At 41.8% G+C, this 288358-nt stretch overlaps 8 protein-coding genes across 13 annotated transcripts; 4 read left to right on the top strand and 4 right to left on the bottom strand.

Annotated features, from left to right (window-relative positions):
- Window positions 1-112694: 112694 nt before the first annotated feature.
- Window positions 112695-117098, bottom strand: paqr7b (progestin and adipoQ receptor family member VII, b; the record flags this gene model as incomplete). The annotated part of the gene is made up of 2 exons (XM_083989266.1): window positions 116974-117098; window positions 112695-113759 (listed from the first exon to the last, which is right to left on the bottom strand). Exon 2 carries the CDS (start codon window positions 113751-113753, stop codon window positions 112695-112697), a length of 1059 nt encoding a protein of 352 aa, XP_083845392.1. The 5' UTR covers window positions 113754-113759; window positions 116974-117098.
- A 3436-nt stretch (window positions 117099-120534) lies between these two features.
- Window positions 120535-123210, bottom strand: stmn1b (stathmin 1b). The gene is made up of 5 exons (XM_083989193.1): window positions 123141-123210; window positions 122033-122065; window positions 121229-121401; window positions 120929-121120; window positions 120535-120835 (listed from the first exon to the last, which is right to left on the bottom strand). Exons 2-5 carry the CDS (start codon window positions 122046-122048, stop codon window positions 120776-120778), a joined length of 441 nt encoding a protein of 146 aa, XP_083845319.1. The 5' UTR covers window positions 122049-122065; window positions 123141-123210; the 3' UTR covers window positions 120535-120775.
- Window positions 123211-127106: 3896 nt separating this feature from the next.
- serinc2l (serine incorporator 2, like) lies at window positions 127107-135624 on the top strand. Its single transcript, XM_083989895.1, has 10 exons — window positions 127107-127222; window positions 128068-128229; window positions 128506-128693; window positions 128803-128882; window positions 129020-129157; window positions 129538-129707; window positions 130150-130240; window positions 132243-132393; window positions 132490-132702; window positions 133842-135624. Exons 1-10 carry the CDS (start codon window positions 127184-127186, stop codon window positions 133978-133980), a joined length of 1371 nt encoding a protein of 456 aa, XP_083846021.1. The 5' UTR covers window positions 127107-127183; the 3' UTR covers window positions 133981-135624.
- Window positions 135625-139208: 3584 nt separating this feature from the next.
- On the top strand, window positions 139209-183826 carry hivep3b (HIVEP zinc finger 3b). Of its 2 annotated transcripts, XM_083989741.1 has the most exons (10): window positions 139209-139450; window positions 158759-158804; window positions 170782-173134; window positions 173240-173532; window positions 173700-175745; window positions 176301-176446; window positions 179977-180152; window positions 180403-180504; window positions 181232-181896; window positions 182050-183826. In XM_083989741.1, the coding sequence occupies exons 3-10, from the start codon at window positions 171127-171129 to the stop codon at window positions 182707-182709; spliced, it is 6096 nt and encodes a 2031-aa protein (XP_083845867.1). In that variant the 5' UTR covers window positions 139209-139450; window positions 158759-158804; window positions 170782-171126; the 3' UTR covers window positions 182710-183826. The 2 variants fall into 2 exon arrangements, with proteins under 2 accessions (XP_083845867.1, XP_083845866.1); XM_083989740.1 differs by lacking the exon at window positions 158759-158804.
- A 15643-nt stretch (window positions 183827-199469) lies between these two features.
- phactr4b (phosphatase and actin regulator 4b) lies at window positions 199470-224220 on the top strand. 3 transcript variants are annotated; one of them, XM_083990108.1, is made up of 15 exons: window positions 199470-199646; window positions 205432-205532; window positions 206171-206215; window positions 212274-212444; window positions 213167-213247; window positions 214285-214809; window positions 216224-216568; window positions 217758-217889; window positions 218977-219508; window positions 219844-220145; window positions 220791-220989; window positions 221177-221232; window positions 221664-221725; window positions 221817-221954; window positions 222744-224220. In XM_083990108.1, the coding sequence occupies exons 3-15, from the start codon at window positions 206203-206205 to the stop codon at window positions 222948-222950; spliced, it is 2763 nt and encodes a 920-aa protein (XP_083846234.1). In that variant the 5' UTR covers window positions 199470-199646; window positions 205432-205532; window positions 206171-206202; the 3' UTR covers window positions 222951-224220. The 3 variants fall into 3 exon arrangements, with proteins under 3 accessions (XP_083846234.1, XP_083846235.1, XP_083846233.1); XM_083990109.1 differs by lacking the exons at window positions 199470-199646; window positions 205432-205532; window positions 206171-206215 and adding exons at window positions 208715-208879; window positions 222102-222178; XM_083990107.1 differs by lacking the exons at window positions 199470-199646; window positions 205432-205532; window positions 206171-206215 and adding an exon at window positions 208715-208879.
- A 1647-nt stretch (window positions 224221-225867) lies between these two features.
- rcc1 (regulator of chromosome condensation 1) lies at window positions 225868-234936 on the top strand. Of its 2 annotated transcripts, none has more exons than XM_083989009.1 (10): window positions 225868-225945; window positions 227305-227408; window positions 227663-227850; window positions 227967-228146; window positions 232310-232406; window positions 232484-232606; window positions 232733-232873; window positions 233012-233131; window positions 233478-233630; window positions 234171-234936. In XM_083989009.1, the coding sequence occupies exons 2-10, from the start codon at window positions 227330-227332 to the stop codon at window positions 234344-234346; spliced, it is 1257 nt and encodes a 418-aa protein (XP_083845135.1). In that variant the 5' UTR covers window positions 225868-225945; window positions 227305-227329; the 3' UTR covers window positions 234347-234936. The 2 variants fall into 2 exon arrangements, with proteins under 2 accessions (XP_083845135.1, XP_083845134.1); XM_083989008.1 differs by having other exon boundaries at window positions 225876-225949; window positions 227307-227408.
- Window positions 234937-243835: 8899 nt separating this feature from the next.
- Window positions 243836-246666, bottom strand: oprd1b (opioid receptor, delta 1b; the record flags this gene model as incomplete). The annotated part of the gene is made up of 3 exons (XM_083988997.1): window positions 246445-246666; window positions 244545-244900; window positions 243836-244365 (listed from the first exon to the last, which is right to left on the bottom strand). The coding sequence occupies exons 1-3, from the start codon at window positions 246459-246461 to the stop codon at window positions 243836-243838; spliced, it is 903 nt and encodes a 300-aa protein (XP_083845123.1). The 5' UTR covers window positions 246462-246666.
- Window positions 246667-267681: 21015 nt separating this feature from the next.
- tcea3 (transcription elongation factor A (SII), 3) lies at window positions 267682-276246 on the bottom strand. Of its 2 annotated transcripts, none has more exons than XM_083990437.1 (21): window positions 275831-276246; window positions 275064-275126; window positions 274816-274921; window positions 274623-274728; window positions 272670-273203; window positions 272469-272588; window positions 272109-272210; window positions 271954-272022; window positions 271732-271842; window positions 271551-271619; window positions 271161-271220; window positions 270980-271051; window positions 270802-270870; window positions 270645-270707; window positions 270479-270553; window positions 269674-269834; window positions 269447-269502; window positions 269160-269315; window positions 268930-269076; window positions 268203-268274; window positions 267682-268093 (listed from the first exon to the last, which is right to left on the bottom strand). In XM_083990437.1, the coding sequence occupies exons 1-21, from the start codon at window positions 275897-275899 to the stop codon at window positions 268085-268087; spliced, it is 2289 nt and encodes a 762-aa protein (XP_083846563.1). In that variant the 5' UTR covers window positions 275900-276246; the 3' UTR covers window positions 267682-268084. The 2 variants fall into 2 exon arrangements, with proteins under 2 accessions (XP_083846563.1, XP_083846564.1); XM_083990438.1 differs by having other exon boundaries at window positions 271551-271616.
- Window positions 276247-288358: the final 12112 nt, after the last annotated feature.

The following is a 288358-nucleotide window of genomic DNA, read 5'->3' as shown; positions in this document are numbered from 1 at the left end:
ATTCACTTAAGATAAAACTAAAAACAGGAAAATTCTCTTCAAAAGACCATTTATTTTTGATTACTCTCAAATAGGCATGTATTAACACTTGAGAAAAACAAACAAACAAAGTTGCATGTAAAACAAAATACACTGTGGTCTTTTCATTGTGTTTTTCTTTAAACCTTATGGAACTGTAAACGCATCAATTGAGAGATTCAAGGTAACAGCATAAAGTATAAAAATAGAGCATCTAACAGTGTCTTTGCTATCCTTTGACAAAATTATCAGAATGTATGAATATCATTATTTTTGATCCATTAGAAAAGCAAGGGACCACCCAAAAAAACAATGATGAACACAGTTGCTATGGAGTCAATGATGAACAAGGGCAGTTCAAGAAAAAAAAGGAACTATTCGTGCTCTCACTGATCATTCAGAATTTTAGCATTGTTCACATTTCGTTAATAGAGGGTATGCACATGACGTCACGGTACTCGGAAGTCGCTGTGGAACGTCCACTGAGTGGCAAAAAGACGAGTGGCAGAGCCGCCAAAGTTTAAAAACGAGCAAGTAACGAAGCGATTTTCTCCGAGCCCATACAAGTCTGACATGTCTAGCTTTGCCAGCATGTAAAGCATGCAGGACCTAACAGAGCTGCTAAAAATATTGAGGATACGTCTCACTTTGACCGAGTTACATTCAAGAACCTGTTCTCAATGACGGAAAGTAAATTCACTGGAGCGGTCATTTTTTTTCGATCGATCAGCTGTGTTTACAGTTTCAGGTGTCATAGTTCTGATGTTTAGACAGATAAATTAGTCCTCTAACACATCCTACCGTTTGACTGGTCAGAGTTTTTCAGAATAAAAGCAGCTTGTGTTTTAGTGTCGGGAGTCACTGTCAGGACGACAGTAACAGCTGTAATCTCGTCCCTCTGCACAGTAACAGCAGCCTGTCAGTCACTCTGCAGGTACCGCGGTCACACTGTGTTACAGGAAGTGTCCGTGCAGCAGACGGTTTTGTGGAGCTGGTTGTCGATTCCTTTTGACATCAATTTGTTTTGATAAGACATTTTATCCAGTTTATGAGTCCACCGCTATCCGCCAGCACGTTGAGGGACGCTCGTTTTGCCACTCAGTCCGATCGAACGGGGCGTTGCCGAGGGCAACGTGACGTAAACGCATACCCTCTATATCAGCGCTACTGAAAGAATTCTGTTAACAGAGAATATCAGAAATGAAAGCCTGTTTTGAATCAAAGCTGTTTTTTTTATCTTATTTACAATGACCCTTAACATTATCCTGGAATGTATTTGAACACAAGCAATTAAAACAGATCAACATGCTGTATCCAAATGTCTTTCTTTGGGCAACCACATATGTAGAGCTTGACAGTCAGAGCCAAAGAAAATGACACTCAGAGTGTGCAGTCCATCTCCATGAATATTCCTGCAGTTCATCAAAAGTGTGTTTGAGCTCACCTGGACAGCTCAGGTTTAGAGCATAGATGAGGCCAAATAAGAGGGTACATCCATGTGCAATTGATGACAGTTCATTTTTGAAGGTGTGGAGGTGCTCATGCCATATGGTGGCTTTAATGGATCCTCCTTCTGATGACAAACACTGCCATTGTCCACTGCTGAAGCTCTCTTTCGGCGCCATCCTTCTCACCAACCTGACAAAAGACAAGACATTTATTGTTTAGATGGCTGTTACTCTGTAAAAGCACATAAGTCCCTCTCTACTTTGTGTAGCAGGAAGTGACGTAATCATACAGCAGAAGACTAGAAGACTACCCTCTCAGCTGTAGTAAACTTGTAGCAGACAGTTAATCAGTTTCTACCTGTGATTTTAGTTATTTTCCTTTGGAAGGGTGCTCTTGTGATACTCCGAGTGTCAAGAGAAGAAAAGTAAGTGTCATTTCTGTTGTATTGTACTTATATTACTTGTATTTCTTCACTGATTGATAAAAGATATTAGTTATCATTCCATAGTCTTATGAGATTATGATGAGTGGCTTGTGTGTTTGGTAGGATGAAAATGTTACTGTTTGTGATGTCGGTGAGTTTTGCAGTATTGAGCAAGTACAAACCTGACCAAGAACTTTTCAGCACCTAACCGGTCTTCTCTCTGACAGCTCCTCCCTTGTTCCTGATGATCTCTGATCAGCTTGCTGTGGTGCTTGTCCAAGGAAGCCAGGAATCGTGGTTGAAGTGGAACAGTAGTCATTCTCATCAACTCAGCACTGATCTTTATGAAACAAAATATCACAATCAAATGTTATTACATTACATATCGCATTAAAACTCTGTGGTGTAAAAGATCTGTTTCATGAGATTTTTGTGACCTGAAATTACTTACTTTATCCACTGTGAACAATGCAGGCCATCACTCTTTCACCTCTTCCACTCCTGGTGACCGTAGAAGATCCTACTACTGCCAAACTCAGCTGAAGGGCATCAGACATGCTGAACTCTTGGAATGCTTTGGCTATCATCACTTAGTGAGATCATCTTGATTGTTGCCAAATCTTCAAGTTCAGCAGTAGATGTCAAGTTCACTAGTGCCTCTCCAAGTCTCTGTCTCTGTACTGCCATTTAACACACACTGTCTCTGGAATTCCACCAGGCAGAATTAGCTTCCTGGTGTCATCGGGACACAGGATAACCCTCAGCTCAGCTGGTCTTCTCTCCGCCATGTCAGTCCATCAAAAAGTATCTACGGTAGTAAAAACATGAATACAATAGTGTTAGTTGTAGTACATAATTGGCCATAGCATAGATTCACTCATATTCACATTTCTGGTGAAAATAACAGGACATTCTTGGCAAACTGTGTGTTGTTTTTTTCTTCTCACAATTAAATAGCGTGATAAAACAAAAGCTACTTTTGAAAAAGTTTTCAATTTCCTAGAGTACACACATTAATATACAATCTTACCTTATGCATCTCTTCAGAGAGATGATGTGGCAGCACCCAACGATGTAGTAAGCCAGAGGGTAGGGATCGGTCAGTTCTTGCACCCCAACAAATCTACAGACACTGCAATAATTCAAAAGCTGGAGTAAGTGTAGTGTATGAGATACAAAAAAACCTATGATTATTTCTTCTTTAATATTTGGCTACTTTTAACATTATTTAAAACTGCATGAAATTATTTGAATGAATCATGAATCTTATTGTTATTGTCTGATAAATTTTAGATTATATCTGGTTGCAATTAATGAAATATAACAAATGTCAATGACACTAATGTCACTTAAAACGAACATGTAGATAACTTCCACAGTTGTTCATTTAGGGACTTACCAACTGTGACCTTTTCAGGAGCAAACCTGTAAACAGAATTTAAAGATTTCACATTTATTTTTTGTTGGGACAAATAGCATTATCCATGATTGTCACTGCAGACTTCAATTTATTAGACCAATCATCTAACAGCTGTGAAATTCGGTTGTAGCACCAAGCCATGTGAGTTTGTTTACAACAGAAAAGTGCATAGTGAGAACATGATAGCTGACGGAGTGTAAACAAAAACGACATGTGGTATTAAGGGATAGAGTAACTATTAGTCTCCCCCAGGACTGCAATAATTAATAAGTGCCAAACACTGCGTCCTGCAACTACCTGCCTTCACACACCTCCACAGTAACTCAACATCCCCCTAACCCACCGCGTAGTTTCACCGTCTTCCCCTCACTCTGCTGCAGAGACAGCTGTGTGTGTGTGCGTGTGTGTGTGTGTCCGTGCGTGTATCTGTGACGGGGACCTGCCTGCAGCCCATCTGGAGGGAAAAAAAAAACAAAAAAAAACGGTGGCCAGGCAGACCTGTTTCCCGTTTCTACTTTACTGTATTCAAGCCTTATCACAATAACTTACGCACATTGTTTCATAATGCCACTGTACAGCAACATTAACGTTGCACAATAAACAGAGGCAACGGACACGTTGTTGTTAAGGAACGGTTTAGCTAGCGCTAGCGTTAGCACACAGAATACCAAGCCGGCCGTGCCGATAATGTCAGTTGTCCATTCTGCCACTAGCATTAATGTGCACGGAAAGCCCATGTTGCATTAAAACGGTACAATTTTGAATTCTTACCTTGTTTAAAAGAGTTTCCAGACAGGACAGACGGTCCACACCCGAGGTCGGCACTTGATGCGAGGAAACAAGATGGCGGATTTCAATTTTGGAAACGAGCGCTCTGAGGTGACGTCACGTGGTCACGTGACAGGAAAATCTCTGGTTTAAAGTGAAAATACCATTTAAGTTGAAGCGTTTCTTTTAATTTAGTTCACAGGGAGTGACATTTGCTTTGAAGCAAACTGAAAAAATCAGGTTTAAAGAGGAAACCATCATTTTTCATTAGACCAATTTAAAAATACACTTTAAAGGAATGACACACTAGTTTCACTTTTTTCAGTGTGGCCTGCTGTGGCTAACTCTTTTAGCAGCTCCTGCTTTCGCTCCTCATATTGAGTTTCTATGAGCCTGGTGATATGCCGTGACGGAATATAATAGTCTGGCTCGAGTAAATTAATCACACCTTGAAAACCTTTCCCATTGACGACACTTATGGGCAGCATATCCGTTTGAATCATTCTGCAGATGCCTTCTGTGATTTTCTCTGCCTGGTGTGCGTCGCAGCTCCTCCGGGCTAATGCTGAGGTGATGGTGGGTTGAGAGCAGAATTCATTACCTTTAAGCATGGTCGGATGAACGTTGTTCAAGTGGTACATCATTGGAGTTGATGTTGTGTTGTACTTTACAGTGTCATTACCAGAGGTGGGAGAAAGTCCCTATGTTGCAAGTCCAAGTAGAGTCTCAAGTCTTTGCTCTCAAGTCTCGAGTAGAGTCTCAAGTCTTTTCTCTCAAGTCCCAAGTCAAGTCCTAAGATTTTTGTTTCGAGTCCCAACCAAGTCCTAAGATTTTTTTTCGAGTCCCAACCAAGTCCTAAGATTTTTGTTTCGAGTCCCAAACAAATCGATTATAATTAATGACACGTAAAGATCATGACCACGCCTCAATTGTTAAGTTGTTTATATTTTATTTTTAATGTTCTGTCACTTATTCATCTGTTTATTTTTTATTAATATTCTATTGTGATATGCTTTGTCAATATAAGCACTGCCTTCTCATGCCAATAAAGCTATTTAAAATTGACGTACAGTACAACACGCCAGAAATCTTGTATGATCAAAGTGATCTGACGTACTCTGTTGATGCTAGCCATCAAAGATACTCTATTAAACTGTCTTTGGTAGCCATGGAGCCGTTAGCCACACTGGTTTGTTATGCTACGTGTGCTGCAGTCAGCTCGCTTCTTTATTGGTTACATTCAATTTCACGTCACATCCTGCGGAGACTTTGACTCAGGATTGTCGGCTTCCCCCCCCACACAAGCCGACTTTTGATCCAAACGGTTACGATTGTTGGGGCCAACAATCGTAAATACTGAACATGTTTAATATTTACCATTTTACAAGCCGATCATTGGGAGAATTTAAATCTTAAAACACCACACACCACAGGAGCATCTCATAAGATAATCTTAAAATAATTGGGCGATTTTTGTCTTTGGTCAAAAGGGGGAAAATCGAGGCAAAATCAGCCAGATTATCTTTATGTGTCGTAGGCATTAGTGACTGGTAACAGGAGTGGGTTCCATATAGAACGTCTCTGGCTGGCTGCTACAGTATAACATTGATGTGACACTTTTTAAAATATTTTAATATTTGTGCTTGCTGCATGTGACTTGACTTGAATTCAAGTCTTTGCTCTCAAGTCCAAGTAGAGTCTCGAGTCTTTACTCTCAAGTCTAAGTAGAGTCTCAAGTCTTTGGCATCAAGTCCCAAGCGAGTCCAAGTCTTTTTTTGATTTGATCAAGCAAGTCTTAAGTCATCAAAATCGGGACTCGAGTCCAAGTCAAGTCTCAAGTCCCGAGTCCAAGTCCCCACCTCTGGTTAAATGTTCAATGTTTACTCTCGTTGTCTTCTTCTTTGAATGGTATGACCAAAAATTTATATCACGGTATTTTTCAAAATTATATCGGTTTCACGGTATGTGACTGTTTTTTTTTTTTTTTCAAGCACTGGGTGTTAACCTCATTTTCTAATAATTTAGAGAATAATTACTGCAGTAAATTGGCTTGGAATGACATATTTTACTGTCATGAGGAGTGTATATTGTAGAAAAACATTATGTCCACACTAGTATTAATGATGTGAAGGAATCAGAATGCATGACTGTTGCCGTCAAAATACAGAACCCTTTATTGTGCAAGTTTTGCAACTTGAAAAAACATCTTTTGTAAACCATCCGGCTACACAATGTAAACAATATGTCTCCTGTAACTGCAAAATGAAGACTTCTTTATCCACTGAACATTAATTAAGGCAACATCCATAAATAATATTGAAACAAATAAATAGTAAAGGTGTGCAACTTGCATTAATATATTGCTTCAAGTCCAACCAGGTAGTATTCAAGTATTAAAAATATAAATGTTTAACCTTAAGACTTCTTAAACAACTAAACTTCCACTAAGGCAACTTGCATCCAAATGGACTTTGCTTCAAGATGAGGTATACTGGTACACACATTTAAACAAATAAATAGTAAACTAAAACTTTTAAAGTATGCAACTTGCATTAGTAATACTATTGCTCAAGCCCAGGCACAGTACACAGTAAGTATCAAAAAAAGTGCAACTTGGCTTGCAGGATTATCCTGTAGCATAGAAACAATATTCACACATTTCAACTTTATGGACAAGCTCCATAAATTTGGCATCTCAGCTACAAATTTTGAGCAAGGAACACCAGACAGTCCACAGCATCTGGTTTGAGTGCAGCTCTGTGGCACGTGACAATATTGCCCCCGGTGCTGAACACTCTTTCAGATGTCTAAACCGGAAGTGACCAGATTTTAACTGCCAGTGGGCCGATTTTGATGGATTTTAAGCCAAATCTTAAGTTTCAGAGGACGCTGGTTGGACATATAACTCATGTATTTGAAGTAATATATAGTATGGGGTCCCCAGCATTCAGAAACTGCCGGATGCTAACTTGTATAGTGAACAATTAGCATAATTGACATAATTAGCAAACATTAGCATAATTGGTATGGGCAATATTTCAACAACTGCTTGGCTGATCTGGGCAATATTAGTGTGGTTTTAGGGGTTATTGATGATGCTGAATCCATTTCTGACATTTTCAAAATTCAAAATGGCTGTCTAAACCGGAAGTGACCAGATTTTGAAATCCATCAAAATCGGCCCACTGGCGGTTAAAATCTGGTCACTTCCGGTTTAGACAGCCATTTTGAATTTTGAAAATGTCAGAAATGGATTCAGCATCATCAATAACCCCTAAAACCACTCCAATATTGCCCAGATCAGCCAAGTCAATTTTGTTGAAATATTGCCCATATAGGCAATTATGCTAACTTATGCTAATTATGTCTGTTATGCTAATTGCCCAATATATATAAGTTAGCATCCGGCAATTTCTGAATACTGGGGACCCATACTATAGGCTATATTTCTAACATAAAACTTTGGGGTACTCAACATTTCCGGGTTCACAATGGGGCCCTATGGGCTGGCAAGTAGACTAATAATATAATAACTAGTGCTTACCAATGGCCAGGTGAGGCCTGTGACCGAAGCATTGGAGTCTTGTCCAGTTATTCAGCTCGACAGCCTTAATGATGTTGGCTCCACTGTCTGTTGTTATGGCCACAAGTCTCTGCTCAGAAAGCCCCCAGGAATCAAGTGCCTCTTGCAAGCCTGCTGCGAGTAACTCGCCGGTGTGGTCATCGGGGAAATAGCTTGTTTGCAGACAATGGCCGCGTTTCCCAGATTTGTTAAGAAGCTCTTAGCGCTAAGATCTTCTTAGGAGCGCTCTTAAGAACGCTGTGAAAGAAGAACGTGTTTCCCAGAGTCGTTCTTAGCTTAAGAAGATCTTTCACTAAGAAGGAAATGTAAGATCGAGCTGACCCACTCTTACGAGTCTTCTTAGCGACCAACGCTCACTTTTTCAAGGCAAATCAATATCACACTAAGCAAGATTTAAACAGTGCGCATCGTATGTTTAAAACATATTAAATTATGTTCCGAAATAAAAAATAAAGAGATAAAAAATAAAATAAGAACAATAATAAACTAAATATGAGGAATAACATGTGCTCTGCACATCAGGCACACAAATAAAATTAATCATCATGACTATCATTTATCATAACTTTTTACGCACACATCCACGTCCCATATCTGCATGAACATCAAAAACAACTGTTCTTAAATCAACCCCTAGTGTCGCTGTTGCGTCGTGTTTTTACGCAGTGGGGAGCTTCTTGGTGTGGTGGGGGCATCGCAAGCAAGGGTCAGTGTCACGGAGTGTGGCAGCCGTGACACCGATCCTCCCGTGCCATGTTATGCTGGCACCAAAAAGACTGTCACGCATTAACACTCCACTGCCTAAATATATATGTAGCCTATATACATATGTATAGCATTGATCATTCAATGATGATGAGAAAAGAAAAACGTGTTGACCACCAAAATAATTTTTTTAGTGGGTGGATTCAAACCCAGACCACAGCAATGCTTCAACTTGCAGTGGGGATACTCTATCAAGTGAGCTATTTACTACCTTGTGTTATCATCATTCCCAGAGTTATCTGGCTGTAAACCAGCCAGCCCCTGCGCACTTTGTTATTTTTTATTTTCACACACATCAATCACATGGTCACACAGCCGTCTCGGCCGCATCATTACGCGGCTGTGCAGTGTCATCTACGGCCAGTCCGTCACTGCCCGTGACCAACGCGGCAACAACAGCGGAGAAGTTTCTAATCAGGCCCGCGGACACCGGGACCTGTGTTAACCCCATGTTTTGACAAGTGGAAATCCCATTTTCGGTTTATTCATCGCCCGTCGGTGCAGCTGCGCTTGTCACTGTGTGTGATTTATGCGTGTATTAGGTGGCGTGTGATATAATAATCGATTTGCCTGGCATCGATTGATTCAGTTTCAGTACTGTGGTGGTGGACAGCTCCAGTTAAGAGCTTCTTAAGAAGCTTCTTTGGCGAGATCTTAAGGTTCTCCTAAGAAGGCAGTTAAGAAGGCATCTGGGAAACACCCCTATCTTAGCGCTCTTTCTTAGCCGAACCCTTCTTAAGAGCCTTCTTAAGTCCTTAAGAAAGATCGAATCTGGGAAACGCGGCCAATGACTACGCAACACCCAGTCCTCACTTATAAAATGAACAGTCAGGCTTAGGTATGGTTCCATGCTGCGACTAGACCACAAATCAGTCGTTGCTGAGAAGTGGGGAACTGTAGCCATGTCTGCTTCTAGCTTGGCTCTGTGCTTTTGGTACAAGTTGGGGATTGCTGTTTGGCTGAAGTATTTTCGACTTGGTAAAACATATCTGGGATCCAGTATTTTAATCATGTCCCTGAAGCCTTCTTTCTCAACAGTACTAAGTGGTACCATGTCTTTGGCTATGTGGATGGTGATGGCGTTTGTAATGTCGTTCCACCGTTTGCTTTTCTTGTCGTAGGCAGTCCCCCTAGCAAATGCGTCTTTGAGTGACATTTGACTCGTCTTTTCTCCCGCAGTGCCAACTTTACCTGCAGACGTGGAGGACGCAGATCAATAATAATAATAATAATAAATTTTATTTGTAATGCACTTTATATTTAAGCAATCTCAAAGTGCTACAGTACAAGCTTAATTTAAAAAGGGACACAAGTTAAGAAAAGTTAAGAGAAGACAAAGTGTACTAAAATTTAGCAAAAAGCTTTCCTGAATAAATAGGTCTTCAGGTTTCGTTTAAAAGCATCAGTAGTCTGTGGGGCCCTCAGGTGGTCTGGGAGGGCGTTCCACAGCCTTGGAGCTGCAGAGCAGAAGGCCCGGTCACCCATAGTGCGGAGCTTGGTTCTCGGGGTTTTGAGGGTGTTTGAATTAGCGGATCGGAGGGTGCGTGTGGTGGGGTGGGGGGTGAGGAGTTCTTTGAGGTATTGGGGGGCATGTCCGTGAATGCACTGGTGGGTGAGGAGAGAAACCTTGTACTCAATTCTGAGTGGGACAGGGAGCCAGTGGAGGGTTTTGAGGATGGGGGTGATGTGATCGTATTTGCGCACCCTCATCAGGATCCTGGCAGCGCTGTTCTGGATGTATTGTAGTCTCTGTAAGCTCCTGCCAGAGATCCCGATGAGGAGTGCGTTACAATAGTCCAGCCTGGAGGAGACAAAGGCGTGGACGAGCTTCTCTGCATCAGCCAGGGTCATAGATCATAGTTTCATGCATTCTTGATATTCCAGGACATGCTTGTGGCTGAGGTGATGAAGCAAATTGCTTGTGTCGCCTCCTGCGGCTACAACTTTAGCCCGACAGCATTTGCAGAATATTGTTGTCTGTTCGACGTCGGATTTTTTAAAGCCTAAGAATTTCCAAACAACAGACACGGCTCCTCTTTTCGGCACAAGTTTTTCTGTTTCATTGCTTGCTTGTTGTAGTGACTTCTTTTCCTCTTGCCATAAAAGAGAGTCACTCACTGTTGCTGATGTAGTAGCTTATAGTTGACGCGTGCATGGTGCCAGTAAACCAATTGCCACAACGAAGTTTACCATAAAAAATGGATTTATTCGTACAAACCAGTGGAACAGGTCTTCATGTCACAGCACAGCATGTCACGGTCAAAGAATTGTTTGCTTCCCAAACAGCAACACCTGCCGATAGTTCAGCTCAGTTTAAATAAGCCCCTTGACCTTATGCCCCACCTCACTTCCTGTGTGAGCGGAAGTTACAAAAATAAAACACAAATACATACCAAAATAAAAGCCCAGAATGGCTCTTACACCGGCCCCTAAATTGCTTTCTGGCCGTAGACAAAACAATTTACAAAATATACATATGAGGAGCCATCATTTACACAAATCAAAACAGTCAAGTTCATGTTTCATATAGCTGTAGTGGCAGTCGGCCTTCCGCAGCCCCAATGGCTACGGTGACGGCTGGCAGGTAACTTAGCTCCCACAGCTCCGACGACAACCCATGGCCCCAATGGCCACGGCGACGGCGGGCAGCTCCGCTGACGACCCATGGCCCCAATAGCCACGACCCGTGGCCCCAATGGTCACGGTGACAGCCGGCAGCTCTGCTGACCGCAGCCCAAATAGCCACGGTAACAGCTGGCAGCTCCAATGACGACCCGCGGCCCCAATGGTCACGGTGCCCGCAGCTCCAGCCGCTCCGCCACCGCTGCTCCGTTGTCGACCCACAGCGGCAATCGCTCCGTGCCGCAGCCGCTGTTTCCGCCGCGTAGCTCCAGCCGCTCCACCCCGATGACGACCCGCAGCCCCTATGGCTCTGATCCACACCGGTGATGACCTGCAGCAGCTCTGCTCCGCAGCTCCTCCACACCAAGCGCTCCGCACCGTCGGCGACCCACAGCTCGGCAGCCGCTCCCCTCGCCCCACCGCAGCCCCTATGGCTTTGGTGAAGGCCAGCAGTTAGGACTCCGTTGTGGCCCCGGGGACGGCAGCGAACTGGCGTGGTGTGGCGTGGCGTGGCTCAAACCCACTCCACTCGGCATGAACGGCCACTCGCTCCCACCATGCTTTTCTCAGTCCACAAATGAAGCAATTCTTTGACTTATGTATGTGCTGTGACATGAAGACCTGTTCCACTGGTTTGTACGAATGTGACGTACAAACCAGTGTGAGTAGCCCCGCTGAAACAAACTACCATCCCACGCATGGAGCTTACTGCAGCAGCGATGGCTGTAAACATAGATAAGGTGATGAAAAGGGAGCTCCAGTGGGACCTCCAAGCCTCAGCTTTTTGGACGGATAGCACAGCTGTGCTAAGATACATCACAAATGAAGCATTGAGGCTGAAAACCTTTGTGGCTAATAGAATTACCATCATTAAGGAGGCCACAAATGTGAAGCAGTGGAACTTTGTAAACACCTCTAAAAATCCAGCTGATTGTGCCTCACGGGGACTCACAGTGGAGCGGTTCTTGGCCAACCAAACGTGGCTGCAAGGGCCTGCCTTCTTACATAGTGCAAATGTGGGAGCGGTGGACAAGCTTCAATGCTTACATCTTGGTGAGGATGATCCAGAGGTGAGAAAAACCATTTTGGCGTTCTCAACAGCCGCTGTAAGCTTGTGTGCAGTGAAAGAATTGATAGACTACTACTCCAGCTGGTGGCGCTTAAAACGGGCCATAGCCTGGATCCTGAGAATAAAAGACCATCTGATTTCAAAGGCACAAAAAGGAAGAAAAACAGTAAATTCTGCTTCCCCCCTTCAAGGGCCGCTGACTGTGGAAGAATTAAACAGAGCAGAGATGGCGGTTGTGCGATACTGTCAGCGTTGCAGCTTCCAGACAGGAATCTCAGCTCTGGAAAGCAAGCACCAAAAAGAAACAGCCCCATCTATAGATTGGATCCTTGTCTTCAGGATGGCCTACTCAGAGTTGGGGGACGATTGCATAAATCCGCCCTGCCTGAAAGCTCAAAACATCCCATAATAATGCCAAAAGGTCTCCATGCTACAAACCTGTTATTGCAAGACATTCATGGAAAAACCGGACACTCCGGCAGGAACTTCATGCTTTCTCGCCTGCGACAGCATTACTGGATACCTGCAGCAAACGCAGCAGTAAGAAAAATTATATTTCGTTGTGTCGTTTGCAGAAAATGTCATGCAAGAGGTCAGGAGCAAAAAATGGCAGACCTGCCCGTAGATCGGCTGATTCCTGACAAACCCCCCTTCACTCACGTAGGGATGGACTACTTTGGGCCCATAGAGGTCAAAAGAGGTCGCACCATCATTAAAAGGTACGGTGTATTGTTTACCTGCTTAACAACACGCGCTCTGCACATAGAAGTCGCTCACAGCCTGGACACAAGCTCGTGCATACATGCCATCCGACGCTTCATGTGTAGGAGAGGACAGGTGGACCTCATCCGGTCTGATAATGGGACGAACCTAGTTGGAGCCGAGAAAGAGCTCAGAGCTGCTATAAGAGAAATGGATCAAGCCAAGATCGAAAACACTCTGGCAGAAAAAGGAATACAGTGGCTCTTCAACCCACCGGCTGGACCACACTTTGGTGGAATATGGGAGAGGCAAGTAAGGCTGGTGAAGACAATACTAAAATCAGTGTTGAGTGAACAAACTATGGACGACGAGTGCCTGCAAACACTGCTTTGTGAAGTGGAAGCAATTGTTAATGATAGGCCCATAACCACCACGTCTGATGATCCAGGTGATGTAGAGGCATTAACTCCAAATCATTTGTTGCTACTTAAGAAAAAGCCACTGCTTCACTGCTTCCCCCTTCAGTTTCAGAACTTTCGCTGTGTTTATCCATTTTTTCACCGCTCAATGACGTCCGTACGCTCAACACAGGCTGTGCTCTCTCACATGCTGCTTGTTTGGTGCAGCTGCTAAACAGCCCCCTCTCAAACAATGTCTGGCGGCGCGACGTTCCGCTATCTGTGTTCCCAAACGTTCCTACGCTACACGCTCACCGGTATTGGGGTATATGAAAAATTAATATCATAAAAAAAAAAAACACCGGTATTCGGTATGAACCGGTATACCGCCCAGCACTACCAGCAACTACTCTCTTCTTCGCTGATTTTCGTAATGGAGTGACTTTTCTCTGCTTCTGACTCAATACCGCCACCCCGGTTACCGGTGGTATTGCTCCGTTTCATCCGGATCACTCCGGATTCGTAAGCTCCGAGGCAACGGATCCACTGACGGATGAAACGACCTCCGGATACGGACGAAAGTGTCCGTATCCGTTTTTACCGTAGGGTATAATGGGCCTTATATCGCCCCTGGCTGGTAGGATATTTTATTACCGCCACATAGTGAAATTCATTACATTGCTTAAAAACACACACACAACATGAATTCTGTTTTATAACACCGTTGAATTGATAAAACAATTACATGATCGTCCAGTGGTAAGGTGACTGCTTGCCAACCCCAAGGTCGCTGGTTCAAAGGATGTTGATAGGACATCTTTCCTACAATCTCCCGCTTTCTCGGTTTAGCACCACACTTGATTCAACTGGTAAAATTTTCATAACACTTTCAACTATTCAGCTATCATCGGACAGTCTTTGGTCATGATATAAAACTAAGTGTGTGTTTCAAGTTCTCTGTGGTTGAGAGCTTAGCTTGCTGGGTTGCCAATCATAAGGGTCCAGGGTTCGATACCTGCCTCATGTGTTTGTTGCATGTCATTCCTGTACTTCCTCTCTTTGTCAATGTCCTAATTTAGCATGACTTCAGCAATGGCTTTTTAGCATTCACATACATTTTCCTGATGGAAATGCTTTTTCTAGTACAATTATCTTTTGTATGAGTAACTATGGCTCACATCATTCAGCTGAAAACCACCATCACCTGCAATTTACTTGGGTCTGAATGCCAGTGTGAAATAAGCAAAGCTTTGATTTGCTGCAGAGTAAATGGCAGGGAGGGGAGAAAATACCAAATGCTAGGTTGATGATTGCTATAGCTGAATAGATTTTGAGTAATTTAAATCCCCTATTACTTTCTATTACAAAGATGTCAGTGAAGCAGGCGGTCTCTATCACTGTCGTACTTCCACCCAACAAGTTCAGGCCCACTCCCACTGAGTTCCAGGAAGAACATCTGAGCTCTATTAAAAAGAACAACCAGCAGCTGGGAAGTGATTACTAAAAGACAGCGTGACTTTACACCAAGAATATCAGTGGAGGCCGGTGTAGGAAATGGACTGAATTCATGCTCAGGTCTCTATGACTAACTACACAATATCTATGTAACACACATTGGCCCTTTACTTCATGATCATGAATGCCAACCCATTGTAAATTAACAGCACACCCCCGGTGATCAGCAATTAGCATAGAGCATAGATAAATTATGTGTTTCAAAGGCATCAGCGTATTGTCCTACATAACAGAGAGCAATACAAATAAAAATTGTAATATTAATGTGTATTCCTACATTTACACAAGCGCTACACAGTCAGGGGCAGGTGTAGATTTTGTGAGTAGCTACGAAAAGATTCTCACAACTAAAAGATTGATGAATGCGGGAATCCACGTAAATTTCCCGCTGCATGCTGTTTACACACAAATTCATGCTGCTCACGTTTCATGAATGAGACCCATTGGCTTTAAAGGAACATCTCCCAGCTACTTAAACGAGCATCCAGAACAAGCAGGGGGTCTGTGTGTATTAGAATCACAAGCCCTTTGGGTATAATTCATACTGACAGAAAATTCAGTGCTCTCCTGCTCGAAGAGCCTCTCCCACAGTGCCTGTCTTTTCCAATGCTGACCTGGCTTACCTTTGCATAGTGTGTCTCTGTCTGCTGGATAAAAGCTGATAACAGTGCAAACACAGTAAGAGGATAGGATTACAGCTAACACAGTTTCATTGAAATTGTGTTCAGATATTTGAGCAATTACCATTATTTATCAGATCAAAATATAATTAATACTGTTGCACCAGAATTGTTAAAGGACAATTCCAGGCAAATTCAACTTGGGGCTGTAGTTTCCTGATATTTTAGGTCTAAAAGAAGGATTCTGAAGATTTTCTTTTTAATTGCTCCTGTTTTGCAGCATCGCCACGGCAGCGATGAATGGGAATGTATCAATCTTCCCTGTTTAGGCTGTTTACATCCCTCAAAACCACAGTTTTTTCCCACAGACATCGCAGATGGCTATGCAAACATACACCAAGGGGTTTGTTTACTTCAAGGAAGCCGACAAGGAAAACTCAATGAGAGAAAGGTAGACAGAAGGTTTTTATCAAATAGAATCCGTCAACACCAACCAGTAGTTTAGCACGGGAAAAATGACTGTTGCGTGCAGATGTTGTTACCACTTATAAAGTGTTTATTAGACAACACGTTAGTGTGTCCTGGAGATTTGACAGCTGTTGTTAGTGTAGTATGGCCCAGGCAAATTCGTTTTATTTATAACTACTCTTATTGTAATTGAAAAATAAACCTACTTTGAACAGTACTGGAAGCATGTTTTTTTTTTTTTTCAGATTTACTGTCTGTCCCACTATGAATCTGACAGGAAACTTTGAACCAGTATTTTCAGTGTCATTATGACTTATTTTGGTTTAATATGTTGTTTGTCCTTTATTGTCAGTATTCAAGGACGGCAACATATAATGAACATTTCCATTATTTCTGTGTCTGTTTCTGTTGTTGATTAAAGCGGACATATAAATAGCCCTGTAACTCATTACAAAGTCAGCAAAAGCATCCATTAAAATATGTTTGTATAATTACAATACTGTGCATGTTGCTATTGTTTAAATGAATACCAGACATGCTTCATAAAACCATCAGCGAACCTAAAAACAAGACCCTCATAAATATTATTATTAAGCATAAATACAACACTAAATCAACATTTTACAACACTGCACAGATAGAGAAGAGAATGTAATGAATGGATGAAATTAAACATTGTAATTTACAAAGCAACTATTTACAAAATGAATAGAAGAATGCAAGTTAAAAGTGAACTGAACTCTTGATATATATTTTATACAAAAAAGTGGTAGCTGAATCTCCAGTGCAACATAATTTGTAGAACATTCTTCATTCCTCCATTATTCATCATGAATACTTGTGTGTGTGAGACACTTCATATTTATTTTTCCCAGTGAGAACTATGAACTATGAACTTTAACGTTTTAAACGATTAACAAATTGTGTGTCCGAAAGGTCGTCAGACAGAACGTCCAAAACAGAGGCAGTGGCAATAGGCGAGGTTGTGTGCAAAGCAAAGGAAGAGCATAGCTGATGAAACTGAACAATATCATGTCCAGGTACTATATTATCAATCATAACAGCCATCATATGAGGCACTGTTTGTGGCAAAAAATGAATTTAAAATATAATTTCTCCTTGACGTGAAATTAACTCTATGCAAAAAGAGACCAGGAGTGTCAAACCTTGTGTGAGAGTGACATACAATGCAGCCCTTTAAACGAACAAGGCCATTAACACTGATTATGATCCTGCGGGCCTCGTCAATCATCCTTGGATTGGCACCAGCCTTTTACCTGCATCTGATGAGAAGATGAAGTAATTGGATCAATTGGATCTCCACACTCATTTCATTTCATTTCATTTATTAAGGACTGCACCACAAGTTGGCAGAATTTGCTTTCACTTATCTGTAAATACATTATTCCCCCAGTTTATATGTCAAAGACAATCTGCTGTACCATTTAACATCAAGCAGCAATAGAAAACTTAACTTGTACTCAGCTGGGTGGTATTCTGTGGGTCTGCATACCATGGTGGTTACCAGCCCTCAATAGATTTACTTATTCTGAGAGAGAAGAGTCCAAACTTAATATTACCACTGAGCTTAAACATAATGTTTAGTCCTGCCTCAGTTGCTATGTGTAAATCGCATTTGATGAGTGGATGTTAGAGAGAAAAAAAACATTTGCTATCACTATATTCATTCAGGATGTTTATTATAATGACTGTAATGATTAAGTTAGGGCTGGGCGATATGGACCAAAAGTCATATCCCGATATATTTTGTCTGAATATCGATATACGATATATATCCCGATATTTTTCCGCAAAGTGAGAGCAAATGTTCAGTCAAAGTTAAAGCCAAATGACAAGTCACAGGTAGTTTTATTGAAACCGGCTATTTCACTGAACAGTTGCAAAATCAAATGAATAAATAATAAACAGGTTTCTTCATCTGGTTCATGAATAAATGTTCAGTTGCTCAAATAACAAAATATAAACATAAATACTGCCTGACAAGAGTACCTTTTTTGAAATCAAAGTAATGGAGTAATGGATTTTAGAAGGCGTGATTCCATAAGGCCTCTTCTAAGATCAATGTTAAAAGTTGGCTGGAAATGTGAAAATATTGTCATTATCATGTATAATTTATAATAAGACATTTCTGTAACATAAACACCAGCTATAGCAGAGTCTTATAGAAAGGCACTCTTGAAATAAAAAAAAACTATCAATTGTCTGCACTAAAAACTAAAAAACAACAACTATGTGTCTCTGTTATTTCTCAGAGATTTTTTTTTTTTTAACCTGGAGTCACGTGACGTGCCCCACGTCTTTTCCGGTCAGTCGTCATGGAAACGTCACGTGACACTCACGGACCCACGGTTTGGACCAGAGTGAAAACAAACGTGTGTAAACCATGCATGTATTATATTATCATAGATCCATGGGGTAAACGCGAACCTTACGGGCTGAATCTGGTGAAAGCACCGCGGCTCACAGAGGTCTGGAGCTCTGACGCTGCTGCAGGGGACGACGTGCTAATGGCTAACGGCTAATAACAGCTAACGGCTAACAGCCGTGCTACAGCAGCTGGCTGAGCCTCTAGAGCCGTGGCTCGGCTCGTTAACGGCAACGAGGTCGACGTGGACTCGGTCCGTTCCTCTCGGTCAGCTGGTGAAGCAGCGGTCTGAAGCATGAAAAAATAGGAAGAGGAGGGGCGGCGGCGCGGAGCGCGGCGAGCAGTGCAGAGAGCTCCAGATCAGCAGCCTGAATGGAGCAAGGATCACAGCGCAAATTTGAACTATATCGATATATGCGATATGGTCAAATTCCATATCCCATTAAAAAATATATCGATATATTTTTTATATCGATATATCGCCCAGCCCTAGATTAAGTACACAGAGACAAGTTTGAAATTTGACAGTGCAGTAATAGTCGAGCATTGTAATTCAGTGTTTCCAATTTACACTTAGTTTGGGATGTTTTTAAGTGAACCACATCAACTTGCTCATGCATCCATCTGTGTTGGAACATGACAGCGGTGGGCGTAACGAGTCACAGACAGGAAATTGTAGCTGTCCATGTTGTTTACCCCAGTGAACGCAGGATTGAGGCACTAAATTGAAAAACAGGATTATAGAGAAAATCTGGACAGAGATCACAGGATGTCTACTCTGGAGAGAGCTTGGTCAACAAACCCAACCCCTTTTTCATCATCTGTAAAATTACTCCCCTTTTCTCACCCTCTATCTTTCTCCTGTCTCTCATTACCTCCTATTAGCAGCAATTCAAATTGCACCTAGAGTATTCAAAGATCTCCTCTGTAGTTACTCTGCTGAATCAAATGTAACATTTCCTTCCCAAGAGCTGGATTTCCACCTGTTGAATCTCCTTCAGGGGCTCTTTAAAATGTTTCCTCGACTGTGCGCAGAGAATGACTCTGAGATCACGAGGCTGTCCTGATTCTGCCTGTAGATTAAGGCCAGAAAATTCTCAGGTTCAGCAGAGATAAATCGAGACTAGGTGACTTAAGCAAAAAAATCTGTCTCTGCTGTGAGTTAAATCAGCCTGGCTATCTGACACTGGAAGCTATGACTAGGAGATAGAACCATGGACGTTGTGAAGTGTAGTCCCCTCTTGTGGAAGGTTATCTTTCAACATCATGAAGAGCAACTGTTCTGCTGTCCAGGAAGGGTGTGGGTACAGGCTTTGTGGAAAAAGCCCACTGTTCCCCAAGGAAGATTGTTTCAAACTCAGCCAGGGCTGGAAATGAAACCTGTGGGCGTCAGCTATAGATACGGATCGCGGCCACAGCAGCACCATGAGAGGTTTGATGGACCTCTGACAAACAGTATTTTGATGTTCAGCGTCGGCAGCAGCAGATTTATGATGTATTGGGATCGCGGGTTGGTTGCAAGATTGTTTCTCAGCACTGAAAAAGATTATTAGTGTGAATGCCATTTTCTTCCGCCTTTTTACGGTCTTCTTCTAGTCCTTCATACTTTGTGCTATTTCAACAATTCATATATCAAAACGTGCAGCTTTTTCTGGACTTTATCGGATGTATTCAAATTTTTCATACTTTTTATATTTTTTCAAATATTTAACTTTTTCTGATTTTTTTCAGCTTTATAATGGGTGTGTGTTGCGTCTGTTGCGTCGAGCAGCGCTAGAGTGGTGCCAGAGTGGAGAGAGGCAAAAAAACATTCTAGAGTTTTTCTGGCTGAACTGTCAGCACGGCCACAAATTAACTAGACAAATTATTTTCTCCAGTTTTGTAGCCACACTTGTCTTCTGGCTAAAATTCTGGTCAAAAATGCAAAGAGACTTAGATAATAATTTAAAATATTTTTTAAATGCAGCCAGGGAGCTCTCTGCTCTCATTCAGCCCAATGCATTTTTTTCACAGCAGCAGGAGAAGGAGCTCAACTTTGTAACTTGCTGTTAAGTGCTTTTTAATTCATTTTAATTCACCAAAAAATAGTCACAGCTCACAAAAAAGTCCTCTTCTTACTTGGTGTGGCTAATTTCTGCACTTTCCTTACTTTTTTTTTTAAAGCAGAAGCCAGTGATCCTCTTATTAAAGGTTTTCTTTGCCCCTCACATACAGTACTGTCTCTGTCTGTAGCCTAGTGGTTCGCTTGCTGGGCTGGAGACCTGAAGGTTACTGGTTCAAATCTTGCCTCAACAACAATTATAGTGAATTATTTTCCCAGTCGTCCTCTGTTGACTTCTGATAACTTGCTTCATGTTGAAACTGCTGCTCTCAGCCTGAAATTCACAGAAATTTTCATTGTTAGTCATTCAAGCTTGACTCTCAAGCTTTCTTGGTGTTGACAGTGTTTCCAACAGGTGCAGCTTTGGGCTCGTTAACTTCAGAGTGAGACAGAGTGCAGCTCATCCACAGACAACAGTCTTTGCAACTGTGTGTTCCGCTAGAGGCAGAGTGAAAGTCTACTGACCATGAGGTTGTGGGTTCGATTCCTACCTCGGTCAAACATTTGTATGGTGATCAGTCACTGCTTGCACTATTTGCTAATTCTGCAACAGCGTTCAGCTGCTTTCAGCATTCACACCATTTCCATTCTTGGAAATGTTTTTTCTAGTTATTATTATTTTTTATATTACCTTTATTTAACCAGGTAAAAAGACCCGTTGAGATCGAGATCTCATTTTCAAGGGCGACCTGGCCAAGAAGGCAGCAGCACATGTCATCAACATATGAGCACAGTGTTAAGAATAATAAAGAACGACATTGATTTTGACCCCTAGCATGTGGTCTGATGATGCATGAAGCCATCAGTCAATCAACTAATAATTTTGATTAAAAAACTCATGTTTTCAGTTCTACGGTAAGGCAAAGCTATGCGATGGCTAAGATGAAATTCTGTTGTTTGGCTGAGAGGCTTAAAAACAGATCAGTCACCCTGTGGAACATTTTCGTATTCTGCTATAGGAAAGCTTTCGCTTTATTTTACTGCCTCTAAAGTATTTAACAACATTACACATTCAAATAATGGACACATCATTTCATTCCCAGTAAAAATCATCACAAGTTCTGTTAATAGTTGTTAAAGGTAGAATCAGTAGGTTTGTTTGTTGCAGTTTGCAAACACAATGTTCAAATTGGGCCCCTCCTCTCCTCTCAGGATTTCTTTTGTATTCTTTTGTAAGTCTATATTTTGTTTTTTAGGAAAATCCTACAAACTCTACCTTTAAGCATCACATTGGAGTCTGTGTTATGAAACTGTTCATTAAATACAGAGAATAGCTTAAAGCCTGACCACATAATAAACCAAATGAATGTTTGTGCGTAGCTTTCATAGAAATAGTTTCATCTTCACTTTGACTGATTAAGCCGAGCAGACAGTTGATAAAAAGCAACAGAGCAGGAAATAATCACAGTAATAATACAAACAGAGAATGGGAAGTGAAGCCTCTGTGCGGATTTCCGCTGTGTTTCAAAGGGATGTTGAAGATCTACATTCATACCTGTCTCATCCGGAGGTGGCAAAATCCTTCCCCACATCATTTTATATTGATGAACTAAGGAAGGAAAATAATTTATTTCGCCATGAAAATCCCTGTTAAGATTAAACTTCATAATCCCCTTTCACTGAATAACTTCACCACCACAGATAAGAGATTAAATTCAGTGAAACAGGTTACCTAAAATATCGTAGAGCATGGTTTCTCCAAAGTTGGAATAATCCTTTCTGCCCCATTCAATTTCAATACTGCAATATTTGAATAATTTTGAGGGAGAAAACATTCTGAGAGTCTGTTCGGCATACAGTTTAAATATTGAACTGAAGGAGGCAAGGAACTGTATCAGAGCCATATGAAACCTCTCCCCTCTTTGAGTATGTAAAATATTACTGTATGCATTTTTGTTACAAATACGGAAATAACAGGCTGAATGTGTCTGAGCCTTTCACCATTCTATATGTATACTGTAAAGTGTTACAAACAAACAAACAAACAAACAAACAATACTTTTAATGTCAGTGTGTTGACCATTGGTGTTTTGCTATAGTCTAATAATCCTGTTATGATGTAGTAAGTTACTACATCATAACAGGATTATTAGAGTAGTAACATGATATTTCAGTCAACTTATAAGAAACCACAGTATTATAAACATTTTTATGGTTATGCTTAATTGCTCACAACACTTGGTTGAAGTTAGAGAAATAAATTTTTACTGTGGTTTGAATGGAACATTTTGTCTCAAGTTAGAGTGAACTTTTTTTTTTTTTTTTTTATCTGCCAAAGCCGAACCACAGACAGGACTTTGGATGGAAATGCGCTATGACAGCTATGTGCTTTGTATGCCATTCATTCATTCCAACCACCTTGCATCAAATCAACCTTGCTGTTAATAAATGTTTCACATTATTCATTAAAGAAATATATTACCTCTTAACATAATTCAGTCAGTGATTATACTTCCCACAAAACATACTGTTGCTGTTTTGTTATATAAATAAAAGTTTTAGGAGGCAAGGCAATTTTATATGTATAGTCCGTTTTTACAAACAGTTTGTCTCAAAGGGCTTTACATACATGGCATCTTAAAGCAGATATCAGCTTCACGGCCATTTCGGCTAATGCTGCGTTCAAGGCAGGCTTTTGAAACCGTAAGTTACAGCTTCAAGTCACAACTACGACTTGGTAGCGTTCCAGGTAACCCGTAGCTCGTGTTTTTACCATCCTGTTGTCTGTGAAAGTTCCCTATAACGGCCACTCGTAACTTCCGACCCGTGAACTCGTACCAGATCGAACTGGTATGACTTCACAGGAAGGAAAAACACAAAGTACGAGTTTCTTTGAACGCACCATGAGTTAGCAGCCCCCGCCCTTGTCAGGCATCAATTGGTCCTCGTGCTACGTCACCACATTCACGCGCATCCCTTGGCTGCACACACAGCCCTTCATGCCGTTCTCTCTCCTCATTGGATAACACTTGTATCCCACAAGGAAAATTTTCTCCTCGGGTTACAGCAGAGCAGAGTGACGGAGAGACTCGTGTTTAGGCTGAAATACTTCATGTAAGTGATTGCTGACGGAAAATAGGACTATTTAGGACTTATATTAACAAAAACATTCCACTGATATCTGCTTTAACAGCATCCTCTGCCCTTAGACCCTCACATCAACTGAGAAAAAACTCCATAGAAAACCATTTTGCAGTGGGTTCCTTAGTAATCTCATTACTGTGACATACCTATATATGTTAAGTCTTGTCACCTTCATGGGGACAAATTACGCAAATTATCCATCCATCATTTGGAGAATGGAGCATATACCGCTAGTATTGCAGGGTACACCCTTACCACCTTTTGCACAGCTGAAACATAAACAGAGGAAGCTAAACCTAACTTTTATGCTTTTTGATTGCCTGGGAGAAACACATACAAACATGACAAACACTTGCTATGCATGTGGTGCGTGCGCAGAAAATTGCAACCTCAATCAGTTTCCTAATTAAGCAGTGATTTTTGAGAAAGCCATTTAATGTTATCACAGTAATGAGGCTATTAAACCATGATCATGAGCAAAAATGTTTGACATGGAGATAATGAGATACTTCAATCATGATCTCAAGATAACGGGTAAAATATAAATTTGCAACAACAGCTGCCCTCGGCTTCAGCACAGTGCAGAGGAACTCCTGATTCAGCGATCACGCCAAGGCCCTGCGGACTATTTCTGTTTTGACATAATGATTGATGTGAATTGTACTTCAACAGCTTATTAAATAAGAAGAATGTTGTTACAATTTCAATAAATGCAATATTAATGATCAGCATGCCTCGTATTTCTGTAAATATTCATGCCCTGTCGTGTGGTTGCATCTCTGTCAGAAAACCTTGATGTGAGCTGAAATCATAAGAATTAAGTATTTTTGGCCTCTAAAATAATACTCTCTAAAAATAAATACTAGTAAGTGAGATCATATTCTACTTTCCATAATGTGTAGCAGACTTCCTCTACATAAATTCACTAAAGCTGAACAGATGATTTAACGTGGCAGGAAACACTCTTTTAGCTTTAATTGAAAAAAAAGAAAACATGCTAATAGTACTGTCAAATCAGTGCAATTCAGAATTTAATTGCCTGTAAAGCACAGTTGTATGCTTAATTTGTAGTCATTTTGGTAATTGGTTAATACTACATGCTAAAGCTGATTCTGAAGATGATCGTGCATGTTACTGCCCCAAGTCATTTACCTCAGAAAAGAGAAGATCATTACCAACAAATCAATAAGTATTATCTTCATTTAATAGAGATCATGTTCCCAGCTCTAATTTGATCTCTAATCTGTCACTTGAGATGCTTGTTCTCAAAAACATTATAGCTTTGCATAGAATTTTACTTCACTTTACCTCCTTACCTTTTATTCATCACGAGAAGATTAAGCCATTGCTTTTTTTCAAACGGTGGGAAAATGACTTGAATGGATTATCCAAAGCTGACATACTTTACCAAGGAGGAGGCTGCTGCCTAATGTCAAGGCACCAGGAGGTAGATAAAGTTGGATGAAAGGACCTTTGATTGTATCTTTTATTTGTTTGAAGTGGTGATATTTAAGCAGGATGTGTTCATTAAAATATTCACATGGCCAGGGGGCATTTCATGCATTATTTTTTGGGGTTGCAGATTTTATTTTAAAAAGCCCTGTTCCTGACTATCACATACTCTCCATAGTAGTTCCATAATATGTAGGAGTTGATCCTGGCCCTGAAAGCTTAACTGCACGTTTATTAATGTAACCATTATAAGAAAGTTTTGGTACAACTGCTGCCTCGGGGGAGCTATTTCAGGAGACGCTTCTATGTGTTGTGTCGGAGGGAAGGGACAAGCAGCTTATATGGTCATTAAGGCTATGCCAGACGCTTAAAACAAAGAACAACAGTTTCGCACAACTCCGGTCTGTGAGAAACAACGTGCATATAAACAATTTCTGAACTCTGTGTTGCTGCACTTCTAATGTAAAGAAACAGATTAATTATTAACGTTCCCCAAAAGCTTGTTAGTGTGAACGCCTCCCATAATGACATCCCCATCGGACTGTACACAGCACAAACGTACCAAAATAGAAGTGCTGGCATACAAGGCGATAGGAGGGGCAGAGGCGCTGCATGAGTATGTGTGTGATGTTGAGAGGCAGCAGGCGGAGGAGCCGTTCTGAGCGCTCCCTACGATCCCACAGCCCTATTCCCTTGACGTTATATTCCCAAGATCCGTCTGCGCTTTATGTGAGAGATGTTACCTCTTTGAAAGATCAACAGAATAGACCCTTGATGACATTAATAAGGACTCTGCAGCTGCAGAACAGATGCAACAGCAGGAGGAAGAGAGGAAACCAATTTCTCTCCTGATGTTTGTTGCTCCCACAGTGCCCCAGGTGGTCAATCTGTGAGCACGCCGTTACTACGTGACATGTAGGTGTTGCAGGGGAACAATTGGTAAACAGCCAATCATAGATGAGTCGACAACCTACTTGAACACACTCAAAAGAGAAAAAGACAAGAATAGCGAGGAGCAAGTCACTTTTCCATTAAGTCCAATGCAATAAAAAAGACAAATCTGTTGTTTTCTTTCTCAGGGTTTAGTTGTTGGGAGATTGTATTAACAAAATATCATCTAATGGCATCACACATGCTCTATTGCCGACCATAATACTGAAATGGCTGATGTATGTCGTTAAAACACACTACGAAGAATACCAATGATTGTGGGCTTCAATATATGAGCCATTTCTAAGTTAAATTTCCATCCCCTCAGGCTCTGAACGTCCAGGCCCGGCTCCTCATTTTCGCAGCGAGAAAAATAACAATGCCTCTATGCTCTCGCGCAAATAAAGTGCATCTGTTTTGGCTCCTCATTTCCATGCAGCTGTCTAGGTCTGGGAGAGCCGATGATAGATCTGCTGACTTCCAAATGAGTTTCATGAGAGCGGACGTCATTTTTTGCAATAAAATCATATGCACAGGTGGAGAATAGTATAGTGATTCGTGCGCTCTCAGTTGAGCCTAACATGGGTGATAACATGCATCTCCTTCATACTGCTGATCCATTATGAAATGAAATGAAATAACAAAGAGTGACTGTATCTGATTCTACCTTTCATATTGTTGTAGACAGGTGTGGAGCAGCAGCAGCAGCTACTTCAAACCTACACTTTCTGTTCTGCTACCGAGTCTCCTTAATGAATCCGTCCTACTTTCAATATTGAGAATGAGGAACGACCCGCTGTGCTGAGAGAGCAACACAGAGAGTTATTATAAACGCACAAACATGGCAGCCCCATTGAACTGCCATCTCCTGCAGGACTGTGCTGTCTGCTACAGATGGGTTCAATGTCTGTTCAAACCGAAGCGGGCCGGCTACACCCCTGCTATAATGGGCCTTATCTGACAGAAGGATTAGTGTTCAGCAGAGCAAAAACACCATTTAGCCATGGTCAGCTGGGAGGGCGCTAGAAACCCCTGTGTGATGCATTGGCTTTGTGATCTCTCAGCAAATGAAAGGAAACAGGGGAGCTCTGACTTTGCCTCATTACTGCAGCATGCATTTATTGGAATTAGGGAAGGACAGTGCGAGCACAAATAACCAGCAAGGCTGAGGAAATGTGAAAGGACGGGAACAGTGGAGGTCACTGGGTGAGGTTAAATAGTCTTACTTGAACTTAGATTAGAATTGGGAGCCCACAAAAATCACATATCTAGTTCTTCCTCTGTCATTTCTACTGACAACAAATAAAATATTATAGAGAGGTATCCTTTAAAGCACGGCAGTAACAATATCTTAAGAAAACAGAACATGCATTTCGGCTATGCTCTTTTTATGGATGGAGCTTTGACATGGATCAGCGGCTTATCTTTTGTTCCACTTCAAAGGATCGTCTGCCATTAACCATCATCTTGGGGTAATTTGGTGGAATATTTGAAAATGCCACAGTATGACTTTAAGTGTTAAAATGTCTTTTCTTGTTTGATCAGGCTCTTCCACCTGCTGTGTGGAGAGAAAAATAAAAGCCTGGAATTTACCTCGTCCTGCTGAGTGGTGGGAACAAGTGCTCCCCAAACATTAACTCTTGTGCTAATTAGAAACTAAAAGCATTTAAAGGAACAAAACATTGCTCCCGCAGGAATCGTAGGCAGGCACACACACACAAGCACATTTTTTTCATTTTACAGACGTAGAGATGGAGCATGTGAACTGATATCAGAAATTATTATGAGCGCTTTCAAAGAGTATCCCTTTCATCGCGTCACTGTTGCTATGGTGGCAGTTAACGTCAGGCATCTGAAGTGAACATAAAGCCAAAGCAGGATCTCCGTCATTCAAAAGAGTATCTGTCTCAGACGCTGTGTTGTACCCCACAGCTCTACTGGTTTGGAACTGACAACTTAGTGTTGCAGCTGCAGTTTTGTTTGACCTCAGCGCTGGCCTAGTCTGTCTTCAGACTGAGCAACAGCGATTCATCTTCACATGTTGCCCTTTGTCTCTTCTCCAGGAGAGGATCCGCACAGTCTACCAAGCTGTGAAGATAAAAAGCACTTTGTTTTTCAAAAGGGAAACAATTTGCAGCCCAGTAATAACAGGCAAATGCTGTGTGGTTTTGCTTTGAGGCTCCCTCTATACTACAGGGGAAAACATAATTCGTCCATTCATGCAGTTATTGTTAAGTAATATAATATATGCATTATGCACATTTAAATTCAGTTTAAAGTTTATGTTTCTCTTTATCGCAAACTACAAAACCTCACATGTATGACAGTGTTTCTATCGATCTGAATGGAAAGCCAGCTGAGTAGCACTGGATCGTGTCCAGTACAATCAATTCATGGTGATTAAAATCGCCTTATCACTCCCCTATAGCAAGGATTACTGTTTTCTTTCGTAAAAGGCCTGTTTGTTTTTTAGCCAGAAACAATAAGAATACCCAGAATGGCGAGTTTTAAAAAGACATGATCAGATTTTATCTTGATTTTAAGCATTCTTCTGTTCTCAATGAATCAAAACAATATCACAAATCTCCTCATTTGGAGTCTTTTATCTTGTCTTTTGGTGCTCTTGAAATGGTCTGAATACATTCCTTCAGCTCGGATAAAATGCGCTACACAGCTTCTACATATCATGATTCCTGTGGAGAATGTTACTCAAAGGAGCGAAGTTAATCCGTTTGTGCAGCGTGATGTATTGCACAGGGGTTTTCTCCTAGCACCTGCAATTGATCAGCCCAGCCTATGCAAATGCAATGTGGTTAAGATCTGTCAAATCATCAGCAAATGTGCTGTTCTGTCAGTTTTAACATCGACTGTGTGCTGCAACACTCGCCAGAACATCGTTTGACTTTTATTTTATAATTTTTTCATTCAGTTTTCCCACATATACCCCATCTCTACCATTCTATCTTCCTCACATTTACCCGACTCAAATGAGGTTTGCAGCTTTTTAATTTCTTTGATACGATGAGTGGCAACTCCAGCAGGTTGTTTTGCAGGGTCGCTGAATCTATCATCTGCTTCCTGTACTGCAGTGAGTAAGTGAAAAAAGTATTTTTTTCTTCACTTCCTATCCTGCAGAGTTTTACTGAGCACACCTTTGCTTTTACAGAGGTGTCCATTATCTCCTACTACACACAATCCATGTTGTGCTCCTAATGCAGCTGCTGCCAGCAAAGACCAATCAAAAGAATCAGTCGCATTACCAGAAAGATAGAGAGAGTGTATGTGTGTACTCACACGTTTGTAACACATGGACCAGTTCTGGCCACGTGAGGCTCGCCCCAAAAGCAGGTCAATCCCCAAAGAATTTCACCTTAAATTGTCTAACTTTATACCAGAAATAAACATGTTTACAGCCTGGTACAAAAATTGTTTCCATATGCTAATTTCCACTTTCATGACAACTGTATAGGTGTGCCACTCCGCTTGCCACAAACTCACCACATGGTGACATCACAGAGGCCATGTCTGCACAGATCTCGCAGGCACCAGTAGTCGTCAAAAAACACTCTTAAGTCCTGGTTAAGGCTAGAGTCAGGGCTGGCATTAGGTGTTTATTTTTTATGGTAAGGTTGAGAAAAAAGGCTTGTATACATTATGTAAACATTTGGCCCCTATGAATACAGTGAAATATGGCTGTGTGTGTTTTATTTGGCTAGTACAATGTCTTGTCACTTTGAACTTGTATCTTATCACTCAGCTTTCTGTCCGCGATGTGTTTATTGTGCATGTTGATATGATGACAAAGACAATAAGATTAATCAGTCAGCCCTACTACTATACTTAGTGCAGTGAAAACTATCAAGCAAAATACTGACATTCATGAAATTACAAAGAAAGAAGGCAGAAACAAGTCTAAAAGTCGTTTTTCCAGCAGCAGGTAATATGTAAATGCTCACCACAGAGGTTGAACCGTAACCACTGTCATGAATCATTTTTCGTCCCCTTGTCTTTTTGTTTTCCCCTTATCAAGACAAAATTTGACAACGGTATTTTACCATTGCAGTATCAACTCCTTCACTCTCCTGCTCCTGTCTGTCCCCACGCGGCTCAAATGTCCTCGTTGCTCAAACAGTGGAATCCGTAGTGGGAGCGGGGAGAGGGGATCTTATCTGAATTAATTACGCCAGAACACATTTCACTGGCACTCCAGAGGGAAACACGAGTATAAAGAAATGTGAAATCTCAACAGTAAGAAAATATTATAATTTCGTTGGTAATTCACATGCAGCACAGAACAGATATACTTCAGCCTTGATTTTCTATTATCCCTTCAAAATAAAGCCTATCTTACAAAGTTCTGTAAAGCTGCTAAAAAACAGAGTCACTTCAGTCTATTTGTGTCTCTCCTTGCACCTTGTTGAGTTTGGGTTGTAAACAATCCTTGGATTGGTTGTAAACAATCCAAGCTCACATCTCACAGTATCGTCAGGTACCAGAATCTAGAGAACAACACGTCCCTATCTCAATAATTCAACTCTTACACTTGTGCAGAGGGCCTGGCACGGCACAGCAGATGGTGCAGGTGCAGCACTTTACCTCTCAGACAAAGAGGAGGAAGAATCTGCACCCACTCTGTTGCACATATGGGCGAGGAACACTGTTCAATGAGAGCTCGTCACTTTAATCAATCACATCAACCAATGACAAATGTGGCCTCCATTAAAAGGAGACCCCCTTCCCTGGTGCTGGCAAGACAGGAAATCAGGCTTTACTCCGACTTAGACGGATGAATTGCAGCAGAATAATGAATTGCAGAAACACAGGAGCATACGTTGGAGTTTCCTGCCATTATTTGCAATGTTCTGTGTAGGACCACAAATCCCTCTGTGAAAATAAGGAACAAGGAGGACTCATGTAAAACCTGAGAGAGCCCTGCAGCTGTTTTTTTTTCTCAGGTTTGCTAATACAAATGGATTTCAAAGCCTCTCTGGATATGTTTTAGGGCGCTTGCCTTCTATATTCATATTGTTTATTTTGTGTGGGTGGTGTTGAAATGCTGTAAACTGTCACATGGATTTGGAACTGCCACGAATCTGGGAGGCGGCAGCACCGCCTTCATAGCTTTTTGGATGAAAGCATGAATCTGCCTCCGCTGTTCATGCAGGGCTTTTCCAAGACGAGAGACAGAGGAGATTGTTGTCCGGGTCTCATTTTGACTCATTAATTGCTGTAGTCGAATACAATGGTCAATGGTTTCATGCCTCATTGATGAATAATAATGTCAGGTGTTCCATATCCAGTTAAAGGCATAAAGACAGATTACTCTTCATTATGATAGCTCAAAATTAAAGGTGTTTTGTTATATCGTAAACAAAACAAAGGATCTATTTTTTATTATTATTTACATCACTGTTTATTTGGTTGCAGTCGTGGACAGAACTGTCTTTGCTGGCTGACTGTTTCGACTCTTGGGATGTTAATATCATTCCGTCAGTCAGTAGAATAGTGTGGCAGTCATGGCAAGATCTCAATCGCACATATGGGCACAGTTTATCCAATAGTTTAAATGTCTTTATGTTTCAAGATGAAGAAATGAAATGAAAAAGTACCATAATACACCACATGCAAAAAATGAAAATGTGAATAATGTCACCACGAGAAAAGTAAAAACATACTAACATAATAAAAAGAAAGGTGATAATTTCAGACAATCAGCTTTCTGTTTTAACCAGTTCATTGCTAAGACATGTACAGTATGTGTTTTCAGGTGTGATAGTATGAATGCAGATAGTTTCTGACACAGAGCTAAAATGCATGTCTGGATGCAGACTGTTCTTGTTTTAAACATTGTTTTAAAATGAAAAGATAGTGGTTGTAGCCCAGTGCTGGAAGAGATCCCATTGTCTTATTACTTATACACTCCATTGGTTGTGTTTAAGAACTGATTATAATGTCTTCCTCTGTCTTTATATGACTTTATACATAAAGCCTTGCACTGTACTATATCTCTGATTACTTTTCAATTTATGTTCCAGCTAGAACGCTCAGGTCTTTCAGTAACTTTTTTTCTCGTATACCCACAGTCTGGTGAAGGTGCTTCCTGTTTTCATGCTCCTGAAGTGGAAAAAATGTCTGTCTGATAACAACAGGAATAGGGAGAGACGGGAAGATGAAAATAACAAAAATACCCTACATGGCAACAGATGCTAATATGTCAAGCTATATGAACAGGCACAAGCTGTGAAAAGGGTCTCGCACCTTGTCAGGGTGCTATTCACACTCGCAGACAAACAATATGTTCAAAATGATGTTACTGGCTTCATGTGTTTTGAGCCACCAACTAAATATGTTGGGCTGATATTGATCTTTTCCCATCAAAAGGAATTTTTACTGACAAGAAAAGACAATAGTGATATTGAACTGTTATGATCCAATTACTGTCTCTGTCAAATATGATTTCTTTTACATAATTTTTGCAGTTGAGCCTTTTGGAAAAGTTCTTCACTTTCTTTCGTCTAGACTCAGTGATTTGAACAAACAAACAGTTCATCGAATCCAAGTTGAGGTATTGGTAATTCTGCTCTCATTTACAAGGCAATTAGAAGTCTGCACAAGTAATCATCACTCCATTTGCAGAGCAGGGCATGCTTGAACAAATTATTGATAAACCTTATTGCAGGAAAATGAAATTCGAGTCAGGCAAGACTTTTAAGGGGGAGTTTTCCCTAGAGGATGGTCTGCTGGTAATGTCCTTGGCAGTCAAATGTGTATTAGTGATTCACAAAGAAACTGTGAAGTGTACTGTATGTGCTGTAGTCCCAGGCTAATCTGTTGGCTCTGATTGTTAGTCTTCCTTGTTGGGTATTATTTAAATTCCATCAAAAAGCATATTGCTTAATACAGAAATATTTGTCCTCTAGTTGGGAGAATGTACCCTCAAAGGGGAAAGAGAGAACCATAAATCACTTAATCCCTGAGCACAACTTTGTACTGTACTAAAAACAAAACAAAACAAAACTCTTTAAGCGGATGTTGTACAGCACAAGGAGTCTCAAACATTGCACTTTATTTATTTCATTAATTTGATCCACTCCTCCGTGACTGAAAAAAGATTGCAAAGCATTGATTAGCACTAATTAATATTGATTAGAAGTAATCTAACTAACAGAACAAGGCTAACGTGTGGGAGCTTAGGTGATGTCCTGTGAGGAAATTTCTGAAATACCCACAGTGACTCATTTATGTAATGGTCACCATCCTAGTTCTCAACGGGCCCAAAAATTCAACCTGAAACCGGAATGACTCGAGGGACTTGAAGCCTGAAACTGACTCGCCCGACATACAACACTCGGTCCGAGCCCGACTGGACCCGAGTTTTTTATTTTTTTTTAAGTAAATGGAGGGTGGAAAAAAATGATGATCCCCCTGTGTGCCTCAGCAGTCTGGCTTAAAATACAGCTCTAATACAGTATCTTTAATCACTTAGTCAATCAATCAACCATCATGTACAGTAACATTTTTTCTGCACCTGATCGCTGACTGAACTTCGCTCACACGTCAGAACGGAATTCAGCATTCTGATTCTTTATAATTTGTATATTCTTCTTGCTTAATTATTATAGCCCTACTGCCATCCCCCTTACACACATAGCAGACAATACTTCAACTTCAACTCAAATAAGCCTGTCACACCCTCACACAATGCACTTCTCTGATATACAGAAACACTTTTTCTCTTTCTCTCTCTCTCTCTCTCTCTCTGCCGTCCGAGCCTGACTCAGCCCGCCGTATTAACTTAATTAGTCAGCCCAAACCGACCCGTCCCGTCGGGTTTACTCGGGTCGGACTCGGGCTCGGGTTGAAATTGAGAACTCTAGAGTAAATACAATGAGCACCTGTTAGAAGAATACTAATCAAATACTCAAGTAATTACAGAATTATACAGTAATGATCTTGCCTTTTCTGGACACAGCCATTGTTATATTTATTTGCTTCTCATGTCGTAATGAAAAACCAAAACAAGACAGAAATCTAAAAGATGTTTTTCATTTGATTATGACACAATAAATGCATACAAGAGAAATGCATACAATAATGCAATTGTATTCCAATACTATTTCTTTATTTGATTTTCTATTTATTGAGGCATTTTAATCTTACTGAGAAAGGTACTGTGTGTGGAGGTTAAGCTGCTAGAATCAACATTTATATTATTTCCCAGAACAAATTATACATGCAAAGAGAATTCGGTTTAATTTCTTTTTATTATGTTTTTTTTTTTACATGTGCTTTCAATGCCCCATCCAACCCACTTTTACAATTGCTTGATTAAGCCAGTTGTGTTTTATTACTGTCTTATTTCTTCTTTTGTCTTTTTTATCTTAGGTTTTGATTCAAGAGTTTTTTATTTTATTTTAAAAACACATAACTAATTCAGATGGTGCAGATGTGTAATATTTCCTGGATATCAAAAGGCCAGAGAATAAAGTGGACCCATTATTACCCCAAATTTAATTGAACTGCAAAATCCATCCCTTAAGCAATGATTACTGCACCCAAAACAATGTGTGTATCTATGTCACTGAGCAAGCAATAAATACAGACTTCCTTCTGGAGGACTGTCTATAGTTATCAGTTCAAACATATCCCATTTTTTTCTCCACAGACACAGCATGGTAGAATTAAAAGTTGAGTCAGGGGAAGCAGTGGTGTATGGCCAGCCATTACTTATGCTCCGGTAATTTGATTATACTGACTCTGGGCAGCATGTTGTGCCACGCTCCTGGGGCTGGGAAATATCAAATTAATAATTGCAATTGACAGGCGGTCCATATGTCAGTGTGTTGAGTTAGGTGGTTGGGCCTCTCTCCTGCTCCCCTCACTCTTGAAAACAGCTGTGCAGCCAACATTAGCAGGCCTGGCACCAGAAAACCGCTGGGAACCATGTGTTTATTCCTCTTCTTATATCCATAGGGCATGCAGTAGAGGCCTATACAGTGGACATATAGGTTTTCTTGAGAGACATCCTCCTTAAAATACTAGGGATGCACCGAATAAAAAAATCTGACCAAGAAAGGTTAGGAACCACTGTTTTAAAAGACGCTTGGGTTTTTTTGGAATGTACTTGCATAGATCTTTCAGCACTCGCAATGGGCCGATATAGGCCTAAATGAAAAACTTAATATAACTTGTTGTGCTTTTTTGATGAGCAACGGCAACTGAAATATTCAAAAACTGTCAGAATAGTCAATAAACATTTACTTTCTTTGAAAATTAAGTTTAAAAAAATATTTTATTTAAAAACTTTATAACCACTTTCGGTATTCGGTGTTATTCGGCCAAGCGTTTTGATTTTATTCGGTATTCGGCTTCGGCCAAAAAATGCCATTCGGTGCACCCCTATAAAATACTAAAAACCAAAAGTGTAGAAATGAATTAACATTTAACAAAATGTCACAAATATGAGTATGTGTAGCTGACTGACTACCCATGCTTTGCTAACTAACTACCTGCAGAGTTCACAGAAAAACTTACAAGCAATTAAGGGATAGTTAATAAATCATGAATGGTGTCCTTCTGACCAATTAACATACGGATAAAATGTCAAATATAATTGCACAGCTGTCAATATACTTGTGTGGCACGCACTGTGCATGTTAGCTAGCACTCATTTTAAAGCCTTTTCCAAGTCTCTGCTCTGCACTGCTAATATCGTGAGTTTACAGATGTGACATCATCCGACAAAATACACAAAATTTGAAGTTACTGACTTTACTGTGATTTTGGCTACATATAGAACACTGTATTTCTGAATAGTCGCTAAATTATTTTTATTTTTTTATTTTTTTATTTAATGTTTATTTAGCAGGGACGATACATACAACATTGCCACAAAGAATGAAAAATGTGATGCATACAAGACGTCTAGCTTCAGCAGTTATGCAACAAATTTGGTAAATCCGGGGGCGTAGTTTAGCTCAGTGGGTGGAGCAGGCGCTCCATATGCAGACTCGGCTAGAGTCCTTGTCACAGCGACCCCGGTTTCCACCGGTAGCCCTTTGCTGCATTAAAAAGTTCTCTAATCAATTAAAGGGCATAAAAGCCAGGGAAAAAAAAAATGGAAACGCCACAGTGACAAGGGACTCTAAGAGAGAGAGAAAGCATTTCTGTTTGCTGTTTTTACAAATGCAGATGCATGTGCCACCTGTACAGATGTGTCGATGTCTGTGAAGCATTTGGAGATGGAAAGAACTTGTTCTTCTCCTGGCAGGTAACAGAGAGATTTTTCATGAAAGCAGGCAATGAGTGACTGCTGATGTTGCTAAGAGTTTAGTTCCCTGTTGTTGTGAGAGGAAAGCTTTTCTTTTCCACATTTCAGCCTACACCAGCTTCAACCCATTTACAGTAGGCCAGTTAAGAATGAGGGACTTTTATTTGCATGAGTGTAAGGGGAGAACTAGTGATTAACACAACATGAGGTCAAAGATAAACTATCCTTGTCTCCTAAAGGAAACACAGTCCACATTGCTACCATCATAGCCTGAAAAGACAATGTTGAACTGCAGGGAATTGACGGGCTGCTAATAGAATCCCTCTAAAAAAGAAATTTGATCTGACATTGCCACTTCTGTGTACTGCACAACCTACTCAGAGAAGACAAGTGTACTCACCACAGGGGAAGGAAGTAGTGGGAGAAAGTAAATGCCAAGTAGTGCCCTCTGATACACCATTTATTAAACTGACATGCACAGTGTAGGTCTGTTTACTGGATTCGGTGTAGGCAACATTGATTACTCATGATGCATCAACCAGTCCTGGAATAGTTGGTTTAGATAAGACTCCTCTATTTTTACTCCCTAACTCAAAAAAAAAAATATTTATTTCAATATAACAGATGTTGTGGCAATTGTGTTGTGTAATATTAGCATCTTATTTACAGTAATTACAATGGAAGTGTAAAATGGCAGAAGAGAAAAGTTTTGTAACCGCCTTTATTCTAAAACATATTTAAAGTTGAAACAGTGAGAACAATCTACTATGTTATTAAATCTTGTCTGGAGCGGGAGTGGAGCAAACAGGAGGATGATGGCTCTCAGAGCTGTGTGATTTCCATTTCAGGATAAAGCTTCCTCACTCCCAGTCTTGTCAATGCTGATAACTGCTGAGTGTCGGCTCACACAGAGCCACTGATGTTCATATAAATGATCAGTGTCAGCGTCTCTTCAGTGTGCTGGTTGTACATGAAATGAGAGCTATCACTGTGACACCATAAATTATGCTCTCCTGACAGAAAAAGAATAGAAGAACACCATTCAACAGTATAGGTATATAATAGCCGTGTGTGCATATTACTTTAAAGTAATGTTTTTCAAATGGAATATGAGGAATTCTGAGTGTTGGTCTGTTGTTTTGTTGTAGTGCAGAACTACATGTCTTGTGATGTCTATTTGCCTGTAGCTCTTTACTGATGCAGCAGAAACCGGTCAGAGGATACCTAAATGAGCAAACACTGCATAATTTATGACTTATGTCAATATTGTTTTGACATATTGCTGTGATTGCTACTGTTCTGAGAGGCCAACACCGACATGTTAATTATTCACGCCTCTAAACGCCGCTGAGATCAATTATTAACTACAGAAACTGAGAATAATCCCTAAAAGCACCACGAGTTGAGCTGTTATGTGATGCTTTAATCAGTGTTTCAGCTAGGATTTTTTTTAAGGAGTGGCAGCGGTGACCCCCCCCCCCCGGGCGTGATTGCTACATTATCGTGTATCGTGTCCAGATTTAGGTTTGATCTTTGATTTGATACACATGATGTATCACTTGGTTGAGTCAAAGGAAAATGGATTTCAGCCATGCGAGTTTGATGCGTCTGAACTTGCACGTGTGAAGACTGAGAGCTACGTCAGCTTTGCTGTACTGGCCAAGCGTAATTAGTGAGTATTGCTACTGAAAGTGAATGTGCCTGCCAACTGCTAACTCTTTTGTGTCTGGTAAATGCACATAATGCCTGGAAAAAAATCCACATGATTGATATTTAATATAGATAAAGCAATTGAAACAGCTGAACATTTCATTCATTCATCATGGCTACGAACCAACAGCATCGTTTTGTAGAAGCACCTGTGCATACCAAAATGAATCCGCCACTAGAAACAATACAACTAATATCCTAATACAGTATTCAACTTGTTGATTTACAAAGGCTCTGCAGCTGTGCAGCTGCGTGAGTCTGACTTGTTTGTGTAAATAAGAGGTTGATCAGTGTAGAAATTATTCACACACACACCACATTGCATAAACAGAATCTCGACATCAAGGTTTGCTTTCATGGTGTTTGTTTGCTCACTGGGAAGAGATAAAGATAGGTAACTGCTTTTCTGACATGGTGCACCCACTACACGAAATCCACTAGTAAGTCAACAGGCTTGTCATTATCACTCTTTCAAGTATTTTCCTGAAGCACAAGCTATGTAATCTTTCATTATGTGGTGTGAATGTTTGAGAGTGTACCGACTTCTTGATTTATATAATCTAAACCACTCAACTACCATTGTTGGATGTTGGATGTTATTACTGCATTGTGTGTGTATCTTGTGTATCTGACATGCATGTACATAATTTTTTTAGTCTTAACAAAAAAGACACCACAAATTGGGAACACAGTAATTTGTGCCAGTGCCGCCCACTCAGACCTGCACGATGAATGATGAAGGACAAGATCAGAATTCTCTTTTAAATAAGACTGCAGATTGCCTTCAAACTGAATGCTGAAGTCTGAACCGGTGGAAACAGTGCAGGGTTGACAAGAAAAAGATGTCGCACTGTAAGTTCACCTAAGATTTTTGCCTAAAGCTTGTCAGCACAGTTCCCCTCCCCGCTCCCTTTGCTCTCACAACGTTGTTCTGCCAACATGACGAAGGGAAAGGTAAACATGTCATCCCTCATGACTGATGCACAATCCTCCTGGAACCATCACTACCAAATATGTCACCTTGCATAATACCGGTAAAAAACAGCTTTCTTGGCCTCACCATTGTGATGTAGAAAATGCCGGCGTGCACTGAGGAGATGCATCATATTCTCAAGGTCCAATCTTAAATATATCTGAGATGTAACACCTCCGTCAGACAGACAAGGAACAAACCGCTGCAAGCCGAGACAGTCATTACTTCAGAGTAACATTAAGAAGTTTAAGAAGTGTAGACAGCACTGTCTACACTGTCTACAGGCAATTTCAGTCACAGTACTCATTACAGCAACAAAAAGGGCACTTTTTTTCCCCTCCTTCATGAAGCGTCTTGATGGGAGCATCACATTATGTTATTTTTTCTTTAAGCATGACACATAACCTTGACTGAAAATTACAGATATTTGTATTCCTTTATCTTTCTGCTTTAACCATTTTATTTCTTGTGGAAGTGCTTAACTCATTTAGGTTATACAGACCACAAGATCCTCAGGGTCATGTGTTTAGTGAAATTTCAACAATCCCTTCAAACATGATCGAATTAGATTAATGCACCCGGGTGCCTTGTTTTTCATGTGATTAATTTAATTAATAGCAGGCTGTCAGTGCAGTCTTCTGCCTCGATACGAATCCACACTTACATAGACCAAAGCAGCACTCATCTCCAAGTACAAACTGATTTTTTTCTCCTCCATCCCAAACACAGTGTTCACAACAAGAACAAAATGTTCCATCATAAAAGGGTGTTCTGGGTTGGTCCGATAGACAGATGGCTTATTGACTGCAGCTGCACTGCTCTGTACCCTCTGACACAGTTGTGCTATACCAGAGAAGGACTTTGGCTATACTGCTGGCAATTTTCAGCAATATTCTTGCTGTCTGGCAGAGGCTAACATGTCCCGTCCGACAGCAGCCACTGTACCAGTCGCTCCCTGCTGTGTGGCTGAAAATTACGAGCTGAGTGCTCCTTCAGCTTTGATTTCAGGAGCATCCAGTGGGTCTATAGATGAAACGCCCTTTAGTCCTGTCAGAATTCGAATTCTGCTTTTTGAGCATTGTTTTACTGTAAAGGCATGGCAACAACATTGTTACTCTTGCTTTTGGCATTTCCAGGTCTTGTTGTAAATTCAGAATAAGAAAGTGGAAACTGGGGGAGGAGAGACGAGAGACGATGAGACATCAGACCTCCCGGTTTATTGTTCTTGGATTAGACTGGATTCTTGCTGTCTCACTAGCTTGTGGTTGGAAGCAGTGATTCCTGTTACATAGCAAATTGGTGAGCAACAAACCGTCCTCAGTAGAAAACATCCCCTCAGTCCACATGTGTTACATCATCAGTATCACATCAAGCCCCAGTAAACCACTGTCTCAGTCCCACATACAAAGTGGGGAAGTTGTTGCTGAATAAGTGAGTGGTACTTTACAAAACACATCAAGTATCTGATGTACTTGAACACAAATATAGTGGATTACACAACAAAGCTGCCGTCTGCACTCTGTATTATTCCATTAAGATGCTGATGTTTAAAGTGGAGTGCAAAATCTGAAAAAGCTTTAAATTAATACAGTTATATAATTTTGAGATATTTTGAAGTAGAGTGTTTCAGGGTTTGTTTTTATTCCCAATTCAAGGAGAGGTGCCAAAAATTACGAAACATGAAAAAAGGTTTATTCAACTGTCGCCACTCTAATCATTTCACAAAATACTGTACCTCACTTACCTCAAATTTGAGTGTCATAAAAGAGGTTTGTGTTGCTCTCCCTCTTTGTTGTCTAGCCCACAGTGTCACATCTTAAACACATATTTTTGTTTCTGAATTACTGGGTAAAGTTTTAGCTAAAAATTCCAACCAAAACTACACTTTTGATTGACATTGCATCATCCTGTTTTTCAGTTCAGTTCAGTGCAATTCCCAGATAGATCTGGTGAAACTGTCTCAAACCTGCAAATAGACCGACACCACCGAAAATTCTCACACAGGCATTAGATAGGACCTAAGTGCTGTGCTTACTAAGCTTGTTCCTTTTTAGCTTGTATCTCTGAGGCAGTAACTCTATGCCCTTCTCTTATCTTATCACAGGGTTGCATTTAGCATAGCAGCACACAGCAGAAGTCACCTTGGTGCTATAAGAGATGCAAACACTGCTCCACAGAGGCCTGTCATGATGTAGAGATGTGTGCCACTGCAGTCAGACTGATCCAAACAAGCCTGGGCTACTGGCTGTGAAACTCCTATTTACCAAGCGACTATCCAAACACCAGTTAATCCGACTGCCATATTTAAGTTTAAGATAAAATGCGAGTGTAACTAGCTCAAACTGAATGAGCTTTAGTTATAGCTTATACTGTATGCAGAATGCATCAATCCTCCACACTAAATTGTCGTTGAGCAGTATAAGGTCTTTTACTAGTTTGGTTTGGCCAATTAAAATATCTTTATTAACTTTGTATGATCAGATCAGATTACTTTATTTGTACCTGCAGGTAAATTTGACTTGACAGTGAGTCATTCATACAAAGAGACAATACAAAAACAGATAGAAAACAATAAAATACAAAAGTACAAAAAGTTCATCATCAGTATATCATCACCATTCTATATGATGATTGAGGTCATTGTGAAAAGAAGCCAATGAAATCCTTTTTTGCCCAGTAAATCCACCCTGACCCCGTCCCCATGAGGTTATATATATGATTTAAAAAAAATAATATTTCATTTTATGCTGCTCAGAGACAAAATTGGACAGTCAACGTTGCTTGCTAGGAAAATATTAATGTGTTTGACCAGGTGTTTGACCAATGAAGTTTTCAGGCTCATTGCTCAATGTACTCAACGTCCTTATTATAGCAGAGGGATTTTTCAGCAGAAAAGTCATTTACAACACATACTCAGCACCAAGAAGCGTAAATCAAAATGAACTCCTATAGTTAATATTATCAGTGAGTACCTACGGTAGTCAGATATTTCCTTAAGAAGTTGATGGAGACCAAACAAAGAACCATAATCAGGGTTCCCAGTCTTTTCTTGAAATCATCTTCCAGGACTTTTCCAGGACATTTTCACCTGCTAGAGTATGACAGATATGTTATAATTCCATACACTACATCCCCCGTCCCACTCATGCTTTGGAGAAGTGTTCTTTTTCGACAGTTCAACATCTATTTTGTATGTTTACCATGATTGTTTCCATGTTTATTGCTCTCTCACTCCCAGTCTTATTAAAGATGCGCAGTCTATGGCTCTAACTTATCTATGAAATAATCTCTTACATGCTTAGCAATTATGACAAATGTGTCATAGAACAACGCAAACATGTTGTCTTTGTTTTTAAACCACGTCCACTACAGCTCTCTGCTGCTCCTCTATCTGTCACTCAGCAGAGGAGACGGGGAGAGGAGCCTGTGGTCGCAGGAGAGAAAACCCTCATGCTCGCGGTCCAATACTGGAAACACTTGTCGCTAGTTTTCTTGCTAGGCACAAATCTTTAGTGGGGTCTGAAAAAAAGTCAAATAGAGCTCTGGTAGCTGATGTCATGATGTGATAAATAATTTATCAAGTTTACCATGACTGGAAAATTAGCCAACCATTTTCCAGGTTTTCCAGGATGTGTGGGAACTCTAATTAAAGCAGAAGTGAGTGATATATTTGTGTTAATATAAGTCTTAAATAGTTATATCTTCCGACAGCAATCACTTACATAGAGTGTTTGGACTGAAACACGGGTCTCTCAGTCCCTCTGCTCTGCTCTGAGCCGAAGAGAAAACATTTATCGTATCCTACAGTTTTTATCCAATGAGGAGAGAGAACGGCATGCAGGGCTGTGTGTGCAGCCAAGGAACGCCGTGAATGTGGTGACGTAGCAACGAGGACTGTTATGGTGCATTCAAGGAAACTCGTATTTTTCCGACCGTGAAGTGGTACCAGTTCGATCTGGTACGAGTTCACCGGTCGGAAGTTACGAGTGGCCGTTATAGTGACTTTCACCGGTAAAACAGGTCGGAAAAACACGAGTGGGTTGCCTGAAACGCTACAAAGTCGTAAGTTGTGACTTGAAGCTGTAATTTACGATTTCAAAAGCCTGCCTGGAACGCAGCATTAGCGAAAACGACCGGATCACTCACTTCTGCTTTAACTAATTATCAACTACAAATAAATGTTCAGCTGTTATGTCTCCTGTGGGTGCAGGCAATTTCCTAAGGTGATAATGTGTCATAGTTGTGTTGATGGATGGTTGCTGTTGATAAAACTGTTAATGTGGAACTACACAGAACATCAATTTTCCAAATGACAACAAAGATACAGGTCAGATAAAAATGAAATGTGCACTAATAATCATTATTATCACAGTGGATTCAATTTGTTTGCAGACTCACTTGTTTATTATGCCAAAGATATAATTTTATGTTAATCACGTTAGTCCTTATATTTTCTATTCACTTCCTTTTTTTCCTTTTTTTTGGACAAATCAGCTACTTCTAATAAGTGTAGGCTTCTTTTTTTATATTTGGAATAAGATTTGACAGCTGAGAGGGATTAACGGGCATCCGAAGTAACACAGGATCCTGAAACATTCAGTGTCAGCTCTGGTGACCATGTGCGTATCTTAAAATGAAATTATACATTAATCCTCTCCACAAAAATGAAATACTTCCTGACAATTATAAGATTCCCAAAGCCCAAAATTCAGAGTTTAAAATGACTCACAAAAAATGTTCCAGTTCCAGTGTCTTTTCACAGGCAAAGGCATTTACAGCACAGTCACGTTACTCAAGCCATTACCAATACAGCTTTACGTCATCATTTAATAGGATGATGTTGATCATAATCATCCCATTGAATAAACAACCAAAATTACATCTTTTGTCTGTTATTTAGGAGATAGATACCGGCCAGCTTTTCCTATCTTATATCGTCGTTATCAGTGTTTCCTTGTACTCCCACAGAAAGGGTCAGGCAATTATTAAGCCTCCGATGTAATGGAGAGACAACGTGAGAATAAGGAGAAGGAGAACAAGGACGGCGTGATTGCATCTTTTATTGTTTTGTTTCTTCCAGCTAATTAACCAAATAAATCTTGCAGTCAGTTCTACGCTACTGGAAATTGAAGCTTCTGTGTTACTATTGATTGCCATGCTCCACGAGAAGGGATCATTGACCAGCGAAGGGAGAAAAAGATGTCATGCACTTTTACTCTTCAGACATAAAAGACAAGACTGTATCTGGTGCATCTGTTTGTTTGTAAAATACTAGTTATTATTGACAACTAGCAAAGGGATCTTGAACGTGTCAGCATGCTTCTGATCCCCCTTTCATGCATTATTCGTAGCAAACTGCTCTTCTTCATTCTCTCACTGCTCAGGTTCTTGTAACCCATTTATTTCCCCTCTCTTGCATGAACCTGATAACACTCTCCATGCACAATTAGAAGTCACTCCTCACATCCTGGTCAATCTGCTGAGTCGATTGGAAAGACAGTGATACATGCTTCAGATGCTGCGGCCGCTAATGGGAATAATTAAGAAAAAGTAAGGTGTCTTGCACCAGTGTTGCAGGGTTGATTTATGTGTTACGGACAGATTTTTTTGTGCACACATAACTCGCCCATTCCTCTGCAGCCGAGGGGTCTGAAATAAACGCTCCTGACTGACTTCCACTTAGTTGAATGAAATGATACAATCTATAGTGACCAATAACCACAGAGGGCAGTGTAAAATGATCCCCAAGGTCCAGCCACAAGGTGAAAGTGATAATCCACACTTTAATAATGTCTGCTCCCTGTGAACATCCTTCTGTGCCTCTGCAGAGTAGGTTTCACAAGAGTCTCGCTAAGTGACCTTGTCTAGAATGGCATAAAAAGTATGTGGAAAAATTGAGATAAAAATGATATTATCTTCACAGAAGTAATCAGGCCTTCGTTGAATGTTTATAGAGAAAATATCACCAGACAGTTTAAGAGCCCTTTGAAAATGCAGCAGAAAGAAAATGCAAGTTGCATATCAATGGAGGACACATTTAATATTAACTGTCAAAATGTGAGTGGGATGCGTAAATTTGAATATATCTCTCTTTATGCTTAATCTGACTATTTAGAGTATAGAGGGATCTCAGATTTTATGCCAACCCCCCACTTGGGAGAAGATAACAAATACGCCATATTGCTCAGTGGAAAACATATACATATCCAGGATTGCATCACTCTCAAGGACAAAAGTAACCTCTTAATACACTTCAGTTTTTATTAAATGATCCCCATGTGATGTATAATAAACACTTCATCAAAATGCTTTAGTACATTTTACTGTGTAAGAAAACTCTCTGAAGAAAAGTTAAATTTCCACAGGATACTCTCATTCAAAGTTTTGTATACATTATATTGATTAAGCAAAAATAAAGAACACACATAAAGACTTAACTCTAGAGTTGACTTATTGAACTAAAAGACATCAAATGTAAAGTTGTGTTTTTCTTTAATCTTTTTTTAAAAATTAAAAAAAAATCTATTTCAAGAAAATCTGCAAAAGGAACTGCAAAATTAATCAATTTTCCATCCACTGCCTTTGTTCAGATAATGAGATAAACAGCAGGTGGTGGAAGTTTTACAATTGGCTGCCATTATAACTTTACAGAGGACGCCACAAGAAGATAACGTAATTTAAAAAAAAAACACTTGTCAAACCTAGGGTGGGGGGAACAGTGTAGCAAGCAAAATGAAAATATGGCACCAAAGTTTGTTTCTTGTTTGAATTTGAGGAATTCGAAAAAATCCTTTCACTGTCTTGAGTAAAGCAACAGATGTCTTAGTTATATTCACTTGCACACTCTTATTTTTCCACGCACCCACTTCTCCACCTTAGCCAACTGTGATTTTTCAAGGTCTGATTTTTGGAGTCTGAGACACACCTGCCGAGAGTAAAACAGTCCGAACAATGTCAGTCATCATTACCCATTAAAACTTTGCATGTTAAAATATCTTCAGTGAAAAGGGTCATGATGTGGTGATACCACTATTTTTTTCTGGGGTTATTTTGGAGAAAAAGTCATATTTAGAGATCTTTGATTTAAATGCAGCTTATTGTTAGTTGTGAGTGGTTTTGTGATGAAATGTACTGTGCGGTTTGAAGCAGGCGTGTTGGATCAAATGCAAAATTAGAACTGTTAAAGCCAAAATATAGTTATAGTAATGACAGATCTTGGCAACCATCACGGAGGCTTGTTACAAAGATACAGAAACTGGAAAACATGCAGGTTTTGAAAGAAATGTTAAGTTAGATAGAGTAAATAACATCATGGAACATCTCTGCAATTATTGTGCTCAAGTGATTTTGCAATGAAAATATTATGGTAATTAAAGCAATTTGATAGAGAAAAGCAATTCTTGAGAGTCAGAGGAGGCAGACTGTTAAATTATTTCCATTTGAATACCATACAGCGTATACACACATCTTCACTTGGCTTGATTCAGTTTAAGGTTGTCCACAGGTTGCATTATCCTAATGACAGACTTTCTAAATCGTAAATAGTAAATATGTAAATTGCATAAGCTGCAATTTACGTATGATCCGATTAGTTGACTAATCGCAAAAATGATTAGTGACTAGTCGATTATCAAAATAACTGTTTGTGGCAGCCCTGTTTTGGTCATGTCCATGGTTTCTGGTCTTCAATCTTCCAATCACTATCAGCGATACCTGGCAAATACCTTTCCTGGCGATACCTTTCCATTTTTCTTATGCCAAAGGTCCAGGATGTTAGTGTTATGACCATAATGATCAACACAGATTGGTTTGAGTGTCTGCTTTTGTATTTAGTTTTCTTCTTTTGGTGTTCTGTTTTTCCGTTTGATACGTGAGTCTTGGATGTGTTTGTAGGGATGCCACCTGATGGGGTGTGAGGGACAGGTTTACAACTTTTGTAAGAAATGCTTAACTAATGATGTCAATGTTTTCGATATGGAGGGGGGAAAAAAAAAAAAAAAAAAAAAAAATATATATATATATATATATAACAAAAATATAAAATATATATATATAACAATGTAAATTGTTTTAACAAGATAGTGTGTCAAAATATAAAATATACTGTATAAAACTGCCCACATGCTCTCTTCACACAACACTCTTCATTATAGAGCTCATATAGCACTTCAAATAATGTTCCTTAACATGCTCATACACAGTGCAAATGAGTGTAGCACACTCACATTAAGTGGGACAGATATGGTGGGAGGACATTCAGTAGGGCTTATTCATGAGATTAGGTTTGTTGAAATGCTTTATGTAATATACACTAACTGAATGTGTAACATTTCAGTATCACTATTAAAACAGCACAGAAACCCACAAATGAATATTTTCTTTCATCTCAACTTTAGGGATATCTGTGCAAATGCAGCCACTCTCTTGAAAATTAGATGCTGAGGATAATGGACTGAAAAGTCAGGTTTTTTTTGTTAACAGACATTTGCATGAAAAATCCACCAGATATTTCTTCCTCTAAGGGAGAAAGTAATCTTTTATCTTTAAAAGCTAGGTAGGAAATAATTCCATTAGTTAGATTTCCATTTTGTTGTTGGAGCATAAAGAAGATGAAGTGTTGTGTGCTGTCTGTCCTCCACAAATGTGCTGTTTGTGTTTACTTGAATAGCCGATTATTGTTTGTTTGGATCATTTTTTAGGCCTGGTCCTGGGGGGGGCCCGACCGTCCTGGCAGCTTTCTATTCATCTGGGCTCCACAGGGAGTTGTTTGATGTTTTCATTAACCTGCGCCCTGCTTGTCTGGAGGCCGCAGGGTGGCTTTTGGACCTTGGCACTCCATGCCTCTTGCACCTCACATGCGCCCAGGAGAGTTCAATCACATGCCCTGCATGGGGGCCAAGATGACTGGTGGGGTACACTACAGCCTTAGAGAAGATTAAGCTGTGTTTCCCAGCTCAGTGTGTGCAGAGGGAACAGTTCAATAAAATGCATACACCACTGGTGCATAACGACTTTCAGCACCGGTTATTTGCATTGATAAATAAATCTGGGGATGTTTGACATCGATTAGTGAGGAACTACATCTGTGATCATAAACAAGAATAATATTATTGCTTTTATAGAATTCTTCACATTCGGACGTCTGATATTTTTATATATTAACTTACCTACACATTTGTCTGTCTACTCTAAATGATGCAGTCTGTTCAATAGGCTGACTTTCACCTGGCTCTCTAAGGTCAACTTTCCTGCTGAGGAATTTCATCTGCTGGCTGCGTCTCAATAAGTCAAGTCTTCAGCCTCTCTCCATCTATGCTGATCGCCAATGTCCCTTGTTCTGGCTGAATCCACAGCTTCACAAATGACACGTGACACATCATCACCCTGCCATTCTTTTCAATAATGACTGACTTTTCTTTCCCAGTCCACAACAAGTGTACGGATCTTGTTCAAGTGGTGTTGAGAGTTTGTTTTGCTTGAGCTGGCAGGGAAGGACTTTTAAATCTGTCTGCATTCACACGTGCCTTCTCCTTGTCGCGGCATTGGTTAGGCGAACAGCTTGTGCATGTGGTCAATATGGCGTGACACAGCAGTGAGTAATGCCATTTTCTTGGAGATATATTTTCTTAATTCCATAACACACACACAGAGTTCACCTTGCACTCTGGGACACCATGAGTTGCAAACGTTTTTTTGATTGTGTTCAGATGGGCTTTCACCCATTAGGACTAAAAGTCAGTCAGTGCAGTGGGTGGTCTTCTGATGGGATTTGTCCACATACTATATGTCATCAGCAAGTGTCTGGCATGGTTTAGCTGGGAGCTTTGTCCTTTCTGGAGGAATGTTTGTGAAGTCAGGCTGTTTACTGTAGTTGTCAAGCATGACATGGCTTAACTACCCACTCTGCTCCCTGATCGTTTCAGACCACCATTCTTCTGTCTTTTTTTTCAGTATTCTCTCAGTGTGGAATAAAAGACCTTTACATCCTATTTTCCCATAGGGGGAGGCTTAGTTTTGACAATCTGATCATCTAGATCACGTTTTCCCCAGTCATCAGTCTTCCTGCATGAGGTAACAGGATGGCACAGGGTAACTTTTATGTCCAATGATGTACTGGTGGGCTTTAGTAACAGTTAACCAGCTGCATTCTGTGGTCCTGCCTTACACGCAACTTTAAAACTATATGATCTAAAACATCACTCAATCTTATTATTGCTCATTATTGGCCCTAATCCCCCTGGACTAGTATTGAATATCACACTTGACATTACATGTTAACTGGCCTCTTCGTGTTTAATAAGGCTGTTCCCTGCTCTGGCCTCCACATTAATTTACAAGATTGTCTCGTCAGTGTCCTCTTTGGGAGCCAGATTAGAATCTACCACATTAAAGAAAAAACTTTCCAGTTTAGACGCACATGTTGGACCTGTTTTTGATTTCCTGTCGCTAAATCTATTTCAGCATCCGATCCTCCCTGGCTCACGTCCTGAGGACGGGACAAAGTCTCCTGGACATACTCTTTGTGTTTTTCCTCTCTTAACTTGCCGATAGCTACATTAAATCTGGTGCACGCCCAGTGTCTTTTCCTGCGCTCACTGTCTCTCTCTCTTCTTCTTTCACACGCGATCCGCATATAAAAATTAATGTTACATGACAAATAAATAACTAGTGAGAAAAAAAACTGACGCGCGAAAATCACAAAATGGAAACATCATTTCGCTGGCCCAAGCAGGCAACAGTAAGAAAAAACCCAAACTGTCTGTCAGACTGCCTTGGTGGCTCTAGTGTTAAACTCTCCAGTAGGCCCTGTCTACTTTGTTAATGTTCGTGGCGCCATTAATACAAACAAACCCATTTCTCTTTTATTCCCTCACCCATTGAGAATGAATGAGGAATCGGATCGATAAGCAATGTCAATGATAGAATCAGAATTGCTCAATTCTTTTCAATTCCCATCTCTATTAGTTAGTGACATATGGAAATCTAAAACTCTATCAGTCGACAGTTCAATGGCACAGTATATTGAATAAAGGAATTGTTGTGTACAGGCTAGTGCATATCACTCATTGTGATATACTGTATACAATACATGCTATCACAGAAGGGTAGGCTTCTTATTGTCCTTATCCTGGTAATCCTTGAGGTTCTTCTTTCCACAAAGCACGCTGTGTTTGTGTGCTTGCTGATGTGTATAACTATGAAACTGCAGATGCTGCTGCTTTATTCCTCTCCCACAGATCTGCTTGAGTGAAGTCTTGGCTCCTGAATGGCTGTTTTGTACTGATTGTTATTTGGCACATGGAATTTTCTGCTTGAATTCTGCTGATTTACATTGTCGGGAAATATTGCTAACGAGAACAACAGTTTATTTTTCACTTTAGGATCAACATTTGGGGCAAAACAACCACAATCCCACTGAGAATATTTTGTCACATATTTATATATATTGTGTTTTATCATTATAGTATTTGCCTCCCCAGTTACTGGCAGTTTTTATTATAATACTCCAGATTAATTTATCGACAGTGACATTATTACCATACTTGCTTAGAGAGAAAGTCTGCAGTACTTGAGGTGCATTATGGGAAGTAAAGAATCTCATGTCATTTGGTCTGACGCCACAGGAGGTATGTCTTGGCCTAAATATTCTGTACCAGTTTTTATACCTGTTGCTTATCTAAACGCACTGTAACAGAAATGCTCCCGGCTGTGAATTTCTGGGTTAATATGCTTAATTAAAATAACATCCACTCCATACATGAGTCCATTTCTGCAAATCAGGGACATGCAGCGTTTTACTTAATCTATGTAAGTCTCTGCAATGGCTGGAGGTGCCTTGTTAGGCACTGGCCGCATGGCGCTTTGTGCCGGCCACTCACATTAAAAATGTTAGTTCTTAGTATTCTGACTCAGTAAGTGGATTCAATAATTCTCATTCCCCAATCTCCTCAGTGCTGAGCTTGGTGTATTCCTGGAGGAACTGATGGGGTTAGAGTCTAGACACCAAATCTCAGCTCATGCTCTCTCTCTCTCAAAACTGCATAATGTGTGTTCACTTATTAAATCCATTCCTCGTGTCCTGCCTGAACGAACCACAATAAAGCGCAGGTCGATGCAAAACTCGGAAACTCACTCTAAAAAAATATATGTAATGGTTGGGCAGTGACAGTTTGGGTAGTAACTCCCTTAGTTTCCAATTCTGATTAAGTGACTTAAAAACTGCTGCGTCTTTTGTGTTGCTACTTCTTCTGTTGAAAAGCTGCAGAGTTGCTACATTCCCATAAATCTGAAATATATCCATGGAATAAAATGGCTTTATAACCAAGGAGTGATGGTCCAGGTTTTTAAAGAAGAAGTATTTTTGTAGAAAACATCACTGCTGCCTCATCAGTGTAGTATATTGACTAAAAGCTGTTTTTTCTTTTTTTCACCTGTGTGAAGTTCTCACTTACTGTGTTGAGCACATTTCCTCTAGTTCAGGCACCAAATTGTATTAAGATTAAAAGAAAAAATAAGGAATTTTATTCTGCGGAAGAGATGCTACATTATTTCCTCCCTCTATTATGTTTAAGTTGTCAGATGTTGAGATCTATGAAGCTACCTTGTTAGAGGCTGCGTGCTGACAGAACATAGTGTTCACATTATTATTTTATTTTATTTTCTCTCTGTTTACATAGTATATTAGCATACCGTTGTTGTGAAAAAATATTTAAATATATATATAATATTCATGGAAATGTAAAAGAGATCTCCTGAAAGGAAAAAAACATTTTCAAATAACAGTCTCCCTGTCATGTGTCCAATGTCATTGAGAATGTGAAACAGGGTTATGTTGTATCAGATTAATAAACACCTCTGCAGACAGACATTACAAACATTTCATGTATAAAAAAAGGAATTTATTTTAAACAAATAGCAAAAAAAATTCTCAAAGAATGTGTTTACATCGACTTGAATACCCCGGCTTTGAGCAATATAATCCCAGTTATGATCATACATGTATTAGGGATACTGCGTTAACATGCACGCAGAGAAACTTGGCATTTCATATCTCTGTTTACATGACAAATACCAGTATCCCAGTTTCTGTGAATCTTATTTGCGTAGGCGCCTGCAATATTTATTTTTTACATCACAAACCGGGTTGCAGGTTGCCGCTGTTAAACATTGACATCGTGTTACAACTATGGCTCATTCATTTTATATCTAGCAATGGAGGAAGAGAGCGACAACATACATGTCCTCACCTCTGACCGCTGTCTGCCTGTCACAGGTACGCAGCCATGAATGGTGGTACAGGATTGTGTTAATGGAGTTTACGTGTTCCGAGTAGAGGGAAGACTTTCGGGAGTGAGGGTTATCTATCAGAAACCAGGATAAGTATACATACAGTATCCTGTTTTCTCTCGGAGTCCTCCAGGTAGCAAAACCGGGTTTCTCAAAACCTGGATACTAGCGTATAGCCTACTGGTTTCTGAAATAGGGATATTATGCTTACATGCACACAACACAACAACTGCAAGCCTGATCGTAACCGGGTTACTCAAGTCCATGTAAACACACTCAATAACAGCAAAGATAACAAAAGAAGGATGGGGATGATGGCCAAAAAGAACGAAAGAAGGCACAGCCAGCCACGCAATGGGCCACTGCACAAAAACCAATAATGGCGCCACTGGTGATCACAAGCCCAGTAACTAAAATAAGAAACTAGAATAACCATGCTGTGGAGTGAGTGAAATCCTGTGCAAATGACAGCAGTCACTATGAGCTCCTCAGGTCCCTGTGGTTATTATTATTATTATTATAGGACTGTAATTGCCACCAGGTTCCTCACTCCCATTTGAGAAATGGGAAGAGAGAGAGAAATTGGGAAGAGCGAGGGAGAGAAAACAAACCCCCACAAACTGGAGCTGCGTTTAACAGGCTAGAAAAACTCAAAATAAAATAAGTCTATAAATTATACACATGCATCATTTGCCAACTGTTTACATCACATCAACTGGACCTCAAGAGACATAAATGCGAGATGGATATACATGTGATGTGACTAGGGGTGGGCATTGCCAAGGACCTCACGATACGATACGCATCACGATACTTGAGTCACGATACGATACGATATTGCGATATCCAAATTTTGCGATATATTGCGATATTCTACGATATTCTACATTGTTCACTGAAAAATGTAAAAGGCATTATGCATCTTAAAATCTGAGTTGTATGTACATCAGATGATAGTGTTAATTTATGGGACAAACTGAGTCAAAACAATGTAATTCAAATTATCCATGCCATTTTATACAAGTGCAAGTTACAACAACATACTGTACAACACACTAGCAGTACAGTGACACCTCGCGGAGCAGAGGTGCGGAAGTTGTACTGGATTTACGTCTGAAACATGATTTATTATTTGAAAAAAAAAATCGATATTTAAATATTGAATATCGATATCGTATTGCGGTATAAAGTATCGCGATATATTGCCATATCGATATTTTTGCCCACCCCTAGATGTGACTATACATTTAGAAAGTCAACAGTAGAGAGTGAGAGGTGAATATGATGGAGAATGACGTACCTCTAGCCGTGTCGGTGTGATTACATCGTCTGCACCTTAAACTCACATTCCACACCCTACTGTAACTTTCCATATTTAACCTTAAAGGTTTGAGATCCTGCAAAAACGGTTCTAGCAGGCCACATTCTGAAAACGCACAAGTCAAAAGTCCCAGCCCCTTGCCTCAGACTTCTCTCTGACGCAACGTAGGACGTAGGTGAAGACACCCAACGCACATTGTCAGAGCTACATTGCCACCCATCAGACTGGAGTGTGGCTTTTCCGTGGACGTAGGTGAAGACTCTGATTGTGTGTAACGGATGTGCACTCACTCCACCCATAAAGGACGTGCTAACCAACTTGCCAAGCGGTTGTCAACCTCTTGGCGAAGAGGTTAGCATCGTCGCCTCCGGTGCGGGAGGTCGTGGGATCGAACCCCAGGGCAGGCCGTGAGAAACACAACGCAGAGGGCCAGATATGACATCGGCTACATGTGCACGTGAGCGAAGGGGGAAAGGGAGAAAGGGAGAAAGGGAGAGAGACGGCAGCTTGATTGGCTGTAGGCAGAACTAGATATGAAGGCATCTGATTGGTTTTTCCTTTTCGGAGCAAAAAGCATGGGTTGGTCAGAGTTTTGTCAGTCCTGCGGCTGCCACAGACGTCTGATTAGTTTTGTTCCTTTTTCTGAATACGTAATGTATTGACTACTCTAAGGATAGAAGGACCCTTTCACCCAGTATAACAAAAAAAGTGTTTCTGAACATGATTACCAACCATAACTTTAATAGAAGTATGATGAATCAACCCTGTGTTGTATAGATAGATAGATAACTTCGGACAGGTCATCAGAAATGTTTTTATGATCTCACAATTGCTGTGGCCAAGGTTTGAAATCACTTTGAGCGCCCACCGTTTCGGTTCTTCTTGAGAGGACACATTTTGCATCAACAATTTATTCCGATCTAAATGTAAGAGGAAGTGTTAAGTTCATAAAGCAGTGGGAAGAGTTAAAGTAGGACTGTCTCAAGCATTGGTCGACCGTCTGTTGATTATACTGTAGTGTCAAGCTGAAACGAACTGAAACCGATGGCTCCCTTTAAAAGTAAAAGAAAAAACTCTTAATCAACCGGAAACCTGTCAGTCTGCAACAGCTGCCGCCGTAAATGTGCTAAAGCAACAAACACCAGCACAGTGCACATATTCAAACAGATCTTATGGAGAGAGGGGTGCGGGGCGGGGTGGGGGGGGTCATATTTCAAATAGATTAGAAAATTAAATTCATGCTTCATAAAACTTTTAGCACCAGCACCCAAATCACTGTCAGTATAGCCTGAGAATCGCTCCCTCTCTCCTCTGTAGTTAACTAATACTCTGTGTATGTTCGAGATATTATGTGCATGGGTCACAGTCCGTCAGTGGTACCTGACTGCAGGTTAATTCTCCTCTCCCTCTCTCTGTGGTCTCCCTCGCACAGCCAAGTGTAGCTTTGCAAACCAAGTTGCCACTGAGTCGGATTCATTTCCTCCTCAGACATCTGAAGAATCCCTTTCCAGTCATTATCTCAGCTCAGCCTGGCGGTGCTTTAAAAATCTTTTCCACTTGATTCTTTTTGTATCGCTGCCTTTCTGGAGGAGCTAATTAAAAACCATTTGAAGACTCGTGGCATGTTAAATATTAACTCAGATTGGTGAATAATGAGTAACTTTATAAGATTTATTTAAAAAAAGAAAACTGGTCTATCTCTGCAGTTTATCAATTAATGTAATTTATTTTTCAAAGTGAAATAAACTATATGCTGTTTTTTAATTTACTATATCAGCAGGCTCATCCAATGTTCGTTTTCCCTGAATGAGAAAGTGTGACTGCTCTGTTCAGTGTGTGAGGACCACCTGGACTGTTTAATGACTTGCCTCAGCTTCCTATAGCTCCTCAGCAGGACATCATCCTCCCGGTGCGTTTCCTCTGTGTGTGACAACAGATGCATACATTTTTTAATTAAAGAAAAAATATATATACATAGTATATTCAGCCCCCCTGCAATTCTTGATGGCTGATACGTGACAACTTAATGGGAGACTATTTCTTGTTGGCCCAACCCCACACGTTGTGCTGTTTGTCAGAGCTACGAGAACAATTCCAATTAGACAATTTAATTTGTTCCTACATACGAGGGGGAGAGCAAACACAGATCAACTGAGGGATGGCAGACGGCCAGAATTTGTAAATCAGTTTAACTGAAAATCTGCAGCTCTTTTTTTTCATCTTGACAACCTGTTCATGATCGCATACAGTACGTCAAAACAAACCAAGTCTTCAAGAAATCATGAAGGTCAGATAGCTTAGTCAACTGCCAGTCAACATGGAGACAATGCAAACTGTCTGCAATGCACTGTTACCAGTCTTCTTATTCTTTCCTCTGAGTATAAGGGAAGTCTACGTGATGTGAGCTGCATGCATGTTGACATCCACGCAGCAGTTATTGGATCTGGTTCAGTACAGTATATGTATAAGCCATTTTATCTTTTATTTTGGTGTTTTGTTGTTGGCAGGTTTTATTGTTGTAACCTTCGTTGACACCGGAAGTGTGTAACGCACTACAGGTCACGGAGGGTGATTTAAACTGAGGACAATCAGTGCCTGACAGGTGTTGCTGGTCGAAGGCAAACAGTTAAATGTGTTGTTTCGTGTCAGGAGAAAAAAAAATCTAAATTATATAAGTTTTCAAAATGTGTCCACTTAGCTTTTAAAGGCATTAAGCTATTAAGTTTTGCTGGAGCACTGATCTTAATTGAAGCTTAATTGAAAGGCAGAAATGGCATCGAATACCCCTTTTCCACTGGCTAAAAAACCCGTTTAAACCCGCTAACAATCGGCTTTTGGTGGCAGTGGGAAAGGCACACCGACCCGCGTCGACCCGCGTCAAACGACTCGGCAAATCAGCTTTAATCGGCTTGGCTCCGATCGGCTTGCAGTGGGAACGCCAGACCCGGGTCAACCCGCTAATTTACGTGATGATGTTGAGCGTTACGTGACGCCACGTCATCGCACCGGTCACGTCTCATATCACGTACCAAAACAAAGCTCTGCTCCGCTCTGCTCTCATTCGAGACTGGGATCAAAAGATCAGAGAACACTGACCAAAAACGATTGAAAAAAAGAAAAGAAGCGACAGTCTGTTTAACTGACGTGTTGTGCCGCAGACGTCCGTCATGACGGCTGTCCTCCGCGGTCCTGGTGCTCCGCAGGTCAGCCAGACGCCTCGTCTGCCTCGGCCGACGGACCTCACACTCCACGGCGGGCGGCTGTGGCATATCACGGTGTTTCTCGCACCGGGGATAAAAGCGGGACGGTTTATGCTCTGTTATGGGAAAGGGGCCAAATGCCGATTGTTAGAGGGTCGACCCGCGTTTAAAAACCCGTGTCGACCCACTATTTTAGTGTGAAAACAGCTTAAAAGTGGTTCTATAGATTTTCCAGAGGAGGACCCACCCACTTTTTTTTTTTTTTTTTGCTTACGACGTCAATGATCTAAAGCCACCAGCGAAGAATCTTTTTTCAACACTGTGTCCTGAAATAACACTAAAGTCCTGGCACGTCGTCATCTCATCCCCAAGGCACAAAATGTGCAGTAACGGTTGACTGATCTCTGCATTTTGTAAATACTCAACCGCGTTGGTCCCCACTTGTTAATTACACATCAGCCCTTTAGTGTTGCACTACAAGTGACATTAAATTATCAAGCTTATTTTGTGGTTGTATTAAATTGCAAATAAAATACTGTTTCATGGTTGTATGCCTCAATCATTCTGACTAGTTTCAGATTTCATCCCTGTTTATCCAGGGTTATAAAATAGTATCTGTGGGAGAGATTGTTGTAATTGCTGCTGCCTAAAAAGTGATTTGTGAGGTCACACGCTGACCTTGACCTTTTAACCACCAATATCGAATCAGTTCAGACTTGAGTCCAAGTGAACTTTGGTACCAAATTTGAAAAAAAAAATCCCCCAAGGTCTTACTGAGACATTCACAAAGTAAACATGTTGTTATTTGAGGTCACTGAAACAAAGACTGTGGTGTTTCTCTTCAGCTGAATATGTGATGTTACTAGATTTTGAACACACGTCTGAAAATGTGAATGTGAATGAAGTTTCTTTTTATACTAACAACATGTAGTTGGCTCTGGTCCTCTTTTACAAACAAATGTGCAAAATAGAAATAACATTCTCATTTAATTCTACTTGGCACCAAATGGTGTGGGATCTTGAAAAGGTCATCACCAACAGCGCAGCAATGTTTCTTGATAATGTGTTGCAGGCAGTGAGTTTCACCAATCCAAAAGTCAGAATAGCCATTTCTCTCCACTGTGTGTGGTGCACAAAATGATATTCCCTTACAAAGGGAGTACTTTAAGATCCTCGGGGTCTTGGTGGGCTGACTAACTGACAGGAAGATGTGTGAGACAAAGACCCTGCACTGCCATTTGATTGATGTGTCATCTCTGGCTCTTCTGGCTCTGCTCATTTAACAGAAATAATTTCCATCCAAACTGGACATTGGGTATGTGAAGGAGAGCTGAGGTGTGTGTCTGTCTCTGTCTCTGTCCCTGTCTCTGTCTCGCTGTTGGTCTGTCAGTGGTGGGAGGTGCTGTCACTGTGTGCAGTGATTCGTACCAGACAGGAAAGGTTCACACTTCATCAACTTTTGGAAGAGACAAAAATGTTGAATGGTGTAACATTAGCATATATGCTAATAATGTGAACATTATTCTAAAGAACAACAGTAAATAAAAAAAATTAGCTTCCGTCCTTTGAGACTATGTGTTATGATTACATTGAGTAAATGAATGGGCTCATTAGGTGGAGACAGAAACATGCGTTTAATACATTTCCCCTGCCTATGGGCCACTGAGCTGTAGCTTTAGAGCTTTATTTTATTAAAAAGTAATAAGACACCAGCAAAAAGCCATAGTGGGAAGCGGCCTACGATGCCTTGTAGTAGAGGCGTTGGAGCTGTTTGAATCTTGTACAAGAATGAGGTTCCATTTACTGTGTAACAAAGAGATTATTCCAGGAGGATGTATGAATTTCTCAGAGGATGCTTTTGAGACGGCATTGATCCATATTCCAATAACCGCTTTTGTGCTGCAGAATAAATGTTTTTTTCTTTTATACCCACAGCAGTCGGATTTCAGGGCATCCAATCACTGTTTTAAGCTTATACCAATCAACTGTTGTACAACGTCATTAGCAGTATAATCAATTATATTTGTTGATGACTGACAGATTAACAGAGTGGGAAGCCCACCTTCCCCCAGACCCAAAGGGAAGAAGAGGGCCTTTCCTCCAGCAATGGCTCCCCATGCTGTCAGGATTATTTATGAATGTAAATACTGCTTCCTCTGCCTCGTAATTACTTTAAGGGTACACTTCAATTAGAGTAGCTAATTAGTGTTTATCGTGTTTATGTTTTTCCTACCCTCTCCCTCGCTCTCTTTCTTTCCCTTTATGTGCTTGTGTCTCTCTCTCCCTGGCCTTGCATTCACTGTCATCTTCAACATCTGCCACTGAAAACTATCCCCATGCAAGACTTTTTTTTTCTTTTTTTTAAATTAATGAAGTACTATAATTTAATATTTAAATGAGTCTGCTTTGAAGTGTAGGAGTCATTAGGCTTATCTACTTCAGTTCTCATTGACTCACGGGAAGCCACTGGGGGACAATCTGCTGTTATACACAAGTTTTGTGTTTTAAACCACAAACTTAATGGATTGACCATGACTTCGCCAGTTCTGCTTGTTTTCCAGCTCTTGTTCTTGCTCTCATGCATGCTTCATCTCTCTAATTCTCCAGGACAATAGTGGGTCTTACAAATTAACCCCGACTGTTTTAAAGATGTTGTACATTGTTGAAGGTTTTGGGGAACATTTATCGAACCAAAATGTGTTTGACAGTTTGCTGTGTGGAATCAATATAAACTTATCAGACTGCTGTATGTCTTTTACTGCAGATATCTGTGATTTAGGAGCTGAAGATAGCTGCTGTCAATACTGCTCTTATTATTTTTACTATAACAATCAACAGTGGGTTTTCTCCTCCACACTCCCATTTAGCTACTGTAGGTCATGCCCATACTACATGTATGTAAAGTGTCTTAAAGGGATAGTTCACCCTAGAATGATATTTCGCTCATTATCTACTCACCCTCATGTTGACTAAGGGCTGGAAGAAGTTTCGGAGCCCACCGTCCCTTCTCTGAGTTACAGGGGGTCTTAGCGTAGCAGTGCATTTCAATGCCATGGTAGCAAAGGGACACCAGAGCTCTTCGTAAAAAAAACACACACAAAAAAACATCCAAATACCTCCATGATGCTCGTATGTAATGTCCGTCTTGTGCTGAAGCCCCAAATTGCGGAATTGTCCCGAAAAAAATTAAATAAGTCCACATTCCAAGCATGTTTGTAGCATTAGCTCCCAGTGTTGTTGTCCGGTCTTCCGCTGCCAGCGCGCATGCGCAAGAGCACATGAGAGCACTGAGACCGACTCGAGTCTCAGTGCGAACACTGCGCATGCGCGCTGGCAGCGGAAGACCGGACAACAACACTGGGAGCTAATGCTACAAACATGCTTGGAATGTGGACTTATTTAATTTTTTTCGGGACAATTCCGCAATTTGGGGCTTCAGCACAAGACGGACATTACATACGAGCATCATGGAGGTATTTGGATGTTTTTTTGTGTGTGTTTTTTTTACGAAGAGCTCTGGTGTCCCTTTGCTACCATGGCATTGAAATGCACTGCTACGCTAAGACCCCCTGTAACTCAGAGAAGGGACGGTGGGCTCCGAAACTTCTTCCAGCCCTTAGTCAACATGAGGGTGAGTAGATAATGAGCGAAATATCATTCTAGGGTGAACTATCCCTTTAAGATAACATCTGTTTTGATTCACGCCTTACAAATAAGACTGCAGTGAATGGGCTCTTTGCACAGCTCCACTACTTCCTGAACTTAATGCTGCTCCTTTGTTTCCTGTCTTACATTATTGGACAAACTGATTAATCCAGGTGTGTCTGAGTAGTCACAATGGTCAGACACACCTGGATTAATCAGGTTGTCCAATAATGTAAGACAGGAACTAAAGGAGCAGCATTAAGTTCAGGAAGTAGTGGAGCTGTGCAAAGAGCCCATTGGAAGACAAGCTTTGTTACACTGCTTTACCTGTCTTCGTCATCAAATTCAAGGTAAATGACCAAGTTAGACCTGAAAAATATTCCTCCATTCATGCATTCAAAGGGTTGATGGAAAATCTTCTGTGTTTTATTCCTTCTTTTTCAATTAATTTGTCATTGCGAGTGTGTTTTTCTAAGGAATCAGCTTTTCAACTACAGTACATCACAGTTTCTTGCAGTCCATGCTTTAACAGCAATTTTGAGCTCAGCTGTGAAGCAAAGTATTATTGAGCTTGTGTATGAAGTCGAGCACAAAATCTGTAATGCTGAACCGTACAGATGGTTAGACAAACAGCTCAACCAGATATGCAAACCATCATCCCCAAACTAGATCAGTGCGGCTAAATGGAGAGCAGCTCTCAACAGGTGCTGACTTACAGTATAAGGTTACTTGCCAAAGTGGCTGCATACTCTTAACTCTCTGGGCCCTAGTTTGGAGCGCAGCGCAGGTGGCGCAAGGTAGTGCTACGCACTGTGCCGTTGTGATGATCCGCTTTATTTATTTATTTACTTATTAATTTATTAGGGCGAGCGACCGCGTCGTCACGCAGCCGTAATGAAAAACAAAACACAAAACATCATCTCTCTTAGCCCACCACAACAGCCTCGGTGTCAGATAGTCAGTATATAGCCTATACTCAGCATCTCTCATCACAGAGAAAAAAAAGAGAGTCGGACAGACAGAGAGAGAGAGAGAGAGCGTGAGCGTCCTTTACGCTGATTCCAGCCCTGTTAAGGGGTGTTCACACCAAACGCGATTCTGTCGCGCGACAAATGAGAATCCGTCGCGCTATCGCTCGTGTTTTGACGCGTGACCGTTTTGTTAAAATTCGCATCATTGCGTCCCCCCTCCCCTCCCTTCTACTGTCAATCCAGCTAACAGGACGGATGTCAAAATGTGTTGAATGTTGTGAGACACATGAAGTGCACTCATTTTACTGTAGGCTTGACAATGGACGAGGTGAAGCTGATCCTTGACGAGTTGACGTGCTGGTCCTGGTGTAGCAGGTATAAAAAAAAAACTCCGCTCAGCCCCGCTTATGTATCGCGTTGCGGCCTTTGTACGGTACTTCAGACTGACTGTTGCTGAGTTTGAGGACTTGCTAGCTAGGGTTGGTGCCAGGATCTCCAGGCAGGACACCAACTAAAGTTACAGGCGCTTCATTTCAGCTGCAGAGTGCCTGTCCATCTGTCTCCGGTGAGTAGCAGTCGGTAGCAGTGTATTGTTGTGTCAGAATCTCAATAGATAGCTGATAGGCTGTCGCGTCACGGCGTCACGCGATGTCGCGTCAAAAGTTCAATATTTTCAACTCGGGCGTTCACACGATTTTCGCGGCATCACGTCCATCGCGTCGCGTGTGACGCACGTATCGCGTCGCCCGGCGCGATTTCGCATCTAATCGCGTCTGTGCATTGACTTTACATGTAATCTCGACGCGCGACAACGCAGCATCGCGTTTGGTGTGAACACCCCTTTGCGCATGGTGTTTGTTTATGTTGTGATTAGTGTACACCTCTCATCTTTCTTACACGGGGTTTGAATAAATGTGAGTTTCTTTATTAGTTTATTAGTTGTTGTTTTTTACACTGGGCAGCGGTTCTCAGTGTATCAGATCAAACCTGATTAAGGATATTAGTAAACTCATAATTCGGCCACTCTGAGCTCGGACCTCCGGACCAAAACAGCTGTTTCCTCCTGGGAGAGGTTCGGCCTCTGGCGTCGCTGTCTCCTCCGTCCATGTCAAAGTATAAAATGACAAACTTGCAGTGCGCATCGCCCGCGGCGCAGTTAAAGGTGAGGAGAGGAGCTCATTTGATTGGTGAAGATCTGACTCGGCTGTGTCAAACCCACTTCACGCCTTTCTCTCCTCCTCCTGTCTCCCTCCCGCCCTGTCTCCTCCCCCTTTGCCATTTGCGCCGGTAGGAGGGACGAGAGGAGGGCCTGCGCTGGCCTGAGTCGGACTGCGCTGCCGACCAAACTTGCAAAATGGACCTGGACACGCCTCGTTGGCGTGGCGAAGCTGCGCTGCGCTTAGACTTCGCTCGGTCTAGGAAACTAGGGCCCTCTGTCTCTGTCACTGTAATAGTCACAGCTTTTAATAAGCTGCAGTTCATTTTCTTAATCAGACTTCCTTTATGGTGAGAAGTACTGAAATAGATAGAGTAGCTTATTCCTGAAATGTAATCATTTCTGAGTTGGTGTAAAATCGACAGGACTGAAGATTCACCAACAGAAATGACAGACAGCACAACTCTGGAGGATGAAAGACGGGCAACAGGATCCCACACTGGTTGCAGACGTATTATCATGATTCATGCAGGTTGTCGATGTTGCCTTCTCAGAAGCTACATAAGTTGATAGGACATGGAGATGTGGAAAGAGATGAAGACATGAAGGATGCTCTGTAGGAGGTTGTGTCCGTGCATTGCGTGTTTCCTGTGAGCCAGAAGGTATCTGTCACTGTCGCATATTCCTGTGAGCGATCTCTCTGCGGTGGTTGGCTGAGTGTATCTGTTAAGTCAGCATCCTCCTCCTCTGTCAAACAGGCCTATTCCTGGAAAAAAAAAGACAGAAATCTTTCTATAACATTCAGTAAATGGATTTTTTTTTTTAAACCAATGAACGCTAATGAATTTAAATCCCCACAGTTACAAAGTGCTTTACAAATACACACCACAAAATAGAATAAAAGCAGGATATAAACAAGACAGCTGAGCACTAATGTCTCTTGGTAAAGGGCTGTGAGTAATGCTGCTGCTGAGCATGGGGTTAAAAGAGCAAAAGATATATTAGGTAGTTACCGTTAAAGGTTTTAAATATAATTAAAAGGATTCTAAAAGGTATTGGAAGGCAATGTAATGCAGCCAGGAGCACCGTAAAATGGACTAAAGGTGTTTACGGCTGGCTAATAGCAACAGTGAACCATCTGAAGATAGTGGTGAATCATTTATTGTCTTCCATACCGTATGTAAATATAGAACCGCATTAATGATTGTTTTTGTGATGCATTACTTATCTATCCTATTTAGCATTAATATGTAGAGAATGAAAAACTATCATGTTGTCTCAGTTATGCTGTATGTCCATTATTCATTATTAGCTTTGATATACAACTTAACTCCATGTTACTCTTGAATTTTAAATGGTGAATAGTATAGGTGTGTGTTTCACATCATAAACTAGACTTTTCATACAATTAATAAAATTCATTATTTCTGCTCAAAGTTATAAATACCAAGTGTAGGAGCAACATACTGTTCCCATATAAACATCTTGCTGTGAAAATCATTATCTCAGTCCTTTTGAAAACACAGGATTTGATTGAATAATTTCCAGAGAGCCCCTTGTTAACACTCTGCCATGTCTAAATGGATGAGACCAAAGAATATTAATGATGAAGAGGTGCTTGGCTAACCTATGTTACTTCTGTTGATTAACAAGAGGGCTGTTGACCAAGAAAAAAAAACATAGAAAAGAAGAAAAAAAAACATGTTACACTCCAAGAACACAATTATTGATAAAAAGGAAACCTGCCAAGTGTAATTTGACTCACTTTTGTTATTCTCACTTCTTTCTCAGTAAGTAAATGGGAGATTCTTACCAAAATAACATAATGCAACCATAATACTGAATCAAAGTAGGCCATCAGGCCATTGAATAAACACCGCATGCCTGGCTTTCCTACAGTATGTCTGGCTGACCCCAGTGCTGTCGGTAAGAGTCACATGTTCAGAGCCGCAGGAGAAACACACAGCTGTGTTCAGTAATTCAGTTTTCTTTAGTTAACGTATTTCTGCCATTGGACATCTATGTTTTCAAAAATATAATAACCACAAAGAGAGGATGACACATGCAAGGGTGAGAAAGAGACAGAGGGGGGTTGAGATATCAATACACAATATTGAGTAAGAACCAATTCTCTCTGATCCTCATTATTCGATAATGTCTAATCCTCACTCTATTACTTTTGGATTCAGTAATATAAGAATGAAGCTGGTTCCATCCGGACAGCCCGGCTCTGCCCTCTGTACAATAATTGTTTGTTCAGGCTGACTGAGCCCGTGTATCTCCCACCGATAACACTAAACACAATTTCCCCCAGGAGCAGACTTTGCTGAGAAAAACCTGTGCAGTCCGTTTCTCAGTAAAGGGCAAATTAAAGAGGGAAGAACAGGACCCTCCGGATGGAACATGGTGTGTTGAGCATGTTAGATTATTGAGTATCCTGCATATACGTATTTATATTTGTTTGTATCCTCAGAGGGTAGTTCAAGGATGTATTTTCAATTAAGCTTTATTTTACATTTGACATTATTTTATGTGTGTCATCAATGACAGAGATGAAGCCTAACCTTCACAATGTCCTTGTGTCCGACTTGAACTTCACCTTGACTTGAATACATGGTCAGGATGTTACTGACAAATAATAGTTGTAATAATTTTCAGCCAATCATAAATAGAAAATACTAAGTTTGGTTGGCTCCACTTATCCTAATCCTGCCCCCGTCCCTTAAGGACTCCAGTGGTAAAGCCTTGGACCTGTGAGTGGACAACGGCATGAATCTATATAAATGCTGTAACATTCAGAGATATTGGTGTGTGTCAGTCATTGATCACCAGCAGGTAGCCCGACCTGGCGAGGAGCTGAATGGAAAAGCAATGCGGGAAGCCCCTATGTAATTGAAATGTCCCTGTTGTGTATAGATGTCTGAGAGGAGGAATGACAAATCAATAATGCTCGCTATTAAGTTGCTCTTTTTCACTCTCCATTTGCAGAGGTGGGGGAGTGGGGGGGAGAGTCGGTTGAAAAAAAATTGCTCCCTGTCAGGTGCGTTTGCATCTTGCGGGGTTCAATTTATCTAAGGTCCAAAAATAAAGAAATTGCTGCCTCCCTGTTGCCTTGGGCTTGGAGAAATAAACAGTCAATATTTGCTCCTGGGGACCCGCGAGAGGACACGCACATAAATCACCCAGCATGCACCTGTCCAAAGAATCAGCCGCAGAGTCCTGTGTCATCGCGTTTAGGATCATGCTGCTGCCGAAGCTCCCCTTCATCTCTGAATCAATGTGCCAGGGGGCGCTCGGAGCTGTGGTGGCACTCGTGGTAGAAAGGACAGAAGAAGGAAATTACTTTTCCAGCGTTTCACATGGGGCTTCCCGCAGCGGCCTGTTTACATGCACTTCTGCGCTGTTGTGATGAAGAACGCAAACTCTTGGCCTCGCGCTGCTTTCCCCCTGCAGACCTCTCCCTTTCATTTCTCCCTTTATGTTGCTAATAATTCGCATTATGCAGTGGGATCATGTCTGTCTTACAGAAACACAATTCTGTCTGAATCATGAGACGGTTCATAATCACAGCCTGAGCCCGTGAAAATATGCAGAGCCTTGTTCTGTGAATTGATGGTTTTAAATATGAAAGAAATTACCAAGTGCTTCAGAGATTCTTTCGTCATTTGGTGTGTTTGGACAGTAGACAGCTGTGGACAAAATTAGGGTTTTGTGCTGGTAGTGATCTGATGTTTGCCATATCTCCAGCTGGCAAGTGAAAGGATATCCAGCGGGGAAAATGAGTTTGGATAGATCACTGCCCCAGCCATTTCTGATGCCCTTTCCCGAGACAAATACGACCTGTCCACAAATGCAACAGGAGTCTCGCATCACATCCTGTGTCACCGGGGCCAGGCGGCCTGGAAGAGCCTCTGGCTGCGGTCATTAGAGGGAAATGGACATAGATGCCCAGCTGAGCACAACTGAAAGGTTTCCATTGACCAGAGCAATCATGCTGAGACAACAGGTTTTAATACAATTTCTCACAGAACTTATTTCCTTTGACGTCCTCTCTACTGTTAAAAAAAAAAAAATATATATATATATATATATATATATATATATATATATATATATATATATATATATATATATATATATATATATATATATATATATATATATATATATATTTATATATATGCAGCTGCAGCTACAGTCCTATCTGCTCAGTTTAGTGTAACATATAAATGCTTCATGTGAACTGTAAAAGTACATAATTAAAGACTTTGTCTATATGAAATATGCAGTGAAACAGTGGAAAACGTGTAACTGCCAACCATGAGTAATGCCTTTGAAACTAGTGTTTTGTCTCTCAGTCTAATTGTTTTATCAGTGGGATATTCATCCGAGTGGAATACAGACAGAAGGCTGGCAGGAGAAAAATGGAAATTCATATTGGATAATGGCTTCCTCTCTTCCTGCTTTTCCTGTCTCCCGTCTGTCTGTCTGCTTCTCCCTCCTCTCTCTCGTGTGCACACACACACAGAAACACACACACGCACACATCCCTACGGTGTCACACAAACACATTCAGGGGCCCGGGCAATCTGTTCAATCACTCCCTCTCGCAGGTCTTTATACGGCTCTCTGAGGTCTAATTATCAGTGACAGCAGACTTTACCCGCTTGAACAAATGACAGAGCATAAAGAACCGTTCCTCCTTCACCTCAGCAAGCAGGAGGTCTTAATGTAAAAGCCCTCTAATAGTTTGTGCGTTAAGTGTTAATAGAGGAAAATCATCCTCAGCCTTAAAGTGATGAAAAGGCAGAAGGATGAGAGCATAAATGAGACGAGGGAGCCGTAATGTTCGGTGGCACACCTTTAATTGAAAATGACATTTAATAGAGAGTCACATACTGTAGATAAATATCTTCCATCATTGTGGAGTCGAACAGATCAGTATTGAAGATGCAGAGCGATGGCAAACACTAAAAACAGTTCACCTTTGAATACTTTTTCAGCAATATGAGATTTTATTTTTATTGGAAATGTGTCCTGAGAGCATCAGCGTTGAACATTAAACTTGACATCTCATTTGGAGGAACTGCATCCACTTTCAGTGATTCCCTAAGGACATATGTTTCTTTTGTTCGTCTCTCTAATTTGTCCACGCTCACGTTATATGATGATTCACTCTGATCCTCACTGTTAACCAAGCTTAGTCATTTACGTATTTCAGATCATGTACGGGAGTTCATTTCCAGTTCAGGAAATACAGCACGAGAAAATAGAAATATATGAGTCATGCAGATTAAACAGTATCATCAAGAGTTGGGCTAAAATGTCTACCTGTGACAACTGCCATTAAAAAAACAAAGAGAAGAGAATAATGGAAGTCTCTGTGAAACGCTCATCTTTTAGAAATAGTGAAACAGAGCAGAGTGCGGAGAATCTAAGATGAGATAAGCGTTGATCGAAGTTTGTTTCACAAACCTCTGCTCTCAAGTTTCTCTTCTTCTTCTCTACTACTTTGTGATATTGAATCTAATTTATTCACTTGGCGTAGCGGCGTGCAGCATTGCTGAATTAGAGCGACTGGAAGCTGTGAATTGCATTTATCAGCTGAAGGAGTTAACAACATGCCAGGTGGGATGATATGAAAGCCTTGCTTCAACAGTGGAAGAGGGAGTACAAAGTTAATCTAAAAGCAGTGGGGGGCGGGTGCTTCAGTACATGATAGGACGAGGGGGAGGCACCTCATATTCCATGCAAAGCACAGCTTTTCTGCAGAGATCTTAATGAAAACCTGGGATGAACAGTGTCGTTCTCGATGTCCCCCGTTGTGCTCTGCTGCCTCTCCTGAGATAACTTGTGGAAAAACCTCTTGTCAATGCTCCATTGAAGTTAAAGATAACAGCTGCTAATGCTATCGTTCCAGCTTACAATGTCTCTGAGCTAATTTGCTGATTTCAGGTAATATGAGGGAGGAGATGCACAAAAAGAAAAGGAGATTATGGTTGTATGAGATACAATATATTCAGCACATGTCGTTAGTTTGTACCACATAACTACAAGCGTCTTTAGAAGAGTGAGAGAGTTCCTCTGTTGACATTCTGGTTGTGATAATTAGTGTTATAGAGATCTCGTTGTTGTTGGGTTTTTTTTGCATCAGTGATTTCAGCAGAACTGCATGATAAATGTGCTTTTTATATTTTATAAATAGATTTAGAATATGTGTTAATGAAGGGAGGTGTTTTTTTGCATTAAAATGATAGTTGAACACGCTCATTTGCTTACTTTCCTCAGTTTAATCATCATCACTCTCATTTCAATCGTTGCTGCTCCTTTCACATTTTTTAACTGAATGTATTCTACGTTTTTATCGTTGCTGATTATGGTTACGGTTTCTGTCTGTTGTCTCTACTGTTGTCCGTACTGTTTCTGTGTATTGCCGCAGAGAAACACACAATTTCGTTGTACTGCCGTGCAGTGACAATAAAGGCAATGATTGACTCTCATGTTTGTGCAAAAACAGAAATCCAAAGATCTGACTTCCTCCTGTTAAACCACATTGGATGTTTAATCTTTCTGAAAATGAAACAAACAAATTATAATGTACTAAATGCGTTAAATTGTTAACACAGAAATCTTTAGAGGTGTTGCGAGGAAAAATCCTTTGACACAGCTTGGCTCTTTACGCTGAGCTAAGCTAACACCTTCCTGGTTCCAGCTGCATGTTAATAGTGGTATCAGTCTATTATGTAACTGTCAACAAAGAATACAACAATAAGACAACATTAGTATTACTTGTTAAATAGACCGTCAGTTAAATAACTAGTGAAAGTGACGGGTTTATATTTGGTATCACCACTGCACTGCAGGAAGGAGCTCTATCCTTTGCCACAGAATCAAAGTCCCACAAGGTCAAAGTCAGTCTATTGAAATGAAAAATGAAAGAAATTATGTCGAACATGTTTTGGAGCAACAGTGTGTGAGTACAGTCCTCTGAATGCGTCAACACACTGTACACTCCTTCTCTGTGCACTGTAACAGCAGACAGAGTCTAAGTGGCATGAAGATGAGCTTTCATTATCTGGTTAGTCATTTGTTCCTGTTATGGTCTGAGCGCTGGTGGGTTGCACAGCTGCTGGCTCAATGAAAAGCCCAATCACACCAGAACCAATAGAGGTCAAGTTCAGTGCCATACGAGCATGGAGGACTGGTCTGTGCCAGAGCGATACAGATGGCCCACTGTCTTAAACACTCACTGTGAATCTTACATTCCTCATAGCTATTCATTCATGTGGCTGCTCTTACCCTCCAGTGTGTGCACACTCACACTAACTCTCACACACAAAAAAAATCCTCCTTATCTGAATGCGCCAAAACAGTGTGAATATTTCCTATTGGCAGGATACAGCCTGGTAGCCAACAGACCCCACAGGCATTAACATGTCACATATCATTACAGCAATGTGGTGTAAACTAGTCTCTTTGGTGGCCCGTGCATGTGTCGAGGCTCTGTTATCCATTCGACAGTGTTTGTTTTTGCATTGGGAGGGTTAGCAGAATGACCAGTTAGCACGCTGAAATGTCTAGAAGCTTGTTGGCAGAATAAATGAGCCCATGTTTTCTCCTTTTTAGAAGCCAAACCTGTTCGGTGACGGGAGGATGTCAGGAGCTGAGTCAGAGTCTGAGAGTAGAGAGCAGTTCAATCTGTTCAAGTATGGGGATTCATATTTCCTTTTGCTGTTTTGCCGTGCATCTGAGTTCATGAACTCCAGCTGCCCCGAGTCTGAGAAAGTCAGAGCTGTAGAGAGGAAGCACTTCTCTGACTAATGCTATCAATTGAAGGCAAGCAAATGAAGCATATGGGCAGTAAATTAAAGACAGGAGAAATATTTGTGTTGTTCTTCTCGTCTCATGCATCTCGGATTATGGAGTTAATTAATGTGAATGATAAGAGTGCAAACAACATCTTATCCAATATTTCCCAAAGAAAATTAATGTGTTTTTTTGGGGGGGGGTTTAAATTCTACAGTATGTGGACAGCGTGATGCTAACTCATACTCTAGTAGTTCCCCTGCTGAAGATGCCAAGGCTTAGCGGGATCTGTTTGCAGGAAGGTAAATAAACTCTAAACTGCATTAAAAGCCTGAATCTCCAGCATTTCTGGTGAACGTTGACTTTTCAAATCCCCATAGCTGGAAATAAAATCTTGCCAGATGGGGCTGAGAAAAGAAATCATCCCTCTCTCCTTTTCTGTGCCACTGTGTTCCATCCTGATGCACTGTAGGCATCAGGTATTAAAATGAGTTTACAGAGACAGAGGGAAGCAATGCTCTGTTGACACTCTCTCTCTCTCTCTCTCTCTCACACACACACACACAGACACACACACACACACACTGTAGAAAGACGACAGACGACCTCACTACTCACAGTTACGCATTAGGTGTAATGTGATTGTGGGGCTGGGCTAATACAAGATTGAAACTCTGATAACGGCAAGGCAAAAACACTCTTATGGGTGATTTGCATCAGCAGCCAAAAGCACAATAAGCAGAGAACTAGCTACTTCCATCACTTGCACTAAAACCACATTTACAGGATAAATTTGTCTCGTGAATGGCGGCTTTTTATTTCTTGTTATTCCCACATTTGACTTTATTTCCACTGCATCACAGAGATGTCGGCCTCTCCCTCGACTTAAAAACCTCCAGTGTTCCTTGGCTGTTTCCTCTGCATGAAATATTAGTTATGCTCAACCGACAAATAATTCACTAGTTTTTAACTTTGTTCCGTGCATTAGTAGTCATGGCTTGCCTCCGTTTGTGATCTGTTTTTCATACCTCACACACACACACACACACACAAACAAGGTGTCCTGTGAGAGTGAAGCAGCAAGGAGTTGTCTGATTCCACCGCTAGAGGCCAGTGCAATGGGAGCTATAAATAGTCTGCTCAGCAGTCACTGAATGGATTTCTAGTGAATGAAAGTGAGGGTTTGAGGTTGGTTCCAATCCTCGCTCAGACATTCCTTTAGTAATTTGGAACAATACTTTGCTAGTTTCACTGAGCCACAGAGAACTGAGTCCCAAATAGGAGCAAAACTTTGCTACACAAACCTACTTCGTAAAGTGTGAACATTTTTTTATTTATTACTACCATTCGGTCCCAGGGAACATGAGTTACAGCTCCCACTTTAGGGGAAATTAAATATAGCCTGAGAGTAGAAATAGTGGTGGAAAGTGAGAGACTGTGCTGATAAGGGCTGAAAGACAGACAGACCATTTTTAAAGTGTTATATTACTTGAGGATTTGCTTGTCTCTGTTTCGAAACGTTCCCTTCAGCTTCAATATAGATTGAATAATTCACAACGTGATTTTGCCCGTTGTCGTGTGGAATTTACATTTATTTGGGTGTGTGTTTAGTATCTCATTCTAAGTTTCTGAAACAAAAAAAGAGACTTTAAATCAAAGTTTGCAGTGGAGAACAAAACAGAATGGAGTAGCTGGTAATAAATGTTTAATCGTTGCATATTTTACACATACTCAGTTATCTTCTGGCCTATTTATTATAATCTTTGGCTCTTCTTTTGTTAGAAAATTTAAGGATTTCATCCTTGTTGCCATTTCCTTTTTTTATTCCTTCAGCCTGACTTGTTAATCGTCCCATCTGTTGAAGCTTTCTGCCCAAAACCAACTTCTAAATTCTGCTTTATCTCTAATTGAAGACTTTATTACCACTATACTGAGTCACTGTCCTTCTGTTGTGTTCTGCTTTTATTCTCTTGCTCACAAAGCTTTTTTGGTAGTTTGGTTTCAAAATTGTGGTCTTGTTATTTTATTAGTTATTGTACACTTTATGGCTTTAAGGGTTATGTTATGCTCAAATCAAGTCAAGAACATGTGAGGTTGAAGTGTATATTACCAGAGCTACCAGGTAGTGCTTGTAGCCCCCTAGCACTACCACAGATACTCCTGAAAGTGCACCTTCTACACAACAGTGGAGTCTGGGGTAGAGGTTAGATTCTCCACCTTAGGATCAGGATCCTCTCCCTCCCTTCATGCTCGGGCCATGTTGAGTTCAGATAAAAGTGTGCGTATGGACTGGGGCATAAGATAATCACAAATGTTACATCAACACAACTTTGAGCCCTTAACCGTAGCCTACTGTGATTGATGCATCCTAAGTTCACCACAAAGTTACTGCAACCTTTCACTGCTCATTAAAATTCACCAAAACAGATTTCTGTCATTCAAACAACTCAAAATCGTTGTTTAAAACTTTAAATGTAACACCCAACTTGTTTAAAAATAACATGTTTAAACCCAGTTTGGGATCATAAATATTTTGCCTGTTTCCATTACTGTAGGTTCATGGGACGGGATGGGTCAAAAGCTGAATCGAATATTCACAGGCACGGGTCGGGTTGGGCTGGATCGTTTGGGCTCAGTCTAAGCTCTTGTTTGGGGCCAAAAGAGAGGAAGTTGGCTGGACTGCACAGCTCCGATTGCTGAGAGTCGAGCTAAGTTGCATGATAATGGTGAATCATATGAGCTCAGTCAAACTATTACAGATAACAGTGTTCATGTGACAGTGTTGCATTTTTACAATGCTAGTTGGTTATTCATCCAGTTTGGAGATATCACAAATGTCAGAGAACAAAAAGGGTAAGATTTTTCTTCATATTACGGACAGTAAGAGATTTCATATGGCACTCATATCACCACCTGATGGGATCTTGAAACGACAGTAATGATATAAGCATGTTCGTCCTGTGAAACAGATCTATCCGATCTATCCACCAACTCAGGTATTACCATCACATGTCATTCTTCATCATCATATTGAGCTTTATCTTTACATGTGACATTAACTGTGGAGCTCTTTACATCAAAATATAGGCATTACTTTTTTTGCTCTTCTCAAATTTGCAGATCTCCTTTAAAAAGAAAATGGACACAAGTGGTAATGTTAGGGCTTCACTGCTCTAACCTTTAGGAAAATGTCAACATTATCCACAGAGGGACCCCCAACTGAATAAATGAGATGGGAAGATATATTTCCCCTAAACCTGTGAAAGGTACATAAAAACAATGTGGTAGATGGGCCACTGACAGCACTGCCCTGTCCAATCCTCAGTCAGACATCTGTATTTCATGAGACTTGGAACCTATTGAAATATTATGTCATTTAAATGTCATGAACCGTATCATCCTGCTTTCAGAGGTTAGCAATGAAAAGATGAGTCTTCTACCAAGAGTCTGTGCTGCTGCACTTGTCAGCTCTGTGAGGCTTTGTTTGGTACAGTCAGTGGTACTGTGAGCTAAGTGCTATTGCTAGCTATGACACAGTGTTGCCATCTGTTTTCAGCTGGAATAAGTTAAAGCTAGTTTGGAAAGAACTAAATGCTCAAGCTAATAACATCACAAGTGTCAACATATCACAACATCCAATCATAAATGTTTAATGCGTGTTGTAGTAGCTACAGAGTGTGGGACTGACGTGTCCTGTCAGTGAGAATCCAGACATTGGAAAGTGTCTTGACAAATAAAAATAGTAAAGGGACACAAGGGAGTAGGAGTTCAATCAAGTTTAACACGTAACAGCTTTTGTATTGATTAAGGTTGGAATAGGGCTTCAGTTGTTCTATCAAGGCTTTCAGAAGTGAGTGTGATTTGATCTAAACTGGTTTGGAAAAACAATACCGCTTGGACAAACATTGGGAATCAAAGATCAGTCATTATATGCACACACACATTCACTGTTCATTAATTCCCATCTGGCTGCTGAAAGTTTTGAGGCACACAAATTTGTTGCAGTTCGAACAAAACAAAAACAAAACAAGGTTGCTACACTTATCAAAAAACTCACCGAAGTTGGCAGGCATCCTAGTTTAGTGTGTTTTACATTACAAAACATTTACTAATTAGCTTTAAACACAAGACATTAGGTGATTCATATTTGAATCCAATTACAATGATGAAAAGTTAAAGGATCTCCCAAAGTGATTACATTTCATCCTGAGGAAACAGTGATGCATGAGCCACATTTCACAGGAATCCACCCAGAAGCTATTGGGAAAATACTCTCAAACCTAAAACTGTCAACCTGCTGGTGGCACGAGATGGAAAGTCATTAGGAAGTAACCTCAGGGGACCGTGACTGTACAAGATTCCATGGAAATCCATCACTCATTGTTGAGATGTTTCAGTCTGAGGAAAAGTAAAAGATAAAACATCTTGGTCTCACACCACTAAATCCATGGAGAATTTTTTTTACATTTCAGAGAAGTCAAATAACAGCTTTGCAAAATATAACATATTGGAGAACACAAAATATTATGGTACATCACTGCAGACATATTCACTTTGTAGATGGGAATTTGAACCTAGGGTTTACCACAAAATAAACTATCATTTCAGTTCTCCTTTTGCTTTACTATTCTCTCAGCTGCTCCAGTCATCTTTATGCTGTTTCAACTCCACTTGTAGTTATGCACAAACCTACAGGGTGCGTTCTAGAAATAACTCGACTTGATCAACAATCCAAAGTGAATTCATCTGTTGCTCTGGCCTCAAAGAGTCTAAATCCATGGAAGTTATCCACAGTTATTGTGGACTCGTGGTATAGAGGTTTATAAGCTGTTTGATTGCTGCCCCCCTCCCCTCAGATACAAACCCTGATTCTGAAGCGACATAGCCATGTTTTATGTGCTGGGTGTCAGCTGGTAGTGCAGATAACATAGGAACCACACTTGAGCATTTTCACATCACTGACATGAATCGACCAGGGATTTCCTTTCATCACAAGTAGCTGTGCTGTCACAGCCACTGTCCAAGTAAAGTGCACTGACACACACATGCACACACTCAAACTAAGAAACTGCAACCCATGTTGAAAAGCCTTTGATTCTCAGTCAAACAGAGAAACCTGAATTTAAATTCATTTTATTCAGTACATGATGTATCGTAGTGCATTTCATCCCACACTTGGTCAAATTACAACAGGATATTCTGTTCTGGTGGTAATAAATAATGACCTTGCCACCCACTGACCATGACCACCGGTCCACCAACACATATATATAAGTGCTCGTGTTATCATGAAGGCACTGTAGAAACTGTCAAGCATTTTTTTTGTACTTACTTGGTTGAGCTTGATTGACACTGCAGCACACCATTCCCTCTTAATCCTATGCATTTTTAAAGAACTAGTGGGACAGTTGCTGGGAACTCATTTCCAATGACTCTAGCCATATTGTAATAAGGCAGAGATAGTGTGCTGGCGTGGCGCTTTGTATTGATTCAAGGCAGAGGTCTCTGAATTGTGATTTATTACAAAACCCAGCAAAGCAAAATAAAGGACCTAAAACACCCTCTTGTGTTGGGAAATGTGTGGGGATATGAGATATCTACACTACCAGTTAAAACTTTTAGGACACAGCCGTTTTCTCCAGTTTACTGGAATTTCAGCAGTTCGAGCGCCGTGAATAACCAAAAATGGTGTAAAAGTTTAAGGTCACCAAAAACTGAAAGGTTCTGGTACATTTTGATAGGAAACTGGCTGTTTTCAAGGATGAAGAATTTGTAGCTTACTCTGACCTACTGTACTGTAGAAAACTGTCAGTACAAAGGCTCTGTTGGAACAAACCATGTTCCTACATCCTTTGATCCATTTTTAGGGACAATAATGTACTGCAGACGTAGTGCTGTGTGTTGTAACGGTGAGGTGAGTGAAGAAAAGACAACGATGATGGCTTCACAGTCTATAGACTTAAACCCCAGAGAGATGGTGTGAGATGAAGAAGGTGAAAGCAAAGCAATCTGCTGTGTTGCCTTTGTGTTGCATTTGCAGGAGTGTAACAGTAGAGTGTGTGTGGCTGCTGGATGAGTCAAAAACTTTGATTAAATTCAGGATCCTTGACTCCTTTTATTTCTTAAAGATTTTGATTGGGCTCGCTGCACACTAGATCATTTTCAAATATTAACTGTTTTTTTAAATGTTGGAAACCAAAGACAAGACTGATTTTGAACATCATCATACTCTGAACACACTCAGTAGATGTCGGCAAGAGCACCTGTATGTATACGGATTTCACAGTGGCGATTGTGTGTGCTCGCATCCGGTTGGTAACTCATCCTTCTCTGCTCTCTCTCATTGGCTATTGCAATGGCATTTCTGTCGGAGGTAACCAATCTGGGACCGGAAATATCAAACATGGTTGAAATCAGATGTGTTTGATATTTACAATTCCAGATCAGGAAGGCTCAGACTCAACTGAGAGCCGTAAAATAATTATGTTGACAGAACACACTTGAGGACTTTTTTGTCAAATAATAATTTTCGACAGGTTTCAAGTCTCGATTTTGGATTCTGGTGTGTAAGCAGCCTTATGTATTTGCTCTGTGCTTTAATTTCTGTCTGAAACTGGAAAAACATCTGACCAGTGGCTGGTGTGTCTGCTAGTCAACCCCCAACCCCCACCTCTTCCTAGGATTGTTCTTCAAAAAAAGTATATCAGTGCACACTGGTAGTTATTGGGTGATAATAGTATTTCATGCAAAGACATTGCCTTCAAGTACTTAGTATTATGCGGCTCCTTCACCAATATCAACTGCATATTATCATATATTCCATCAGTGCACAATATGGCAGAGAGTGGCAAAGACTGTTTGAGGAGGGATGCTGAATATTTTAACACCTCTGTATACTGTTCTTGCACTGAAATTGTTCATCTTAAAACTGCCTGTAGCAGCTTCATCTTTCAGATTGTTCCTCCTGTTGAGAAGCACGGGTTCCATGGAATAATTTACATATGGCAATCACTGAATTATTAAAAAGCGTGTCAGTGGAGATGCCATAAATACACACATTTTCCACAGGACGATAATGCACTTGGACAGACTAACTCAGCACTTGCAGCTTAAAAACTCTGATCATTATCCGGAAAACCCACACAGCTGACGCCTCTGAGAGATGTTTGTTTTTTGAGTTTGCGGTGCTTAGCGCTGCAGAGCAATCTGATTAGAGTTTAAATTATAAGGCCACGAGAACCCTGGAAAAGGAAGGACTATTAGCATTAAAACTACAATGCCCCCGTGTTTATAGTGGACTCAGCCATTAGCAGAGTTAGAGTCACTGGTACAGGAGACACATACCATTGTGACTTGATGAGTCTCAGTTGTTTTGTCTATTGTAATGAAAGAGGCTTATTTCTTATGGTATATCCTGGAAAATGGGTCCAACTGCCAAAAGGTTATGTCACCAAGTACATACTGTCCATTACTGTATGTAGGCTATCATACTTTCACACACATGCCAACACATTCAAATACTTACTGTGACGAAGAAAGAAAACAACCCAAATACAGAGGAGAGAGGGGGACACAAAGCCTTTCTGAGGGTTCCTCTATCTTCATTTGGCTGACAGGCGAGTCTGAGTGTGTGACAGGCTCGGATGAAAAGTGGATCTGGGCGAGCTTTCTAATGAGAAGAGGGAGTGGTCGTTAGAGCTTTAATCTTAGGCTCCTAGCAAGGGGAACATCAAGAATTTGCAGTCCTGATGTTAAATAATGACAGACTGTAATGAAGTGACACAAATTGATATTAATGCTCTTGTTGGTATAGTGAGGTCAGGAGGCGTGCAACCTATGGACATGTTGGTTAAGGAAACTGTTGAGAAATTGCTTTCTCTCTGCCAAAGGGCAGATTATCGCACACAGCCCAGGCCATTCACACACAAACCATTTTGGTGAATAGCCTTTTCAGTTGAACAAGTTTTTTAGTTGTTGTTGTTGTTGTTTCCATAAAGGAAGCTGTTAGCATATTCATTGTTGCAGCATTGTTAAAGCAAAAGCATTGTGCTGTCAGTGTACATACTATGCAATACAGTATATTGGGTAGTTAACCAACCCAGTGTGTTGCTCCAGGACATGCTTGATAACAATTGGTGGAATTACGTAAAAAAAAAAGCATGTAAAGACGGTTTGACTGCAAACAGAGAAACACATCCCCGCAGGCAGTGTCCTTCCATATCTCTCCTTCTCGCCTTCACCCCTGCATTTTCTTTCCTGCCCTCCTCCTGCCCCTTTCTTTTGGTTTCTTTCTCTCTGTGTCTTTCTCTTCCTCACTGCATATTTATGCATGGTCATAAACAGTTTCATATCACTTGTGTGGGTGTCTGAACGTGTTTGTTTGGTCTTTTGTACTATTTCCTTATGTCAACGTAATTTCGGATCGCATCAAAGCAATGCAGACGCCACTGATCCAGTGACAGTTTTAACAGTTTTACCGGTAGGAAATCACACAGTGACCCACGCTTTAGGAAGCCTTACATGCTACTGGGTAAAGCTCATTACTACGCTATTAGCTTGGATGAAGTCCTCATTTACATTCTGACCTCTCATGTGCGTGATATTTTACCAGGACCTTATTACAGCACTATGTTTGAGCTGTTTCACTTTAATGCAGCAACTTGCAATACATTCATTTTTCAGCTCTATTGAGATTCGTAGGCCGCAGTCCCTTTACAGGAGATACCTGAGGGATAAATAAAATACATCACAACAATTTTGGAATTTAGTATTGTATTATATTCAGTGGTTCGGGACGGCATGAGCATACCAGACCAATAAAACACAATCTAGAGATACAGTCGTGGATTGTATAATGTGTTTTCTGTACTGTTATGGTTCAGGAATCCAATTAATCTGTCTTGAAATACAGTCTGTGCATAACATTGTATATAATGCAGCACCTCCATCTATAGGATTTCCATTATGAGACATTTCAGAGTAGGAACATAACATTTTTTCCTTGGATTTTAGAACAAGCTGGAGGTGGTCAAACAATGACTCACAACATGGTAGTTTAAAAATGGACTTAGCAATATGCAGTCGAAAAATCTATTTTATATATGTAGTACAGTAGACATCAGTGGGCCAAATGTTCAAAACCAACCAAAAAAAGCATATTCACTAAATATTACAAGCATTAGTGTATATATATATAAAAAAATACAACAAAAATTTTGTAGAAATCATGTGAAAAAGAAACAAGCTCCTGTATGGAGATGAGCTCTCACGGCGTGTTCACACCGGGCACGAGGCAAATTTTTCGCGCGATAAGATTACATACAAAGTCAATGTACAGACGCGAATGTACGCGAATTTGTGCCGGCGGCGCGAATGAAGCGAAAACGCGAAATTCGCCCGTTCGCTCGAGTTCAAAATATTGAACTCAAGCGCGAATGCCGCAAGTAAAAACAAATACAGCGGGCAAACTCGAGCGAGTAGTGAAGCGAATATTTTTTGAGAATTGGGCATTTGACACAATCACAGTTGCTTAATTTGTCACAGTTCTTTGTGTTGCCATGTGTTTGTTTCCAGGCTTGTTTCAGTGACGTCTTCAGCCTTAATATTCAGAGGATGAACAATGGTTCCTCAGCATCTCCCTGTAGGAGGTCACAAGACAATACAGGGGATGTGCACCGCAATACAGTAACTCCTCTGTCCTTTCCATTGGCCAGGAACCATGCACCACTGTGTGATGGAAGTGTCTGTGATGCCTGCTGTCATGCTCAAGGGCATTTAGAGAGATCTCTGGGTCTGCTGTAAGCAAAACATTAAATGTCAGAAAGAAAGCACCTTTAGATCTGTTCTGTCTTTGTTTAGCAGCCATGAATCTCTGTACTAGTCTCTGTACACTGGCACATACTGTGTCCTTAAAGAGACTTTTATATGACTGTTCAGTCCTCAGTAAAATGTGTGACACCTAGACACAATGGAAAAGCAGCATCTTACACACGCACAGTGACCAGACCGGTGTTCTCTAACCTTTGATAAAAAACGTCGTTATTACACTATGCAATTTTGAGACCATGGCTATCTGCCTGACTGAGACAGACAATAGCGTGTGGAAGGATTCAGTTACCATCATTGTGTGAGCTCCTTCATTCCTGTCAAATCTACCCCCAAGGTGAGATAGAAAATAATCGGGAATAAGAAAAGTGGCTTGGTATTCTTTCTTTTTGTTCTGTTGGTGCTTAAATAACGGCCTGGGCCACCGCTGGAGCATTTCCCAGAATAAATATCACCATCTTCTTGGAGAATAAATTTTGCATTAACTTAATTTTGACTGTGGAGTCTATAAATTGATTCCAAAGCTCATTTTGTATTTGTTGCCCACAGTTAAGAAGTTTGATTTGAGCCTGAGTTAAAATTCAGGGCATATTAGCATTTTGTGAGCCTGTTGTCTCCAAAATAGATATTTTAGGAAGGTTTATGTGTGAAGTTTTCACAGTGACACACATGCAGTTAGAGCTGTTTATGGGGAAAAATAGGCTTTCCTGACACAAACATTGATATGAAACCTGTTTTAATGGTATGAGGCTGGCGATTCTTCCTGATATATAAAGAAATGTTCGACACAGCTGTATTAGCTTAGAAAGGAAGAGCAGCTATAGGAGAAATCATGAAGTCTTGAGGTTCTTAGGTTAAAGTAATTCCTTCCTTTTTGCTTTCTCCATTCACTCCACAAAAGCCTCCAAGAGCTCAGTCTCTATTCTCCAGGCGTTAGTGTCTCTCATCGCTTCTCACTAGGAAAAGGGAAAGAGAATAGGTCGTTTTGCCATCATTAATCTGCTGACTGGCTTCTCCTTCGTGCAGAGTTCAAAGCAGACAGAGCACAGGCCGATTTAATGTGAAGTTAAGTGACGCTGAGGCTGCAGTGGCAATCAGTGTAGAGCACTGATGTCTGCAGAGGCAGCCCAGGCTCAGCGTTAAAGAGCAGCCATTAGCCTCCTTTTTAATGAGGCACGTCTCATAATGATATCTATTCTTTTCTCTTTACCTCCAATGAGAAGAAAGGCACAAACTTCCTGGCTCATAAAGCTGCCATTCTCGGGTGTCAATAGCTGCTTGGGGATGGAATCCAAAGCCACTAAGGAGCACGCTGGTGCTTAAGATCCAGATGGTCAAAGCCCAGAGTGCATTCACACACTAACATCACAACCAAAACAAAGCCATGATAGTCAGTTTTGTCGTCACACCGAGCCATATCTTCGGCTGATTTACGAGCCTCTTTACAAATCCTTTGTGTGTCAATCCCACGTATACTGGCATATAGGAGTTCCATTAAACCATTTACCTGAAGTCAAACGGCTGCAGGATTACAGTAGTTAATGAAGGTTTTCATATTCAGTTTCGATAGATGCATTATGGGAAATGCAAGTTCCAAATTTGATCCATATTTAAGCCTAAAAGTCATTTTGTGCCCCCAAACTTCATGTGTAATAATAAACCCCTGGAGTAACCCTTGAAGCTCCTCTGTCATGTCAAAGGTCACCATCACTGTGTGTCATCTTATTGATAGTCCAGAAGTAGATCTAATTTACAACCCAGCCTGTCACATTCAAATTCTTTCTCATATGTAGAATTTTGTAATTTTACAATGCATCACTTGTTTTCTCCCATCTATTTTACACTGATCTGATGTTTCTTTAAAAGGATACCTTCACAGGGACCAATTAACATAAGAAGAGGCACTCTGTAAACCAAAAGCCTTTCGTTGAACTCACTGGATTTAACAACTTTTGATACCAAAATTCATATGCTCTCCCAAAGATCCCTTTAGAGTATGTTTAAAAGGCTCAGATTGCCCTAAACATTAAAAACACATTAGGCTACACATAATTTATACTCGATAAGTTCTCAAGGACGGGAAAGAAAGAGAGAGAAAGAAGCACTATGTGGAGAGTATCCAGTGACAGGCATCACTTTTTCATGAATACGGTCCTTCACATCGGACATCTGGAGAATAGAGTGAGATGCTGAAAGAGAGTGAGATACTGAAAAAAGAGAGCTGGAGAATCTAACCAAATATCAGCCGTGAGTTGATACTGAAGCACTGTCATGTAATGAGAGCTGCTGCACTAACCTTTAGAAAGACAAGCATGACAATAGAAGATGCAAAGCAGCCTGTTTTTTTGAGTCAGGTGTTTATCTTTGTTGGCAAAGTGAAAACCGTTCTTTCTACTTCCTGCCGTTGACTTATTTTCGAGATCACTCTGAAATGGACTGTTCAGCTATATTGTTCAGCTGCTGAATTCACAGTTTTGTGACAGCGACGGCAGAATTGCAGCCTATTATTTGGTTTATTCCTTATGCACTACACAACGAGCAGCATTTAAAAGTGTGACACCGAATTTGGTGAGTGCACAGAGAGGTGGGGACGCTTGCAAATCTCTTCCAACACACGCTTTTCTCTGTCAGAGCAAAAGAGAATGTGGTTGAATTGATTTCTTTCTCTTTTTTATCTGTTTTTGACCATTATGTGCACACTGTGAGCACTTAGCTGCAGAAAAAGGGAGTTGTGTTTTTCTAGTTGAAGAGCTCATACACCACATCTGAAGAAGGAACCCTCAGCTCCTGCTTTGAGTTCACAAGAAACCAACTTCCCGACTCTGTCTCTGGCCCAATAGCTCCCCCTGCTGCTCCATGAAAGAGAGAAAGCAAAACAGAGAGCCTTCACATTTACTTTGCATTAACTCCACACCTTATTCACATCAGTCTGTTCCTCTCCCAAATCAAATGTATATATAAAATCCCTCTGGTGTGAAAGCTATCACAGCAGGTGATATTACTCAGCAACGATTTTGAGAACATGAAGATATATGTTCTTTTTCTCATGTGGTGCCTTGGTTAAATCATTACTGGGAGAAATGATCTATCTGCTAACATGGAATATTCATCAAAATGTTCAGAAGAGGATTCCCCAGCTCACAAGTCATTAAAATCTGAATAAAATATAAATGACCCCGGTTCATTTGGCGGTTTTAGTGTCTCACCCACAAGTGTGAAAGTGTTTGATAACTATCTACACCGACACCCAGGGGTGCCATAAGAATACAGATTATCTACATGACACGTTATGTCCTGTGAACTTTACCGCCTCCAAATTTAAGAAATGCCATTAAAATCACAGTGATGAAAAATGGAAGAGGAGGGTTAGAAATATGGTCTATTTTAGACGCCTGTGACCTTGAAAGATAAGACACTTGATAGGCTTATTGATTAGCAAGTCTCTGCAGAAGAGGGAATATCAAATGAGAAGCACTATGGCCATAGGGAGATCTGTCTCAGACTCAGACAATAACTGATCACGATTTTTATTTCCCCCTCCCCCCATGCAAGAACTCTCTTCCACCGTCAATTTCACATACAGTTTGAGTTCTGTTATGTTAGTGGCAGCTGAGTTCTCTGCACCCCGTGTTTTCCTGCAGGCTCCAGCTGCCCACTGAAAAGCAAAGAGCCACAGGGAGGAAGAGGAGAGAGGGAGAGAGAGATACTTAATCTGAGCGTCTGTCTCTAAACTGGAATTATCAGCTTCCTCTTTAATCTTCGAGGTATGAAACATTTGAATTCCATAAGAGCCGCCTACTACAATATATTGTACTATACTCGCCCACTGGATTGCCATCCCCGTGCATAGCATATTTTGGCCATACAGCAGTGTGCAGCACACACAGCCTATGACATTGTTTGGTGTGTGGGAGCTCATTTTGGCAGTGTTTGATGGATAAGCTTTTGTTTCTGTGTGCTTTATGTTTGTTAGTGTTAGTGCTGAGGCAAAAGCTCCTCAGAAACAAGGCGCGTGAGCAAGAGGAGGATGGGAAGCATGACGAGAGAAAAAAAGTCATGAGAGACAGTTTGTAATGGTTTTGGGCTGGTGATAATAGCATAGCGAGAGTAAGTGCTGCGAACTTGCTGTTAATAATGAAAGAAAAGTTGTCAGTTCATACAAAGCACGGCCAGAGCAGAACTAAAAATAAAGAGCTCATATTCAGCACTGAAGGGATATCGGCAAGTATAATTTCATAGACATGAAAATATGTGTATCCCTGCTCGCAGAGAGGCTGGATAAACATGATGGTCCAATAAAGACTCATCTCAGAAGGTCCAAAGCTTGCTTTTGTCCCAGCTCCGCCCTCTAATAAACTATGACAGCTGGTTTAGGCCCTCAGTTGTTCCAGGGCAAAGCAGCTTTAATCTAGTTTGGGGGACCATAATGAAATGTGCTGTTCATAAGGCCTCTAACCATATTAGGAGGAGGAAAACTTGATATTGAGGTGGCCTCCATGGCAACAGTGCTGGGGACTGTGAGTCCAATGATGGGGAGGATTTTGAAACAGATTTGTTGGGCTCGAGGGGGGGATGACAATGTGGTGGAGGGGGTTGTTGAAGGAGTTGCATTTGCACCATGAAAATCGCTTTGGAAATAAAATTCGAATTCCCTCTCTGATCTGTTGGCTTTGCCACACATGAATTCTGCTGTGGAGAGTCAGTCATAAGATGTGTGTTTTATATTGTCCAAACAGAGAATATGAAAGGCGTGAGGCAGTCGGCAGTGGCTCATATTTAAAAAAGACGATGAATTACCCGATCCAGACCAACACATACTCCAAATGTCAAGGCAGAGGAATTATTTTAAGACTCTTTCATTTTCTCTTTGTCTTCGTCCTTGACTGAGTATCCTGTCACTGTAACAGGTCAGTAATATGCCTCTCCTTGTTCACCAAACTGAGGAAATGAAGGTTCGTTTCAATGTCCTGGATAAATGTGGGAGGTCTAAAAATGAATACCCCCTGTGGCATGAGTGGCTTTAACACAGCATTACTGAAAGGGAACCGATCACAGCCACAGGAGCCAGACTGTAGCAAAAACAACATCTCTGACACAGACGTGAGAAGTCTGAAATGGAGGCATAATAAACCTCAAACCACCCCTGACAAGCAACACAGGAGAAGAAAACTTTAGTTGCAAGTAATTGAAAGGGGCCCGGAAATAATTATCCTTGTGGTCGAGTAGAGAGCAACAGTGGAGATAAAGACAAGATGAACACAATAAGATACGTCGTCATCTTAATGGTGACAGCTTATAAAGAAAGAGCACATAAGGATCCTAACAGTTAGGATGATTGATTCATCACAGTCACTATAGAAACTCAGCCTTAAATAAAACACATTTCTTTTCTTGTAGGTTATATAGAAAAGTACAGCTTTGCTACAACCAGTTGTCAAAGCCAATGTATACATTTGATAAAGTTAAGCCAAGCCAAGTACCTGTCTACTTGTCTGAAAACGTTTAGCTGGAACAACAAAGTAAAGTCTGTGGATTAGATTTGTATTCTGTGGTTTTGGGGAATTTAAGTGGGAGCAGACGGGAGCAGACTGTTGTAAAATCCTGTACTGCTCCTCATGTGTACTTCAACAAGAAGAACAACAACAATGGAAAGCGATGTGGAGGTTGTGACAGCTAATAGGACCAAACTCTGAATAAAATATTTATGGTAAATGCAGCACTGTACTTGAACACCATACTAGAAATACAGTAGGGCTTCATACATCGGCTGCAGCGTGAGCTCAGCAGTGTGTGAACAGGCTGGTCCAAGCTATGTGGATGATGCGCACACACACTCACACACACACAAAAAAAGATTTTTAAAAATCGGTGACTTGGTGGCTTTCATGAAACACATCAACCGAGCAAACGATAACATCGGTTTCACAAAGGTGGATTTGCATGACAATAAATTGGCATTAATGGGCTGCACCATCTCCATGAAAGAAGGGGCAGCCTTAAATCTGAGGTGTACAAAAAGCCCCCTTGTGTCTGATCCCCCTCCCCTCCATCCCTTTGAGCATAAATGGGCCAGAGACTGACTCTTGCACCACTGTGCATTGAAAATAACAAACACAGAGGTTAACACCGGGGAAGAGAAACACTTCCAACAGGCTTTGAGAGCCTGCAGTTACCCCTAGTGGGTCTGTGTTAAAACTCAAATAGCCCTTATGAGGCCGCTGTCTTTGAAGGTTATCAAAAGATTTGCTCAAACTACAACGTACTGGTATTTCATAAACCTGGCAACACACTAGGGCAACGCTTAGCTCACCCAAAGGACCACATACTTAAACATCAACAGAGCAACAGATGCAATGGAGTGTGCAACACTTCACCCAGACAACCCTATACACAAAACACATGGCAAAACACAGCAGAGCCAACACACTGGGTCAGGGCTCAGCACTTACAGGATGAGAAACAGTTCAGAGAACCACAATCTACATCTCCTACACAGAGAGTAGGTTGTTTCATAAAAGTGAAAAGCAGTCAGTTCAGGCACCAGCAGCCTAGTTATTTGTCATTCTCGCCACCTGTCTGTTGCAATGGGAGAGAAATGTTGATCCATCACTTTCGCCCAGACTGAAATTAAGTATTTGATGGCTTGCTGTGCAGTTTTGTACAGAAGTTCATGTTGCCCAGAAGATGAATCCTCGTGACTGTGGTGATGCCCTGACTTTTACTCTGAATCCTCATGAACATATTTGCATTTCAGAGACAATAGATCTGCATGACTTTGATTTATTTTCTTGTAACACAAACAGCAGGTTAACTTTTCTGTCTTTATTTCTCTCTTTTCAGTTTGGTTATATTATGGCCAAATATCTATAAAACAAATGACAATCCTGTCAACCTCAGCTGTACTTTGTCTTTACTGCTAATTATTAAATGTTTGAAAACTAACACCCCAAATTAACGGCATGTTCTTAACTTTCACATCAACTTATAATTACAGCTCTTAGAAATACAGAAGTGGCAGAGCAGCAAACTAACACAAATGCCTCGCATTAGCCAATTAGTGTATTAGTGAAATATTATTAGTATTTCAATGTAATTTAACCCAAATATAATTAATACACTGCTGTGTTGCATATTATTTTAAACTTCACATGACATTGTAATGGTACCATCATCTTGATGATGTGAATGCCAACAAGTAATAATTACCACTAAACTCTTCCATGTTCATGTGTGCTGGTGAATAAACATTTCACCTTGGTGGCATGAGGACGTGACAGGACGTGATAGTACATCCATCCACTGGCTGTAGTGCTCATGTGTGCAGGGTCTCAGGGGGCGGAGCCAATCCCAGCTAACACAGGGTGAGGTCAGGTAGCTACACACTGGACGGGCGACCAGTCTCTCTGGGCCAACACATAAAAACAACTCTGTGATAGTCCATGCTAAATGTTAATATTTACACTGACATTCTTACAGAAGGTAACTACTGTAGCATGTTATGTCAATAAGCCACTAGCAAATTTATTCCGACTGCTCTTTTCAAATGGACTCGCACCAAATTAAAGTGTTTATTCTGTTTATTAAGTTATTAAATAACTCACACAATTTGTTTTTGTTGACAAGTCCTGGCTCTAAGGGCTAAGTCATCGGGGTATGACCGGTAATTATTTGGGTTCCCCACATCTGTTCACTTCTTCAATTTACAACCAAAACGTTCTAGTTCCTCTGAGATACTTTCAACAAAGAACATTAATTGTTTTGGATTTGTTTTTTTCATTTTTAACATGACAGTTTCTGCTTGTCTGGAAAACAAAATGAGCTATTTCACGAACGGCATGTGCACTATAGAAAAGGAAAGACTGTAGCAACAATAGTCAGTTTTTGGCTCCTACAAGACTTTTACATTACCTGGATGACAACAATGGATCTGTAAGTCCAAAAGACAACACCTTTGGTTAAGTCTGGATGTCCCATTTCCTTCAGTAGACAGACCACTCACTTCTGCTTTCTTCACCTGTTCACCATCTGACCTGCAGTTTTTTTTAAAACTTCTTTTATCAAACTCATCATCATTAAAAAAAAAATCCTCAATTTGAAATCAGCCTTGCTTTACATTGCAAGGAAAAGATAAAGGGGACAGTATTTCAATTTTGGCTCAAGTCTTGCTTCTGGGGTTATTGACACAGCTCCGACTCAGATTTGTGGTTATGTAAGCCTGCCATACACTTCGACTCCAGTCATGTTGTCTTGGCAACTCGCCCAGAAACAACAGTACATCACCATGTAGCTGGGGAAAGATAATTCTCCCACAAATTCAGGCTTATCACACTCTATAAGACCCCTCTGATATAAACACAGTCACTGATTTATAACATTATACCTCTAGGTCACAATAAATGGGCAGAGCAGGAGGTGACAGGTGCATTGCAAATGGTGAGGTAAACTCAATCCATGTGTGTGCGTGTGTGTGTGTGTGTGTGCATTAAACCACACACTGCTCACACAACAACACACAATCTGATAAATATGTATGCAGAGTGAACAAGCGAATCCTCAGCGACCTGACCTTTAATTTTGCCTGTTTGTCTGTGTTCACAACAAGTTAACAAGTAGCTGTTCAAAAGTCTCTGTGCAGGAAGTTACTAATGACACCATAGTGCTGATCTGATCTTCCACATGTTAATACGTTGCCCCCCCCCCCCCCCCTCCTCCTCCTCCTCATCATCATCTCCAATGCCTCCCTCCACGCTCTCTTCAGTGCCCACCTGAGTCTCGTTCATGAAAGGAAATCAAGTGTCATCATCCGCATCTTGCCTTGGCGCTGCTCCTCCGGGTCCACTGCTCCCCCACTGTCGCTGTGGAGAGACGCCACAGCTCAAGTACACACTACCTGTTTGGCTGGTGTCGTATTGGTCCGTGGTGGATAACGATTGAGCCACATTTGCATTTTAATTTTGTATTCCACACCATAGCTTCCACATTTTTAACTACTTTGTGCTTGTTTAATGGTCCTTGGTGAAATGAATGTGTGAGTTTATAATAAACAAAGGAATTCATTATGCAAATACAGACCCGAGTCAGACCCCAGACTTATAAAAATGTTTGTGTGGTTGTTTTCTGATATACACAACAATATCGACTTGTGGTTTTGGACTCAGATAGAAAGGATGTTTATGTTATGAATGTTATTGGATTACCTGCACTCAGCAGCAGGATAAGATACAGATGCAGCAGCACATGCTGTTTTTTGTTAGTTTTTTTCAAATATAAATCTAGTTTTAGACATCAGAGACCAGTAGCAGCTACGGAATTACATATGCTGTATGTTATGTAATAAATTATATAGGCTACTTTTGAAACAGCCTAAGTGCAAATCAATTAAGGAGCTAGAGATTTTTAAAACACTGTAAAGATGAATTAGGTGAGTTAGATGTTATCACACATAATGAAGGATTTGTCTTAACTGGAGCTTACAACAAATATGAGTAGCAATTCACTTTGCATAATTTTTGTTCCTTAACATGTAAGCAGTGGTTTTGCAAAGACTAGTGTCCTGAACAAAAATATGTACATTTTAGCCTCTTAAATTCCCACAAGCCTTTTTTCATCCAAGCCGGAAAGTGTCTTTTTAAAAGCTAAAAGGTTAAGGTGCATTGGCAGACTCTTTTTTACAGATACATGGTCAATTCAAGGAGGCACCAAACTGTTTTACTGAGCTCACCGTGGCAACTGTGACCCGTGGAATGGGCAACTATTTATTTTGAGGTAATTAGACTTGAGAAGAGGAAGGGGGACATCCACCTTCAAATGAAGCATTTCACACTGCTTTATCTCCTTCAAAGCACCACTATGCTGAAGCCAAAACTAACTGTGCAAATGCTGTGCAAAAGCAGTCAGCTCTGAACCACTGAATGATGCAACAGGGTACAATGTGCTTAACTTAAGTCTGTTGTAAACTAAAAACAAGAATGAATGCTGCAGCCAGTTTGTCACAACGACCACAACTGGACCACAACTAATGGCATGAATGGTGGCTCGAGCAGAGTGGAAACTTCAACAGTTTCTATTCTTGACAGTTCAGGCAGTTCTATTAACTTTTGAATAAAGTTTCACAGCACACCATAGAGGACTGTATTGAAGTTGTCTAGAGCAATGCTTGGAGTTGTGCAATGCCGTACGCTGTGCTTTGACTTAAATGCTAACATCAGCATCTGCTCGCAATTACAATACCAACATGCTGATGCAGTGTATGTGCAGGACTTTAGAAGTCTTATGGAGCATTGAATTCAGTCTCTTGAAAAAAGGCCTCAAACGGTCAAACATCTTACCCTTAAACCTACAGAGATCTTAGATCTGAAGACTGTAAAAAAAAAAAAAAAAGAAGAGAAGAAGTTCTTCTGAAGACACAGCAGTATGCTACATGTTGCTGTGTGCTGACAGAAGGCAAAGAACAAGTGAGATAATGGATTTAGCAACACAACTCTAATCCTGCTCTAAGGGTTTCAGTTGAGACCTCGACCTGCAGACATGCTGGTCACAGTAGCTTGGAGGTCAGTCTATCCCTCCATTTCCTCATGCTTATCTAGGTCTAGGATATGTTAATTAAAAGGAAACGCTGATATACTACATATAGGTGGGAAGTGTTGAATAAATGTAATCAAGAAGTCCATTCATGCCCTTGATAAAGTAATTGTGGAAGTAATTGTCATTATTGTCCCTGCAGGTTTTCTATCGATCGTTGACGAGTTCAACAGTGAAAAACAGTATTTAATACTTTCTGTTGTGGTATTAAAATATTTGGTAATGCTAATTTGCTTAGGAAGTATAGGGAAATAATGTCGTTTGCCTATTATCTGGTGAGATTGTGAAAGTGGAATAGAATAAGTGCCTATAGTTGAACAGAGTTGGAAATTCTCACAAACAACCTGATCCTGGTTGGTTCTATTGTTTATTCTGGTAACTATGACAACTGAGGTCATGCCATCATTTCAGTAGACAGTGACACCCCTATTATCCTACATATGGGTCGTACTAGAGGGTTGAAAGGGTTTCTGACTGTAATCTGTGAGAAACAATCCTGAAGTTAGGTGGCTGTAGGAAACAGTGGCACAAGTTTAATAATTAAAACAAGAACAAATCTGCTGCATCTCTGCCTCTAAACTTAAAATTCCCAATGGTCACATTTGTTCTGGCTTTTAATCTGTTTATGTATCATGTAGCCTACTGAGATGTGTAGTTGGGAGAACTGCCATTATTGCTCAGAGAAAGCGTATCTGCCTGAGAGCAATGTCACATATGGTCTTATAAAAGTACACACCTGCTAATGGAGGTGTAGCCTATTGTCCTTAGATTGTGTTGAATGTTTTTTTTCAGCTGAGTCACTGAGGTGTGGGTGACTGCTGTTCGTCTGGGTTTGTTGTGAAATATAATATTCTCTTTAAAGAAAGAAAAAACATTTTGCAGCTCCTCTTTGGTTTTCCTTCAGTAGCTTCAGAGCGCAAGTCCCTGCCAGCTGGCTATACATCTGTGCACATTATTTGGACAGGAAACTTTTTCTTGAACACAACACGAATACCTTAATTATTTTAACCAAGCATTCTGCCACACAGAAAATTACTGAAAATGGGAAAATCAGCAGCAATCTAGCTTGTGATACTCTGCTGAGCCCTTGACGGAAAAATTAATTTCCCCATTTCCCAACAATAACATAATCGCTGGAGCTAGCTGGGTTTCGGTGCTTCAGTCAGTGCTACTTCAGCGGGATGGATACCTGCCATATAGGGGTGTGAGCCAAACTTTCACTCTCAAATTTAAACTCTACCAGTTGAAAGTTCATATCCCTCACAAAAAAAAATCCACTCTGCTCCCCTCCTCTGCAAGAGGCTGTCAGCAGAGTATATCAAAGCATCTCAACATTTCTTTGAATCTACCTCGGGACTTGCGCTCTTCAATTTTCTTCCCAATTTCCACAACACTTGACCCTCCTCTCTATCCCACATCTTTTTTAAGTCCCTCAGTCCATCTCTTCTCACCACCCCAGTTAAAATTGCCTTCCTTGCTGTTTGTAATAAGCAGCACTTCAGTGATTTGTGTCTGAACCCCCACCCTTCTCCAGTCTTGGTTGATATTAAAAAGAAGCGCAACACGTTTTGCCTGAAATCTGAAGCATTTGTTAACATTTTAAACCGACAGCAGTTGGCTTTCCATGACAGTGAAACCTAGAATTTCAAAGAGATTATGTCATTGCTAAAATAGCCACAATAGTTCAGAGTGTTAACAAGTGGTATTCAGATACAGACAGGAAACTGGGCTTGTGGACATCAATGGCTTCAATCTTAGCTCCTGTCAATTACGTCTGTGCCTTTGTTGCTTGGTCTGCTTCTTTTCTTTTTTCATTTGTTTTTTTCTTCTTTTAGTCATAGAAAGACTCTGCAAGTTCTAGGTCACATAATTACTGTATTTTGTGAACTGCATAGATGAGTGCTTTTGATGTTAAAATATTTTTTTTGTAAGCATTCGTCACTAGATCACCGGCATCTTAGACCAAAACAAAGGCCAATCAATGAAAACCCACTGATATGGCATGACCACAGGAAGCACAAATGAGTAAGAGATGAAGTTACTTACACACTGAGGAGAGCAAAAGCCAGGTCTGAGTCAAGCTTGAGCCCCTAACCACTGTTTAGGCAAAGCCAGAGCAGTAATGGCTCCATGGTTGGACAAAAAAAATTCAGCCCTGTACTCATCTGCTGGGACCAAGCCACATAAATGTTAACAGGATGTTTTATGTGTCACCACCACCCAATTAGATTTTGAGAGGGTAGTCCCTATGGCCAGAGACCCGGTCATATCTCTGGATTTAATTCTCTGCTCAGGACGCCATTATTTCCTACGCCATTAACAGTAACTCTAACCCTGATCTTGGAAATGCTTAATGTATCCCCATGCTACAGAACTGGTTCATCAACACTGATTCACTGTTGCTCAGTTTAAAAATAGTAAAACCAAAGGAACCCCCCCCACCCCCACCCCCACCCCCCCCTCCACACACACACACACACACACACACACACACACACACACACACACACACACACACACACACACACACACACACACACACACACACACACACACACACACACACACACACACACACACACACACACTTTCTACTGTACAACAGTACCTTCTAACTTATTCATGAGATAATCTCTTACATGTAGATTACAGTGTAGCGCTTCATTGGTACGACCAATTTGGGGGAGAAAAAAGTACCTTAGGGAGGTTTTTACATGACTGCTGCTAACATTTTTTGCCATAAGGTACAACACGGGGACGAAACAAAGGAGCAACCTGCTTATAAAGTAGGACTGTCCCATAGTCCATAGTCGCTCCCTTTCGCTCTGCTTGATGGAATAGTGACATGCGCCACCTCAGTCTACCCTGAGGGTTGTTCAGATATGGTACACTCCACCATAGGGGGGTCTACAAATCGTACCACATTAGATGTTTTAACAGCAAGGGGAATACTATATTACTTTTACATAATAATTAAGAATATTTCAACCCCCCCAAACTATCGTTTTTTGTGTCCTAATTAGGGGGGTCAGACCCCCCTCCCCAATAGCCCACATAATTCTAACCATGAACCTAACCCAAACTCGCTGTAAATCCTCACTTACTAATATCTATTAACGTTAGTACAGTACTAATAGAAAACTTACATGATGGTCAAATTTCAAAATGCATTTTTGTTACAAAATTGCATCTAATTTGTGAGAGGTTTTAGGAAGTTTCTTGAAAAGCATCTTCTCTTTCAGTAAGTCAGAATTAAGTTTTTGCTCTCATCAAGAAAGCGATAAAAAAAAAGAGATTCAGAGCTCAAATAAGATTCACTGATGATTCAAAACGAGCCAAGTGTCATGAGTAAAAGGTGTGGTTATGGATTAGACATAACGACGTCCAAGACATTATGAAAAATGACAAACAAAAAAGTAGAATTTTAGCACACATGAGGAAACTGTGGCTTTCTGAGAGCAGGCATCAATGACCTGGGATCCAGACAGATTTGTAGTTAAACTTTTGAACACTAGGGCAATGTGGTATTTTGATTTGAATCTAACGATGTGAAGAAAAAATGTCATTTTTGACATTGAGTGTATGAGTTTCTTACATACCTCATGAAGAACAGGGGCACCAGTTTTTCAGATTTGGCTCTAAAGCTATCTGGGGACACAGCTAACAGGGACATCCAGCAGCAAGTCTTACAGACAAGTTGTGTTCTTTATCAGTTGGTTTAAAAGCACCATCTGTCAGTGACTGTGTTTTTGTAGAAAACCTACTCATTTGAGATCAAATAATTCTTATTCATGTAACGGTAGCAACATTGTTCTATATACATATCTCCTACATTGTGCATAACATCCCTCCAAATGTTGAATCTTTTATCAGGTGTAGATGGTTTGAAACTAAGAAAGAATGTGAATTTGCAAACAGAACACACAGGACAAGTCACTCTTGCTTAGTATGGCATAATTTATCACATTCCAGTACAATTCATCTTCCAACAGCTATGCAAGTTTTTTTCATGAGACCAATGATGTTTCTGATGTTTTGATTGGATTTTACATGGCAATGAATTTTAAAATAACAAAGATAAAAGCTTATAAAAGCCTTATTGTTCCCTCCATCTACTTGATACATTTCAGATGTTTCTTCTCAGGCTGTTTGCAGGTACGAGACACAGACCACTTGTGAGAAATGGATGACCTCTGCAATGCTGCACAACACTAACAAGAGACACAAATGCTTTGCAAGGAAATTATGCTAATGTGTGCAAGTTGTTGTCTGGAGTAATTGCAGAGGAAGATAATGAGGGCCTTGAAAGAGGAAAGTATGAAAGACAGCATTGGAAAAGATAGCTTCAGTGGCAGATCTCCATTTAACTGTGCACAGCAGATATCAGACTGTTATGAATTATTGGGTGCATTTGACTGCCCTTTGCTCCCTAATGCTCCAGAGGTAAAAACCAAACACTCTTTAAATCGCTGTAAGAGCTCAAGTGTACAAGGTGAACCAACACAATTCAATGTAAGACGTGGCAACATAATTCAAAGCTTAATACAACAAACTCTTTATCATGATATAGGATAATCAAAATTCTGCATGTAGGTCATATGGTATAGTTATTATCTGAGTAGTTTTTTTTCTGATGGAGGCCATGGAGAGTGGTTGAAATCTCTGGAAACAGATAGCAAGTGAATATTAAGCAACTGAAGCGAACTTGTTTCTCCTTTTAATCAGCTTTTGACAAAGACAGTCTGCCACAGCTGGTGAGGTAGATCATGTGATCAGGTGACATTTCAAACATTTCTAACAGCTCCTGAATGCACCATCTGGTAAGACTGTCTTCGTCAACTGCTGCTTCCAAACTCAAGACAGAACTTCCAGCTTTCTCGACTTTTAACACCACCTGCAGTCCTTTTTTCCACAGGAAGTTGAGCGAGTCAGTCTTCTGAGAAAAACCATGTGGTCTGATCTGAAACCTCTTTTGGCCTTTTACTGCATCTCTCTCTCTCTCTCTCTCTCTCTCTCTCTCTCTCTCTCAGAAAAAAAAAGATATTTAGATGTTGTTGTCTGCTGTTGCTGACTATCGTCTGCATTCAAAGACCTGTCAATCACTGAGTGATTGGCAGATTCCAGTCTTCTGTGCTGAGGAGATGCTTTTGTTTACATGCGTATTGTGTCTTTGTGAGGGATTCAGTGTTGAGATTTCAAACCGGGCGGCTCCTGGGTTACGCCTTATGATAAATTCATGTGGTATCTTTGGGTTGGACATTGTGTTATTGCGTTATCCAAATAGCAATTCTCCTGTACTGATATGACCACCCCCAGAGAGATCAGGACTTGTAGGAGGTGTTCAAACAAAAATATTTGCATGCACATCAAAGCCGCTGCCTCCTCAAAGATCTCTCCTCCACACTGCATTTATTTCAGCTGCCACCAAAGAGGACTTCTTATACAGTCGGACTTCAATTGGATTGGACTCCAAGGTCTTGTCGAGCAAAGGTTAGCACAGGTTACAGCAAGCTGCTTTTCCAAGTTTCAGAAACCATGCACCCCAACCTCCACCCCCACACCCCTCTCCACTTTTATGCAGATTCAATAAGTAATTTTCACTCATTAATGGAGAAGGTGACAAACAGAGCTGTGAAAGGGAAATGAATAAATTAATTAAGAGGAAAACATGGCACTTTCTTTTAGATGAATTCAAATAAGACAAATGAACAATCCATAAATAACAGCGAGCCTCTTCAGTAAATGGCTCAGCAATGTATTCGCCAACTGAAATGATATATTATATATTGTTCCACTCACTCTGAGTAAACATGCCTCTCCTGCTTCCTCAAGTCTGTTCTCCTTTTCTCGGTCTTCAAAACAAGGTGGGCACCTCATATTTTAGTCGAGACAAAGACATATTCATAGTGTTGCCCTCCTTGTTAGTTTCCCTTTTGATTCTCCACAGAGACACCAAAATCAGTGAAGCATCACTCACTAAATCATATTGATGACTTACAACAAGTCAGTGGAGGTGTGGAAAAAACAATTTACAGAGGGAGGAAGATGATGCAGATTGTTGCTCCTATCTGAAAGATAAAGCTCAGGAAGGCAGAGGAGATCATCAGAGAGAGAGAGAGAGTCAGAGACAGACAGAAAGAAAAGACAAGATTGAATACTCAATGCAGCTGAAGATTGGACACTTTCTCCCCACCAACTGGGTGTCTAAAAACACAGACTCCCTCAGGAGGGCTGAGAGGATAAGAGGATGATGGAGCGGTGCAGTGTAGCTTGAGAATCAGGTGGGAAAGCTTGGACTTGCGGGTAGGTTGCACTTGAGCACAACAGATGGCGTTAAGTGTTGAATGTTGGAAAACAGATGAACCAGTAAACTCATTAAGCTTGGCTTGTGGGTCAAGAGCAGCATGCCAAGACTGAGAGAGAATGCTCCCAAAAAACCAAGAAATATGTCAGGGGGAAACAGTTTTAGATGTGTGTGCGTGTGTGTGTGTGTGTGTGTGAGCTTCTCATTGTTGTAAGATGTCACAGACTTCCCACTGACACAGCACCATACAGTTTTACAGTAAATACACATTTCAAGTATTGTTGTATCTAAACATGTTTTCTTACAGTCTCCCTCTATCTCTCTGACATTTCTACTTGGCCGTGCTCACAAATAACTACCGGTATGCATTGCTCTGTCCCCCCAGTCTCCCCACCCATCATGAAGCTTTCATCAGCTCATTTGTACTCGCGGCCCCCTCCCTAGCAGTGCCATTTATACTAACCGGAGCACAATACAAGCATGATCAGGGTTAATTAAGCCAGCGAAAGGCGTCATGTTGCCCGGTCTTACCCGTTACATTTGCAGAGAGCCGTCTGTAAGCCTTTACAATATCGAGCTGCCGTGTCCTTTGCACAACTAAAGCAATTCTTAATTGCATGCTAATAAGAATGACCTGAAGTTTAAGACTCACACAACAAACTCTGCTTATCACAGACTCAACATGAGAACTGAATGCAGCATGACAATGTGCTTCCTTTAAGACTTGTGTTTGTGGAAACTCAGTGAAGCCACAAGAAAGACTTCTGTGTGTCATGACCCTCCAAATTGTCATTGAAGTTATATGATTCATGCTTGGAGTTAATCCTACAATCCCTCCTCTCATCGCCTATTTTCCATCCTCAGTTTCAAAAACTCTCTTCCCCCAATCCTTCAATCAAGTCAGGTCTGATCCGATGCTCTCCTCTATTCCCTTACCTCCCTCAGCCATCTGTCACAGTAGGGTTCTTGCTGCCAAGCATCTTCTTTCCCAAAAAATTCAAGCTCATACTCATACTCGACTTTTCTCGTTGTACAGTACATGCACTGGGAGTCACATCACTGTTATTTGAATGTGTTCTTTTCCTCATTTATACTTAAATTCATTGGAGGAAAGGTGCCCTAAGGCAAAACACAGTAACAACACATTTAGTAGAAATGAGTTAAGACCAGAATCTGTCTTTTTGAGACACTGTTATTCGAATTAGAAATATTGAAATTATGTAACTGTGTAATATGTGAGAATGGTGACTATAAAACCATGGCTAAAAACCAAGCTTCATGTTGCTGCTGTGTTGTGTAGAAAGAAAAGGCAGAATCAGCTTAGCTGAGTAGTTGAATTTATGCAATTTGTTTTTTTAATTGTTAAGTAATTCTATTAAATTTGATATAGCCTAAATCAGGGAAGCACAGTGATACAGTGGTTAGCACTGTCACTTAACAGCAAGATCACACATTGTCTTGTAGGTGACTATTTGTTGCCTACTGGTGTGAATTTGAGTGTGTGCATTGTTTGTTTCTATAGCCATATATGTCACCCCCCACCACCACCACCACCACCACCACACACACAATGCTACACAGATAAGGGATACAGCTAAAGGGTGGATATAAATATGGATCCTACATGGACCATGGACTAGAACTGATCAAAATAAAGTTTATTTTCATAAATGAATGGGAAACAAATCTGAACAAATGATTTGTTTGGGTAGCGATTAACCTAAAACAACAGCCTTTCGAGCCTTTGTAGAGCAGCGTGTGTGTGTGTTTGTGTGTGTCAACATTATTAGTCAAAATTATGTCCCAGGTGTTTAAAGTAATGTCACGTTGACGTGTTTTTTTTTTTTTAATGCAGTGACGCCTGTCATGACCTCCTCAGAGTCAGTCATTTGGATATCTTCCCCATTCACACTGAGATTCCAATTTTGCAGTTAGCTATTACATTGAAAGTGTAACTATTAACTGCAGGCTTGTTCAGCCGTGAATACGGGTGCTTGGGGACTTGTTATGTGAATGATGTATTGATTCCTGTTGCACCACCACACCCCAGCCCTGTGTTTCCTGTCACACCTTGTGAAGACTGAAAAATGATTATCGCATTTAAAATAAAAAGGATACTGACATCGCAGTGAACAATGATTCCCATGTTGAGCATTTCATGGTGGGTGGATTAATAATGTAGATAACAACATATTTTGAAATCATTGTAATTGACTGCAGCATAGAACAGGTGTTTATTATCACTGTTTTCTCTCTCTCACCTTGTCTGTTATTTTCATTCATCCATTTTGCACACAATGAATGTCACAGTCAGTCAAGTCAAAAACACAACAACAGTCGTTAAATTAGAATAGAAAATCAGCCATTTAGAAGAAAAACGTCATTTACAGTGTCTGTGATATATCCATATCAGAATGCACAGCCCCAGGTTTAGTTTTTATTTTGCATGTTGTGTTTGCATTCAGATAACTTTTTATTTGTTGGCAGCCCACAGTGCATCGTATTCTGGGACAACAAATACGCCTTGTTTTTGTCTATGATTATTACAGCCCTGTGAAAAGAGCCTTGAATAGCATGCAGCTCCAGGGTGAGGAAAAGTTTCCACAATTCCTCCTTGACCTTTGCCAGAATGCTTTCACGTGTGCTGTTAAAAGCTTTGAAATGTTTTTGTCCCAGAGATACAAACTAGAGCTTGATTAAATATTCTGTTTAAATTCCCCTGTGTCATCATGAATGGACCCCTACTCCTTATCACCTCATGCCAGTTCCCTCTATAAATATTTACCCCAGAGAGTTGTGTCGGCAGAAGAATACCAATTCTATTACGGCAGACCCCCGCACCGTGGGGGAGAAGTGTGTTGCATGCCGCTGAGTATTGGATTAACAGTGAGTAAATGAATACAGCATCTGTTCTTCCTCTCATTCACTTGACTTTAATATGTTTATATTCACCCTGTACATGTGACCCGACTGTATTCCCATCTGTGCTGATATATATCATCGTTTGAGGTTTTTTTGGGCAGCGGCCATCAATGTGATGGACACGGTCTGAAATAGCCTACACCACAATTTAAGACATTTTTCTATGTGTACATTTCATCCACACAAATACAAGTCCTCCAATTTAAGCAACAATACCAGAAGCTTGTCTCTGTCCTCTGTTACAACCCATGGCAGCGCACCAGCAACAGGAACAATAAGCACAAGGTTAAAGTGTGGAACGGTCCAAGATAAAAGAAACAAGTGTTTTTGAGACACAGTTTAAAAATCAGAAACGGTTTAAGCTGGAGCAGCAAAGGCAGAGTTGTATCATGAATTTCAGCTCCTAGTGTGGGTGAAGCTCACAGATCAAATTCTTCACCTTCAGTTTGTGATGCAGACTTTCTTCAGAACTTTGATTAAAAGAGTGGTGTTCTCTGGCTTTAGTTTTTCAGACTTTGAAAAGATCCCTGGATAATAAGAGAAGATATTTTTACAAATGTTTACAGGCGAGCGAACTGCTGATGTTCAAATAAATGCCAGTCAGCTTTGGTCACAGTGTTTGCATCTCAGTCACACTGGAAACACAGTATATCTGTTCTGCTATAATTTGACACTGTATGGAATATACTTGTGATATTCAGCTCCCCCAGAGAGAGAAGCTCGAATAGTTCAATGATTTGTTTTTCCATTTTGGGAAATTCCAGAAACAACATACTTTGATATCTTTGAACAGAGCCAACCAAGTGTTTCACCCTACGGTATTTCCGTATTTATGCTAAGCTAAACTAAGCTAGGCTAAAATAAGATAAGTTAAACTAATCAGAAGTCTCATATTTGCACCGATGAGAGTTCTATTTATCTTATGTAACTACACAAGAAGGTGGCTTTTGTGTCACCTCTACACAACTGAAATTAAGACTGAACAATGCTGACAACTTTGTTGTTCACTTGCATGTTCAGTGTATTTATCCTAGAAAGTTTCAAGTTGTTCTTAATGTGAAGTTGTTGCAAATGAATGTAATTTCACATCACTTCATTACAGATCCTCTCCTGATGAACAATAGGGCCATTAAACTGTTTTGGGTCATTTTTCTTCAAGTGATTTCAGTAACAGCCAGATTGGCTTGTTTTGAATTTTAAACATTTTTCACATTACATTTGAGTGCACAAATATACCTAAACAAATGTGTATGCTGTATAATATTCATCCTCCTAGGGAGGGGGAAACATATTTTCGTTGTGGGAATAAACTATAACAATACAGGATATATGACTATTTTAGATTAACAACTGCATTAATTCAAATATGTTGTTGCCAAGTTTGGGTTTGTGACAGTGAGTTTACTCATTTGCTGAGCTATAAGTTGTTGAGCCAGCTGTCAAAAGCAGCAGAAGGAGATGACTCACCAGTGCATGTGGGTGTGTACTTCGTTAAAGCACAAAGAGATGCTCTTCACAAAGCTTAGAGTACACGGTGGTCCCCTTCAAGGGCATAGTCTTTTAGAGTACTCTTGAGTCTCAACCAAAATGCAAAACCACTGTTATCTTTATCGTAGGCATCTATTTGAACTGAGCACATCGTCAATCTTTCACAAAATCTACAACATGATTTATCTGGACTTGAAAGTGGTGCTGAAATAAATTCTAAATAGCACCATAACTAATTTTCAAAATTGGCTGCGAAGGGAATGGAGCCAGACCGAATTATGTTTATCAGCAGTGATACAACAGTTTGTTATTCCACAGACAATATATATATATATATATATAATATTTTCTGACACATCTAATTGGTGATTAGCCCCTAAGCAGTAGATGCTCCGTCTCAAAAAATGAACTGTACTGTATCTGCCTGAGTCAAAAAATCAAGATTTACTTAGATAAAAAGGAGAAAAACTTAAACACACAACACTCCCATAGTCCCACAGAACTAATGCTCAGGTTAATTGGGATGAGAGGGATGTTTTTCACCTCCCTCCAGCATCTCTGAAAGGGAAAAAGAAAAAACTTTAAAATTGTTGCTCTCTCACAGTGGAGAGGCTGAAAGAAAACCTTAATCAGAAACAGTGTGACAGTCCCAGAGTTTTTTATCAGCCCTGCCCCGCCTCTCCGTGATTTAGTTACTGTGCCGGTGCTGTCACCCTGAGCGCCATCTATCAGCCCCGTGTCGACTCACAGAGCTGGGAGCTCCGAACCCGGGCAATTGCCTCCTCCCATTCCTTGTTTTCCCTCAGACACTTCTATTTAGATTTTGTCAAGATACGCTCATCACATTATATGTATTGTTTCAGAGTCATGGGCATGGGGGTTCTCTACTTTTATATGTATCCTCACACTCCTTTTGTTAGTACCCCCGACTCACCTCCACCAACAGATAAGAAAAAGGATGTGCTACGTGTACTCAAGGACTTGGAGACTGAGATTATTGTGGGTCAGCTGGAGAAGGTGATTTTCTTTTTTTTCTTTTTTCTTTTTTTTAAAGCTATTACAAGGATTGAATTACGAATCTGCCATCTTGGAGTTATTGGCCACCACCTGTGGCTCCCAGATTTCCCCATCACAGAGTGTCTGTGTTTATTTATTTCACTCACTGATACTGAGAAAGCTTTTGCTACAAGTGACGACTTGATATCACAGTGAATGAAAATATGCTAAATCAAATAGACACGCTCAGATTCAGAACATAATTGTCTCAGAATGACACTGAATTGCAATATTATGGAGAATATGCTGAGGGTGAATGGCTAATTTTCACAGAGTATCTGGGTGCAGACACTCTTTGGCATTTTTATCTCTCAGGGCATCATCTTTCTGTTATTTATCGTTATTGCAGCCACTTCTCACATTTATTTTTTATATTGCTGGGTTAGTGATCCTGGGTGGTGATAGACTTATGTTTAGAGCATATAGCATCACTAGAATGCTCATCTGTTGCTGAATAAGCCGGTTTAGACTGTAGAAAAGGGATCAGAGAGGGTTGCCATTTTTCAAGCGGCTCTCAGGTCCTCTGCTCTTTGAAAGAGAGCAAGTCTATTCAGATAGGCTGAGCCAGTATACCATATAGCAGCATTTCCCTTTATCATTGCTGTACCTCCCCTAAAAAATTCAATTTACAATTTCCCCACTAATCCTCACTGGGGATGTAATCCCTGAAAAAAGTCACAACAAAAAACCAAGCATATCCAATTGCATAATCCAAGAATTACATTCAGAGTTACAGTACAAACAGCTTCAAACTTAGAATAAATAACTCTGCGCATCTACTGTACCGTAGTGTTTGTCCTGTCTTGCCCAAGACTTTCATCATTCATTCAAAGAAGCAAGTTACTTCCATCTTAAAACAAGTCTTGATTTCCAGTATAGAATATTATAAGGATGTTAAAAGTAGTGATTGTGGGGTGACCTGAAATTGTTCCTCATTTCCTATAGCAATAAGGATGAAAAGCTTGTTCAGACACTTCCGTCAGAAAATTGATACCAGTGCTGCAGGTGGGTAATTGAATAGTGTATATCAAGGAACAGAGATGAGCAGAGGAAGTGTATAGATAGGCTTCAACAAAAGGATCCCAAGCCATCTGGAGTCTTTTGAGAAAACTCATACTGCAGAGAAGGGGGAGGAGGGGACTCTTCACAAGGTGATGGATTTTCAGAATTGGAACATAAAGACTCCTCTGTGAGGCACAATGAGAGTAAGGGAAAAGATACACTGGGTGAGAGGATCAGAGGTTGACATTTTCACAAGCAAGTAATCATGAATACTATAATTTATTCAATAAGATATGCAGATGATGCCACCCACCATTTCCATGATGCTAAATACATACGGTATGTGCAATATAATCTTTATAGTGCAGTGGGGTTCTGGATATAATAAATCAATGCCCTTCACTGTTTTACACTAAAAGCAAATGGATGTCAATCAAACTGCCACTTGAAAATGATATACTGAAGAATAAACCTCCCAAAGACAAACCAAAACGTTTTTCTTTCTGGGGTGCCCCTGGAGCTGTGTCAATGCCATACATTTAAATGAAAAGTTTTTTTGAGAGAAAGGCTTTGCATATTCACTGTCTTAGGTAAAATATCAGAACCTATGGCTGAGCAGTGAATATGATGCTACTGTCAGCAAATGTTTTAGCTTAGTTTAGCACAAAAACTGGCTATAGGGGGAAAAATCTCCTAAGGCAACGAAAATCCACCTACCAGCATCTCTAAAGGTCACTAATTGTGGTTTTAATGGGCGGTTACATGATTGACTTTTCTCTGTTGCCAGGAAACCAGCAGTATGAACAGGAAGTGAATATTGAACTACTCGTGGGAAGATTTTGTAACCTTTCAATTGGAGACAGACCGAGCCCTTTCCAGTCCTTATGCTAAGCTAATCTTAGCATAAGTGCTGGCATATTTACTATATCAACACAAGAGCTACATCCATCTGCACATGTAAATCTTGTCACGTTGTCTATTTCAGCATTATGGTATGTAGAACTAGGAGTACAAGTAGTGTGTGACGGTGAAGAAACCCGAAGGTTTTAGTTACAGTAAAATATGTTTGCAACAGAAACATGAAACACTGGCTGTTGTGTCTCTGCTCAGCGAGAGCAAAAGGTTATTCAAACAACAACACCCACTAAACAAGTCTATCTACCCCCTAAGCAGCACTAGCACACGCCTGCTGGGAGGAAAAACACAATGTCCAGGCTTCTTAAAGTTTCCCACTTTCTGGTTATCTGGGTATAATGTGTTGGGAGTGTGTAACCCTGCTGTATACAGAGAGGTGAAGGGGCAGGTGGATGGAATTCATTATCCAAGAGCAGCTTCGGGCTTTAGCAAAAGAGAGAGAGACCTTCAGATAGGACATAGCCTACGTGCTCCCTCCTCACCTTCACCAGCCTCCAGTATCTCCTCAACCAGCTCATGATGAATAGGCCCGATCAGTGGGCGACCTGATTGGTGAAGCAAGTAGAGGCAACTACAAAGATGAAGAGGGGACAAGAGGTGTCTTTTTTTGGCACAGGCTGAATCTATTATGTTTGTAGTCAGTTTTGACAGTGCTGCAGAACAGTGGCTGCAGTATCTATCAGTGCCAGCAAGGACATGTTTATGTGATCATGAAGACAAAGGCCAATCCTCTCATGCCATGTGAAAAAATACTCTCAACGTGACTTCAACGAACCAGTGCCTCATTATAGTTTTTACAAAGTCACACTGCGACTTTAGATTCATTCTAAATCAACAGTTGTTGGCTGGAGCTTCACAATTTGCGTCTGTCAGTCGCCTGTTTCATCAACTCTGTAGATCTATGTTTTATGCTTCCACTTCCTTTAGCCTATATCTGTGTACTGCACTCTCGCTCTGCTTGAACATACATAGTATGACTGATGGCAAACACTGCTGGGATTTTCTGGGACTGCCAAAAATCAAACAGTGCAAAACCCATTTGAGCTGCTAAATGTGAGTCTAGAAAACAATGGCACTCAAAGCAGTGAAGAAAGCAATATACAAGAGGAGGGCTGAGTGACAAGTGTAGTGTAGGCTATTGAAGGGCCTATTCATTATAAGTATTGCCTGCATGTTAAACAATAGGCAATGTACATTTCTGACTTAAACCTACAATAAAATCCCACAAAAAAGCCAAGTAAAAAAAAAAAGGATCAAGCATTTTTAGAAAACATGACCTTATGTAAGTGAGAGGTAAGTGAAAGGGGTGATACCACTCTAATCCCAAAGCCAGTCAGCTTAGTTTAGCACACAGACTGGGAGCAGTAAAATAGAATAAAACTCCACCTCACATTGTTTCATCTTATTTGTTTGGTCAATACAAAAAAAGTGAGTGGCTTTTTATCCCTCATAAACCTGTAAGATTGGGGGTTCAACACCCCCGCACCCCCTCTTTTGTTTTTTACCGACTCAGCGAACAGTTGTTAACTGTTGAGTTTCGGAGGTGCTGGAAGGTGTTTCTGTTACCTTAAGAGCCATAGTAGCTGTTCTAAGCTGTGCTAAGCTAAGCTAAGATGAGCCAACTGTCTCTTGGCTCTGGCTTCATATGTAATGGACAGATATGAGTAGCTCTAATCTTTTCTTGGCAAGGCAGCCAATAAGTGCATTTCCCAGATCTACAAAGAATGATAACAGATTTTCAAACCCCAGTGTGATTTTAGGTGAAGAAGGTGACAGAAAAGCATAAAATATTATCTGTTTTCTTTTCTCAGTAATTGAACATTTTAGATCTATAGATCCAAATTAACATTTCAAAGTATTTCTAGTATACGTTTGATACTTCTAATAAACCACTGTTTGAAGTGTAATTAAGATTACGTTAAGAAGTAGGAAATCAGGTGTTAGAGAGAAACTTATTTGACAGTCCTTGTACTGAAACATGCACCGACTCTGCACCACTATGAGTACATGACAGAAACTGGAGGACAGGTATCACGTTTTCCAATTTTATTCATTTCTAATTTATAGGCTGATAATGCTTTGTTCAGTCCCTCATATGATTACATCCTTCATAACACAGTGATTTTCTCAGAGCTTTTCTCTCTGTGTAATAACCAAAGCGTGAGACCATATGAAAATGCCACAATAACAAAGGGAGTGGGAACAAAATACCTGGCAGCACACAAGAGGTTCATCAAAAAAACATAAAGACAAGAAAAAAAGAAGTTGTCTGGCTGCCTGTCACCTGGCAAAAAGAGGAGGCGATTTAATAGCTCAGAACAAAGCTGGTCCCTCTAGCAAGTCAAACCTTTAATTACAAAACACGATAGGAGACCAAGGCCACACAATATTACCTTGGCAACCTTGATACAAATCATACAAAGCAAATGAAGCATTTAAAGGGGAATGGAGAGGAGCAATAGCTGTAACGGCGCAACTCACATAGAGAAAGGGAACCAGGAACCAAGACGGAGGACACGAATGAAGCCAGGGGGGGGAGGGGGACGACGAGCTGCTCCAGAAACTGCCGTATGAAAATTGATGGAGTCTGGGGAAGCAATTGATAGTTAGAGGACAGGAAGCAGGCTGTAAGGCAATTATCACTATCTCTGGCATTTGATTTAAGACTGTCTGAGTGTGTAATACCGTGAATTAATCAAATCCTAGGTAGATACATCAGGAGCTCATTTCTGCCTTAAATTTCAATGATTCTTCTCCATCACTGGAAAATGTACTTTAGAGATGTTCTAATTAGTGCAGCTTATGAATTTCCACTCACTCAGGGTATAAGTGTTATGTATGGGTTTGTGTGTATGGTGTGTGTGTGTGTGTGTGTGTGTGTAGTGTCTGTTGGAGAGAGACGGAGGGATAATCTTGATGAGAGAGTTATCTCATACGAAAATATGAACGAGCTCAGTCATAATAAACTGCGCCTCTGTAAACCCACACAACCCTCCAAACATTTAGTCAAATCTAGCAGCAAAACCATAAATATAGACATATGTAAACAAAAACACGTCTTAAGAAGTGTTATTGCCAAAACCACCATGTCCATACATACAGTAGCATGCATAAACTACAGTATGTGCATCATCTATTAGGCTGTAGAGTAAGCAAGATACTGTCACAATTACAGTGCCCAAATGAGCATAATGCATGAAAAGCATTACATTTAATTAAATGATACAGCAATAATTAAGTATTCATGTATACAGTATGCTGTTTAAAACTCTATACTGCAGATGGTCCATAATGAATATCCTGAAGTCTAACAACAGCAGGACATCGCTATCAATAAAAATGCATTTTGAAAAAAGAAAGAGCCTTGATTGACCTGTAAATTCATTTCAAACTGCTGTAATATACATTTGTAAAGATACTGTATGCAGATCGTTTGTGCCCCCTAATGGAAAGATTCATTCTAGTACATGTCAGCTTTGTGGGATGGCATAGAGCTTGTGAGAGCGATCTTGCTTGTCTGTCCAGAAGAAAACCAGGTGATGTAACTTTCTTTCCCTAGCTGGACGCCATTTAGAGGTGTTTGTCCGAGAAAAGCTTATCAGTATTTTAGTCTTGTGTACTGTAGAAAAGAGCGAGAGCCATCTGTTTTGTATTGTTTGCCATTGTAAGCCGAGAGATTGGGAACAACACAATGGTGTATTTGTCATCTTGCAGCAGTAAATAGGCCAACAGTCTCATAAAGGTTTGCTTCATCCCTTTTCTTTTATAAACCTATGAAACACATCAGGTTTCTCAATTAGATATTACTCATTCATACAAATTAATAAATAGGATATTGTTATACCTATCAGCCCAATGAAGCCATTTTACACCTGAGGAAAATTTTACAGAACGTTGTGAAACAGAGGTCGGTCATGTTTAACTATCAACCTGAGGAGGCTGTGCTTTTACCACAAGTGTCTAGTGATATCTTTTTGTGATTAACTTCTTCATTATTAAAAACTCTTGTAATAAACTACATGTTTATGATTCCATCCCATTCAGAAGGAACGGCATATGCATGGTTTTTCATTACAGAATAAGCTTACACCTCAAAATACCTCTTCAGAGTCAGATTTACCCTCAATGAGACGGTCCATTCAGTGTGCTGTCTTGTTACTGATGCTGTCAGACTGCGACTGTCTCGCCAAACAAGGCTGCCCTCTGGTGGTCTAGGGATGATGACAAATAGTCTTGTGTAACCAAGGTGTGTCTGAAAAACCACTAGATTTTAGAGTAGTCCTGTCTTTATTGCCCATTCTTTACATTTACTAACATTTACACTTCATGAACAGAGTCCAGGCTGATAACTGGTAAAATTGCCGACATATACAGTACTGTACATTTTGGTGACCATACAACATGCTTTCCTTATGGGTTTAAGATAAATCTGCATTGAATGCAGTTTACTTTCAACAAAGAGAAATGATAAACAAATTGTTCTGCAGTTCCTAAATATAAGCAAATCGGAAATCTCAAAAAAGATTATTCTTTATAAACATTTTGGAAATGACTGTAATTTAAAATTGCAGTGTCTGATATTACATTGACCTGACCGTACGAATGTAAGTTCCATCACTTTGAGGCTCTATTTGATTAGAATATATCAAGCTGGTGGCGTTTCCACCAAGTTCACAGTTCAGCCATAATGTTGGCGTTTAAATTAATATTTCTCTTGTGTTAGCATGCACATATGGCTAATGCTAAAACATGTTTGATTCAGTAATGTACCAGTTCAGATTGATGTTTGGCAAGGTTGTCTGTATGTCTCAAGTCATTCATAAAAATATCTATCAGATATTGTGAGATGCTATGTATTCATATTCCTCCAAACAGCTTTGAATTGTGACCATGCAGTTTTCAAGCAAGTTTCTGTATTTTGGTTGACGTCTGTTATTACTGCAGTAAGTTTGAAGTGTCAGCAAGGAAATATGTTGAAGCATTTAATTGTTGTAACTTGTATTGCTTAATTTCTTAACTTCTTATTTTGCTTCTACAATTTAATTTAATTAAAACAGGGAGCCTTGGAGCCCAACAACCTGCAAATTCAGAACAACTTCATCAAACGAGAGTACATGCACTGAAAAATCTCACAACACCTAAAAAATTCAAAAACACAACACAGAAGTGTTGTGAGGAAGTGTTTCTGGGAACATAAAAACATGACGAACTGTGGGGTGAGCTTTTGTTCAATGCGTGCTTGTTAGTGTTAGCTTGTTAAGGTGAGTTTGTTTGGTTTATAGTAATGTTAATATCACATGATTTAGATATTATTGTAAATATGTAGTCAGCATAGCTGCTGGGTCCCCACAAACACTTCTGTTTTTAGTTTTTGCTGCGTGTTGATGTTTGCAGGTGTTCAATTTTAGACTCCTGAAAATAAATTATTAATGTGAACTGAAGTTCACTACTAATGTGCTCTTGATTTGTTGACTGCATCCAATCAAGGCTCTAGGTTAATACAACTTTGCATGTTTATTTTCACCTTGTGTAAAACCATAAATGTTTTTTTTGCAGCAGGTTCCCACACAATTTTCTAGTAAAGTCAACAGGTTCGAGCTAATGCAACACTTTCCTGTCAATCCCCCGAGTTTCTTTCCTTTCCTTTTTAAAAATACCATCTTTGGGCAAAGGTCTAACTTTCAATCAGCTTTTTTTTGTGTTTAGTTTATTAGAAATGTTCATGTTGCGTTTGAACCTGTCCAATTTTATTAACTTGGTTGATTACAAATTCTTCATCCACTAGTTTCCAGGTGAATTAAAAAAGACGGAAAGCTTTTTTCCAAGTAGTGAATTGTGAAAAATGTATTACACTAAAAAAAACCTTGAAATTAAGTTTTTGAAATTAGAGAACTTGAAAGGACATAAGAAGGAAATCCGAACACAATACAACTCATGTCGATTGTTTTCCAATAATTCATTGCTTTAAACTCAGTGGTATGTATCAATAATATTTGTGAGGCCTTTTATTTCTATGTTTTCCAGCCTGTAAAGAAAGGAAGTGGAGAATATGAAGTTACTGGAACACTTTATTTTCTTAAATACCACAGAATATTAGTACAGTCAGCCACACATATTTTCAGAGGCAGAAGACATTCTGGTCCCTCTCACCCTGCTTTCATAAAGGGATAAAAGGAAACCTTGGGTGGCATCAGAGGCTACGTTTACACACACACACACACGCACACACTCACACACACGCATAGGTACAGTAGCATATTCCAGTTACGATCTTTACACTGGTCATATTCCTGCTGCTCCCTACCCTTTTTTTTTTTTTTAACTATACTGAGTTATCTCAAGAACACCAGAGAGAAATTATAATCCCAGTTTTAATCGTTTTGGTCCCTTTGATGATGAGGACATAACCTTATGTCACAGCCAGGGCTGGTAAGAGATGTAAAGGCTTCATTTGCCAATTGGATATCATCAGCCTTTATTACAAAAGTCTTTCACTTGAACATTAGACCACATGTGCAAAATAAGTCTCGTGCTTGACAATTCAAATGTTGTCATCAACTCATTTATAACCCTGCTCAATAGGGAAGTGTTGTTGTTTTTTTATGAGGTGTCGCTGAGCTGGAGTATGTGTCCACCCAGGTCACTCTGAATTATGACATTTCAAATAAAGAAAAAAAAAAACATAACGAGAATATCTACATCAACATACACCTCCATGCATGTAAACATAGCCAGTGTTGTCAGCTACAGTATGTACAGTGTTGATTCAGGCAGTGCATGATGAGACCAGGTCAGTAGTGCCAAAGTCAGCAGTTAGAAGGTTCATATTTAGGGGCGTTGAGGTTAAATCACACCAGTAACATGTTTCCAGTCAGGTCAAGACATCATTTGAAAATCCACTCTTCACTTCTGACAGTCTGTCTCTGAATGTATCTTTCAGTAGTACCATCACTGAAGCAATAACAGATTCATTGGCACATTAAACACCATCATGAACAGAGAGTGCTGTAATGAATATAGATCATTTCTGACATTTAAAATTTTGCGAGATAGAAATCTAAGCATCCAGTGAGCCATATCTGTATGATAACAAAAGTAAAGAAAAAAATTCAAAATAAAGAGTCTCTTCAGAGTCACAATGCAGCCATATGAAATGGTGTATTCATAACCAATAAAATCAGATAGGCAGGGGGGCACTGAACATAAAATACACTCTAAAAAGGATACAGCACAACAGGAGTGTGCCATATTGCACCAGGAAAAAAAGTGCATTCATGTCTGAATGGCATTAGATAAAGAAAAAATGGGATGCAAACGACTCGTCAGAGAAATACAGCTTATTTACAGGGTAAGAAAGAAGTGGAAGGCTAAGCTTTCAAAGACATTCACACACTTAATATCCACAGTATATACCAAAAGACATGCGTAGAGGCACATACATATTCATAATACAAAAACAAAAATATACCAAAAGCAGAACACCAGTCAGACACAGCTTTTTATGACTCAAATCTGATCAACCAACAATGTAAAACAACGCACGCAAAAGCACTGATATCATGGGATGTGAAAAGGCAAAAGCTGAAGTTCCAGCCCTTTGAATAGAAAAGATTAACACTGTCACAACAAACAAAATACATCAGTAATCTACCATCCATCTCTTTACCAGTACTGAGTGCCAGCCTCATTTTCAACGTAATTCAACAGAATTGTATCACCCATAGAAAAAAAAACGTCTTTTTTTATGAGGTACAATATTTGGTATTCAAATTGGGTTCCCAACATTCCTAGAATATGTTCAAACATTTGCATTTGCCTTGATAAATTAAAAGTAATGGGGAAAAAAATCCTGCTTTGATCCATAAAGAGAGGGGCAGAATCAAAAGGAAGAAAAATATTAAAAGTCAGAAGGTAGGTAAAAGCATCTACCATGTTTAAATTAGATTGGAAATATCTGACTGCAACACAGAGAAGTGTTACGTGACTGCAGACTGTAAAAATAAATGCTTGCATGAATTGAAATGCTACAATTTAATTAAGACAGTGAGATTACTCTGAATAGGATTCGGTATAAAGACATCTTTAGAAACTGGTTTCTAGTTTTCTGCTCGCCTTGACAGAAAGTATATTTTTATACAGTAAAATAACACATTCCTTTAGACTACGACTAAAATAAAAACCTTGCAGACTGATAAAAGAGCGGAGCAAAGATGCAAGGACTCATTGTAGTGTCTCAGTGCGACCTGTATTGCTGCCGACAAATTACAAGATTCCCTTTTCCTCAGTGAAAGTCACAAAAACACCACCTTAAATCACTTTTATAGCTCACTGTAGTTTGGCAAATCACGGAGAAGACATGGTCATAAGTCACTGTCACAAACTGATAACTTTCATTGACAAAAACATCTGAATTATTTTAATTAATGGTCACTACGGAGTGAAATAAATTAGACTTTGTTTCCCCCCCTCCCCAAACTCAATTCTGTTGTTACTCCTCTTTCTCATGGATAGTGGCATCTACGCGCTTGCGTACGTAAAAAGCGGTAAGAGCACTGCAGCAGGCAGTGAAGATGAAGAGTGCAACAGCGTCGTGCGCGAGGTCGCCATGGAGATGCTCGTAGAGGGGGCGGCGCTCCGTGAAGTCTGTGCGCAGCGCTTCGATCTGCGTCAAGGTGCACACCACCACGAACACGTGGAAGATCTGGTGGCCCTGCCCGATGAAGTCACACTTCCCAGGGAACAAACTCTCTGGGTGAGGGCAGCAGAAGAAATAGGCGCCAATTAAGAAAAAGACCACATGATAGAAATGGTACGCCACAACCGGGTCGGAGCAGCCATCCCGGTAGCAGCTGTAGACACGGTGAACCACGGGGCTTATGTCTAAACAGTAAGCCAAGGCTGAGGGCACCACTTGGAAGAGCTTCAGGGCAAATTTGGGGATCCCGGGGCTGGCGTATTTGCCATAGCAGCAGCCGAAGCAAGTGAGCCAGGCCAAGAATGCTGCTGTGGGTAAAAAGAGCCCTTGCACTCGAGCGTGCCACTCTTTCTCTATGGCGTAGTAGTAGTGTGCCAGGGCACTGCCATACTGGTAGACGGCGACCCCCACGTAGTCGAGGAAGTAGAAGGTGTAGCAGGAGAGCTCGGATTTGGCAGAGAGGAGGTGAGCGAGGGCGCTGAAGGAGAGGTATGTGAAGGCTGCCAGGAGGACGATGAAGAGAGGCTGGGCGTGAGGGTCTCGCAAAAAATCAACCGTCTCTGAGATCTCCTGCCACTTCACCAAGATGATGAGGGCAGCCAGCAGATGGGTCCACACATTGAGGGTCTCGTTGTGCCTTTGAAAGAGCGTGAGGAAGTAGTAGCGCCAGCTTTGGTCCGGCTGTCTGTAGCCGGAGAGGATGTGACGCTCGCGGAACACCCAGGGAACGTCGGACACCTTCACAGTGCAAGGCAGCGTGGGAAAGGCCGACTCCAGCAGCTGAGGGATCTGACGCAGCTGCTGCGCGTTGATGAACAGGCGACCGATCTGCTCCATCACCACTGTCGCCATGGCAAACTGGAAAACGAGAGGAAGGAGGAGGGGAGGGGAGAGGGGGGCAGACAGAATGAATGAATGGTCAGTTAAGTCAATATCTTTCTGGCCTTCAGATGCCGTTAGATACTGTGTGCATCTGCATGTGTATGTAAATGCTCACAGACCGTACTGTGACACTCACTCTTTCAACACTGGGACCATTAAGTAAAGAGACCGTGCACTACCCTAACCCGGATCAATGAACAGAAGAATGATCACCAATAATTCTGAATATCAATTAACCATTTAACCCAATTACCAAAACAAACGTCAAATACTCACAACTTCTAGAGTTTCCTGTTTTACATGATTCCTTGGTCAAACATTACAAGTCACTGGGGGCTCTATGAAACTGTTTCTTACACCATACGAAATGAATAATCCAAAATTAAAAACATCTGCTTAAATACTTGATAATGTTTGATCAATAAAACTTGACACTTATTTCCATAAAGCTTTTCTATTATTTAATTTAAGGGGGGCAAGTGGGACCATTTTCAAGGTACAACACTGAATTATTACTAGGCTACATTTGTGTGGATAAAATGGATTTTGTTGGTTAAAAAACAAAATCCATCCATAGACTGAAAGGCTCTGCAGAGATGAACTGCAGTGTTGAGTGATAATTATTTTTTTCCACACTGATTAACCCCATTCACATTACACACATCATTTGATTCAGTGTTAACAACAGAAATATTGATGAGTTCAGCTTTAAGTGTTTCCGATCGTAGGAGTGAATAACCCTTATGTTTTCATAATTAATAACACATCATGGATTCTTACAGATAAGAGTGGTGGCAGCAAGCGTATCTGACTGGTTTTCTCTGGCGTTGCTCCCAAGACTGTAATCTTTCATCCAGTTGTTACTGAAATTCACATAGTTTCTCAATATATTATTAAAAAATAAAGCGTGGAACAAGTAGGCTACACTTTGTCTGTTGAGCTTCCCCCTGTTGTCCCCAACCAGCTCCACAGTGTTTCAGTCTGGACACTGTGTGTGCTGGTCTTCCATCATTTGAAGACAATGATGAACCCCCGACCAACCAATCTGTCTTCCTTTGTTACTTGTCTTTTTCTCCATAGAGATGTTCCCATACCTTTTTTTTTCTTTCTTCCCAATACTGATTCCAATACCTGAACTTGTACCATTTAGTGTAGGCTACTAATCTGATATCAGTGTAGATCATAATGAAAATAATAAACAGCTGTATACTGGTGGTAACCCAGAATGGATATATGACTGATATATTCTTTTATGGCATAGCTCGGGTTATATCCTTGGTAAAACATTAACAGCTACATGGATGCTATAGAACCTCTTATTGTCTAATTTGACTCCCAGTCATAAAAAAAAACCTGTGAATATATAACAACTACATTTCAATCATATAGATACTATAGGCTATACTAGTTTTCCAAACACTGGGACCATGTTTTGAAATATTGCTTTTTTGTTTTTATTGGTGGGACCTTCCAGTGTAAAATGTTGCTAAATGGCTGACATTTTGCTAACAGCTAACATTATAGCATTCACCAGGAATCAATTCTTCTGTGCTGCAGTTGCCAGTGGCTGCAAATTGCAAATTGGTGAGTAAGCTACTATTTTAGAGCAGTGAAGAGGATTCATTTCCAAGAAAACTTCCTTTATCATCCTGGTGTGAAAGGCAGTTAATGAATTACAGGTTATCAACACATAGACTTGTGTATTTGCTGATAGGCTACCAGATATTTTAGATGGTATCAAGACAACACTTATAAAAAAACACTTCCTGCTGTACAGCATTATCCTGATCATGCATCATAGTAGTAACAGTGTAGTAACGGTTTGTTCTAACATAGGCTATGCAGTCAGAGGGTTACAGAATTTAAAAGCCAACGTTAGGACACCGTTGAGGCATTTAGGCCTACATTCATTTCAGAGACTTCATTTACTTTCATTACTGCAGTAAAATTTTAGATTCACATATTTCTTCATCCCTGAAAACAGCCTGTTTTCTTCATCATTCACTGGAGTTGAACTGGTTACATTTCAACAAAATAATGTTTAAATTGTAACACTTATGAGAGGAAGTGTTGAACCTGATAAATAATTAAACCCACTGTTGCCATGTCGTAGGTATGATTTAAAAGGTTTAATGCAGAACAGGGCATAGTTGATTTAACAGGTGAGTGATTATAGATAAATGTTGATGCAGGGCTGTGGATGAAATCCTCCATCATTATTAATTTAATTTCATAATCACAATCTAGGTTAGGAGTGTTAGGTGTGACAACTATAGGATGGTGGAGGATGAGTCTTAAAATTATAACAGCAGTGGTAAATGACTCCCACATGACCTGAGGGTGATTTGTATGTAATTACTTCTTGACATCTCCTGTTTGCTAAGATAATAATCATTTGTTTGTTGTTTCTCCTTCTCAAACCTTGCTCAGTTGTTTCAGGACTCACCCTGAAGCAAATAGAAGACTTAAAATGTAGCTAGGTCACACAAGATGAGGGGAGACATGACTCCAAATTCCTTGCTTAAGCATTTCACTGATTAGATCACTTCAGATCTTCCTGGGTTCACTTCCTCAGAGATGCGGCGAGCATCCTCCTCGCACAGAGATCAGGCTGAGTGGGATGAACGCAGGCCGAGCAAGGATCAGGAGGAAAAGGCGTGGAGTGATGAATGGGAAGAGCTTACGTAACATAACCCCATCCGACCCACACCCTCTGCCTCCCAAGAACGGTTGCAATCCTTTAAAATATTTATAGGGAAAGGAAAATGCTCGACTATACTGAGGATGGGTGGTTTTTAAAATGTGGTTTTTAACCTCAGGCCTGTAGCTATGGCCCTGTTGCAGTTCATTCCCCTCCAAGCAAACCTGCACCTGATCGACACGGCTGTTGAAATTGAAGAGCCAGTGTCCGAAATACATTTGCATCACGCTTCCTGAGAGCCTCGAGGGCTTGTCACAGTCTCCCGTAAGCGGTAGTCTGCTGTGTGGCGTGAAGAGATAAATACAAAATATATAGGGTAGGATATAGGCTATACGCTGCACATTCATGAAAATTGGCGGTTTGTGCGTTCAAGGCGCATCTGAATCTATTTCACGCTATAGCACTTCATCACGGAAAAATCACCATCAACTCCCCCCTCCCCCTCAAAAAATCAAAAAAAATCACCACTATTAAAAAAAATGGTCATACCTGTAGATGGTAGAATCAATCCAAAGTGTGAGATGCAGCAGTCAGTGGGTGATTTGCAGGCGTGCAGAACATAGATAACATTGTTCGGAGGGGGTGAGCGGATAAAGGATGACCGTGTCGGGAGTAGCGCCTGGCGGCTCTCACGGCGCAGCTGCCGAGAGGATACGGATACAGGGGCCGGTTGACGGACGGCTCCTCCGGCCAAACAGCGAGCACGGCGCCGCTCTTTTCTGCTGCCGCACACACGCTGCCGACCAATGGTTGCAGCCGCCCGGCCGGAGGCCCCGCCCACCCCGAAGAGAAATTCTTCCACTGCCAGATGAAGGCATGGCACACTCCCATGAGGCATTTCTATCAAATACAGTCCCTGGACGCCCATCCTGCTGACTGTCTTTGCACTAGGTGATCATGTAGGCTACAGACTGGTAACCTGTAGGCTACATCTACAGATTAGAAGTCATGGCATATTATGCTACATTGATCTGATGATTGATAATCTGACCCAATCATCCTATTGCAGTAGGCCTATTCATATAGGAGCTCATTTAGGCTATATATCTTCCATACCCTATTTATCAAATTATAATGCTGTTTACCTCCTAAAGATGTAATTCTATCATTGTGTTAATTATTCACTGAAGACCCCCAAGAACCACGGGGGTCCTTTTATAACCACTGTATTTTGTTTTCTACATGAAAAGAGCTGCTAACCAGGGTTAATGATTAAAGGGTCACATTATACCCCATCCATTCCTTTCAACATGCAACAGCCAACTGAGCTGTAAAGCCTGTCATTACTTATTAGTAGGCTGGTCATTTGCACTATGACGATTAACGACTAACAGCTAATTTATATAAACTATTTTAGGTATGTGTATATTGCTGTATAGAGTCTTTCTTTCTCCTCTCTTTCTTTGCTCCCCCACTGCCCTTAGATAATATATATTCTGATTTGGCACTACACAAATAAAACTGAATTGTTGCCATCCTGTAGAAGATGACTGAAACAGTGATCATGCTTATTTGATGTTTCTCTCACCTAAGGTCTAGATCGTACATGCTTGGTATTGTAACAAAGGTATTTGAGGCACAGTATAATGTGAGGTCATGAAGTGCATCCTAATTTGGCTTCACGGCTTCCCTCCAAGTGACTGCGATACCCCGACTGGAGCTCATTTGGTTATCGAAACCAGTCTTTCCCTGCTGGACCGGTGTGGACAACACATCAGTTTTATGACTCCTGCCATTCCCCTGTTGGAAGCTCAGTAACAACGTTTCCATTGTTAGACTCAGTATTACTGAAAGATCTGCATTGTTGCCTGATTCAAACACTCCCACTCAGTGTATATTCCCAACAGAGATGAATTTTCAGAGTGTGCCTGGCTGGTTGTGTTTTGCCCTCATGGCTATAAACTAAATCCACTGTGGGATGATCTGTGTCTTGATTTGTATAAGGTCAACTTCACACACAAAAAAAGTGTGTTCAGGGGCTCAGGACATTGTGTTTGTGTGATGGAATTGAGCAGATAAAATGATGTTGTGTAAACATTTGTAAATCCAGTAAAAGTCATGACCATGCAGGCAGAGGAAAGGGCCCTCGAGTGGAGCCAGTCTTTGTCCCATGTGTTGTTAGACAGCGGAGGAAAAGTGCTCTATGGGACAAGCATCATTGTGGGTTGATGAGTCCAGCAGTTTTCTCTAGACACACGACAAAGATGGGATTGTGGAGGACTGTGTGCGCATTTGTGTGCATAGCGAACCCGACTGAAACACACACAACTATGTGCACATTTGTAAACGCCACACCTCAACAAACATTATTATACTGTGACCACAAAATTGTGAGAAAAAAAACCTGAAAAACAAGCTAAACATGAATGAAAGGGAATATGCTGTATTCAAACATGGGTTATTTCATATATAAAATTGCAAAACAAAGAGACATGTTTACATTGTTGTCTATCGTATTTAACTTTTTTTTTTAATTCAACCTAATTGATTTTTTTATATGATGAGGAAAAAAACCTATAAAACATATGCCACTTTTTAACTATGTGTCATCACTGTGCACATCATGAGTGTAGTTTAATTGTCAGTAATTTTTCATATTAGCTTAAAAAAATTTACTTTTGGATTTGTACCACTTTAAATCATCAAACATGAATTGCTTGAATCAAATGTTATACATTCCTAATGTATAAATCCAAAATACCACATCAGTGGCCACAGCAAATACATTAAAAATCCTTGTCCTGGACAAGATGCTGATTGAAAGTACACAAAACCCTACATGCATACATGCAAGAATTTGTGACAACACAATTACTGTGACAGCTTGTAACACTCAGTGCCGGGCCCATGTGCTGCTTATGCATGAGGTTGTGACTGCATACAAGTGTAACATTACAGCTTTGTCTACCGACTCTGTCTTGTGCTGATTAGAGCATGTGTCCCTGCAGTCCAATGACATGCTGCTCATGTGAATCTGAACATACAATATGCCCATTGGTGCAAATGAGTCAATCTGTTTACCAGTTACCACAGTGATGGGCTGGTGTTTCCCTCCAACCTTCCATGCTACGAATTTTTCGAATGTTTCGGCTTGAACTGTGAAACAGTGTCGGCCTATACATAGATTTTTTGTTCTATTGTTCTGCATCCGTTATTTTATTTCTAATACATCCTTTTTAATCAACTGTGCTAAAAACGTCACTCGACTTACCCCTGACCTGTTCTCCACAGCTTTCGTACTCATACTCCCTCAAAATGACCTCCTTCTATGAGGACTACAGGGAAGGGAAGTAAAATAGTGTTGTTGTTCACCCACTTGAATCCAGTCTGGTTAATATGCAGCACTGTCTCTGTGCAAGTAGGGATGTGTGTCATGGTATTTCTGATGCTGAACGCTCTTGGTCCAAATGGAGGCTCAGCTGTGGGGTCATTCATCCACGAGTTGTCTCTGCAAAAGCCTCTAACTCTCTTTTCCTTTTCTGTATTCCTGATGTGTCTATTTTCAGAGGCTACCATGGTGTTACTTTACATAATGGAAACATTACACAGTCCAAGAGACAAACATCTGTATAGTGGGTGTGACCATTTCTGTGCAAATACAGGGCAGTAATTTACTCACAAACAAGTGAACTGAACTGTGGACCCCACCCTTTTTTGGCCAATGACTTAGAAATAAAATAACTGTTCTTTTTTATATTTTTGCTATTGAAACACTGACAGTGACTTTAAAAAAAATATTTTCTAGATCTGGAAGAATATACACTATTTGACAGGAAAATAATAAATGTATCTCTCTAGCTCTTGGGAATCAGATGTTTTACTGCACTTGTATCCATTACATAACTATCACTGAAATTACCTCATTGCCACTAGGTGTCAGCAGTGTCAAAGTGTGTGTGCCTGTGTGGCTGTAGTTTCAGTTTCAATAATAATGTAATTTGTCAACTTAAAATATAAAAAACTTTATTGGGAGAACCTTGGTATCAAAACAGCACATTCAAACTTCCAGCATTATAAAAGTTCAGAACAGTATTAATGATGCATTTTAACAGTATGACGCACAAGGACCAATTTACTGCAATGGAAAAATATAGTTTGTACCAAAAAAACAGTGCGTAACAAGCTGCCAAAAAGGAAATCTACAAGTGAGAGTCAGACTACAGTATATTCACACCAAATCTACCTATAACCAGCATAATCAGAACTAACCTAAGAAAAAACAATGCACAGGTGTCAGTTAAAAAAATAAAGCTTATCTTTGGAGAAAACTGTATTCCAGCACATGAACTGATTAATGCTCTCTTTCTTTCTTCAGCTCCTTGTTCTTCCTCACTTCTTCAATCTTCTTCTCCTGTTCGTGTTAAAGGACAAAAGGAACAGGTTTACATTTTTTTTTCATCACTATTGAACATGAGGATATGTTGGTGTAACATTAAGAGCTTACCATCTCCTTGTACTTCTCATTGAGAGCTGCCATGCGTGCCGTGCGGTTCTCCTTGTTTGCCTCCATCTTCTGATTGAGTTTTTCTTCTGCCTTCTTGCTAAAGTTGCAGTTTTCCTCCATGGCCTTCTGGATGACTTCCTTCTCGTGCTCTCGTTTCTCAGCGAGAAGTTTCAGCACTTCAGCCTCGTGGCTCTGACAAGATGACACCAGAGAACATCTGTAGTAAGTTGACAGCTGAAGTGCTAAAATCTAAAACCTCAGTTTGTGGTTTTCAATGTTTGCTCACGTCTGTGCAGATACCTTTCGTCTCTCCTCTGCTGCGTTCAGCTTCTTCTTAATCTCATCCAGCGATGTTTCCCTTTTTCTAAGCGGGGAGAGTGGAAACTCTGCCTTGGGATCTGGGGTGGACGGGCTCAGGATGACCTCAAATGCTTGACCTGAAGCCCGCTTGTTCAGCTCCTTCACCTGAATGTCTACAAAAGAGGACATGTCAGTCCACATTATTTTACCTTATGGTCATTTTTGATTTGTGTTACATGATCCTCAGTCAGACAAATGAGTTTAAACAAACAATTTACCCACTAAAGTGTCTTAAATTAACTGGCTGTGGACATACAGGTTAGCTGATTGAAGATAGTGGCCTAACTGAGATTCATTGCCTGACTGAGGGAAGATAAAGGAGGTTGAGTTGGCCCCCTGCTCCTTTTTAGGGGTCACTGCTTTGTCAAAGAGGTCAAAGGAGAATAATACTTGCTCTGTGGTGGCATTTTTCCAATGAAAAAGAAATGAAAATAAGATGTGACAAAACAAAGAGCATTTTTAAGAACTGTGAGTGCTGCTGTAGACACCAGTTCTGTAATCTGCTGCACTAACCACATCAAAGGACTCCTATTACTGCTGTATAGCTGAACGACGTGTTTGAATCCTATGTTGGTTTCAGAACCATAAAACTTTGCTTTTTGCCCTACTTTTATAGCGCTTTCCTGCTTTAGCTATTGTATACAGTTTTTTTTCTCTACTGTTTTTGTTGGTTGGGATTGAGGAATGTATGCATCCCAAAAGCTCTGCATAATATACAGTAACTGTTTCATAATTTACACGTACCTCCACAGTTTGCCATCTCAGCAGAAATGTTGCCTTTAAAAAAGAAGAAAAAAGAAGAAATTAGCTCCAAGGAATGCACATCTAGCTGCACACAATGGAAAAGTGTTCATTTTACTTTGATCAAATGAGTAATTGTACTTTTTATGCATGTCCACTTCCTCTCAGCAGGAGGAGCAGTGCATCAATGGAGCTGATAATTCATGTTTTGATAGATAATTGATCAGGCATGCAAACATCACTTCATAAAAAAAAAAAATAATAAATAAAAATCTTTTTTGCCGCTACATTAACTAAACATGTTTCCTCATGCTGTTTATTTGATGAGCAATCATGTTCATGCAGTAATTTATCTTCTCAGTCACAGGCTTTGTGTAGCTGACATGTTTAATTACAACATTACATAATCTGTTCAGTTACCATAACATGACATGACTTGTCGGGCCAAACAAGTTATCTATCCACCTTATACAGTCAACTCATAGTGACACCGAGGAAGGGTCTATCATGAAATGAAAACCGTGTGTAACACAGATGGTGATTGTTACAGAGTACATACGTACATTTCTGCTAGATACTGTACGTTAAAAATGGCGGGGGAGGGGCGGTAGAAATCGTATACAACAACAACAACTCAGTAAACATACACATCGTGAATGATTTCGAAAAAATAAAAATTAGAATAATAAAGTCCAAAATGAAAAATTATTGCATAAACCATTGAATAAACTACTTCATTTTGCTTGCTAAAATGTAATATAACAGTTTGGAGTTGCAAAGAAATCGTTACATAACCCAAAAACAAAAACCCCACTCAAGTCAATTTTGTGTGAATTACCGTAACTTACTAGCTGGCATACACCTAAAAACGTTATTTTAAAAAAAGTATATGCCCACTACTACAGTTTGTTTTTTTGCAGAGCCTTTTGAACATTGATATGGTTCACTGCACAGCGGCCATAACAATAAAGTCCGTTATTTGACTCCAGTGATGCAGAGCACGATTCATAATGTTGCTCCAAGTGTCCAAATCGACCTTTAACTCTATAAACTCTTTGCTTGAATGGTCTGAGAGCCTGGTTTAACATTTGCATAAAGCCATTGTTCTCACCGTCAAGTGCCTCAGCTTGAAGAGCAGACCTCAGCCTTGTTGTTCCTCTCCTCTCTATTCAGACTTTCAGACCGCCAACATCTGCACCTTCGCGCGCTGACACCAACGTCACCTTCGACGTCTGCGTTCATTGGCCCGAATCGGCCCGAATCCACCAATCACAGGCGGCGTATGAGGCGGTGGGCGCCAGGAGCAGGAGACTTGTAATTAACTTTGACACACAGCCAAGAAGCTGGCATGGCCTCATGGCAAAACAAACCCCACGCGTTTACCTGAGATTATAAAACTGTTTTTCTACGTGAGACTCACTTATAATCATGAATATATGACCCACTACATGTCACATTGAAAAGGACCTGACTGGTAAGTACATCACATGAAGTTTAATGCACATAAACCCTTGTGTTTTAGTGACACGGGCTCTACTTCCTCCTTCCCTCTGCCACAAACATTTCCCACATTTGATAAAATATTTTTTAGCTAGTAGGTCTATATGTCCATATATAATTATTACAGCAAATGCGCAAATATTGTATGAGCTGTGCTTGAACAAATATAAATATTATTTTTATTTGACAAAAAGCCTTTCTCAAAGAAGCGTCATAGCTACAGTAGACTAGTATAAAGTAGCTGTTAGTCAGAATAATCTAACCCCTCATTTTGTTTCGTTTAATGTGGGCTATGTGTTAGTGTTTCTTGTTAAACTATTTTGCTGACTTGGGATGCTTTATGCTGTCCTACACTACATTATTCACTTAAAATCTTATTTTCTCTTAGGCTACCTAGTTTTGTATCGCTTTGTAATTGTACCATAACCTTGTTTAGAAAAGTGCTGGTCAACCACTACACCTAGATATTCCCTTTCTTTGTTTAGGCCAGGGGTCAGTTAGCTTTTATGGACCCAGAACTACATTGCAAGTTTGTTTTGTGAATCATTTTTTCTTGTTTTTGGCTAAATAAGACAACCTATTTTTGTATTTTTATTTTAAACCTACTGTGACTTATGTCTTTCAGCTCAGTCCCTCACATAGTGTTACGGTCCATTTGAGTTTTTCTCTCAACACACTTTCCAGAACTTTCCTGAAAATAAGTTTTTCATCATAGCTCAAAACTAATGTCTGTGGGTCATTAAATGGCAATGGATGAGCCAAGTTTAAGCTAATAACTGAGTTTCATCACTTGACTTTTGTCAGTTTTCCAGGCTCAGTGTTGTCTAGATTTGTTTTTGAATGTATTTGCATTTCACTCTTCTATTGCCAAGCAAAATGTCTGGAACTGGAACCAACACTTTTTTCTTTGTTGCAGCTCTTGTTTAAGGGGAAAACTACAAGAAACTCCTAAGAGTGAGTGATGAAACAGCAGTGATGGTGGATGAGGGCAAACTTTTAATCCTGGCAGCTGCATCAAGCAAACAAGATTATGGAGAGGCAGACATCAGCTGGCATCTGCTGCAAAGTACCAGAACAAAGAGGTGACTTTATTACACTCAAACGGATGAGTGGCTAAAGTTGCCAGTGGATAACAGAGGTTTGTTGTACAAAGTCTTCTTTTTAAAAAAGAAAGAAAAAAAAACACTATCTAGTGTTACTTTGATTCCTGTGGAGAAACTTGGTTGCTGAGTGATAGTAGAATATAGGAGAAAATGTTTGCATGATGGTGAATTCATGTCAACATTTTTCTTTTACACAAGTTTTAGAACAATTTACAGATCAGGTGAAATATTTTGACACATATAGATTAATTAACCATTTGTATACATTTTTAGGTTGCTGTTTTTGACAACTGTATCAGTCTGTAACTTGTGTCTCCCACCACTTTTCTGACTGTAGGGAAGGTGTTTCTCACAGATAATCCTAAACCAGAACATTCTGGACAAAGTTGGTTACAGCTAGCCTTAAACAACGTTGTTTAATCATAAACTGTAACCCCCCCCCAAATAGTGTTAACAGCAACTACTGAATTCTCACTGCATTTTTCTTGAAACCAATTTTCCCTTTATCCTCAAGGAATCTTGGGGTCACTCAACTTTCCTTCAACTATACTCAATGGACACTGAGTCTGATATTAAAACATGAACCCAGAGTTCTATCAAATGTGAGGATAATTAAGGTTTGTGGTATTTTCTCACTCCCAGAAGCTCCCTACTCTTATCTGAGGTGAAAAGTGGCAATAAAGTAGATTATATTTAGAGTTTGAATTAGTGTTTCATATTTCAAATGCCCTCCCAAACCTCTGAAAATTTTACCCATCTCTGTCTTTAAGATCAGTTCGTCAATGTGAGAAGAGAAGTGATGCAACCTTTAAAGCTTTAAAACTATCATGTTTACAGCTCTTCGTGTTTTACTGACCACCTATTAGCCATGCAGCATGAAAGAGTCTGAATAATATCTGTCGATGCCGGTCAGCACCACAACTACAGACACATTTGTAGTGTAGATTTAGACAAAATGCATTTAATATATTGACTGACAGATATTCCTCATATTAATCTGTGCAAACAGACCCACTGTCTTTCATCCGAATATAAAGAATTGCTTTGACTTAACTCCCCACTTCTGTATATCCAGCCACTAGATGCATCTGTTGAATAATTTTACCTTCAGGTCATGAGAAGAACACAAACAGCTCTGATATGTTCTGACAGATTGACTGTTGTTGCTGCTGGTGTTTTTCGAAGTGGCATGTTGAGACATGCAGCATTAAATCACAGAAACAATGTCCCCAAACGTTCACAATAACTGCAGTCCTTTCAGCGCATGACACATCTACCGTAGTTTAAAATTAGTTAAGTTCATAAGTTCAGTTTTTTTGTCTGGGCATGGATGTTTAGAATATCTGCTGACAAATCTGTTCCAATGCGGAATACAGTTCATTAATGCTAATTGAACAGCTCAAATGTAAAATGCTGGTTATGTTGGTCCGGATGAAGCGGAAGAAGATGGGTGGATGGACGGTTAAATGCTGCTACCTAGTGTTGGACAGAGAAATCAACCAGACAAAAAAGTGCACAAATGACTGCTCTGTAATTCAAATAACATATGAGTATCAAAGAAACACTGCATCATCATATTAAAAAAAAAAAAAAAAAAGATTCTAGCAACATGTTTTTCATGGTAATATTTTCACAAAATTTAATCTCAGCTATATCTTAGCCTCAGGTATGGTATAGTGTGTATCTCATAGATGAAAATTGTGGTCTACATATTCTCATAGTTATGATCTGTGGTAGCACCATAGGATTCTTATTGTATACAGTGAATTTAAGAATAAACAGCAAAACCCATCCATGTTGCATATTTATGACTATAACTGTGTTCTCATGGGTTTGTTTTCAAGTATAAACTCAATTTAATACTGATTAATTGTTGTGTTTTCGTTAAGTGGTCATCTGAGACATGTCCAAGCTCATTAATTTTACTCGGCATACTAGGACTCATTACCCCAACTTGCTATTAAATTATGTGCGTATTTGGCAAATTATTCCATGCTCCAGGTTAGGTTTTAAAGGGACTATTAATAACCCAACCACTGTTGGCTCCCCACTGTGCTGGTACACTACCAACAGCAGGGGCTTTGAAGAGGCTTCTGTCAGCACCTGACAGTCTCCCTTTTGCTGTCTGTGTAATTTTAAAGAACAGACACTCAGCTCCTGGGATGCTGAGCAAGAGAACAGATGGTGCGTTTCAAAGTCCCCACATTTACCATCGTTATCCACTGTGGGCACCAGGCAGACCTGGACTCATTTTGGACTGGTGGAAATAAAAAGGCTGCTGCAATACAAGTGTAATCCACTAACCATGCAAGTGATGGGTTGTCATTCATTAAAAAAAAAAGAAAAGGAAAAAAAAAAGTCAGCATGGTGTTATACACTGAAATCACTCTGGGTAAAACAATTTCCTTTTGAAAAATGATCAAGTCAACTGCTAAGGCTTTTATTTTGAAAAGCCGTAGAGCAGCTTCCGTCTATTAGTGTGTGCTGTTATTGTTGAAGGCTGCGAGTGGCGTCGGTACGGTCCCGTTAATTTCACCACTTTAATGCCAAAATGGGAGCTTGTCTGGCCTTGTGCTCTTTAGCCAGCTGTGTAAGTATATATCACCGACATCGCTACTATCTCTAATGTCAACAGAAGGCTTTTGTTAACGTTAACGTTAGCTTTTAGCTAGGCTACATGAAGTAAACTGAGGTTAACGTTAGCTCGCCGAGGAGCTGTAACGGTGAAGTGCCAACTACGTGACAGTTCCGGTAAACAGCTCCTGTTAGACCCATTTTGTAAGCAGATACAAATACTAGTTTAAATGCTTAAAAAAAAGTAAATTGGTTTAGCAAGCTAGTGAATGACGAAGGAAAATAGAAATAGAGGAAGTGTAAGAATGGGCCTTTGGCACTTGTGTAAACATGTAACCCAGCTAGCCACACAAGTCACACAGTTACGCAAACGCCACCAAGTTATTAGCACATATTACTAATATGTCTAACTCCTGGTCAGGCTGCTGTGAGAGAAGTGTCCGTTTAGCTTCAAATGGGCTAGCTAGGCCAGAGTAAGTAGCTTCAGATAAAATGAGGTGAACTCCTGTCTTTATCTGTGTGTGCTACATACAGTAGGTACCTGTGACCATCATAAATGCCAAAGGTTTGCTCTGCCCTAGATTCAGACTCGTGACTGTAGGTAGTTATGTTTTGTATTTGAGGTGTGGTTTATGCTTATCCATTTTAATTCCATATTGGAAACCCACTGCAGCCATTACTGATGCTGCTGCAGCATCCTTGTATTTCTAATGGAACAAGACCTATTTGTGAATGGCGTTCGGCCAAAGTAGTTGCCCACATTCATATTGGCCCTCGTCGAATTTTGTAAAAGGCTGTCCAGCCCAAAGCTCTAACTCTCTGGTTTTCCCTCCCACACAAACCCCTCATCTATCCCTGCAGGCCTCCTGTCTGTGCGGCTCAGCACCATGTCTGCTGTGTGCGTGCTGTCCCTCCTCAAATAACTCCACTGTCACCAGGCTGGTCTTCTCCTTCTTCTTGCTGCTGGGGACCATGGTGTCCGTCATCATGATCCTTCCTGGAATGGAAACACAGCTCCGCAAGGTGAGATCAAATTGTACATATTTGTGTGATGGGTGTGTACCAGCTTGAGAAATACAGGAGGTAGTTGTGACATATTTAAATCCTCTGGTTAGAATTTGAATAAAACAAATCTAACATGTGTGGCAAGGTTCAGTGACTGCAGTAATTTTCTAATTCGCATCCATTTATCATTAGGTATTGACTTTTTGACTTTTTTTTTAATACATTCTCTCTGGTAAACATCGACTAGGTAAGATTAATTACAAATTAGTTTAATGTGACTTTCTTGTGTTATAGATCCCAGGATTTTGCCAAGGTGGAACCACTATACCTGGTATTGAAAACCACGCCAACTGCGATGTCCTCGTGGGCTACAAGTCTGTGTACCGTATGTGTTTCGCCATGACCTGCTTCTTCTTTCTGTTCTCCGCCATCATGATTCGCGTCCGTAGCAGCAAAGACCCACGTGCAGCTATTCAAAATGGGTAAGTGCTTTGTTTGGCTTATATGAATCTCAGTGGCTCAGGGAGGAGGTCGATGTGAATGTGCTTCTTCCACCTCTATTGTTCTGATGGTGAGTTCGTTATTTTCCAGGTTCTGGTTCTTTAAGTTACTGATCCTGGTTGGAATAACAGTGGGAGCCTTTTTCATCCCTGATGGAACATTTCATACTGGTACTAACATGCTCTTATAAGCTACAATAAATGGCAGTACATCTCAACCTCATCTTGAGCACACACAAAGCTGACTTTGTGACTTGTGAGTTTTTATTTAGTTTTAGAAAACTGACTTTTCCTCTTCACTTTTTCAGTGTGGTTTTACTTTGGAGTGGTGGGATCCTTCATCTTCATTATCATCCAACTTATTCTCCTCATTGACTTTGCCCATTCCTGGAACAAGGTGTGGGTAGAGAACGCCGAAAATAGTGACAACAAATGCTGGTTTGCAGGTACAACATTCACCAGATAAGAGATGTTTCTTTTACTCTTAAACTATATATTTGTCAGAAAATTACAGAGGACAAAAAGGGTGTAAAGCATGCACATCCAAGGAAACTCATAAGTTCTGTATTGAAAGAAAAAATCAACTTACAGGCAAGAGTTAGAAAGGGTCTTCATTGGGCACTGTCAAATTTATACAATACATGATGAAGACTGAAATGTTACTTTTTTTTAATTGGTTGGAGTAGTTAACACAGTGTGGGAATCCTTTCTCTTGCTCTTGTCTCTTGATTAGAAGACAAATGTCTGCTGTGCAAGACATTAACTCATTTTATTATACTTGTGGTTTTGAGCAATTAAACTTAACATGTGGTTATGTAAATTACAGGCTTGCTGTCCTTCACTGTTCTCTACTACGCCCTGGCTGTCACTGCTGTGGTGCTTTTCTATGTTTACTACACACAACCGGATGACTGCACAGAGCACAAAGTCTTTATCAGCCTCAACCTGATCTTCTGCATCATTATTTCCATCGTCTCAATCCTTCCCAAGATACAGGTACAGTATGGGCCTGTGTTGGACCATAGCCACGTGATTACAGATACACATTAAAACACCAACAAATTAACAAAGTTTATGACTTTCAAACTGTTATTGATCCCCATCTTCTCCAAATGACACCAAAATTGAATTCATAATGTAATCACAAATTAATTATGTTTAGTGCTTTATAAATTCATTTCCGCACTCTCAGCTATGCTTAAAATACTTGCATATAATTTGTTAGTTATAAAGAATTTCTTGACGGCAGCACATGAGTTTTATATTTTACTGTTCCAGTTACAATCTCTCCATCTCACACGCAGTTGTAACTTTGTTGAACTAAAGTCAAAGAATACATTTTCCATCTGTTGAGCTGGATGAAAAACGTGTATTTTATCGTGTATTTAGAGCACTTTGTGTGAAAGTTTGTAATCCTGTTTTTTCTTACTTCTCACAGGAAGCTCAGCCACACTCTGGTTTGCTCCAAGCTTCACTCATCTCCCTCTACACTATGTATGTCACTTGGTCTGCAATGACCAACAACCCAAGTGAGTCTCTTGCTGTGTCATTCCTCAGTGGTAGCTCTCCTTACTATATTATGGTTGCATGATGATTATGCTGTTAAAACATGTGCACTTGTGGTTTAATTGCTGCAGCATTTTGACCATATGGGTGAGTCCTCCCTAGCGTGTTATGGGAACAATGGGCTACATTGTTTACTGCTAGCTAGCGCACCTTCCTTATCTCATGTCATGTGATTTGCCTTTGCTGGTAAATGATATCGACAGAGAAGCTTGTGGTGACTCTAGAGCTAGTGCTCCGTTGCCTTTTGGTAGACTGCACAATTGCTGCCGCACATTAGCTTTAGTTGTATCTGCACATTAAGGGATCTGAGGTCTCTTTACACATGACACTGAAAACTCATCTCAAGTGTCCAATAGAACTGGATTTCAACTTTGTTTGGAAACATGTCTTCACCCTTTCAGAGAGCTCTCAGATTTCATGAATGTTACACAAACGTTTTACCTTTTCTAAATGCCATAGGCATCCAGCTCCTTATTTTATAACACAAGAGAGACCAACAAAAACATATACAGTACGTGTGTGTATATACAAGTGCAAAACATGAGCATTTAGTTAGTGTTCATGAACTAGGAAATGTTTACTTTGTTTTTACTTTAGTAATATTGTCAAATGCAAATTTAAGGGTTCTGAGGTGCAAGGATATGTCAAAGTGTAAACAGGCTCACTGTATAGTAATTAGGGATGCAACGGTTCTCGGTAAAATACCGAACCGTTCGGTACGGCCTGCACGGTGCAATACGCTCTTGGACCGCGGTATTTCAGATTCAGCTTCCATCAGCTCTTACTGCTTTACAGGCAGCTGTGCCGTGTATGTGTGTGCCTGGCCGTTTAACCCCTTGGACGCACTGCACGCGGAAGCTGGGCGCGCGCACTGCGCGCGGCTTCTCGGGCGCTTGGGTGGTCGCACTAGGAGCGTACTTCTCCTCCTCTCTCCGCGCCGGTCAGACATCGACTGCAGTCGTTCATACTCGTATTCACTCGGTTTTCCACACACACGTCATTTTAAACATGTGTCTGTGTGTCTCATGTGCAGACGCAACGGTCAAATATGTATAGATGGACAAGCAACAACTTAATTAATCATCATTTAATTATTTTATTTTGAAAATTGACCGGATTCTCTCGCCTTTTCTGTGCCCGACTTCCTGTCTGGTACGGCCACGTCTGTCCAGCTTGACAGACGGCGCTCTCGGCGCGCGCGGCTCGCGTGAAAATTAGAAATGAACCGAACTGAAGCGCTCCAGGCGCGCGCACTGCGCTCCACGGCGCGAGATGTGCGGCCAGGCAGACCTGTTAACATGTGCGCCGAACTGAAACTCCCTCCGCTCCAGGGCGCTGCGCTTCGGTTCCGCGTCTAGTGCGTCCAAGCTGTAAGGCGAAAGCCCGCCCCCGCGAGTTGATGTCCAATCACTGTTGAGCCTCCACACACTCACAGTCCCCCCCCCCTGCAACTGAAAGTGCAGCTCACACACAGAAGAGGGGAAAAAAGAACAGGCGGCAGCACGAGCGGTCGCTGATTGCGATCGCGGGGAAAATTAATTAGTTATTAGCGCGATTTAGCACATTTAGCTTTTATTAGAGTTCAAGCAGGACTCTGTCCATGCACACTGCACGTGTGTGGTCGCGTATCCGCGTGCTCGCGCGCGATAGAAAGACGATGTCGAGCAGGAGGAGTTGACTGACAGGGATGAGAGGTAGTGAAAGGCTGTTTAAAAAAAACACAATAGACTTTCCCAGTGAGAGACTGTGATGGCTGCCAGCATAGTGACGGTCTTTCATGACGGCAATATAGCCCGATCTCTGTTTGAAAGTATGCACAAAACACATACCGAAACGTACCGAGAACCGAGGTACGTATTGTACCGTGGGCTACCTGTACCGTTGCACCACTAATAGTAATACATTTTTTGTGACATGTTACAGTGTAGAAATCGTCTAATGCTGTGTGTATATTTATTTTTTAAGACCGGAAATGTAACCCAAGCCTATTGAGTCTAGTGTCAAACGTCAGCACCACTGTGCCACCTGGTGACAGCTCTGCAGGACAAGTGCAGTGGTGGGATGCCCAGGGCATTGTTGGTTTGGTCATCTTCCTCTTCTGCACACTCTATGCCAGGTAGGTTAGGCAGTGCTCAGACTGTCACAAATGACACTTTCTGCTCCTGGTTTTTGTTTAGATTTTTGTAAAACTGTTGCTTTCTGTCTTCCTTAGTATCCGTTCGTCCAGCAACACCCAGGTAAACAAGCTGATGCAGACGGAGGAGAGCGGAGGAGAGGCTGGAGGGGAGGGTGTCGTGGGAGAGGATGGTATCCGCAGAGCTGTGGACAATGAGGAGGAGGGAGTCACCTACAGCTACTCCTTTTTCCACTTCCACCTCTGTCTGGCCTCTCTGTACATCATGATGACTCTCACCAACTGGTACCAGTAAGTGTCTGTCCTTAAAGGGATAGTTCAACATTTTTGAAAATTGGCCCATCGCCATGATCCCCCTAGTAATAGCAGTAGGTTCGTTACCTTTAATTGTTGGTCCAAGCTGCTTTTAGATCGGGGGAGAAGAATACCGAGCGGCGCAGCTACACTACGGAGGCTAATGGAATTTCTTGGTTTTGCTCATCAAACTCAGCAAATACACAACCAAAAAACTCAAAAACGCTGTGGTGGACAAGTTGTGACCTGCACATTTACCACGCTATGAGATAATAGCGGAACGTTAAGAGAAGTGAAGCAAATACTCGGAACTACTTTCTTCAGTGAACCACTGGTCGGAGGGACACAGTGTGCGCACCTCAGCCAGTGCCGTAGTATACGGACGTATCTGCAGTAAACAGGCGCTTTTGAAATCACTCCGCCGAGCAGCCGTCTAGAGTGTAAAGTCCGACTTTGCCTCTAAAACAACTCCATCTCGCAACTTTCCGCTATTATCTCATAGCGTGGTGAATGTGCAGGTCACAACTTGTCCACCACAGCGTTTTTGAGTTTTTTGGTTGTGTATTTGCTGAGTTTGATGAGCAAAACCAAGAAATTCCATTAGCCTCCGTAGTGTAGCTGCGCCGCTCGGTATTCTTCTCCCCCGATCTAAAAGCAGCTTGGACCAACAATTAAAGGTAACGAACCTACTGCTATTACTAGGGGGATCATGGCGATGGGCCAATTTTCAAAAATGTTGAACTATCCCTTTAACATATTGTTTAGTGTTGTTCAATGGGGGCTCAAAGCTTGGACTGTCTGACTTGTTACTGAAGGGAAGTAAAAGTGCTTAAAAAAACATAAACATGTTACAATCAGCATCCAATTAAAATAACGAGCTCATAAACAGGAAAAAAAAATAAAACACCTGTGTTTGGTGCCTCTAAAATGGCCAGATGTTTTGAAATCATAAGGTTTCAGGCATTGTAGGCCTCAACTTTGGCCACCAGAGGGCGCATTACTTCACCTGAAATTTCTCATTATTTCAGCTTGACTTGAATATTTCCACAGTACTCAACTGATTTATGACCCTTGGTTGAAAGAAATAGTTAGGACAGTTTCTCTAAATTGTATTTTTCTCTCTCTGTCTCCCTCAGACCAGACACAACCTCTCAGGCCATGCAGAGCACCATGCCTGCTGTGTGGGTGAAGATGTGCTCCAGCTGGCTGGGCCTTGGCCTCTACCTCTGGACCCTCATCGCCCCTTTTATCCTCCCTGACAGGGATTTCAGCTGAGCACATCTTGTCCTTTGGTTGTACTTGTTTCTACCTTTTATTTAGTTTGTTTGTTTATCTTGCCTAATGTAGTAGGCAGTGTGAAGGATGCTTTAAAGGAAATAGGAAGGATTCTATAAAGGAAATACTTAAAATTAGTTATTTTCCTTTCCAAATAACTGTTGTTTATATTTTGCTTCTCTCAGAGTATTTTAATCACTATGGATGCTTCAAAGGGAAAATGTGTTTTTATCGGTTAACCTGTATAAGACACAAGAAGGTATTTACTTTGCTAATGACTCACCTTGTTAGGCCACCCCATACCTTCTGCTTGGTGTGGCATGATTGTCTGAGCTCCGTTATACTTTGGCTGAATTTCAGTTACTGGACTATCACAAAGCAACAAGGCACTTTCTCAATACCTCAGACATTTCATGTACAGATTCCCCCTTTTTAAGGCCCATGAGATCAGTCTTGTGATTGGCCAGGTCTGGAGCCCCCTCTGATTAGACTTGGACTTATTGCTGGGGCAACCAGGGTAGCCCTCTTTAGGAGCCCCAGAGTGAGGTGAGTGTGAGAGTTAGATAAGACTTAGGATGACACACCCCACAGATCATAACAGGGCTTCCCCCTCACTGCAAGGCTGTATGCAAATCTATGTCCTTGCACCTTGATCCAGAGAGTCCTCACATACTACCAGTCTAATCTCAGCTCTTCCTCGCCTTCTTCAACCTAAGGTAATTAATCTGCGGTGCTAAGCCTTTCCACGTCTGACTGTTTGGCCTTGTACAGCCACGGTAACGATCTGTACCTGTATAGCAGTCTATTTGCAGCAGGGAGGCACGTATTGATCCACAGCAGTCAGCATCATGCAATGTGCAGTAATACGGTTCAGGAGGCGATGGCGTGAACTCCTCGCCACCTGAGCTCTCACAGATGCCATTATTTACAGAATGTTGCAGAGTGTACTACAGAATCTATGAGAAAAGGGATTTTTAAATGTCGTAACGTACAAAACAATAACAGATTGCAAAACACTTCAGAAATGATAAATTGCTGTTAAATGGTATTGAGCTTCATAGTATATTGATGGTTGTACTGGTGTTCAAGTAATTTATGCATTAGTAGTTACCTCAAATTCGGTGTGAATGGAATGAGTTAAAGTGAGTATATTTTGTACTTGTGAAAATATTTTTTGGTACGATTCTGTAAATGTTATCCTTTGTTATGTTCTCCTCTACACACACACATGAATCAGACTTCCTGTTTCTCTGGCTGCATGTGAATATCGTGAATGGATTTTTCAAGGTGACGAGATAAATTGAATCATTTTTTGTTAATTTTTTTTTTACCAAACATATCAAATGTGTTTTACATTTTACCGTTATCCACCACTATCAAAGGTGATTAGACAGATTTGCCACTGTTCGATCATAACACATTTCAACAACACTATTAAGTGCCTTTTTGTAGTCTGGCATTTCAAAAAAAGAAAGAAAAAAAAAAAAGATTATCACTAATGCTGACATGTGCTTATTCTGCCTTGCCTTACACATTGTGGTGAGTCAGTCATTGTATGCCATAAGGCATAGGCCTATGGCATGAATTACTATTGTTATTAATGTATAAACATTCTTTTCAATAAAGATGGAAAACTTAAAGTCAGTCACTGTCTCGGTGCAGCTTCAGTAGAAGCCTTACAGTTGTATGAAAAATGTCAAATAGATGGTAATGCAGTGTAAAACCACAAAATGATTTGATGCAACAGTGATAGAAGCTTTGTGTACTTTTGATGATGTTAAACCTTGGATAAACTGAGCAACTGTAATTACCAGTAAGGTAATTGGTATGTTTATGTTTAGGGGGGTTTAGAGTACATCGACATTATTGATTATACCCAAGATTTTCTTACCCATAATGAGTCACTAGGGTACCACTAGTCAAGTCCAGCTCTTGCCAGATCTTACTTCTTCTCCCTGACTAAGTTGTAGCAGTAAATCTGTGACCTGTCCTCTGTGCTGGTACGGTGACAGAGCGGTGTGTGTGCGCCAGTGCTTACAGCCTCCACTGTGTTATTTCCTTCTTGCCTGGCTGGCAGACGGGACATGTTGCTTCTGGCTGCTACAGTCACTCAATCGAGTTGGCACTGTCTGGAACTGCTCAGGACACACTACCTCCTGTCGACTTCCACCCTCTCACAACACCACCCCTCCCTCTCTGCCTGTCCGAGACAATCCTGAGTTGATGGATTGTGTCACAGTGTAGCTATGAGACTGAAATCTTGTTTTCCTCACGTGTAGCGGGGCAAAACAAAGACTTAGGAAAAATACACGCAACCGCGAACCCTCCAGAGAAACAACTGAGTGTAGAAAAAGGAAAAAACTAATAGTGAAAGTCAGACTTCAGGGAGGCAGCAACAGATTGAGTCAAACACAGTGCAGGTACATGAACAAGTGCAACTGTACAACCATGCTAGAAGAAATCACTGATGCAGATTAATCAAATTGAGTGTGCAGCAGCAGCAGCAGCAGTGTGGGGTCTCCTGACAAACACTCCTTAAGTTTCACCAATGAAAGTCACAAGTCAGGTCTTTTTTTTTTGTATAAACTTTGTCCACATCGCGTGAATGTTGTGTAAAGTGGAAGTCCTGCCTTGTCTCTTTGCACCACTCGCTGTCCTGACACATGGTTTCACTTCATGGGTCAGACACGCAGAGGAGGTGGAATGGAGGGGGGGGGTTGGATCCATAGAGTCTTGCACAATCATTGTCATCATCTTCAAAGGACGCACATACATTACAGTAAACTGACCACCAAACAGGTGTAATGGAAATTCTTTACCCTTTAAAGAACTCTACTTACCCTGGTAAAACTTGCCTCTTATTTCTTCACTTCTCTGAGTGATTGAAATATTTATTGTACAAAAGCACCAGAGTTGAGTTTCATGAGACTTCAGAACTCTTTGCACTCTACTCTTCCCTCCATTGGCCCCATCTGAAATTTAACAGCCTCTGAACAGAGCCAACAGCATCTGAGAACAAATTAGCTAAGCATCATAAATTGCACTTTTATTTCCACCTGTTATCATCGGGTGTACAAATGTGAACTCGATTTTTTCTCGGAGGGTAGATTAAGACACTCTCCATCTTTGGCCATTGGCTCCGGTGTCATAAATCCCACCTTCATTTCCTCTGTTATCATCAGATGCAATTTGTCGCTGTAATAAGAGATCAGAGGCTGTAAAGTGCTGATTATGAACCACTTAGTGTAGCTCTGCAGCCATGCCTGGTTAGGCATCCTGGGATTTTTAATTGCAGATTGACTGAAACAATGGTTATCAGTTGCAGTGTTATCCCTGACCTTAATCTCCACTCGCCTGTTCCCACGTTAGCTGGGAAATGTCAGCGTTTAGCTGCATTTTACTTTCACTTGTCAAGAATAAGGTCATTCTCTACATAAGTCATCACAGTATTTAAGCTTTTCATCAGTGCCTGTTGCTACAATAAAAAGCACAACTGCTCCAGATTCTGTTTTGGATAAGCATTGTTTGGCGAGAGGATTGTGCATCCCCGATCACCTCTTTGACAGAATGACTGGAAATGCCTGTCTGAGGTGTAATTGGGTTTTAAGAGTGGGATCCAGGCCCATTAAATTATCTGCAGCATGCAGGGGAGCTAATTGAGTTTGGGCCCTGCTGGCATACTGCATGTGCACTGGAGACATTTACCCAACATTAAGCCCCAATTAGGCTTTTCGGGATGGGAAACTTGTTGCTGGGTGATGGGAGCAGAGGATGCTGATGTCTGTCAGGCTCTCAGCATAGTTTCTCTACAGCAAGAAAAATGTGGGTACTAACAGAGGTGCTTGTTTTTAGTAAACAGATTGACTTCTACTGGATTTGTAGTGGGGTTTTTTCCTCATTGCATACAGTACATGCATTTCCATCCTCTCTCTCTGGCTGCAGTGCAATGCAGTCACTCTGTCCTGAGCTGGAAGTATAGAAGTCTAAAAGTGTGTGTGCGTGTGTATGTGTTTGTGTGTGTGTAGGGCTCTCCTGTGCGCATGCTCCCCCCCAGCTCAGAGGAGCAGCTAATGCAGTTATATAACAGTCAGTGCAGCCGGCGTCTGCTGTGAGCCAAATGCCAGGCCAGTCTGGTTACATAAGCCTGTCAGAGTCATATTGTAGCAGTACGGAGCGCTCACACCACAGCATGTCCCTGCAACTCCTTCCACCTTCTCCTGCTCTGTCTCTCACTTCCTCCCACTGTCTCTCTTTGCCTCTCCTCTCTTCTTCTTTTTTCCTACACCCCCCACCCCCACCCCCTCCCACTTTCCCTTTCCTTTCCCTTTTCCTTTTTTTTTGCTGCGGTGCTGTTCTCAATTCGGGGAACAAAGAGTCAGCGTGCTGGATGCAGATGCACAGGCAGGTCTGAAAATATGAGACACAAAAGAAGAGGGTCTAACTGTACACTCTTGTGCAGAGGACAAAGTGTTAGTTATTCCACATCAGGTCCTCCTCTGTAAGACATCATGATACATGGAGTCGCTTGGTTGCTGTTTGTTGTGTCGTCCTTAGAGCAGCTTTCATGCCTCCATGGTCTACCTGTGTGCCGTGACAGTGATGTGTAAGCTAAAAAGATGAGGTGTGCCGCCCAGTCACCGCCACATGTGAGCTCTCATCTTCACTGACCTTTAGAGGACCATTTGATCTGCGGGTTACTGAGTGCCCTTTACTGTATCTGACCCTCACTGGGGTCAGACAGGCAGGGTCATCAGACCAGCAGGAGTAGCCTACTCTGAGCATGAGTGAAAAAAAGGAAGCAAAGACACTTTCCCCTCACCCTGCAAACGTTCACTCATTGATCTGGGAGAAGTTAATTGATTTGTGGCCCTTCATCCTGACCTCCATTATTAACTCTGCTGTGATGATGATGCTATGTCAGCATCACTTTACTTTGGCTATTCATTCTTGGGGTGGCCTATATCAGGAAGTAGTGTGGAGAGATTCAATATTGTAGCTGAAGGTTCAGATCATGGGGTGCATGATCACCCACATCACTCTCTCCACAACTGCATGAGGTTGCCTGGCTAATTGGAATTATTGCCTTAACCAGGAACTGCACGTCTCAGCCAATCGCCGGCTCCGCCAGCTCATGATTATTCATGAGGCGGGCTCGGCGTGCCACCCCACTGGCGGAGGCAGAGAGTGGGGGGCGGCGTCCGGCGAAACTGCCGTGCGGAGTGGTGCGGAGCAGCTGAGTGTGCTTTGCGTAGGGCGAGATGTTGTTTTGTTGTGGCGATCAGCTGAATGTGGCATCGCTGTCCGGTCTGACACAACAGTGGGAAGCACCCCGGGCCCCTCCGGCTCTCCCTCCCCAGGAACGCGGGCACCGAGAGCAGCTCGATCCAGCGCATCACAATCCAGGAAATGCGGACTTCTGGCCCTTTCACTACGGGATAAATGGCTGCAGCGTCCGTACAGTAGCGAGCTGGTAAATATGAACCTGATTATTATTATTTTTATCATTATTATAATTATTATTATGATTGTCTGTTTATGACTTTAGGGATCGATGGTGTTGTGTGGGGTGGCTGTCAGGGGGAGGGAGGAGTTGTGGTGTGGTGTGAAGTTGAGGGCAGGATCCCACCCGTGTTTTCACTCAGAGTGTATCATGAAGTTGAGTCGCCTCGCTGTGTTATTTTAATGATAAACGGAGAACAAACACAGTGAGGATGGGGCTGCATGCGCCGCAGCCCGCGGTGGTTCGGCTGGACTGTCGCGGTCCAAACTATCGGAGCTGCGCGCAGCGTTGTGAGCTTGCGAGACAGCGGCGGGGGCGCTGCGCGTAGCTCCAGCTGACAGCATATGCTTCATCATGTACCTTCATTCACCCCGTGTGTCCTTAACGACAAACCGGTTGAGGAGAGCAACAGTGCGGACTACCACGCAGGCTACGAACACACATTGAAGACTGAAGATCAGATCGGGAACCGTGAACTTATTTTTTATGGGCTACACCTACACTTGCCAGATTTTTAGAGGGTGACATCATGCTTTTGTACTCAACCGCTGTTATATGATAGATGGACTTAGTTGTGACCAAAACAGGTTTATTTTGGCAGCCATTCAGTCAGTAACACCTACTCTGCTTCAAGTTAAACCCCTCTGTTATTTAAGCTGATTTATTATCAGACTTCCCACACAGGCTTCACCTTTGCACTGAAAGGTAATGACAATATTATTATAGTATGGACTTTGCATGTAGCCTTTACTGATGACTAGTACAGTTGTTTCGCAGGTTTATCATGCAAATAGCTTCCTCCATCAATTCTTCTATCTATCTATCTATCTATCTATCTATCTATCTATCTATCTATCTATCTATCTATCTATCTATCTATCTATCTATCTATCTATCTATCTATCTCCCTCCATATAAGAGTCATTACACTCTTAGCAGCTCTAATGCCACTTTGGCAGGAAGTGTGAGGTAAGACTAGCACTTCAAATGTGTTGCTTGATATGTAGATGAGGACAACGGCGGTTGCACAGCTGTCTGCTCTATTTTAATGTGAGTGGAGGTTTTAAGACGCTGATAAATGCAGCTCACCACTGAGTCCAGAGTGATGTGGATATTAAAATGCAACAATAGCAGCAGTGCTGCAGTCTCCTTCTCCAGTTCTGGGTCTGTAGAGCAACTTACAGCACAGAAATACAGTAAAGTGTCAGACTGTGGTGGTAAAGGAGGGGATGAGTGGAGAGAGGCCAATATGCAATTATTTCTTATTGAATCAGCACAAAGTGGCAGCCTTACAGTTCTCTGCTCTGGCCTGGATCAAGACCACTTGTGGTGCTGGCTGAAGAAAGGCGCTAGCTCAGCAGGCAACCAAAGAGAGCGCCACTCCGTTCCCTCACAAAATTTCCAAGATTGTTGGACGTCCTGAAGCATTTGATCGAGGGGTTGAGGGATTACCATTTATGGTTTCAACGTGGATTGGGATAAAAGAAGCTAATCTGATTTACACTGATATTTTTATACCATTGTAACTTGGTATAAATATTAGAAGGTTGTTAAGAATAATTACCATGTATTAAGGCTGGAAATGAATGTGCCATTATCTGTATAGCCGCAGAACCTGTTTTCATAGCAGTCAACAGTTTAGCAATGCCAGTTCCTTACAAAGAGCTTTGGCATTCAGTATCACAGCTGTAGACTTGCGCAATGAGTTTGTTCAGGTACAATAAAAGTAAAATGCAACTGTGTAGCACTGATTACTGAGGACCTCTCTCAGTTAGCCAGGCAGGTTTGAGTGTGTGTCTATATCTCCCCCTGGCACAAGCAACACTCCAGATGGAAAAGAGCAGTTTTCTGCCAATTAACACAGAGCCACTCAACACCTTATACAATATATCCCTGCTTACACACACACACACACACACACACACACACGCACACACACACACACACACACACACACACTCACCTGGCATACCGTCTCCACTTCTCCATCTCTGACACACTGAGCCAGCCTCGCAGGTGGCAACGCTGCTGATTTAAATGCATGAAATGCCATCAGCAGGGAGAGGGTCGCATGGAGTCCCCGCTAAGACCTTCAGACACACCTCCCACAGATAACGAGGTCTGATAACCACCGCAACACTGGAGCAAAGGATCAGGAGATGATCTGCAGTGTTTTTTTCTTTTATAAGAGGGACGATATTATGTAAAATTCTCAGGCACTGAAACGATGCTGCAATGTGAACGAATGTGACTGTTAACTGTTGGCTCAACAAATTACACAAGGTATCAAACAGCTTGTATGGGCATGTTTAAGTTTAGCTTTCTTTGAGCGACAGATGACATTATCAGTCACCTGAAAGAAAAATAAACATGCACACACGGTGAGACACACACACACACACACACACACACACCCAGGCTGTAAAATACTGTGGCTGGTGGACACAACCTTTTCATGTCCCTGCTGCTGGTCATTAATCCTGTTCTCTGGAGCACCAGAGAAGAATAGACCCACTGTAGTGCTGAGAGAGAGTGAACCAGGAACAAGACCTTGGATACACATTCGCGCAAACAAATGCACAAGACATACACAAATTGCAAAATGGAGGCCAGGAGTGCCAGTCTGGCAACTTCACAAATGCCCTACTAGCCTAATAACTTTATTGCATGCATCCAGAATCCCATGCATCCAGAAATGCTTTGTTATTTACTCTAACAGCCGTGTGTGTTGTCAGTGGTTGTGTGTTTGTATCATCTGGGTCAGCGTGTGTGTCAAGAGAGAGGGAGAGCAGAGTGAGGGGGGGGGGGGGGGGGGCGGCATATCAGTGTCTGGCTTCGACTCAACCTCTCACCCAGGCCAGTGTGTTGGCTGCCCCTTCAAATGGAGATAGAGTTTCCTTGTGTTTGCCAGGGAGCAAAGAGTCAGTACTGTAGTAAGTGTATGTTAGTGTGGCTGCCTGCCCTCATCCTTTGTGTGTCAGCCCAGGTTATGTAACGATATATGTAGACGATGATATACATGTGCAGCCGGGCAGGTACTGCAGGGAGAGGACGCATAACAGAGGGGTTACTCATTCAAACACTCCCTTCATAAGAGTTAATCATTACCCACTTCGGCACAGTTGGTGGCCAGGGGGAATGTCGAGTGGGTGGTGGTGGGGGGGGGGGCTTTGCTGTTTGTAATGGCAATCCTCCCTCAAAATAGGCCAGAAGTTCATTATTACATCAGTGTCTCCAAATGTCCCCCAGGTCATAATATGAAAATTTGACTAGATTTAAATTTTCTATTGTTCTCCTCTGTGTATGTTCAACTCTATCTGTTTTCTCCTTCTATCAACACTGAGGGTATTTCAGTGCATGTGTTCACTTTCCACAGTGGCCAATGTTGTGTAATAGTGATTGTTGTAGTGTGATTGTAAGCTTCTGTGCTGCTCACCGCAGGTATGTCTGGGAAGAGTTTGGCCAGATTGGTGAGATTTGTGCAACACTGACTCTGCGAGCAGCAGATGACTGCTTGAAAAACATGACGAGACTCGAAAAACAATATCGTATCAATGAGTTCATATTAAACCTGCACCCTCGGGAGTTTAGGCACAAGATCTTCTAGTGAGGACTGCGTTGCCGTGAAAGATCAGCTATGGATACATCCCAAGTGTGCGTATCGATCGGTGATGCAGGCAAGGTGTTATATTTCACTACTAGATATCTCCACCACTTCCAAATTACTTGCTTTCCTTCTCTGAGTCCCAAGGCACTTCTCTGACCACACCCACACAGAGCATCACATCACAGATCAGTTTCATTGTGAGGATTAAGAAAAATGAAAGTAAACAGGACAATATATTGTTATAATTTATCATAATTTCAAGTGAAATGTGTGTCCTACTGAATTCCTATATGCTCCTCTCTCTAATTTTTCTTAAAATTCCCTCTCCTAACCTCGCATTTCTTCACCTCTCTTCTGATTTATTTTGCTCTCTTCCTTTTCTCCTCTTCCCTTGTCTCCTCCACTTCTTTCTCCCTTTTCCTCTCTTCTCTTCTCCTCTCTTCTCCCTTCCTCTCCTTTCCTCTCCATCTCTGGACTCCTTTGTCTCAGTGTGTAAGGCTTCCCTGCAGTAACTGCGAGTGAGGATTGGAGGGGATTTCTGCTCTGTGGGAGGGTAAGAGGGCTTTGGGGGAAAATCCTTCCAACCCTATACCGTGGATCTGCTGAGCAAATCAAGGCAGCAGGCGATGCTACAGCACAATCTTCCTTATCCATGTCACTGTCGCTGAAGCACAGTGCTTGAACTAACCCCGGGACCCCCCCCCCCCCCCCTCTTTTAGCTGCACTCTTTAAAAACCTTGTGAACACCCTTGGTAAAACCCAGATCTGTTTTGTCTCTGTCTTCTCGCTGTCGGCCTGTGGTGTGCTGTGCTCAGCCTTGAGGAACGCTCTCTTACCTGGCAAGCCCTCGTGCTATGAAGTGTGTAGGCTTGCGGAGAGCTCTGGGGCATGCTCTTTTTTGTCTTTTGGGTCATACCCTGAAATGTCAGTAATCCATGGCTGCCACTGAAATATCTGATGAAAAAGTTGGTCAGTGTATGTGGCGCACATTCATGTGCATTTGTTAATGCTGAGTCCGTGGCGTGAAGGCAAGCTGTGCCCTGACATTGGCAGGTAAGGTCATATAAAGAACACCTCATTTTAGATGCTGTTAATTATGCAGGAGTGTGGTCGACTGCCATCACTTGGGAAGGTCGTTTGCTCCTCATCCTATTAAAGGGCACATAACTCCAGAGATTTTGGTCTGTGCACGTGTGTTATGTTCAACTTGAACGGTTCATTTTTGTTGTGGTTCTGTGATGCTACTGATGCTGAGCTGACATCCTGTTTGAGGTTAAAAGTACCTTTTAAAAAGCTTCGGCTTTTGCAGTTGTCTTCCATTTGATGTCAGTTCACCCTGCAAAGGAAGGCGACGGTGTATTTACACAAGATGTGTTTGTGTGCACTGTGTAGGTACGTCTCTGCGTGTTTATGTATATTCTGTTGCTGTTTATGTGCACAATGTTTTTGCTGATGCTTCCATATTGCGGCCCCTAAGCGAGGGCGTCTGTTTCACCTAATTGAAGGTCAATATTTGCATGAGCATTCCTACAGACAACTTTCCCTAGCTTGGTCTACTCTAGACAGAACACAGGCTACCACTGTACTTCAATAAAATCAGAGTGGTGCTTGTCATATTCTAGTCCAGCTCTGCCAGACTTATCTCTCTATACTCCGTCTGCACTATGTCAAAGTGAGGGAAGCTCTTTCATAGTCTCCAATTATTCTGCAAAAGACTGTAAAAACCTTTCTGATTGTTTGATTTTGTTAAACCAAAAGTTCACAGATTCTCATGCGAAATACTCCAGGGGTTTAGTTTTGAAAAACATTTTACACATGGCTAATTAAATTGAGAAAACATGGAAATTTCCCTACTGGATAATGCACTTTATGATTTTATTCCTTTGAAACAGTAACTGTGACCGGAAAACAGAAAGCAAAGGAAGATAAACATAGAAGTCAGTGAGTTTATTCCAGTTGTCCACATCTGTTGAGTCTGGGTAGTTTGACTTTCCTGGATGTTGCAGGTGCACTTTCATAGCAAAAAGAATGAAACAACAAATTAAACACCATATTTTAGGGCTATACTGTTGCACATGTTTACTATTAACCACTTAAATACATAAAAAGTAACCCGATTGCATTATGAGCCAAAAAAGTTTTTTTTTGTTATTGAAATATTTAGTTGTACTATATTTTGAATCTTGAGTTGTGTAATTAATTTAATATTTTTGTCACATCTTCAGGATTCCCATGTCCCATGTATTCAGAAATGGTCAGTGTTTGTCTGATGGAGGATGTAATGTTTGAGTAAAGGAAAATTTGTTTCCACTTCGTTTCATTGTTGTAGCTTTGCAAACTTGCGTAACGTTGGTCGAGCTGGGCAACAAACAGGAGCAGTCAGACAGTCAGACCCACCGAAATAAAAAACAACCAATTATTTCGAAAGAGAAAACAAAGGTGAACAGTAAAATTATCGCCCAAACCCCTTTGTAAACATCTATCACAGTTTACAGACAACTTTGACCTTCCTGGCTGTGTACATACTCGCTATTTGTCTTGCTCAATGACGTAAAACATTTGTGTTAGCTGTAGATTGCTGCTGCATTATAAAATCTCAACACTTGACTTTGATAGTTTGGGGATTCTCAAATACTTGTATGTAGTATGTAGTGTATAATATATATATAAGCTGCACACCAGTACTCTTTAGTTTAGTGTTATTCCAAGATTAGTTTTTGCTGACTCTTGGCTCAAGGGCACAACCCTCTATGCTTATTTAGGCATCTGTCTGAAAACCCTAATAATCCTTGATGAGACTGTTGAGTTGATCTACCAGGCTCACAGTCAAACAAAAGGCGTGACAGTAGGTGAATCATCTTAGGCAGACTCGAGCACCACAATGCACTGCAGCTTTAGTGAAGTAATCTCATGTCACATTTGTCACACTGTCACGGTGGATTAGCAGTTGAAGATGAATGGTCAGGTGACGACGCTGCTCCGCATGAATTGCTCTGATGGGGAAGTTGTGGGCAGAAACAGGAGAGAGCAGTTTGATATTGTGGTTGTTCTGTCCTCACAGTAACTTCAACGTTTCTCCCGCACTTATCACAATGACCATCACCCCGCAGGCTGGTTCTCCACTGGCATTCACACAGGCATCATCTGTGCCGTTGCATCCTCTCCAAACTTCAGCACCCCAGGAAAAAAAAAAAAAACCTCCCCTTTCTTCCCCCTCCTTCCCTCCCTTTCTGCTCTTTCCAGAGCAAAACCCCAAAGCTGCTGACACAGACTCACCCAGTGTAATTGAGAAAATAAACAGATGATGGAGAAAAAAAGCATGTGCCACTCATCACAGGGCTGCATGTTTATTCTCTGCTGCTGGATGTTAAAAACAAGGTTTTCATCACATTTTGGGGTGAAAGGATGGATGAGGTGAGACGACTGCTGAGGCAAAGCTGAGGAAAGAGGCGATAGTGAAGACTACTAGTCAAGTTCCATCACATCAGTCACATCATCTGTGAAGGGTCATGTTAGTTACAAAATGCCCCAAAGTTAAAATGAGTTGGATATTTGTATGTAAATACTGGAATTTGGAATTCAATCTGCAGCCATAAGTAAAAAAAAAAACAGACTGGGAAGGACAGGCAAGCTCTTCCTCAGTCAGAGGTGTTAGTGTTTGCTATTATGTAATCCTGCTGTCCTCAACAACCTCAGACAGTCAGCAGTCCCAGTGTTTGCACCCAGGTAGTCGTCCCCCCCCAGCTCTGCGCTGTCAGCACAGTGCAAGGGAGCAACCCCAGCTAAGTGACTGCAGACTTTGATTTTTCATCAACGCTCGGCAAACCTAATATGCTTAATGGCGCTGCGCTCATCCTCTGAGGAAACCCCCAACCCCTTATACCCAGGTGTCAGCTAATTGACAGGTTGCAATGGACAGCGACAAAGCAGGGGAGTTGGTAGAGGGGAAGTGGCGGGCACATGGTGCATCCCTGGCCCGAGGCCGGAAGTCATATTTCACCTTGACACCCACTCCCACAGGGCGACCGGGAGCTGCACAGCTTGTAGCATGTGACCGGCCCGAGGGGGACGGGACGCCGGTTCTCCTTGTTCTCTTGAAGCGTCGCTCTGTGTCTCTCTGGCTCACTCCCAGAATAGAGCCTCGGAGCCATAGTAGTATGTGGGCAGCCATCTGAAAGGCTGATTGGGATTCATTGTGAGTACAGTAGCGGGAGCAGCGGGGCTGGGTTCCCGCTCATTGCCCCAAAGTAGGGTGTCCATTGCTGTGGGAGCGCCTAAATTACACAGAAGAGGGAGATCAGGAAAAACCCTAGTGAGAGTTTTGGAGAAGCGGGGAGGGGGAGGGGGTGGAGGTGGAGGGTGCAGAGTCGGGAAATCAATTTGTCTTTGAGCAAAAGAGCATGAGACACAGTGCTCTTTCCAGAAGTAACAAAAAAAAAGACGAAGGAAAAATTGCCCCGTGTGTTGTTACATGACGGCAAAATTGTCTTTTTTACAAGCAGTGCAAGTTTGTAAATCGTGCTTTAATGCCTTGAGCTGGATTCCATGGATTTTTTTATTTTTATTGTCAGTGTGGAAGAATAACGTTTCTTTGTCAGCCTGTGAGATGGATGGTCTCTCTGGTCTTGTGAGAGCGAGTTGTCCCTGTTGCTAGGCCAGCAACAGTCTGTCTTTCATTGGTCATAGTTGTGTTTTATTACTTGTATCATTGGTCATGTTGTTATTGGCATCACGACAATACGAGTCATAGGTTGGCTGTTGTTTATCAGTGACCAGGTTGAGCGTCCGGCAGGGATGGAAAGATACAGTAGTTTTTTCCCCTATCTTTCTGTTTGAACATTTGTTCCCCTTTTTTCTCGAGAGTTGCCGTAAAACTCACAAGAAGCACTTTGCTTTGCAGAGAGTATCAGGGTTTCATCCCATCAGTCAGTATGTAATGCACTGTTTATTGCTTTTCTGTGTAACTACAGTGTTATCAGATTATCGTCTGTGCAGTTTTTCATGGTGAACAGTGTGTTATATTGTAGGCCTATTCTGCCTCTCATCAGCCAAGTCCTTGCTGCATTAGACTCTGTGTCTTCAAACAAGCCCGTATAAAGATTTATGAAAATGTTATCCCTCTGAATCCAGACTAGGCCTTTAGTCTCAGCGTGATATTTATCTATGTATTTGTTTTATCCTCCACCTAATGTCAGTCCTTTGAGCCATGGCTGTGTGATTCTGTTGGCCCATCACTTTGCTCCAGAGTGAGATGTCTCTATTTGATGTATTGTCCTGAAAGTTTGCACAAACACTTATGCTCTTCACATGATGGATCCCCTGACTTTGCGTCTAGCACCATTGTGAGGTTGACATGTTTGAGTTTGAGTTAAACATCCGAACAGGATGGATAAATGTGAGGTTTGCCACAGACATTTAATGGCGGAAATTAATGATTTTATTAATGATCCTGTTATTTTTCATCCAGCACCACCATCAAGTCAAAATGTCAAATTTGTTGAATACTCTGTTTTGCTAAAATAATGAACCCCATCCTCACTTGGGCAAAGATTCAATTGGCAAATGTTAGCCTACCTCGCTAGTCGCTCAACTTGCTACCATCAGTCTATTTCAGCATGACCATATTAGCATGTGTGACAGTTGATGGTTCCTGTCACTATGCCTCCAATTGATCATGCGCCCTGGCTACTTGGCCAAGGGGATGTCCCTTTGGGTGACTGGCAAGCACGCATAACTCTTACCCGGGAGGTGTGGGTGTGGGCGTGGGCCCTCTTCACCTTGCCACACATGCATTAGCATTAAGCTCAACAACATCTGCCATATCTACAGCCTCACATAGCTGCTAGCATAGCCATTGTACTTTATTTTGACACCACTAAATGTTTTTACTCCATCTTTCTAAAATGTATCATATGCTGTAGTAACATATAGATCCAACACTTGTGTTTTGTTTTCGCATCAGTAGCCTGTCAGAAGACCAATGCAACACAGCTAGCCAAACTCAGGGAGGGTTTATGTTGATGTCTGAATGAAGGCAAGACCTGTCAGTCATCTTTTCTACAACCTACGTAAAATGACGTCTCTTACAACCAAGGGCCTGTTGAGTCTTGCCAGACCACAACGAGCAAAATGAAAACTGTGGGCCGGGGAGACCAGGTCTGCCAAGACCTGTCTAATGTGATTTTGCTTGTTTTTGTGACAGTTTGTGTTTCTGCTGGGTGCCAGTGTGTGTGTGCATATATGCATAGGTGTATCATAAAATCATAAAATACAGCCGTTGTTCGCACTGAGTCAACTCAGGTTCACACATCTTCCTCTCCATCTTCTTTATCACAGACCTCAGCTGTGAGACTCGCTCTTGTCAGTACCGCTTTAATTTATTCAGATGCTGTTTAACTTTGAGGTATGCACAGTTTCAGTTTTTCTACAATTTGTAGTCAGGACTGCTGCAACAATGAAAGTTATCCTACTCACCAGTCCCCAGATTAGATTTTATTGGTCTTTAGATTAGATTTCCTATCTCACTTTAGCAGCTCACTGGAGGGCACCTCTTGCCATTTGTTTAAATTCTGTGGGTTCAGGCTTATGACTTCCTCATCCGCCCTTTAAATGGTCTATAAACACATTTCTGCTCTTCCAGAGAAATATGTTGGAAATGTTAGGAAGTCTGATTTAGGTTTTGCTTATAAAACTTGCTGTATTTGTTTAATCTGTTTTTACTGGAGGGAGAAGAAAGTCATACTTTATATTGTTTTGTTGTTTTTGTACAAACATTCTCTGAAAACCAATCGTTTTCAATCATCCCATCAACCCTCAACTTTGTATGCAGCTGTTCTCTGAGCATTATTTTCTCAAAAGATGTTGTAGAGCACTGACATTTTTTTAAAATCAATTTTACACAACTTTATATTTTGGTAATTGCCTGGAGAAACTGAAGAAGTGAAGTAGTCTAAATCTGCGGCTCCTGACCACAGAAAAGTCAGCTGACAAGCCTGTTAACCACGAGTGCCATCAAGGTTTCACTAACTCTTCAGCTCTTCAGGAAATATACTTGAATCACATGTCTATGATATTATTTACATTGGATGTACAGTAGGAATTCGGAACCTGTTTTTAATGATCGGGAAGAATTGACCCCTGCAGATATAAAGTCAGTCGATTTAAAGTCAGTACTTTTTTTCATGAACCACATATTTTTCCGTGGCTTTCTGCCTCACAATATTATGACTTGGGCAAACACCAGTGTGGTTTCAGTCTGCCTCAGTTTACTGTTGCATTAGCAAAGCAGAAAAAAATCAGGAATTATGTCTAAACACTTGACTCCATAAAAGTGAAGCTACTCACATCACACAGTAAGCTGTACAATTGTACGGGCTATTTGGTGAGTAAAAAAAATGGTAAGTGAAAGATGGCTTGACTTCAAAACTGTGACAAATTCATATTTTGTCAATTTGGAGAATTTGTATTGTGTTTTGACCGAGATCCGTACAAGAGGTGCACTCTCCAGGCACAGCTGAATCAGCTGGTGCAGGGTGAATTGGACCTTGCTGACCACAGAGGGAGTGAATTCAAAGCATGAAAACTATTGAAATGACCTAAAAAAATGAAACTGTGTCAGAAAAACTTGCCCTGGGATGCACAAAAGGATATTCCTGCCCTGAATATCTTGGTGGTACAATTGCTCACCCACAGAGCAAAAAAAAGAAAAGAAAAACACATCAGTGCATAAAACCCAGATTGATGTTACATATACTCAGACTCTGCATTGAATTTGATCGTTCAACATCACCCCCCTGTGTGAAACCAAACAGTGACGACCCCATTGGATTTTCCTTCCATTGTAATTCTGCACAGAAACTCAGCTAGCTGCCTCTCTTTCTGTCATGTTGGTACGTTGTGTTGCACCTTTTCGCCATGCCTCCTGCTGTCATTACCTGCATTTAAACAATAAGATGTGAGAGGCTGGGTTTTCTCTTTATGCCTGATGGTTCTGCTTTTGGCAACCAGGGCAAAGTGCAATGTGAGGCATTTCATTCGGTTAGAAAACATCATGAAATTATAATTAAAAGTTGTTCTTTAGCCAGTAACCCTGATTGACAAGCAGCCCTCAAGCGCCTCCTTAAGATTGATGTGAGATGAAGTCAGCGTAATATTAAACTAATTGGCATGTGGTCTCACTTGTCCATTTCACTGGATATTTTACAGCGAACATTAAGTATCGCCCAAGTATCAGAATTGATAATAAGAGCTTTTTTCCCGATATTATCCAATTCATCATGTAGCGGTTTGATGCTCAACTCTCAGTTTGAGGTGAACAACTCATGTACCTGAGGTTCACACTGAGATTGCGGTGTTACCTAGTGAACTGGCATGACAGAAAGCTCTTACAGTCTACTACGTACCCAGTGGGGAAACATTCTCTGTGGTAACATAATGATCCGAGAAGGCAGTGAATCCCAGCTTAGGGCACGTTCAGGAACACTGCTCAAACCTGTATTGGATGACAAGTCAGCCGTAGGTAAACCGGGCAGGAACTAACAGGAAATCAATGTATCCAGCCACCTATCCAACATCAATACAGTGTCTCACTTTCTTGCCATAAAGCTGCTCATCTGGCTGTTTTTCCTCCTCCTGTCTCACTTTCCTTCTCTTTCTGTCTCTGCAGTGTGCTTCTTTGAAAGCCACAGCATCTCTATTTTAAGGACTTCTTTTGTTTCTCTGCTTTGTATTCAAATGATCAGGCTCACACAGGCAGAGGGGGATTCAGCTCAGAAGACGAGCGGCATGGTCGGATGAGAGGTGGCGAGCCGGCTTTTGGAGTCAGGTTTCTCCCTAACCAGATCTTTACGAGGTGATGACAGCTGGAGGAATGCATCGCTAATTCCCCTAACGCTGGTCATGTGACCTTGGGGCTCTGTTACAGTACCTTCCACGGCAATTTCAACAGTCTGGGTGGTCAGAGGAGGAGGGAAATCGTCTTCATCTATGAGCTGACTGGGGTTAGGGGTTAGGATGGTGGTTTCCAACCTTTTTTGGCTTGTGACCCCATTTTGACATCACAAATTTCTGGCGACCCCCGATCACGTGCAGTCATGTGATCACGGTCGTCAATCAAGATGCGTCAGCTCAGATATTTTTATATGCTGCATTTTATTTGAGCTGGATTTATATTCAAGAAAGTGAAAGTATAGAATACAGTTGTTTAAGAGTGTGTGTGGTGTTTTTAATCATAATTTTAAAAAGAATAATAATCAGTTAAAAATATATTTTTATCAGTCATTTTTTTAAATCAATTACTAGACATTTCAGGTGACCCCATTTGAATTCCAGGCGACCCCACGTGGGGTCCCGACCCCAAGGTTGAAAAACACTGGGTTAGGGTTATATACTCCATACCCACATTATGTCTTGATCTCATTCAGAAGCAGTGTGTGTTCGGAAGAGCGCAGGTAACGTACCCTGGAACCCCGTGGCTGTGTGTGGCCCTCCCTTGTGGCCAGAGCAGACTAAACCTCCCAGCAACAATGAGCATAGCCAGTGACACATTTCTGTCTGTCTCGTAACGCAAAGTGGGCCAGTTGGTTTGCAGCAGAGTGGGCCATGTTTGACTTCCAGGACTTGTCATGGCAGAGAGCTTCTTCTTACAACAAATCCTTTCCCTCTGCAGTCAGAGGTCTGGTAAAGACATTGGACGCCAGTGTATGTTTGCTTGTCCCTGGTGCTTTGTTACTAAGCAGCGTGCAGGTATTGACACTTGTTTCAACATCTTAATCCTTCTCCAATGTGTGTTTACAGTACAGTCAGGCTCTGTTTCTGCAGTTCTATGTTGCTGACAACTCTCACTGTAAAAATAACAGGAGCACCTCTAAGCAGCACCATGATTTAACATGTCCTCCTCATTAAACCTTCGATGGATCCATCATTAGCAGCTGGTGTTGCTGTGGTGAACATCCTAAGATTTCTAAAGAATTAACTGTAAGGATGAATATAATGTGATTTTGGCATTAGTGATTTTAATATTCCCCTTAACCTGTGTGGTGACAGGCTCAAGGAAGTACAGAAACAAGCAAATAAAGAATGTGTACCCCTATGTGAAACTGGAAAACTATGGAGAAATCAAAACATATGTAACATACAAAACTTGGATTTTATTTATGGAAATTATATTTCAGCATTCATTTGGTTTGGGGGGAAAATATTAGTTGACCAGTTAAACCAAAACTAGCATTAGGACCACACACTGCCGAATCAGAGATGGTTTAAACTGAACCATCCCATTGGGGGTATATCAGAGGAAATATTGGAGACATTCAGGTTCATAGCGTTGTGGGATTGTGTTCAGATGCAAAGTACAGCATCAAAAAGGAAACAACCAGATCCATCTTTACGCACACCTACAGTATATGCATGAAGAGCGATTTATGGTTGAGTATATTCTGGCATTCTGTAGATTCAGCATTTCAGCCCCTCACATGCACACAGATTTACCAAGGTGCTGTTTTAGCTGCACTTGATTGTCATGTGTGATTGATGAGCTGTCTCATTCAGCCCCAGAGCTGCGGTCTCAAGATATAGAGGCTGCACAACGCACACACATTTGATGGCCCTTTTTATAAGATTGTCTGAGATGGCAGATAGAGTCACTCCCGTAGGTTGGAGCTGTGTACTGTGGATAACTATATACAAGAGCCGTCTCTCTCTGTCTCTGTCTCTCTCCTACGCATTTGCACACACTGTTTTTCTTCTCTATCTTGTTATTCTCTGTCTCGCGCTCTCTCCCTATCGCATGTGCTCATGCACACCTCGCGTGCAGAGAAACAAAACGCACAAACAGACAGTGGGTTGTAGCACATGGCATTTGTATACATGTGTTGGGTTTGAAGGTCGGCTGGCGAGGCGTTGATGGAAGAGTCTTTGCTGACAGGCCACAAAAGGCAGCGTGGCACCGGGCAGAATGGGCAGCGGGGGCTCACAGCAGAGGAGGGAGAGTAAACTGTAAACCGACACTTAGGCTGAATGGAGTTGTTTGTCACTGTGGGTAGCAATTACTTTGACTGGCCTGGCTTTGAGTAAACTCCCTGATCAGAAGGGTGCCCCTCTGCCAGGCCAGGAGAGGGAGGACGGCGGGGGGGACGGAGGCCGTGTTGATACATTCTGCGGCCTGGTCCTCATGTTTGAACACACTCAGGCTGAGCTTCCACCTGTTGACTCTCCCCTGTGTCTGTGTTTGTGCAGGCAGCACTAAAAGCACCAGCAGCTCCGACTTAACAGCTCAGATTAACATAAGTCACAGGTTACTGAGATGTGCAGATAAGGCATGGCACCGGGTCGCGTGTAGTGCTACAGCAGCGCTCATTGTACCTGCTGCAGCTTCGCACAGGATGCAGCACAGCAGCAGCTGCAGAAAGAGGAACTAGCACAGGCTTTCCTATCACTGGGGAGGAATCCACATGGGTGACTTCATAGAAAAACAGATCACTTCAGCAGAAACAGTAATAACTGCACCAGAATGATGACTTTTGTAAAATTGACTAACACATAGAGGCAGATCTTTGCATTTTTTTTAAAAATTCATAACCTTAACCGAACAGTAAAGGAAAACGTAATTCCTAGTGTTTATTTACGGAATGAAAGGTGCAAAAAAATCCAAGTCTGACTCTATTTTTCATCATATAGATTTATCACCAATGAGCTGTATGCTTGTCCCCTCTCCAGTCAATTACCTGTAGACAGTCATCTTATCACAGGTTTGCCTCAAGCCCATTCTTTTTAGTTGCACCACGACTGAGAGAGCAAATGTGAAGCAGTCGACCGTGAACGACGGGTACAGTAAGCTGCGTGGGAGAATTTGCACTGTGATCTTGACATCCACGCATCAGTGAAACTTGTGGGCGCAGGGAGGACAGCTTTTGAAAATGTCAGTTCCTCTTTCTATATTTATCCCCCCCAACCCCAGCCCCCACCCCCTATGCTTTGTCACCCTTTTATTTCATTTGCACACCACTTGTGCTATGCTTTGATATTTGGTGTTGAGCCGTCCAAAGGCAGATGCTCTGTATCTTTTTTCACTTCTGTTACAGTAACTCTCAACTAGGCCTTTGTTCACTGCTGCCCTTCCTCATTTATTTGTTTTATTTCTCAAGAACATTATGGACACAGGGAATCAAACATTTCTTAAAACTCTGAAAATACAAATACTGTACAACTGTAATAGCTGGGTTTACGCTACCGTTGCAAATTGTTAATGATATATCAGCTCTATACATGGTATCACTTTCCAATCAGGAACTCTATTCAGGCCTGGGTTACTTTCCATAATCACTACCCAGAGCAGCCCTGGAGACATGATTTCCTGGTAGCTTTCCTCATAATATACATGACGTTTACTTTGCCACCAATAAAGACAGTGGCGCTTATTAATGCTCCAGTACCATGGAAAAGGAAAAGATAATGAGAGTGTGTTGCGAGGCTGAAATTGAGAACTAAATGGGGAGAGAGTGGATGCACAGAAGGGATAGTGTATTTCTGTGTGTCTCTGGGAAATGGAGAGAAATAGAAAAAAGAGAGGCAGAGAAAAACCCCTCAAGATAAAAAAAAAGAAAGAAAAAAAAGATGCTGAGTGAAACAGAGGGTGGTCAGTCTTTCAGTGTTTTACAGGATCAGATATCACATCTGCTGAGGATACATCGATTGGCATTAACAAAAGACTAGCATGCTCGATTCCATTAGCTGACTGGTTGGTGGAAAGGCTAAGACTGCGCTTTACTAACTATTGCATTGGTTTGTGTAAAAATAGATGCAATGTGAAGTTGAATTCCTAAGCCAAGCTTTAAACCTATTTTGCTTCGTTGGGTTTATGTTAATACACTGCTAGACCTGCTTATCGAACCACATTACTTGGCAATCTCAGATATTTCCTAATTGTAAAGTCAATTCTAATTACAAAGTCTTCATAGACTGCGTTTGTATCAGTATTGGAGCACATATGTAACATTGGTATTTAACAATATTTTATCATTACTTAGCTCTACATTATATGGTAAATGACATTAGACGCACATTGATGGCTTGCCACAGATTAGTGTTTGGACACAGTTTAGGCGGCCTACTGTTGCAGGCCAATCAACAGATGTTCTACTTCTCATGGTCTTTTATCAAACCGGTGTTGTTGCTCTATTCCAGGGGAGGTTAAACTTTATGTCACAGGATAAGATGTGTTTTAAAAGTTTGGGGGAAGTTTTATTTTGAGGTCAATTGTGAGAAAGAAATGATCCACTTACATTTACTTGTGTAATAACTGGATTTTGAGGTTTGCCATGCTTGTCCCAGATGACTCACCCTACTTTGTTTGATGGCTGTATTCTTTGCACCCAGTTTTTTTGTCCAAATAAATGTAAACAGATAGAAAAACACTGAGCCACAATGGCTTTTATACACTAGGTGGGCTCCCCATTTAAAATGGATCTTGTTTCTACCATAATACCACAGTCATGTGGACAGAGGGGGGTCAGTTTACAAGACCACACGTCTGAAATAATCTGCCCTCAGAACAGAGGGAAGCTTCTCTGAATACTCCCATATTTGCCCATTTTACTGCCTGTGTCTGCAGTTTATGGGATGAAAGTCCAAAAATATGTCATCTGTATGGTTGTGTGTAAATGCGCAAACCACTCATTTGGTCTAAATTATAGTCTGTGGCTGCTCCAAAACAACATGAAGTTTCTTATAAAGCATGATGTTTGCATTTTAGGTGTTGCTTGCCTCTGCATTATATATTTTGTATGTAGGTCTGTATTATACGTGAAATTGCCTCATGTGACCATACCACAGGGGAGCCCTTGTTTTCATTTACTGTAAGTGAGAACAGCTTTGCATAATGTCAGCTTGACATGCTTGGGAGCAGTGAGTAGCATATGGTTACCAGCTATTATAGCATCATCACATGGTGCGTGTCCTGTTTTGATTAAAGTCTTGAAAATATAATCCTTTCTGTTATTGCTCGCAAGGCAGTACAACTTATCACCTACTGTATCTCCAGCTTCTAACCAGACTGTGTGTCTGCAGCCAGCTCCCCGGCCTTGCTAATCGTTACGTCTGTGTAGAGCAACTCTCCTGTCAATCATCGCCACAGTGGCAGTTTTGTTCCCAGGCCTCTGCTCCCCCCCACCACCTTCCCGTCAGAACCCCTCAGTCTGAGAAACAGAGGACAAAGGGATGACGGATGGGTGAAGGTCCCTCACAGGGAAGTACAGTATAGAAGGTGTGCGCTGTAAAGGGTGACAATGAGCACATTCAGGCAGACACAATACAGTGCTTCGGTCAGTGAAGCCAGCAGCCTGTGAGAGTAGCCCAGCATCAGGCCAGCACAGTCCCCTGCAGCAGTCAGCCAGCAGGCACACGGAGCCAGGGGTAATCACCAAGTCGTGAACAACACTCCTATTGACTGGAACCAAATAAAATAAGAGAGGAAGCACAGAGCCGAGGTGAAAGAATCGGGGGACATCTGGACAATATAGGAACGGCACATGAGGAAGAGGAGAGGAAAACAAAAAGATTTGACAGAGTAAATAAGCAAGTGTAAAATAGAGGAAGGAAAAAACAATCAGAGAAGCAAAGAACCATTTTTTCCGTTCTATCCTGTCATCTGGTTATGAGTCCCACCGGGCCACCACGTGTCGCTGGCCTGTGAGGATCCATGCTCCCTCTGCCTTCCTTCTGATCAGTGGCCCAGCCATCCGCTCGTTCTATGTGCTGGCTCGTCACTGTGCGAGTGTGTTTATTTTAGAGTGTGTGACTCACACTTCCTGTGCTCTGCCAGTGAGGCAAAGCTCTATGGAACAGCAGGACCTCCGTTCATTCTCAATTCTCTCTTTCTCTTTCTGTTTCTCTCCCTCTCTCGCTGCACTGCTGATAGGCCTAGCCTGAGTTCTGCGTAATGCGGGGGCTTGCTTGAATGGATGCCACTCTGGAATTCATTTACAGATGCAGCACAGTGCAACTCCGGCAGGAACTGGAAGGTGCATGTAAAGAGACACGTTCAGTTTTGGCAGTGGGTTTGTCTCTCAGGGAGAAGCCTGGAGGGTTTTTTTCTCTTCCTTCTCGGCACGCACCACTACAATGAGAAAACTTTTCTGATAAGGAGGTGATAATTGCAAGGTATTGCCTCCGGGGTTCTGTGTTGCAGGGGAAATCCCCCCTGTAAGACCTGTTTGTAATCCTATCTATCAGCGGTGCATCACCACCACCACCACTGAATGTGCGAGTTTAAGTAGCAGCAGTCGACGTTAGGTGCAGGTCTTTGGTTTCACTGCCCTGGTTTGTCATGCAGTTTGGTTGCACTGGCAATAATCAACATGGCAACTGATGCTGTTACTGTGGCTCTACAGACAATGATGCAGTTTTTAAAAAAATTTATTATTATTACTCATGCTACGTGATTATGAGTCGCTTTCAGTTTCCTCCCGCTCCCTCCTCCTCTCCTTACATTTGTACAGTGGAAACATTCATTTAGTATCTTACTCTCTCCCTCTCTCTCCATCACTCCTTTTTTTTGCCTCACCGCCAGCCTCTCTCTCACTCTCTCTCTCCCCCTCTCCCTCTCTCTCGGCAACACACCCACTCAAACAGTCATATCCGCTCTCACTCTCTGGCTCTCCCTACTTGTCTCACAGTGCCTGTGAAGCGTCTCTGAGGGGGAAGACCAGACTGCTCTGTCAGGTAATCTAAACTCTGTCTGTTTCTCTCCCTCCCTCTGCACCTCCCTCCCCTCACTCTGTCTTTCTCTCTCTGCGCTCCTCTCTCCCCTTAATCTTCTCCCCCTTTTCTTTCCCTCCGTATTATTACTTTAGTTGTCAGGTAAAGCAAATTAGTCATATAGTTATTGCAGTTGGGTCCTGCTCGTTGGGAATACATTGGATCGTTTATTATTGCAGAAATTACCATTTGGCACACAGCCTTAGCACCCAGTGGATTATTTTGCTGGTTAAAGACTTAAAGTTTCTCGTAAAGGTCAGTGTCAGAGACTGTTTTTCACTGGTTTCAGGACAACATACCTGAGATGTTTTAGCATCCCAGAGGGTATGACTGAACTGTGTGGACATTTAAAGACGGGAAAAGAGTCTCCTCTGCAGTTCAAAACTCTGTTTATGACGTTTATTGTGTATCTGTGCTTGAAGTTGTATTTCGCAGAATTTATGGAAATTTTGTGGATTTGTTGTTGTGATCTGAGGTTCTGAGGTTAGTTCTTCTCCAGTCACAGGTACAGTGAGGAGATTTGGACTCCATAATTAAAATTGTCAAACTCTGTGACCACATAAAAAAAAAAAGATAATTTCCATCCGTTAACTTCCTGGACACAAAAACACAGCAACCTGCAATTTAGTCCGAGTTGTGGTCAATTTGTTTTTTCAGTTGATTATGTCGCCAAAAGGAGCAGATTTTCCTCTGTCAGGGGTATTATTAAAAACTCTTGAGTGCAATCTGCTCCGGCCGCTGAGGTGTGTATTATACCCGACTCCCTCATGCCACTCGTGTTTGATTTAAAGGCCGGTTATTGACCCGCAGTGCACTGGCTTGTATTTAATCTAAGTGAACACTGCGACGGTTGTGAACTGCCAATCTTATCAAAGCCCTGTGAAATCCTTCTCTACACCATCTCGACTCGGGAGTTACAGCGATCCCGATGCATCCCGCACAGAGCTGAGAGAGAGTGAGTGAGAGCTCTGGTATGTGGTGTTTTTTCAGACGGCGTCCTCCTTGGCGCGCGGCAGTGATATTCCTGGGTGAGTGTGAGCCTTGGCCTCTGAGGTTTTATGCTCTATCTAGCGTCTTGTACTGCTGCCTGGGTTGCTTTTTTCAGTCATTTACCAACCCAAACTGTTTCTCCCCATGGTTCTTTGATTGGTTAATGTTGCTGTCTAGGATCTGGGGCCTAAGTTTGATTGACAGCTCTGCTTTTGTTTTGTTTTTCTGGTGGTGCTGATGCGGGAAAGATTGTCAACTTTCCATATACTTTGAGAATTCTGCAGAGCCTCTTCGACAGTATCATCAGGCATTTGCGGTTCGAGCTGAACAGTTTCATCTGCTGTGACATCAACGAGCTGTCAATCAAAGGGGGGTTAGATGTCAAGGGTCATGCCAGCCTGTCAATGCATGCATGCAGAGGCCAAGCACTTCCCCCTCCTCACTTCCTGCTGCCAGTGTGCGTCTGTAGTCAGAGAGGATGCTGGGAGATAAATTTAGACCTCCAGCTCCCTCTCCATCTGCCGTTGCCCAGAGTAGGCTGGTTTCCATGGGAACTTGCACCAGGCTACCGCCACTACTAGAGAATGGGGAGAGAGAGATGTCTGTGTGTTTGGGGTGGGGGGGAGTAGGGTGGGGGTACAGTATGACAGCAGATATTTTAAAAAGCACTTAAGAGGGTTTATCTGTTCTCAGGGCACAAGGTAATTTAATGTTTAGCCCATATTTTTATCATTACTGTCATTACCAGCTGCATGAATACATCTGGGTATTGATGAGGAAATGAAGACTAAGTCTGCCGGCCACACTCTCCTCTGCATGATAATGAAGTTTTGACTGTAAAACTGCTGCAAAGCTCCTGTGCTTCTTATTGAGCAGGAGCTGAACTAAATGTTTGTTTATGGGATATACACTTTTAGAAGTATAACTGCTGGGCTTAATAGACCCAGCCAAGATGATGGAAGGAGACTGCGTGCATGCGTGCGTGCGATGTGTGTGCGTGTGTGAGAGAGAGAGAGAGAGAGAGAGAGAGAGAGAGAGAGAGAGAGAGAGAGAGAGAGAGAGAGAGAGAGAGAGAGAGAGAGAGAGAGAGAGAGAGAGAGAGCTCCAACGTGTGTCAGGGCTCCCTTGGGTACTTGCATCAGTGCCTGTTTCTGCTGACAAAGCCCCTTTGCATGTTCACACATGCAGACATGCACACACAGACACGCACACTCTCACACACGCACCACACACTCTCACATCTCTATATACTCATTCTTCACTCATCCTGTCTTCTTCTCTCTGTGGACCAGTTGTTAATCACATTTTAGGCACCAACACCCAAAAGTAGTTCACACAACAAATCACTGCATGCACCAGGAGACTGTTGTGTAAATGATCATACACTGGTTCTGACTGAAGGTGGACAACCGGGAATTATAGGAGCTGGGGTGTGTCTTATCTGTCACCTCCTAGCTCTGTGGTTTTGATCTGACACCTCCCGTCATGAAGAACACAACGCCGTATAACAGCTGCATCAGTGACTTCCTGCTCACACCTCAGCCTAAAAATAGAGCAGGGTGAAGGGCTTGCCCCACCCCCTTTGATAACGTTAGACAAAATCTGCATAACCGGTGTGTATCAACAGAGGTCTTACAATTTCCCCTTGTGAGCAGTTGTTTCCTGGAGGTGCGTATATGAAGCTATCATGCACTGAAGCACTGTGTGTGACATGCGCTGTTGATAACAAGTCATCCCCGTGGAATGTGGACGATGAGAAAGGAAAACCCCTCGTCAAACAGCAGGAGGATCGGCTGAGTGGAACCAGCGTGGGTCACCTCAGGGCACTGCAGCTGATTGGCTGGTCAGGGCTGTCAGCGTGGATTTGGCTGCTGTGCGTTAGTGGGTATTGCTCTCGGGAGAGTAGTACTGTACGCTGTATGTGTGCTGTAGGGTGTGCGTGTGTGTGTTTTGGCTTAATGTAGGCATTCCTTTCCCTCATCTTCCTGGCAAGGCCCTGACTGTGTGTTTCCCCGCTCAGAGCTGGCAGTCTAGACTGCCATGAATAATGTAAGCAGTGCTCTCCCTCAACCTTAAAACCTTCTAATCGCCCTGTTTAAGGGCTGCATCAGCAGCTATGCCAGAGATCATTAAACTTACACTCTGATCACCAACTACATGAACAAAGACATTTATTACAGAGGGGCTGAGGAGGACAATTTGTCTTCCTCTCTGTGCTTTCCTTCCTGCTCAGTCCTTCTGTTTTCTATGCCGGGCATCATCCTTCTTTATCAGCCAGAACCCACTCACTTTTTCCCCACATCTACTTGTGTTTTATCTCCTATTTCTTTAAGTCATGTCACCTCTCAGTCAACAATTCAGAGAAGGAGAACACTCTTCAAGTTTATCCTCTGTAAACTACATTATTCCCTATTCCCTCCACACGTAACACTGCAGAGTAACATGTGTCTCCCTCTCTGGCTCGTCAGCTCAAGACAGAGAAGTCTTCAGCTGCCACCACATACAAAAGTCTTCCTGTACAGACAGCTGAAAACACAGAAGTGAATTTTAATGGTGTTGATTCAGTTTGTTATGCTGCCTAATTGCTGAGTGGTGATGGTGTGAGTCTGCTGTAATCAAAGGGCTGGTCTGCTCGGGGAAACGCACACTAAACAGATGATCGGCCCTAAACAGATGTGAGGGAACGTGGAGATGGAGCCGAGAATATGTCAAGTCGTTTCTGAGAGGAAGAGTGATTCTCTTTCCCTTCTTTTCCCTCCACTGTAAACTGGCTCTAATGAAGGCTGACTGTGCAGTGTTTTTTTAGACATATGGAGAGAGCAAGTGTGGCTCATTAAAAAAAAACAAAAAAAAAACTGTCACTGCTGCCTTGCCACCGCTGGCACCTTGAGCTGCAGTTTTCTGCTGGGCCTGTTTATTCAGCCACTGGTTCACTGCTTCAGTCTTTTCTCTCTACCCCACCTCCTCTAACTTCATCTTGCACTCTGTCTCACTCCCTCTTCAAATCCATACATCTAATGGATGGCTATAGAATGTCCTGGCATTTTCTTTCTCTCACCTCCTCGCAGTCAGTTTCTGCAGCAGTGCAAAGCAATAGGAGCGCACCCTCCACTTTTTGTCTTTGCTTCAGGTTTGTTCCTGGCACTGTCAGAGATGGTGCGTGCTGTCTGCACCATCACAGAGACCTACAACTGACTGGTGGATGCATGGGGTATCCTCCTTCAGTAAGCACTAATCTCCAGATTTTGACAGAGTCGGGGGGGGGGGGGGTTGCGAGCAGACGATGATTGATACTCTGGATGAGCCTTTGCCGGGACCGTCAGCGGTCGGGCATGGCTGCTCAGTGAAAATGTTATGTTTGCCCCCATCCATTCCCAGAATGTGTTTTGATTGGCCGCAGTACAAGAATCTCTTGTCTCGAGTTGAGACAGAGTGCAGGATTCGTAGTAAGTGGGAAATATTGCAGAACATACGTCTTGATAAAAGAAGAGATTTTATTGCCGCCTCATCTCGAAGTCCTCATGATGATCAGCTAGACTCATAAACACAGCTTTCTCGCAAGTGCGTGACCGGCCGATATTGCGATAGATCCATTTTGATCGAGGGTTTCACGGTGTCCTTTCACAACAGGCAATCAACCTCTTGTCTTGGCCCTTCACAGAACACTGCACTCTGGTGGCTATACTTGTAACAGAAGAGTGTGTGTGTTGGGAGGGGTGGTGGTGGGGTGTGGGGGGTTACGCTGAGACCAAGTTGCTGTCAAGTCCTCTTATTCTCCAGAAAACAGCTCCCCTCCATTTGCCCCCTTTAGCTTTTCTGCCAGATCAGATAAACATAGGCTATATTTCCAGCATTTGTTATGACTCCTTGCCCTGACACTGTGGTCTCCCCTGATGGTGCCTGTGCTGTGGATGTTGCCTGGCTGGCCCTCAGCTGCTCTGACTCCTGCAGAGTTGGCCAGTCATGGGTCAGATTTGTGTCACACATGTCTGTTTTGAATGGAAGCCATGATTTGAAGGGAATTTTCAGTTTTATCCCACTTTTATGGATTTCCACAAGTGTTTATACAGCGTGTGGACAGACACCAGATGATCAGCATGTGTTGCGTTACAATAACATAATCATCTGTGCTTAACATTTCAAAACACATTTACAAACTGGGACAGATGATGGCTTTAACATGTTGCTGCTGCAGTTACTCTCACTTTCATGTTCAACATAACTGTGATTGTCATCGTAACATATGTAGGAGCAATTTAATTTTTTTTTTTTTTTTTTTTTTTTTTTTTTTTTATAAATCTTTTTATTCGGTTTTTTGTTCACATACAACAACAATTCACACATACAGTGTATGCAATAAATCTTATAAGAAAATTAGCAGTTGGTAGTCTTACACAATGTATGTTGAAAGCAACAACAATCGTAAACTGAGCCAGAACTGCTCCTATGAACTATTATTAACCCTTTCCCCTTCCCACCCACTGTTTGATAAAGGAAAAGAAAGAAAGACACATACAGAAAAAAAAAGAAAAAAAGAAAGAAGAAAAAACATTATTGAAATCACATATTGAAATAAATAAAATTCGAAATAAATAAATAAAAATAAAGGGGGAAAAAATAAAAGAGGTTAGGGGGGGGGGGGGGCATCTAGTCACTGTCTGGGTGAATAATAGTTCTATCTAAGTACTCCAAGAAGGGCTGCCAGGTTTTGTTAAAGGCATTATCAGACCCCGCCAGTGAAAATCTAACCTTCTCAAACTTGATATGAGTTAGGACCTCTCTAAGCCAGCTATTGTGTGAAGGTGGAAGAACATGTTTCCATTTAAACAAAATAAGACGTCTGGCCAATAGAGTTGTAAAGGCCAATACCCGGCGCTTTGACGCAGGGAGTTGAGGTGTAGTGAGTGGAGGGGAGCCAAACAGGACAGTGCAAGGCTCAGGGTTAAGGTCTATATCAAGCACTGTTGAGAGTGTATCAAAAATTTGGCGCCAAAAGCCAGTGAGTTTCAGGCAGGACCAAAACATGTGTGTGTGATTAGCAGGTGACTGCTTACATCTATTACAACTGTCACTGGTGTCTGGATAAATCTTCGCCAGTCGGACGTTTGTGTAATGCACTCTAAAAAGAACTTTACATTGTAATAAACTGTGCCTGGCACATATAGAGGATGTATGAACTAGTTTAAGGATTTGGTCCCACTGATTATCTGAAATTGGAGCTCCCAGCTCCCCCTCCCAGGTCTGTTTCAGACGAGTCGTTGGGTCAGGGTTAAGGGAGTCAATAGCATTGTAGATCACAGAGATGGAACGCTTTTGTGCAGGATCGAGGGTGAGCAGGGAGTCAATCGGAGACCCGGGTGGGTGGTTAGGGAAGTGAGGGTAGTTGGTTTTAACAAAGTGCCTGGCCTGAAGAAACCGGAAAAAATGAGATTGAGGTAATTCAAATCTAGCTGCAAGCTCTGTAAAATTAGTAAATATGTTATCTTTGTAAAGGTGCTTGACATGTAATAAACCTTTGTTACGCCACAAAGTGAAGGTGGGGTCTGACAGGGAGGGTGGGAATAAATGGTTTTTAACAACCGGTGCTAAAGTTGAGGGTTCATTCAAGCCGTAGTGTTTGCGAAATTGGATCCAAATTTTTAATGAGTTGGTAACAACAGGGTTCTGTGAAATATTATGAATCTTGAGGGGGAGTCGCGCAGTAAGGAGGGACTGTAAAGAAAACTTTGAGGACCGTAGCTCTAACTGAACCCAAGAGGGGCCTATGTCAGCTCCTCTGTCAATCCAATTAATGATTTTGTTAATATTACATGCCCAATAGTATTGGATAGGATTGGGTAGTGCAAGACCGCCCAGCTTTTTGGGGAGTTGTAAGACAGCTTTTCTAATACGGGGGGGCTTATTCAACCACAGAAAAGATGATATTGTCTGATCTAGCTGCTGAAAAAAGGATCGTCTGATGAAAATTGGAATATGTTGGAACAAGTAGAGAAATTTAGGTAGAATCACCATCTTTACCAGATTAACTCTGCCAGATAGGGAGAGAGGGAGGGAGGACCAGCGAGCCAGATCAAGCTTGCACTTATCAATGAGAGGGCGAAAATTTTTGTTGAAAAGGTCATTAAAAGAAGCAGTGATGAATATGCCTAAATATCGAAACCCCTCTGTAACGACTCTAAATGGAAAAGAAGACTGTGGCATCTTCTTAGACAGGGGATTGATAGGAAGAAGTTCACTTTTGTTAAAATTCAATTTGTAACCAGAATATTTGCCGAATTGGGTTAGAATGTCTGTAATAACAGGGATGGACGACGCAGGGTTTGACACATATAATAACAAATCGTCTGCGTACAGGGACAGCTTATGGGTGACATCATTCCTGGTGATGCCCTCGACTCTCCCCTCCTCCCGGAGCCAGATGGCCAGTGGTTCGATAGCTAGAGCAAACAGGAGGGGGGAGAGGGGGCATCCCTGTCTGGTACCCCGACGGAGGGTGAAAGGGGGCGACCTCACTCCGTTTGTAAGGATATGGGCGGTTGGAGATTCATAAAGCAGTCTAATCCATGCAATAAAGTCAGAGCTAAAACCAAATTTAGACAGGACATAATACAAATACTCCCACTCAACCCTGTCAAACGCTTTCTCAGCGTCTAAAGAAATTACCACCTCAGGTAAGACAGGGTTGGGGGAGCCAATGATGTTGAGAAGTCTCCTAGTGTTAGATGAAGAGTTCCTTCCAGCCATGAACCCAGTCTGGTCTGTGGAAATTAGGGCTGGTAGGGCTTGTTGCAAACGAGAGGCCAGGACCTTGGCGAGAATCTTTTGGTCCACATTTAAAAGTGAAATGGGCCTATAGTTGCTACATTCAAGGGGGTCTTTGTCTTTTTTTAATAAAAGAGAAATGTTAGCTTCCGATAGGGTTGGTGGCAATCTGCCGCTATTAAAGGATTCATTATAAACGTTAACCAAATGTGGGGTTATTAGGATTGAATATGCTTTGTAGAATTCTACCACGAACCCGTCTGGGCCCGGGGATTTTCCATTTTGTAGCTGCCCAATCGCCTCCTGTACCTCAGCCGCTGTGATTGGTGCGCCTAGTTTGTCAGACAGACTGCTATCAACTTTAGGATATGAGAACATCTCCAGGGGGTTATGGCTCTTCCAAATTTCAGGTGAGTACTCAGATGTGTACAAGTCGGAGTAGAAATTCAAAAACGCATCATTTACCAATTTGGGGTCAGTGACCACTGTTCCCGATGACAGCTTCATCCTGGGGATTAGTCTCGAGAGAGCTGCAGTTCTAGCCTGATGGGCAAGGAGTTTGCCAGCCTTATCTCCCATTTCAAAATACCGTTGCTTTGTTTTTAATAATTTTGTTTCAACCTTGGATGTTGACAAAAGATCAAACTCAGCCTGAAATTTGAGACGTTGGTCATAAAGAGAGGGAGTAGGAGCGGCGGCATATTGTGTGTCAATACTAACTAGTTGATCTAAGAGCCATACCATCCTCTCCGTGTCCACTTTTTTCTGCCGGGAAGCAAATGAAATCGCCTGACCCCTCAAATATGCTTTACACGCCTCCCATAGAGTGCTTCTAGTGATGTCTGGGGTGTCATTTGCGTGAAAAAAATTGACTATTTCCTCCTGAAAGAATTTTTTAAAATGTGGATTGTTCAGTAAAAAGTGGGAAAGTTTCCACTGTGTGTGTGTAGGGCTGTGGTTTGGGAAATTTATGACAACAGATGTAGGAGCATGGTCTGAGATCACTATACTGTGATACTCGCTAGAGTTGACCCAGTGCAGCAGCCTATTATCCACAAAAAAAAAATCAATTCTAGAATACGTACGGTGGACATGGGAAAAAAATGAAAAGGCTTTGGTGGATGGATTGAGAGATCTCCAAGGATCACATAGGCTAAGCTGATTTACAAACGATCTCAGTGTAGTGGCAGAGTTTGAGAGAGTAAAGGGTTTAGACGAGGACCTATCTAGAATAGGATCCTGGATAAGGTTGAAATCGCCACCTATAATCGGGTAATGGCTGTCTATGTCTGGGAGGGAGGAGAAAAGATGAGTAATGAATTTGTCATCATCCCACACAGGGGCATAGACACTCACTAAAATAACTGGGATGTCAAACAACTTGCCTGAAACGGCCACAAAACGCCCACTGGGATCTTCAATAGATTTGGTTGGTTCAAATGTTATGTTTTTACTTACAATGATGGCCGCCCCTCTCGCCCTTGCAGAAAATTTGGAATGAAATACATGACTCATCCAAGGTCTTTTGATACGTGAAATCTCAGAGGTCTTAAGGTGAGTTTCTTGAAGGAAATAAATATCCCCTTTAAGTTGTCTCAAATGTGAAATCACTTTGCCCCTCTTGATTGCTCCATTGACTCCCCTAACGTTCCATGACACAAACCTGCAGCCTTGACTTTGAGGTGTGGCTGGCATTACTCACCCTTTGTTAAGTGAAGATGTACAGTGGCGATGCCCTGGGAGGGGGGGAGGGGGGGGAGACAACAAAAAACAAAAAAACAAAAACAAAAAAAAAACTACTAAATTCCCCATAAACACATTCAAAACCCCTGTATAGCTTCCAGTTTCTTTATACTCACGGATCCCCATGACTTCAGCACTCCCGCAGGATTAAGTGTATAACCCATACAGTACAGAAAAAATCAAGCAATAGCTAACCAAAGGAAGTTTAAGCACCTCCCACATTATATGGCCTAAAACCAATTGAACATTACAGCAAAACAGTCACTTTGAGTAAATAGAAAGAAAAAGAAAAATAAGTGTGAGTTTCCCTCCTATTCCACCTCTTTAGAACAGTAGGGGGCGATATGCCCCAGGAATGAAAAAAATAAATAAAAAAAACCAGAGTGGAGAGGATACATCTTCATGTAGCAAAAAAAAAAAAGGAAAAAAAACAAAACAAACTCACACACATTTATCCGGACTCACACTGTGATGTAGCGGACATCTTCGTATTAAACATATAACTGATATTACCCCTAATAAAATGTAAAAGGCATGGTCAGTGGTTAAAGTTAAATGAGCCAAGTGGCAAAGCTAACCAAAACAAACAGGGGTAAACACCATACTTAGCATCGGTTCAACAAGCCCAGATGAGATTTGCAAATAATAACAGAGTCACAGTGTTCGAAGAGCATCTTACGGCACTAGTAAGAGTTCACAGTCAATGTGTGTTAAACATTATCCTGTCGAGACGCTCTTACCAGCTGGGCGAGTCATCCCGAGGCCCGTGCCAGTAGTGTTGTTAGCATTAGCCGCTAGTGGATTAGCCCGTACATCAGCCGATGAGACGGGTCAGTGAGGTAGCCTCATGGAGCGGGCACGGAACCCGCGAAGGCAGCGGCCTCCTCGACTGAGGAGAAGCGTTTCTTGTTGCCATCTTTCTTAGTGATTTGGAGTTTAGCTGGGTAGAGCAGAGCCGGCCGGAGGCCCAGATTGTACAGCTTAGCCATGACATCGCGGTAGGCCGCCCGTTGCTCTAACACGTCGGGGCAGTATTCCTCGTAGATGCGGACCGGCGAATCACGGTACTTCAGGTCGTTCCTCCGTTTGCGGGCCTCCCGGACTATTAGCTCCTTGGTCTGGTGCCGGTGTAAGCAGACGATCACGGGTCTGGGCCTGTCTCCTTGTCGCGGTTTAGCAGCTAGGGATCGGTGGGCCCGGTCTAGCTCTGGCGGAGTTTGTAGCACCTGGTCCCCGAATATCTCCTTCAGGACATCCGAGAAGAAGGTCGTGGGTCGTGGGCCTTCAATGGACTCAGGCAGGCCGACAATCCTGATGTTGTTACGCCGGCTTCTTCCCTCTAGATCGATGTTTTTGGTTTTGAGCTTAGCACAAGTCTCTGATAAGGTGGAGCATGATGCTTCAAGAGCTTGGATGCGTTCTTCAGTTAAATTGGCGTTGGACTCCAGACTCGCGATTCGTTCACCAAAGTCAGTCACAGTAGCCTGCACCGTGTCTAGTTTAGCTTCGAGAGAGATAAACGCCGACCTGAGCTCGGCGGACAGCGCCGCTGATATGGAGTGACGGTGTTCTTCTAGCAAGCTAGTCAGAGCGGGCATGCTAATCTGGCTAGCCATGGCGGTCGAGTCGTCTTTCGCGGTTTCTCTTTCCTTAGCCAGCCTGGTTCCGGAGGCCATGAGGCATGTGCAAAATATTACTTCTTCTTACTGAGAAGTCGAATCGGGTTTGGGTTGCGAAAAGATATGTTTTTTCAGGTCAGCGCGGGAGAGCGCGATACATGCGTCTACTCCATTCCCCTCTCCACCGGAAGTCAATTTAATTTTTTTTTATTATTATATGGTGTTGTGTATGTGCTTGGAAGTTATATTTTCTTTTTTCTTTTTTAAGTATATTTTTTGGGCTTTTTTCACCTTTAATCAATAGGACAGTTGAGAGTGAGACAGGAAATGGGAGGCAGAGAGGGGAGGAATGACATGCAGGATAGGGCCGCTCGACGCGGGATTCAAACCGAGGCCGCCCGCAGTGAGGACCACAGCCTCAACACACAGGGCGGGTGCTCTACCAACTGAGCTAAACACCGCCTGGCAATTTTCAAATAGTTATACACAATAATGGATTTGGCTGTCTACTCTAACATAATTCTTTCTCAGACTGTTAAGAGGTCTACCATCTTCACAAGGCATTGTGTGTTTTCTGTCTCAGTGTGTCCAGTAATAAGCCCTAAGGCTGGCCGAAGACTGCAGAGCCAGACCTTTCTTTATTATATCTCTTTGTTTTGTTGCTTTTTATTTGTATTTCTGTTGAGTGCAAAGTGATGAAGAAAAATGAAAACTGTCCTTTTCCATACCTCTTTGTGATTAAAAATGTTCAGAGTATCTAAAGCATGTATTGATATGTTTCCACTTTAATGACTCAGTACTTCTTTTTTTCCCCTCTGGTCCTGCAGACGCATTCAGAAGCTGAACGGCCAAGTCTCTCGATAGCTAACAAAGGAGATGCAGAGAAGACCTTGGGAGGGCTGTTAGAATGGCGGAGACTGGACGGAAGCAGAGCTGCTTTGTACAGAGAGATGATCCATGTTTACCTGCATCCATGCACCTTCAGGGCACCTTTTAATGATGCCTCACTTGGTCCTCTTGAATAACTTTTGGCCCAAACTGCAAAAGGCCCTCCGTTTTGATTTACAACCCAGTCTGTTCCCCTGACTCTGACCTCTCTGCTGTCATGCGGTTAGCCCCATGAGGCTCCAAGAGCCCTTCCTTGCGTATCTGTGAGGCCTCCTCCCCACTCTATGGAGGCTGAGCCCAGCCATCCGGCTGATGAGGAGTGCTCTGGAAGGCAAGAGCAGCAGCATGTGACAGCTGAATCCTCACTAGGATCTTGTCCACCTCAGCAGCCCCAGCAGCCTCCAAATCCTCGTCCTGTGCACAGAGCCTTGGGCCGCCTGCAAAACCGTCAGCCCAAACGCAGCGACCTTCTGCTTCGGTTGCAGCAGCAGCAAGCAGTAGCATGGCAGCATTCAGACAACCCAGGTCCCTCGGGAGGCAGCTTCTTCTCTTCAGCTTCCTCGTCAACTTCATCCATCCGCTCTACTTCCTCCACCCGGGGTGAGCATGGTCATGGGGTCCCATCTCAGTCCAGCCAAGAGGGCCAAGAAGGGGTCAGCTCACCTAGAAAAGGGGAGAAAAAACCCCCCAAACCAGGGAAATATGTGTGCACTTACTGTGGCCGTCCGTGTGCCAAGCCAAGCGTTCTTCAGAAACACATTCGCTCTCATACAGGAGAAAGACCCTACCCTTGTGCCCCCTGTGGCTTTTCTTTCAAGACCAAGAGCAACCTGTACAAGCACCGCAAGTCCCATGCCCATCGCATTAAAGCAGGCCTGGCATCCAGTCGTGATGAGCCCAGTTTGAGTGGACCGGAGGGCAGTGGTGTTGGAGAAGACCCTGAGGAACACACAGAAGGAGAAAGCACCGAGTCTGAGGAAGAGACGGGCCGACACAGAAAGTCCTCCTCTAAGGAGATGTTGGGCCACCAGAGGAAAGGTGGTAAGGAGGCGCTGGGAAGCTCAGAGGAGACCCAGCGGCCTGAAGACTCCCAGGCTGTCAAACAAAGGCTGGCACTGAGGCTTAGTGAAAGGAAACGTGGACCCATGGCTTCTCCAGATGACCCCCCTTCCTCCCTCTCCACCTCATCTTCGTCTCTAGGCCCTGGCAGTAAAGGCAGCACAGAGTCTGGCTACTTCTCTGGTTCAGGAAGCACTGACCTTTCCCAAGTTAGCCCTCCCAGTGCCAGTGCCAAAACGTACGCAGAAATTATTCTGGGGAAATATGGAAGACTGGGAGGGCAACAGCGCACCGCTCATCAGCAGCAACCTCATACTTCACTTTCCTCATCCTCAGGAATGGAGGAAAAGAGCATTCCTTTCGGTGTGCCCAAAACCCAAGTAATAGAACACATTACGAAGCTCATCACTATCAATGAAGCAGTAGTAGACACCAGTGAGATTGACAGTGTAAAGCCCAGACGCTCGTCCTTGTCCAGAAAGAGCAGCATGGAATCACCTAAATTCACCGCCCCTAAAGATACCTACGCATTCGATCCCAAAGGAGAAACCCCTGGACCCAGTGGTTTAAGGCACCTCCACAATCCTGAGGCAGACACAGCCGGTACCCAGGAGCTCTCATCAGTGCCTCTGCTCAGAAGCCACTCAATGCCATCATCCACCAGCCAAGGAGAGCCCTCTACCTCTGGGACCATGTCTCCCAGAGATTACCGTCTCTGCCAGTCATTCGATGAGCAGCAAGCGGTGGTGGCAGAGATGAGGGTCGGCCATGCCCAGCGTATGCTGAGGCGCCAACCTGCCATAGAAGTCCCGCTGGGAGCTGAGGTAATGCTAGAGGAGTCTGGTCCCACTTCCTCCCCCTCTGCTAGAGGCGCCGAACTAGCCAGGCAGCCGCAGCAACAGCAGCAGCAAAAGACCTCCAGCCTGTTTGAATGTGAAGCATGTAGGGCTCGCTTCCAACATAGCGAAAGCTACGAGGCCCACAGAGGTGTCTGCCCGGGACAGCAAAAACTGGAACAAGATAGTGGAGATGTGAGAAAACCATGTAGGGAGGATCGCCCGCAAATGATGATGCACTACAAGTTTCGGGCGCTGGCAATGGCTGTGAGGAAGAGGAGGAAAGAGGAGAGCCTGGAAGAGGACCCTCCCAGCCCGGGGTCTGTAGCCATGTCAGGCAGCTCTGCAGGCCTCATTCCCATGCCAAGCAGACCAGAGCACAGCCAGGCCCTCTCAGGTTTGTTTATGTACCCTGTAATAGCAGATAAAATTATGAACTTTCATCATTCAAAAGCAACGTACCAATAAAATATAATGATAGATTTGTTGTTGTTGTTTCTAGGTGTTTCTTTACAGACTGAGCCAAAACAACAGCAGCAGCAGCAGGACAGGAAAGGCGTGTCCGTCATCCAACACACAAGCTCTTTTGAGAAGCAGGAGAGTGTATCCATGGAAAGTCAGGAACCAGACCTCAGAGAGAGTCAGCAAACACAACAACCCGAGCCAAAACCATCACCCTCTACATCTCGCCTCATCCGCCAGCCAAACATCCAAGTGCCAGAGATCCTTGTTACTGTGGAGCCCGATGCTGACATGCCATCTGTGTCACCACCAGTGACAGCATCCTCTTCCAAGGTACATGACTATTTTAAGTATTCCGTAGTATTTGGCTTTATATTTTTATATTTTGTATATTTAGACACATGCGTGCGCACATGTCTCAATATATATATATATATATCTATATATATATATACACACATTATACAGCATTTGATTAATAAACCACTCATCTATCCTAGGAGGCTGAGAGAGTGGAGGAGTTCCAGTGGCCTCAGCGTAGCCAGACCCTGGCCCAGCTCCCTGCAGAGAAGCTGCCACCAAAGAAGAAGAGACTCCGTCTGACAGAGGCAGCCCAGTCCTCTGGGGAATCGAGCTTCGAGTCTGCATCTCTGTCTCGCAGCCCCAGTCAAGAGAGTAACATCTCCCACGCTTCAAGCCTCTCTGCTTCTTTTGAGGACCCAGCAAGATCCGAGCCCGCCATCTGGACCGTCAGTAGCCAAAGCTCCCAGATGCTGATGGTGCCGCCCGTTTCCCACCAACACCACCAAAGCCACAAGGAGATGAGGCGCTCGGCCTCAGAGCAGACCCCAGCCAGCCCCCAGCAAACAGAGCAGATCTCAGAGACCAGGAGTAAATCCTTTGACTATGGGTCTCTGTCGCCTCAGCAGTCTACATCATCCTGGAAAGAAAGGAGAAAGTGTCTCCTCGTGAAGCACGCCACCTTGGGGGAGCCTGAGCAGGAGGAGGGGGCCGGCATGGGTCAGTTGTCCAGAGCAGAGAGTCCAAAGCCCGGGCCGTCCCATGCCATCCTTCCTCCTCCCTATTCAACTGAGGCAAGTCCCCGGTTCAGCCTGGAAGCCACAGGGAAAGCCTTGCAGATGTTACAGCCACAAATCTTCGCTCCCCGTCAGGATGTTCTCCCCTTTCACCCCAGAGGCCAGCAGGCATTCGCCCCGGGATCACTTTCCCAGCTACTCCCTGGCACCACAACCATATCTGAAGTACTGTCCACCCAAATCATCCACAGAGCCTTCTTACATTCACAATCAGGACCTCCACACATACAAATACACCCAGCGGAGATCCACATGGCAGAGCAGTTGGATATACCACTCCATCAGCTTCCAACTTTAGTTCCCCTCCAGTTCTCTTCAAGGGCTAGAACTGGTCAGGCTGTGTACTTACCTGTCCCTTCAAGACTTACCGCACATCTTCCTTCCCCTCCCACTACAGAGAGCAGACCCTCCATCTCTTCCATGTCTTCTGACCAGTCCCTTGTAACAATCTCCTACCACCATCCAAGGCCGGTCATTGCCACATGTCTGGCACAACTCACACCAATAGTGTCCCTCGTGGTGCCAGTGCGCCTACAGACCCATATACCCACCTACGCCAGTGCCATGTATACCACCCTGTCCCAGATCCTGGCCTCCACCCGCTCACAGGAACCAATTTCTTGCACAACGATGGTCGTCATGGGCCAGGTGGAGCGGGAAAAGCTGCAAAGGTCCTACTTGAAGGTCCCTTCCCCAGACATTGTTCTTCCCCTTTCTCTGCCGGCCGAGCTGGCCTCAGGATCTGGGGAGGGATACGGCCCGTTGGGGGCCGGAGGAAGTAAACGGATGCTTTCTCCGGCAGCCAGCCTGGAGCTCAGCACAGAGGCTCAGCGTCAACAGAAAAGGGTAAAAGAGGAGGGAGAGCAGCACAAGGCAGGAGAGGAAGAGGAAGAGGAGGAGGAGGACAATGACGACGACGACGAGGAGAAGGTAAGAGAGGAGGAAGAATCTAAAGACACTGGGAGAAAACTGGAAGAGGGAGAGAAGAAACAGCCGGAGAGGGTGAAGGCGACAACTGTGAAAGAGGAGGGAGAGCAGGAGCAACTACCAAGGAAACAAAACAGGGAGGAAAAGGAGGAGGAGGAGAAGGCGACTGAGAAGACGTCAAGTCAAAAAAAGGAAGAGGTGCCAGTTGTGGAGGAGGGGGCTGAGAGACCAAGCACCCCTTCATTCCCCAGCCTAAACACCTCCACCTCAGTCAACTGGTGCTACCTGAACTATGTCAAACCTAACCCATCTGCCCAAAGGGATCCCCGCACCTCAGTCTATTCTACCTGGAGCGTCAGCGCTCACAACCCCAACCTGCCTGGGCTCAGCACTAAGGTCGTCCTGTCTCTGCTCTGCTCCAAACAAAAGCACAGCACAGAGACCTACACCATCGCCACAGCCCCAACCCCGGCCAAAGGCAAACTGGCTCTTACAACTAGCAGGACCCCACGTGTGTCAGAGGTAAACATAACCACAATACACTCTCACTGAACTTTGACTCTGATAAACAGGCACTATTTTTAACTAATACGTGGGTTTTGTGTGCTTAAAGGGGAACTCCGCCTATTTTATATGCTGTTTACAGGGCTTAGAAAGTACCACTGGATATGTGGAAAAGGTTCCAGAGGGAGCTGTGCAAAATATGATAAACTGTCGACATTTTGAGTCGATATCACTTGAGGCAGGAGTTTAAAAATGAAAAATATCTGATCTGGGGGGTGTGGAGTTAGAGAGAAGTGAGCCAACCAGACCTCTGTAGCCTGCTCCTCATCTCCGCTTGAGGCTACAGGCTCCAGACTACCAGCAACACACCCATATCTCTGACCAGACTGTTAGAGGCAGAGTTGAATTGTGGGTAACAATAATGACAATATCTATGGCTCTGCTGTGTATCTCATGAGTGCAACAATGCTATAGTAGACTACTGCTAAACCAGTGGATACGTTTTTTTTAAATGAAAATGGTTACAATTTTATTTTAAGTTGTTTTGAATTTTACTGTGTGTCATGAGTGTAGATACATGCCACCCCACCCAGCACCCTCACTGAAGTAAAGGATCAGCCACAGCCCAAGAAGGAGGAGAATAAAGAGATGAGAGAAGAGGAAGGACCCTCCACCTCCAAACAGGGCGAGCCCCCTCGTGTTCGCATCTTTGAAGGCGGGTAAGAACCATGAGGGCGACTTCCGTGAAAATGCACGTCTTTTAATTCAAAATTCAATATTTGGGAATGACGGTAGCGCCTCTTTACACGAGTGATCTGTTTTTCTGTCACAAACCAATGCCTGACGACATCAAACACAGAAACTATGGAGTGCTGTCAAGAGAGCTGCACGGAGAATTACAGTAACAGATGGGAGGCAGTGGAGCCCGCAGGGACTTCATTTGTACCTGCAGCCAAGCTTTTTCCTCTTAGTGTTGGCATGGATGTCTGTGTTTTAGAAGTGCTAATTTGGTGTGTGTGTGTGTGTGTGTATGTGTGTGAGAGAGACAGAGAGACAGAGAGAGAGAGAGAGAGAGAGAGAGAGAGAGAGAGAGAGAGGGATGGGGAAAATGTTGTCTCCACTTTCAGTTTGCGAGACTCTCATTAATACCTGTTTTTACAGTTACACAAGTTACTGAGAAGAGACAGAGGTACAGTGTGAAGCAATGTGCAAGTAATCAGAACCATGGCTGTGACTGTCATGTTTGTGTGTTTGTCTTCAAACCTCGACACGTTTCTGCACACATCTCCGTGTTCACGTGTTTGTGCTTTCCGCGAATGTGTGAGTGATCTGTTCCAGTGCAGCTTGTCTCCTTCTTTCCCAGGTTTACTGTGTTCAGAGCTGAACAATTCCTCAGCAGCTCATTCTGTATCGAACTGTTCATACTGAAGAGATGGAAGAAACAGATAAGAGAAAAAGGGCAGAGGAAATTTGTATGGGACTGGTACAAAAGTTTTATTAATGAGAGTCGATTAATGAAAAACAAAGCACTGGGTTACCTTTTGATCGACGAGGAATATATAAAGTTATTAGTGAGGTGATATTACAGATTTTCAGACAGTGTGTTGTGACGCTGGTGTGTGTCTTTAGAGTAGTTGCGTCTGTGCATCAACACTTGCACATTAAGGCCTGCGTTTTGTGTTCATGTGCGCACAGATTGAGCGTGAACGAGTTGTCTGCTTAACAGTAGATAAGGCACTAATTACCAGTCTTTATCATTCGCAGACACTCATTGCGCACATTCAGGAAGTACATTTTCATTACAGCCTACAGCTCTCTCCCCTCTACCCCTCGTCTGTCTCCATCACAGCCCTTCTCCCTCTATCCGCTCTGCCTGTTTCACTCTGGCTGCTCTTCCAGTTTTACTTACCCATGTATTATTATTTCTCTTCATTCACTCTCAGCCTCCCCTGTGTACTTGTGCATCGTGATGTCCTGCTGTATTTTCTCCATGCACGAAAATGTTGCTGCTACTCACTCCACAACACAGCTGAATGTTTTGTACCTTGACTCTGTTAGGACTCATTATCCCTATCTCCCTTTTGTCAACATTTTGAAACCACGACTGCGCCACTAATTTTGTTCTGGAAAACTTTTTATGAATATGCAGCATGTAGCTGTGGTTTTGTTCCAGTGACGTGTGCAATTTCATTCCTGATCCAATGTCCTTAAAGAAAGAGAGGTGCAGGGTTCTCTAGAGTTCATTACCATTACACGGCTAAAGAAACAGATATGCGATCAAGGCAGCTTTTTTCTCAATAACACAAATCTCAGCAATTAAGCGAGCATAGCTGCTCCTTCTTGGCAGCAGTAAAAGTCTGTGGAACGTGAGCTTTAATCCCTGTCAGTGAATGGGCCGATATTTGCCACATTCACCCATTTACTCACATATTCATGCACACACCCACAAATGGCTGGTTGCAGAGCCATTAGGGGCAACATGGGGTTCACTATGTTGCCCAAGCATGCTTAGGCACAGAGCCTGGAGCAGCTGGGGAGCAAACCACTGACCTTCTGACCTCTTGAGCCACAGTCACCCCAAATTTGTTAGCCGACTCCTCCTAACTGTCTCCTGCTGCGTTCTGATTTCTGTGGTGAAAGGGGTCTACACTGCCAAGCCTTAATAACACTTTGACCAGAATGGTGAAATGGACATTGTCATTGTTGTGAGCAGAGTTTACAGCATGTGTCTAAAAGATGAAAATATTCCTCTCGGTCCAAATTGTGACTGAAGAATGCTTCAGCACTATCTGTAATGTCTTCTAACGTTATTCAGTTTTTTCTTCTTTGTAATTTAGTGGCGTGGTTGGAAGTGGTATTCTCTTCACCAAGCTGCCGCGGTGGCCGTATAGCCACAGCACAAGCCTCGACAGACTGACAGTTGAGTTTACTGAGAGACGTGCTGCTGATTTACTGCTCAGTGTGTGAAGTGCAGCTCCTGCCTTGTTTTTCCTGAGATGTGGATAGGTATTTTTAGCTGTAGCTAAGAAATTCATGCCAGTAAACACTAGCAAACCCCCTCAATGAATACAAACCTAATGTCACTGTTGAGACTATTTTACAGTTGTGTAGCAGTTTGTCATGATTTGCCATTGCTGGTTCTGTTACACAACAGGGAGCATTCACAACCTGGGTTCTCATAGATGTGGTGCACATCCTGTAATTAAACGCATCGGATATTTACAATTCAGAATGGATTGCACATCTCTTCATGAGTATTGGGAGCAGATGGAGTTTTTCATAGAGGACAATTCATTCGGATATAAAACGTCTGTGGTTCACTGTGTCCGCAAATAGCCTTTTGGTAAACATCAGGATTGAGTATAAACAACGTTTTTATAGACTAGAACTAAATGTGTTGCTTGATTTTTATATATAGGATCTATTTTCGGTTGTCGGCCATAGCCAGGCTTCCCTTCCCCCTCTTATGCTGCTGCTGCTGTTGTTGGCAGGGCCGCCCGATCACAGCAGAATAGCTGGTATTCTCTGTGTGCCCAGGGTGTAGTGGAGGGAACAGCCCAGGAACTCAGTGCTGCTGGGGTTTTGGTGGGGCTTCCCCAGCCCGCCTCCATAAAGAAAGCCTTGTTTCCCAGCTTCTCTGTGTGTGTGTGTGTGTGTGTGTGTGTGTGTGTGTGTGTGTGTGTGTGTGTGTGTGTGTGTGTGTGTGTGTGTGTGTGTGTGTGTGTGTGTGTGTGTGTGTGTGTGTGTGTGTGTGTGTGTGTGTGTGTGTGTGCACGGATGTACGTGTGCATATATTTGTGCTGCACACAAACCCACATCCTCATTCAACCTTTTTTAGTTAAAGCTTCATTAATGAATGTTTTTATAAGAACAATAGGCCAAATGACTGTGTAATGTACAGACGGTGTCCTACACAAAGCATTTAACATCTCACGGTGCATTGTTCTGGTTCTTCACATTGCAAATTCCACTGTCCTCAACCTTGTTTCCTCCATGCAGTTGTTTTCAGTGAAAGAGCTCTGCGAAACCACTGTATGTTACCCACCCACCACCAAACAGCAGACAGTAACGGTTCTCTTCTAGCTGTGGAGCATTTACCAGCTAAAGAGGCTGATATTTTTGGTCCTTCGAGTTTGTGCAGTCAGCTGCTAAATTCTACCATGTAATGAAATCAGGTCTATATATGAAAGTAACCCTAAATTGTGATTTTTGTGGCAGCCACACCTCTTATCTGTCTGCTCTGTCTTAGGTATAAGTCCAATGAAGAGTATGTTTATGTGCGGGGCCGCGGCAGGGGAAAGTACATATGTGGAGAGTGTGGCATCCGCTGTAAGAAGCCCAGCATGCTAAAAAAGCACATCCGAACACACACCGATGTCCGTCCGTACGTTTGCAAACACTGCAACTTTGCCTTCAAAACCAAAGGTAAGAGGGGATTATCTATCTATCTATCTATCTATCTATCTATCTATCTATCTATCTATCTATCTATCTATCTATCTATCTATCTATCTATCTATCTATCTATCTATCTATCTATCTATCTATCTATCTATCTATCTATCTATCTATCTATCTATCTATCTATCTATCTATCTATCTTTCACATCACATCACATTCTACCTCGGTTATTTGAAATAACCAATTTAATGTGCTTTTCTTGTTCTTCCCCAGGAAACCTTACTAAACACATGAAGTCAAAGGCTCACGGGAAGAAATGCCAGGCAATGGGAGTGTCTGAGTCATCACTGGACGAGCCTGAGAGCGAGGAAACAGGTACTTACGTGGGGAATGGGAGGAAATCTTACATATTTCCCTGCTACTGCAGAGAAATATTGGTACACAGCAGGATGAACTTGTGAATTGTAGTTGCTCAGCACTGACAGCTTATGCAACACCATGTTCTATTCTTCTCCCTTTGGCCTTGCATAAGAAAGAGTGTAACATTTTTTGAGAAAAATAAATGAAGAACACAGAGCATGCCACTGTGGTTACATCAAGTTTACCTTGTCCCCAAGGATACCTTACTGGCGTATGACAATACCCATTCTAACACTTATGTCCTTGCCCGCCTCTGTCAAAGCCCGTCGCCTCACGATCTCATGCCTACCTACCTCTCCTGCCCTCCTCTTGCCGTCTCTTTCTTGCTGACAGACTACACTCACCAGAACCAAGGACACACCATTTAAACCATCTTTCCATTCACAAGGCTGTGGAGATAGTTTGTGAATAGAGGCATGGTGCTATTCAATTAAATTCCGGTCTTTTCATCCTCAGTCTATTTATAACATTGGTTTTGATCGGTGGTGGGTGAGGTTTGTCAGAAAGATTCAGTTCTCAATTCTGTCCTCTCTGCTTGTTCTTGAAAATTGTTTCATCAATGTGTTTTTGTATTTCTGAATGTGAGAAATGTTCCCTTTTTGGTAAAGGGGTTTCATTATCTTTATGTAAACAGATGAAATCCTAAAGAATATGTGGGTTTTGTTTGTGTCTGCACAAGCAGGAGGAAGTGATGAACGTGTGTGTGGCTCCGAGGAGCAGGAAGAACATCAGTTTTCTGACGTGGACGAGTCCGAGGACGACGATGATAACGATGATGATGAGGAAGAGGAAGAGGAGTCCGCATCCCATGACGACCCACCGTCCTCCTGTTCGTCAGACACCCACTTATCGACCGGAGGACGGTCCAGCTGCAGTCGGCACTCTCAGCAGGGCACCCCTGACCCCGAGCCCCCCACAGGCCTCAGTCCGAGCCCCAGTCAGGACCGCTCCCCGAGGGGAGTGTGGCCCAGCAGGCGGGCCGCCTCGCCGGGCAGCAGGAGAGCGCTGTTCTCTCGACGAGGCTGGAAGGCGTCACCACGAGCCTTCTCCCCCAGCAGTGAGAGCTGCTCCCCCAGCCGCAGCCTCTCCCCTCGTCTGGAGCTGTCCTCACCCATACACAGCCTCTCCCCGAGGACCGAGCTGTCCTCGCCCAGTCGACATGTCTCGCCCTCCCCTGAAAGAGGACCATCTCCCATCAGACCCCTTTCTCCTCTTCGTCCCATTTCGCCCAGCTGCTACCGGTCATCACAAGCCTGGACCCCCCCCTCGCTGCTTGGTTTACAGCACAGGACTGCTGGATACCTGCCGTGGGAGAGTCCCAGTACAAAGGGTAGTCATGTCAAACCAGTAAGTCTTTCTATTCTAGGTCTGCAAAGATGTGTTTATCAGACAGGATCCACTCTGCACTCTCCTCCCAGAAAGATCTCAGTGTACAGTACCTTGTGTTCTAGCAGAGCAAATTCATGATATGTAATTATGAAGTATTTGCTCCCCCTACAGGTGAAAAGTGGCACAGCAGGTGAAGGGCCAACATTGCCAGAGGCTGGCTTGTTTCCACCTCCTTTCCGTCTTTCTACCTGTGAGGGTTTCCCTGGCCACCAAGCAGCAGACAACATCTTCAGCCATCTTCCCATGCACTCCCAACAAGCCAAGGTCCCCTATCTGATGATCCCCATCGGAGGAATCCAAATGGTACAGGCCAGACCCAGGTCCCACCCTACCACCCCATCATCCCCAACATCCCCCCCCATTGAGGGGCCGTCTCTGGCCAGGTTTGAATCATACTGGGGCGGGACCCCCAGAACTCAAGGGCTTAGGACTCCTGGAGACCACTGGTCAGAGCACCAGGCAGCAGGAACCAGCCTGTCAGGGCGGTGCGGTCTCAGCACAGCACTGACATGTTCCAAACCGGAGTTGGAGACCACAGACTCAAAGCAATATGGCAGCTCACATAGCTCCGCACACACCTACAGGCCCGCTACTGAGACCACCGAGCGCTGCGTCAGAGACAGTTGTTGGAGAGCGGCCCTCAGTCAAGCAGCCCCTGTAGCGTCGCATGTCATTGGACAGCAGCCAGAAGGGGAGGAGCCACCATCTGGTAACGATCTGGTGGAGAAAGGAGCTAAAGGAGACTCAGCCAGAACAGACCAGAGCACTTAACACAGTGTCTACACCTTGATGCATCGTGCATCCCATTTTGCTTTATTGGTTGCTACACTAGTCTTGTTTTTTATTGCTTTGTTTTTATACAGTTTTCAATACTATTGTTAACTTAAATGTTTGTTCCTTGGCAACATTCAGGTTTGTTATAAAAATGCACTTTTTTCTTTGTGAAAATGATGTTTCTGTAAATCTCTCTATATAAATTGCACATATACATGTATATGTGTGTATATACATACAGTATGTATATACACACAGTATGTATGTGTGTCTATGTATGTACATATATGTATATATATAGACACACACACACAAGCACACACACACGCACACACACACACACACACACACACACCATTATATAATATCCCATTTACATGAACGGGAAATTAAGTGATATATCCCTCCTGTATCTCTATTGATACCGGTAATCTTAATGTCTGTTTAAATATATGTAAAAGGAATATGAATAAAGTTGTAAATGACCAAAATCTTTACTGAAAAATAATTCCATTTTTGTTTGTCCAGATTTTGTCCAGTATTACTCAAACTATAGTTACTTGTGCCTTTTCTGTCCAGGTTTGCTTTTTGACATGTACAGTACAGACAGACAAAGAGAAGGCTGTGAAATTTTATATCTGCTTTTTTGTGTTTTTCAGAAGGGTTAATATTTGATGTTTAGATTGTTTATAAAGGCCATTGCTTTTATGCCAGGGTAAGCGAGGGTTGCATTGCAGACATATTGAAGGAGCAGCAGAAACGTGTCAGAGGAAATGCACTGAAGATCTATTTTTTATTATGAAAGATTTTAGATTAGAATATATCTCTGTACAGGGAAGAGCGCTCCTTATTTATTGTTATTTGATGACAATGATCATTGTTTTGTTTTTTTGTTTTTTGTTTTTTTTACTTTTTGTTATTGGAAAATAACTTTTTTGTTACATTTGTGTCTTTTTCATGATGTTATTGTGACTTGAATTGGTGACAAAGATGAGGGATTGGGTTTGGCTGGTACTGGAGGATAAAGTGCCCTGCAGATTTCACACAGCAAAATTTCTAGTCACTGAAGAAATAAAAAAAAATGCACCTGACTCCTTTCAGGTTGTGCCTTTCTTTCATTAAACCATAGCACTACTTTGAATGACAATCTTCTATAAAATTTACAGAGTGGGGGAGGTTTAGGACAAAATGTTCAACACATTAAATCACTTCCTGGTCAACCTAACTGGGTTAAGTTGGAACATGGACAAAGACAACGTCACAAATATATCTCAAAGATGATAGTGAACAACTAATTGTGCTGTCTGATTGGAGGTGGAGTGGACAATGTACACGGCTTCAAATACTTCACCTTCATATAATTCAAAGTATAGATTCTCTTGGCGAGATATTACTCCAATAAAAGTGAATGTTTTTTTTTTTTTGCTTGAATTAAGCATGCTTAAGTATTTTCAAAATCAAAATACTCAAGTATTAAACAGTTAATGTTTTCTGTCAAGTTCATATAGTCTTCCACAAAGCATTTGCAGAACCCTCGGATATGTTACAAAGATGATATAAATTGCCATATAAAAACAGAACTTAATCAACAAAAGTATCTGTTGTTTTTGTATTTCTCCTTTTTAGGCAGTGATTAAGTTTGGTCACAGCAAAACGTTTAAACAAAAAGAATATTAACTGAAGATGTGAAGTCCACATTTGAAAACGCATAGCATGAACTTCACATTCAGCCGTGTTGCTCTTGTGAAGAATCTTCTCTAGAAGAGAATCTTTTTCTAATGTAGTTATTGTTAAGACACAGCTCTGGGTGCAGCAGCACAACATGAATGACAGTGTAGGGGTTGACATGTGATCTTGATTTTGAGGAGTCAAAAGTACAATCTTTGACTTGTGAAGAAAAACTCAGAATTTTCCTGAATAATACTCAAATACTACAGAAACTTGAGAACAGAATTCAAGTAAATGTACTGTTAAGTGTATGGCGTTAGTTGTGGTACTTGCTCTGTGATGTTTGTTAGATATTTTTTGTTTTTTATTAACCTTATGGTCTGAGCTGGCCTTCGGCAAAGGTTTGTGGTATGTTCGGTTTTACAGTGGCGTATGTATTAACGTGAGCTTTTTTTAAATGTGTGTTTACAAAGGTTTTTAGAAATGCTTTTGCTATTTTCTTTTGTCTTACTTCTAGTATTTCTTAAGATTTTTAAAGAGATATATTTGATTTCAAGTCTTAAGACAGAGATTTTAAAAAGAACTGGGCCGGACAGACTAGATCATGCTGTACTTAACCTCAGGAAGTTCTTGTCGGAGCATCCATCCATGGCTGTATGTCTTCAGTGCTGCCACTAGATGTCCTCAGTAAGTCACCAACTCCTAAGGTATTGATAGAAAGTTTCCACTGCTACACAGCTGAGATAGACAAGATAGTTATAAACAGGAGATGCTTCTTCACACAAAGGTCTTGTTTTGAGCTGAGTCACCACCTTATCATTCCTGTGCCAACATAAACTTAGATGCCCCGTCTATAAAGGTCAAGCTAAATGGGTCAATGTGGATTCATACTATAATTCAGCTTCCTGTGAAGACCAGTTTCTGTTACATAAACAGTCATTTAAGGCTCCGTCTGACTTTATACCCTCCATCTTTATGATATCTCACTTGTTGATCAGTCTGGAGTGTCATTGTCACTGTGTTTGTTGGGGAATATAAAACTATGAATACATAAAACACTATACACATAAAGTGTATCGCTCCCACCCCGTCCCATCCCATCCCATCCCCTATGTCTGATTCATTCCCACTGGTCCTTTGCACGACAGTGTTTACAAGAACAGCAAGACACGGATTACATAAAGCTTACTCAAGCACAGCAGGCAAGTGTGTTGACAAGAAGCAAAAGGTTGATAGTTGCTGTGACTTGACTTTCCATAGAAAATGGTACAAAGGAGGCACTTGTTATTTTAGAGACCCTGTGTATATCAAGAACAGTTTGGTAAGTAAATCTTCTTTCTCCAAAACCTAGAACATGCTCACAACAACAGAGCCAGATTGGATAGTATGAGATTATACCTATATATATTTTAAGGAGTCAAATGAGGAGTTAACATCTCTGACTAACAATAAACACCTGTTTCTTGGCAGAATTGTGCATAGACAAAGAAAGGGATGTGGCTGAATAAAAAGAGACTCTGTGACTTTCTTTCCGTTAATCTTCTCAGTGATGGGGCCAACAAATGTGATGCGATGCCTGTGGAGAGTGGCACATCTGCGCTCCTGAGGGAACTGAACTTCTAACCTCTGGTGCAAGAATGTTTTTGCTATCATGATGGCAGTGTGTGTGGCATATCTTATCACAGTGTCACACATTCCACACATCTTTATGTGCGTGTGGGGGGTAAATATACTACCCAACACACACACACACACACACACACACACACACACACACACACACACACACACACACACACACACACACACACACACACACACACACACACACACACACACACACACACACACACACACACACACACCGGAAGTCCAGCAGATGATGTGTTGGACATTGAAAAATTGGAAGATTGAATGATCTAATTCTAACTGTTCATCTTATAGGATGAGGAAAAAAGATTTAGAGACAGACTGAAGTGATGTGTGTTAAAGGTCCCAAAGCAGATGTATTTAAGTATTATAAACAATAGTGTTGTATGTCAGTGGCAGCACTGTTCTGTGTTCAACACTGGCGACTGAAGAGTTTATGACAAATGAATACTAGGTTTTATCTGCTCTTATAGTAATGATCACAAAGGAATACAAAATGACTGTTTATTACTGGTTGGTTGCATGTTTCATTTGGTCAAAAATCATCAGTTTGTATAGAGGCAGTACCAATGTTACCAATGTACCAATGTACTCCACATTTCCATATTCACGGGAGCGCTTGCAGTCTTGCACCATCAGATAACACTGATGATCACCTTGTGGGGGAATTATGATGACAGTTAATATGATATGTAATCTGAAGGTACTGTATTTACATGAATAAGAGCTGCCATTTGGCTATCTCCATGACTCTGGCATGGCTGACTGGGCACCATGTGGGTGGGATTTGACCATGGGAGCCTGACGGACAGTGGACAAGGAAGAGCAATCTGCTTATCTGTGTGTAGGACTCACCAGCCATAATGGAATAATGGCTGGTGAATCATCAATTCATTCAGCTCTGGAGTTTCATGCACGACAACTGTCCATCAAACAGCTACAATACTGTCACCTTTTAGGTCGATATGGTCAGTCTGTTGGCTACCAGTTGGAGAGATGGAGGAGCATTGACTTCAGTTGAAGTTGTGTTTATAGCCACTAGACAAAACCTGTTTTGGTTCTGATACTAAGGGGAAACTTAACTTGCACAGCTGAGTACCTAGTCCTATTGTACATCTGGTCTAATGTTGTCTTGCTGCAGTAAAATATGTTTTACCCATCCAGTGTTGTCTTATCATAGGACTGAGAAGTGCAATAAATTGAGATTTTTTTTTTTACTTTTAACTGCAGACTATTGTAAACTGAATATCAGAAGCCTACATCACTGTCTTGTTTTAGCTCTGGATTGGGTCTCTACCAATTTCTGAAGGAAACAATTGAAACTGTCAGCTGTACATTATGTTTCCCAGCATGACTCAATCTGCTGTTATGGGCTGAGCAGTGGGTGGTGGTGTTTCATGAGAGCTGTGAGAGTGACTCAAAACGATTATTATTATTATTGCTCTTGCGATGCAAGGACCCAGTCTCACTCAACGGGGTCGTCACGGTGCCTGGAGCCGATCAGGTTCACCAGGGCCCCCCATTGACGAAGGTCTTGGGCCAGGTCTGCTGCATCCTCCAAGGTGAGCCCCTGGTACTGTAAATCCTCCACAATTATATAAAATGACTTAAAAAGTGGATCTCTTGGTAGAGCTCACTGAAGCTTATGTGAGTCTCAGATTCAACAGATCATTGCGCTGTAGGTTCATCAAAAAAGGCTGGTGAGACCTTTGTCATTTGTTACATTATAGCTAATTAATCAGGCCTTTTAATTGAAAAAGTCAAAACTTTGCAAAGATCTTATGAATTATAACACATGCATCTTATTTATTTACTATGTAAGAAAACTTTTTGCCATTATAGTGTATTCATGGAAGTTTAATTAAACTACAATCACTGGAGCACATAAAGCCAAGGCAACCAAACAACAAGTCTTTCTGTTTGTTTGTTTATTTATTTATTTATTTATCATCATTAATGCTTATGCAAGACAGCTCAGTGCTTTTATCAGTCCTTGTGCGGACTGATGTCACAGTTCTTATCTAAATTGACTCGTTGCTAGGTTGCAACTGCAATTATTATTTTATTACACAATGCATCTTCAGATTTTATTAGCATGTTAAGTGAAACACTAATGCAACCATTTGTTACATTTTCCGCCATCAGAGCTGCACCATTATCAGTGTCAAACTGCATAAACTGCATAAACTGCACATACCCACAAAATTCATACACCAAGATAATTAAATTGTTTACATTAAAGATTCACACCAAAAATGTTATGTTCCATAAAATTTGGTCAAATAAATAAATAAGCAAACAAACAACAGCAACAGTGCCAACAACAAAAAACACAATTTCCTTAGTTGAGTGCATGAAATCCCAGCCTCTGGTCCTGATTTGCATATATGAGTCTGGATATCAGTGATTCATCTTTATTTTATTTTACATTAATTTTGTTCCAACAGAAAAACTGTCCATGGGAAAACCCTATTCAAAACATCACCACTGCATACAAGCATATCGTTGCATCTCTTCTCTTATCTTGTCCCACACGCGTTCCCAGATCACCATTGTCTTTGTCCTCCTCCACCATTTTTTTTTTTTTACATTCATGTCAGGCTTCATCAGTGTCCATCTCTCTAGGGATATTAGGTAATCCCTCTAACCCTTCCTCAAACCACATCTACTGCCAGAGGAAAGAGACAATTCTTTATTCAAAGGCAAACTGCAGATGTAAATGTCACTCAGCCGGTGACAGTGGTGTCACGGAGAGGCTGCAGATATTCCTGGAATGTGTCACAGGTTCAAACACCCTGGGGTTGTACAGTGTGGCTCCATGGCAAGCAGCCGTGGGTGGGGCTTTTACCATGACATCATGGGAGAGAGAGGAGAGGAGAAGTATAAGAGTGACAGAGCTCAGACACCTGCAGACAAACAGCAGCAGCAGCAGCAGCACAACACTGGAAACACAGCTGTAACTGTACAGATAACAGTCTTTCTACAGGACTCCATCCATCTACGATCAGCCATGTCAACTCACACCAGCGTTCTTCTTTTCATCACTCTCTGGGCTTCCATGCAGGATGGTGAGTTGATGTTTAATATACAACCTAAAAACAACAACAGTGTTTCATAGGGATGTGCATGATCTCTGGCTTATCATCTTTACATCATCCTTGTTACTTGAAATTAATGTTCAAAATAACAGTTTTGGTGTCTAAGAGATAGATTGCAGACTGTGTCTCACCATCTATATGTACATTATGATTGATCTCAGTCAGTCTGTACAAAGCGATGTGGCCATCTTTGCATGTTAGCGTGCATGCATGTTTTGGCAGGCCCAACAGCAAATAGGCTCCTTTTATCACACAACAGTGGCCTCTGTTCAATGTTGACAGAGTTTGTGTTTGATCCCTGTGAGGAGCATGGTGCAGTGTTTTTAGTGTTACTATAACCCCTAACCCTTACACTACTTATGCATGTTTGTTTTTGGTTTTTTAAACTAAGATAATAGAGGATTTGTTAAATGTGTTTGTTTGTGAGCTTTTGTGATTTAGCCAGTTGGAGTTTCCATGACTTTAGCATGGCAAAGCCAAGAAAGGACTCCTCATGAATTGGTGATGATTAGCAGGGGGGGAAAAAAGAAAGAAACATGTTGATGTTTTATATTGTTTTATGTTTTCATCTTAAAGATAAGTCAAATAGAGTAAAGAAAGACAAGCCACTGTCATGTTGCTTTGGCTCAGCTGTGGGCGATGTACACTGAGTGAGTGGCTCTTTGTTTTGGATTAGGTTTGGGTCACCCGGTGATGAATGAGCTCAAGGTGGATTCAGGCGACAATGTCCAAACACAAAGAGTGAGGACCAAGCGCTGTGCCTGTAGCAGCCTGCTGGACTCTGAGTGTCACTACTTCTGCCACCTGGATATCATCTGGATCAATACGCCCAGGTGAGGATGAGAAAGATCTGGGTCAGAATAATATAGAACACAACACAGTGACAGGCAGTGAATTATAACTCCCTGTTTCAACAGAATAAATGAGTGTGTGAAGTATCAAAGAGCAAAGTCTGCATAGTGTTTATACCATGAACGTTGCACTGAGTCTTCATTTCTCTCTGCAGTAAGACAACACTTTATGGACTGGGCAGCATTCTGTCTCGCCGCAGAAGGTCCACTGGCCGCTGTGCCTGCGCCAATCCCGAAGATCAGTCCTGCAACAACTTCTGCCATCACAGGTGAGTGTGGAGCTGGAGCACAGAACCAAAGCCACGCCGTCAGGCATCAAGTCAAAGGCCCTTGTAAGCAAAGGGATTATGTTTTCTCTTTGAAGAGGATGAGGAGTGGTTGCAGTCTCAGGGAACATCTCATTTCACAGCAGCGCTATTATTAGCCCTAAATGTGTTGTTACGGTGTTCTTTAAGTTCTACTTGTCCGAGGGCGTGATCATCAAAACAATCCCAAGGCCTGTGGGAGTAAAGTAATCTAATCCTGGTGCACAAAGTTCAACCCGAGCTTGTATCTGATTGGCTGTGACGATCAAGGAGTGAAGTTTATTGGAGTCTGGAGGCAGTGAAAGGCCAACTCAAGCACTCACGTTTCCTTGAAATGACAAACAAATTATGCCACCACCACCTAGAAACAGTGGGGACAGGGACAAGAGGCAGACTGTGAGGTTGACACAGCCTCATGTTTAATAAGTGCTGATTGGATGTACTTTCTTTACATAAAACGTTTACTGAGCCTGTAAAGATAAGATTTTTTGTAGGTTACTGAGTGTAAAAAAAGCAATTGCGATGGATGCCTCAATGTATCATCCATAAAACATTTCAAGTGAATGACTGTGCATTTCAAATATGTCTTAATAAGTGCTGATTGGATGTATTTTCTTTACATAAAACATTTAGTGAGCCTGTAAAGATGAGATTGTTTTGTGACTGTGCATTTCAAATAACTTTACTGTACTTTTTTTCTGTGTGCAGCCCTGACATAGAATCTGAGAAGAAACATAAACTCGACATCCTCAGTGTCCTCAGGTGAGCTTTGAATTACAAGCAAAAAAAAACAACTCTCACAACTTCACTTGATCCTATTTTGAATGACGTGACCGACTTTTCACCCCACAGAGCTTTGGCCAGGAGCCCCAAGAAAGCTCAGCATGCAGGTGATCCACAGGACGACACATTTTCTGAGGCTCACAGCGAGAACTCGCGCTAAACAATGCGGGTGTCGAAGCAGCGAGAGTGAGACAGAGAGAGAATGAACAGCGAGCACCTGAACAAATTACACTCCTTTGATAGGGGGGAGGGAAAGAAAGGGCTGCTGAAAGATGTGTCCGATGCACGAAGGCCCGGAGCACCACAGAGATGTCTGTTTGTACCTGGAAACAGAGGGTGGAAAATTCAACACATGGATCATGGAGACCAGACCATGGTGGCTCAGCACTGAGAGGAGCCATTGCTGTATCAGGACATGAGAAGGCTGTGCCAGTGGTCGTGTTTGACTCACAAGAGGTGTGCAGACAGGCCAGGCCAGCACTGACACAGAGGGATGTAGCAGAGAGAGAGAGAGAGAGGGACTTAAACATAAATGTACAGGAATTTCCTACTGTACATGGCATCATTTTACTTATTCTTTAAAATACATGTGTATTTTGTCTTTATTTATCTGCATATACTATTTAACAATTTAGAAATTAATTTTGTCATTCATTGGAGACCTAATGATGTTAGATATCTAATGAAGAATGGCAAATATTGATTACCTCTGTATCAAGCATTTTGTGTGTAATATGAATACATTAAATCAGAATATATTTATTTACATATTTATCCATTTCATTATGTAGAGATCTGCCAATTAAAAATAAATAAAAGTTCTACTGAAAAAGAGCACATGCTTCTGTCTCTTTCTGTGATATATAGCCTTCTCTGTGTGCTTCAGTAAATTGCACTGTGCAAATAAAGTGATTACTGTGAAGAATCCGTACGTGAAGAATAATTTCAGGGAAAATAAGTTCTCGCAAGTGGCGTGCGTGATTCAGTTGTGTGACAAGCAAACACATTTCTGAGTTCAAAAGGAGGCCTGAGATGGATGAATGGTCCAGGAATTCAAGGCTCACAATAATAATAAGTTTACCTGCTATTCAAAGGCAGCACGGCCCGTGTTATCATAAGGATCTGTGGAAAGAATGCAGCGTTTGGTAACTTTGCTCAGGGGGTGAGACAGAGGTACAAAATGCTCTATCACCCCTTGTTCCTTTCTGATTGCTTGTACTGTACATACCGTCCACACACACACACACACACACACACACACACACACACACACACACACACACACACACACACACACACACACACACACACACCCCTGAATATGCAAGAAGTCAGACAAGGGCTGGAGCCGATGGAAACAATCGCAACAGATGATTCACTGTGTTCTAATGAATAAAGTGGCAGCGAACTGACCTGCTTTTGCTGTCCGATCAAATAGCTTTGATGGGTGATAACACTCAAGTGTTAATGGGGCTCTCATCTGAGCAGTAGGTAATCCTGCTTCATTGCATTTCATTCCTAACATACTTCTCTGTCAACATTTTTTGTCTGGAGATACCCCCTGCAGCCATCTTTTTCAAACACGCCTGAGCTCCGTCAGATGCCCAGACTGTGCAGAGACTGGCAGATACAGGTATGTCAGCTGTTACTACCTGTATAGCACTTGGTGAGCACAGCTTAAAAAAAAAAAAAAAAAGAAGAAAAAAAGAAACTTTGACTGAGATATTGTTGTAGCTCCCGGGTCAGGATTAATTGACTCAGGGAAAGAATGAAAGAATTATTAGAATGAGGGAAATGTGATCTCTGATCCTCTGGGATTTTCTCACACAACAGTAGTGTTTATCTAGATTGGTGAATGAAAAAAAAAAACATTCAATGAGCTGCAGCTTTGCTGATGTAAATGGTTTGTTGGTAAGAGAGGCCAGAGACTGAAATACTGTGGTAACTTGATACCCACTCCATACAGATGAGCTGAGCAGGAAAGCATCTCAGAATTAAAACATGTTGAACCTTGAGGTGGTTGGGCTGCAACAGCTGGAGGCCATGACATGTCATGTTTGTGAACATTAATGCCAGCCTGAAGAAGGAAGGACAGAAATGGCAGGAAGCTGCAGGTCAGTCTCTGGGGGTGAGTTTTAAGGTCATTCGTTTTGACAATGACAACAGCATTGGACTGTGCTGGAAAACATCTTCAAATATAAAAATCACATGTAAATGTTGTTTTGATAACTGCCTGACATGAAGTAATGAAGAAATGTGACTCTTACTGTGTCAGCTGGGCTTTGAGAAACCACAGTGGCAGAACTCTGTCCATGGTGCTGGAACAAGACAGACCCTGTGAACCACTTCACTGTTGCCACCACAAACACATGAAAATCATGCGTGTCCTGCAAAACTTTTTTTTTTCAGATAGTGACATAAGTCAATAATGTAGCATCATTTATCAGAACTATCACATTCCACTGGACACAAGTTTGAAAAAACAATCATAATTGTTTATAATTCATCTTATAAACATAAAGCTTAAAACAAAAAGAGTTGGCATCGCAGGGAGAGTCACATTTAATGTCATACTTTGTTTTTAGGAGCTACATGGTTCACAGATTATTTTTTTTGTTAAAATAAATAAACTGATTAATCTGGGAAGTCTGCTAACAACGGTGAGCATGACTGTTTTAGTCTATAGCATGTACTAAAATGATGAAATTCCAGTATGATACATTAGGTTTCACAGGCCCTCAGTGAACTATTGTGTCCACCTCAGCAAGCTCCAGCTCCAAAACAGGAAGTTCCTCTTCTAGAAAACAAATAAACAAACTTTCACCTTCTCTCCCACTCTTAACTTCTCAATAAGCCTGACTCTCATTGTCCCATTGTCCACCCACACCCCACACCCCCACCCTTTATCTCTCTTGTGGCTTGTTGTGCTGTGCAAGGCAGTGTGTTGTTTGGCTCTTTTTGCGGCTTTACGTGACTCTAGACCATATGTGGAGACTGAAAGTTGAAAGTGTTGTGCTACTGTGATAAAGGAAAAACAAATGATCTCATAAGAAAAACTGTTACTGTAAAAAGCAGCAGGTTATATACAGAGTGATGTTACTGCTTATTACGTTTAAGTTTATGCAGATGATTTTGTGATGATCAATGAAAATGTTGTCAGTCTTTAATTTTCAAAGACCTCATGTTTTAGCATATTTTTTTCCTAACTCCGTCTCCTGCTCAAAGGCCACAATAAAATGAAATGATCTCATTCATTGTTCACAATGACATAAAAGTATACACATTTGAAGCAGGAAATGCAAGACACTATAGAGAACATTTATGTCTATAATAAAAAATGTGGCAAAAAAAGAGAACTCGCAACACCGTCTTCTCCTGAAATAGAAAATATATTTATTGAAGGGCTACATATTAAAAGAGACAACCTTTTTTTTCTTTTTTTTAACACATAAGATGATCATGAAAGCAGGAAATCCATAAGATGAGTTAAACAAATAGACATTACATACAATGTAGCATCATCACAAATCAACATATTTAATACGTAGGCCTATAGAATTGCTACAAATAAGTATAACCAAAAAAAGAAAACCTTTTTAATACACAATATATCTAGTCTTATCAAAAGGCCAATATAGGTCCACAAGACAAACACTTCCTCTGCCCCCAGAAAAAAGAGGCAGAATGTACAACCACGATGAGCTTGACCAAGTTCACTAACAAAAATGTATAGAGACAGGCCAAGAATAACAATCTGATATGTGTATAGGTAATTTTGTCTGGGTAGGGCAGTCTGAAGCTGCAAAATAATAATCAATAGAGTTACCCTTCCCTATAAAGTAAGGGAAATAATGTATACAAAATAAGTCACATATTCAATATGACAAAACAAGCAAAAGAGAAGCCAGAGAAATTAAATTTTAGTGAGTGTCACTTTTTTTCCGGATTAGGCTACCACCTATTTATTGTAATTGGATACTGAGTAAGCCTGTCACCGTGTCGCTGCAGGCACATGCACTGGGTGAAAATATGCATTCTTTAAAGTCTGGGTCGCGGTTCTCCACTACTTCCAAAATCAGTTATGCAGTTCCTAATATTAACCCCGTGAGGTTTCACCTGGCAGCACTCCAGATTAGATGTTATGTAACCAGAAGTCATGCATGTGTAACATGAGAAATGCATTTTTCAGTGAACCTAAGAAGCAGATTAGCCTCAAATTGTCTCAGAAGATGTAAATGTAGGATCAGCAACCCCTGGCGCTGACGTGTCATACCTCTAATATTTATGTTTGTACATTGAGGGGAAGTCACCGTGGCGTAATTGGCATCTGCTCGTCAAAAACCCCAGTGGAGTGAGACCAAGTAATGCTCTTATGCTTTGGTATGCATAATCTCATTTATTAACATTGTGAGCACAACACAGTTGACTAGCACTGAATCCTCTGAATGACTCATGTACCACCAGCGTTGACCCCTGTGGTATATTTAGCTGCAAACTGTTACATTACATTAGATACAACCCATACTGTTTCAGCACACTCAGCAAACATGATTTAAATACTTCAGTTCTCATTTTCTCAGAAGGCTTTTTTTTGGATGAGTGCCAATGGGCATTGATCATGAGTGGCAACAGCATGTTCCCTCTCTTAAAATAGCTTTCTGTATCATACATCGTTTCAGCTGAACTGAGTGAAAAAGCTTAGAAATAAAGCAAGAAAGTAATCTCCTGGTTTAAGTTTGCAAAATGACTTTTAAACACACAAAGTTAATGCTTTGGCTGTAAGAAGACTTTGTCCTCCTCCTAGTCATCGTTCACAGGTTGCCGACTACGTTTATTTTAATACGAGAATCCATAAAAGTTCGAATATTGGCAACTCTGTAAATGAGAAACATGTTAAAACAGAGACCGTTGTTGAACAACCCTGATGAAGCCAGTGGTCAAATATTCCACAGCTGTTCCCCAAGAATGTGCCGTGCAGCAATAGCCCAGTGTGTCAGCGACCTACACACTCACACACACACATACTGTACACACACTAAACTCATGCACACAACTGTTGCTATGGGGGGTGTTTTCCGAAAAGGCCGTGCAGTATCATGCAAAGACCAGCGGATCTTACAGTCAAAAACATAAACGAACCCTTCAGCAGAACAAGTGTGTGTTTTACCCTCTGCTGTGCATTGCAATAATTCTTTACCACCAAGGTACAAGATCATGTTTCCTCATGGAGGCTGAGACAGCTGCCTGTCTGTCCTAGTCATGTCAACATCCAAACAACTTAATCCATGCAGGAATAATCCATACTGTGTGGGAACTTTCTCTTTGTCAGAGCTTAGTAGAGAGGGAAGACATAGGAAAGTATGGGACAAAGTACAAAGGCCCACTTTAAAGGAGGTATAATATAACCCTCGACAACAAAGGAGTTCACTGCAATCAAAATATATACTCCAATAAGCTGTTGTCACTTGAGGAAGTGTTGTGTAAAGGCCTTTAACATGCACCTGTCATCAATGTGGGACAATGTATGGCTTTCCAACGAAAGGACTAGCTTATTCATTTATGGTCAGTTTATCAATCATAATCAATTTCTGTCAGAGATACCGGCCAGACTTTCGCAATGTCAGTTGATAAGGCCTGAAGACAACATCGAAAGAGCAAACATTACCCTCATCAAGCTTTTTTTCTTTTAGATCTTGGAGAATTTGCTGTGGCTCTTCCATGAGTGTAGGCTGTTTGTATCCTCCGTCTCCTCATGTGATCCCAGACTGACTCCATGATGTTGACACCAGGGCTCTGTGGGGGCCAGACGCCTTGTTCTTCTCATCTCTGAAGATTCTTTATAACTTTGGCTGAAACTTTGGGCTTTGTCTGGTTGCAGAATGAATCTGAGACCACCCGACGTCACCCTGATGGTGCAGTTTAGATACAAATCTAAACATCTAAAGTGCTGAAAATGTTGCTCAGCAATATCTTTTTTGTTTGCATCTTCTGAAAAGAAAACTGGGTTTTAAAAGTCTACCATTCATTTACCATCCCAGATAAACAGCACCATGACAAGAGCCAGCATCTGATATAGTTTGGTATCTAGAGGAAATTAGAGGATATCAGATAAACTATTGAACCAGGAAGATTTCAGGTATGCTGCTGTGTAGTAGTAGTATATAAATCCTCCATCAGTTTCCTCTGTTGACATGTGTTCAATCAAACTCTCACAATGATGATGTGGTTTTTACTGGTTTGGGTTTTCCCCTATATCAAAAATGTTTCCTTATGTTAGCATTGTAGAGGTTAGGGGTCATTCTGTGATTGTTGTAATAAAGTCTCTTCTGATGTTGTTCTAAAAAATAACCTCCAGATGTTCCACAAAGTTCTCTCTAAAAGAGAAAATAAACCTGTGGCCCTTTTTATTTTAATGATTGATTTGAGGGCTGAATCCTTCTTCTGAACCCAGTGGAGTAACATGCTGTACCAGCAGTTGGCCAGTAGATGGCCCCTGACTCCCATTAACTCAAACTAGAGGAGACCACAGACTGGGCCATGTCACTTCATGGGACCATCAATTTAAGACTTGCTCTGAAGTCACAAAAGCTGCTTAATGTCAGATCAATCTTATTACACAACCCTTTACAAGTTTAACTTTATACTAAATACATCACACATGGATCTATCTAAGAGGACCACCAACATAAAGAGAAGAAAACTAGTCAGTCAGAGATTTGCAACTATCAGAGGCCCCAGCAAATAATCTGTTACTCATTTGCTGCCATGGATATTTGAAATAGTTTTACTTCAAATATCAATTAATATTAGTTTTATTTCTAAAATCAGATGTGCATAATGAAAAGCCAATACTCACTGTGCCACATTCATTTATTGTGAGTTGACTAGATTCTGGGGTTGCCTGATTTGATCTCTAAACCAAAAGTAGGCCTACTAAAAAAACAAAAAGATAATTGAATTAAGAACTGGTTGTTTTTATGTGAAGCTTCTGCAAATTTAGCCTACTGAAAAAAAATGTATATGCAAAATATAGGCTAATTATTATTATTATTATTTTTTAATGTTGGTCCAGCTCAAACATAACGCCATAACTTTAACTAAAACTAATAGCTAGGACCGTAATGTTTTGTTGTCCTTGATAAAGTGATGTAGGGAAACAACCTCATTCTAGTATAACGGTATGCTGCTCTACCCCCCACTCTCCCCACTTCCCAACCCCAAAATCAATGCACTGCAATGCCTGGTGGGTACTGAAGTCTTCACAGCACAAAGAGGAGCCGTGTTTGCAACGCCCACTGAGCAGATGCAGCTTCCACCGAGAACTACCGGTACCGAGATGCCTGGCTTGGGATGGTTTCCGGTAAGTGCGTAAAATGTTTGGACCGGGCGCTGGGAGAGAGGTGGAAACTGAGGTGAGGAAATTACCGGGCTGCGATTTTCTTTTAATTGCATGCAACCTAATTTCAAAGGAAACGGGCTGGGGTGAAGTGAGGATAGAGCGGGGTGAGCGCTGAGGTCTGCGTGGGAACAAATGAGCCACAGAGTTTGGAGAGATGGTCCGCAGACAATGACCTGAAGTTGCGCTCCAACTTGGCCGACACAAAACGAGCCGATAATCACTGGAAAACTGCGCGTTTACAATGCAACGATGCGCGTGGGGTATATTAGTTTTTCTGCAGACCCCGGCGCGTGCCATAGGGTGCATGTGTTTCTGTGCTGAGCTTTTAAATCTCTGCCGCTGCTTCACACCTGAAACTCCATTTTCCACTGATGCTCTGCAGAGGCGTTCACGTACAACAAAGGATGCGTGTTATCTCCGGGATGTCGATGTTTGCAGTCGGATAACTTAGCGGGATGCACCTTAAAAGATCCGTATGTCGTGTTTTTCTCTCTCTCTCATTACAGCGGCGGCATGTTGTGGAAAAAACATTTAGAGGCCTCTTTTTATCTGCATGTCATCTTGTCTCCAGCAGTCAGACAATGATGCTGCTTCCACCTAAAAAAAAAAAGGACCAATTTCCAAGTAGGCTATATTTCACTTAAATTGACGCCGAATTTAACACAGAGCTATATTTAAATAACCGTCCTCAAATCATCTGCTGCTTTATTAGTAGCTACATTATCAAATGGACAGCTATGTGTAAAGCAAAAACAAACAAAGACTGATTTGATTAAAACATTAGCAACAATGAGGAGCCCATGCATAACAAGCCACTTTATTTATATGCTAATTTAATGGTGTTTTTTATACCTACATAATACAAATATTTATTGACAGTGCTTTTATTTTGAAATGTGTAACCGGAAAGCGGTGTATTCGCTGAAGCTGACTTGATGCTGGTTTCCCATTCAGCTGCTCGTGAGCATCTTGAGCCCACTGGCGCGAGATCCGGAGAGAGAGAGAGGGAGCAAGAGCGAGATAGATAGAGAGAGAAGAGGAGGAGAGGGAGAGGGAGGCAGGTCGACGTTGAAGCCCTCACACACGTACCGTGGCTTCGTAGGCTACTCTCCTCCTGCACCGGGAGTAACAGCTGTTTGATCTGATGCTTTTCACGCCACAGACCGAGTCAACCTCTCAGGTAATTTGTATTTTGCCTCAGGATTTAAAAAGGGAAAAAAAACGACCAAGTAATACAGTCTAATCTCGGCGATGCAATTAGAAATGAGCGCTCCATTTAGATCTAATTAGGACATGGGTTGTTGGGGCAAAGATGGAAGACGTGATACACGAGCGAAGCTTGTGTTTTCCATACTTATGTTTTTAATTCATAATAGTCAAAGGGTAGAGGATGTTTTTTTTCCCAGGGAGAGTAGGCTATAGCTGTCACATATTGGATGCCAGTGTAATTTATTCAAATTCTACCAAGACTAAGACATTTCCTGTCAGAAAAACTAGTGATTGATGCTGGTTTTCATGTGCTTTCAACAGGCATAAAAGTGTGTGTGTGTGTGTGTGTGTGTGTGTGTGTGTGTTTGTTTATGTTTATCGTCTGTTTTTGTTTTATTTGTATTCATTCATTCACCTCTCAAAGCCTGCTGGCCATCAGTGTGGTCAGCTGCCTCCGCTCCATCTTGAACCTGCGTCTCTTCTCCTATACAGTAACATGCATTTCCTCTGGTTTCATCTGTCCGTGGCGCAACAGCTGCTGAAGTTAATGTGCTCCTCTGAGGAAGAAGGAAAGAGAAAAAAAAACGCTGCCTCATGGCTTGTGTTGTATCTTAGCTCTTTCCACTTCCCAATGGAAGCCCCCCCCCACCCCACCCCTGCCTCCACCTCACTCCATTTAATGGGCCATTAAGAGGCAACCAGGATGGTTAAGCTGTCAGCTGGGTCTGATTGATTCGGTTATACCACAGATGAGACAGAGATTCCTCCGGAGCTCTCTCAGCTAAACGTCTCTCCTCCATCCCCCACTTCCTTCCACCACCCCCCGACCCCCCACTCGTATTCTTCAGGCAGGGAGCAAAGGTGGGCAGCCTCGCTTCAACCTGGAGGCGCTGAAAGTAAAGTGAGCATGCAAGCGTACCATGTTAACGCTTGGTGTTGCATGGTCAGTAGCCCTCAGTGTAGTGACAGTGTAGTGCATTGTGTTGAATGATGACGGTGAGTTTTGATCCCCCCCCCATGCCCCCTCCTCCTGCAGTGCAGTCGTCTTCACACAGGTTGGAGGGACACTGAAGAAAGAAAAAGTTTAGCAAAGGCGAGGAGCATTTTGGGCTCCTTGTAAAAGTGGGCCACCGGTCCCTGTGGTGAATGATGCTTTTTCTGGGGCAGGCACAGTGATGACGCTCACCCGGCCCGGATTGGGAACAGACACCCTGGTCCATCCATTTCGGAAAGGGGTGCGGATACTGTGGCGGCTCGGATACACACTGCAGAAAGGTTCCAAGCAGAGAGAGAGTGAGAGAAACTTCTCGTCTTGACTCGCGGTTGCCACTTATTGCCATCCACAAATCTTGTCACAGATACCACTGTGGAGCAGGCCTGTAAGTATTCAGCCACTTTTTAGTTGATAAGACCCTGACCTGTTTTCAGACCGAGGCCTAAAGTGTGCAGTTAATGATTTTTCTCCACTGTCTTGGCGACTTTTTGTATCCAAAACCCAAGAGCTGAACTTCTATTTAAAGATGGCATAACCCAGCCAGCTGCTGCCGTTTCCGCTCCCGTCGTAATTGAATCAGCGCGAGTAATGTGCGCCAGTGAGGGTGTGTGCGCTCCACAGAAGATTATACAGTCAGGACTTCTAGGCGGGCTGTAACGGCCACTCTGCGTACCTGATTTGTGGCTCCTATTCCTGGTGGGTTATGTTTATATGTACGGAAGCTGGGAAAGGGACAGAATCCCAGCGGGTATCATCGAAGAGGATGTGGATTCTTAATGTCAGTTTTCCAGTATGGTGGTTCATCCTGATTTATTTGACAAGATAATAGGTAGTGTAAGGACTGATGAGGCTGCGTGTGTCGTCCCAATATTCTGCATCTCAGTTCTAATTGGGTGTTTGTGTTGTTAATTGATTGTGTGTGTCACGTCTTCTTAGATCTGTTTTCCCAAACGCTGTGAAGTGACTTGTGCTCCCTGTCTAAGGCTTCAGAGAGGATGTCTTTCATGACGGCAAAGACACAGTGGCAGACGTCCTGCCACAGTTTGGACTTTCATATTGATATGTCCTGTACGGCCCGAGAGCAGGGAGAGAGTTAACAACTCAAAAGGGAACTAGGCCATCAACATCCCTTTTTCATGGGCACATTCTGAGACTGGCTGTGAGCGTGACACAAACAGCAAGTGAAACCGAGCAACATTTGATTGTGGAATGCATCTATCCAAGCCATTTCTCCTCTCTTCTTTTTATTTTTTTTTAAATATTCTTTTGGATGGTGTATGTTGTAGTTGACATGCAGCGAGGCGAGCAAGTGTTATGCATACATAACATATGAGGCTGTGGCTGAAATGGTGGAAAAACTCCTGTGTGTTTGTAGCTCTTCCCCCTCACTGCCTCAAATCTGCTCTTACTTTCAGACACCAAAGATATTTTCTCTTTCCCTGGGCAGGGAGAAACATTCACCACCACTCGGCTCGATTATTTTGAGTCATCCAGCCAAGGCTGTGGCACTGGGCGGGAGTGCAAAAAATTTCATCTCCCACCACGGATACATCTGACTCCTCAGTGGTGTCAGGGTTCTCTCCTCCAGTCTGTTTGTATGGCTGCACAACAAGAAATACAATACTTTAAAACACACTTTATGTGGTTTTAGGCTGGACAATCGGCCTGAGTGTCATTGTTCAGTCTCCTTTTCTTTTTCTTTTTTTGATAGGGAAGTCAACCTCTGACCCTGCCGGTAAATTGTACTGGAAGAGGAACAAATAATAATGGCAGAATGTAGAATACAATTATATTGGTAGGAAACTGTCCCTGAGTTTATATGACTGACGAGTGCATCACAATGCTGTGCAGCCATGCCATGTGCACAGAGCTTTCCTTCATTGCAGGACATTGGTCATCATTGATTGCATCAATAGTTTTTGTCACAAGGCCTCTCTTGGCATCAGCCTGGACATCATCACTGAGTCTAAAGGGGCTTTTGCTCTTATCTCTCCGTTTATTGAAAATCACATTAGCCCCGCAAGACACGGATGCTGCAGTTTGGTTCGACCAGTAATTCACTGTAATGTAAGACGATACAGAGGTCCGTTAGTTAGACCACCAGACAGATCAGTAATGCTGAGAGAGGAACTGAAGGAATTTTGTGGCTGCATTTAGGTTTGCGGTTTTGGCTTCCGTCTTCACTGCTGCTTATAACCTGCATTATTTTTGTTTTTTTGTTTTTTGGGGGTTTTTTTGCACATAATTTTTCTTAATGGGTTTTCATGCCAACAGATGTGGCTGTCATTTCAGCTTTTATATTGCAAAGAATGGACCAGTTAGTTACTGTCCAGTGTGTAATAATGCATTGCTGTTAAATCTAGAATTTAGGTTTGTAATTAATTATCTTTACCTTTATGTCTTTTTTTTAATATATATATATATGTATGTATGTATGTATATATATATATATATATATATATATATATATATATATATATATATATATATATATATATATATATATATATATATGTATAAAGCAATTGATATTTTCTGTAAAATACCTACTAATAGTATAAGATCCTCCATTACAACGATATATAAAACACAGAAATGCAGCAGATTTGGAACAAGAAACTGTTTGAATTTTTACTAATATTAAGATGATTTATTGATCAATAAAACGGCCGTGAACTTATCAATGAATGAACTAAGGATAGGAACTAATGATTATCTTCATTGATTTTTATGTTCATCATTTATCGATTATCTATAAAATATGAGAGAGTAGTGAAAAATGCGTGTTATAATTCCCCACAGCTCAAGGCAGCATCCTCCCATGTCTTGTTTTGTCTAGACAACCGTCTAAAGCACAGATACTTAGTGTGCCATCTGTCTGTCAATATGAGGAGACATAAACAATAAATATTTTTCTCCAAAATGAGACTCAGATAGCCACGGATGAATTTTCTGTCGATCAACTAATTGTTGTTTCTTCTAGTTTCAGCACTATGAGAAATGGATCATTCACTGCGTCCTCTCCTCTGTCCATCCTGTCTGACTACTCCATTTTTGTTTTTTCCCTTGAAACGAGAAAACCAGATGTTGACATTTCCATTCTCAACAAGTGGGCATATGCAACTGGTCCAGTAGGTGCAGCAAAGTAAAGATTACTTGTGAGATGAGAGCTGTTTGTGCTTCGGTCCAAAAAGTCTCTACTGGAAACAGCTTCTGTTCGGTAATGGTGCCAAACTCTGTCTCCTCTGAACCGAGCCAAATCACAGCTGATTCTGTTCTACAGTCTGTCCTGTTTGCACTACTACACCCAAAAGGAGGAAAATCCTGTGCCTCTTATTTAACCTATAGATAAAAAGCTTAACATATTTCTAGAGACCATGCAGTCGTGACCATAATATATTTAACATGCATTTTTACCCTCACATATTGTCTGGTTGCATAAATAGTTGTTAAAAACTGTAAAAGCACTCTAGAGTCTGCGCTGCTCTGAGTTAAATTTGTCCTGGGTCACAGTTTAAAGGCACAAAAGAGGAGCTTGAGCCAAAACAAAGATAGGATGAATAAATAAGATTCAGAAAAGTACAAGTATTGTAAACAGCTATGCGTGCAGCATCACTCGACCAGTGGAAATGATTACATTATTTCCTCATTTATTTTGAAGGAGAATGGATAATGGCTTAATGTCAAGATCACATTAGCATCTTTTCCGGTTAATTTCTTTTGAATTCCTGAAATTGATAAACACTATTTGTCAGACATTTGCCTTGCCTGTAACTAAAATAATCATAAACGTTCCACTTCAGGTACTGAAAGGGTTAGTCTGTGGTTATGAAGTGATGCACTTGGCCAACATAAGTGTATAATTACATTATTGAAGTGTTTCGACGGGAATGCTTTGACTTTCTACATGCGAGCAGTTTGAATAATGCCCAGATGGATCCAAAAGCCTGTGTGTGTGTGTGTGTGTGCGTGCCTGGAAACTACTCTCCCACCAGATTTTAACACCACCATCAATATGATGTAACAGGAATCGATTCACACTTCATTCATCCAGTTCTGTGGATGGCAGTAACATCACTGTCTTTTTTTAGTTGACCAGAGTAGTGTTTCTGCTAGTAGTCCATCCACTTCACATTTTCTCCTCACTATGTCCTGATGCAATTTGTGTGTAGCTTTACAAACTGTGTGAATGTTTTTTTTTAAATTATTATTATTATTGTCCTTGGAAGGAAAGAAAATGTGTTAATAGCTCAAAGGAGCGACAGTAGGAATAAGTAACGAATGTGTCTTGCCAGGTTTAATATTGTTCTTCTGGTTGAGACACCTATTCATGTGCTGTAGCTTCATGTAGTGTGTGATGTGTATCTGGTGCCGGCCCCACAGTTGTAACATGGCAGCCTTGCCACATGATGGGCAGGGTGTTTCTGTTGCATCCTCTAAAGGAAGCTTGACGTCATCCACCTTTATGCTGCCGTCCTTCAGAGCTCATTTACACCTTGCATTTTGCTCCACTGACAAAAGACACATCAGGTATTAAGACGCAGATCACACTTCATTCCAGGTGTAAATGTGGTCTTACTTTTCAGCCCAGACATACTGGTTTAAATATGTTCAGTGTTTCTGTGTGTGTTTTTCTAGTGATGCATCCAAGTTTCTTGGAATCCCTAGGTCTCCATTAATCTTTAATCCTCTCTCCTTCTTGGCAGGGCTCTCAGTTTATATGACTAACTATGATCTAATCTTCTTTGTTATTCTTCATCAGAGGGGTTGAGATGGGTGGAGCTGCTGCCATCATCATCAGGAGACCTGAATAAATACTGCTGTACTGATACCACCCCCACCCCACCCATGACTTTCTACAGTGTATGTCTCCACCTTTTTTATATTTCCACAAATTCACAGTTTATTGTTAGTCATTTATAACGAATACAATATCATATATCCTTAAATTATAGGTTTAAGGTTTTTTGAAAGATGCATTACTAGGCTATTAAGTTTGGGGGAATGACAGTTAAGGCAATGATTTTTTTATGTTGATAAATGAAACACATCTTTCAATATTTTCCATTAGAACAACAGTCTATAGACATATATCAGTATATTGTATAAATTGGTAAATATATTAGAATAATTGTGACCAAAATGACCAGCTACTAAAACATTAAAGCAGTTAATCTAGTCACAGCACATCTGTCCATAATGGACAATATATTGTGGTTTTTAGAATATGATTTCTTTGACTGTGCATGGCTCAACTTTTAATTGGGTTCAGTATTGGCTAAGAATTATTGATTTTATCTTTAGATGCTTTTATAATGAGGAATATTAATGAAAATATTTCAGACTAATGAAATCAAGCCCACAGTGTTTGTTTGTTTTTGGAGCATCACTTAAAAAAAACAAAATCAGTGTGAGGAAAACACAAATTACCACTGGTTTAACTGAAAGTGTCTCAACTCACATCCTGAACTAGTGTTGATGATCAAATTGTTGTTTTTCAGGAACCGTTGACTGGTGTGCCTCAAACTCTGTAATGGAAAATCGTGGTGAGTACCAAGTTGCTCGTTGTGGTTTGTTAAGTGCAGTGTTAACGCTGTGAGAGAGCTGTAGATCCACTCATCTCACTGTACATCCACTGTGTTTATGGGGTCTGTCTAGCCTGGTACGTTTTTATGAGCCTCTCAGGCCTACAGCCATACATCTCCTCAACCTCAGGGCCTGACTGACCATCAATTTCCCTTTTCAAATCTTGGCTTTTCAGGGTTTTCCCTGGTCGCTGTTAGGTCAGTGTGTTATGTGTTGCGGAAGATTTAACTTGTGAATGTTATTTTGCTTCTTTACGTTTTGCGCTGTGAATGTTGAGAATATGAGATGTATTAATTTTGTCTCCCAGTGTTAACTGTGTTCACAGGCAACACAGACACTTCCCTCCCATATAAAACATGAATATAGGAAACTTCATTATGTTCCCGTTTTTGGTTTTTTGGTCACCTCGGGCTCTCCTGTTAGCCATTTCCCTTTTTTGCACTATGTGTTTGCCAGAGGCAGAAACCAGAGGTAAACATGTCTAAAAGTCCGTATGCTAAGCCATCCTTTTTTAACTTCCTGTGGCTATACTTTACAATAAAAGCCATGCACAATTTGACGCAGTGAAACACATCAACAGGTGTGTTGTAAATGTGGTGGATCTGCATTGGAGGAATGAGAGAGAGAGATGAGACCAAGAGATGGAATGAGAAAACTGACACCAGCCCTGTTCTGTACAATTAAAACAACAAAAACACTGGAGACACAGTTTACAGGCAGCTATGTGATTATTCTATTTCACGGTATATCGTTTGTTACCTGTGGACAGTTCCACAGTAGCTAGCATTCAGTTTTTCTTCTTACTTGCTTTCAGCGCAAAATAAAAATCAGCACAATAAAAAAAAGCAGGAGAATATGTGAAGAGATTTTAAAATGGCTCGTTTTCCGTCACAGATGAGACACAGTGACACAAAGCAGTATGTCACGATCCATAGGGCACGTTCCCATACTCTGGCCATGTTGGACAGCGCTGCACACGTGTATGTCTGTGTGTACCTGGCTCAGCCTGGCCGCCTTCTAAAGTGGCCTGGCCCAGTCTGTTATCCAGGTCAGGCCAACAGGTTCTGGGCTCATGCGGATTGGCTCAGCTCTCCCTGGAAGCCCGCCCGATGTGGAGGCTGTATGTGGGGCACAGGGAGAGAAAAGGAACGCTGCCGAACACACTAGCTCTCCCATCTTTAGAAACAGCTCGAGATGCAGCCAAACGCTCAGAAAGCTCTGATCTATCCAGGCATAATGACACAGCTCGGTGCTCTGGATTCCTCTGAGGCACGGCCGCACAAGGCTTTCTGAAGACACTGGGAGGAATCAGACAGGAAGAGGAATCAGAGCACTAATTTGCGGGGTCTCCTTCTCGTCTTGTTTAGAAAAAGTGGTCTCTCTTTTTTCCCTCTTCCTCTGCCTTTCTTTATTCAGGCCCCAAACAGGGCAGCTCTCCTTGGCAAACATGTTTCAAAGTCATGCTAATGCCTCAGAGACTGTTCATATTGTGATAAGAGACTTGGAGATGTGCATAAAATGGTGTCTGGAGGCATAAAGAGAGGTGAGCGGCATGATAAACACCCTCTGCTGATTCTGAACAACAGTAGTAGCCTCATATTGGCATGCATACTGTATATAGAAATAGCAGCATGTATGTAATCAACACATCTTCCCTTTTGCCAGATTGGCTTGTGATCCTTCATTCCTCCTTAACAAGTTCAGTGTCATAGGAGCAGCTGTACTGCTGCAGGGATTCATGATGAAATGTTGGGATGGAGCAGCGTCTCAGACATCTTTAAATTGCTCCCACAGAAAAATGTCTCTGATCTTTTCAACTCCTGCTCTTGATTGGGGGCACTGATTGGAATTGCTTACATATTTCTTCCCATCCACCCTTCCCATCCAGATTTAGGGGTTTTGCTTGTGAATTAAGGTGGTTTACTAATTTGGAAAAGGCCTAGAAAGGTCTCTGTTTCTCTCATCAGATGGAGGAAGAGTTTGGCTCGTAATTGTTTTCAAGGCAAACAATGTGGTCTCAGCTCTGAGGTTTTAAGTCTAGTTTTTTTCCTGTGGTGGTTAAGTTTTTATGTTGCAACATTCAGCCTGGATCAGTGTTACAATCATGCAAGTCCCTGTTTTCCTGAGACCCACTGCACCGTAGAGCATGCATCACATTGTACATACATTATTGGGTGCACACTGCGGACCACATACCACAGCACACACATGAAATTGAAAACATGACTCGTCTTTCTCCCTGGAATGGTAGGCATCTTTCACTGAATGCTGACCTGTGCTACGAGCCAAGGAGGGAGGGTCAGTGAGAGGGGGGCAGAGGGAGTCCAGCTCCTGGAGGGAGGGAAAGTCTTAAGGAGATTGCAAGAGGGAGGGACAGAGGAAGGTCTGAACAGGAAGGCGTAGAAGAAGTTCAGAAGAGAAAAAGACAAAGGAGAGGAAAAGACCTGAGACAGAGATGAGGGGACTTTGCTGAGGGCAGGTGCAGCCGCTGTTCTGTCCCAGTGTAGTGGCCACATTTTTTTTTTGGGTGCAGGACAGGTAGAGGCCCCTCAGGGGCTGGATCATGGGACAGAGCCTTCGTCTGGAGACCCCAGCCCAAGAGCCACAAAAACACAACAATGGCGGTGAGTTTCTGGACTCACTTTGTATACTGCGTTTGCACTTTGCATTCCATTCTTACTGTTTTGCAGCTATTTAATGGCTCAAAGCAAAGAGGAGGAGAGGGTTTGGAGATTGTATAATCAACCCTGCACAGTCTCCTCTCCTTCTCTAGCCCCTTCACTTTCACCACCACAAGGAATGTTAAATCACTGGGATCGCGTGGATGAATCTCAGCTGTGTTTTTACACTCATGCATGTGTTGCGCACTTACTTTCTTATCTTACAGCGTGCAGGAAGGTGACCTCAGATATTGGAATGATGTTTTCTTCTTTAGGGACTTCTTTAGGGGAGAAGAGTTTGCGTCTGTTGGGATGAGATTTTACATAATTATTGAACCATTCCAACAGTTACCCTTTTAATAATTGCACATTTTCACATTACAGAGTGTAAACAGACCTGATTAATCTTTAATCAGAGAGCTGGGACACAATGATGCATTTGTAGGACAGATTAAAAAAAGGTCTCACCTTCAATAGCACGCTTTATTTGATTTAGTGTTAGTATGCCAGTGGGTTTTAAATGTTTGTCTGATTTTTTTTTTTTTTAGGATAAGATTCTACAAGAAGCAGTCGCTGTGATTAATAACCTCGTTGTGCCGTGAATTAAATGGATTGAATTTCATAATCTGCCCTGGCAAGGCTTAGGGTTATAATAAGGTCGGAAAGGGTTTTGCAACCATTGCACCGCTTTGGAAACAGGTTTCTTATGTAAGCGATCAGGTTGGCTTGACTGGTAGATTGGCTAAAGGCCGGGGGCCCTTTAAAACAACAGTCTTCTTTAACCACATGCTCACCTGACTGGGCTGCCATGACTCATTGAATCATGAGGTTGGAGGCAAATCTGGCCCCTCTGGGACATGTTGGAGAGAGAGGGGTAGGTGTGGCTTCAGGACAGGGGTGCATCAGAGGAGCACACACACACACACACACACGCATATGCACACAGTGTCACACACCCCCATGTTTCCTGACTGGCATGCCTTATCTTGGCAGCCCTACTGATTACAGAGCATGACAACTAGTGTTCTGGTTCTGGCTTTGTTCTGAATGGAAACTTGTTTTGGACTATCTAGATGTCTGAACAGTCAGAATGTTAATTAGTTTCACCGGTGTCACTGTTTTGTACTGTTTTTTGTTTTTGTTTTGTTTGTTTTTTTTGCACTGAGTTTCCATGAACTTAACATTGGACTGTGTTATTGAGTGTGAGGGGAAGAGGTTGTCTTTGTTCTCGGTCACAGAATCAGGGTGGAGTGCCGTTTCCTCCCTGTGTTTCCAGGCTGGTCGGTCCCCCCCCCTCGCCTCAATAAGTCCTGTACTTTTTCTCTCTTTTGCAGCTCTTTTTACCCTTTACTCCCATTACCTGACCTCTCCTCACCACAGCAGAAACTATGTTGGCGAGCTTCTCTTTTTGTCTATGAAGAATCATTTTCAAAGGATCCACGGCTTCCTTTAGAGTTGGATTTACTGTACTTTTTGGCGTGTGTGTGTCAGTGGATTGACTCATTTTATAATCAGTCATCATCAGGCTAATGTACAAATCTTCTAAGGATACAGCCCAGTCATCTTTTTCAAACAGATGCCTGCTGCATGGGCTGAGTCGTCTGCAATCGTCATCTCTGCAGTGCTTTGGAGTGTGCAGGCCTGGCACGGCCGGCTCTTATCCTGCTTCACTGGCTTCAGCTGAGCCACTGTGTCGGAGCAGTGTGCTGTGTGAGAACCTCAGTTCTGGATCACAGGGAGGCTGCTGCCTTAAGCAATGCTTAATCTGGATGTTATGGCAGCTGGTCTGAATCCTCAGATTTCTACCTCGCCAAGATAAGCTGGATTTCCATGGTGCGGACATGTTCCTTGAACCAGGACCCTCTCTGCTGTACTGTAACTGTTTCCTGCAACTTGTCCTTCTGGCATTTCCTTCCTTGCTGATTTGACTGTTGGGATATATACCGGACAGTTGATTTTGGGGGTCGCCGAATGCTCCCTTGCTTCTCCATGGCATGCTGTTTCAAGTCCCACCACCATGGGAGCTGGACGCTTAACACCCCTCTTCCAGGTAGACGAGTGTCTGATCTGTTCTTTGACTGGCTTGACAGAAATGAAACTTTTCTGGAAAAAAAAAAAAACGCAGCGGAAAAACTATTTTTAAATCATCAGTAATGCCGGGCTTGGACTATTTTGATCGGATCTGTTTTTGAGGTTTTAGTCTCAGTCAGGCTTCTAAACACTATGTAAGCATTCAGTTCAGATTTTACCCCGCCAGCAGCATTGAGGTAGCAGTGTGGAGCAGCGGTTAAAGACTCTGTCCTTCAGCTGCAAAATGGGTTTGAATCCTGTGTCAGCAACCATCCACCGCGCTAAAATGTCCCTTAGCAAAGATACTGAAACCCTGCCAGCTCCAGGGGTGCTGGTCCATAGCTAACCCTCACTTACCCTGTGTGTGTGTCTGTGTGTGTGTATAGTCAGTTTCCACCCGGGAATGTCTACTGTTGTTATCATGTCCCCTTTTTCTTTACCGGACTGATAAGTAAGCCACATACGCTGTTGTAGGTATTGTGTTAGGAGTTCAGTATATTGTTGTGGGAATCAGACTGCAAGGCGTTATTGTCGCCGTGACATCCTGTGTGCGCCTGCGAGTGGCCGTTTTAAATCGGACCCCATTCTCTCTCCACTGGTAAATATTATGTCTGCTGAACACAGCAGCTGCAGCCTTGAGAGGGCTAATGTTTGAAACTCTCTCCAAGCTCAGCGCCCTGTCTGTTGGCCTGTCAATTGCATAACCCAGAATATGTTGCCATGGCTGCAGAATGCCATTTAATGGACCACTTCAGGTCCTAATGGCATCTCATAATGACCCCGTGTTCTCTAAAAGGCTTTACACCTCAAGCGTTTGCTGTGCATATGTATCATGACTGACAGGTTGTTGTTTTTTTTTGTTTTTTTTCTCCTGCTACTGTGTGATTGCATCCATGTGTATGCCTCTCTTCCCAATAGAGGCAGCGAGGCCTGAAAGGCTGATAAGGCACCGGTCTCCATCCAGCCAAGGAATGTGAGCACTTGACAGAGAGAAATCCTGGCTGAGCGCCAGCGTCAGACTTCTCCCGTTAACTGTGGATATGTGGAGGAGTCCGCGAGCTCCCAGCATCACCCTGCCAAAGCACACTCAGTCCCCGTGAACTAACAGCTCAAGATAATGGCAGCCATAATGAGCGCGGTCTTGTTTACAAAGGCAGCAGATGAGCTCCGTTAGAATAGAAAGGCCTCCGTCATGACAGTGCGACTGCTGCCGACAGATCTCTTATTTTTCCATGTCGTGTTTTCAAAGTCGCACAGGTTTCGTTAACGCCGTTTCCTCCCCTTGTAGATGATGAAGCTGAGCAGCACCACAGCACAATGGTGGGAGAGGGGGGCAGCACGGGGGACAGCACCCCTCCCCCAAAGCGTAAGGGCAAGTTCTCTACCCTTGGCAAGATCTTCAAGCCATGGAAGTGGCGGAAGAAGAAAAGCAGCGAGAAGTTCAAGGAAACTTCAGAAGGTTTGTGTTGTGAAACTCATTGTGTTTGTAGTGTGAGTGGCCCCCCCCCCCCCCCCCCCCACCACCACCACCACCTCCTGCCTCCTTTCTCATATCAGTTACATTCAGCTTTCATCAGAATTCCTCAATGCATGTGTTCCTGTCTGAATGTTACAGCCCCCTTGGCTCTCCCTGTGTTTTCAGTCCACCTACAATAAGACAATGAGCTGCGAACAAAATATCCTCTGAGCTTGCATCTTTGGATTCTGGAGCATGAGGTCATGCACTAAATTGAGTTCAGAAATGAGCTTTTAGATCTATTAAATCACAATGTCCCTGAATCTAATTGTTCTTATTAAGAACAGATTTTTTTGTTTTGATAGTTTGCTTCTTTTCTTTCTGCTTTTGTAATCTCAACATCATTTTAAATTGAGTGTCACCCCTCTGGTGAAGATAACGATGATGAAATTAACTTGATGTTACTGCAGCATGGGGCGGTAGTAGGTTGAGCAGGCGCCCCATGTGTAGAGGCTACAGTCCTCACTGCAGGCGGCCCTGGTTCGAATCCTGCATCAGGTGGCCCTTTCCTGCATGTCATTCCCCCTCTCTCTGCCTCCCCATTTCCTGTCTCTCTCAACTGTACTATCTAATAAAAAAGGTTTTACTGCAGTATGTGTTAACCTCTTGGAGATATTCATAAAGAAAACACAATGTGTAACACACTTTCTGTTTATTGACGGCAGAGCTGGAGAGAAAGATGTCGACGAGGCGTACGAGACAGGAGCTCATAGAACAGGGAGTGCTGAAGGAGGTCCCGGACAATGGTAAGAGTTCTTCTGTGATTCATCTGATCTCTCTGCACAGTAGTGTCTGCATCCAACAGCAGCAGCCCTGAGGTTATCACACCCACATAGACAGCACCGTTAAGTCATCATTACACTACGGCAGGAACACCTTCCTCCTATCCAGCAGGTGTCTTAGATTATTTTATTTAAAAAAAAAAAGAAGTAGAAAAAAAAAAACATGCAAATTTCCTTTTCCCTTCCTGTTGTTTGAATGTGATATAATGTCTGTTTAAAATGGTATGCCCCTCTCCAGAGCTGAGGGAAAGTGGAGCGAATTGTGCCCTGCAGCAAAACAGCTTTGAGAGGGGTGTGTGCAAGCGCTCTGCTGGCCCCACTGTTGCAGAAGCCCATTTATTAAACCTACAGCTGCTCCTTCATCACACCAACAAACACAGATTTCATCTCCGAGCTTTAGGTTTAGGGCACCTTTCGATTTCACTTGGGGACCTGGCTCCAACTAAAGATTATTTTCATCCATGATTGATCAAGTGATTTTCTTTTTTCTATTCACTTTTCAGTCTATAAAATGTCAGGAAATTGTGAAAATGCCCATCACAGTCATTCAGAGCCCAGGAAATGGACTTGAAATTGCAAAATAGCCAGCAGTTGGAAACTAAAAAGTTTTTCCTATTTCCAATCCTGAAAACCAGAGAGAAGCAGCAAATCCTTGTATTTGTCAAGCAAGAAGTAGCAAATGTATTTTTTTCCCCTTGGAAAACACCAAAAAGATGAATCGCTCTGCATCAAAATTGTGGCCTTTTAATGTTCTGTCAGTGAAATAATGGATTAATTAACTAATGCCTATATCACCTTGAGGTTCAACAAGGGAGGGAACACAACAGTAAATCAGCTTATTATTCTACAGTATCAAACTTGACACTTATTATTAAACATGAATAATTTAGATTGGGTGGACATTTGGTGTCCCATTTTCAACTCTCTCACCAACTCAGAAAAACGCTGGATCTTCTCAGCTTTACTCAGAACTCTTTTCTTCTTTTGTCCAACTTTAAAAGATGCAGATTCAGATGCACAGACCCTGAAGCAGCACTATGTGAAGAACGGTCACACTCTGCCGGTCAGCACCGGGGTCGGAGGCGGAGGAGGAGTCGTCGGCAGCGCCAGGAGCCCGTGCAACCAGAGCAAACTCCCCTCTGAGTCAGACTTTAGGATGAACACGGCCTGGCACGCCCTGCCAGACGAGCGACGGGGCCGCCCTCCCCCGGACGGACACGGCGGCCGGGGAGCCCTTTGCTCCAGGGGTACGGGACTGCACGAGGACGGGCGGAGAGGCGGGGGCATGGGGTTGCGTGCACACGGGGAGGGCGAGTGGAAGTCTAACATGGCCTGGCAGGGTCAGATCCACAGCCACATGGAGGAGGGCCGACGCGGAGGCCGGCTTCACCCTGACGACGTGCATAAGAGGCCGGGGCTGCAGAAGGCTCCATCGGAGGACGGCAGGAGGAGTCGGCCCGTGGAAGCGGACTGGAAGCCCACGCTCCCTCGACACGCATCGGCTGAGGAGGGACGAGCCCACAGAGGTGAGTCATTAACGACGTGCCATCTGACCTCCCAACAGTTCTGAGAAGCAGTGATCATAATAGCCCCCGTTGACCTCGCCTCACTCTGAGAGACGAGAAGGTGTATGTTTTACAACTGGACCTCCTTCGTACATTTGTGATAGTAGGTCGTAGGCGATCCTTCAGTCTTTGAATTTCTTTCTTTCCCTCTTGCTGTCACTTCGCTGCTTTATGTGCTGTCCTCCCAGATATAGACAGGCTCCTGTCGGCTCCCAAGGGCCCTGCTCCAGCTCTGCTTCTTATTCAGGAACATGAGGGAATAAGCTCGTCCTCTCTTCTCCTCTCCTAATTAATGTGGCACAATCACTACACCCGTTATTGCCCTTTAACGCTTTAACACTGTCAGTTCAGTGATAATTGGTGAAGAGCCACAGCTAATTGATTTCACTCAAACATTACACTTTTGAGAAATGATGCTGTTTTTAGAGTTGAGTTGTCCAACATGTCAATAATGTGACATGTGAACTGCCGTCTTATTGAAAACGCCAGTGCAGAACCACTATAAGAAAATAAAGAGTTGTTTCTGTCGTTGGATTTTTAGTTTTTCTCCCCACTTTCCTTCATGTGACGCTCGGCTCGGCTCTTTTCTCTCTATCTCACCTTGTTTTCTTTTCTTTTTTTCATTCTCTCTGATGTTGCTTTTCTCTCTCCCTCTCCCACTCTCTTTCTATCTTTATCACATATCCTGCTTTCTGTCCTCCTTTTCTGACTCTCTCTCTCTCTCTCTCTCTCCTCTCCGTTCTCCGTGCTCACTTCCTCCTTTCCTCTGGATTATTTCCTCTTTGGTTGCAATGGCGTCACAGTGATAAAGGCTCCTCTGTAAATAAATAACCCTCAACTTCAGAGCTGCAGCTTTGAGGAGTGGCATGGGAGCAGCAGCAGCAGCAGCAGCAGCAGCAGCAGCAGCTCGGGGGTACAGTGGGGTGGGCAGAGGGAGGTGGGTTTGTGGTGGTAATTGCAGTCGCCTACTCTATTTATCTTCACAGCTGATCCCTAGATAATGCAATTCTCAAACAAGTGCTATCACAGAAAGCGGCTGGAGTGGTGAAGCGGCAGAACATGGCTCACTGCTCAGTCCCTCAACTGAAACATTTATAGCCGTGTACAGAAGTATTTTATGAGATGCTGCTAATTCAATAATGGAAAAGATCGGGGTATGCTTTGTAAATGCTTGCTGTGTAGAATAGTGTGTGTGTGTGTGTGTGTGTGTGTGTGTGTGTGTGTGTGTGTGTGTGTGTGTGTGTGTGTGTGTGTGTGTGTGTGTGTGAGAGAGAGAGCTGAACACTGATTTCAGTCACAGCTACCATCATTTGTAAGATATTTAGATGGGATCAACTTTATTCTATAGCATATTCTCATGATGTTGTTTCCGTAGAGCCAGACAGCCATTTCGTCCCTGACCCAGAAGCGCTGCGGAACACCCTGCGTGAACCTCTGCCCCCCAAACAGCCCGTCATGCCTCCAAAATGGCTGGTGAGCCCCCCCCCTGACGTGGACAGCGAGGGTCCACCCCGCACCCCATCCAACCACCCCGCGGCCCAGTACTCGTCTCCCCCCGCCACCTTGACCGCGGCGTCCAAACCTGTCCGCTGCGTCGCGTCCGCAGGCGTGTCCACTCAGCAGTCCTCGTCCGCAGCTCCGACCTCCACCTCTCAGGTCGCCAAGCAGCCGCCGCTGCCTCCACCCAAGCCGGTGAACAGGAACAACGCCGCCATGATGGGTAAGTTGCTCTGTGGAGCCAGCGGGCGAGCTTCTGTTTACAGGTGATGGAGGAAGTGGATGTTATGACCTACAGCCTTACACTGACACACGGTGTGTATGCCGATGTGCGTGGTGTCGAAGAGAAGCCGTCCACACAACACAAACGCACACTAACACACAACATCCTGGTAATTATGTTATCTGAACAGCTTGAGCAGCTTTTCCCTAGCTAATTACTTATTACGCCTGGACTATTTTAGCTGCCACTTTTCCAGCATTTTACACTCTGAAGATAACAGGGACTCTCGTGGCTGTGGGCCGCCGCTCACACTGGAGGCAGGGTTGTGGTTGTGGTTGTTGTTGTTTACTGGGGGGTTTGTCTCATCTTGCCTTAATTCCCACCCGGGCTAGGCCGTCTACTTGGATTCATTTTTTATCTTATCAGCCGATCTGATGACTTCACAAGTGTGTGCACAGTTCAGTGTGATTGCATTATATGGGTTTTATTTGAGTTATGATTTGCTGTCAGGTCTTTTTCTGTTTCTCACATGTTTCTCAGTCATGTCATCACCTAGTCATGTGACCAGTCAATGGGGAAAACATTATAACAAAATCGTCACTTGAGGATAGGAATATAGTGGAATTCAACAGCTTTTTCAGCCTCTTAAAATGAGGACTACTATGAGTAGGCCGACCAAAAATCTAATTTAGAGAACAAAAGCATGTTGATGTAGTCGTGGACAGTTTACTGGAGCTATCCCAGAACATCCTGAATATTTTAGAGAAATATTCCAGCAATTTAGGAAATTCATATATTTACTTCCTTTCTGAGATTAAGATGAGGGAACTGATACCACTCTCTGTTAAACATGAAACCACAACTTTCTTTACACATTTTTGTGATTTATATTGTATGCCAGAGCACCACCCCCAGCTTTACATCTTTAGACTAAGCTTAAATTAACCTCCTCTTTCATATTTAATAGACAGACATAAGCAGTTGATTTCCTCATCTGGCTCCTGGCAGGAACAGAATTGGATGTATTTTCCCCAATCCTGTGACAGACGAGAACATTTTTGTGAATGAATGACAGAATTAAGAGCATTTAGTGTTTATAAAAAAAAAAAAAAAAAGACCCCCCACACTACACCATGTACCTGCATTCATTAAACACACCAGCTCAAGGCCTCCGTCTCCTCCCTGTTAGTCTCCGCCCTGCAGGGGGGAGAGAACGCTCAGCTTCCGCTCTACTGGTCCTGCTGGAAGCGAGAGTGCGACTATGATGTCTACCTGTCCCTGCCCGTGTACCTGTGCCGACGGGCCGGAGGCCTGCGCTCAGGTAAAAGGTTGCCCACCTGGTGTCTCTGTGGCCGGGGTGGCCGTGTCTGGAATGTCCTCCTTCAGAGTCTGCGCTCTTCATCATGTCACATCCTCTTAAGCTGCCAATGTACCCCCCCCCCCCCCCCTCCCCACCTCACTGCCTCTATCTTGTTGACTGGCCCTGATTGCTTCTCTATGGGTGTGGTATACAAGATCCGCATGCACATAATGAGCTGATAATGAGTGTGCTGGGTGCTTTGTGGATCTGAGAGAGAACTTTTGTGTGAGAGAGCAGTTGAGTGTTTTCAATGCTGTGCTGTTATTTGGCATGTGAATGAGGAAGAGGCTTTCGCAGGTTCCAGCTGTGGCCTGCAATGCATCAAGTGAATTTTATAGCACTAATCCACTCAGCTCCTGCTCAATTGGTATGGATGGGTGGATATGTATGGATGGATGAGTGGAGGGGTGAAAGGGTTCTAACATAAGGGCTTGACTTAATTTAGAGAGGGAAATGTAATCCAGTTCAGTTTTGTCTGCTGCATGTTTCAAGTCTGGCAATACTGATCTCTTCCTATGTCTCAGGAGCACGGCTGTAGCTTTTAACATTGATGTTGCTTTGAAGCCATTCTGCAGAGTTTTACGAATCTCGGGGCAAATACACAAATGCGCATGCAAATGAATTTGGGGTTTGCATTTGAGCTTTTTGCACTTTAAATATGCTAATAAACAAGTTAGACAGCAGGTTTATAATCTGGCTGTGTGGAGCATGTAGGCTGAATGTATCTCCTTTTGTTCCTGTGACCTGGGGCACATGCTGCACACTGGCTTGGTAGGGCAGTGTGTGCATTCATGGTGACACGGTCAAGTGATGTGACCCACTGTACGCAATGATGCTCAGCCACACATGTAATCCCAGTATTTCTATTCATTCATGTGTATTCTGCCATGTTTGGGTACGTCATACATGTGTGGCTGATGTATGTGCACTAAAGTCCCAGAAGCAAACTAGATGAAAAGCCAAGCCACTTTGTCGCTACTCACTGGCACGCCTAAGCTTCAGCTATTTTACCTCATGATTAGGTGACTTTACTGTTTCTCATTTGCAGGTGACTTCAGCCAAGCGCCCGGCGGTGCCAGTCTCATGCCAGCCAAGCCTTCTCCGCCGATGCCCCCGAAGAGAACCACCCCCGTCACCAAACGCAACACGGAGGACTCCTCTGCCTCGAGCCATCCCATCAACCCCGCGCTGCTCTCCCTGGAGGACCACAGCAGCCTCCCTGTGGGTTTCCAGCTGCCTCCCCCTCCTCCCTCCCCTCCCCTGCCGACTCACATACCGCCCTCTCCGCCCCGGCAACACATACACACCCACCACCTCCACCATCAGCATTCCTATCCGCACCCCCTGCCTCAACCCATACCCATGCTGTTTGACCCGCCGAGCCCGACCAATGAGTCTCCCCAGCGCCCGGCGCCTATCCCGCTGCATATCATGATCCAGCGAGCCCTGTCCAGTCCCGGCCCGGCTCAGCCGCATCCGGACGGGTTACAGCGTGCACACACTCTGCTTTTTGAAACCCCTCCGGAGTACCAAGGAGATCGTGGTCGCCCCCTGCCTGTCAGCATCCAACCGCTAAAACTGTGAGTCTCACAGCGCATAACAACAGAGGAACTAGAACAAACAAAACCCAGATTAACAGACAGAGAGAATTGTCTTTTTGCAGTGTTTGAGAGTCAACTTTACATGTGACCTTAAGTAACCTCCTCATCCATGTAGGGCTGGAGAAAATCATACCTTAATCACATGGTGTGACACATGACTTAGATATGTAATGTTGATGGTTGAAGCCACACATTTTCATTTGCTAAAAGTAGTTTAAAAAGTGTCAGTCTTGTTGAAGTGAAAGGTGCAGGAAGATTTAAACAGACAAAAAAAGGATCCATCATGCTTATTTATTTGTTTTCTTTTCCATTAGTTCTGAAGACGACTACTCAGAGGAGGAGGAAGACGAGGAAGATGATGAGGAAGAGGAGGAGTATGATGGGGAGATCCCCCAGCCGGAGCTGGAGCCACGGAGTCGCCGGTGCTTGGTCGGTGATGCAGGCGTTTGTGTCATCCCGGGGGGAAACAGCAGCGAGGAGGAGGAGGATGAGGAAGAGGACGAAGAGGATGTGGAAGAGGAGCATGACATGCACGGGGAGGACAGCGACTCCGATGATCCCGGGCTTCATAACGATGAAGACTCGGATGAGGACGAAGAGGATGAACCCCCACCTAGTAAGCGCAACCAAAGTTAAAGGGATAGTTCACCCAAAATTCAAACCCTTTCTAACCCTAACCCTCAATTTCTACTCACCCTCATGTCGACTAAGGGCTGGGAGAAGTTTCAGAGTCCTCCGTGCCTTCTCGGAGTTACAGGGGGGGTCTGCGCAGCACTGCATGCCCATATGACGGTAGCGAACGGGGCTCACTTTTCTTCGTCCAAAAAGGCGCACTAAAAACACATCCAAATACCTCCATAGTGCTCGTCTGTAATGTCCCTCCTGTGTCAGTGCAAATCTTGCGCGATTTGGGGCTTTAATACAAGAGGGACATTACAGACGAGCAGTATGGAGGTATTTGGATGTTTTTTGCTGTGTCTTTTTGGACGAAGAAAAGTGAGCCTTGTTCGCCACCGTCATATGGCAATGCAGTGCTGCACGGAGCCCCCCTGTAACTCCAAAAAGGCACGGAGGACTCTGAAACTTCTCCCAACACTTAGTCGACATGAGGGTGAGTAGAAAATGAGTGAATTTTGGGTGAACTATCCCTTTAATGGAAATTAGAGAGAAAGATTTCTTTTAGCTCCAAGAGCCAAGCAGCTTGCAGTGGTTTGTGTTCCTGTTGCACCTGAACACATCACTCTGCTTGGCTTTTCTCCAGGTGCCCTGGCCAGCAGGGTCAAGAGGAAGGACACTCTGGCTCTGAAGCTGAGCAGCCGTCCCTGTGCTCCAAACAGGGACAGGTTTACCCAGGAGAGAGGCAGCAGAGATGACCAGCCTCCGGGACAGACAGGCCTCACCTGGCAGAGCAGGGAGCAGTGGGAGGCCATCCGCACACAGATTGGCACCGCGCTCACGAGGTAAAGATGGGCATTGTCTCACTTCTGTGCATATTCCTCATCCTTTAAACTGACAGTGAGTGAATGTGCGTTTCCTGAAGAACTCAGGCGATCAACTCTCAGATCTTTGTCCTACTTATTGCCTGAATGACAAAGTGATGAAAAATGTGTAAAAATAGTGCTGCTCTTATTTTCTTTTTTTCTTCAGACGACTCAGTCAGAGACCCACAGCTGAGGAGCTCGAGCAAAGAAACATTCTTCAGCGTCAGTATCAATTCTTTCTTTCCTTTTCACCATTTTTAAAAAAAAATTTCCTCAACCTAATACTTGCACCAGTGTATAATATTGATTTCATTTTATTTTTTACTGTAGACTTAGACACTTAAATCGCAGCTCTGTCCAGACTGAATCTTTTGTCTGTGAATTACTCTGGTTATTGTAATTAAAGCTACATCTTAACATTCCTGAGCCGTTCCTTTGCAGTGTCCAACAAAATCTGATTCTTAAGTTACGCACAATAATGACACAAATTTACACTTGAAAAGACTGTGTGAAACATGGTTTGCAGTTCAGATGTCTAATTTTGGAAGCAATTTTTACTCTACTTTTCCTGCACATCAAACTAGGCTTTAATACCTGAGGCTAAATTAAGATCTGTTATTTTTTTTCCCGCTCATCCTTTGTTCTTTCTTCAGCCAAAAACCAGGCTGACAGACAGGCTGAGGTCAGAGAGATCAAGCGGCGGCTGACCAGGAAGGTGAGGCAGCACATCCACCACGACACACATCCAAGTGTCAAATCATGTGTTTGCTGGATATGAAACTAATAATCCTCTAATTATATCCTAGCTGAGTCAAAGACCCACAGTCGCAGAACTACAGGCGAGAAAAATCCTGCGGTTCCACGAGTACGTGGAAGTCACAGATGCCCAGGACTATGATCGGAGAGCCGACAAGCCGTGGACGAAACTGACTCCTGCTGACAAGGTTTGCATCAGTGCTAAACAAACCCAGTAAAAACATCATGTAAAAACTTGTGTTCAACATCACGTCAGCATCAGTGTGATGGGTATGACAGACTGTGTTTCAATTCATTTTAAATTGATCTCTTTTTTTTGCTTTTTTTTTGGCAAGGCGGCTATCCGGAAGGAACTCAATGATTATAAGAGCACTGAAATGGAAGTTCATGAAGAGAGCAGAATTTACACAAGGTATAACCTCATTAAATGGATCTTGACGTTAATGTCCTTCAGATTTCAGTCCTGGTTGGTTTGGTGACAACTGCAGTTTTTTAATGCTACAGCAGACTTAACAACAGTGACAAATACATAGTTTCCTGTGACTGTTTCACAATAAAATCCTCCCTGTTTCACTTAACACAACTTGAATATGATTTATTAGCAACATCACTTTGCATTAACAGTAACTTGCAGCTGCTGATACTGCTACTGCTACTGCTTTGGTATTGGTATGGAGAGAAGAATGAAAACTGTAACACTGGATCACACACATGCAATTCCCCCATGCATGTGAAAGCAATTAAAATCCAGAGCGGGGATTGTGGGCTTCATGACTGACAATAAAAACTACTACATTTGGATGTAATTATACAATGTTTATACATTAAATGGCTATTTCTAAAAACGCGGGCCATGAATAGCAGCAAAAGCAGGGTGTGATTTCATTGAAAGTGGAGGATTATAAGGATTATGAATTTAAATGGAACGGGAGCGTCTGTTCACGCCTCATGAGATGTTTTTGTTTTGTTGCATTTAGGTTTCATCGGCCTTAACGTCCCCCCGCACCTCCCTCTTCATGGATAATGAAGCACTTAAGATCTCTGTGGCAAGCGGCTGCTCCCTATGCAGACTGGTGGCCCTTTATGTTTCTCGAATGTACTGTACAGATCATCAGGAAAAGCCTGGAACTGACTCAAAACAAGAATGCTTCGCGCTTGCCCTCCATCGCCCGCTCACTACATAGCTTTCACTTACCTGAGGCGGTGGTGGGTGAGGCCCCAGATGCAGTATTTCTCCCGGACGTCAGGGGGAACCACGTGCCAATGAAGTGGAGAAGTGGCAGAGGACCTACAGGGCTTACTCTCCCTCTGCTGTTATGTGGTACCCCTCAGGGACTTGGATCTAGTTACAACCATTAATGCGGCCTCATTCTGTGTTGCCTTTTTTCTTCTTTACTGTATATGGAAAAGCTAATTCATCTTGTTAATGTAATAACATACAATAATAATAGTAATAATAATGATGATGACTTATAATACTCCACACAGTAATAATAGATAAGAGACAAATGGCAGCAGCGAGAGCAAGTTGGAGAATGAAGACTGGGATATTCTGTTTTAGGACTGGACATCTCTGGGATATTGTATGTGTTTTATATTAATTGTGTACAGATTGCTATTGTGATACCTTAGAATGAAACTTTGAGAGATATAATTACAAAATAATCTGTAATGCACAAGATATTTTATATTGTAATTTTGATCACATGAGTAGTGACAGCTTTTATTTGAGCCTTTTTTATTTGGCTTGCCTGTATTTATGGTTGTGATGTGAGGTGGCCATTTAAGCGTCAATCTAGGTTAAAAAAAAAAAAAAAGAAAAGGAGAAAAAAAGGAGCAGGTCAGGAAGCTGTTGGTGTTTTTATTTGTGCCAACATACCCAATGCCTAAAGGACTATAGAAGACTGGTTTTCATATCACTGATTTCTGCAAACCACTGCATGAGCCAACACAGAATCCAGTGCGACTGGATCTGGATAATCTCTCTTCATTTATACTTTTTTATGAGTTTTTGTACTTCCCTTTAAAGATCAACCATGCAATGCATTCTGTAGCCATTTTGAATAAGGCCATGCTAGTAGTGTCTATACCAAGAGTTAAATGTAAGTGGCTGTGAGTATAGATCAGGGATTTATCAAAAAATCTGAAAATGTATAAACGGTCAACAGGGAGTCATTTTGGCTGGAGCCTTCTGACAATGCAGACGTGATTTATCTTGTATTGTTGTCTGGCCAGTAGCTTACAGGGTTCTCTATGCTGTGTACAGGATGATATAGGTTTAACTGATGCTTGTGTATATCTTGTCTTCCTTTCATTTGAAAAGAAATTTTAAATATAAAAGTATTATAGGTTGCTATTTTTTTAAGCACAGAATATTAGTTTATGATTAAATGCAACAAGAATGGGAATATGAAAGTGTACCTTTTCTGTAAAATTAAGTTCATTTTTAATTGAATGTGGAATTGTATGGACTGACAGTTTTCTTTTTAATTGTAAATAGTCACATCTGGATCTAATTAAAAATCTTACAATTCCATGATCCTTCTGTACAATGATTGTCCGTGGCTCAAATCAATGATATGTGAATTATTGATGTTGTGTGAATAATTCAATCTGGGAGCAGTAAGTGAAAATGTGAGGCTGGAGTGACACCTGGTGGCAGGTGTGTTTTTTGTTTGATTTTTAATGTGAGAAACTAAACCTGCCCTGGAGATGCATTGCTTTAGATGCATTATGTATAAACAAGGTGACCATCTGAACCTTGGAATACATTTGGTGCTCTAAATATACACCCCTGAGGTTTAAAACAGTATATTTTGCAAACAGTGAAGGGAACTCTTGTGCGTAAGTTCACAATGAGATGATGGGGAGGTTACAATGCAGCAGAGTGATGACAAGATATTCGCGAGTTCCAAAACAACCCTAGAAAGTAGACTCACTGGGTGGTGGTATAAAAAAAATAAATGACTTGGCATAGGAAAATATTCATGCACCATGTACAAGGAGTGAAGTAAACAGTCTCAAAATAGAGACTGAACTACACTAGAATCATACCACATAACTAACAGATTGCAAGTGGATTACATCCAAGTTTGTACTGGTCACACTTCATGTCATATAAACTCTCTTCCCCCACCCTATTTTCCTCTGGTTTTACTTTCACTCTACCACATTTGTTTGACAACTAGATACTTGTTATTCAGCAGCTAGAAGTTTTAATATTCCACCTACAAACCACTGAAATGCAAAGTTCCATAGTTTATCATGTAATCATTTGCAATGGAGATCTATAGGAGATAAATATTATAGATTACATTGAATATTGCTACATTGCTGTAGGCTAATCCATTACGGGGTCATTCCTATGTTCCCACAGCCCTATGTTCCCACAGCCCTATGTTCCCACATTTCTAACTTTTGTTGTCACTGAAAATTAGGCCCTATGTTCCCACAGCCCTTTGGTCCCACCATTGGTTGGGTTTAGGCAATGAAGAAAAGAGTTGGTTAAGTTTAGTAAAAAGACCCGGTAGAGGCTAGACAGGCCAGATAGATAGAGTCCAGATAGGTAGAGAGAGTCCAGTGGGAACATAGGGCCTAATTTTGAGGAAAACCTTAGAACTGTGGGAACATAGGGCCGTGGGAACATAGGGCTGTGGGAACATAGGCACGCTCCCATAATTACTGTATCATAAATATTTATTTTTTGGTACATTTATTGGAGTATTTTCAAGTGAATCACAGAGTCCTTTTGTTTAAATGTAACACAAACATATTTGTGAAATCAAATATTGTCTGGGGAATTCATCCAAACAATATTGGACATTCATTCCCATACTTTCACTTTCTGTAACTTCTTCCCAACCAGCTTGTATGTGCTTGTCTATTCATATAGGCCTATGTGAGCACTTCTATGACCATTGGTTTTTAATAACTTTTACTACAGTTTAATGGTCTGATCTGAGTACTTGTCACCAATGGTTATTATCAGTACTTTCACCTTAGTGAATCAGTACCACTCATGGATGTATTAGGTACCACTGGCCTCAGGTTTAGGTGTCGCTGTCTCTTTAAGACACCAAAAAAAAACGTGCAGTCTCGCGTGGGGTGAGTGCCTCAAGACCGGGAACAAGTTGCGCACGTTCACTACTAAGGAAAACTACAGACTTCTTTACACCACAGGTTAGTAAATTGCCAGCCCCTAAACTGTCCAACCGGCAAATGTATACAATAATAAACACTACTTAATCGATGTATTGGCGGTTCAGTCAGTAAATGATGTTACTGTGGTTCATTCATTGCAGGATGTCATGCTAACGACGCTAGCTGGTTAGCATGCTCGCATTCAGTTAGCCAGTGTCATGTAGACACTAGTTATAGTTTCATGCGAGTCCGCTAACATTGGTTATGGGGTTAAAACGTGACTATTATATGTTTCAGTCTGACTGTTTTAATCCCTGGTCGTGTCACGGTTAATTGTGAACCACAGTTTAGTCTGAAGGGGCAACGCGTTTTGAAGCTAACGTGAGGTGAAATGTTAAATGTTAGCAAAGGACACATGGAAAACTGCCAACGTTATATCACGCTGCTTATTTTAACCTGTGCGTTTAGGTTGGATTTTCATGTATCGACAGCCCCCTCCCAACATGTCCTAGGGAAAAGTTGGTGTCTAACACGACAGTTTAGTGTGGTTGGGGTTGAAACTGTAACACAAGTGGTCGTGTTGTTCATGCCAGCGTGGTGGTGGTGGCAGAGACAGTTGAAGCACAACTGGTTGTGTGGTTGGAGGAACCTGACACTGCCAGCCATTGAGGTGAGGCTGTGACAGCTGTTGAGCCCCAACAGCTTCTGGTCAGTGTGTTGTTATCACCAAAATAAAGACTGATTGTGCCCCTCGGTGCATTAGGTTTGTTGGAGGAAGATGGATATGCCTTGCAACAATATTATCAGTAATATAACCAGTGTTGCAGACAGGCAGGTCCGACTCAACACCCATCTCATTCACAGTGACTTTAATATGGAGGAAATCAGATAAATAACTGAATTGGTTTTCACAATATTGGGGAGTAGATTCATTTTCCATCAAATAATTGCAACATGCATATTTACTGTAGTGGTGCTGCCTCACATGTTGCACCAAAGGCCACATCTGTACTCATGATGTGCCTCCAAATACCATAGCTGTCATGTTGCAATGCAGCTCAGGCGGTATATTCAGAAGCTGCTCATATCCCATCTCAGGGTTTTTCTCCCCAGATGTAAATCTTTCAGTGTGGAAAAGATGGGCTATATCTTATATTGATCCAATATCCACTCAATCTATCATTGATCCAATATCCACTCAATCTATCATGTGTCTTTGTACACTGGCTCCCCATACATAGAGCCTGTCAAGACTGGATTTTGAGCTTGTGTAAAACCGTGTTGTCTTTTTTTTTTGTATCACCAGCTGTATAATTCTGTGACTTAAACAGATGGTAGGTTTTTTTTTGTTTTTAATCTTGCAGCAGTTCTTCTTATATCTTTTCTTATCCCCTACAGAGTTTTTTTCAAAAAGGTTGCTGCCATGCCTGCCAAAAAGACCACTGTCAAGAGGAAGTCTGAGACTGTTGTGGAGGATAACAAAGACGCCAAGAAAGCGAAAGGTAAGTTAAATGGATCTCTAAATTACTGAAGGAACCAGTGACTCTGTTCATGTATAAATAGACGGTGAGACACTAGACGTACACTATAGATATATCTTACTTGATCAATCAAATTGTTTGAAGTTTTGGTAAGATAACATTACACACGTAGTGGATGGGGGAAAATATGTGGCTAGACCAATGTCACACTGCACTACCACAGTTTTATCAATATATTTATGTCACAGTTAATTTTGTGTGTGTGCATCTACCAGTTTCCCACAGGAGTCATGGCAAGGAGGCCGGTCAGGTTCTTGTTCTGGGCCAGGGTGACGTTGGACAGTTGGGTTTGGGTGAGGACATCATTGAGAGGAAGAAGCCAGCCCTTGTTTCCTTGCCAGAGAAAATAGTGCAAGTGATAGCAGGGGGCATGCATACTGTGTGCCTCAGTGAAACTGGTCATGTAAGTGCATTTGGGTCTTATCTCCTGAAAAATCTTCGCAATTTTTTTCTTCTTTTCTTCTAAAACTAACGGTGTTTAGTTGCCTGGATAAGCTGATGTGGTCGTTGTCGCCCCAGGTCTACACATTTGGCTGTAATGATGAAGGAGCCCTCGGCCGGGACACAACAGAGGAGGGGTCTGAGATGGTTCCAGCAAAGGTGACGCTGGAGGAGAAGGTGGTCCAGGTGTCGGCAGGGGACAGCCACACAGCTGCCCTGGCAGAGGACGGGGCCGTGTACATCTGGGGCTCCTTCAGGGTTAGTTACCAAGGCCTGTGTCTGAAAGTGTTTGTGTTTACTTATGTGTGAGAGGATTTTCTCCCACAACCCCTCAATTACTGTTCACCTTGAACATTCACCTGACCATCACGGGCGTGCATAGAGTCCGCTCTTTTCAAAAGACAATATCCTTCAGGATAGAGACAGTACTTACCAGCTGACAGACAGCTGGTCAGAATTATTCACTATTCACTGAAGCATGTCACCATTTATCAGCATTTTCTGTTCAAGAAGTAGAGAACTCCTTTTCCATAATGTATTATGCATGACCAAAATACAGCAGTCTCTAATATTGTCTTTCTGGCTTTTGGTGGAGTCAAGTGTCCTACCTCACTTAGACTTGATGAATGACGATTTATAAACTTAAAGCAGAAGTAAGTGATATATTTGTGTTAATATAAGTCTTAAATAGTTATATCTTCCGACAGCAATCACTTACATAGAGTGTTTGGTCTGAAACACGGGTCTGTCAGTCACTCTGCTCTGCTCTGAGCCGAGGAGAAAACATTTATCGTATCCTACAGTTTTTATCCAATGAGGAGAGAGAACGGCATGCAGGGCTGTGTGTGCAGCCAAGGGACGCCGTGAATGTGGTGACGTAGGGACGAGGACTGTTATGGTGCGTTCAAGGCAACTCGTAGACTCGTGTTTTTCCGTCCTGTGAAGTTGTATCAGTTTGATCTGGTACGAGTTCACGGGTCGGAAGTTACGAGTGGCCGTTATAGTGACTTTCACCGGTAAAACAGGTCGGAAAAACACGAGTGGGTTGCCTGGAACGCTACAAAGTCGTAAGTTGTGACTTGAAGCTGTAATTTACGATTTCAAAAGCCTGCCTGGAACGCAGCATTAGCGAAAACGACCGGATCACTCATTTCTGCTTTAAGAGCTGAAATGGAAACGGTATTTCTCTTAACGGGAACTCAGGAAAATGACGCAGAATGTCCTGCTGAATGTTTTATTTGCTCACATTAAACACTCATTAACACAGCGCTTTAGTCTGGACAGAGTAATGGTTTCCAGTCATTAGATTGTCCATCTCTACTCAGCACAACTTCAACAGTGTCGCAGAGATTTGGATGTGTAATTAGCCACTAACTCCTTCTCCTTCTCATTATCATATTTTTTTTATTGTTACCAAGTCAAAATCTTTCTCTCCAGCTCATAACAGTGCAGTTTAAGTTCATGTTAAGCACTTAACTGGTTTCTAACTGTAACTCTCCCACTAAAGCCCGAAGCAGCTATGAAGCCTATGAAGTTTATAAAAATTAAACATTTCAGCTGTTTACAAACCAGTCATCTTATCCTCAGTGTCATAGTTTTTTTCTATCCACCTCTGACAACTTGAATCCCCACATATTTTCCACTTTTTTCACTTCATCACTTCTTCTTTTCTTTCATGACTCGCTAATGTGTCCACCCTCCCCTTTCACACTGAGCAGAGGAAAAATATCCTTGAACATTAGGGAGAACAGTAAATGAGTTGTATCACTTTGATTCCAATTAACTTTATTTCCTCTTCTTAATGTGAGTTCAAGAGCAGATTCATTTCCTGTAATAATATCTTTTCTATGCGTCTCTCACCATCATTCAACTGCTCCAGGCTCTCTCTGCCCACTCCTCAATTATCAAACCAGATGCATTTGTTGCTAATGGCACCTCAGTATATCTCACTCTCAAATCTTACTATTTGAAAATGCTTGGACATTTTCTCTGTTCTGTTGGTTTTCATGCTGAAATGTCACAACAGTACAAACTCTTGATCCAGTTTCTTCACCCAAAATAGGATTTAAGATATCTTCATTCATCAAGGTGACACATGCTGGTGCCAACTTTCCTAATTTGATGCATGAAAGAGAGCAGTGAAGTAACGGAACCATAGTTTGATGACCTTTCGTATGACCAGTCCTCACTGTTTTCCTCTCAGCTCTTATCACTCCTCCGACAAGATAACGTTTCATTATTATACTCAGTGGCACACTGGCAATTATGTCTCTATTACCTCTGCCTACCTTTGACATTCCCTCTTGATCTTTGAGATAAAACTGACTGTGACTCACTCAACCCCTGCTTTGAGAAATTCTTCAAAAATGTTTTTACTTTATTTTATAAGGGTACTTAAAGAGGAACTAAGCAGGATTTCTCCCGTGGTTACATTTTTACCTTAAAGGTGTACAGAAAAGAAAATTGAATTTGAGCCCACTTTGGGTCATAAAATGAATGTGATAACTCGTCTTTCAGACGTTGTAGGCCAAACTTTGTGCAAAATTCTATTTTTGAGTAAATCTGGGATGAAAGTGTGTATTTTTTTTTCGCATTGGATAATGCAGGCGCACGGATTATACGTCAGCCTGTACACGATTCACCAGCCACTAATATTGGATCCGTCATCCGTCATTCAAACGTCTGAGACACGCACACACACACGGAGCTCGGTCTCGCCCCCAGCTTTGAATATCCCGCCCGCTCGATAACGACCAATCAAATTCGTTTTCCTTACTCGGGTAAACTCGTGTTGCAGCTCGTGACAACTGGCCGCGACAAACAGGACAAACGGCCATTTCTGTACACCTTTAATTAAAAAGCTCCGGAGTAATTGTGATCATTAAAGCAGATATCAGTGGAATGTTTTTGTTAATATAAGTCCTAAATAGTCCTATTTTCCGTCAGCAATCACTTACATGAAGTATTTCAGCCTAAACACGAGTCTCTCCGTCACTCTGCTCTGCTGTAACCCGAGGAGAAAATTTTCCTTGTGGGATACAAGTGTTATCCAATGAGGAGAGAGAACGGCATGAAGGGCTGTGTGTGCAGCCAAGGGATGCGCGTGAATGTGGTGACGTAGCACGAGGACCAATTGATGCCTGACAAGGGCGGGGGCTGCTAACTCATGGTGCGTTCAAAGAAACTCGTACTTTGTGTTTTTCCTTCCTGTGAAGTCATACCAGTTCGATCTGGTACGAGTTCACGGGTCGGAAGTTACGAGTGGCCGTTATAGGGAACTTTCACAGACAACAGGATGGTAAAAACACGAGCTACGGGTTACCTGGAACGCTACCAAGTCGTAGTTGTGACTTGAAGCTGTAACTTACGGTTTCAAAAGCCTGCCTTGAACGCAGCATTAGCCGAAACGGCCGTGAAGCTGATATCTGCTTTAACTATATGACTTGTGCGTTGTTCCGAGTGACAACGGAGGCTCTCTGTCTTCCACCTGGCGTCTCACGGCTGAAAACCAACCTTGCAACATCAGTGTAGTACCTGGCCGCTGCCCTGATGTCCCAGCTCTCGTCTCTGCACACCGCGACACTCACGCGCTCCGTAACCCGTAATCTTTTGTTCATGACGGTTAAGACTGCACAAACACGCGCGCCGTAACATCGTATATGTTACGTAACGTTATCCACCGCTCCATTTATTGATTTTTCGCCGGCTTCGTTGTAAACAGATGCACATGGGCGAGAGGAGCGGAACCAAAACAGCGGAAAAGCGAGCTGACTTGCATAGTTCCCCTTTAACGTCACATCAACAAATTTCCATGCACAAAAAGAAGCAGCAAATCAAATGTCTGATTGTGTTTCTTTTAATGCTGAACACTATAGTAACTCATTGTCTCCTGAACTGTCTTGGGATTTTTTTAAATCATCCAGCAGAAATCAAATACTTCATCAATTAGAAAAGCAGTACAAGCAAACAGCATCTAATCAGCTGATCGATTGTTTGAAATACTTTGAGCGGACCTGAATTGCCAGTGAAGTTGGTTATGTCTTTCGATGCATTTCAGGTTTTTTTGGAGGGTGAGGGTAGACAACCTAACTCATTGACTGAATCTCATGACATTACAGCACAATAATTAAAAAGGAAATGCTGAAATACCGCATTCACATAAGTATTGATTAGAAAAATTTCAAGTGTATTAATACCATAATAAAAAATTTAAAGGAGCAAAAGAGGTAAAGGATGAATACAGTAACATTGTAAATGTGTCTTGTAGATGAAGCAGTGTTTCCAGTGTCTGGTGTCATTATATCAGTACAGCAAACACCACAACGGCCACATTAACAGCCATGCTGTATTTTCTATAACTCAAAATGAACATTGCACATCTCTGCGTTAAACAAATAATATTCTTCACTATTTTCTCCCAGGATAACAACGGTGTGATTGGTCTTCTAGAGCCCATGAAAACATGTCCCTTACCAGTCAAAGTCCCCATGACAGAACCTGTTGTGAAAATTGCATCAGGTAAGAAACAATCCACTTCAGTGCCATATTTTCTATTTGTCCTCTGTGTATTAACGTCTAACAAATTCCTGTGACAGGTAATGATCACCTGGTGCTGGTAACCCTCGAGGGAAGTCTTTACACATCAGGCACAGCAGAGCAGGGGCAGCTGGGAAGAGTGCCCGAGCATTTTTCAAACAGAGGAGGCAGGAAAGGCCTCGGTAAGTAACAAGAGCCTCTTACTGTTTGATGAAATAAAAGTCTTTACATTTACATTACTCCTTGATTTGTGATCATACTGACAATAGGTGTTGTTGATGTATCTCCTGTATCTCCTCTGATTTCAGGCCGTCTGCTGGTACCACAGATAGTCAAAGTGAAAGGGAAAGTTCACTTCATTGATGCCTTCTGTGGGGCGTACTTCACTTTCGCCGTATCAAGGGAGGGACATGTGTATGGATTTGGCCTCTCCAACTATCACCAGCTGGGTCAGTGTCACATGTCAGTCATTTGATAGTGACTCAACTTTAACTGTAGTGCCATCTGACCTGATTTAAAGGTTAGCGAGGCAATATGTGGTTATTGTGTGTGTGGCCTTAACGACTTTTCTTTCTTTGACTGACAAGGCACTAAAAACACCAAGATGTGTTTCGTCCCTGTAAAACTGACGTGCTTCAAGAACTCTACAACCTCCTGGGTCGACTTCTCTGGAGGACAACATCACACTGTGTGCCTTGATGCTGAAGGTAACCTGCAGCTTACTGACCACATCTGACTCAAGGGTCAACGTCACTGTGACCACACAAACCTCGTTTGTGGACGTACCTTATTAGTTCATATGCCAATTATGTCACAATTTAACACAAATGTCTACTAGTGGTACACAGTGAAATAAATGATGGCACTTTATTTTGATACGTTCAGCCTCACCGTGCCGTCATAATGTTCAGTTAAAACACATGCATAGAACTAAAACTAAAAACTAAACGGCAACAACTACAACTGAAGATAATACGTTTTTAAAATGACAAAAACACAAGTTAAAATTGAACTTTGTTGAAATGAATCGATCTTTCCGGCCTCGTCTCTCAGGACAGGTCTATAGCCTGGGCAGAGCAGAGTATGGTCGTCTTGGTCTGGGCCAGGGGGCTGAAGAGAAGAGTGAGCCCACACCTCTGACAGGGATGGAGCTGGCCAGTGGTGTGACATGTGGGGCGTCGGTCAGCTTCGCCGTCACCAGAGAAGGTGAGAAACAAAGCAAATGGAGTAGTGAGTGACCTACCTGGGTTTGTGTGAGTGTTGTACTTCTTGCTTTCAAGTTTGATACTTTTAACAATGAAATTGGTCAATTCAGTCAATTTCTCACTTGTTTTCCTAATCGGTCCTTTCTACAGTTCAGGTGAGGAAAAGGTTGCCGTTCTTTGTACAGCAAAACACAGCACAGACATAACCAGTTTCCTCTGTCACCGACACGTTTTCTGCTGCACACAGCCACCCACAATGAGCCACTGTCCAACTCTTAACAGTAGAGCAGCTTGCTTCTTCTGCCTTTGCCATTTACGTAGGCTCCTCATTAATCACACAAATTGTTTTTGTCAGGAAAACACCATTAGATTTTAGAATAGCTGGATGTAAAGTAATTATCCCTTATTACTGCTAATTGTCTGCACTGCTAGCTGATATGGAGTGGATTTTGCCTGCTGTGTGTAAACTGTACTTGTGCAATAAGCTAATAGGTTTGCAAAATGGGATGCTCACCCCTTTTACCGTTTGCTGTGCTTCCAGGATCTGTGTATGCCTGGGGCATGGGCACCAACTTGCAGCTTGGCACCGGAGAGGAGGACGACGAGTGGAGCCCCGTGAAGATGACAGGCAAACAGCTGGAGAACCGTGCAGTAATGATGGTGTCCAGTGGAGGGCAGCACACAGTCCTTTTGGTTAAAGACAAGCAGGAAAGCTGATGTCCATCTCTGGCACAGAGTGACAGGGTCTTTTGATCCCTTTCAAGGTGGGGCTTTGCCTTTATGTGGGGAGAGGGTTAAGCTGTATGTGACTTCCTGTGCTGAGCCGAGGGAGCGTGAGGGGTGCAGAGCGATGGCAGGGGAGAGGTTCAGCCCCTTTTACAAGAACTCTGTTCTTCCTAGTGTGGAAAATTTTGTGGATGTTCGGTAGATCATGACAAATGAGAGACTATTTTTTTAAATCTAGTTTTTGATGTTCCCTTTGAAGTCATTTCATTAAATTTCACCAGTATGACTGTAAGATGGCAAATGTGATGTTTGTGAATGTGACTGCATGTTCGTAATGGAAATGAGAGTGCAAGCCTTTTAATGACTTCCCCCAAACAATAGTCTTTTTAATGTGTTTTTTTTTTTTCTTATTTTCTTTAAAGCAATAATTTCATTGACCTTGGTTCAGACAGGACTTTATACTCCGTGAGTTTAATATGTGCGACTACTGTTCATCCTACCCTGGGCACACAAAACTGTGGCTATTTTGGACATTTGGTAACGTGCATCCTTGTTGGTTTCCCCGTCTGAAAATAAAGATAACGTTTTAAGTTTTTAAGCCTTCTCTTAGTCCATTTATCTACTATGTTGCAGCTATTTTCATAATCTGTTTGATTGGTATTTTTAAGGGAAAAAAATTACTTTCACCTGTAGTAGTAGTGATAGCTTTTTTTAATCTAAAATATTAAACATTCAGGTTCAAGCTCATCAGGTGTTAAGGTTTGCTGCTTCTCCTTGTCTTATACTGTATGCCAATAAATAGGATGTCTTTTGGTTTAGACTGTCAGTTGAAAAAAAAGTATTTCAACAAAAATATGATGAACATTTTAAACAAATGTTTAACATGTCAACAAAACAAAAGTATGGTATATTTCCATTCAGTCTAATCTGATCATCGGTGTGTTAATCTTTGCAGCAGAGTTGATTTAACTCAGACAAAACATTAGTATAAGGCATTATCATCAGTCCTACAGACACATCTTTTATAGCCTTTAGAAAAAAAAAGTCTGCCATGCTATCCTATCGGCACAGCTGCCCAGATGTTGCACCACAGTCGCTTTATATCTATTATGGATGCAAACACCACATTCCATACACGTCAAGTCATGAATGCAGATCAGAAACACTCAAGAATGCAAATGATGGTACAAGTACATACATCAAAGCTACATGCCTTTGTGTTTTATCTGGGGTGAAACGCACGGGGTCTTTGCTTGTCTCATCTTCGCTTTCATCTGACCAAAAGGGCCGATGATGAAGTGTAAGAGCCGAGTCCTGTGAAAAACTCTCATGGCGAAAAGCTTCTCAAAAAGCTTTGAAATGCTAAAGTGTCTTTCGTAAGCAGTTAATTGATCAGAGTGAAGCTCTTCCCGTGTTTGTTTTGCATCTCTGTTTGTTCCGTGACAAAGAAGAAATGTCAGGAACACGTTTAGAAAGAATCGATGATCGTTTTACAGTTTGATGATTTTGCTCAGCTGTTCCTAAGGCTTCAGCACCGAACTGAATCTGAAATTATTCTGGGTATTAAAAGAAATGATTCGACACCAAGGCTAGAGACTGTTCCACAGAGTCAGAGGTCCTCGCAGCGCACTGCTCTGAAAATAACCTTTTGTTTCGTTGTCTGTTGTGGTAACCACTCTACGCCCACTGCAGTACCTCACAAAACGTATCTTCTTTAACATTTTAAACTTTGAAAGAAAGACCTATAGTCTTGATATGGCAATGACTCAACCAAAGAGATTAAAATGTGACATTTAACTCTACTGTGAGTTTTGGGTGCTTTCAGTGATGATTCAGCCCCTTAATATTTTTCAGATATAACATTTTCTGGCTTGAAATCTTGCCATAGCTTAGTAATGAGCTGCTCTGGTGCCAAAGCTGAGAAAAACATTCACTCATGTTGTGATGCACGCTGAGACTTGGAAGTAATGAAACCGTTTAAATGACCTTTAGACATGCATCACTGTTTTTTTTCTTTTTTCTTTTTGCTCTAAAAAAAAAAATAATAATAATAATCAGGCTGTGTGAATTTGAAGTCCAACATTTTGTGTGAATCTTCTACCGTGGTCTGGATGTTTCAGGAAATTATCTTCAAACTTGTTAGAAAACATACTTGTTGCATTACAGCTCTTTGGTGCTGCACCTTCAAGACCTTTCAGACCTCAAACAAAACCACTCCCTGTGCAAAGTAAACTACTAAAGTTAAATGGGGCTAATTTATGGTTGGAGATAGTTCTGTTTGACATCCGTTTCCAGCTTTGCGCACGTCAAAGATGGAGCATTCAAATGTCTCATAATGCACAGACACCTCAAACGTTCCCAGGAGAACGTCAGACATTCATGGAGGAATTCAGCAGTGACATCCTGTGATTAACTCCTTTCACTCATTGAAAGTATAACAGGGTTTTTTCATAATGCGTGTGGGCTCTAATCTTCCTCTCATTGAACTAATCACAGCAGAGACTGGAGGAGTCTCAGGCACCTGCATCGCCACACATTCACTCCAATAATGAAAAGAGTCAAATTAATCACATCTATTGGCTGCTCTATTCAGTGCCGCGCACAAGGCTTTCACAGGCTTTTGTTGTGATAACACACACTTTGTGGGCACCTTGCAGTGCACGGGTTTGTGACAGGCGGCATGGTGCATTCAAGAACCATCGCATCACGCTATTAAAATTATAACCTTTACAATGAAACACATCTTGCATCATTTAGCTCTGCCTTGATTGGGATTTGGCGACCCTTGAGTCATCCTGCTGTTTTTTTAATGATCTTGTCATTTCAGAGAGTATTGAGAGTGCTGTTTCTCAAGTGCGTCTTAATCAAGGCATCTAAAGTTTAATGATGATTTGAACACTCTGGAGAGTCCTTGTTCAGTGTTGTTTTCATCGAGTGGTCCATCATGGTGGGAACCTGTTGAATATGATTCAGCAGGAGAGGATTGTCCAAATAATTTTCCTCATGCTGTCTCTCTCTGTCACACAAATTCTGGATCAACTTTAAAGTTTGAATGCATGTGTGTATGTGGAAAGTTTAACATGCAGAGAAAATAGGTGGACTGCAAAAAAAAACATTTTTAAAATGCTCAACATCCATTAAGTATCTTTCAGTGGCTTATATTTTGCAGGTGAAGATTGACATGTGAGAAATACAGCGCAGATACTTTTCCAAACCCCCTATTATCATTTAACAAGCACACGATTCTTAACAATTTTTACCAATTCCCTCAGTTTTCCCACCACACAACAACTTCTGTACCCCTGGCAGTTCCTTTTGCATTAAGTGATGATGAATGAGACATCCAAATGTTGCCATGGCAAAGGAGACGTTGTTTTGCCCCAGCTTCTTGAGAACGGTCAACTGTGAGAAGACATGCATTTCTGTGAGCGTGTGCACAGGAAACTAAATAGGGTATTATTAACAAAATGAATATCTTTCTTGCTGTTAAGCTGCTGCTACTCCATTGCCTTTGAACCACACTTGTAATTACTGGAGATTGCCTTGATAGATTGGACTCCTCGTGTGGTGGGTGGAGGGCTTCTCTTGAGCCCCACAGCGGAGGACCAGCAGCTGCGCAGGAGCCGGTAAGAGGGGCCAATTGCTTGATGTGATGTGCATATTTACAGATCTGTTATGTTCACCGGATGACACTGGGCATTAAACTCAGTTAATGAAGCACCATGGTGTGTGACTCATCCCTTTAATTGGCTTTTCTTGTTATTTACTTGATGTCTGTGTCATACTGATTGTGTGCTAATTACTTTGAAACGCCCACGTAAATGATGATCTTATTATTAATCACCTTTACGGACGGAAGCCAAAGGGAGATGCAGCTGATACAGAAGGATGGGTCCAGAGGAAGAGTTTGCCTGCCCAGACGTTTTGTGACTGTACTGTATTTCTTTCAAAATAGCTTCATAAAAAAGTGGGTTCATTTTTGCCAGATCAAAGAGATTGATAGACAGACAGGTGTAAACACATCACTTAGTTTGATTCCTTGGCCTGCTAAACCATCATAGTTGTAAGTAGAGTTAAATTCCCTGATTCCACTTCGGCCCATTAGCAATTAACAGACAAGAGGGAAACAACAAGGAAGTGAAGAGCCAGTCAACAAGAGAGAGCGATAAACTGTCTCTGCATGCCTCTCTCTGCTGTTTTGGAGATTGCTCTGATTGTAAAATGGAAAATAATACTGTGTGATGACAGTTCTGTTTGTTTCGTTAACAGCTGCAACACCTAGACGTCATCCAGTGTGCTCCAGGCACCAAAGTTGCACTGGCTGTCAGGAGCACCAGGAGAAATCCTGATGGGCACCACAAGCCGCAAGCAAAGATCAAAGGTTTGGAAGACACAAGCCTGAACCAAAAGACCATAAAAGAGTCCCTTACTATGCTCACACATGCTGTCATATTCCCCAACACCCGTTAACAGTGTGTGATGTGTAAAATTAGGGGAGTTGTCCTTTAATGAGAATATCAGTCACAGGGATTAGATGTTTCCGTCAAGGTGTTAAGATTTAAACTGGGGTGTATGGTTTTGAATATTACGTATATGTTTTGCAATTTTATGTGACTTTGATAAATCAATAGGAGGGTTTAAATAAGACATTTCTAACCCCGGGGAGAGGCTCATGTTTTTACAGAGCTCTAAGTTTCAGCCCACTCCCACCACCCCAATAATTCTCATCCTTGTCCCTTGTGGCTCTCAACTGGCAGATGGCACCCAGTTTGAATCCCCGTCACAGCTCCTCAGCGGGGATTATCTGAGTATTTGGCACCTTGTAAAATATCAAGTGAAATTTGCTCCAATGCATTTTGCACTTCTGGCATTTTGTAAACACCTCAAGGAACGTCAAAGTTTGATGATCTGCCATATGCCAGTCTATCAGTCTCTCATACTGAACAGCAGGCCAGCTCTTCAAATGCATTACCCAAATCACTGCATAATCATCAGCTCATTATCTCATCCCTTATGGGTAAATCTGTCATTTTGGGCAATGTGGTTTTGACATGTGCTCGCAGGTTGTGCAATGTCAGCCAAAGTGCTGTATTATGTGAAAAGCCCCGGTTTCACTATGTAGGTGTCAGGTTTTAAGAAAGATTTACATGGCTGTAATGCTGTGGTGTGATGGCACTCCAGCCGTGTTTCTGTTCAGGCTGCCAAACAGGATAATTGTGTTCCATCAGTCCATGCAACAAATGTGCCTTTGCAGTGTGAGCGAGGAGCCTGACATCTCCCTCGCTCACTTAGATCTCTTCACAAAGCCCCCCTCAATGATCATGGGAAGTCATCCAGATGAAACAGAAAAGAACATCTTACTTCAAAACTATTGGGCGTTCTAACTGTTTGATGTGAGCATGGGAGCTCTAGCGTCGGAGCAGTGAGGGCTGTTATCAAAGCTTCAGAAAGATCCACTCTGTTCTTGTTCCCCTCTGTTAATTTGTTTTAGTGCATGCGCAACCATTAGTTCGGGTCAGAGGATGCTTCGTCTTGTCACGCTGGAACTGGTTTACAGTATATCTGTGTCAGATCTCATTCAGGACCCCAGAAAACAAAAGATTTCAAAATCCCAAACTAAACTATTCCTATAGTGGCAAAGATCACAGCAACATTTCAGTTTTCAGACGTGACAGCAGTGCTGTGGATTTAACTCCTCTGTTGAATAAAGCACTTAAGTATTCACATTTTTTAAAAGGACACAAGTCAGCAGCCAGCTCATGGCGTTCAAGTAAATTATTCATTTTGTTGCTTTTTCATTTGTCTGCTACACATGGATCATGTAGGCATGTATATTTCATAGGGAACACACTGTATGTTCTGCTCCTAAGCAGAGAAGAAATCTTCAACAGGTCCTGCAGGAATGCAGAGAGTGATGCCATGTAAACACCGGCTCTGTTCTGCCTGACAGCGATTTAAACCCTTTAAATGTGAGTAGAATTTCTGTGAAATACCGCTAGCACATGTCATTTATGGCCCAAAATACGAAACTAGCCAAGAATCGGTGGTCTTCAACACATCCTCTATGAGCCTCACTGGCACGCAACGGCAAGAATCTGTCATCTGAGCGTTAACTGTATTTGCAGTAATCTCACAGTGGTTATCGACCAGTCACGGCTCTTGACTCAACTTGCACTCTGGTGTGATCCATCTAGTTGAGTGTGCACAGTCCTCATTCAGTGGAGATGACTTCTTTTTAAAAGCTAATAGTGTTTTTTAATTATTTCCTCTTCCACAGTGGCTTTACAGAAAGAGTTAATAAAGTGGGAGTCTGACTTTGTGTCAATCAGAGGCTTTGGAGTGATGTTCTACATTTTCCTTAGAGGGAAAAATATACTGTGTGGAAGGACAAAAAAATAAAATAAAAAAGACAACAATAAATTGTTCTTGTCTGTGTAGCCAAAGCCTGATGTAACACACTCCTCTGCGCCATAGAGCTCCATTACAGTCCAAAATATATTAAAAGCACATCAGTGAGCCACAGTGTGTACTGGGTGAAATTTTCCTTCATTATCAAGAACATGGGAACTGTAGTTTCTTTGTTGTTGTTGTTTTTGGTCAATCTCTGATACACAGTACTGATGTTGTAATTACTTAATGGAGCAACAAATACACTCATTATATTAAGTAGATATTTTATTATTACATATTATTACATTTATGTCTTCAGTAGTAGTAAATGTGCTTTGGGTCAGAGCCACAGACAGAGTGGGTAAGTTCATAGGCTTTGTTGACAGTAACAAAAATATAAAATACCACCAGCCTTATTCTTTAATTATCGTGTAAAATGACTATTGATTGTTTCTCCAGGACATCTGGTGTCCAGACAGCCCAATAGCATCCCTGATGTACAGTATTTCACATTGTGCTTTCATTTGTTCAGTCACATTTAATCACATGTTTTAGAAGTATCCTTTTCACCCCTGTGAGCTGTAACCTTGAGGGGCTTCCAGGTCCTCAGGGCCCCCATCCATACATCCCAATCAGTAATCCATATGTCATTGTACCAACTAATTACATGTGTAACTCCCATAGGCTTCACTGGCATTTACAGACTATAAGTGTAAAAACAACGGTCACAACAACCACGGAAACAAATTACTGGATTTGACCTGAAAGTTATTGACAACATTATTAAAAAAATAAAAGCACTTGCATGATACAATTAGCTATTCCATATAACAGTTGCATTAATATTTTCAAAAGACAAAATCAGTTGTTACATTTAGACAATAAATGTCATATTATATTTGCTGAAACAAAAAATAAATCTGTGTTAAAGATCAAGCACTTTTTCTCTACAGAACAATTCACCTTGAAACAAGAACTAAACATGACGGCATAAGGCATTATGGCACAGATTTTCATTCATCTAAACATTTTGTTGACCACACTGCAGAAAACATTTATGAATGTTCTTTTTACAGTGATAACTGTAAAAACAAAAAGACAATTCAGAATGAAGATGGGAACTTTTTTTGTTTGTTTTTTACTATCTTGAATGCTTAATACTTAGAGCACTTGGTGTAAATAGATGGTTATATAACATTTGAATTAACTCATTTACAAGTGAAGCTTAATGGCACAACAGCTTGACAAAACAAAATAATTAAAAAAAAAAATCACATTATCACTTAATATGCTGTTGTATAATGACACTTTACACTTGATTCAGAATATACTGCCCGCCTGCCTGCCTTTCTAACAAAGCTGCAGTGGAAAAACCACTGGCGTCAATTTGACTGTTTAAAAACGTGCAAAAAAATGTCCACATCTTCTTCAGCAAGTGTCCATCGATCATCAGCAGGGAATTGTCCATTTGCTGTAATATGTATAGAAAGAGTTGATCCAATTTAGACTAGCCTCTATGCCAGTTTGGCGTCATTCAGTCACCTTAAAATGAGTTGAAACTGCAGCGGCTGCCTCTCCATCCTCAGCTCCTCAGTTTACTATAAGCTGAATATTTTTGGTTAAGCAGAGCAAGAAAAACCACAGAGCATCCTCACTGCTAGTGGAGTGGAAACAGTGAGTCAGCTCAGCACTACTGTTCATTGTGAATATAAGCTAGGAGCGCCCGTCATCCCTGCTTAATCATGAAGGCCATATTTTAGATTTCATTATTTATTTTTGTGGTTTGGTAAGTAAAACAGGAAAAGATGACGTCTCTCTGTGGTCATATAGAATTTCACTTTCTTTAAATTGTTCTTAACTATGTGTTGCCTTCGTCTGTATTTATTTCTCCTCCTAATATCACAAGAAAGTGCACGAAATTGAATACATCCTCTAATCTCTATATCACAGAGAGGCAATTAACCAGTCTCAGATAAACATTCACATTATTGGATTCTCATTACCTCCCCAGGGAGCTTGAGTGACAATGCAATTACCAGTCAAGATATAATAATAAGTGTAGAGAGGTGTATCATTGCGTTGGCTCTATACTTCGGTGCACTGAATGTGAAACCAAACACCTTGAGGTTAACACAAATTCAGCTTAAAAGAGGCTCTAAAATATTTAATATCAACTTTGCTCTATGGAGCGTTATAGCATCTTCCAGCTCATTGTTTTGGTTTTTGGTTCTCTCTCATTTACTTACTAAGCCTTGTCGTCAGCTACACCAGTAACCCCAGCCTTAGATAAATAGAAATTGATACAAACAGCTTGACTAAAGTTAAATTCAGTGAATTTCAGTCATTACAACACATAATATTTAGCTGTAAATCAATGACAGTGTTTGATTCCCAGAAGTGCAGTCATTGCTGATGCTCTGCCAAGTCTGGACTGCAGCCATCTTCACTTCTAGCTGCCACAGAGGATTTTCTCAGTCAGTCTGTTCTCCTTCAAGTGCAACACATTGTCTGTGAGACCAAGGTCAGGTGACTGACTTATCCAATCCTGCGCTGGCCAGTGTTTGGCCATAAAAAGACTCTTTGGTGGCCTCGTCTGTGTGTTTAGGATCAATGTCCCGCCTGACAAACTGATCGTGTGGAGACTATGTGTACACGTGGCAATGATTCCTCTTTCGTTCACCTAATATGGATGTGAAGCCCTACAAAGATTTTTAAAGCTTAGAGTAAACTCTGTTACCTTGTATTTATCTTTTATTCTGCTGAAGTAGAGCCAAAACAGTAAAAACATATAACTCCAAATTCTCTGTACTGTGCGTGTGTGTAAATGCTCAGTGGTTGATTTTACACAAATATAGTAAGACAAGGATGTGTGTGTTTGTCTGTGTTTGTGAGTGTGTGTTATACAGACTCGAAGACTGTATCATTTTCCTTATGCACAGATGAACATTTTCATGTCCTTACACTTATTCTGATGGTAAGTCAAAAGCCCACTGTTTGTCTGCACTCTCAGACTCCTGTGGTGGACAACTGTGTGACCTCACTCTGGAGGTCATCCTGAACCGGCCCCCCGCCCCACCGGCCCATGCCTAGTCAGGCCGGCGCTCTCTCTCTTGCCGTCACGGGAGCACAAACAGACGCGGGCTCCCGCGTGCTGTTCCGCACTCTGGAGAAGCTGCTCTGCTCCAGGCGCGAGCGATAGGGCAGGCAGAAATCCCTGAAGCACCTCTTGAAGTTCTCGTCCAAGAAGGCGTAAAGCACGGGGTTGAGGCTGCTGTTCATGTAGCCCAGGGCGATGCACAGGTGCCAGGCGGCCACGACAAGGAGGTTCTCGCCGTTAATTTTCACCATGGTCTTGACGATGATGAAGATGTGGATGGGAGTCCAGCAGATGATGAAGGCCGCCACCACCACCAGGACCATGCGGGTGATGCGTCGCATGTTCCTGTCCTTTTCTTTGGAGCCGGAGAGCAGGCGGACGCTCTTGAGTCGCAGGATCATCAGACCATAGCAGATAGTGATGACCAGGACGGGGACCACGAAGGCAAAGATGAACACACAGATTTTCATGACTGTGTCCCAGTACCACGTAGGCTCGGGAAAACTGAGCGAGCAGGCGGTTCCTGTTGAGTTAAAACAATTACAAGTTTAATAGAGAGCCATGTGGAGAAACCAGTTTAGGTTAATAGCCCAGTTTAAATGCATTGTCTTTTGAAGCTCCTGGAAATCAACACTTGCCAAATTGAGTGAGAAATAACGATAATTTCCAGCAGTTCCTCTTGAAACAGTAAAAGCTGCTCACCTTTTGCCGTCTCCTTGGTAACAGCTATGATCATCACAGGTACTCCGACGGCAGACGAGAGCGCCCAGATGCAGACGTTGATGAGCTTGGCCTTGGCGGGGGTGCGGAAGTCCAGGGCCTTCACCGGATGACACACAGCGATGTAGCGGTCCACGCTCATCATGGTGAGCGTGAAGATGCTGGTGAACATGTTGTAGTAGTCAATGGCGATGACCACTTTACACAGCAGCTCCCCAAAGGGCCACGTCTTCATCAGGCAGTTGGCACTCTGGAAAGGGAGGGTGCTGGTGGCGAGAGCGTCAGCAAGAGCGAGGTTGAAGATGTAGATGTTGGTGGCGGTCTTCATCTTGGTGTACCTGGTTGTTGGGCAAGAAAAAGCACAAGTTGATTCTGTCTCACAGTCAGTGAAAGTTGTTGATGGTCAGAGGAGATTGGATGTTTTCCAAGGTCTCTCTGCTTCTGCATGGCAAAGGAGGAGATGCTTTGTGTGGTTGGCTTGGCTCGCGATTTCCAGTAAAACGTTTCAAGGTTAGAAACCAATTGTCGGATCTAATCTGGTTCCACTTGCAAAACAATTATTTGCTGCCTATTTCCCTTCGACAAATAAAAGAGCTTCTTAGATGCATAATGTTTTTATGGCACATCACTAAATGCATGAGAGCCTCTCTGTTCTAAAGTAAATTTAAGCCTCCATTTATTTGCACTTCACTTCAATATGAGGAGCCAGTTCCAGCTGAGAAATTCTTCAAAACTTTCCTCCTTGATTTCCAGCTCACAAAACATTTTTTTTCTCGCCTTTTTTACAAGTGACCATCTTTGTGTGAACGCCAGCTGCACAACTGTCTGGCTGTTCAAAGATGGATTCCTCCGCATGAGTCCACACTGTGACAGTAGTTGGTCACATTTAATTAAATTACAGCAACAGGCTGTGAAAGGATGAAGGAAGACAAAGGGATGCTTTAACCCTTTCTCTTAATCCAATACATGAAGAGATTAAATGCACTATACACCATGTACTGATCTCACTCTGTATGTAATTGCTTTGCCAGGGATAGAGAATAAGTACAATGTCTTTTATATTCACTTTGATTACTGTGAAATAAAAAAATAAAACACGTCATTTCATCTTCCACGCATTTCTCCAGGACTTTGGAAGGCATGAAGCACAGTGAGGAGATTGACAGTGGAGGAGCCATCACCGCCAGTCAGCTCTCACATTGAAGCTGCATTACTTCAGCATCAAATAAACATGACACAACACCCACAACCCCCCCCCCCCCCCCCCCCCCCCACACACACACACACACACACACACACACACAGTGGGACAGTAAGTCATTGCTTTCGATTAACAGGTGAGGATTCAAACATGCTGCTTTTTCCCAATGCAAAAGAATCATCTTGACTTTACAATATTATTCCTGACAGGTGCAATGAAATAATTTCAGTGCTACGATGCGGCTCACACCGCCCTCCATCCCTCCTCTCCTCTCTCATGTGTGTAGGAGGTGTGTGTGCTGGTGTGGGTGTGTTAGAAAGTGGCTCTCAGAAACACTGGAACTGTGGGCAATTAAAAATAATGTGTTTTTAGACCTACTATCCCATTTTTTTAATCAATAATGTTTTTTTTAGCCTTAGAATATTTATACTACACTACAGAGGTGAGTTTGCAGGGCACCTAATGCAATTTAAAATAATTAATGAAAGGTATAGGCTGTTAATAATTCTAACACATCTTTAGTGTGTGTGTTTCACTGTTTAGTATGAAGCCAAAAGCAAGTTGTAGTTTAGTAAATTTAAAACTGATCCCAAATACTGTAACTTGTCTCCCTTTTCTCTCAGTGCAATTATTCTGTGGCTCTTTGTTCATATATCACACAATTGATCACACGTCTCTTACCTGACCACCCCGTACATTACAAGCACGTTTCCCAGCAGTCCCACCACACAGATGAGAGAGTACAGAGCCGTGATACACACGTCGATGATGAGATTTGAAGTGTGTCTGGTCGCAGCCGCGCTGGTCTCGTTGGTTCTTGAAGGCAGGAGCCGCAGATCCTCGGAGAATGAGACATTGAAGGGAGTTACGGAGACCGAGTAATCACCAGGAAAAGAAGAGGGAGTGGGGGGCTCCATTCTCTCAAATTCAGGTGAGAGTTTGCAGCTTAAGAAGTCGGGCAGGTGCACAGGAGCGCACGGAGACAGGACGGCAAATTAGTGACGAGGCGCTCAGACGAGGTTTGTGCTCTCTCTCTCTCTCTCTCTCTCTCTCTCTCTCTCTCTCTCTCTCTCTCTCCCTCTCCCCCTGTGGCAAAGCGCACTGGCGCACGAAGCAAAGCTAGATATGAGGACTGTTTTCCTGCCTGCCCAACTCTTAACCTGAAGGGATGCCAATTGTTCAAGTGCTTTAATTGGAGCATGGACTAATGCTCCATCAACTCACCACATTTTCTGATTCTCATTATTGGCTGTTATCCAGACACAGCCTCTTGCTCCACCTGGCACCCAGCAGCTTGTCAAACAATGTGGACCAAACCTTGTCCAAACATCTCTCATAGATGTTGTTGAACAGCTCAATTAACACTGTCTTTGTTGAGCCATTCCTCTAATTGTCTGCCAGCCTTCACCCTCCAGGCATCTCTTCTCCCACTCTCCATGGCCTGTGGCCTGTTGTTAGCAAAGCTCCACTAGTGGACTGACTCCTCTCACCAGGCATGAAATCACCTTACTAAACCACAAGAGTGATGCAATTACTTGCCAGTAGCAAAACGGATGAAATATTTAAGATATTCTTTTTCCTGTCTCAGATAGTTGTTAAAACATCTGGAACATCTCTCATCCCTGGATAAAAGTTTCTCTGTCACCATGGCAGGTGTGCTTTTTGCGTGCAGAGGTATTTGGTGTTTATTCCAATATTTTTGACCTGATCAGCACACATGAATCAGTGATTACACAAATGTTTGTCTAAGCAGGTGTGCCTTTTTACAATTTTCATCAAAGCACTCATTTATCTGAAGCTGCCTTTTGTCCACAGCCCATTACTGCAAACATCAGAAACCATTAGGATCATGCAGCTGCATGTGATCGTGTGTGCCCGCTGAAACTGCAGCGTAAATGTGCAAGTCTGAGGCCTGCTTGAAGAGTAAATGTTTATTTGAACACAGATTAAAAATCCTCCTGTGGCTGTATCTGTAGTGCTCTTAACTGCAGCAGTCCTCGTGCACTCTGCAAAGTGACCTTTACAAAATCCGCTTTTAAGCAACCACCATCGGGCGCAGCACAAAGAAGGGGACAGTCAGAAGAAAAGGCCCAGCTCGCTGAACAAAGACACTGAAGCCTCCCTCTTTACTGTTCCTTCTAAAGATAGCCCATGTGCGTCTTCCTAAGATGAAGAGCAGCAATTAAAATTATCTGGCTCATGCTGTGGGAGTTTTGTGAGCTCATTTCTCTTTCAATACTGGAGAATATTTGTTACAAGCTTTTGTTTAGATTTGTGGGCATCCATAAGTGAGCAGGACTCGGCGGAAATTGGGGGTAATTGACTTTTAGCGACTTTGTGAATGGCTTTGTTGGTCTAATGGTTGCTGAGCTGGTTCACCACTTTGGTCCAAACTGAAATTTCTCAACAACTGCTGAGTTGATTGCTGTTAAGAAATATCCATGGTCCCCAGAGGATGGGTCCTTTTCTTTTCGGGTAAGAGCTGCCATGATGACCATAACATTTGGTGCAGATATTCATGTTCCCCAGAGGATACACCCCGACATTGGTGATCATAAGACTCCCCAAGCAGATTGAAATTTTAATTTATCCCCTCAAAATTATGCAAACATAACATGTGCAAGATGGATAAGCTTTTGTGATCTCCAGTCTTTTCATCTTACATGCCATCAGCTGCAGGCTTTCCATTTTAGCAAGTTAACAAGCAGTGAACATTACATCTGCTAAACATCAGTTTGTTAGCATTGTCACTGTGGGCACTGACTAGTTAATATTAACTTCAATATTTCAGTTCAAGCACTGCTGTTGCTAAGTACAGTCTCAAAGAGCTTCCTTGCTTTAGACTGTCTGTCCTCTCTGTAAAGATTCAAATGTGAAAAAATAATAATACTGCAGATGCGTGGGAGTGAAGGACCAGTGTATTGTTGGAAAATAAAAAATACAGAATCACGAGTGTCATTTCAGGCTGAGTTCTTTCAGTTTTTCTAAAAGAACATCAGACAATGTCAGAGAAGTAGAGCCGCCATGACTAACATCTTGAAAAGTTCAGAGCATAAAATCTGGTTAGGGGGATGTGATAAGCTTTTCTCAAGAAAGTCTGAATGGTGCTCACAAAAAACAGTGTTTAGTAAAATGTAAGGGTAAGTGTTTGTTCACTGATTTAAAGATGAAGGAGACAGAGGAAGTGGAGGAGTCACACAGTAGTTATTGGATGGATGCCGCCTTCCTTCAGATATATTTCACTGAGTTCAGCTCACAACACCTCCACAGGCCTTGGTGACAAATTCTGGCTTGTATACCTACACAGCGCTGATCACAGCACTCAATCTCAAAAAGAATAGTCCAAGGGAGACAGCTCACCCTCGCCGGTGTGAAATGACTTACACAGCAGTCCAGGAATTCAGTTTAATTTCTGCTGCGGCTCTGGGAAACTATCTATGATGGGTCTACCCACCTTACTGAAGAGTACTAAAATGCTTTAACGTACACAATAGGTGTAGGAGAGGCACATGCTGTGGTGGCGGAAAACTGAGTGTAAATCATGACTGCATGCCTCCTTTGTCTGTGCGCAATGTTGAGATCCAGAGCAAATGTGGCATAAAAGGCAGCAAAATGGGTCTGGATGTAGCCTACAGTATAGCTGACACAAACAAAATGCTGCTGCTGCTGCTGTTGTGTTATGTTTTCTCTTCTCCCCTTGGGAAGAATCACTCATGATTAGTCTGTACAGACGGCATGATTACTCACATCACTCATCAGCCCAATGGAAACCTTGGGAAGCATTATGCTGCCTCTCCGAGCCCATCACGTTCCTGGCAGTCAGTGAATACGCAGTGCACACATTTGATATGTGGTTTTCACGCAAAGATGGAGTGAGTTGATTTGATGCACGTCCGATTTTGTAATGATCACATGAGACATCCATTCATTCTTAATGGATCATTTTTTATTACCGTGATATCATCTTCTATCTACTGAATGATTACACTTGTTACTCTGCTATCCAGGATGCAACATCTGAATAAAGCCTACTCCTACAAGCTGTAGGCTATACTTCATAACTTCCGAAAGGTCAGAGAGAACAGAAATACATACCATATTACACCCTGACATTTTATTTCTTTACATTGCTTGTATCTTTCTATGCAGACAGTATTAGATGGAAGAGAAACTATAAGAAAATACATCTGCTCAGACTTTGCAATGTATTATCTTTGTTTGTTCTGCAGCTGTCAGAGCTGTGGTGCAGAGGAGAGCAGAGCCTTGTGGTTGCCGTCACATTGCATCGTTATCTAACAATCACACATCACCTTTTCAACTGTCAAGTGTAAACTCATGTTATCTTCTGACTCGGACAGACGAGGCCTATCAGCAGTTTCCATAAATACATAAAACATTAGTGGGAATTCTGTGCGATGTGTGTAATTGGGCCATCACATGTTCAGGATGATACCATTTCACCAGATCAATGACATCTTATGGGGTCGATAGCTGTGTGAACCTTTAATTTACGCACGCTGAAAAACAGTCACAGTGACAGCATGGAACCACAACACTAAACCTGAAAACTTGTATTTGTTTTTTAACTGTTAGTTGGTTTCACTGGGACAGGACATCTGACTCTTTGTGTCTGTACATCTTTTGGACTTAAGCAGCAACAAAAGCAAAACAGAGAAAATGCATCATTACAATTAATCTGATTCATTCTCAGTGTGTGTGTGTGTGTGTGTGTGTGTGTGTGTGTGTGTGGGCAGAGCACATATAGAGCACAGCCATTAACTGTACCGTAGTAACAGGGGTTCACAGAGATAAACAAGAACACAGGCTTTGAAACATCACATTGTTGTTGGTTTATATATATATATATATAAAAAAAAAAACATCTGTCAGCTTGTATAAACTGTGATGGTACGTCATGTGTGTTTATGAAACCACAGATATCCTGCTGTGCATTTATGCAGTCCTTCCTTGTGCATAACAAAATGCAGCATGCTGTGACCTGCAAATCTGTCTCACACACCCAAGCAATTCTGAAATTGCATCTGAAAATAATATTTAAAGTATCTTAAAGCTTGATGAAGTGCAGAATGTCTATATCAAGGGAGAGTGCTTTGTAAATCATCAGTATTGATAGTACATATACTTTTTTTTGTTTTTTGTTTTGTTTTGTTCTCTTTTAGCCTCTGTGAGGCACTTTGTGTTGCTGCTTTTAGCATGAAAGGTGCCATATAAATAAATAAAATTTGAATTTGAATTTGAATTTGGTATGATGTGGCAATGAAGGTTACGTCTACAAATAGGGACTGTATGAAAGCAGAAGATCCAAATCAAGGAAGAGTAGTCAATAATTGAACTATATTGTATAGATATTGATTTCAGCTTTTTAACTTTTCAGTTTATACATACAGTGTATTATGCCAACAGAAAGTACAACCTACCTAATCTAGTCAGTATGACATTTACACTGTTGCTAATTAGATGTGTATGAACATAAGTTCTTGGAGACGGTTATGTTTTGACATCTTGGTGCTGAATGAAATTGTGTGTCTGGTGTGTAGGAAGTGAGCATGTAAATAATGCAGAGTTAAGCCTTTTATACGTATAAATGACAAGAAAACACATTTTAACATCAATTCTTTGTTTTACTGGGAGCCAGTGAAGATAGGTTGAAACTGGAGTGGTGTGTTCACACCTGTTGGTTTTAGTTAATACTCTCACTGCAGTGTCCCGTAAAAGCTGTTTAACACCTGCCCTGGAGGTGTGGAAGTGCCTGAAATGAATGCAACTGTCTGTACTATTCCTGCTGTAGCTACTACTAGAACTAATACTGTGAGTACTTAACTTTTTTTAGCATGTTCACAAGGTTTAACTGAAGGGAATTTAATAAAGAGTGAACCTGGGGCTCTAAAGCCTTGACTTACTAAAAGATAGTGTGAAAATGTTGTTCAGTATTTGATATCCAAAATCCTTTCACTGGGATAAGGTTGAACAGACGTGGGTATCCTCAGTGTAGGAGTTTTATAAAGGATGGGCTGCATTTGGAGCTTAGACAAAATTCAACAGTAAAACCAAGGCAGGGCAGGAAACAGAAGCTCTCAGTGTTGCAGCAGGATATGATGGTCCAACCTCCTCCTATCAAGTAATTCTTTAAACCCAAACTACAATTTTTTCCTGAACTGGACTACATTGTTATTGTACCTAACTCTATTGTCACAGCATAAAGGGTTAGTCAGTTACTTTTTGAACAGACATTTCTGTGGTGTATCTATTTAAGTTTTTCTCTATTTTGAAATAATAAAGACTCCTAACTATACCATCACCCCAACAAACCACCAATAACTTTCATACAGTCTCTGAGCTGAGGATGAAGTTTACACATTTGTTGTTTTTCTTCCTCATGCTTCTTTGTAGGATTTTTGGTTTGGTCGGGGGAAGTGTTGGATTCAGAGTGTGATATTTTAAATGAGCAACCATGAAAGCAAATTAGGTACTTAGATTTTTACGAGTCTATAAACCGCTGAGTTACCAGCACAGCTATCAGAGGAAATTAGAATATTATTATTGGTGTTGTACCTTAGAGAGATTTCATTTTCATGAGCTTCATGTTTGTGGCTTTCTTCTTCTTCACAAGTGGATCGGCACACATGAATGAATAAATAGACCTGCATCACTGATACTTTGACTTACTGTAAACAAAAAATAGTGCCTTATTAATATACATTTAAATATTGGTTGGCTGGTTTATGAGAAATCAATTAGTCACACTAATAGTTTATCACTCCAAAAAGTACGTGTTATGTCAGTGGCTCTGATTGCAAAGTTACTGATGCTTAACAAAACCATTTAGTGTTCCCTTTTTCTTGTCATAAATCATTCCTAATGTGAAATGTGAAGAGTTTTTCCTGATTGAAGTGCTGCTAATTTTAAGCAGGAGACCTCCCACCGACAAGATAGCTGTGACTGACAGATACAATATTTACACTCTGTAGCTACACCTGCTGAATTAGAATCTCCCCATCTCATAATTTAAATTTTTTTTCACAGCAGTATTCAGCAATAATGGGCAGAGGTTCAGCAGTTTCAGCTGACAATTAGTTATGCAACAGTGATTTGTCTGCATCTGGGACTTGATTAGTTTTCTGATTCTTGTCTTGCGGACAGAGCATTTTAGATATGACAAGACAGAGGCAGCTTGCTAATTGAAAATCTTTGTAACTGTAACACAAATTGCGCGAGTCACTGAATAAACATGGGATTTTGTAGACCATTTTGTGGCATAGCATATGGGTTTGAGAAGTGAAGATTTCTTTTTCTGTTTGAGGGGAAATAATGTCACTGAAAGACAGCAGTGGAAGAAAGTAGAGAGTGGGCAGAGACAAGTTACAACCTTCAGCAAGAAAAGACATCTACTTTTTAAAAAGTTTTCTAAAAAAAAAAAAAAAAAGTCCACCTTCACATCAATGTCTGAGGCATCTCCTCTTTTCAAAGAGCAAGTGTTAGTCATCACTGTCATCCACTTGGGGTTATGTGTGATGGCGGTGGTTCTGTCCTTGACCGACACAAAACCAATTTGTGTGTTGTCATTCTGTATGCTCTCTATATCTATTACTGCCAATGATTTTGCCTATAAATTAAAAGGCACTGTTCAAAGCAAAACCCATTGGTGACGCAGCAAGTCAGTATTCACATTCAATCTTCTTACTTATTTAATATTGATCTAAATTACAACAACAGAAGGTTAAAATGAAAACTTTCTCAAGCACGTACAGAAAGTCTGGATAGTCAGGGCTGGTACTGCTTGTCTGGTCAAATATCTCCCGATTATAGTCATCCAGGTTGTGTTTTTCCACGAATCATCTCCAGACAGGCTTGTTGTGTGGGAATACTAACATAGACAGACAGTAACCATCTAATTTCTTGTCAAGTGTTTTTGTGATTTTCAGTTCCATTACAGGTTTGTTTGTCCTGGACTTGCTGGCCTTCTCACGCTCACACTCACACACAGACAAAGTTAATTTCACTGACGCAGCAACAGCCCCTTATCGTCACTGCACAATCTTCTTCAGGGTCACCGGTTTCTGCACTAATTCACAGTGACAGTACAATGTGGGGGTGGGTGTCAGACAGGTGTGAAATGAGATGGAAAAGAGTGCAACGTACCAGAGAGCAACAACCGCTGGATGATGATTCTCAAACACACACTCATACTGTACATATGCACAGGGAGGGAGAGAGACTCACCAAAACATACAAACACTTTCATTACCTAAACAGAAAATGCTACTCGCATGAGAAAACAAGGGGGGAAAAGGCTTATGCAACACTGCAAAGAGGCACAGATCACATCTAATTATACACATGGCCGTTGGAGTGGCAGATGATCATCACCGCTCCCTGTGACTCGCTAAAAAGAAACCTGCTAAAAGAGTGAAAATGCATTTGACTTATCTGTGAAAAATCCCCTGATGCCTGCGCTCCAGCACCAACTTAAACCTTCAAGACCTTTTTATCTTAAGTGTCCAGGACTCTGTGCAAACTGAGGTCAAGATGTAGGGCGGTGGTTTCAATCAATATTAGGGTTTTGATTGACTTTAAATACAGGCAGGATGAACAGTGGGTGCTGCTGTTTTGTTTTATTGTAAAGGACAAACATCCTGGAATTGTTCATTTTAGGTTTGGTGTCAGCAGGCCCTGTCAAGTTTAGACTCATCCTTGTGCCACTTGAATAGGTGTACAGCAAAGCCAACAAATCAAAGTGATAGCATCCACATAGATGCTACTGAACTGAGAGAAGTGAAATATGAATCAAGGCAGCAAAAGATAAAGTAAGGAACAGACAGACAGACTGAATGAGTTACAGGGTAACAAAAGGCTGCAAGAGGAGATAGAAAACAGCAGACAGGACTTGGAGAGTAGATGAGAGAGAGGAGAGAAAAGTGCATGTTCAGTGGCTGGAAAAGAGAGAATAAAAAGTGAGAAGACCTCAATTATCAATATGATACAATACAAAAAGATTAAGTTAATAAAAAAATGTGGTTGTCAAGGAAACAGCAGCCCCAATCTCCATATAAATTCCCCTCTGAAAAAGCAGAGTCCACATCGCTACTTGCCTTTTGCCTTTCCCTCAGAGGTCTGCTGCCCTCACTCTAACACCTGGAGGACGACCATTAACGCTGAGATGTTTACATCAGCATTCAGCCAACAAGGACACTGCATGCGTGGTGAATGTAAAGGCGTGGAAACTGCCGTCTTGCTGAAAGCCAGCTGAGAGCTTTTACCAAGAAAACACTGAAATAAAATAAAAAGGGCCAGAAGGACAGTTTGCACAAAACACACTAACAAAGTGAAAAGCGATGAGAGAATTTCCTGGTGATGCTGATATCACTGAGTGTCTACCTCTGGTCTACTCTCTAGCCAGACTGTTGACTGTTGTTTAAAATGAATAAAAAAGATGCAAATTTCATGCAAAACATTGATACTGAATGGCATCTGTGTTTTTATTTTCTGACCTTTATCCGATTCTCAATTTTCTGTACAAAGCTAAGTTGCAAAATAAAATGTTAGCTTTAAAGATGAGGACTATTTTGCACATTTACTGCAATTTTGTATAATTACCTCTGAAATGAAGTGGGGTTTTTCTCAGTATAATTGCATTAGCTATATTTTTAGTAAATTACTCTCTGGTGATTTACTCCCACCTGCAAATAAAAATTACATTTTGAGTGTTGCCTGACAAAAAGGCACAAAAAGCAGATTTGCAAATGAACCACTGCTCCTGCTAGCAGCTGTGCTGGAGAGTAAGAATTAGGTTAGGAACACCCATTCAGAAAGTGTCAACACACTGTATCTAAAGTGTTTAGCCTCTATAGATGGTGAATAAACCATTTACTATTCTTCAATAGTCTGTTATAATCCAATTATACAGACATTTTTTGGTCATGAAGTTATTAATAAGGGAGAAAGGCAGTAACCAACTTACTCATCAGCAAAGATTAGTTTCAAGTCACCTGAAGTTGTATGTTTTAACAATATGTAATATATTTAACATGTGTACACATGCTCACACGCCTGAAACCCTTCTCCAAGAGCATGAGACTCTGGTAAACTTAAGAGTTGCTTATGTTGTCAGAAGGGTTACCTATTACAATTTGACACAGCTGTTTTCTCTAAACAGAGAGACACACAGAGATTCTGTGCATGAGCACCAGGACTCATATGGAAATGGAAACATCCATGCATGAAGAAGACCTGCTTTGCTTAGCAAATGGAAAGTAAGAGGCTGTTTTGTCTGTCGTAACGTATTCTTTTACATATGAAATGAGGAAGTAAATGTATTATCAGAGTCTCTCTTCAGGCTCATCAAACTGTTTGTTTTCCTGTTGATGTTCAGTTAGTACACTTTAAATGTAAATTTAAGTAAATCTTAAAGGCAAATTGGTTATTTGGAGCCTGCATGAGAGCCTCAGATATACCCTCCCATCCCACCATCAGACACTCATTATTATTTATATAGAGAGCATATTGACTCAGAGTTTAGTTGGACTCATTTCTAATTTGTCTAATAGCGGCCAGTATGTTGAAACCCTTCTCTTTTTTTTCTTTTTGAAAGACGCTAGAAAGTGTGTCTCATGCTGTATCAGCAGTACTGTAGATACTAAAATCAAATTGAAGAAAAATAATGTAATACACTGTGTGACTAGTATTAAATAACTACATATATGCTGTGGCTATAGTAGCCTACAGTATAGAATAATCTATCAGAACAAAACCTACATGTTTTGAGCAACAACAAAAAAGATGGTGGCAAGATAATGTCAGGAGGATGCTCTGTCAGAGTATCACAGCAGCTCCTCTAAGTTTATGTTAATATAGCAAGTTGTAAAAATTAGGATATAGCTGAAGTGGAGTCACCGCTCACCTCTGTAATTGACTGAAACTGAGCTAATGAGCTGGAGGGGAGGCCGCAACCTTATCTAGTCTCGAGGGCACTTTGAAGGACGACAAGAAGAAGAGGAGTAGAAAAAGATGGAGAAGGAAGGAGAAGGAAACGGGGAGTGAGGACTTTGAAGCCCACGTATTAAAAATAAAATCGATTTTAGAGAGTACCTAAATGCCATTCAGGTCATCATCACTCATGCAGAAGGCCTCAGTTCTTTGCTGTTTATGATTGTCACCAGATGATAGCATTTGAGTTAGAAGCTCCTGATGGCTACTGACATTTGCGGCTGTCTAAAGGCCATGGCGCCATTCAGCCTTGACAATGTCTCCTTTTTAATACGGACTAATAAGCTGAAGATGTATCACTTGGCTCAGTGCCTACACACTAACAGGTAGTGCACCCAATGACAGTTGCTGCACAGGTTTGGAAGGGATCCCATCCTGTTCTCATTACCAGTTTCAATAATTCAGCCATTTTTAAGATCACTTTGAACTGTGAAGAATAAGTCTGGTTCAAGAGTCATCTGTCTCACCGTCAGAGAGCCTGCAGGATTAGAAAAGGTCTTCAGGCTCCGCAAAGCAAGAGGAGCGGATTAGATTTAATGAATGTCTGATGTAGGAAGCAATTCCCAGGACTGCTGTGACATATAGTGGGGTTAAACTCTGGAGAGAAGGGAAGGGGATTATATGATCAAGTTTCTGCACATCTAGGATTGACAGAACCTCCCAGGACACTAAACATAAGATGATAAGATGAAACTTTGACGATGAATGTGGAGAAACTGGGTGATTGCAGCATCAAACAGCGACATGATTGAGAAAAGGAAGGACAGGAAATGTATTCTTTATATCAAAACTTTCAACAGGAAAACATGTGGCATCAAACAACAATGAGAGCAGCATAGAATAAAAGAAGATCTGTGACATGGAGGATGTTTAAGGGCCAAGGCTTAAGTCCAGAGAAGGCCCACGTTGTAGCAACATAATGAAGGAATGGCTTTCAATGAAGGACTCCAAGGCAAGATAAGCAGGCAATAGAGCAGCTAAGTGCAATCTAAGCTTCCTGTTAGAGGCAAAGCTTTCAATGGAAGAACACTCACTGCAAACCAAAGGTCTCATTAGATCCTTGTTGAGAGGCAGATGGTTGTTATAGCCTGAAATGACACTGCAGTGAGATTAGTCAGGCATGAAAACAGAAGTGAGGATGAAGGACGTAGCTGGCTCCTTGCACCACCCTGTTGGTCCCCCGCAAAATCAGAGGATATTGCACCAAGGCTTAAATCGACCTCCAAAGACATCACAGTTTTGTTGGCTCAATATGCTGCAAGATCGTATCGCTGCTGTTTTGCCAAGAAGAATTATTTTGAAAGAGACTCCGCTGTTAGAGTCCTCAGTACACTATCATTAGAGACTATACTCACTGAGGGTTTGGTTTCTCCTTGGCCTCAGTGAGCTGTGAAAAACAAAGGAGAGAAGGACGTCCCAAGGATTCAGATGAATGTGATTTTGTGAGGACGGATAAAGAAAAGTAACTGTGATTGATGTTTTTAGTTTCCAAGGAAACTCAATATTATTATAATGCCATGCAGCTACATATGGCTGCAGGCATATTTTATTGATGTTTTTGTGAACATCTTATTTGTACTGCTGACAGCACGTCCCATGGCCTTTAAGTCCATCAATGCAGATATTGCAAATTCAATAAATGTTACTGCCTGTTTCTCCAAGAGCAAAATAAAATTATAGCTGCTGCGCAGCAATGGGTCGGGTCCGGGCTACTTTTGGGCAAATTTAGGCAATTCTGAGCAACAAACAGGAGAATAGGAAGACAAGACAGTTGACCTTATAATGTTCAATTTGCATCAGTTGAGGATTGAACCCACAACCTCGGGAACCAAAGACCAGTGTCTATCGCACTGAGCTAATTGACAAGTGGCAGATCAACAATGGCTTCACAAATTGAGTAAACCATTCACTGTCGTGTAGGCAGATTTGAAACCACTGTAAAAAGAAAAATCAGTTTTTGAGGTAAAATAATGATATTTGTCAAACATCTACTATGAGTCTAAGATGTTAGGAGCCTTCGCGCATGGACCAGTCCAAGCTATTTGGATTTTTTTTTTTAATTTAGAGGCTTGCTGTGATGCCACCATTAGGACAATTGTCTTGTGTTTCATATTGAGGTCAACTGACATTTTGATCTGTCATCATCACCATCACCCTTGCTGGGTCTCGAACTCACAACCTCTGACACCAAGAACCAGCTCCTAACTCGCTGAGCTAATTGGCTGGTAGTGAGACCTGCTGTGTAGCTTCATTTATCCACTCAGGGAGTCAGTGCCCAGGCAGCTGTTGTCAAGGCAGATTTCAGAAAGTCAGAAATTCTATTATCTAAACAAAAATCTGTTAATACATAAATTGCATTTAGACAGCAAAACAGCTTAAGGACATGTGACATTTTGATCTGTCATCATCATCATCATCATCACCCTTGCTGGGTCTCGAACTCACAATCTCTGACACCAAGAACCAGCTCCTAACTCACTGAGCTAATTGGCTGGTAGTAAGACCTGCTGTGTAGCTTCATTTATCCACTCAGGTGAGCCAGTGCCCGGGCAGCTGTTGTGATGAAATGGTCAAAATGTCAATAATTCAGTCATCTAAACAAAAATCTGATAATACATAAATTGCATCTTGACAGCATGGAAATGTTGGTGATTTGTTTTTAATGATAAGTGTTTTGCTTCATAAGAGAAAATCTGATGTTTATAAATTCCACTCTCACATTGACTGCAGTTGTTCCCATGAGAGCAGAATTCAAAATGTTCTCAAAAATTCAGTTTTTGAGTTAAAATTCTGATATTTGCCAAACTTCATCAACCATGACTCCAGAATATTGTCATTTTTTTTCAGGAAGATTGAAAATGTATTTATCAAGAATTTGATGGTATATGTTTACAGTACTGTTTGCAGTCAAACGTTTTCATGCACTGTAGGCTCAATTTTTGCTTAATCAAAAATCCGAGAAACAAGTTTTGTGGAGGACGCTCTGGAGATGCTCTGTAGCAAGTTTGGTGTCAATTGAGCAAAAATTGTGGGAGGAGATACATTTTAAAAGTTTTACAGTTATTGAAAAAAACAGAGTGATGGACTTCATAATTTGTAATAAGTTTAAGTGGACAAAAGTTTCAGCAGTATTGAGGCTACATTGTGGTGAAGTTTCAACACTGTAGCATCTACCGTTGGTTTGGTAGGAATTTTTAAAGTTTTTAAATTTAAACGCTTATTGTGCCCCCCCTAGGAGGGGGGGGCACATGTCCTTGGAGTTGAGTGAATCTGGCATGGGACTGAACCTTTGTGCAAAGTTTGGTGAGTTTTCGCCCATGGGAAGTATGACTTCCTTGGAAGAAGAAAGAAAGAAAGAAGAAGAAGAAGAAGAAGAAGAAGAAGAATTCCTAGGAATACAATAGTGTCCTGTCAGCTGCGCTGCCCGGACCCTAATAAGACACAAGTTGTATAAAGAGTTGCCAGTTAAGAAGTTCTTGAGTGCATCACTTCCATACTTCTTCAAACTTTGAACAGAAGTATATGCTTTTGATTGGCCTCACATACATCCGTCTGCTCCAGTTAAGAAAGCAACATTTGGTCGACACTCTGTCTCAGTTTTTCACCCTCTCAAGGCTCATTGAATAATTTCCAGTAGAGGAGGAGAGGGGAGTAACATTTCCATGAGAATGGCTTTGGCCTCATTACACATGATAATGGTGTTGATAAGAACCATCTGAAATGGACATGACATTTTGAACATCATGCAGGAACATTTGCATATTCATATCCTAGAGGTTGTTTATTTTGTTGATTTGATTTAAATTTTGAATCGAACAGCTGCACCTGAAAAAGACGACTTCACTCTGACAGGCAGACCAAGGTTAATCTCTTGATTTTTAGATGTTTAACCATGTTAGCAGTGTAGCTATATGGAGGTGAACATCAGGCTTTCAGTCCGCCACTTTGGTCCAGACTGACAGATCTCAACAACTATTGGTTGTATGTCATGATGAAATGTGATCACGCACTCGTGAACTTTTCAGGATAAATTGTCATAACCTTCCTTAGAGCCATTTAAAATTTTACACACACACACACACACACACACACACACACACACACACACACACACACACACACACACACACACACACACACACACACACACACACACACACACACTCACAATTAATGGTATTGTAAAGTTGGGATGTGTGTGGACGTTACATTTAGTAATTTGTAGCCTGTATTTGTGTGTGTTGTAGAACCAGCTGCCCGGCTTGTGATTAGTTCAGTGGGTTTTGTGGTAGCCTAGTGGTGATTGCTTGTGGTTGTCATGGTAATGGAGCCGGCGAGTAAAGAGGAGAGTTAACACTAGAAAGCCCATCTCTGTTTCTCTGTTCCTGTTGTCCATGTTTTCTGAGCATTAAGATCATACCACCACAACTAACCCTACATTTGCAGTATTATTGTTACTACTTGGCAAATATTAGCATGCAAATGTGCTAAACCAAAGCAGTGAACATAACAATGAAGCTGCTAAACATCAGCACAATCTTAAGTCTTGTTGGTTGATGTTTAGTTATACATTGCTACTTAAATTAAACCTCACGTCTAGACAGGTTGTGTTATTAGGCTTACTGCAAACCTTTATTGATTTCTTGGTTAATTGCATGTTTGCTCTGTCTTACTGTCTTCTTGTTTTTCTGGAAATCTCTGAAGTGTTTATTCTCTACATGTTCCTTCAGGGCAGGTGCTGATAGCGCTTGTGTTTTAGGTCTTCAGTAATCACACATCTCTGTATTACAGTACCAGCATTTAGCCCTGCAGATTGAGTGGTACATCTACAGGAAATTTGTTTAGAGGCTTAGATCTTTTTGATGAGGCAGAAATGAGTTTTTCCCACATCCTGGCTGTCTGTCACCACAGTTATACAGAAAGAAGACAGACGAGCATGAGTTGCAAGATAACCCATTTCAAGTTGCATGTCTCTGTGGGTTCAGTGTGTAAAACAACCATTAGCTAATAACGGGGTTAAAAACATATCATAGTACTTAGAAGTGAGGCAGCCCTGAAATAAAAGCGAGGTAGCTATGGTTAAGTCCAGCACACACCAACCAAATGGAGTCCCACAGCTTGTCCTCAAATGCTCCCTGGCAGAGCACCGCGCCCCTGTTTGGTCCAGGTCATTTCACTCAGCATTACTCAGCCATGCATATCATATCCAGTATTTGAACGCCACTCTCCTGGCTCCCTGACCTGATAAAAACACAATTTGCTCCGAACATCTGATAAGGTGCCCTGCTGCTCACACATCTTCCGTCCTTCAGCTGTTCATTTGTAGAAATGAGCAAAGACAGAGACACTGGGCTGCCTGGCAAAAAAAAAGATTTGAGTGTGAGGGTCCACCGAACAAACAACTGTCACGCCATGTTTAAAAAATCTCCCTGACACCGACCTCCTGAGAGGAGCTTCTCAACACATTCACAAGCAGTCACAGCCGCTGGGTAACTACCATCAAAGTTTTACCACTACAGGCTATAAAATTATTCACCCACTCTAGCAGCAGATCAGATGGCAGTTTCCTGGCTTGGGGACTTAACTTTTCCTAAATAAATAACATCAAAAGCAAAGAAGCATGTGCATATCCAGGATGGGAATTTTCCTCCACAGTCTGACAGCAATCAACATCAAATGCATTTTGTTCCAGCTCTCAGGAGCGGATGCAATGAAGCAGCGTTTGCTTATTTGAGAGCAAAAGGCAGGAGAGTGAGAATGAGGCAGTGAACTCAGCAGGAGTCCCGAGTTATGGATCATCCCTTCTCTCTTTTCGCCAGCAGAGCGTGTTCTTTGCAAATTAAGAACCATACACGCTTTCATCAGCTACAGCAGCAGTAAAGGTGAACATTTAACATTTTACACCCACTCCTATGCAAAGCTATTAAAGAAGGATCAAAACATGACGCATCAACATGATTTAAATGATCCTGCTTTTATTGCGACAAAACAATATAGATTGAGAGTCTGATGAAATAAACTCCAGGACATGAGCTGATTCAATGAGGCAACAAAAGTGATGCAATGCCATTTTCAACATAGGACTTTTCTCCAGTGTTGTGTAGGCCATAATAAGAGTTTTTGAAAGTTTAATTTTAGAGCATTTTGAGCTTTCGGGGGGTGACGGTGGCAGAGGCTGAGAGGTTCCAGTAGGCTGCTTGAGTTCAGAGATGGCATGATTTAAAAGAGGTTAGACAGTCTGAATTCTTCAGAAGCTGCTTCTAAACTCAAAAGTTTCACAGGGCGATAATGTTTCTTTTCAGCAGGGTCGGCATGACACCACAGCTTTTAAGGTACATTGCAGAGGCAGAAAAGAAAAATCAATTACCACTTTGCAGTTGTACGCCTCTGCCTGTCAAGTTGCAGTTTACAGCGAAGTTTCGCTCAGACTCATATGATACAGGCACTGAAGACCTTTGAGGAAAATACTAAAAAGGTTTGAGGTGTAGTACGTATTTTTTTATTATTATTTATTACATGGAAAGTGGATTCAGAAAGTATTCAAGCCTCTTCACTTTCTATTGGTGAATTAACATTAAAACGAGTGTAGGCACTCATGGATGTACTAATGAATCACTATTATAGACTGATGTGATGGAATGCAAAGTAACACACAATGATTGAACAGCTGGACTTTTACTTTGACAATATTTTTACTGTGCAGTGGCAGCGTGTCTACTCCTAGTGTGTACTGTAAGTTTGACGTGCTCACAACTTGGCCATTAAAGCTGATTCTGACAGAACACAAACCTGAAGGCATGACAGTAGCCAATGCTTAAAATATGGATGTTACTGCAGAAAAGGTACGAAAAGGTACAAATTCACACCCCACCAGCACAGAAGCTTTTTACTATCACCACAGTCTCGAGGAGGACGCCCAAATTAAACTCTCACCAATTCACTATCAGGCCAAATAGGAAACAGTCGCAATATCTCCTCCTGTTCCTGAGTTATGGTTTTGAATAATAACCCAAAACATATTTGCCTCAGAGTATAATGATCTCTTTGTGAAACTGATATTTGACCTTTTGGCTATAAAATGTCATCACTTCTTATAGAGATTTGGGTCAAGGTTTGTAATAATCAGCATATGTATTTATTCATATCACAGTGACCTTATAACCTTTGACCTTTGATCACCAAATTCTAATCAATCCATCCTTTCGTCCAGGTCGACATTTGAGCCAAATTTAAAGGAATTCCCTTGAGGCATTCCTGAGATATTGTGTCCAGGAGAATAGGACAGACATAATGCCCGGGGCTGTGGCTGTCCCTGGCGAGGGAGCATAAAAATTAGATTAGAGAGCTCAAACCCGAGGCCTTTGCCTTCATGAGCTCATGCTTTGTTCTGTCTTTTCTACAAACTGGAGGAAAAGCTACGTCATAATCTCTTCTAGCTAGAGCATGCTGCAGACTTTGTTCCAGGGCGATGCAGCTTAGCTCAGTGTTTAAGAAATACCTGTGGAAAATATTTCACATCATTTGTTACCGTGTCAGTAGCACTGGTCCACAATAAACGCTGTTCTCTGTTCCCTTATTAGGTGCTTTGTTTTACTTTATTCATCCATACATTGGGAAATATTCTACCTTTCATCACTAGTTATAATGCAAATTAAAGCAGAAGTAAGCGGAATGTTTTGTGTTAATATAAGTCTTAAATAGTTATATCTTCCGACAGCAATCACTTATATAGAGTGTTTGGTCTGAAACACGGGTCTGCCAGTCACTCTGCTCTGCTCTGAGCCGAGGAGAAAACTTTCCTTGTATCCTACAACCTTTATCCAATGAGGAGAGAGAAGGGCATAAAGGGGCGGTCCTCTCTGTGTGTGCAGCCAAGGGATGCGCGTGAATGTGGTGACGTAGGGACGAGGGCGGGGACTGCTAACTCCATCGGCTGACAAGAAGTTAGCCAAAACGACCGGATCGCTTACTTCTGCTTTAAATCACGTACTGTTATTGTTTACATTTCAACCAGCCTTACCTTTGATCTTCCTCAGGGGTGTTGGCAGATAACGGTGACATGATTGTAGGTTTCTACATATAATATGATTAACTACCAGTAAAAGTAGGTACATAAAATGATCAATCCAACATCAGTTTTTTAACAATCTAACAGCATTATTATATCACCATTCTTCTGCACAATGAAAACTTTTTCTGTAATACTACATTAAGTACATTTCTCTAATCAACCTTGTTTCTTTATTTAGTGTAAAATCACATTTTCCAAAGGCCTTTTAAATTTTTGTAAATGTGAAAATAATTTATGAACTTTACTTCTCTTGACACAGTTTTGTACAGCACATCCAATGTTGCACAGAGGGAAATTTGTAATATGCAGTGACCTGGAAAGTGACATTAAGAGCCACAAGCATGACTGTAAAGGATTAGTGTTGCTAAATTATTAAATATGGGTTTGATTGATTTTGTGTGAAATATTTAAGACATTTCAAAGAATATGAAGAGCCAGAGATTTATTATTCAGAGCACATTAATAGTTGCTGGGTGAAGTGTTGGGTACGTTTAATGCCCTGGTAGATTATGTGGTGTAGGGTACACTGCATGCCTACTCTCATTTATGTCCATTTATAGAGAAGCTTCATGCAACAACAACAGAGGGCTGAGAGGTTACAGACTCATCATAACACCAACTGCAGAAAAAACCTTTCAGACCAAGATGATTTACAAAGCAATAAACTTTCCGGAAAAAAAATCATTTAGAGTTGCGTAAACCACCATATTATGTAGCGTTTGAGCTTTTGTTAATATTGAAACATTTCAGAGATGTTTCCTCTGACAGAGATGTAGTTATTCCCAAGTGCTCTGCCATGTAGTGAAATAAATTCATCCTGACTGATGGTCTCTTTAACTCCTCAGATCTGGTTGTTTTGAAGCGGATAGGGAAATTTGATTGGATGATTCCTGCACATAGCTGACATTGATGGATTGGCGGAAATACTCTCCAGAGACACACTGTGACATGTATACTGAGTTTACATCATCTCAACTTGTCTTTGATGTCACTCGACATGGCCTGCTATACGCCATGTGAGGGCGTATAGCAGGATTACAGTTTAGCTGTACTGCAGACATTTATGTCACTCAGTACACACAAAACCTTATTGTGAGTTAAAGTATACATTACCATAAGAGTTGTCTTTTCTGCAGAAAGAGGGACCTTCTTTCATTTGACATGCCAAAGTTTTGCGGACAGGTTTTTGAAGCCAGCTGTAAAGACAGCGTTAAATATTTAGCAAAGAAACTAAACCGACAGATCATCCCCATCATCGGAATTAACGCAGTTTTGACAGTGCTTCAGACTTGTGTCTTCTTCTGTAACCGATTGTCAAGGAAAGGTTGGGATTCAATGTCATCTTTCATTGCAGAGACCTCATCATAGTGATTGCCTCTGAGCTACAAAGTCCAGCACTGGCATGAAAGCAGATACATGGACTCAGTGCATTGTTGGACTCAGCTGGAGAAGCTGATAAGGACAATAATAATGCAAAAAACTATTAGGGCTACTATTATTTAAAAAAGGGGGGTTGTAGATATAATTTGGAGTGCAATAACAAATGGTTTATAAAAAGATCATTCATTTGAAAAACAATTGGACAGAGTGTTACTAATTTAAAACAGCATCAGAGTTCACCAGCTGCAGGATACATAGAGGTCACAGAGCAGAGCAGCTGCCTCTAAGTGAAAATATGAAGAATGATCTTATTATCTTGGAGAATCCATTAACAAATGTTTCCAGAGAGACATTTTGGCAATTCCATTTGTGTGTGTGCATGTTACCAAGCTAAAGAGCCAGTTAATAGAGTGACTTCAGCGACACTTCATTTTTTTAATGCATGTTTATATTTCTGTTTGTGAGCACCTGAGGCATCTGGTGAGTTTATGTTGCCTTTCAGGTGACAGTTATCCTGCCTGCCTTTAGATACCAGGATGAGAGTGTTGATGTTTGCAACAGCAATGTACCAGTGTAGGATAACACACAGTCAGTGTTGGCTGTGTTGAGGCTCTCTGCGCTCCGCCTGCACATCAACGGTGGACTGTTAATGGTGGAAATGATGCAGAAGAAGTAAATTAATTTGGTTTCAACTCACAAGAAACCAGATGGTGAACACTGAGCCAGAGGGCTGCAGGGAAGCTCTCTATTATTGCTTCTGAAGAAAAGACAGCATTTCTCACATCACCACTAACTTTAACGTCTAGGGCATGCAGTTATTTCGCAAGAGACTGAATTTATTGGGTAGAATTCGCATTTGCTTAGACGTTTTCATAGCAATATCAGTCATGTTGAGGGAACAGGTTTGTGTTGTTGAATGCTGTTAAATGCTGCTTTAACACTGTCACATGAGTCTTCAGTAATTCTTCCCTGTGGCTTTACCAGCCTGTTGAACTGGCACTAACAAGTGAGTGTCTAATTTGTGGTCTGTAACCGGAGGGAAGAAAAATCTAAATCTGGGAACTTCTGCTGCCTGTGACGTATGATGACTTATTGCCACCTACTGTTTGTGTTCAGCAGTGCAACAGAAAACTTCATTGTTTTTCTCCTGTTATACCATTTTCATGAAAAAAAGATGAATATTTATCTGTGAGATGGGTTAATAACCCTGATTTATCTTTTATCCCTCTTGGTATATTAGCACATTGTAAATACAATGCAATTTTTTTAAAATATATGTTCAGTTATTTATTATTTATGTTTATCTATTTTGTTGAGTAAAATAAAATAACATAACATAACCATATGGATATCATGTAGATCAAAGGAAATTATTGCATCAAATTGACAATGTGACCGAAGACTGATTGACAATATATTTGTACGTATTTATTTTGATATAAACAGTTCACCAAGCCATCATATTGCTGATTTATGCAGTTTATTGGTTATTCAATATTTACAAAGTCAACAGCTGCAATATGACATCATTTATTAACTGGATTATGATTGTGTCTCCATCATGATAGCACCACGATCATTGTTAATGTGTTCCAACGGGATTATTCAATGACTCAGTCATCAAACTGACATTCATGCTCAGGCTTCAAAACCCACATATGGCAAACCCCTATTTTTAGCACATGCTTATAAATCTCAAAATGTCATGTAAAAACTGTAAGAATACTGCTGTTATTAAATCATTTGCTGCAATAATTTATAAACTCCCTTCCCTCCCATTATAGAAAATATGCAGTTCAATATGCTCAGAAAAAAAGAGAAAAGAAACAAAACAAAACAGAAAAAGCTGGTTTCACCTTGAAGGCATCAGCAGAACTGGAATATAAAAAATAAAAAAAACAAGAAAAAAGGTATTAAAAGAGTGTTTTTAAAGATAGTATAAAGGATATAAGTTATTGAGAGCAAGGCCAAGGTAAACACTTACCTTCCAGCGGTTACCACATTCATTACACAGGCAAAACGTGGTCATCGGCTCATCAGCACTGCGTGTCTGCACCTAACACACACACACACAAACACACAGAGGTTACATAAACAGTACACCACGGGGCAAAGACGCACTTGACACAACCTACAGTAGAGAAAACATGAATAAACCTGAAACACAATAATTTACTCCTATAGTAAGTACCTAATTAAGGAGTATATAGCAAACAGATAATGACACTTAATTACAGATGTGTTATCGGGGCTCCATGTCTCTTGTAGATGGTCCTTGATATAGAAAACAGTGATGATATAATCAAAGTAAATGATAACATCGAAGCACTAAAGCAGACCTAAAGAGCCATCTGGCCTCTCACATGTATATATATATATATATAAGTGCACTTCAATGCAGGTCTGTAACATGGTGTGTAAGAATAGAGGAAAATAACTGCTGTGTATTTTCAAACGAACTCAGCCACCCTTTGTTTAAAAAAATAAATAAATCAGAGGAATCACACTGTTTCACATGGAGATCCTGAGGATATACATCTTTTTTCATGCTGCAACCTAAGTGACTCACTATTGCTTCAAATAAAATACTTTATCATTAGTTTCACTTGACAAATCAACTCTAGGATAAAAAAAACACGAAAAAAAAAACAGGAGAATGTGAAAATAATCCCATCACATTTGTCCAGTGTCTGTATCTCGTGTCTGTTTACCTGGTTATAGGTGCAGTTCTTCTTCTTGCACTTGCCGCACTGCAGCAGGTCGGTGGTGGTGCCACCAGTCTTGGCCATCTGGTGCTCCCTGATGGCCTCCTGGGTGAGAACGTTCCTCAGCTGTTTCAGCTCGTCGCTTGCCATTTCCTACACGAGGAAGTCAGGTGAATATGAGATGAAAGAAAGGGTTTTGAGCTACAGAGAGATGCTGATGAGTGAGTGGTCTGTACCTCAGCAGACATGCTGGCAATGCGGCTCAACTCAATGTTCCCTGCCAGGACATTTCTGCGAAGACCAGGGTTCTTGGGGTCCTTCAAGTTGCTAATTCGACTGCGGACTCTGTTCTTATACTTCATATCAGTTGCCTTTATCTCTTGGTAGATATGTGCACCTATTTAGTCAAGGAAGAATTAAACCTGCCGTGTCCTGTATGTGATCAGAGTAACAATGCTGAATAGAGTTTAGTTAAGTCTAAGCAGCCTTATGAGGAAACTATTGAATCATTTTAAAGGATATGATCTTCAATCTCTGCTGCCATGCCGTCACAGTTCGCAGTAAAATCTTTGTAGTCATCTGTGAAGACCAGGAAAAAGTTATTCACATTAATCTAAAAGCAATACTGATACAGTATTTGTGTAGTTTATTTCAGCCAATTCCTGTATTCAGTCTGTGTTTGGATGGATGACTAAGAGAAAGGTGTTTGCTGCTGTTGTGTACTGCTGTCAAGTGTACTATTAGTCTCACTATCTGTGCGCAGGGCAGCTGCCACCATCTCGATGCACTTGTCCCTGATGGAGTCTCCAGTAGCCAGGTGAGGGGACAGCGGACCCCCAGGAGAACTGAAGCTGGGGGACATGGGGCTGGTCGGGGTGGTGGGAGTTTTAGGAGCCTCAGTCTTTCCTTTTCTATAAAGAGGGACGCATTTAAACAACCACAAGGTAAGATGACAAGTGTCACGTCTGGGGTCTTGGTATTTGGACTGTTTTGTTTTGTGTTTTTTTTTGAAGAGCGTAATTTAATGTTTTTAAACCCTAACAAGAACATTTATGTGTTAAATTGTACAAACAAAACCCTTGTTGTGATCCTAATTTAGCCCTGTTCACATTCCAGGTGAACTGTTCAAGCAGCCATCTTATCCGCTTGTAAAGTGATATAAATAAAATGAAGTTGATATGACTAACATGCTGTCAAGCAAGCGTCTCTCAATGCATCAAACATTCATTTTGATTTGGAGGCAATGAATACAAGTCCAAAACTCGCACTCATTTAGCTCTGTTTTTGGTCTACATCAGCCCATACATTTGACTCATTGGCTGCTCGTCACTAACTTTGCCAGGGCTGAGACTGGCACAGAAGCATTTGGAAGCTTTATCAGCACTTTTTCACCAAAACCATCATCAAGAAAAGAAAAGAAAAAATGAAGATGCTTAAATTCGTAGTTGAGCTGAAGAGAAAATTGCAGTTGTCCCAGCTAGACTGAATATATAATATATATTGGGGTCATCAGCATAAATCCTAATGAACCTACTAAAGACTGATATTGTAATACCTTTCACCACTGTCCGTTGAGGGTTTCCTCTGAGGAGGTGCAGGCTGAGAGGTCTTAGAGCCCTGAGACTCTCTCCTATAAGACAAAGTCAAAGTCATCTGTTGTTTCTCCACTTTTAGAAACGTGTCAAACAGTAGTTTGGTTAAATTTTAGTTAAATCATTTACCTTTCACCTGTGAGCTTCTTTGCTGGTAGTGAGCTGCTTTTCTTTGACTCGGTGGATTCCCGCCTATGTAACGAGACATTCTGTAAACCTGGTCTTATTGTCAGTGTCAATGTTTCTCTATTTTAACTGAACTAGAACGAGTGCATACAAGTCCTACCTGTCCGGTTTGGAATCGGTTGAGTGGCGTTTCACAGGCTGGCCGGGCTTTGAGTCACTGGAGTCCTTCCTGCAACAATGAAGAAATAGAGTTGTGACACTGATACAATTATTGTTCAATGTGTCAAAAGCTAAGATACACACTGTTTGACAAGAACCAGCACCCTGCTCCTGCACACCTGTGTTTTTCTTTTTTAATATCCACACTGGGCTTTTTCAGAGGTGGTGCTTTTGAGTCAGAGGAATCTTTCCTGGCGAAAGGGAAGGACAGCAGAGGTGGAATAAGGAAAGCTCCTCATGCCCTGAAAGTCGACCACATGTCACACAGACAGCTTGACAAACATTTTCACACTTGCCAACCTTTCTCTCTTGACTTCATCAGAGTGTTTGTTAGACACTTTGCTATCCGATGAGTCTTTCCTGCAAAGAGAAAAACACGTCGTACAAGAATGGAAACCAACAGAAGATGTGGTCTTCTTACTGTCTTTGATCAGCTGTCCAAGGGGCTCCCACAGTTTACGTCAAAATACAAATGCAATTGCGGGACAATATGCATAGCATATTCTTTAAATCCTGATAATGCTCTCATAAAATCAGCAATCACTACATTCCTGTAATATTGTGTTGATAGTTCATTTAAAACACACCAACAGGGATTACAGTCTGAGATCAATGACGATCCTTCAGACAAAACAGGAAACTTATTTTGAAAGAATGAATGCGGCGCAGAATAATTCCCAGACCCCGGACCTGTCTTTCTTCACGTGATCTGATGTCTTCTTCGGCAAAGGAGGTTTCGAGTCCGTCGACTCTTTCCTGCTGTGGCAAATAACACAAGGATTCAATGAAGAGAAGAATTTTTTCCAAATGAAATTACAGGTCATTTTCTCCAAAACAATCCTCCCAGACAATTGCAGACAAGCAGTCAGACCTCTCTTTCTCCTTTTTCCCATCCAGTGAGGGACGCTTCGCAGGAGGCGGCGGGGGGTGGAGGTGAAGGGGAAGCGGAGGAAGAGGAGCGTTGGGGTCAGGGGGCTCTTTTCTAATTAAAGAGACAGGTCTGAGCTGAACCGAAACACTTCGCGGCGAGAGCCAAACAGTGACAGCAAATGTCAATGTGATGCAATTTTAAGCGGGCATGCAGACCCCTGACCTTGGCGGAGGAGGATGAAGGTGAAAAGGAAGAGGAGGTATTGGAGCGTTTGGGTCCGGTGGAACTTTCCTGATGTGACAATCAACATTTGTGTGAGAACACTTCTTTGCACTCAAAAAACCTGAACCACAAACATGCACCACAGCATGCCTGACCTCTCTTTCTTCACTTCTAGTGAAGGCCGCTTAGCCGGAGGAGAGGCGGGCCGAGGAGTGTGAGGGCGAGGCTGTCGGGGGGCCGTGTCTTTAACGTCCTTCCTGAACAAATGTCACAACGGTACAGATCAGAGCGCTGCATGCTGTTCACCTTCAATAGGAAACCCTTTTAGTAAAGACACACCTGACTGAGCCATCACAGCATGCACCATGCGCAGCAGGTGTCCTGTTTGCTGGTTATAACACTGCAGGGACAAATGTCAACATGCATATGAGTGACTCAAAACCATTACATCATGCAGCACCAGCAGGAGTCTTTCCTGCTCTTCAGCTCAGGCATCGTAAAAAAAAAGTCCAGACCTGTCTTTTTTCCCATCCAAAGAGGGCCGTTTGATGGGGAGAGGCGGAGGAGGCCGAGCGGGGCGAGGAGGAGAGGGCAAGCGGTTGGGATACAGAATGCTGCTGTCCAAGACTCCTCTCCTGAAATGAATAATTCAGTCTGAAGCTCTGCTGGATCTCTCTGGTGTGTGATTATCAGTGTTTGAGCCACCTCCTTCTCACCTTTCAAATATGGGTCTGTGAACGTCAGCAGGTTTCTCTCTCTGAGGTTCACTCGGTCTCTCTCGTTGTGGAGTGTTTACAGGCCTCTCATGTCTACCGTCTTCTCTGTGCTTGTCCTTCTTCGTGTCATCTGCTCTGCTGTGCCTCTTGTGCTCCTCGGGCTGTTTTTCCTTTTTGAGTTCTTCCACATGTCTCGTTTTTTTTTCTCCGTCTAGTGGCCTTTCTTTCCTCGGTTCTGACTTGTGTCTTTCATTCTGCAAGGTTTGCACATGCTTCTGTCTCTTGTTATCTGCCTCCAGATGGGGATCCTCCACAGCTTTTTGTTTTTTGGGGTCATCCAAATGCTTTTCCTTTCTCATTTCTTGCGTATGTTTCTCATTTAGAGCCTCGTCCAGGTGCTTCTCATCCCCAAGGTCATCTGTATGCCCCTTTTTGTTTTTGTGCTCATCGTTAGGTTTCTCTTTTTTGTTTTTATCCAAGTGTTTTTTGTCAGGATCTGATTCATGTCTCGGCTTGACATCCAGTGTCCTGTGACTAACACAAACAAAGGAAGTATCGTTTTTACCTCTGTTCAAGAGCCAGCACACATTTATTTTTTTCACTTGCATCAGATTCATTGTCAGGATGACTTCGGCCGTATCCAGACAGAATATTTAAAAGGGATGTGGGCAATTACATATCTTCCCCAATTCATTCTAATGAAAGTCAGTCCAGATGGCATTTTACTCACCAGCTAATTACACCACTTGGTTTTGTAATGTTGACCATGTGTTGCATCAGCTAAAGGCCTGGTTTTATTTTAACACCGGTTTCATTTACCTACAACTATTTAGGTTTAGTTGAATTATTAAAATAGGCAGCTTCAGACTGTTTCACGTCTCTCTGAATGTGGATGAGGCAGCTTTTATGTTAGAAAGTGACTAGAATTTGCAAACGCTATTGAACACATGAAGCTTATTTCATAGTTTGGGTATCCAGAAGTAGGCCTTGTAGTGACACAGACAACTGTAATATGACATTACAACAGTCAAAGTTGATCGTCACTTTATCCAATAACTGACATTACCAAGCAATTTATAGGATAAACATCTTCTGTCTCTAATGTTGTCATACTGTCACCAGAGCTGCAACTCAATGCAAAAGAAAACAGACTTAATTTACAGGGAGTTCACTATTAACAGGACGTAATCAAGATTGTAGTTATTATTGTGGTAGAAGGTAAATAATCAGATGTGAGTGGGGCATTAGAGGAATTTTCTTTGCCTTTGTTGAAAACTTCTTGCAAAGAAACTTTGAAGGCTATCACTGCTTTCATAACTGCTGTAGAAACAGCTTGAAAGCTACTTTTTAAAAAATACCAAATTACGGCCTGGGTCATTTCAATGTAGGAAGGTCTATTGTTACGCTCACATTGTTGCTGAAATGACTGATTTTTACATTCGAGTTGCTGCTGGAATATCTAATATGAAAGGGTTAGGATTTTTTTCTATCACCTTTTTTCTTCTTCTGATCATAAAGCCCTGTCCTTGGTGCTGAATATTGTGCAACGTTTGCACTGAGTCACAGGTTATTTTTTCAAAGTAATGTATTTTCTCTCAAAGTTCAACACAGAAAGCATAAAAGAATTGGTCCATCTGCAGCTGCACAAGGGTAGGAAAACCGCAGTTCTTCAAAATGATGACGTAGAGCTAATTGAAGGACAAGACTTTATATTATACAGTACGTATATGATCTAATCCAGCAGTCAACTGTCACTTCTGACGTTTTCATTTGTTGAGCACAAGCTGTTGCTTAACTGTCTCTATGGTATATGGTTGAATTAAAGCCATTTTGTTGCTGTGGGTCAGGTGATGCAGGTATTCCTGCAAAGACATGAACTTTAAAGTATCTTCTCCTGTGGTAACTGCACTGTCACCTGTGTCGTTTCTGTGCAACTTCCATGTAAGTACTGACCTGCTCTGTGTCTCTGATGGTGAGCTGTTCGGAGACACTGTGGATTTGCTGGAGTCCAGTCCATTCTTCATCTCAGCCGGTTTCTCAGAGGGACAGTGGCCAGAGTCTGAGCGAATGAATAAGATCAGAAACTATTTAACTTCTCAATAAAATCATGTAAGCACCTTATGTAACACGTTAAAAAAAAGTGTACCCAGAAGTCTTTTCCAGTCTTTGATGAGAACTTTTGCCAGGGCTATGACTTCCTCATCCGTGCAGTGCTTCCTGATCCCATTCACAGACATGCCGATCCTCGTTTCCTAAAACAAACACATATAAAACTTACAACTTTAATAATTGCGTAGATTTCTTATTAATTAACTGACTGAAGAGCAATTATTGCATTGGTAAAACTGTATTTAGTTACAATACACAGCTAAAAGTTATACTTATTGACTGTACCTGGAGAAGTTTGAGGGTCATGTTGAAACCTTTCAGCTCTTTCAGCAGGTCCATAGCGCCCTCCTGCAACATCACTACAGTTAAAATCTTGACTTCTAACTCTCATATCTTGGATGTATTCACCGTGAAATACAACAGGTTTGACAGGTTTGCAAAACAGGAACATTTTGAAGACAAATTTGGTTCGTAAGCAGCAACACTTTCACTTCTGTATTTTAAACATTTCATATTTGTCACAGACTATAAGAGAAATAAACATTAGTGTGAAGAATCCAAACTTTATTAACTTTCTGTTATTACAATTGTTTATTTTTATTGAACTGAGCGCCATTAAACAACGACATGTTTGCACATTCAGTCACAACACACGCACACACACACGACCTTGCCCACGGGCCGCGCTGTTTACTTTGTGTTGCACTTTAGTTACGGTGTATATGTCACCCAGACAAAGATCTGCACAAAAGAGCCATGGACATCGGGACAAAACGTGCTCTGCACAGTCGAAGCTCGCAAACGTCCTGCAAAGTGAAATGTGTGCAAAGCGGCGCCAAACACCTGTCGATCATTTGTTACAGTACAGTCGGGCTCATATTACAACTGTGCAAACTTTCAAAAAAATACACAAAATTACACGAAAACAAACGTATCCTCCCCGTAAAATCGAAAGTAAACATTTCATTTAGAGAAGAGTCGTTCACGGGCCTTGTGCACAGCACGCGGTGGCAGACAACGCGCCACCTGTGGGTGTCAAAATATCGTCTCACCGTGTTATTTCTAGACACCATCTTGTCCAGTTTCTTTGCAATCCGGATGAGATCTTCTTCTCGCGTCATCGCTGCATTTAATCGATTAGAAGTGAAGCAACGGTGTGGATTGTGTTCAAACTCGTCAAATACGGTTAAAAAAAAACAAAAGGAAAGTTTGGATCCGCTGCAGTTTGCTCTGTGCGCACGGTGCTCTCCATTCAGCCCAGAGGCGTGTCCTGCTGCAGCAGCCCAGCTGACCAACACCACACATGACAACAACTAAATTTAGGCACGTAGTAGACACATGGGACAACACAAATGTCCACTATTCAAAGTGATTTAATATAAAATACATGTAACTACTAAACTTCTACATGTTTTCAGTCCAAGGACATCTCACTTTATTTTTTGTTTTGTTTATTTGACTGTCCCGTGTAGCCTACTTGTACCTATACTCTGTTTTGGCTGCGTTATATCAGCAGTCGAGTGTCAAAGTTGGTTCTCAGCTCAAACGAGGTCACTGTCTAATGATTAATCTTTCCAAAGTGAATGCACCGTTCCCTCCACTTATCTGCACACCAGCACCAGCTGCTGCCCTGCTGCCACACAGGAGCTTGACACTGAACCAGTTCACCACCTGTTTATAACCTCCTCCCCCCACACAAGTTCAACACACTGCTCTGGAGTTATTTTCAAGCTATGAGGGGAACTTGAGTTTCAAGTGTTTTTGCAGACTAGATTTTCACTTCAAGTTCAAAAAATAAAGTTTATGCTAAAAAAAAAAAAAAAAAAAAGGAAGAAGAAGAAGAAAGAAAAGAAAACTCTTCCTGGATTTATTTTATCTACATTTCATGGCCACCAGATGGGGCTGTGGTGTAGCTCTAGACAACTTCCATAACTTTACAGAGCAACAGTGATCAGATCCTTTCCATGAGATTTAACTTTGCTTTTACACTGAAAACAATGATTCTACAGCCATTAACATATTTTGTTGTATTTCATTTGGCATTATAGGCAATGCAACTTTGCAATAATAAGAAATGTAGTAATATTTCATTTGCAGTAACCCGCTTAAGCTTATTCAGTGTTAGGCTATATGTTGACACACCCAGCAATGTTGACCTGCAATCATATTATTTAAAATGACTTGAGCCTGTAATTGCACACGTCTATGCCGTTCACAGTTCTCCATCCTGTGGTATACAGCTGAGGCCAGTTAAACAAACATGCAGAGAATGAAATTTCTTGAGATTCCTCAACCAAGTGCTTTCTACAAGGCCTTTTGTATCCTTGTAAAAAAAAAAAAAAAACTTGTTTATATCTCAACTCTGACAACTTCTTGGAAGCAGTCACTTACAGACTGTTTTCATAGCAGATCTATTCCTAGGAGAACAGTCTCCCAGAAGTTAAAGACATGAAGGTTACTCCCACAGTCCACCAGGAACTGAGCCCTGCTACAGTTCAGGACTGAGAGGCATCCCTGCTGCTGGATGTCTCGACAGTTGTGGGAAGCAGAGACATGTGAGTTTGGTTTTGAAGTTAGATCAAATGTCATCAGGATAAAGACTTTAATTGGTTTGCTTTTCTGTCTAGAAATGTACTCATACCCAACATTTTATATGGACACAGTTTATGTTGACAGAATGCTCTCTAACATAATTGTATGTCATTAAGAACAGTATTGGCTGGAAAAGTTCAATGTCTGCCTTAAAAGTAAAGTGTAAGTGTTTAGGATTTTTTTTAATGCATATAGGCTACATAACACTGTTCAAATCCATAACCCTAAAATATAAAGCATGACGCGAGTAAACTGTGACTATCTTGTTTGTGGTGCAGGGATTTGGAGATAACTGTGTTAATGATGGCAGGTGAAAGTACAGGCTAAGAGCTTGTCTTGAGCAAAGAGTATTATCTCTTTACACTGCTCTTACACAACAGGTTGAGTGTATAACCCATTCCAGCCCCCGCCTGAAGACAGCACTGTGTCTGGCAGGTAGGGATAGTGCCGGCCAGCTCCAGAAGTGGGACAGTTCGCCGTGAGGTAAGAGAGGAAGGAGGCCAAGAGGAAGAACCAGAGATCAAGATCAACCCCGCAACATCCTTTAACTCGGTGCACTAAACCCTTCAGCTTGGGGCTGTGGAAAGTAAAAGCAAAGGATGAAGAAAAAGAGCTGCTGCCCTCCTGCAACCTCTGACCCCTTTCCCAGACGATCAGACTAAATAAACTGTCTGATCTCTTCATTATTACGAAAGAACTGTGCGTACAGCCGTACACCTTATACCACCAGCTTGTGCTCAAACCTTGAATTAGGCTAATGCACTAAATTTTGAGAATTAGGGACTTTGCCCTCAATCTGTACCCACAAAGGAGCAGTGACTAAGTGAAACTAAGTGCATTTACATACATATACATTTCAAATATTACACCTGATATGTATGTACGTATATGTTGTGTTGGCATACACCATAGCCGACATTACATGTAGCATTAGTGGCTATTTATTTAACATCCTATATTTGAGTAAAAGTAACATAATTCCCCCACAAAAATGTTTGAAGTAAAAGTGAACATTTCACTTGGAGCACAGGTCAGCTTTAATTGTAATAATGCTAAGCTGCAAGGGTCAATGCAATATGATGAAACCACAGCACTTGTTGATAACCTTTTTTTATTAAGTAAATCTATTGACGAGAGTCGGGGTCATGGAGGTCAGGATCCAATCATAGCTGACATAACACAAGGGCAGGGTGCACCTGGACAGGTCAACAGTCTGTCACAGGGCCAACATACAGTAGAGAAAAACAACCTCACAAATTCACACCTAGAGTTAAAGTTAGAGTCAGAGTTAGAGCTGTTCCTACCAATAATAAATGACTACCCTCTGCTAATCAGCCTGCTGCAATTTCTGATAATGAGTCACGGAGCGTTCAGGCTGCTCAAAGGACAGATTATAAACTCTTGTATTGTAAACACAACAATGACATAAACTCTTAGCAGGGCTGGAAAGTATATAGTCAATAAAGCTATAACACTGGCGTAGCAATAACCAAAACGCACAAATCCTTGTTTGTGTTGGGTCCTGCTGTTGATGGGCACCCCAGCCAATTGAACGACAAATGTAAAGTGCTACTGCATCAGTAATATTAATCCTTAAATACACAGGGTCACAGGTTAGATTTTCTGCATAATGATGGTGAATGACTTAGATGCAGGTTTTTTCCTCTGCCTTTACCTCAAACAGTAGTTTCACGTTTCGAGAGGTTCATTATCACACCAAGAGCTGACAGACGGACATGACAGTGGTGTTGATCTTGTGATTTAACGTGTCAAACATAACTGCTGCTCAGACATTTGTAAAAGCAGCATTTAGACTTGTAACAGAGTGCTTTCAGTGTATTTTTGTTTATATGACTCTATTACTTCTTAGGCGACAAGGTAAAGCATCTGACTATTTCTTCCACCACTGGGAAGGAAATGCATATAGTAAACTGTATATGTGGAAGATTTTCTTTCCTTAAGGCGGTTGAGAAGTGAATCTTGAGGACAGGACCAGGGGTAGGTCCTTGTTTTTCTGTGCAGCCAGTTGATCTCCCCTCACTCTTAAGTCGTGGTGGCTGGTTACATAACAGCATCTGTGCGCATTCCCGTACCCTGCACTGAGGTACCCTGAGCCTATGCTGCTGGGGTTGACAGTCTGTCATTAGCCTCTCGGGTCTGACCACATCAAGTCTTGTCTTGCCTTTGCTTGTCAGCGCAGCAGAAAGCTGAGCGAGTTTTCCAGACGGAGGAAAGTGGTCCTGCACCACTTACCGAGCCATACATCCCTCGTGTTGTAACAGACAAAGAGTTAACACAGGTCCAGCAGGAAACATCCATAAGTATTCTTTCCTCTCCGTGCACCTCGCCCAGCGCTGGTATCTCTGCCAGTTACAGACCATAGACGCCAGGCCTGGGCAATTATGGCAATTTTTGGATGACATCAGACCAGAAAATGAATGATTTCATTTAGCTGTCAATTTTTTTTCTTAGGATGGTGTAGGATGCAGAGCCTGTAATAGAGCATGTCAAAACAGAGTGGGAGAATTGTTTAGGCGTGAACATCTGCATTTGGCTGGAGCGCGATCCCAGCCTGGTGGAGTTGGTTTGTCTCTTAATAATGACCACTGTTCAGCACAGGCACTCTCAAAAAACACACTTAATCTCGCCGAGAGGCCGGACCACCCAAAGACTTTAAGCACATCCTTGTACCTTCAGCTGTCTCTGAGTCCATATTTACAGACACACACACCAAATCTGCCATATCCAAAACTGTTTGGTGGTGCCACTGTTTTAGGCTACCCTTGACCAAAATAACTGGTGGTGCCACCGTTAGACACAATCCAACCAAAATAACTAAATGACTAACCACACTAAATTTGAATTATGCACTGAGCAAGAGATGTTTAAGCCCATTCCTGACTTCAGAAAGCACTGTTATTGTGCAGCTTGACACCTGATGATGAAGGATCGAGACTTTGAAGCTTTAGTGATGTCTCTCACTGGTAAGTTGCTTTTGATCAAATGGGTAAACATAAATGTAAATGACACAGAGAAAAGACAAAAAAAAAAGTTGGAAAGGGAAATGTAAAATATGTACTATAACTTATCCACAACCGTCAATTACACACTGGCACACCATACAGACACTGAGTCATTTGTATAGTGCGTCTGCAAAAAGATCTTGTGGTTCTTCCCAAGGCTGCGATTTGATCTCGGAGTTTTCTTCATTTGAGCTTCAGCTTAGGCTTTATGCCGACAAACAAGTGCATAACCCCTTTAGCCTGAGACTGAAGATGATGATAAAGAAACAAATGAGTCTGAATGCAACAATTTTGTGCTTTGATACCCATCAACCAAGACAACCCCTCTGTGGTGGCCTCTTCATCTAAAAACTGTAAATAAGATTCTGTAACTGTACTCATCGCTCAATCATGTAGCTGTTTACAAACAGCCCAACGCACTAACCCCTCTTGTCAAGCTGTGCTAACTGACGAAGCAGAGTTGGGCCAAATTGTGTTAGTGTGTAAATCCCCTCTTACTCTTGTTTCCTTCTCAACCGCCTACTAATCCATTTAAGGCACCATAGTCCAAAACCTGTGAGATCTACCTTTCCTCCCCCGGTGTTAGCAGCTTTTGCAGTGCTTTATGATGGAATTAGATTCTGCACAGGTTAAATATTTATGCACAGGAACTGCAGTGATTTAAGACAAGAAGGAACTGGGCAAAGTGTTAAATGATCCATGACAGTGTATGAAAACATTTAAATCCACACATTTGTCAAATAATTTTTATTTTATATTATTATTATTTTCATTTTATTTTTAGCCTAATTTAAACTTTGTTTGGTCTCTGTTTGTTCGAAATGTGTGTCCATGATAACCCAAGAGCCTTAGAACATCAGTCGGCAATATGTTTCTTGTCATTAAAACTCAACAGAGTCAATAACAGACACCAAATGGAGACCAGACCTCAGGGGAACAGGAGAAAAAAAGGTTCCAGCATTCTTTCCTGCCATTCACAAAGGCATCCACGAAGCAACTTATTCACATATAACAATATAACGTATACATGACCAATGTAGCTGGATACAACTGGAGTCTTCAGTTAAGCAGCCTGGTCTTGATTATCTCAAACGATAGCCGTGCCCCAGCATATGGGTTCATGATGTAGCTTCATTTTCATTTAAAGCACATGTGCCTTTTTAAAACTGTCAATTTTGCTTAAAATGAGTTAACAGGCCACGGTGAGCACTACTCAACCTGTGAAAACAGCTGTATAACATCTCCTATTGCTCTTGAGCTTTGTCGTGTCTGAGTAAATTACCCTGATGATCCCATCAGGAGCAGTCACAAGGAAAAACGGCACTATAAACTGAGGGGTAGGCTATACAATCTGAAAGACATCGGCCCTTTTCATTCACTATCAGACAAAATTACACTGGTCAGGTTATATTATGGGAATATGAATTCTGCAGCCTACATTTCCAACTTTCCAACCTGGGTGTTTTGGAAACTTTTTGCATAACATATTTGTAATCCGTTGACAAAACATAATAACTAACTGCTGTGGTCTAACTTTTCGGAGCACTGGAAGACTAGGATGACAAAAAGAAAATCCTAGACAGAAGCCGTTTCCTTTATGCACTTTGTGAACCTACCCACACATTTACCTTTGGGCTATAGCTGTGCTATGTACAATATGCAGAGGTCTAGACTACCTTTGTAGTCTCCCCATCTCTCTTCTGTTTTTATTTGTTGTTGCCTGTTACTGATTACTACTTCATTGTTTTTCTAAAGAGTACACATACATAGTTTCCCTGAGCTGTAGCCAATAACCTGTTGTAACATTTACTGTGACATTTGCCTCTACTTCTGGATCAAAAATTAGTTCAAAACATTGCACAGTAACAGTGGATAAATTTACAAAACAAAAAGTGTGCTCTTTCTTTTTTCATGATATGTCTGGGCTTTGGCTAAGACAGATGACAATATATCATTTACTGTACATTTCTTTCTTCATCTGGATCCATGTGGGAGGAAGTGAAAATAGTGAAACTCTGAACACAACAATAATAAACATCCATAAAAGAGAGAAAATTAGCTTATGAGAAGAAAAAAATAAGTATGGGGGCTATCCAAACATCTTTCAGCTGTGTTTGTTTCAGGTTTGTGGTGGATTTATTACTACCACATGAGACTGCAACAGCCCAAAGGAAACGGGGAATCCTGTCCAAGAGCTTCAATGAATAAAAAAAAACCCTGTTGATGGTCTTGGGGGTCGCCCGAAGGTCACACAAGCAGACTTGTTAATGCATGAGTGATGTCATCGCCAAGAGGTCTCCAGTGATTATGTCAGGAAATAATGCCTGTGCATGTGTGTTAGTGATGTATGTTTAAAAAAAAAAAAAAAAAAGAAGCTCACCATGGGTGTGTTTCTGTTTCCTTTGGGGCAGGTGGGAAAAGGATTTGTATTTGTTTCTGTTTTAGTTCACTGACAGCACACAGACACTCTCTGTCAATGTGGGGTCCAGGAATTTAAAAAGTCTCAAAGCAGAGGAGTGGTCTGCACTGAGAACAGGACATCCCTGTTTTCATCTGCTCTGATTTCCTGCAGGCAGGTCACATGACGCAAATGTATTTCCATTTTTACTGTTATAACATCAAGGTTATTTTTGTTCTGTTTATCATACCACATTTGATTTTTGACAGCTGACTTGCTTCATGCAGCTTTATAGAGGATAAACTACCTAAATTATGTTTTAAAACACACATATTGGACATCCTGGACATCTGTTTATCCTCAGGAGGGGGTAGAAAGGCAGAGAGAAATCAAAAGGATTATGAAGAGGTGGGAAAGCATTTTAAAATCATTAATGTACCTGTGTCCGCAGAGCTGGAGGAATCAGGTTTCTGTGTTACATCACTTGGACGCGTGCCTTAAGCCTTTGGCTCAGTAGCACTGTCTGAAGGCAGCAGGTGTTACAGCCTCTTGATGTAAATGTAGAAGACAAGTGAAGGTATTTTTGTAGTTTTGTAGTTACACATAAACAATATCAGATTGAGTCAAGTAAACAATAGACTCAAGCGCTCTGACTATTAGGTTGATATGAAGTAGCCATAAGTTTGAATGTGAATGGTCGTTCTCAATATGTCACTGATAGACTGGTGATCTGTCCAGGGTGAGGCCTACCCTCTCCTGATATCATCTGAGATTGAGATCCAGCCCCACGACCCAAAAATAATGATCATTGGTGGCCAATGGATCTATTGATTAACAAGCGTTGACCAAAGTGCATAATGGAGAAATTTGACATGTAAATTTATTCATGTGTTTGCTTCAAGGTGGAAAGAAACACTGGCTGATTCCCACATACGAGATTTACAATTGTTAGGTCATGATGTGATAAAAACCATGCAGAACAGGCCCCAGGTCTAATTTAATTGAATTAATGTGGAAAAAGCTACAGCTAATTTCAGATTTCATTTTCCAGATTTCGGGTCCGGGAAAACTGGTTACACCACCTGGTTTTAAGAGAAAGTAAAACATCATGTTGTCAGTGGAGCATAAATTAGCCTGTGAGAAAATGAATCATGCGAATAATATGGGATGGGCTGTTGGGCACACCACAAGAGACAATAGCAGACAACATTTATTTGACAGAAACTGGCAGAAATGGAAGAATTTCTTTATTAACTTCTTTTTTATTCTGTCATTTTCAGCTAGTAAAGAGAAATCTAGTGTGCTCAGTGTAAACAGGCTGACTAAGACGAGCAGACTGGAGCAAACTAAAGCCTCATGTGCTTTGTGTCCTCACTGTAAGATGTCCAGATTTGATAATTTTATCCCTGGGAAAAGTAGAGGCTTCTATCCGATGTGGGTTGACACAAGTGGATGGAGCAGGGTTTTTTTTTCTTTTTTCCAAATCTGCGCATTATAGCCCTACGCTTCCAGCTGGTCAGGATAAAAACCAGTGACTGGAAAATGCACTGGCCTAAGAACACCATAGACTGACCAAAACCAACACACCATTCTGAAGAACTCAAATATATAATTGTGTTATTAATAAGGAGGTGCCACCTCAGCTGGCTATACTAGTTAATGATAAGTTACTGAGGAAAATGTTGTCTTTTAATCATTTTTGTCTGGGGTCGTCCTGCCTACACCACGGTTTTTAAAAATAAACCTCTTGGTAGGCAGATCAAATGATTTCATGAGAAGGAGAACTGCTCAGTTTTATACCTTAATGTAAAAGATACTGACAAGAATTACATTTATCAACAAACCTGCAGCACAGAATAGGAACCATACGCCCATATTTCAGTCCCTCTGACTGTTCGACAAGCATGGCTGGATTGGTGTATTTAGTTAATCAGAAAATTCATTGTGTTTGTGCTAGGGACCAGAAAGGTTTTATTTGGGGTATTATTGTTTAATGCCGTTAGAAATAAATTTTAGTTAAACATTTGGTTTAAATCTATTACCATATTATTTCTTTTAAAATGTCATCAACAGGAACATTGTGAGTCCTGAAAACGCACCTGGAATCAATTGACATTCACCGCCAGTTATGAAATTTACTGCCAACAGTGAACATGGATGCTTTTTTTATACTTCAATAAAAGATGCTGCAAAATTCCCACACAAAAAAATACACTGTCATCAGTGTACACAATAAAGTTTCAAAACGTCTCAGCACTGAGGTTGTGTAATGTTGAATTCACAACAGTTTCACAGCAGTTTATAGTTCAAATGTGAAAAGAGGAAAAAGCACAAGCGAAAAGTTGAGGCTGCCCTGGTCTTCTGGACAGTTTCCTGATAGTTGATGTTGATACCCGTTGCAGAGGGTAATGACTTGGATTGAGAAGCTGTTTAAGAAGTGAAAGTTACACTGGCAAAACAAATGACGGATTTATGTGTTTTGATGAGGCCTCATTTTCCATTAGATTTCGGTTTCAGACAGAGAAGAAATGCATTTTGAAATGTCGGTTTTGAGTGTGGAAATTGCCATCCTCCAAAGTTCTACAATGACCGTGGAGCAACATCAAGACATGGAGCGTTTAATGATTTCGCTCAGATTAGTATCAGCGCAAAACCATGGAATTATTAAAACCAGATCGAGCTGATGTGCTCAGTGAACTGGTAGCCAATAACCCCAGTCACTCACAGCAGGAGGCACGTTGTGGGGGTTGTGCAGTTAGACAGCGGCAGGAGCGAAGCTGGAGAGCGGCTCTGAGACATGTGGAAAATTTAAAAATGTGGAACAATGACTTTTACTGGGTACTGAGAAAACAAACCCCCCCCATCATGCTGGACCCAGATCCTCCCACATGAGTCATCCGTCCGTCTCTTGAAAAGCTCACGTGTAGATCTTCAAGTGTCCTCTTATCCACCAGTGTTGATGAAGAGCACAACCAAACCCTTCTCTCAGCATTTCACTTCCTGTCTGGTTTCAGGAATGCAGAAAGGGGGACACAAGTCAAAGAGGCCTTGGTGATCGGCTCCACATGACGTCCAACTGGTGAGAAAGAGCCCAGTGGAGGATTTCATATGGCAACCATCACTGGAGCCCATCCACCTTCTCAAAAGTGCTTCAGATCAAATGTCAGTGTTTGTACAGGAAGAGAAATATACTAGCTTACTCTTGACAAAAACAATGTCACCACAAGGTCCATTTAGTGGCTCTCCTGGAGCTTTTGATCTTCCACTGTAGATGGGGTTTGCATAGTTGTCATGAAACTAGGTATTTAAATTTCCTTCTTTCTTTTTTTTCTTTTTTTTTTTTACCATTGAAGAAATATTAAAAGTTCATTGTTGACGCTGGAAAGAGGATCAATAGTAAACTTTCAATCTCAGCTTCAAAGCCTTTAAAATGGAAATGTCAACATCCCCAACTGACTGTTAGGTAAACTTTGGATTTGACACCTCACACACACAGTAACTTTCAAAACAACGAGGTTTCAAACAAAATATATAATTTAAAGCCCAAGCTTCCAATGTGATCTCTTAAGGCTCTAAATTTTCACATAAAGCTGGCAGAATCATATCGTTCTGTCCCACAAGAAATTGAGAAATGACACAAGTTTTACTAATGACTGCAGTTTACTTTAAAGTAGACACATTCAGAGTGTTATTTGGTTTTGGATAGACTAAAAAAAAGACACCATCTTGCAAACTCTTACTCCTGTCCACTGAATACTGCTTTGCATGTGTGGAAATCCAAAGTTTGACGGACCTGACGTGCATTTTGGTGACTGTGATGGCACAAACACTGCAAGGTTTAGCAAACAGTCAGTTTCATGACAGCTAACAGGTAACTCCGTCTGCAAGGAAAGATCCAGCTCCACGATGATTACCTCGCAGACTTCGTGGTCTTATTGTTTTTGTTGGGATCCTGTTTCTAATTGCAAAAATGAACATTCAGTCTCTGCATTACTTCTGTCCCAGTATTATACAACAGTATGAATTATATGGCATGGTTGCAGTGTAGAGTTTATACATGTGGGCGTGTGATGGTAAAATAACAGGCAATAGTTTGATCCTTGCCACAGAGAAGGAGGCTGTTGAGCTGTGATGTTATCATAAAATTTATTTTATAGTTGAACAAGGCGGATGTTATTTTGTGCTCTCAAATCTTTTTGGTCCCTGCTGACTTTTTTTTTTTTTTTTTTTATAGGAACAGACATGTGCTTATGTATCTGGCAGAATTTATGAACATGTGTTGGTGTGCAAAACTTAGGATGAAGAAAAGGCCATCTGGTGCTGCTTCAATGACAACAACAAACAAATGAAAATACCAAAAATAATTACTTGTTTACATCCAAACACCAAGATTACATGATTTCCAATAAGGATCTAGTTTGCAATGGTTGTAAATGGCCTGAAATGCAGAAGCATACTCACTCAACGGTGATGATCCATGAAATGTGACAGGTCCACCTCAGACATTAAGTGTTTGGATGGGGACAGAGTGGAGGATCAGTCTGGGCACTGCCCCCCTCAGTGGGTAAACTCTACACACTGCAGCCATTCAGTTGGCCCGGCTCACTGGATAAAGTTAGGATTGTTTGTCAGCGGGCTGTAATGCCAGGAATGCTCAGCGCTGGCTCCCCCCGAGTGCGTGTGAGTGTCTCTCACACGTTATTTTGCCTCCCCAGCAGCAGTTTGGATGTGTAGTGACACCCCCACGCTCCCTGAACTCTAAGTGAAATAACAGATTCTATTTCTCTCCTGCGAGCTATTTTGGTACCCCAGCACACACACACACACACACACCCTCATCGACCACCTCAAATTACCCCCTCCCTCTGCCTCCCACCACCCGAGCAGAGACTGTCCTGTATACTCTGCCCTGGCTTGTTCTAGTATGTTCCATCCGGCCATCATGACATCACTTTCTAAATGAGAAAACACACACTCATACACACACAAACACGCAAACAGTTTGAGTCCAACTGGTGTCCAGCTGCCAGAGTCCTGCTGTGCTCTTCTAAAAGTCTGCTCTTTGGGGTTTGACTAGACATTAATGATGTCTCCTCTCAAGTTAAACTAAAAGAAACTTATTATATCATTATCCACACATGTATATTCATGGATTGTTACTAGTTAAAATGGTCTAATAAAGCTTTAAAGACCAGTAATCAACCATCCTGAAGCTTAAATAAAACAAACTTTTGTGGGTCACATGACTAGAACTTTAAAAGAATAGAGATTTGAGTAATTGTCTTTCCACGGTCACGGATGAAGGTATATGTAGAAGTTTTATGCTGTAGGAAAGTCTTAGTGGCTTTTTTATACTGTTCCATAGTTTAATCAATTTAACATTGCATCTTTCTTTAAAAAAAAGAAACTATATGAAATTATTTTATATGTATAATTTTTTGCAGTTTGAGCATGTGTACATGTGCTTCATTGACAGCTGCCTCACGAGTTTGCTGACATTCAATAATGTGAGTTCACAGTCTATTGTAATGCAAAGTAACTGGTAGTTTTAGCTGTCAAATGAATGT

The sequence above is a fragment of the Trachurus trachurus genome (assembly GCF_905171665.1).
Source record: "Trachurus trachurus genome assembly, chromosome: 16".
Lineage (NCBI taxonomy): Eukaryota > Metazoa > Chordata > Actinopteri > Carangiformes > Carangidae > Trachurus > Trachurus trachurus.
Note: the sequence above shows the minus strand (reverse complement) of the source record. Positions and strands in the feature narration are given on the sequence as shown.

What these genes read in the sequence shown, in the direction of transcription:
- hivep3b (XM_083989740.1), top strand. Translation starts at nt 171,127, where the DNA reads ATGGAGGCTGAGCCCAGCCATCCGGCTGATGAGGAGTGCTCTGGAAGG. An exon ending in CTTTGCCTTCAAAACCAAAG is followed by an intron (nt 180,153 to 180,402) that starts GTAAGAGGGGAT and finishes GTTCTTCCCCAG; the next exon opens with GAAACCTTACTAAACACATG. An exon ending in AGGGTAGTCATGTCAAACCA is followed by an intron (nt 181,897 to 182,049) that starts GTAAGTCTTTCT and finishes CTCCCCCTACAG; the next exon opens with GTGAAAAGTGGCACAGCAGG.
- tcea3 (XM_083990437.1), bottom strand. Translation starts at nt 275,899, where the DNA reads ATGACGCGAGAAGAAGATCTCATCCGGATTGCAAAGAAACTGGACAAG. An exon ending in AGACTGGAAAAGACTTCTGG is followed by an intron (nt 274,729 to 274,815) that starts GTACACTTTTTT and finishes TCATTCGCTCAG; the next exon opens with ACTCTGGCCACTGTCCCTCT. An exon ending in GATCACGTGAAGAAAGACAG is followed by an intron (nt 271,221 to 271,550) that starts GTCCGGGGTCTG and finishes TTCTCTTTGCAG; the next exon opens with GAAAGACTCATCGGATAGCA.
- rcc1 (XM_083989009.1), top strand. Translation starts at nt 227,330, where the DNA reads ATGCCTGCCAAAAAGACCACTGTCAAGAGGAAGTCTGAGACTGTTGTG. An exon ending in TGTTGTGAAAATTGCATCAG is followed by an intron (nt 232,407 to 232,483) that starts GTAAGAAACAAT and finishes TTCCTGTGACAG; the next exon opens with GTAATGATCACCTGGTGCTG. An exon ending in AGGAGGCAGGAAAGGCCTCG is followed by an intron (nt 232,607 to 232,732) that starts GTAAGTAACAAG and finishes CTCTGATTTCAG; the next exon opens with GCCGTCTGCTGGTACCACAG.
- stmn1b (XM_083989193.1), bottom strand. An exon ending in CAGCAGAGGAGAGACGAAAG is followed by an intron (nt 121,121 to 121,228) that starts GTATCTGCACAG and finishes TCATCTTGTCAG; the next exon opens with AGCCACGAGGCTGAAGTGCT. An exon ending in ATGAGAAGTACAAGGAGATG is followed by an intron (nt 120,836 to 120,928) that starts GTAAGCTCTTAA and finishes TAACACGAACAG; the next exon opens with GAGAAGAAGATTGAAGAAGT.
- serinc2l (XM_083989895.1), top strand. Translation starts at nt 127,184, where the DNA reads ATGGGAGCTTGTCTGGCCTTGTGCTCTTTAGCCAGCTGT. An exon ending in TGGAAACACAGCTCCGCAAG is followed by an intron (nt 128,230 to 128,505) that starts GTGAGATCAAAT and finishes CTTGTGTTATAG; the next exon opens with ATCCCAGGATTTTGCCAAGG. An exon ending in CAACAAATGCTGGTTTGCAG is followed by an intron (nt 129,158 to 129,537) that starts GTACAACATTCA and finishes TGTAAATTACAG; the next exon opens with GCTTGCTGTCCTTCACTGTT.
- phactr4b (XM_083990107.1), top strand. Translation starts at nt 208,819, where the DNA reads ATGGGACAGAGCCTTCGTCTGGAGACCCCAGCCCAAGAGCCACAAAAA. An exon ending in GGCCGGAGGCCTGCGCTCAG is followed by an intron (nt 217,890 to 218,976) that starts GTAAAAGGTTGC and finishes TCTCATTTGCAG; the next exon opens with GTGACTTCAGCCAAGCGCCC. An exon ending in AGCATCCAACCGCTAAAACT is followed by an intron (nt 219,509 to 219,843) that starts GTGAGTCTCACA and finishes CTTTTCCATTAG; the next exon opens with TTCTGAAGACGACTACTCAG.